The 288,358-nt window shown below is 40.1% G+C and overlaps 3 long non-coding RNA genes across 4 annotated transcripts; 1 reads left to right on the top strand and 2 right to left on the bottom strand.

The window, feature by feature from the left end:
- The first annotated feature begins 61,077 nt into the window (after nucleotides 1-61,077).
- LOC122465952 lies at nucleotides 61,078-66,200 on the top strand. Of its 2 annotated transcripts, none has more exons than XR_006291111.1 (4): nucleotides 61,078-61,259; nucleotides 61,801-61,886; nucleotides 64,266-64,351; nucleotides 65,951-66,200. It is a non-coding gene; the product is annotated as an uncharacterized LOC122465952 (long non-coding RNA). The 2 variants fall into 2 exon arrangements; XR_006291112.1 differs by lacking the exon at nucleotides 61,078-61,259 and adding an exon at nucleotides 61,403-61,598.
- A 42,254-nt stretch (nucleotides 66,201-108,454) lies between these two features.
- LOC122466006 lies at nucleotides 108,455-219,559 on the bottom strand. The gene is made up of 2 exons (XR_006291191.1): nucleotides 219,326-219,559; nucleotides 108,455-109,553 (listed from the first exon to the last, which is right to left on the bottom strand). It is a non-coding gene; the product is annotated as an uncharacterized LOC122466006 (long non-coding RNA).
- Nucleotides 219,560-249,312: 29,753 nt separating this feature from the next.
- On the bottom strand, nucleotides 249,313-284,403 carry LOC122465858. The gene is made up of 3 exons (XR_006290971.1): nucleotides 284,336-284,403; nucleotides 276,336-276,506; nucleotides 249,313-249,582 (listed from the first exon to the last, which is right to left on the bottom strand). It is a non-coding gene; the product is annotated as an uncharacterized LOC122465858 (long non-coding RNA).
- Between the last annotated feature and the right edge of the window lie 3,955 nt (nucleotides 284,404-288,358).

Here is a 288,358-nt window from a genome sequence, read left to right as displayed (position 1 = left end):
TCTGGACTGCAGCCTTTTCTGGTTAGGGGAATTACCTAGTTTTGTGTTACTCATGACTTTTGTGTTCGAGCAATAAGCTGCCCCTGGGCAAGGGCCTGGGACTGAAATGGACATGGGTAGGGCCCTGGTTCCTTCTTGGGCATAACTTTTAAGCCTGTGAGTGGTCCTTTTGAAATCAGTGTTAATACCCATTTGCTTAAAATGAAGCCCATGCCTATGTGCTTTGCTGGATCAGGGTGAACCAGACAAGGCACCAGGGGCATGGAATAGAACACAATATTTATTCTAATATTTGTTCTTGTTTCAATTTTTAACTGTATTGTCTTTGCTATTGTCTACTTTTGCCATTTACTTCTACTAGGTTGTACAGTAAAGCTGGTCTAAAAATGACAAAACAATTTTCTGTCAGAAAATACACTTTTGTTAAAACTGACATTTCTCAAGGGAAGAGAAAATTTTGACAATTTTTGAGAGAACATTTTTTGAAATGGTTCATTTCAATTTTCTCATTTTGTTTAATTTTGTTTAGGTGCATATAGTATAATAGTTTTACTATCTATATGTCAGGGGCTGAACAAACCCCTCACTGAGCAACCAGGGGTTAAAGAACTACTCTGGGCTCAGCTAGCCCTGCCCTGCCACACCTGTAGCAGATGCACCAACTGGAGGAGAAGTTAAAAGGCAGGAGAGCAGCTCATTTGGGGGTATGGCAGAGAGGAAAGCAAACCTGCTACTGGAAGTACCAGAAGAGATGAGCTGAGGGAAGGCTAAACCTTGCCCTAAATAACTGCCCAAATAACTGCCTGAGGGAAGGGAGGGCCTGCTGCATGGAGAGCCTGAGAGGGAAGCATTCCCCTCTTATTTCAACTCTGGACTTAGAATCATAGAATCATTGAATATCAGGGTTGGAAGGGACCTCAGGAGGTCAGCTAGTCCAACCCCCTGCTCAAAGCAGGACCAATCCCCAATTATATCATCCCAGCCAGGGCTTTGTCAAGCCTGACCTTAAAAACTTCTAAGGAAGGAGATTCCACCACCTCCCTAGGTAACACATTCCAGTGTTTCACCACCCTCCTAGTGAAAAAGTTTTTCCTAATATCCAACCTAAATCTTCCCACTGCAACTTGAGACCATTACTCCTTGTTCTGTCACCTGCTACCACTGAGAACAGCCTAGAGCCATCCTCTTTGGAACCCCCTTTCAGGTAGTTGAAAGCAGCTATCAAATCCCCCCTCATTCTTCTCTTCTGCAGACTAAACATTCCCAGTTCCCTCAGCCTCTCCTCATAAGTCATGTGTTCCAGTCCCCTAATCATTTTTGTTGCCCTCCACTGGACTCTTTCCAATTTTTCCACATCCTTCTTGTAGTGTGGGGCCCAAAACTGGACACAGTACTCCAGGTGAGGCCTCACCAGTGTCGAATAGAGGAGAATGATCACGTCCCTCAATCTGCTGGCAATGCCCTTACTTATACATCCCAAAATGCCATTGGCCTTCTTGGCAACAAGGGCACACTGTTGACTCATATCCAGCTTCTCGTCCACTGTAACCCCTAGGTCCTTTTCTGCAGAACTGCTGCCGAGCCATTCGGTCCCTAGTCTGTAGCGGTGCATGGGATTCTTCCGTCCTAAGTGCAGGACTCTGCACTTGTCCTGTTGAACCTCTTCAGATTTCTTTTGGCCCAATCCTCTAATTTGTCTAGGGCCCTCTGTATCCTATCCCTACCCTCCCGCATATCTACCTCTCCTTCCAGTTTAGTGTCATCTGCAAACTTGCTGAGGATGCAATCCACACCATCCTCCAGATCATTAATGAAGATATTGAACAAAACTGGCCCCAGGATCGACCCTTGGGGCACTCCACTTGATACCGGCTGCCAACTAGACATGGAGCCATTGATCACTACCCGTTGAGCCCGAAAATCTAGCCAGCTTTCTATCCACCTAATAGTCCATTCATCCAGCCCATACTTCCTTAACTTGCTGGCAAGAATACTGTGGGAAACAGTGTCAAAAGCTTTGCTAAAGTCAAGGAACAACACGTCCACTGCTTTCCCCACATCCACAGAACCAGTTATCTCGTCATAGAAGGCAATTAGATTAGGCAGGCATGACTTGCCCTTCGTGAATCCATGCTGACTGTTCCTGATCACTTTCCTCTCCTCTAAGTGCTTCGAATTGATTCCTTGAGGACCTGCTCCATGATTTTTCCAGGGACTGAGGTGAGGCTGACTGGCCTGTAGTTCCCAGGATCCTCCTTCTTCCCTTTTTTAAAGATGGGTGCTACATTAGCCTTTTTCCAGTCGTCCGGGACTTCCCCCGATCGCCATGAGTTTTCAAACATAATGGCCAGTGGCTCTTCAATCACATCCGCCAACTCCTTTAGCACTCTCGGATGCAACACATCCGGCCCCATGGACTTGTGCACATCCAGCTTTTCTAAATAGTCCCAAACCACTTCTTTCTCCACATAGGGCTGGTCACCTCCTCCCCATGCTGTGATTCCCAGTGCAGTAGTCTGGGAGCTGACCTTGTTCGTGAAGACAGAGGCAAAAAAAGCATTGAGTACATTAGCTTTTTCCACATCCTCTGTCACTAGGTTGCCTCCCTCATTCAGTAAGGGGCCCACACTTTCCTTGACCTTCTTCTTGTTGCTAACATACCTGAAGAAACCCTTCTTGTTACTCGTAACATCTCTTGCTAGCTGCAACTCCAGGTGTGATTTGGCCTTCCTGATTTCACTCCTGCATGCCCGAGCAATATTTTTATACTCATCCCTGGTTATTTGTCCAATCTTCCACTTCTTAAATATAAAAAAGAAGCTTACAAGATCAGCAAGGATTTCACTGTTAAGCCAAGCTGGTTGCCTGCCATATTTACTATTCTTTCTACACATCGGGATGGTTTGTCCCTGTAACCTCAATAAGGATTCTTTAAAATACTTGACTGATCCCCTTTATTTTTGTTTGGAGTATGTCACCAGGGGAAAGCCCTTGGACTGAGCTGGCCCAGGAAGCTGGGACAGACCACAGGAGGAGGCAATTGCCACACTGCTGCTGGGAGGTGCCTTGTGGTGAGCAGAGAACCCTCACTCTGCCTTACCCCAGATGGTGACCTTGGGAAATTGCAGTGAGGTGGTAGGAAGTGGCCCACGGAAGACTGCCTTAGGCATCCCTGGCTGGCAGATCACTCTTAGCCCTCAAAGGGCCCTGGGTCAGAGCCTGGTGGAGTGAGGGGCATGCTCCTCTACCAAAAAGCCCCCTGCATGTCACTGGCCTAAGCCTTAACCCAGGGGTGGCCAACCTGTGGCTCCGGAACCACATGTGGCTCTTCAGAAGTTAATATGTGGCTCCTTGTATAGGCACCAACTCTGGGGCTGGAGCTACAGGTTCGAAATTTCCATTGTGCTGGAGGGTGCTCTCTGTTCAACCCCTGGCTCTGCCACAGGCCCTTCCTCCACTCAACCTCTTCTGGCCCCCTCCCCTGAGCCTGCCATGTCCTCACTTCTTCCCCCAAGAGCCTCCTGCATGCCACAAACCAGCTGATATGGAGAGAGGTGCTGATTGGTGGGGCTGCTGGTGGGTGGGAGCTGCTGGGAGCGGGGGAACTGATGGGGGGCTGCTGATGTATTACTGTGGCTCTTTGATAATGTACATTGATAAATTCTGGCTCTTTCTCAGGCTCAGGTTGGCCACCTCTGCATTAACCACTAGGTGGTGTTCCCCTACCAAACAACCCCAAGTAAGAGCTGTCTAATGTAATATAATTCATTTTTTGATGTTATCAGAATGATTTGATGTTATCAACTAGAACTTTTTTTGGAATCTACATTGCACAGAAAATTTCAAAATTTTGACTTTTTGGTACCTATTCAAGACATGATGTCCCCCTGCCCAAAAGTCAGTTTCCCAAAGGATAGATATTTAATTTTCCAGCGAGCTGTAATGATATAGTCTTCTGATATGTCCATCTAATCCATGTATCATTTTAGTAGCAGATTGTGCAAATTTAAAATTGCCTTGAGTAAGAAATATATACGACTGTAATGTAAGATGTTGAATCAGCAACTTGTTTGCATTCATAATTAACCACTTAATATGTGTGCTCACAATAACAGTTTGTGCATCATTGGTGCTATTTTATATGTGCCTTACTGTGGGTGGATCTCTGCCTATCTACCTTTTTGAGAATTTGGTCCTAAAGTTCTATATACCAGAGATGCCCCCAACTTGAATATGGCATTTACTTTTTCCTCAGAAAAAATAAAAGGAGTGAACTCACTGGCTGGCCCTGAAAGAAAGATGAAGGCTGGAGGACCAAGGTGTGGAAAAATCTAGGCCTGTTGGATTAAAGAGAGCTGTGTAGGAAGAAGGGAAAGTTGCCAAGATCTTGGGGATATGGAAAAAGGATGGCTGTGAAGGAGGAATAGGTAATGAATTCAGCAGTGAGAGGTGTTTTTTAAGAAAAGCACTCAAATTCTTAGATGTTTATCTAAACTAGCCCTAGATATCTAATGAGCTCCCTAGCAATAAATCCAGTCTTTTCTAGATTAAAATTCTTATGAGACTTTCAATCTTGAAAAATAAATACTATCCTTTTGAAATAGTATATCAAATAAAGAAAAATATTAGAAAAAAAAAACAATTATTTCTAATGGAGATGGCTGTAAGAGGACAGATTTTGATATTGCACTGCTGTAAATCTAGAGCAATTCCATGGAAGTCAATGGATTTACTCTGTATTTACATTAACTAACATAAGTGAGATCAAAGTGTTATCCACCAGCTTTAAAGTTTTCACCTAGTTTTAATGATTTACAGTACTTTAGATGCTGTGGTTATCCTTTATATTACAGAGGAATCTTTCTTTCAGAACAAATTTGGCATACAATAAAACATGATGTAAAAACTCTTAGAAAGTGGGTGATGTACCAGCTTGTTTTGATGAAAGAGGCAAGCTTTCAAGCTACATAGAGCTCTTCAGGTCTGTCTCTTCTTCACCAACAAAAGTTGGTCCAATAAAAGATGTTACTTTGTCTCTCTAATACTCTGGGATTAACAGGGTTACAACACCACCACAAATAAAATCTCTTGTATGTCAAGCTGATCTAGAACAAATCTTTATCTCTATTATATACCGAAGAAATATATGTTTATAGTGAAAATACAGCTGTCAACTGCAACAATGCTAATGGACTCTGTGATAACAGCACAAAAATACATAGCATTAAATCTCCATCTATGTACAAACTACCTTCAAGGTAGATTATTCCAGGCTAACAACAAGGCCATAATAACTGCATTTTAAAATAAAAAAAATAAACATTTTAATGTATTTTTCCACTGTTCTTCAGATCCAGAGGTCTTGGATTAATCCCAAGAAACTAATTCTGAAAGCAATCTTAATTTTCTTCAGTGGTTTACACAACTCATATTGCTAATAAAACATCAACACTAATGTAGCTTTGCATTTGAATGCTGTTGAAAGCAATAAACTAAAGTCATTTTACTGGTGGAATTCTCCTGATTTCTTGAAGTCAAGTGTGCTAATATTATGTAACATGTACATTTACACATCCGTTTTAATCTATGTTAACAACCCCTTTTGTTTCCAGTACTATACATGATCACTTCCTTGTGATTGTTTCCCCCCCATCCCCATTCCTAATACGATGCTTCTGACCATGATTGTGGTAAAATAGATATAGTCTATAGGTGAGATTCACTGGCCAAACAATTGTACTTCAGCTCCTTTTATGTCATTGTTGCTTCTAATTATACAAATATGAATTAGTTTTATTTATTGCTGATCACAGAGCTGAAAATGTTTGTTTCAGTATTTCACTGTGAAGGTTTACATCTGCACTGTCCAGCTTGTTACAATTTTCCTTCCAATGATCTCAAAACATGATGTGCCCTCAGACTTTATTTTTAACTTTACTGACTGATGTTCTAATGTGTCAATGGTGTACTGAGAAATAGGATAGATTCAGTTTACATTAGTTCAAGTTCAATTTTCAATTAGGTACTTACACTAACAAAACATGTCATTTGATATATTTCTGTAGCTTGTGCGCTTTCACCTGTTACTTTTCTCTTTGTTCTTAACCTTATCTGAAGCATAGCAGAGAAATCATTGCACGTTATTTCAGACTTTTAGTTAACTTTGCTCGATTATATAATAGGATGTAAATGTACTGTAATTAATGACTCCACATTTCTAGAATGTCAAGCTGTAATTAGTCTGAAAAGATAAGAATAAATTCCAAGATCCAAAAGGAATCTGCTATCAGTTTCAAATACTATTTTATAGTTAACTAATTTCCAAACACCAGTGAATTTTCTGTATTGGATTCCTCTTTTGGGCAGCTCTGAGATTCATACACAAAGGAAATATAACATTGACCTGTATGGGGATTATTCAATGGATTTCATATAGTAGCAGTTTGAAAACTCCAAAAAATATGCCTGTGTCTGGAAGGTCTTCTAATTTTTGACTATTACATGTGGTTAAAAAAGCTGGAAAAATGCTCTATGCCTCATTCAAATAATGGACTTTATTTAATCTCTAATGTTCCAACTGTATATAGGTACACACAAAGTGCTAATCTGTCCCCATTGAGGCCAATGTCAAAGCACTCATGGAGCAGACCCACAATTTCCTGTTTGACCCACATGCCTATTACTGTGTAGATATAACTTAGGAACCTATTTTTGAACATCTTTGAATCTTTAGATTTTATTTTGCTGCAGCTAGTAAGACAAGGGTGACCAGATGTCCTGATTTTAGAGGGACCATCCTGATCATTGGGTCTTTTTCTTATATAGGCTCGTATTACCCCCTATTGCCTGTCCAGATTTTTCACACTTGCTGTCTGGTCACCCTAAGTAAGACTACATGCCATGTATTTAGCATTGATTAGTGAAACAACACAGGTACAAATAGATTACAGTATACTGTCCCACAACTATGGTAACTCAGGCCTGGTCTACACTCCAGAGGTAGGTCAATGTAAGGCAGCTTATATGGATTCACCAAGGGCAAGTCATGCCTGAGTAATCTTATTGCCTTCTAAGATGAGATAACTGGTTCTGTGGATGAGGGGAAAGCAGTGGACATGTTATTCCTTGACTTTAGCAAAGCTTTTGACACAGTCTCCCACAGTATTCTTGCCAGCAAGTTAAAGAAGTATGGGCTGGATGAATGGACTATAAGGTGGATAGAAAGCTGGCTAGATCATTGGGCTCAACAGGTAGTGATCAATGTCTCCATGTCTAGTTGGCAGCTGGTATTAAGCAGAGTGCCACAAGGGTTGGTCCTAGGGCCAGTTTTGTTCAATATCTTCATTAATGATCTGGAGGATGGCGTGGATTGCACCCTCAGCAACTTTGCAGATGACACTAAACTGGAAGGAGAGGTAGATATGCGGGAGGGTAGGGATAGGATACAGAGGGACCTAGACAAATTAGAGGATTGGGCCAAAAGAAATCTGATGAGGTTCAACAAGGACAAGTGCAGAGTCCTGCACTTAGGATGGAAGAATCCCATGCACCGCTTCAGACTAGGGACTGAGTGGCTGGCAGCAGTTCTGCAGAAAAGGACCTAGGGGTTACAGTGGACGAGAAGTCAATGGTGTGCCGTTGTTGCCAAGAAGGCCAATGACATTTTGGGCTGTGTAAGTAGGGGCATTGCCAGCAGATTGAGGGACGTGATCATTTCCCTCTATTAGACATTGGTGAGGCCTCATCTGCAGTACTGTGTCCAGTTTTCGGCCCCACACTACAAGGATGTGAAAAAATTGGAAAGAGTCCAGCGGAGGGCAACAAAAATGATTAGGGGACTGGAACACATGACTTATGAGGAGAGGCTGAGGGAACTGTGATTGTTTAGTCTGCAGAAGAGAAGAATGAGGGGGGATTTGATAGCTGCTTTCAACTACCTGAAAGGGGGTTCCAAAGAGGATGGATCTAGTCTGTTCTCAGTGGTAGCAGATGACAGAACAAGGAGTAATGGTCTCAAATTGCAGTGGGGGAGGTTTAGGTTGGATATTAGGAAAAACTTTTTCACTAGGAGGGTGTGAAGCACTGAAATGCGTTACCTAGGGAGGTGGTCATATCTCCTTCCTTTGAAGTTTTTAAGATGAGGCTTGACAAAGCCCTGACTGGGATGATTTTGTTGGGGATTGGTCCTGCTTTGAGCAGGGGGTTGGACTAGATGACCTCCTGAGGTCCCTTCCAACCCCAATATTCTATGATTCTATGATCTAATTCTGTAAGCGTTTCCACTAAAATGTCCCTCCCGCTGACATACGTTGCCCACTACACCACCTTAATAATTCTACCTCTGTGAGACATGAGAAATTAAGTTGATGTAGTTAGGTCGACGTAGTGTCTGTGTAGATACTGCATTACTTATACCACCTGTTGCTGCCTGGGGCTGACAGCTGGATCCCTGCTGCCTATGGTTGACAGTGGCCCACAATACTCCACTTCAGTTGGTGCAAGTGCTCCTGGTGAGGACATGCACTACTGACAGAAGGAGCCAATTTAATTGCTGGGTTGGCTGTAGTTCAACCTAACTTAGATCAACTTTATTTTGTAGTGTAGATATGCCCTCAGAATACCTCTTCTGAGCTCAATAGAGCTAAATTGTTTACCCCCAGTTGAAGCTGTGGCCCATTATGCTAAGTGAAAACTTATGTCTGAATTATTCCTGAAATGTAAAAGTTCATACACTTTTTGGTATTAAGAAAAGATAGTTCAAGTTGTAACTAACCGTGCAGCAACAACAGCAAAATGCTTCCGAGAAGTTTTGAAGGCTATGGACACAAATAGTCAAAATTGGGGAGAAAAGGTGTAGCAAAGCTTTTACAAACTTTCTTTTTACAACTAAAAATAAATGTGGGTTAACAATGAATGTGAAAACAAATATCTTGCAAGTCAGTGATATGTACTTTTATGGCACATGTGAGGGTGTGTGTACCCCACACAGGGCCTGAATAGAATAATGTGAGCCTCAGAGGCCAATTAGCATATCAAGCTGCACCAGGGGTGCGAGTGGGGAGGGGTGAGTAATCAGGCTTCGGAGGCTGCCCTCTGTGATACAGCGAGGAGGAACTCCACACAGCCTGGGAGTGGGGCAATATACAGAGGCAGAAGTCATTATTCTTTTGAGTTGGGATGTTATAACCTGGGAGGGCTGACTAACTTGCAAGCTGACCAGAGGACTGAATTACCGGAAGATGGTCAATCCAGAGCTGTGGTGGTCTATTGGCAGCGGGTGCTAGATGGGGAGGGAGCCATTATGCCAAGCCTGGACACAAGGAGGCACTCGTGCAGCGAGTTAACTCCTTCACACCACATCTAAAACTAAGGTGTACAGTTAACTCCTGCTCAATGATCAAAGGGATGGAATGCAAGGTATATGAGCAAAGGCTGAAGGAACTGGGTATATTTAGTTTGGAAACAGGAGATTAGGGGGGTGGGGGACATGACAGTGGTTTTCAAATACTTGAAAGCTTGCCATAAAAAAGATGGAGAAAAATTGTTTTGTCTTGCCAGAGGGCAGGGCAAAAGGCAATGGGTTCAAACTACAGCATAGCAGATTTAGATTAAATCTCAGGAAAAACTTCCTAACTGTAAGAACTGTAGGACAATGGAACAAACTGCCTATGGAAGTTGTGGAATTTCCTTCACTGGAGGTTTTCAAAAAGAGGCTGGATTGCCATCTTTCTTGGATGGTTCAGACACAATAAATCCTGCATCTTGGCAGGGGGTTAGATTAGATGACCCTTGCGGTCCCTTCTAACCCTATGGTTCCATGATTCAATAGGATTTTTTACTGAATCAGGATCTGTCCAATCAGCACATTATTTTGTGAAGTGTTTTGACATAGCTCTCAAATACCATAGCAATGGAAACACAGCTTTAGTGAATATCCAAAAATATTTGCTTACATTATCATTTAATGTATTAGTTCTCACCCAAAGAGAAAACAAATAAAAAATATGGTGAAATAGCTATAACAATAATATTCTCCAGCTTCTTACTTTTTAGCTAATCTATTGTTCAGATAAATGAGGATTTGCCAGCTTTAACTAGGCATGGTATGAGCCCGTGCTTTCGCAATGTACCACAATCCTGAATCCTATATACCAGTGCTTTTCTTCTTTGTGATCAATAAAGTCTGTCAATCATATCAAACCATGGAGTAATTCTGCAACTTGCATAAACTCATTTTCACTTGTGATCCGATGGCCTGACCATGCAAGGTACTTAGGCCCAGAACTTTAGACATTGTTCCATTCAGCATTGTAATGCCTACCCCATATACGGCCTGCTTCCTATTGACATTTTCAAACCTGAACTAGGTATCTAGGCTACCCATACAATGCATGGGAAAGCTGAGTTGGGAAATACCAAGGGAAATGCCAAGGAGGGCAGGGCTTAGATGCCTAAGCAGCGGGCCTGGTATACTTGGCTGAGAGACCAGAGATAGGCACTTCCCTCCACTCAGTATATTCAGTCACGAGCCTGCTCCCGGAGTAAGGCACCTAAACCAGGTCTACTGCTTAAGCCCATGCCATAGCAGCTGAAACCATGTCTCTTGCTCATGCTTAATACCTCTCTTATGATCACTGTACATGTTTCCCTGTGCCTCTGGCTGTATTGTGTGGATGCTCTGGTGTCCCACCAGCTATTGGTAGCCTGCCTCTGGCCTTTCTGGTATGGTTAACTACGAGCCACAGGTATTAGGTGGGCTCAAAACATGCTTCTAGGATACTTAGCTCTGGTCTACATTATGAGTGTAGGTCGAATTTAGCAGCATTAGATTGATTTAACCCTGCACCCGTTCACACAACAAAGCCATTTTTGTCTACTTAAAGGGCTCTTAAAATCAGTTTCTGTACTCCTCCCCAATGAGGGGATTAGCACTGAAATCGACTTTGCTGGGTTGAATCTGGGGTAGTGTGGATGCAATTGGACAGTATTGGCCGCAGGGGACTATCCCAGTGTGCTCCATTGTGACCGCTCTGGACAGCACTTTCAACTCAGATGCACTGGCCAGATAGACAGGAAAAGCCATGCCCGGGAACTTTTGAATTTCATTTCCTGTTTGGCCAGCATGGCAAGCTGATCAGCAGAGGTGACCATGCAGAGCTCATCAGCACAGGTGACCATGCAGTCCCAGAATCACAAAAGAGCTCCAGCATGGACAGAATAGGAGGCACTGGATCTGATCACTGTATGGGGAGACAAATCCGTGCTATCAGAACGCCGTTCCAAAAGACGAAATGTCAAAATATTTGAAAAAAATCTCCAAGGGCATGATGGATAGAGGCTACAACAGGGACCCGCAGAAGTGCAGCATGAAAATTAAGGAGCTCAGACAAGCCTACCAAAAAACCAAAGAGGCAAATGGCTGCTCCAGTTCATACCCACAGACATGCTGCTGCTATGATGAGCTGCATGCAATTCTAGGGGGTGCCCCTACCACTACCCTATCCCTGTTCGTGAACTCCTGCAAAGTCTCATGCTACAGGCATGAGGATTTGGGGGACGAGGAAGATGATGAGGAGGAGAAGGTTGAAACCATTCTCCCCGACAGCCAGGAACTGTTTATCACCTTGGAGCCAATACCCTCCCAACCCTCCCAAGGCGGGCTCCCAGACCATGAAGCCGGAGAAGGCACCTCTGGTGAGTGTACCTTTGTAAATATAATACATGGTTTAAAAGCAAGCATGTTTAATGATTAATTTGCCTGGAAGACTAGGGATGCATTCGCGGCCAGTACAACTACTGGAAAAGTCTGTTAACGTGTCTGGGGATGGAGCGGAAATCCTCCAGGGACATCTCCATGAAGCTCTCCTGGAGGTACTCCCAAAGCTTTTGCAAAAGGTTTCTGGGGAGAGCAGGCTTATTCCGTCCTCCATGGTAGGACACTTTACCACACCAGGTCACTAGCAAGTAGTCTGGAATCTTTGCATAACAAAGCATGGCAGCGTATGGTCCCGATGTTTGCTGGCATTCAAGCAACATCCGTTCTTTATCTCTCTGTGTTATCCTCAGGAGAGTGATATCATTCATGGTCACCTGGTTGAAATAGGGGAATTTTATTAAGGGGACATCAGAGGTGGCCATTCCTGCTGGGCTGTTTGTCTGTGACTGAAAAGAATTCATCCCCGCTGTTAGCCACGCAGTGGGGGAAGGGGTGAAGTGATCATCCCAGAGAATTGGGTGTGTGTGGGCGGGGGGATTAGTTGGGTTTGTGCTGCACATTAACCCGAAAACCACAGCCCCACCTTTTAAATGGCCAACCCCTTTTAAATGGCCAACCCAATGGGTGCTTGGTATGGGAAATGAGGGCACTGCTGTTTGAAACCATTCCCACATGTTATGATCTCTCACACCAAACTGGCAGGCCCTCAATATAAGAGGCAAAATGCGAACTTGCACCGAAACCAAATGCGCTATGTAATGTTAACAGCTTGGTTCACCATGAAAGAGTCTACCCATTGTTCTCTAAAAGTGTCTTTTTACATAATACTCTCCCTTTTTTTCCTCCTGCAGCTGCAAATTTTTCAACGCTCCCCCTATCATCTCCGTCGCAGAGGCTAGCGCAGATAAGAAGGCGAAAAAAATGCACTCGCAATGAAATGTTCTCTGAGCTCATGCAGTCCTCCCGCACTGAAAGAACTCAGCAAAATGCATGGAGGCAAGCAATGTCAGAGTCCAGGAAAGCACAAAATGAATGGGAGCACCGGAGATGGGAGCAAGAGGAGAGGTGGCGGCAGCGTGATGAGAGGAAGCAGGATGCAATGCTGACGCTACTGGAAGATTAAACTGATATGCTCCGGTGTATGGTTGAGCTGCAGGAAAGGCAGCAGAAGCACAGACTGCTGCTGCAGCCCCTGTGTAACCGCCCACCCTCCTCCCCAAGTTCCATAGCCTCCTCACCCAGACACCCAAGAATACGGAGGGGGGGCCCTCCGGGCACCCAACCACTCCACCCCAGAGGACCGCCCAAGCAACAGAAGGCTAACATTCAATAAGTTTTGAAGTGCAGTGTGGCCTTGTCCTCCTCTCCTTCACCATCCCACCTGGTGCTTCCCTCCTTCCGCCACCCCTCTGGGACTACCTGGTCAGTTATCCCCCTATTTGTGTGATGAATTAATAAAGAATGCATGATTTTGAAACAACAATGACTTTATTGCCTCTGCAAGCAGTGATCGAAGGGGGAAGGGTGGTTGGCTTCCAGGGAAGTAGAGTGAACCAAGGGGATGGGTTTTCATCAAGGAGAAACAAACAAATGTCACACCGTAGCCTGGCCAGTCATGAAACTGGTTTTCAAAGCTTCTCTGATGCGCAGCGTGCCCTGCTGTGCTCTTCTAACCGCCCCGGTGTCTGGCTGTGAGTAATCAGTGGCCAGACAATTTGCCTAAACCTCCCACCCCGCCATAAATGCCCCCCCTTACTCTCACAGATATTGTGGAGCACTCGGCAAGCAGCAATAACAATGGGAATATTGGTTACACTGAGGTCTAACTGAGTCTGCAAACTGTGCCAGCGTTTAAATGTCCAAATGCACATTCTGCCACCATTCTGCACTTGCTCAGCCTATAGTTGAACTGCTCCTTACTACTGTCCAAGGTGCCTGTGTATGGCTTCATGAGCCATGGCATTCAGGGGTAGGCTGGGTCCCCAAGAATAACTATAGGCATTTCAATACCCCCAACAGTTATTTTCTGGTCTGGGAAGTAAGTCCCTTCCTGCAGCTGTTCAAACAGACCAGAGTTCCTGAAGATGCGAGCGTCATGTACCTTTCCCGGACATCCCACGTTGATGTTGGTGAAACGTCCCTTGTGATCCACCAGTTCTTGCAGCACCATTGAAAAGTACCCCTTGTGGTTTACGTACTGGCTGCCAAGGTGGTCCAGTCCAAAGATAGGGATATGGGTTCCGTCTATCGCCCCACCACAGTTAGGGAATCCCATTGCAGTAAAGTCATCCACAATGACCTGCACATTTCCCAGAGTCACTACCCTTGATAGCAGCAGCTCAGTGATTGCGTTGGCTACTTGGATCTTAGCAGCCTCCACAGTTGATTTGCCCACTCCAAATTGATTCCCGACTGACCGGTAGCTGTCTGGCATTGCAAGCTTCCACAGGGCTATTGCCACTCGCTTGTGAACTGTGAGGGCTGCTCTCATCTTGGTATTCTTGTGCTTCAGGGCAGGGGAAAGCAAGTCACAAGTTCCATGGAAGTGCCCTCATGCATGCGAAAGTTTTGCAGCCACTGGGAATCATCCCAAACCTGCAACACTATGCGGTCCCACCAGTCTATGCTTATTTCCCGGGCCCAGAATCTGCATTCCGCGGCATGAGCCTGTCCCATTGCCACCAGGATGTCCAAATTGCCAGGGCCCGTACTTTGAGAGAAGTCTGTGTCCATGTCCTCATCACTCTCGTTGCCGTGCTGCTGTCGCCCCCTCGCCTGCCTTTGCAGGTTCTGCTTCTGCACATACTGCATGATAACGCATGAGGTGTTTACAATGCTCATAACTGCTGCGGTGATCTGAGCGGGCTCCATGCTTGCTGTGGTATGGCATCTGCAGGAGAGCAGAGTTGCAGCAGAAGCGGTGGTTGGATGACCAGTTTTGCAGACCTACTGCACCGTCTGCTGCCAGCAGCACCAGGACACAACAGCAGCAGTGTCGGTGAGCTGAGCGGGCTGCATGCTTGCCATGGTATGGCGTCTGCAGGAGAGCAGAGTTGCAGCGGAAGCGGTGGATGATGACGGTTAGCACCGCTCAGATTTCACGAGGAGGAACACATGGACCCGGGAGTGCATGACAGACAACATGGAGAAATTCACTATTGAGACAATAGCAGCAGAGCAGAGTTGCAGCGGAAGTGGTGGATGACGATGACGGTTAGCAGCCCTACTGCACCGTCTGCTGAAAGCAGTATGGTGCCCACACGGAAAAAAGGTGCGAAACAATCGTCTGCCATTGATTTCACAGACAGAGGGGCAACTGATGACATGTACCCAAAACCACCTGCGACAATGTTTTTGCCCCATCAGGCATTGGGAGCTTAACCGAGAATTCCAATGTATGGTGGAGACTGCGGGAACAGTGGGATAGCTACCCACAGTGCAACGCTCCGAAAGTCAACGCTAGCCACGGTACTGTGGACGCAGTCCACCGACTAACTGCACTTAGTGGGGACACACACAATCAACTGTATAAAATCGCTGCTATAAAAATCGACTTCTATAAATTCGACCTAATTTCATAGTGTAGACATACCCTTAGAAATCCATGAGATTAGGCACTAACTGAAAAGTGTCTTTGAAAAATGTCAGTGGCATCCAAATTTGTAAGCAGCCAAAGAGGCATAGAGATGTCTAAATACGTGGGGCAGGCACTTTTGAAACTTTTACCCTACTTCTAATTGCAAAGAAGAGTAAATGACGAGAAATAGTTATGTCACAGCTAAAAGACAGGAACCAACCAGTTTGATAATGCAAAGTAAGAGTGAAAGAAATAGCTCTCCCATAAGAAAGCAATGGCAATTGGAAAGTTTCAGAGATGTTATAGGGTTAATTGTGTCCGTGACTGGGATGTGGGCAGTCATGCCTAGTGTTTGGTGACAGCATCGGCACCCAGGGTCATAGTTGGGTTACTTGGCGTGAGGCACAGCTGGCAACAAGCAGGCATAGAAATCATCACAACTACAGCAAATACTTTGAGAAGGTGTTGAACTGTTGCTGGGCTTAAGAGCTGGTATGCTGACTCTTGTAACCAGTCAAGAGGTAACCAATTAGGCAGCCTATTTCAGCTGCACACTGTTACGTTGCCTGAAGATTGGCTCTGCTGAGGGCTGGCTTCCTGACAAATTGAATAAATTTTCATTTTCTTAAGCCTTAAACCAACCAAAAATGTTGTTTAAAATATAGAACTTTACAACACAATTGAAACTTTTTGATTTACAATTATTTGTAATAGGAAATTTCTTTCAAGCCCAACTTTGCATTATAAGATTGAACTTTACTGGTTTCTGTATACATTATACATTTTAAGATTGTGAGGGGAAATCACTTTCTTCCAACATCCAAGGGTAGATATATCCCAAAAGGAAATGAGGGACATAGCGGGATGCAGCCCACATGCTTGGGAAAATATGTACCCCTTGTACACCACAGAGCAGTGTTCCATGTGTCTTAAAGTCATAAGGTGCCTAATCTTAGGGGGTAAAGTTTGTGTCATGCTATGTAGCAAAGTACCACTGGATCACAAATTAACACTAATGAAAAATGGACATAGAAGATCACATGTCTGATCCTTTCCGGAGCAGATCCTACCAAACTCTGGGGGATACCTGTCTCAGTTTTACACTTAAACACTTTTATAGTTTGAAATGCTAATAAAGTGTTGCTAAACTGAACTGAAAATTGTATCTGTATATGGGTATTTTACAGAGCAATGGCAAGAGGATCTATGAATTATCTGTGAATGGAAATCCATCTACCAAACCACTATTCGATGGGGACCATTATCTATTAATGAAATCCACCTGCCAAACTTCATGAGCACAACACCCAGTGCCCAGAGGCTGAAACAATGAGCAGTATTTCTCAAGATAGTTTTGAATTTTGTAATTGTATATTTTCACTCACTAAATATTCATGTACTTAACATGGAAGGTATTATAATTAATCAATGGAGTTTCAATGCACATAAAAAATGCTTATTTTTTCTGTCCAATGCCATGAGGAAACTCACATAAGGCCGAACAAAGAGGCCAACATTTAACTTTTCTCAGACTGAACAATGCCACAAAATATGATTTTATACTCCATTTAGAAACTCAGATATAATTTGTAGTTAATTAAGCCTCATGTCAGACTAATCTTTATATAAATTACACTTTGATCATTAAGAATTGTAACTGATTTTCCCCTTTTTTTGAAACAAATATGGATCTTCATACATACAAATGCAATACATCAATTAAACATTTTTATTTCTCCCCTGCTTGCAATTCAATGTTTATTGACTTTTTCCTCAGTCTCTGTTTTTAGTCAATATTGCCTTCCAGAGTTGACTAACTGCTGAGATATATGTCCAGGGTAGCCTATAGATAGCCCCTGCTATTGTTGAGCAGATGCAGTAAACAAATGATATAAGGCTAAATGAGCAAGCACTGACAACTCTTGTGATTTACTGAGCCATTTAAAATGAGAAATGAGCCAAAGCTGGAGCCCTACAGAGAAAGAATCAATAATGAATATATTATCATAGCTATTTCCAATGACAAGAATAATAATCATGTAATATTTACTTCAGTCACTGGGTAATTTTGAGCAGCACTTCTCGTGAACAGCAATGTACCTGGTTTTGGCATATGATAGAGAGATCTCAGCTGCAGTTAACACCATAATTCCATTCAATTTAGCTGCTCAGTGCATTTTTTTCAGATTACATTGGATCATTTAAACTTTCTGGGAAGAAAGTGGTAATTGAGTGAGCAGCAATATGACCTCACAAGGTAGCAATGTGGCATTCCACCATTTCATCAACTACATTGCATTCTGGGAAACAAAGGGGTATAAAGACCCCTTGAACCTCAGACAGTTCAAACTCAGGAAAATGAGTCTGAAGATAAAGCAACTCAAAAAAGCAAGAAGGAGAGATGGAAACAAGAATAGCTCCACTATTAAATTCAGTAGCCAGTAAGCATCTCTTCTTCTTCCATCCTAGGGCAGCTATATCACACAGGGAGTGGAAATGACAAGCAGAAGAGCTAGACGTCAAGAGGTTGAGTAAGAGGCAGGCTGGAACAAATTCCAAATGAAACCCTAATAGGGAAATAAATCAGTATTTCCCTCTTCTGGTTTATCATTGTTCTTCCCACCCTAACCTTCATGCTTTGTAGCCTATTCATTCATTGAGCTCATGGTCTAACTTTAGACTGTAAAAGCCTTTGGGATGAGACCCATCTTTATTTTTGCCAGCAAAACACTATGAATACTTGTGCCATAATATAAATACAGAGGTATATTTTCATTTTGCAGATGGAGAAATTGATCCAAAGACATTAGAATTGCGCCTTGGAGGAAATGAATCAGAGCTAAAATTAGAACTTTTAGCATCTAGTTCTGAGCTAAAATTGTGCACCCATCTACTCCATTCCACCCCCTTTGGGAGCACATGCACACAGCAAGAGAGCTTTTCTATTTAAAGTTAGCACTTTACAGCTTACATTTGGAGTGAGTACTCAGCACATTTGATTTTTCAAACCCTAATGCATTTTTAAAATAAATTATTCACTAAGATTTTGAAACTAAAATGCTCTCCACAGAAGGTGACTTTGACTTGTGTTTATTGTCTAGTGTCTATTGTCACAAGAAGTTAATTTATTTTATGCTATTTTTAAGGTCTCTTGATGAAGTGCTTTGGCTTTTCTTAAATTCCCTATTATCCTCAATCTAAGTAGAAACAATATAGCTTACAGCCAGTGACTCGCTGAAAGCATTGTTACTGTATTTCTTTATTGGCTGACTTCAGGTAGTGATAGTGATTCAAGACTACGAGGCTCAGCTGAGATAAGTACAGTACCAAAAAGTTTTCAAATTCCCTTACAGTCCACTACTTCCCTTCCTCCTCTTTCACTCTCCATATAGTTATTTTGCCATCTTACATTCAGTCATCACCTCCTTCCAATACCATCTCACTTCTGAGATGCTTCCCCTCAAGTTCTCTGTGACTGTCTCTGTACAGGTGACCGTAGTTCCACAAACCTTATGCCTTTATTAATAAAGCTGCATGGCTCAGCAATTGTGATAGCCCCTCTATGGATCCCTATTTAATTTAAATTTGGAGTTGCCTGGAACTTCTCTGGTAAGAGATGTGTCAAAGCACATTGAGCAGCACAATTTGTGAAATTTCTAATTGGACACTGCTGCTTGCTGGTCCTGGCAGTTTTAATGAAAAATGTAGATGGATGGGGGAAGGACTGCATGATTTTTCCAGTGTGAGGGCTGAATCAAGGATTAGGCTGAGGCTCAAGTCAGCTCCTGCTCAGCCTAAATCAGTTTGCTCATTACTAATTTAAGTTATTTATTATGCATAGATTCTGCCAGATGGTCACAGGCTTGTATTTGGAGCAGTCCAGAACAGCACTACCCCAAGAGGGAGGATTGTGAAGCCTCAGAAGTCAAATCCCCCCTGCCCTGAACCTTTCTGGCTTACCATGTAGTGAGAAAGCAAGTGTGTATACACTACCCACCCCTTGCATGGTACAATGTGCCCTCCTGTCTGTAGCTGGGCCAATTTTTCACTCCCAAGGAGTTCTATGAGCAACAGAACTTGTTTTTAAACCTGAGTTCAGGATGGACCGAGGTATAGCCTCCTTGTGTCACTGGCACCCATCAGAACCTAAAAGTTCTGTGGTGACCTAGAATCCTATTTTCGACGTCTCCGACACAAGGAATATTTCCAACACACCTCTGAACAACGTACTAATCCCCAGAGACCTTCCTACCAACACTACAAAAAGAAGGATTCTAGGTGGACTCCTCCTGAAGGTCGAAACAGCAGACTGGACTTCTACATAGAGTGCTTCTGCACAGGCTGAAATTGTGGAAAAGCAGCATCACTTGCCACATAACCTCAGCCGTGCAGAACACAATGCCATCCACAGCCTCAGAAACAACTCTGACATCATAATCAAAAAGGCTGACAAAGGAGGTGCTGTCATCATCATGAATAGGTCGGAATATGAACAAGAGGCTGCTCGGCAGCTCTCCAACACCACTTTCTACAAGCCATTACCCTCTGATCCCACTGAGAGTTACCGAAAGAAACTACAACATTTGCTCAAGAAACTCCCTGAAAAAGCACAAGAAAAAATCCGCACAGACACACCTCTGGAACTCCGACCTGGGGTATTCTATGTGCTACCCAAGATCCATAAACCTGGAAATCCTGGGCGCCCCAGCATCTCAGGCATTGGCACCCTGACAGCAGGATTGTCTGGCTATGTAGACTCCTTCCTCAGGCCCTACATTACCAGCACTCCCAGCTCTCTTCGAGACACCACTGACTTCCTGAGGAAACTACAATCCATCGGTGATCTTCCTGAAAACACCATCCTGGCCACTATGGATGTAGAAGCCCTCTACACCAACGTTCCGCACAAAGATGGACTACAAGCCGTCAGGAACACTTTCCCCGATAATGTCACGGCAAACCTGGTGGCTGAACTTTGTGACCTTGTCCTCACCCATAACTATTTCACATTTGGGGACAATGTATACCTTCAAATCAGTGGCACTGCTATGGGTACCCGCATGGCCCCCACAGTATGCCAACATTTTTATGGCTTAGAACAACGCTTCCTCAGCTCTCGTCCCCTAATGCCCCTACTCTACTTGTGCTCTATTGATGACATCTTCATCATCTGGACCCATGGAAAAGAAACGCTTGAGGAATTCCACCATGATTTCAACAATTTCCATCCCACCATCAACCTCAGCCTGGACCAGTCCACACAAGAGATCCACTTCCTGGACACTACGGTGCTAATAAGCAATGGTCACATAAACACCACCCTATACCAGAAACCTACTGACTGCTATACTTACCTACATGCCTCCAGCTTTCACCCAGACTACACAAAACGATCCATTGTCTACAGCCAAGCTCTAAGATACAACTGGATTTGCTCCAACCCCTCAGACAGAGACAAACACCTACAAGATCTCTATCAAGCATTCTTACAACTACAATACCCACCTGCGGAAGTGAAGATTGACAGAGCCAGAAGAGTACCCAGAAGTCACCTACTATAGGACAGGCCCAACAAAGAAAATAACAGAACGCCACTAGCCGTCACCTTCAGCCTCCAACTGAAACCTCTCCAACGCATCATCAAGGATCTACAATCTATCCTGAAGGACGACCCATCGCTCTCACAAATCTTGGGAGACAGGCCAGTCCTTGCCTACAGACAGCTCCCCAACCTGAAGCAAATACTCACCAGCAACCACACACCACACAACAGAACCACTAACCCAGGAACCTATCCTTGCAACAAAGCCCGTTGCCTACTGTGTCCACATGTCTATTCAGGGGACACCATCATAGGGCCTAATCACATCAGCCACAATATCAGAGGCTTGTTCACCTGCACATCTACCAATGTGATATATGCCATCATGTGCCAGCAACGCCCCTCTGCCATGTACATTGGTCAAACTGGACAGTCTCTACGTAAAAGAATAAATGGACACAAATCAGATGTCAAGAATTATAACATTCATAAACCAGTCGGAGAACACTTCAATCTCTCTGGTCACTCGATTTCTGACCTAAAAGTGGCAATTCTTCAACAAAAAGACTTCAAAAACAGACTCCAACGAGAGACTGCTGAATTGAAATTAATTTGCAAATTGGATACACTTAACTTAGGCTTGAATAGAGACTGGGAGTGGTTGAGTCATTACACAAAGTAAAACTATTTCCGCTTGTTTATTCCCCCTCCCCCCCCACAGTTCATCGGACGTTCTTGTTAACTGCTGGAAATGGCCCACCTTGATTATCACTACAAAGGGTTTTCTTTCCACCCCCCCACTCTCCTGCTGGTAATAGCTCATCTTAGGTGATCACTCTTCTTACAGTGCGCATGATAAACACCCATTTTTTCATGTTCTGTGTGTATATAAATCTACTCACTGTATTTTCCACTGAATGCATCCGATGAAGTGAGCTGTAGCTCAGGAAAGCTTATGCTCAAATAAATTGGTTCATCTCTAAGGTGCCACAAGTACTCCTTTTCTTTTTATAAGCATGCAAGCACAGACAATTTAGCCCTATTTTAAATTGGCCCAACAATTTCCATTATCCAGTGTGTATTTCATATCCATTTGTGGAAAACAATATGCTGTATTAATCATAGAATAAAGTGCCCCATTAAAATATATGCAGTTGGGAGGAGTCCTTCTAGAGCTACAGAATGACTTTTATAACAAGTTCAATCTATGTCTATCTAGAATTATATACAGAACTCATTCCCATGGTATCTGACAAGAAAAATAAAGTCAAGTTTGTTCATAGTCAGGGAAACTATGAACCTCCACTTCCTATCTAACTGACCAAAATTTCCCCTTGTGAGTCCTATATATAGGTAAATATAAAGGGCCCATCTCTGCTAATCTGGATTGGGCAGCAGGACATTTCTCTCAGTTATAGTCAGTTATGGTCAGAGAGTCTGACCATCCTATTTTTATAGGTAATAAACATTTTTCACCATCTATAGCATTTGAGTTCCAAACTAGAGTTCAGAATGCCATGTTGTTTGGGACCAGTCTGGCCATCTAGTGTTTGCTATTCATAGTTGTGAGCATCCCTAGTCACCATTCTGGACAGCATTGTAAATTGTCCCTTTCAAAAATTGGAATGGTATGATTTTAGATTTCCTGCTGAAGTTGGTAGATTGCTAAATTGCTTCCATAAAACATGCATTTTGGTACGACAGAGATAAATACATAATACACAAGCACCATGGTACTCTTTTCTCTTTCCTCTTTGTTTTTTTTTTAGTTGCCGAGTATAGCACAGACTGTTCTTCTATGCCCTTTCAAGATATTGAACCCTTCCAGAAAGCAAACTCCTGTCAGAAGCTTTTAATACCACTGTTTTTATGAACCTACTTCACATAGACTGTCAAGTACTGAGATCTATAGAAACACACAGCAGGTCATGTAACCTTCAGATATTAATTTTTCAAAACTGGAAAGCTGTAGATGTTTGTTTAGTAGGACTACTGTATTCGGTGTTCTTCAAGAAAGAGTGACTTGCTTCCTCGTTGGGCACTTCGAGCTGCCTCAGAATCCCTGTTCTGCACTGAATAAAGCCGTGAACTTTGGAGCAAAGCAATACGCTTGTAAATGTGTTTATATAAAGCACAGAATCTATTCAGATGCTCTCTCTGATTACCACAAATTGTATCAGGCACCAATGACAGCATGTAGGTTCAGCTGCATCTATTAACAGCAACTTTACAGGCCAGAAATATTTGTCTGTATCCATTAAATATCTCTCAGAACTCTGTCAGATATCTTTTCCCTACCAAATGCAGAAAGCTTACTGGAAGCTAAATGGTATTTAAAAAATGGTGGGACTATTTAACTCTGAATGTGTTATTGACTGCACATAATCTTTCTTTCTATATTTTAGCTGTAATGTAGTCATCTTTTTCTTATAAAGGCCAATATAGAATAGCCTAATATTGTCTGGAGACTGCAGTCATCAAATTTCCATGGAAAAAATCCTTGTATTCTGAAATGGATGAAGTACACTCATTCTGGGTACAATTTACTTTTTCCTCCCTTCAAAGGAAATGGGAATGGAGGAGCCAGGTCCCATCTTCAATCTCATCACTTCCTTTCAGACACTGGCTACCCTTCAAGGGCAGCAGGTATGGAACAGTCCCATGCTGTGCAGCAGCTGCAATTCTGCCTGGTCCTTACACATTCCACTAAAAAGAGGTGGAAAGCTCCTCATACTCAAACCCCACTACTGGACACCTAGCTAAAGGCCAAGTAGAATATAGCTTTGAGGTCACAGTTCAGCAAAGCAATCAATGTGGCTTCAAGCATGTGCTTAATTCTGTCCCTATTTAACAAAGCATTAAGGCTATGCTTAATTCCCTCTACTGAATCAGGGCCCAAATGAACACCTTATACTGTACTTAACTGCAGAAATATGGGAAGCTTTAGGAATTGTCATCTGCACTGCATAAGTTAAATTGGGGAACAATATTCAAGAGGATGAGAAGACCATATCTCCTCCTGGTTGATACCTGTGTAAGAGGACAGTTGGCCACATACTAAAACTTACTGGATTTTTTGGTTGGCCCTCTCCCAGTACCAGGACAAAGGGGAGGGGCCAAAGAGGAGTTAGGATCCTGGGAATGGCAAGTTCCCAGGTCTAACAGGGAGAGGCCAGCAATCCTAGTCAGCCAGATTGACAGGGCAAGCAGGCCAATGTGGGAGTCAAGAGTCCAGGGCCTATCCTCCATGTGAGCTGGGCCTGCCACAGCAAACCCAGGGAAAGTACAGCAATCCAAAAGAGAGACAGGGACAACGCAACATCCTGAGCAACCAGAACAACAGCCCAGAGCTGGGAAGTTGAAAAAACATCAGAGCAATAGAGTTGGGGTGAATCTCCCACTCTTGCAGCAAGGTCGTGTGCTCTGGTCTAGGGAGCGAGGAAGAGATGGGCCTCTGTCCCAGAGTCTGTCCAGAGGACATTATGCGTCAAACTCAGAGGAGGATGTGGCATGACAGGAAGTCCTGTCACATAGAGTCCAAACCCATCATCAGGACATGTGACACCTACAGCATCACAGTAGCACACCCAGGTCCAGGAAGAAGACTTCACACATAAATTTATTGTAACTGTAATTTTATTGCACTATAGAGACTGCTGGATTGAACCTTACCGATGTCATTTTCCTCACCATGCTTACACTATAATGTGTTCTTTAATTGCCACAGAAATGGTGGTTGGTGTAAATAAACTATATATCTTTAAGTGAATTGCAGTGATTGAAAGGGTTAAAAGGGTAACAAGTGAGTTACGAGTGTTTTGGAGTAGAAGCACCTTCGCCCCAGCCCAGAGACTGAGTAAACATCTAGGAACCCCTGGGCTCAGTCCTCCCTGTGTGATGAGAGTCCTGTTTACATGGGGATGGTAGGGAAAGTCAAGGCGGGCAGATACTGAGGTGAAGTGAATTGGAGTGGGGACTCAAATCCTTTTGTCACTCAGTTCAGCCAGGATACTGTGTGAAATTCCTTTACTATGTACAGGGTACATAGAGAAATTCCCCTACTATGGTGGGACGTATCCCCTGTTTACATCTGCATAAAACTCTTTGCATAGTAAGGAGAGGTGGGAAATTGTGGGGTTTCTTACATCTAGTCAGATTTTAACTGGAATTGAAAAAATCTGAGAGTCTGTACCTTATTCCGATGTTTTATATTACTGTTTATATGTCAGTAGTACACTATACCATTAGTTCTCAGCTGATATTTTTATAAATGGCCAATTCAGAAGGCACTTATATTGAATGATTATTATTCTTATTGTTTCCTCCAACAGTATATATAATTAAGAGTAGAAATGAAAGAATTCAACTATACATGATTTTGATATGTTAATATAAAATGAGAATCAAACTTATATGCACTGTTACATTATTTCCAAATATAGGGCCTACATAAATAGGACTATTTACATTTACTGTGCAAGTGCTTATGAATAAGACCTTTGTGGATGATGACTATATTAAGTACAGTATAAAAAGGGCTATGGAATAAATTTAAACTCACTGCTAAACTAGAATATAAATATAAAAATGTATTACATTGAATTAGCTTAATCTCAAAGGCTTTAATTCACTGTGAGTTTTTCCTATGACTACAGACTTAACAAATATATTAATGCTCTGGGGCTTTTGTCCTAAGAGGTACTCAACACCGCACCTCACATTGAAGTTCCTGGGGGAGTTAAGGTCTCTGAGCATCCCACAGAACACAAACAGAACCTGATAAGGTTGGGTCTCATCAAATGACATAATATTAAGGTCACTTTTTTTATCCCAACCCCAGCACCTTGAAGTCTTTCTTCTTAGTTGGAAGGCAGGGGGTAGTTGTGGCCTGCCAGAAGCAACGATGTTTCATCTCTAACTCAATAATTCAGCTCCAGTGATTGAAAGCTGTTATTATCAGATGGTATTTTTTAATTTATTGGTGGACAACTGTCTACCTCACAAACAATTGCCCCCCTTGTTGGCAGGAGGCCATGGGTTGAATTGACTGAACTGTACCTTATCTCCTAATGTTGGTCCTTCCAGGCCAGGATTGATGCCCACTGAAGGGAGAATATGAAGATTGCAGTGGTGATATACTTGTTCTGTGAAATAAGAGGACTTTCTAATCTAAACACATTACAAGAGTACTTAAAAAAAAACAAAAATGAAGAAAGAAGATAAGTACACCAGATGCTGAAGTAAACCCAGCTTGAACCAAGTGTTCTACAGAAATGTTAATTCATGGGGCTGATTCAAAGCCCACTGAAGTTATTGGTAAGCTTTCCACTGATTTCACGTGATTTTGGATCAGGCTTTGCAGAAATATTGGCCCCTAATGCTTGTAATACCTCTGTTTTAGTTTCAGTTATTTACTGATCCAATATCCGAATGATTTGGGGAAAAAATAATTATGTAGCCTATTTTACCTTCATAAAAGACTAGTTTGTTCCAGCCCTTTGTGTTTGGACACATGTCAAATCACAGTAAAACACTATATGCTGCATAATCATATCCCTTTCATAGAATCATAGAATCACAGAATATCAGGGTTGGAAAGGACCTCAGGAGGTCATCTAGTCCAACCCCTGCTCAAAGCAGGACCAATCCCCAACTAAATCATCCCAGTCAGGGCTTTGTCAAGCCTGGCCTTAAAAACTTCTAAGGAAGGAGATTCCACTACCTCCCTAGGTAACACATTCCAGTGTTTCACCACCCTCGTAGTGAAAAAGTTTTTCCTAATATCCAACCTAAACCTCCCCCACTGCAACTTGAGACCATTACTCCTCGTTCTGTCATCTGCTACCACTGAGAACAGTCTAGATCCATCCTCTTTGGAACCCCCTTTCAGGTAGTTGAAAGCAGCTATCAAATCCCCCCTCATTCTTCTCTTTCGCAGACTAAACAATCCCAGTTCCCTCAGCCTCTCCTCATAAGTCATGTGTTCCAGTCCCCTAATCATTTTTTTTGCCCTCCACTGTACTCTTTCCAATTTTTCCACATCCTTCTTGTAGAGTGGGGACCAAAACTGGACACAGTACTCCAGGTGAGGCCTCACCAATGTCAAATAGAGGGAAATGATCACATCCCTCGATCTGCTGGCAATGCCCCTACTTACACATCCCAAAATGCCATTGGCCTTCTTGGCAACAAGGGCACACTGTTGACTCATATCCAGCTTCTCATCCACTGAAACCCATAGGTCCTTTTCTGCAGAACTGCTGCCGAGCCATTCGGTCCCTAGTCTGTAGTGGTGCATGGGATTCTTCCGTCCTAAGTGCAGGACTCTGCACTTGTCCTTGCTGAACCTCATCAGATTTCTTTTGAGCCAATCCTCTAATTTTTCGAGGGTCCTCTGTATCCTATCCCTAACCTCCAGCGTATCTACCTCTCCTCCCAATTTAGTGTCATCTGCAAACTTGCTGAGGGTGCAGTCCACGCCATCCTCCAGATTATTAATGAAGATATTGAACAAAACCAGCCCGAGGACCAACCCTTGGGGCACTGCACTTGATACCGGCTGCCAACTAGACATGGAGCCATTGATCACTACCCGTTGAGCCTGACAATCTAGCCAGCTTTCTATCCACCTTATAGTCCATTCATCCAGCCCATACTTCTTTAACTTGCTGGCAAGAATACTGTGGGAAACAGTGTCAAAAGCTTTGCTTAAGTCAAGTAACAACACGTCCACTGCTTTCCCCTCATCCACAGAGCCGGTTATCTCGTCATAGAAGGCAATTAGATTAGTCAGGCATGACTAGCCCTTGGTGAATCCATGCTGACTGTTCCTGATCACTTTCCTCTCCTCTAAGTGCTTCAGAATCGATTCCTTGAGGACCTGCTCCATGATTTTTCCAGAGACTAAGGTGAGGCACTGGCCTGTAGTTCCCAGGATCCTCCTTCTTCCCTTTTTCAAAGATGGGCACTACATTAGCCTTTTTCCAGTCATTCGGGACCTCCCTCGATTGCCATGAGTTTTCAAAGATAATAGCCAATGGCTTGACAGACACATCAGCCAACTCCTTTAGCACTCTCAGATGCAGCGCATCCGGCCCCATGGACTTGTGCTCGTCCAGCTTTTCTAAATAGTCCCGAACCACTTCTTTCTTCACAGAGGGCTGGTCACCTCCTCCCCATGGTGTGCTGTCCAGTGCAGCAGTCTGGGAACTGATCTTGTTCGTGAAGACAGAGGCAAAAAAAGCATTGAGTATATTAGCTTTTTCCACATCCTCTGTCACTAGGTTCAGTAAGGGGTCCACACTTTCCTTGTCTTTCTTCTTGTTGCTAACATACCTGAAGAAACCCTTCTTGTTACTCGTAACATCTCTTGCTAGCTGCAACTCCAGGTGTGATTTGGCCTTCCTGATTTCACTCCTGCATGCCCGAGCAATATTTTTATACTCTTCCCTGGTCATTTGTCCAATCTTCCAGTTCTTGTAAGCTTCTTTTTTGTGTTTAAGATCAGCAAGGATTTCACTGTTAAGCCAAGCTGGTTGCCTGCCATATTTACTATTCTTTCTACACATCGGGATGGTTTGTCCCTGTAACTTCAATAAGGATTCTTTAAAATACAGCCAGCTCTCCTGGACTCCTTTCCCCCTCATGTTATTCTCCCAGGGGATCCTGCCCATGAGTTCTCTGCCTTTCTGAAGTCCAGGATCTGTATTCTGTTGCTCTCCTTTCTTCCTCGTGTCAGGATCCTGAACTGACCATCTCATGGTTACTGCCTCCCAGGTTCCCATCCACTTTTGCTTTCCCTACTTATTCTTCCTGGTTTGTGAGTAGCAGGTCCAGAAGAGCTCTGCCCCTAGTTGGTTCCTCCAGCACTTGCACCAGGAAATTGTCCCCTACACTTTCCAAAAACTTCCTGGATTATCTGTGCACCGCTGTATTGCTCTCCCAGCAGATATCAGGGTGATTGAAGTCTCCCATAAGAACCAGAGCCTGCAATCTAGTAACTTCTGTTAGTTGCTGGAAGAAAGCCTCGTCCACCTCATCCCCCTGGTCTGGTGGTCGATAGCAGACTCCCACCACGACATCACCCTTGTTGCTCAGGCTTCTAAACTTAATCCAGAGACACTCAGGTTTTTCTGCAGTTTCATACCAGAGTTCTGAGCAGTCATACTGCTCTCTTACATACAGTGCAACTCTCCCACCTTTTCTGCCCTGCCTGTCCTTCCCGAACAGTTTATATCCATCCATGACAGTACTCCAGTCATGTGAGTTATCCCACCAAGTCTCTGTTATTCCAATCACATCATAATTCCTCGACTGTGCCAGGATTTACAGTTCTCCCTGCTTGTTTCCCAGGCTTCTTGCATTTGTGTATAGGCACTTGAGATAACTTTCTGTTTGTCCTGCTTTCTTAGCATGAGGCAGGAGCCCTCCACTTTCACGCTCTCCTGCTCGTGCTTCCTCCCGGTATCCCACGTCCCCACTTACCTCAGGGCTTTGGTCTCCTTCCCCCGGTGAACCTAGTTTAAAGACCTCCTCACTAGGTTAGCCAGCCTGCTTGTGAAGATTCATAGATTCATAGATATTTAGGTCAGAAGAGACCATTATGATCATCTAGTCTGACCTCCTGCACAATGCAGGCCACAGAATTTCACCCACCACTCCTACAAAAAAAACCTCACACCTATATCTGTGCTATTGAAGTCCTCAAATCGTAGTTTAAAGACTTCAAGGAGCAGAGAATCCTCCAGCAAGTGACCCATGCCCCATGCTACAGAGGAAGGCGAAAAACCTCCAGGGCCTTCCAATCTGCCCTGGAGGAAAATTCCTTCCCGACCCCAAATATGGCGATCAGCTAAACCCTGAGTATATGGGCAAGATTCATCAGCCAGATACTACAGAAAATTGTTTCCCGGGTAACTCGGATCTTACCCCATCTAATAACCCATCACAGGCCATTGGGCCTATTTACCATGAATATTTAATTACCAAAACCATGTTATCCCATCATACCATCTTCTCCATAAACTTATCGAGTTTAATCTTAAAGCAAGATAGATCTTTTGCCTCCACTGCTTCCCTCGGAAGGCTATTCCAAAACTTCACTCCTCTGATGGTTAGAAACCTTCGTCTAATTTCTAATCTAAATTTCCTAGTGGCCAGTTTATATCCATTTGTTCTTGTGTCCACATTGGTACTGAGTTTAAATAATTCCTCTCCCTCTCTGGTATTTATCCCTCTGATATATTTATAGAGAGCAATCATATCTCCCCTCAACCTTCTTTTAGTTAGGCTAAACAAGCCAAGCTCCCTGAGTCTCCTTTCATAAGACAAGTTTTCCATTGCTCTTCCCTCTCTTCGTTAGGTGGAGCCCGTCTCTGCCTAGCACTCCTCCTTCTTGGAACACCATCCCATGGTCAAAAAATCCAAAGCCTTCTCTCCGACACCACCTGCGTAGCCATTCGTTGACTTCCACGATTCGAAGATCTCTACCCAGGCCTTTTCCTTCCACGGGGAGGATGGACGAGAACACCGCTTGTGCCTCAAACTCCTTTATCCTTCTTCCCAGAGCCACGTAGTCTGCAGTGATCCACTCAAGGTCATTCTTGGCAGTATCATTGGTGCCCATGTGGAGAAGCAGGAAGGGGTAGCGATCCGAGGGCTTGATGAGTCTCAGCAGTCTCTCAGTCACATCGTGAATCCTAGCTCCTGGCAAGCAGCAGATTTCTCAGTTTTCCTGGTTGGGGCGGCAGATAGATGACTCAGTCCCCCTAAGGAGAGAGTCCCCAACCACCATCACCCACCTCCTCCTCTTTGGAGCGGTGGTCGTGGAACCCCCATCCTTAGGACAGTGCATCTCATGCCTTCCAATCAGCGGAGTCTCCTTCTGTTCCCTTCCCTCAGATGTATCATCTAGTCCAGTCTCCGCATTAGTACCTGTGGAGAGAACATGAAAATGGTTGCTTACCTGTACCTGCGTTGTTGGTACATAGACGCTCCCCTTTCTTCTCCTGGAGCTCACATGCTGCCAAATTTCTTCCCGGTCCTCCTGTCCCCGCTGCGCAGCCTGCTCTGAATCTTCAGAACATTGTGCCCATAGAAACATATCCTGACGTCTGTCCAGGAAATCTTCAGTTTCTCTTATGCAACGCAGAGTCGATACTTATTTCTCCAGATCTTGAACCTTCTTTTCCAGTATGGAGACCAGCTTGCACTTTGTACAGACAAAGTCACTTCTGTCCTGTGGAAGAAAGACAAACATGACACATCCAGTGCAGGTCACAACAGCTGAATGCTCCCCATCCATATTACCTTCCTTCTACAAGCTTCCTCAGGAGTTGTAGTAACTACTCAGAGAAGCCAGCAAGATGTAAGGCTCCGTAGGGTCTCCCCAGGCGAACTTCCAGGCAAACTCCCTCTGTTAGCCTCTCCTCTGTTCCCCGCTCAGCTGGTTCACAGCTGACTGGCTTTTTATAGCAGTCAGGCCCACTCAAGGCTCACCTGGAACAAAGCACTCCCAATTCACACTTTTCAAACAACCAACCAAGCACATGGTCAAACTGTCCCCACAACAGACACTCAGATACTCACCAACACAGCCTCCCTAATGCAGCCCTTAGCATACCTCCTCTCAGACAGATCCCAGGCAAACTCCCTCTGTTAGCCTCTCTGCTGTTCGCCTGTCTGTATATACGTATAGAATCCTTTAGTGTATAAAAGCTATCATATCTTAAAGAAGACCATTGTTGTCTTCCAAACAATAAATCTGATTATCTGGCTGCAGGGAGGAGAAATATCAGAGTGATTTGAACTGTCAAGAGCCTTTTTGCTGTCTTAACTTCCCTGAATTAAATTTATATTTAAAATGATTTGTGAGATTAAAACTGGAAGTTCTAATATACACCAATGGGTATATACTAATTTACACTAATCCTGAACTCCTATTGGTTCTTTTGCTAGCATCAAAGCATTTGAGGCAAATTCTCGGCTGTAGTTTACTAACACAACTTGATTGTCTGTTACTGAGCAAAAAACAAAACAAAAAGGGATCTTATTTAATTTGTTAAAAATAAATGAATTACATTTCAAATATTTACTTGACTTTCAACATATTTCCATCACCAGAAAAATCAATAATTCTGTTAGTGTTACTGTGGGGAAAAAACCCCTACCTATACTATTTAAAAATAAAATTGTCCTAAAATAGAACACAGGCTTTGAACTTAATTCCTTAGAGAGAGCTCTTAAAGATTAGACCATACCACTGAAGTAATTCAGCAAAGTGACCAAATGCTCCCATTTTTAATGGACCATATCTGCCTCCCAGGGATTTTCAATGGAACATTAACTTGTCCTTTGTATAGCCACACACTCAAATGGCACACTGTTTGCTGACTTTCTGAAAGAGAACAACATAAAGCATATTTTTCCTGACGCTCCTGCAGATTTATACAGGCAAATTATAGGGATCATTGTAGCCTCTTTTAGGAAACCAGCATCAAAACTGAATAACGTTTCCTGCACAATCACAGTTTGCATTCACCTGAAGTTGTTGAAAGTGTGTGAATAACCATTAACAGCTATTCATCAGCAGCCTAGACAACTACATTATTCAAAACAGTGTGAGCTAACTGTTCATTATCAAACATAGCAACAAATCAAGATTTAATCCTGTGAATGCTGAGTACCTTGGTGGTAAATGCTCTCAATCCTCATAAGAAGCTGATTGAAATTTTATCTGAATAAGCACTGAGTAAAACCTGTGTAATGGCATCAGAATTTAGTCCATAATACCCAATATACAGCTTGATTCTGATCCTACTTAGTATAAACTGGTACAAATCAACTGCAGTTACACCAGTGTATAATTGGTATTAGGTTAGGATCAGGTCTGTAACTAGGTCCAAAGCACAATATGAGGAATAAGTGAAAATAATAAACGTACATAAATTCTGGCCCTCCATAACCTTACAAATTGCATTCTATCACAGTAACATAAAGGGGATTATGTATAATGTTATGTTATTCAGTGACGTTAACAAAAAACAACCAAATTGATGGAGGCCTAACTAAGGGCTGGATTCTGACCCCAAGAAGTGTAATACCTTCCTTTGCAAGTAATCCCTTTGGAATTAATAGGACCATTCAGAAAGTGAACATTAAATAAGAGTAAGGAAATCAGAATCTGACCTAATATGAATTTTCAAGAGACCATAAAAAGGTAACACTGTGAGTTCCCACAAGCAGCTTTCTGAGAAGGGATTACTCCATGAAGGAAAAATATTTTTCCAGAATGTGAAGAAACAAATATTCCCTGTTGAAAATGTTTATGCCTTTATGTTTCTTAAATACTCAGTACAATAGGCAGAACTTCCCTGACACATCTAATACCATTTATGCCAGTTATTGTGCTGTTAAAGACGAACATCATGTCATTAGTTTATCCAGAAGGATTGAATGTGCAGCATAACACTTGGTTTGAGGAACAGCTCTCCTGCATGTGTGTAAAAGTGTCGCATTGAAAGAATAACTGAGTCACAGGAGACAGAAAACTTCAGAAAGAGTCAAAAGAAAATGTTGGAGACACAGAATTGCTGGAAAGAATCATTAAAAAAATCTGGCAACCATAAAATATATGCTGCATGCAATTTTAATTAAATGTATTGGGCCACATCCTCATGAGGTGTATACCAGCTGAAGATATGACCCATTATATGGAGAAATATTGTACAGAATATACAATGGTAAAGATTGAGAAGTCAGATAGGTCAATGTACCTTCTGGGCCAATGTCCCACAGTCCTACGCCTAACCCCTACCTGCCCAATTTAGTAGGGAACATTCTCCATACTATTTTATACACAGTGTAATATGGTATTGCACATTATCAAGGTAGTATCTGCAAAGAATAAATATGCAGTATTACACATGTACTTATGTTTATGAACTCTCTGGTCATTCATTCATGATGGCCTGATTGAATTGTATATACATTAAACATAGGACAACAGATGTTCTATACTTGTAATAATCTACAAGGTGTGTAGAGACTTCAAACTAAATGAGCCACATGAAATTAAAGTCAATTAGAACGTGCTAATGCAGTCATTTGGATGTTTAGGTTTTACTATCATGAAAACTAAGGACAAAGGTTACTACTACAATATGCAGACAGAAAGTGCTGCTACACCAACTCAGAACAAATTAATGAAAAGTGAAGAAATTGATTTGTAGTGAATAGAAGTGGCAAATAAGTCAGTGTCCTTGAAAAAAGGGTAAAGGAAATGAAAGCAAAAGGGGGAGGAAAAGCTCAGGAAGCACTGTAGATACAAAAAAGCCATTCTGCAGCTGAGGAAAACTATAGTTTGTTATCACAGGAAGTTAAAAGGAGTGTGTAGAAAACTAGGGATTACAAAGAATTACAAAATAGAAATAAATAATCCTAACAAGCATTCTGAAACAAAGGCTATAGGTTTTTCAAATGCCGTCTACAAGGAAGATGTTTGACATTAGAATCATAGAAGATTAGGGTTGGAAGTGGCCTCAGGAGGTCATCTAGTCCAATCCCCTGCTCAAAGCAGGACCAACCCCAACTAAATCATCCCAGCCAGGGCTTTGTCAAGCTAGGCCTTAAAAACCTCTAAGCATGGAGATTCCACCACTTCCCTAGGTAACCCATTCCAGTGCTTCACCACCCTCCATTTGAAATAGTTTTTCCTAATATCCAACCTAGACTTCCCCCACTGCAACTTGAGACCATTACTCCTTGTTCTGTCATCTGCCACCACTGAGACCAGCCTAGCTCCATCCTTTTGGAACCCCCCTTCAGGAAGTTGAAGGCTGCTATCCAATCCCCCTTCATTCCTCTCTTCTGCAGACTAAATAAACCCAATTCCCTCAGCCTCTCCCCATAAGTCATGTGCCCCAGGCCTCTAATAATTTTTGCTGCCCTCCGCTGGACTCTTTCCAATTTCCACGTCCACTGCTTTCCCCTCATCCACAGAGCCAGTTATCTCGTCATAGAAGGAAATTAGATTAGCCAGGCATGACTTGCCCTTGGTGAGACCATGCTGACTGTTCTCTCCTGCTCGTGCTTCCTCCCGGTATCCCACGTCCCCATTTACCTCAGGGCTTTGGTCTCCTTCCCCCCAGTGAACCTCGTTTAAAGCCCTCCTCACTAGGTTAGCTAGCCTGCTTGCAAAGATGCTCTTCCCTCTCTTCGTTAGGTGGAGCCCGTCTCTGCCTAGCACTCCTCCTTCTTGGAACACCATCCCGTGGTAAAAAAAATCCAAAGCCTTCTCTCCGACACCACCTGCGTAGCCATTCGTTGACTTCCACGATTCGACAGTCCCTACCTGGGACTTTTCCTTCAACAGGGAGGATGGACAAGAACGCGACTTGCACCTCAAACTCCTTTATCCTTTTTCCCAGAGCCACATAGTCTGCATTGACCCACTCAAGGTCATTCTTGGCAGTATAATGGTTGCCCATGTGGAGGAGTAGGAAGGGGTAGCAGTCCAATCAGTTTAGTCAGACACTCTGTCACATCATGAATTCTGTTCAGTGCTGATGAAGGTGCCCCTGCACACTTTCATCTTATTATCATCAGCAGCATTAATCGTTAGCTTGTTAATTGACAATCCAACACTTACTGTTACTTTTTAACAATCTGATTATTAAGTATGGTAAAAAATTGTTTTAATCAACCCTGAACTCAATGGTCTACATCAGTAATAGTATATCATGAAGAAAAACATTTTAAATGACTGCTATTAAGCTGAGCAATGTGCTAAAAAGGGGTCATCTTCTTGATACCAGTGACTAATTGCATTGCAATATGTAGTCTGTTACTCTTTTAATAATAATGAGATTTTAATATAATCCTTAATGTTCGTTCAGGTTCTTGGTTTCCTTAAAGTAGCACTAGTCATGATAACTAGGTAACAAAGTATTTAAGCCAGCCTTTCACCTTCAAACATTTAGGAGAAAAACTGTCTGAGCTGCATGTGAAATACTTTTGGTGGTCACATCCTAATCTTACTGAACATAAGATCCTAAGAATGATCATACTGGATCAGAGAAAAGGTCCATCTAGCCCAGTGTCCTGTCTTCCAACAGTGACCAATGACAGGTGCTTCAGAAGGAATGAACAGAACAGGCAATCATCAAGTGATCCATCCCCTGTCATCCATTCCTAGCTTCTGGCAAATAGAGGATAGGGACACCATCCCTGCCCATCCTGGCTAATAGCCATTCATGGATCTATCCACTATGAATTTATCTAGTTCTTTTTTTAACCCTGTTGTAGTCTTGGCCTTCACAAAATCCTCTGGCAAGGAGTTCTACAGGTTGACTGTGCATTGCATGAAGAAATACTTCCTTTTGTTTGTTTTAAACCTGTTGCCTATTAATTTAATTGGGTGACCCCTCATTCTTGTGTTATGAGAAGGAGTAAATAGCATTTCCTTATTTCCTTTCTCCACACCAGTCATGATTTTATAGACCTCTAACATATCCCCCCTTAATCATCCCTTTTGCAAGTTGAAAAGTCCCAGTCTTATTAATCTCTTCTCTTATGGAAGCTATTCCATACCCCTAATTATTTTTGTTGCCCTTTTCTGAACCTTTTTCAATTCCAATATATCTTTTTTGAGATGGCACAACCACATCTGCATGCAGTATTCAAGATGAGGGCCTACCATGGATTTATATAAAGCAATATGATATTTTTCTGTCTTATTATCAATCCCTTTCTTTATGATTCCCAACATTCTGTTAGATTTTTTGACTGCTGCCGCACATTGAGTGAATGTTTTCAGAGAACTATCCACAATGACTCCAAGATCTTTCTTGAGTGGTAACAGCTAATTTAGACCCCATCATTTCATAAGTATAGGTGGGATTATGTTTTCCAATGTGCATTACTTTGCATTTATCAACATTGAATTTCATCTTCCATTTTGTTGCCCAATCACTCCGTTTTGTGAGAACACAATGTAAATTACAATTAAATAAAAGAAAAACTCTCAGTTTGGTATAATTCTGTACTGGCTAAATTCTTAATCTTTACTCAGGAAAAATTCTCATTGACTTCAATGGGAACTGAATAAGAACTAAGGGCTAGATTGGGATCCACTCACTGACACTGAATAGTACTTTACTGCACAAGTAATCCAACTAATGTCAATGGAACTACTCTTGGTGAAAGATACTATTCCAGGGAAAGAATATCAGAATTTGGCCCTAAAGGATATAACACTGTGACTGGAAGTCTCTCCTCATGTATGGTCTAGGACTGGAAGAATATACATATATTCAATATACATAGAATATACAAGAATATACTTAGGGAAAAAAGAGCAAACCATTTTTGCGAACGTTTCATCCGAGACTGTGGTAGAGTCTAACATTCATCTCCAATTTTCAATGTTTTGAACAGATCTAATTCTCTTTCTATGTTTAGTTTGTGAGGAAAATTGCAGAGTGACAGCATACTCGACTCTAGACAGAATTTCTTATGCACTGAAGCACCTTAAATTTGATGGTTTAAAATAATTAAATACATCTTATGGAAACTAAAAAAGCTATATACTTAAAGAGTGGTTCTCCAACTTTTTCATACTGTTGTCTACTCTTTGATCTGATGGTGCTTTTATGGATCTCCTCTGCACCAGACCCCACAGTCACAATTCCACATTTTTCTTATTATATGGATAGTGCTTGCTTATGTGGAAAGTAATATAAAGAGGACAATATAAAGGAGACAAGATTAAAGATATCCTCAGGTAAATCCAACAGGTACAATTATTTCATTATATCTTTTTCCACTTTATTGTATAAATGTGCTGCTATTTCAGCTCCGATGTAGGGCTTTCCATCGATTAACCCTGAATTTTCTCTAGTTGCCTACACTCCTCACTTCCACGACGTGTCTGGACATTTTGCAGGTTGGCTGTCTCCTCCTCTATGTTTCCACCCATTCCCAATTTGGTGGTATCTTGAAACTTGAGCACAGTTGAATTTCTACTAAGAAACAGGCAACAAAGTTGTGCACAGAACAGATGTTAGGATACAATGGGGAAAATTTTATTTACCTGGTTGGGCTTTGCATTAAATTCAGTTCTTCAGTAAAAAGTAATTTATTCTGCATTTCCCCAGCAAGCAATGGGTGTATGCCTGCGGCTACCCCACCCCCCCACACCCTCAAGGGTGTAGCACACTCTTGTCATGGTCCCACTTTCTCCCTTCTCCATTTTGGTTCTCTTGCCACCCTGGGGGTGATTAAAAGAGTCATCCCTGTGCTTAGCAGAATGTAGAGACTGCATTTGTACCCAGCAGTTGCACAAGCATGAAAGGGTAGGGAGCTTTTTGTACCTTTTGGGCACAATTTAGCCACATGTGGTTTGTTTATTCTGCAGCAATGACTTGCTTTCTGAATAATTTGAAAAGAGAACAAAGCTTTAATATAAACTTTATGACTTTTTTACTTTAAATGAAGTTAGAAAATAAAAAAAAATATTATACTCACATCACAGTCAATGTTTCTAAAATATTCATGTGTTTACAAATCCATCTGTCTGAACACAGATCCATCCATCTGATAGTGACAGCAAATCTTTTATTAAGAGTCAGTATTATTTATCAAGAAGTAACCAATGGAGGGAATTAAAGTTGGTTATTCTTGCAGAAAAATAAGTGATTGGTTTCATGGGGTACTATATTGGATTCATAGCAAATATTTAAATGATGATTGCATTTTGTAGTTTTCATAAGCTTATTTTTATTACTTCTTATCAGAGAAAATGCTGTAACTGATCTTTGGCCCTACTTATACTGTTAATATTGAGATGTATGATTTCCCATTAGCAAATTTAAAGTGAGGAAAAAGACCTTTGAATATTATGTATGAATATTAATGTGGAATGGCTTGAATCATATTTTTAAGTGAATACTTGCTATGCCTATGGATTCTGCAACTTCTAATATATTCCCTGCTAAAAGCACCACAGTGCTATAACCTGGTTAAAATTACTGTTTGGGAATTTTAATTAGATCTTTATTTTGTCTAAAAAGCATAGAATGGCAAGTTTTATAAAAAATAAATATTATCACCACCCTCTTTCCCTCTCTTAATGAACCAAACTGATAAAAGTTAGTGTCATAATATAAAGGGAAGGGTAACCACCTTTTTGTATACAGTGCTATAAAATCCCTCCTGGCCAGAGGCAAAACCCTTTCACCTGTAAAGGGTTAAGAAGCTAAGGTAACCTCGCTGGCACCTGACCCAAAATGACCAATGAGGGGACAAGATACTTTCAAATCTGGAGTGGGGGGGAGTTTTTTGGTCTGTCTGTCTGATACCTTTGCTGGGAACAGATCAAGGATGTAAGCCCTTCAACTCCTGTAAAGTTAGTAAGTAATCTAGCTAGAAAATGTGTTAGGTTTTTCTTTGTTTTGGCTTGTAAATTTGCTGTGCTGGAGGAAATGTGTATTCCTCTTTTTGTATCTTTTTGTAACTTAAGGTTTTTCCTAGAAGGATTCTCTATGTTTTGAATCTGATTACCCTGTAAAGTATTTACCATCCTGATTTTACAGAGGTGATTCTTTTACTTTTTCTTTAAATACAATTCTTCTTTTAAGAACCTGATTGCTTTTTCATTGTTCTTAAGATCCAAGGGTTTGGGTCTGTGTTCACCTGTACCAATTGGTGAGGATATTATTATCAAGCCTTCCCCAGGAAAGGGGGTGTAGGGCTTGGGGGGATATTTTGTGGGAATAGGACTCCAAGTGGTCCTTTCCCTGCCGTTTGTCTAAAACACTTGGTGGTGGCAGCGTTTTACCTAATCCAAGGGAAAAGACTTTGTGCCTTGGGGAAGTTTTTAACCTAAGCTGGTAGAAATAAGCTTAGGGGGTCTTTCATGAGGGTCCCCACATCTGTACCCTAGAGTTCAGAGTGGGGAAGGAACCTTGACAGTTAGCCTTCCACTCATTTATATTTTTATGTAATAAAAATTCCCCATTACTGTTGGAAAGGTGTTAGTTGTGATTTTTTGAAGTAGTCACATACCAAGGACCAAATTCTGCTCAGATATCTGTAGCGACATATCCCAATAAGCAAAATCTGCCCCAAATTCTTTTTGTGCGTGAAGATTGAAAACCTTCCTGTAGGTTTATTGTGTCAAAAACATTTTTCCAAAACACCTGAAAATTATGTATTAACAAAATTTAAAAACAAACAACAAGCCTAATCTTGTCTGATTAATATGGGTCACCTTAGTGTCTGGAATGAGACATAACTAAAGCAGCTTTGTGCTGACACTTCACCTGTTAAATATCATAACATCTGACTATAAAAGACTCCTATTCCTTTCAATGGGAGCCCTGCACAACAAAGAAGTAGATTTTGGTCACTTGGCTTCATCATTCATGAGTATATTCACAATTTTTAGTTATGTGCCCTGACTTTGGAATGTACCATAAAGAAGGCTGATATACATTTGCATTGTATACAATTTTAGAAACCCATTGGACTCATTATTTTTTAAAGAGGCAGATACCTTGGTACAAGTTAATGGTCTACCCAGATAGTGACGCTGAGGAGCCATGCTCCCATTGAAATTCCCAACAACTTCAGTGGCATGGTATGACACTCTCCTTAAGGAGTCCAGTACCAAAAGCCACTGTGTTACCTCTCTGACTTGGCAAGAGAGAGCTTTGCTGGATCTTAAACTGTGAGACAGCTCCCTCCACACCTGCCTTTCTGCCTTTTCAGCAAACTCCATAAGACTCTGCCAGTCTAAACTTGCCTTGCAGGTAACATTCAGTAAACCTCAGTTCTGAGTTCCCCAGAGATGTCTCTCCATAGTGTCCAATCCCTCCTATGGGACACTCACAGAAATTATTAAGTTTCCTGTTTCCAAAGAGACAGTACATACACACTAGTCTGTTAGCTCAGCTGAGGACACACTTTTTACCTTAATATACAGCACTGAGAGGGATTTATAATAAAACAAGATTTTGTTTATTAATAAAGAATAGATTTAAGTAAATCTAAGCAGAGATAATAGAAACAGAAAATGGTTACAAATAAAAAATATGCATGCTTTCCAGTGTTTAAAACTCCACAATTGTAATCTATTGTTTCTGGCAATTTCTCACCTATAGTCAGTTCTCAGTGTCCTCAATGTCTGAGGGATCTAGGGATCCATCTTTTACAGATTCAAAAAGGGCTGGCCTTTTTGTCTCTTAAGTGATGGATAACTAAGGGATTTCTAACCCCTTCTTTTTTATTGTCCAGTAAACCTTTGAAATACTTCTTTGAAGTGTATATTGCAGAGAGGGTTCTTCTCCCCAACTGGTGTGCAGACACCATGCTGTCTTCCTCATCAGCTGGTCAATTTGCTTTTTTCAGTGGGCGTAATCACTTTGTTTACCTTAGATGTAAATGTACTTCCATTATCTTTTGCTTGTAATCAAGCCCGAGGGCATGTTTGTTATCAACTGCCTCCAATATATATTTTAGGAACACATTTCCAGCACCCATTAATAACTCTTTATATATAACCCATACATATATCATGCAATGATGTTTATGAGCAGCATGTCACCAGTTTTTAAATGATACCTCATAAGACACTGTTTGGCTAAATATTCCGACAGCAATGTATTGGGTGTGTCCTTTACAGCTGGTATCAGACCAATACTTCAGGTACCCAAACACAGACCTAGAAACCTAACTTTGGGTGGGCACCAAAATTGGACTTTTAAAATGCTACTTCTGAATAAATATATATGTTTGATGAATATGTCTATTTTGATGATTCATTGCTTAGAAAGGTGCTACATCAAGATTAGTTAGTACAAGCAGGCAAAATGCTTTTTGTTCAAGGAAGATACAAAAGGCTTGCTTAGCCTAGATGTCATTTGTGGAAGACACGTCTGACAGATTCTCTGCTGAAACATTTTCTAGCTTTGGAAGATGACAGTAAAGTTTTAGATGGTTTTGTGACTTTGGCTGCAAGTGATAACATTCAAGTCACAAAAGCACATATAAAATGCTCTTGAGACATTTGTATGTGAGAGTTACTCACAGATACCTGTATGCAAGGGCAGTGAAGGACCAGAGGTAGTACTCTTTCAAGCATGAGCATACAGAAGGGGAGAAACTACAAGGAAAAATCTGGTACTATATAAAGCTCAGCCATTCTGAAATGAGTACTTTATTCATGTAGTTTGAAAGTCACATCAACAAGCCCAGTCTCAGCTTCCATTTCCATTCAGAATTGCTGAGGGCATATATAGTATAACACAATAAATTACACTCATTTCTAATTTCTTTCTTTTTAAAGAACCCTATTCATTAGGAACCAGATTGATCCATGTTGTCTGTGTGCCTAATAAATATAATCCAACAATCAGATGTTTACTTTTCATTCATTTTATATTTGCGGTGGGATTAGTTTAATCTTTATCTCTTCTTTGATGGATATTGAATAACCATGTCAGAATATAATATTTCATTTTAAGACTTTTCAGAATGATTTTTATCATTATTTCAGGCAGCCTTGCAATTTTCTGTTCATCCTTCCACATGTCATCTGTCTCAGTGGAGCAACATAGATGTTTTGTAATATGGCAATTATCTCTGGCAAGAAATTCAGCAGAAACAATAAAAGCTTATCTTCAAAATAGTTTACTTTTTTTTTAAGCAATATATTTTTATTTTTGTGCCACAGTTTGTCTATATCCTGCTACTTTTGTCCGCGATGCATTTTCATTCTGTAGTCCTTTCACAAACAACTATTTTCTTTAGGTTTAAGTACTATTGTAATAACACTGAGACACAAGAGATCAGGAAAATGTATAGTGCTGAGCCATATTCTTTGCTGATGTAAAGCAGCATAGCTCCAGCTGAGGATCTGGTTCTTTATTTCCAGTTTACACCAGCTGAGGATCTGGTTCTTTATTTTTAAATCAGAAAAAAATGCTTCCTTTGATGTAAATGTAGCTGAAATACTTTGATGACTCGGTTAAATGGTGGTGGGGAGGAGTTGAGTGATTGTGCTTGAGAAAGTAAAGTATAAAAGAGAAAACAAGGTAGGGACAGGCTAATTTAAGTTGAGATATAAGCAGCACAAGGACAGAAGCAATGAAAGTTTAGCATTAGGCTCCAATTAGTCCTCTGTAGGTATACAAGGGATTGGTGAAAAGAGCCTTTCTTTTCACCCTTTTGTGTTCCTGCACAGAGGTCACAGGCAAACCTGTTTCTTGCTTTCCCAGTGCTTAAGGAGCAGGGCACCCTAACTTCAGAAGAAGTGATAGACTATCCAAAGGGGGCAAGAGGAGATACCAGCATAGCAGCATTCATTCTTACCTTTCCTCCTGCCACCAGGCAGAAAATGTTTGGGGGAACGACTGTGAATGTACAGCCCCCTCTCACACCTAACACAGTAGTGACTCCAGGCCACAGTTTTGTTCTTAATTTGTGCTAGAATGTGAAGAAGAAAATGAGGGAGGAATAAATACCAAATAATAATAGGGCACTGAGTGAAACAGACACCCAGAGTGAAATCCTAGCTCCACTGAAGTCAATGGCAAAACCCTTATTGCCTTCAATGAGGCCAGGATTTCAATCATATGCTAAAGCTTTTCTGCAACTATGCCTTTCTAGCCAATGGAGATCAAGGCACATATAGGACAGGATCTTCAGCCAAAGTAAATCAGTGGAGCTCTGTTGACTTCATGCTGTATCAGAACTACATGTCGAAGGATGTGATCGTTCCCCTCTATTCGACATTGGTGAGGCCTCATCTGGAGTACTGTGTCCAGTTTTGGTAGTCCCCACACTACAAGAAGGATGTGGAAAAATTGGAAAGAGTCCAGTGGAGGGCAACAAAAATGATTAGGGAACTGGAACACATGACTTATGAGGAAAGGCTGAGGGAACTGGGATTGTTTAGTCTGCGGAAGAGAAGAATGAGGGGGGATTTGATAGCTGCTTTCAGCTACCTGAAAGGGGGTTCCAAAGAGGATGGATCTCGACTGTTCTCAGTGGTAGCTGATGACAGAACAAAGAGTAATGGTCTCAAGTTGCAGTGGGGGAGGTTTAGGTTGGATATTAGGAAAAACTTTTTCACCAGGAGGGTGGTGAAGCACTGGAATGTGTTACCTAGGGAGGTAGTGGAATCTCCTTCCTTAGATATTTTTAAGGTCAGGCTTGACAAAGCCCTGGCTGGGATGATTTAGTTGGGGATTGTCCTGCTCTGAGCAGGGGGTTGGACTAGATGACCTCCTGAGGTCCCTTCCAACCCTGATATTCTATGATACACCAGTTTACACCAGCTGAGTATTTGGCCCATATCTCTGCCCAGCAAGTACCCTCATATTACAGCTCTTTTTTAAAATAAATACTAATTATTATTACTATTATTTTCTTTAATCCTAACAATGTTTTTGGCCCCATACAATATATCATCCAAGTTCAGTATCTGCTGCAAAGGATGTTACAACCTTATTGAAAGACACGAGAAGACGCAATGGCCTGTGATGGGATGTTAGATGGGGTGGGATCTGAGTTACTACAGAAAATTCTTTCCTGGGTATCTGGCTGGTGAATCTTGCCCATATGCTCAGGTTTAACTGATCGCCATATTTGGGGTCGGGAAGGACTTTTCCTCCAGGGCAGATTGGAAGAGGCCCTGGAGGTTTTTCACCTTCCTCTGTAGCATGGGGCATGGGTCACTTGCTGGAGGATTCTATGCTCCTTGAAGTCTTTAAACCACGATTTGAGGAGTTCAATAGCTCAGACATAGGTGAGAGGTTTTTCGCAGGAGTGGGTGGGTGAAATTCTGTGGCCTGCTTTGTGCAGGAGGTCGGACTAGATGATCATAATGGTCCCTTCTGACCTTAGTATCTATGAATCTGTGACACTGTGAAAACCAAATGGGGGGGATAACAGACACTTGCTGTTTCCTCCTCATAATTATAAAAAATGCATTCCTATTTAGTTGCTCCTATTACAGCCATTGTTAGTAAACAAATTTTAAATCAGGCTTTGACTTTCTTTTCTCTGAATAAGCAATTCCCTATTTCCAAAGGGTTTTAGAATACAACTGTTAATTATTATTTCTACTGTAATAACACCCAAAGAACCCAAACTGAAATTAGGGTTCCCATTGTTGTAGACATTGTGCAACAAACAATACAAAGACAGTTCCCAGGGCATTCACAATCTAGAACCTAAACGATACATAATAGTTGAATGAACAAATGAGAGGGAGGAGTAAGCTTCCTAGAATGGATTGTACTTGGCCCAGGAGTTTTGCCAGACTTCAGATATATTGTTACTATTTCTACTTTCTGCTCTATGTTTATGTTTATTTTCTCCCATATTTTCTTCTTCTTCCCCTGAGAAGTTTGCTCTTCTTAATGGTGTCCAGCTCACATTTTCCTTTTTCAACTCCAAAGTAGAGTTCACTATTTATCTTATCGGTCAATAAATTACTTGTGCTAGTCCTTAAAGACTCTATTATCAACTTCACTGATCTCTTTTCCACTTATGTTCTTCATACAGGTCTTCTTATTCATGATAACCTCTAGTTAAATTTGACTTAGGCACATGTCTGCTTTGCCAGTTACATTTCTCCAAATAAGCTATAAAGTTGCCTTAAATCATAAAGGTTGAAATAGGGCAACTGAGGTTTTAATTTGTTCTGTTAAAAATAATATCCATCCAGAAAGCTAAAAGTCAAGGTAGCCTTACAAAATCCTTCCTCGCAAATCATGCTCTGTGCCTGTGCAAATATACCTGTTTTTTCAAAGAGCTTAGATACCAGCACTGCTGTAAAAAGTCTGAGACAATTAAGCACATGTTGCCATGTGGGGTTGTGATTAATCCTAACTTTATTCAAAATCAGATGGGTTTCGATCTAGTCCTGCCTGCAATCAATGAGTCTAGTTCAACAGCTTTGTATTAACATGGACTGAGACTGGTCATACCATTGCATTGTATGTTTTGATTCAGTAAGAAAATCATTGGGGATACATCTAGCGCTAACTTGCAAACAAACTCAGCAGAGTTCAGTTTGTAAGACTTGTCAATCAAACAAAGTAGGGTCAATCCACCCTCTCCTACATGCATGCGACTGACTGATCCTGTCACTTTGGTCTAACCCAGTATGGCCATTCTTGTGTTCTTCTGACTATGGAGTTCCCAGGTTCAGCATTGCCACCAGAGGAAGGATTTGTTTGACGAATTTTGTAAAGCAACACAGAGAGCTGGTCAAGAAACAGAATTTCTGTCCCACATGAAATTCTATTTTTTTCAACTATATTTGGTCCCATATCAGTATAACATGTCCAAATTTCAATTTTTCGTACAATGATAAAATTCCAGTTTGGAAGAGTCAAAACAAAAAAAATCATATTTTCGATCAAATGGAAATGGATTGTCATTTCAATTTGAAATGTTGGTTCAAAATTAAAACTTGTTTTGAAATGACATTTCAATTTAAATCAACATTTTGAAACAATTATCTCATTTTGAAATGTTATTCCATAAAGCAAAACATATAATTGAAATAGACATTTTCCAGTGGGAAATGTCTATTTCAACAGAAGCACATTTTTCGATGAAAAGCTTTGATGGATTTTTTTTTAACCAGCTCTAGCAACAAATATTCATAAGGCATTTAGATAAAAAGAAATTCCAAAATTTCATGGAAAATAGACCTAAAATACATTACGGAATTTATTTATTTATTAACTAATAACTCTCAAAGGTTTTCTAGGCGCTTAAAAACAGAACTGATCAAAAAACAGGATCTAATTTTCACCAAAAATGACCACCTGTTTTCCCCCCTTAAAATTTCTATTAAAATTAAAAATTAAAAACCTGAAATTTTTCAAAATTTCTGGTTTTTAATTTTTAATCAGCTGTGTTTCAAAATTGACAATGAAAAGAATGATCTCTCTACCCAGAGTTTGCAATCTTAATATTAGGCAGTACATAATGAGTTGTGATGACAAAGTCTATGGAGGTCAAGAAGCAAAGAATCATAGAGTTATAACAATGCTATAACAGGTTTACTGAGGCATGTGCACATCAGAGTGGTTCAGATAAGGCATGTAGATATAAAGATATCATATTCTTATCCTATTGACTCAGTGTGGAGCAGAGGAATTTTCAGAAGGGATTTAAAATGAGGAGAGAAACTGGCACAGAGAAGAGAGGATTTTCCATGCATAGGTTTGGCATGAGAAAAGGCAGGGAAACACTTATAGGAGAAATGAATGAATGGGGCACAAAGCTAGTATAATTGGCAGATCAAAGGGAGAATCTGATAGCAAGGGGACCATATGTGTATGGGTGGTGTAATACCCATGTAATATAATGCACCTTTGATTGTCTCATCTGCAATCTTCCCAGCAACCTATTTACCCCAAGACTTATTCGACCATTCTGAACTTTGTGCAACTTCATAAAGCCCCATTTAAAAAATATCTGCCACAACAAGTTTTCTTTCTGTTCTGACATACTGGAATTCCTGCCTAAAACTGCACTGCCCTCAGTTTGAGGATGGGCAATATTCAGTCATGGACAATGTCAACTTTAAGGTCACATATTACATGACATAAGGACTAGAAAAGGAGAGATTCCCGTCTTTTAAACAGGTACATCTCTTGCTTCTAACCCTGGAAAGGCAGAAGATATAGGCACTTAAAGTTAGATGATCATGTATGGGAAAGTTATTTATTTAAGACAAGGATGTTTCCAAATATTCAGGAGCATGAAAAAGGAAGAAAAGGAGCCCATCCCTGTGAAACCCCAAACAAGTGCCGGGTATAATGTTGTACTTGTGCCATCCTGGGGTCCAATGTATTTATTGTGCTAGATCTCTCCACAGCATTCATCAGTGTTAGCCATGGGATGTGGCTGGCCTACCTGAAACATACTGCAGGGGTCAATGGGAGTTTAAAAATGTCCTCTGTGATGAAATCCAAATTCTTGGACCAAAGTTGATTATATTAAATAAGGAAGTGTTATATACTCCTTCTCATAACACAAGAACTAGGGGTCACCAAATGAAATTAATAGGCAGCAGGTTTAAAATAAACAAAAGGAAGTATGTTTTCACACAACACACAAAAAGAAAAGGAGTACTTATGGCACCTTAGAGACTAACCAATTTATTTGAGCATAAGCTTTCGTGAGCTACAGCTCACTTCATCGGATGCATACTGTGGAAACTGCAGAAGACATTATATACACAGAGACCATGAAACAATAGCTCCTCCCACCCCACTCTCCTGCTGGTAATAGCTTATCTAAAGTGATCACTCTCCTTACAATGTGTATGATAATCAAGTTGGGCCATTTCCAGCACAAATCCAGGTTTTCTCACACACCCCCCTTTTTTCAAAAAACCACACACACAAACTCACTCTCCTGCTGGTAATAGCTCATCCAAACTGACCACTCTCCCCACAATGTGTATGATAATCAAGGTGGGCCATTTCCAGCATAAATCCAAGTTTAACCAGAAGGTCTGAGGGGGTGGGGGTAGGAAAAAACAAAGGGAAATAGGCTACCTTGCATAATGACTTAGCCACTCCCAGTCTCTATTTAAGCCTAAATTAATAGTATCCAATTTGCAAATGAATTCCAATTCAGCAGTTTCTCGCTGAAGTCTGGATTTGAAGTTTTTTTGTTGTAAGATAGCGACCTTCATGTCTGTAATTGCGTGACCAGAGAGATTGAAGTGTTCTCCGACTGGTTTATGAATGTTAGAATTCTTGACATCTGATTTGTGTCCATTTATTCTTTTACGTAGAGACTGTCCAGTTTGACCAATGTACATGGCAGAGGGGCATTGCTGGCACATGATGGCATATATCACATTGGTGGATGTGCAGGTGAACGAGCCTCTGATAGTGTGGCTGATGTTATTAGGCCCTGTGATGGTGTCCCCTGAATAGATATGTGGGCACAGTTGGAAACGGGCTTTGTTGCAAGGATAGGTTCCTGGGTTAGTGGTTCTGTTGTGTGGTATGTGGTTGTTGGTGAGTATTTGCTTCAGATTGGGGGGCTGTCTGTAGGCAAGGACTGGCCTGTCTCCCAAGATTTGTGAGAGTGTTGGGTCATCCTTCAGGATAGGATGTAGATCCTTAATAATGCGTTGGAGGGGTTTTAGTTGGGGGATGAAGGTGACGGCTAGTGGCGTTCTGTTATTTTCTTTGTGAGGCCTGTCCTGTAGTAGGTGACTTCTGGGAACTCTTCTGGCTCTATCAATCTGTTTCTTCACTTCCGCAGGTGGGTATTGTAGTTGTAAGAATGCTTGATAGAGATCTTGTAGGTGTTTGTCTCTGTCTGAGGGGTTGGAGCAAATGCGGTTGTATCGCAGAGCTTGGCTGTAGACGATGGATTGTGTGGTGTGGTCAGGGTGAAAGCTGGAGGCATGTAGGTAGGAATAGCGGTCAGTAGGTTTCCGGTATAGGGTGGTGTTTATGTGACCATTGTTTATTAGTACTGTAGTGTCCAGGAAGTGGATCTCTTGTGTGGACTGGTCCAGGCTGAGGTTGATGGTGGGATGGAAATTGTTGAAATCATGGTGGAATTCCTCAAGGGCTTCTTTTCCATGGGTCCAGATGATGAAGATGTCATCAATACAGCACAAATAGAGTAGGGGCATTAGGGGACGAGAGCTGAGGAAGCGTTGTTCTAAATCAGCCATAAAAATGTTGGCATACTGTGGGGCCATGCGGGTACCCATAGCAGTGCCGCTGATCTGATGGTATACATTGTCCCCAAATGTAAAATAGTTATGGGTAAGGACAAAGTCACAAAGTTCAGCCACCAGGTTAGCCGTGACATTATCGGGGATAGTGTTCTTGATGGCTTGTAGTCCATCTTTGTGTGGAATGTTGGTGTAGAGGGCTTCTACATCAATAGTGGCCAGGATGGTGTTATCAGGAAGATCACCGATGGATTGTAGTTTCCTCAGGAAGTCAGTGGTGTCTCGAAGGTAGCTGAGAGTGCTGGTAGCGTAGGGCCTGAGGAGGGAGTCTACATAGCCAGACAATCCTGCTGTCAGAGTGCCAAGGCCTGAGATGCTGGGGCGCCCAGGATTTCCAGGTTTATGGATCTTGGGTAGTAGATAGAATATCCCAGGTCGGGATTCCAGGGGTGTGTCTGTGCGGATTTGATCTTGTGCTTTTTCAGGAAGTTTCCTGAGCAAATGCTGTAGTTGCTTTTGGTAACTCTCAGTGGGATCATAGGGTAATGGCTTGTAGAAAGTGGTGTTGGAGAGCTGCCGAGCAGCCTCTTGTTCATATTCCGACCTATTCATGATGACAACAGCACCTCCTTTGTCAGCCTTTTTGATTATGATGTCAGAGTTGTTTCTGAGTCTGTGGATGGCATTGTGTTCTGCACGGCTGAGGTTATGGGGCAAGTGATGCTTCTTTTCCACAATTTAAGCCCGTGCACGTCGGCGGAAGCACTCTATGTAGAAGTCCTGTCTGCTGTTTTGACCTTCAGGAGGAGTCCACCTAAAATCCTTCTTTTTGTAATGTTGGTAGGGAGGCCTCTATGGATTAGTATGTTGTTCAGAGGTATTTTGGAAATATTCCTTGAGTCGGAGACGTCGAAAATAGGATTCTAGGTCACCACAGAACTGTATCCTGTTCGTGTGGGTGGAGGGGCAGAAGGAGAGACCCCGAGATAGGACAGCTGCTTCTGCTGGGCTGAGAGTATAGTTGGATAGGTTAACAATATTGCTGGGTGGGTTGAGGGAACCATTGGTGTGGCCCCTTGTAGCATGTAGTAGTTTAGAAAGTTTAGTGTCCTTTTTCTTTTGTAGAGAAGCAAAGTGTGCGTTGTAAATGGCTTGTCTAGTTTTAGAAAATTCCAGCCACGAGGAAGTTTGTGTGGAAGGTTTGTTTTTTATGAGAGTATCCATTTTTGAGAGCTCATTCTTTCCCTGTTTACTGTAGAGGATGTTGATCAGGTGATTCCACAGTTTCTTTGAGAGCGTGTGGCTGGAAATGGCCCACCTTGATTGTCATACACATTGTAAGGAGAATGATCAGTTTGGATGAGCTATTACCAGCAGGAGAGTGAGTTTGTGTGTGTATGGGGGTGGGGGGGGTGAGAAAACCTGGATTTATGCTGGAAATGGCCCACTTTGATTATCATGCACATTGTGGTCACTTTGGATAAGCTATTACCAGCAGGAGAGTGAGTTTGTGTGTGTGTGTTTTGGGGGGGGGGGGGGGGTGAGAAAACCTGGATTTGTGCTGGAAATGGCCCACCTTGATTTTCATACACATTGTAAAGAGAGTGGTCACTTTGGATAAGCTATTACCAGCAGGAGAGTGAGTTTGTGTGTGTGGTTTTTTAAAAAAAAGGGGGGGGGTGTGAGAAAACCTGGATTTGTGCTGGAAATGGCCCAACTTGATTATCATACACATTGTAAGGAGAGTGATCACTTTAGATAAGCTATTACCAGCAGGAGAGTGGGGTGGGAGGAGCTATTGTTTCATGGTCTCTGTGTATATAATGTCTTCTGCAGTTTCCACAGTATGCATCCGATGAAGTGAGCTGTAGCTCACGAAAGCTTATGCTCAAATAAATTGGTTAGTCTCTAAGGTGCCACAAGTACTCCTTTTCTTTTTGTGAATACAGACTTACACGGCTGTTACTCTGAAACACAACACACAGTCAACCTGTGAAATTCCTTGCAAAAAGATGTTGTGAAGGCCAAGACTATAACAGGGTTCAAAAAAGAACTAGATAAGTTCCTGGAGATAGGTCCATTGATGGCTATTAGCCAGGATGGACAGGGATGATGTCCCTAGCCTCTGTTTGCCAGAAGCTGGGAATGGGCGACAGGGGATGGACCACTTGGTGATTACCTGTTCTGTTCATTCCCTCTGGGGCACCTGGCATTGGCCACTATCAGAAGAAAGGTACTGGGCTAGATGGACCTTTGGTCTGACCCAGTATGGCCGTTCTTATGTTCTTATATTCTTATTAACCATCTAATTCTACACCTACATGAAGTAAGTGGGAAGTAGAAACTGAGATGCATCATGGATGCAAATGTCAACACCCAGCTCTCTCTATTCCATTAACATCTTATGCAAAGAATGCCATCACTCAGCTGTCCTGGAGAATGTCTATGCAGCAATTAAACACCCTTGGCTGGCCCATGTCAGCTAATTCGGGCTCATGGGGCTCAAGCTATGGATCTATAAAATTGCAGTGTAGACATTCGGGCTCAGAGATTTTTGTGGGCCTGGGACAAAATCTGAAATTGAGACCCCTGTCCCTTCCAAAAATCCCAAGAGCACAAAAACACTGAGAGGAGGCCCCTGGGTGAGAGAAGGAACTGGAAAGAGCCCACCCTGCACTCATCCCACAGCAGAAGCTCCTATGCTTTGTGCCTGGGCCTGGCAACCTGGCACAAAGGGTCACAGCATCACTCTCAAATTTGGCCTACCTGCCCCTCTGTCATGACCAGTAACATAGGCACATGACAGATGGGCAGCTGAGCCAAACCTGAGTGGTGCTGTGACCCATGTACCAAGTCACAATGCCACTTGGTTTGGGGATCCTCACAGAGGGCCTGGGGAAAACTGACCTTTTGGGCCTACCCTCTGGCCAGCTCTAAAGTGCTGGATTTAGAGAAATTATCAGAACTAAAACAGAAATCATGTTGATAAGACAGAAACACTTTGAAGATTTTGCTTTCTCAGAGATCATCAAGTTGGGCTGCAGCGTTGGAGTCCTTCAGGACTCCTCATTCATTTTGGACTCTTAAATAGCAATGATCACTTGAAACCTTCTTCCACCTAGGTCTGACCAGGCCTTCAGCTGTATTCTGTCTCATTTAGACCTGCCCTTGGCCATCCAGGCATTTGTGGCATCCAGGCTTGATTACTGCAATGCTTCAGAATGAAGTAACCATTTCCAAAACAGTTTTATTGGTTCAGAACTCAGCAGTCCACCTCCTGACTCAAACAGGCTACTTAAAGCATTTGGCCCCGGAATGATTTTAACTTCATTGCAACTGCAACTTTTTAGAACGGTACTAGTAAAACTTAGGAGCCAAATGGGCTGTGCACAAAGTTTGTCAATACTGCATGGTGTATGCCCATGACGGCAGGGGAGAAAAGAAAAGGGAGATAGTTGTGCCTATTTAAAAATTTGCGTAGCATTATAACAGTGTATCTTAAAGTGTACAAGTATCTAAACCCTTAAGACAAAAAGTTGTTTCCCATAACAATTATAAGTTTTTAAGTGTAGTTGGTTTTTGCACGATTAAGGCTCCGTTGATACCTCTTAGGATATTATGTCCTTATTTAGCTTCTGTTGTAAAACTACATTTTTCTTTCTTATACATTCCTAAATTTTCATTACTTTCTGATGAACAATTAAATCACAAAGTAAGCAAAGCCAATTCAGTGGAGAATTAACAGCCACTGCTACAAAACAGTATTAAATATTGAAACTGAACACAATTTAGCTTTACCAGCTGATTTACTTAGGTATCACCCTAAGGCATTAACACCATTTATCACTACCACTGCAGCCTGGCATGTCTGTACCATCACTAGCAGCAACAGCAGTTTATATAAGACAAATTAGGAACTTTTAAAGTGCTTTTAATATGTAACGGAAATATTGAAAATTCTGCATATGCTCCAATTCTCCGCAGTCAAGCCAAGTCACCATTGAGAATGAAAATAATGCAAGTAAAAAGTTCAAGGCAAAAAGCTGTGCTTGGTAATGAAATTATTGATGACACACCAATTCTATGAATTCTTGAAGTAGATAGAGGACGGAAGGTGCAGTGGATTTTCTAAAGGGCCTTAAAAATCCATATAGATAAAATTTTCAGAGACGCTGGAATGGAGACAGGGATGGATTTAGAGGAAGGCAACCCCAGTGACTGGTTGGGGTGCTGTTTTTTGTTGTAAGCAACAAAAGGGAAAATAGAATGTTTCAAGTAAAATATGTTTTAGGTATTCCGTATGTGGATTCATTTTTCGCTAACCTCCTAGATTGTTCTGGATCTTTGTAGAATCTCGTGGAACCTTCCAGACTTTCTGAGAACTACATTTTTCTTGAACCTCCTACAATGTTGTCACCCAGGCCCTCAAGGGTATACAAGGTGCAGGATGCCACCTGTTAGTCAGTTAGATATAAGACCAAAGTGAAGTGAACAGAAAGCCCACTTTGCAGCAAGTGGAAAATCTGATGAGAAAATACCTGAAACAGAACAATATGGAGTGGGCTTTAGGCAGTAGCAATCATCTCAGTGCAGAAGAAATTGAGGAGTAAAGCATAAATGATGGAAGTCTTATTATTAATGGATTAACGGAGTTACCTGAAGATAAGAAATGGAAATGTGAGGAAAGTGATGGAGAATCATCAAGTTTTCCTGGCAGCATAAAGGAGAGTGACAATAAAGAAAAATCTGGTTTACATGAAAAGGAGAGAAACAATAAAGAAGAATCAGTCTCGCATGATGACAGAAACAGCAGTGAGAAAAATTGCACACCACATGTTGATACATCAGCTCCTGTTTTTTGGTCAGCGATCCTAAATTCTGCTGATATTGAATGTACAATTTTGACTGGGCCGGGCAAAATTGAGGATATGATGTTTCCAGTAAATGAGCAGAAGCAACACTTCTCAAAATCACATGGCAAAAGAGTGCTTGAGAATTGTGAGAAACTGAATCGGCATTGGCTATTTTACTCAAAATCAACTGACAAATTGTTCTGTTTTTGTTGCAAAATATTTGACAAGAATGCCAAATCATTCCTTGCACTTTATGGGTACAAGTACTGGCATAACTTAGCTGATGCTCTAAAGCAGCATGGCAAGTCACCCAGCTATTTTACACCCTACTCCAAATGTATTGAGTTCGAGTCCAGACTCAAGCTGAATAAATGCATAGATGAAGAAAACCAGCACATTATTAATGTAGAAACCCAGCATTGGAGGAACGTGCTCGAGCATCTGATATCTGACAACAGATTTGAAGATGCCATCACTGGTGCCAAACAAATGGCAGAAAACTTAGGAGTTGAGCCTGTCTTCAAGGAAACTTGTATTTATCTGAAGAAGAGACAGTTTGGTTAAGAGGACAGAGATGAGGAGATCAGAAGCTTGGAAGAAAAATTCAAGAGGCAGTTTTTTTGCTCATTCATTGACACTACTCGAGTGTCAAAGAAAGTTTGGACAAATGAAGCACTACAAAAAGAACTTGGGGCTTTTTTATAACCTTAGTAAGCTGCCGGCGGACAGAAAAACATCCTTGAACAATAGTACAGACCTTCACCAGACACTGACACATGGGGACTGTTCGGATTCCAATGATAAAATCCCCTATGTCAAATTGGACAACATCCATCACGCTTTGCAACACACAAAGCACTCTCCATTCTAAGTTCTCCAATTCATTCACGATGCAGATCTGAAAGAGACTTTTCTTAATGGGTGGATAACTTTGAGGATGCTGCTCACACTGCTGGTCACAGTCACAAGTGGTGAGCACAGCGTTTCGAAGCTCAGGCTCATTAAAACGGATCTTCAGTTGATGATGGCTGATGAGAGACTGACATCACTTGGTAGTTTCATCTCTTGAAAATAGCATTGGCTAGTCTTTGGATCTCTCTGATGCTGTGCTTCAGTTCTAACATTTTGAGGCTGTCACCTACTGTAACATTATTTAATACTTGTCTACCCAATGTTGGTGCACAGTTCAATTTCTTGATATCAGTATATTTCAGTTATTCTTAAAATTAAAAAAGTTTCTATAAACTTAGAGGAAACTTTTTTTTTTATTTCCTTATATATGGCATCATTTGGTCTAGGATCAGCCCTGAATGGAGTAGAGGAGGAGGATGTAGTAAGGTAGAAGAACTGCCATTTTAAACACACACATTGGACAGGTTATTTACCTTTTTATGAGAATCCATTTTAAATACTACATATAATTTCACTGATGTTAGGGAAATGTTGCAGGCTGAAGAAACAGTCCATCAGATAAAAGAAAAGGAGTATTTGTGGCACCTTAGAGACTAACAAATTTATTTGAGCATAAGCTTTCGTGAGCTACATCGGATGAAGTGAGCTGTAGCTCACGAAAGCTTATGCTCAAATAAATGTGTTCGTCTCTAAGGTGCCACAAGTCCTCCTTTTCTTTTTTGCAGATACAGACTAACACGGCTGCTACTCTGAAACCAGTCCATCAGATGTTAATGTTAGCAGACATAGGATAGAAAGCACTCAGTGTGCTGGGCAGAAGAACTAAGCAACCCAACTGCCAATAAAAAAGACTGGTTGAAAAAGATACAGTTCCTCCAGCAGTTTTTATTTATGAGTTGGAGTTTTAACAAGTGCCATAAGAAAATTACAGCATTTACATTCAGCTTCTGTGAAGCAAAATCTATACTTGACAGACCAAGTTCAGCCCTCAGATATGCACAGGTAGTTCTTGTTGAATTCAAGGGACCTGCACATGATTGTCTGTATGAAAGTCTATTGTTAGCTTTTCACTGCTCTAACATCTGGTGAAATAAGTATTATAGATTTCATATGGTCTAACTAGTCACCATGAGAAAGCATATGGATCTTGTGTTAATGACTTTGTGAAATTACTGCAGCAAGTTGTAAACAATATTTTATATGCAGCTAGAAAAGTGCACCATGAATATTTATCCCAATATTTATCTCCTATCTTCTCCAGGGAACTCTCACTAAAAGTAACTTGCATTTTTTTTAACTAAGGTTTTTGTACATTTTAGTTTTTTAAAACCTTTTCTGTTCCTTAGAAAATTCTCTTCGATCTTTGAGGAGAAAAGCAAATCACATACATATATTCTTCTCCCTTCATAATACCACAGACCTTCAAACACTTTACTAAAAGAGATACTAACAGTTTGTTATTATTATTTCTATTACAGTACTGCCTAATGGGCCAAACAAAGACAAAAGTCTATGGGTGCTGTGCATATGTATAGTAAGATAGTCACAGCCCGAAAACCTTACAATATAAATACATTGTACAGACAAAAGGTGGGACAAAATTAGTAGTAGCTCAGATGGGGCTACAGATGGGGAAGTGAGATTAAGTGACTTGTCCAAGGTTACAACGGAAGTTTGTAGCAAAACCAAATATTAAACCCAGATTTCCTGACTCCCAGTCTAGTGCCTTAGCCGCCCTTCCTCTTATTTATACAGTATAGAATGGGCTCAATTGTAAAGGTGGCCACTAGCAGTTACTGTTAAAATGGATGTTTTAAAAGGATGCCTAAATTCCACATTTGAATACTCAATTTGGCAATGAAGCACATAAAAAAAGTGTTTACGTGCCTATTAGTGATTTGAATGTCCAAACAAGGGATTTCAAAATCCTAGCAAGGTTCTCCCACTTAGAAATTGGTCTCTGTAACTGAATTGACTGCAGTAATTTTAACAGTTCTTTTGCTATTACAGTTTATTGCATATGGAGGAGCCTAAGGGACCCCATACAATCAATGTAAGGGTTTTGTTTACTTGTTTTGTTTACTTGCAATAAAGTGAAGTGATTTTAGCTGAAGGACATTTTGTATATTTGTCTTTGGCATTTTTTGTTTGTTTTTGTTTTTATATAGTGGTTGCAGTGTAAGAGAATTTAAATGCAAAAACTATGTGAAACCAATGTCAAGGGTCTTAACCCAACAAAAGCAAAATAAATTTAGTTAAACCTGCTCCCTTGTTGATTCTCAGAGTAGCAGAACTTAGGCTATGTAAATTTACTTTTTGTGCTGAGACTTCTAGAAATGCTTATTTATAACCAGATGCCAAAAGACACACGTTACCTTAAATCAATATAAATGCAGAAATTCAGAGTAAAGTATTAGTGTTACTTCAACGTGGTCCCTCCCCTGCATATCATTGTACATGATACTATCTCCTTAACCTCTAGGAGCCTAAAGGTCAATACAGAATGGCAGGTGTTGTTTTTTTTTTATTATTATTATTATTAAAGTATCTAGACAGTTGCTATAATCTGATGAGTGAAAGCATATGCCACATGTAATGGGCCAAAATAATCCCTGGTGTAATTTCATTGTTATATTGGCGTGTTATACTGAACAATTTCATTGTTCTATCATAGATGTGTGCATCCTGTGCTAAATTCAATACCAAAACCTGCCATATGACAACAGTGACCAATTTCTAATGAGAGACCTCATAATGCACGAAGATCCAGACTGTGCCTTTTAAACTATGATCTGTACTGAAATGGACATGAAGAAGCTACACAGGAAGAGGAGTCTCAGGGAGAATTTTGACTGACCACATTTACCTCTTCCCAAGGGATGCAGTTTGTGCTCCTCTCTGTGTCCTGCCAGCTGCACTGGCTAATATGTAGTGTGGAAGTGAGTATGAGCTTTCACCCTAATCCACCCTTTTCCATTCACTTACAGACGGTTGGTACATGCAGGAGTTCTAGCAAGACAAAGGCCTGAACTCTCTACAAGTATTTTGCCCAACTTCTAGGTAGGGGCAAATCTCTCTGCACCTTCTTCCCTTGTGAACCCACACAGTGCTGAGCACAAACAAGTCAAAATAAATGTGTTTGTTGAGCTCTTCAACATATTGCCCAAGATTTTCAAGAGTGAGTCCCTAAAGTTAGGCTTCAGGCTCTGTACTTAGATACATAAAGAAGAAGCTGGATTTTCTGAGAAGCTGAGCACCAAGCAGCATCAGCTGAAATCAGAGGGAACTGCTGAGCGCTCAGAACTCTTGAAAGTCAGATCAATTCTTCAGGTACCCAAACACAGACCTAGAAACCTAACTTTGGGCACCCAATTTTAAAATCACTGGCCATTATGATAACAGGGGGAAAAAAAAGTATGTATAGACTAGAAGACCTTTTAATAAAATCTCAGTATTTACTGTCACTGTATGTAATGCAACAGAATTCAGAAAGAAAATTCAATACAGTAATAAGCCTCAAATAATCATAGAATCATAGAACTGGAAGGGAGCTAGGGAGGTCATCTGTTCCAGTCCCCTGCACTCAAGTATTATCTATACAATCCCTGACAAGTGTTTGTCCAACCTGCTCTTAAAAATCCCCAGTGATGGAGATTCCACAGCCCCCCTAGGCAATTTATTTACTTGGTGTCTAATGAAAATTAACTTCTAACATTGTGTCAGTACAATAAAAAGGGGGTAAATTATATGACTGCACTCCCCCAAAATTAGAGAGACTTTATAGCCAAACTACTATGTGATGATTTCATATGTACATGATCTCTTGAACTTTTAAACTTTTAAATTGTCATTTCATCATCAAAGTATTACATATGGTTTCCCATACAGCCTTCATTCTCTTCCTACAGCTCATAAATGGATTTATCTATACTACTGGGATAAAGAATTACAGATTTCTTTTCTCCAACAGGATGTGGGATAGTGGTTGAGATGATAAATATCTTTGCTAGAAAAATAATTCTACTTTTGTTTGCAAAATATAAATTTATAGTGATTAAATAAAGCAGTTCATCCTTTACAATGATTGCTTTATATAATGGTACATCAATCAGTAGAATGTTATGCTCATAAATAAACATGAAACTAAGGTTTTCTCTTTATTTTTTGTCTTTAATCTATCTGTCAATAGTAACAGCAACTTCAGCCCTTCCAAAGTTTTTTCTTTTCTTCAAGAAACATACTTGGGTAAAACTGAATTCATTAATCTAGATCTAAGCTGTCAAAGAAATCACTGCATTTGCTCATTTGCTTTGGTAAATGGTGCTAAATACTTTAATCCCTAACCTCTTACACTTACTTCACTTTCTGTTCTTTGTAGTGATTAAATAATTTTCTTCTTCTAAGTTAAATTGTATTCCATTGTTTTTGTTTTGTTTTAGTTTTCTCATCATATTGCAACACCAAGCTTGCTTGACTCTGAGGAATATAATAGTGATTAAAGGTGGATGGTTTGTAGCTTCGGTTTGTTTATAATAAATCGTTGAAGGTTTGTCTGAACCTGAAACGAATGTCTAAATTATACAAGCCAGCCCTGTGTTCCCCAAGTGACCTGGCTAACTGGCCTCCATTCCTCAGTCATTCAGCAGCACGTATATACGCGGTTTCCTCCTTGCCTCCCAGCCTTTTATATTTGAGTATTCAAAGAAGCAGTCACGTCTAGCAGCCTCACTGCCGGTCTAAAGCCAATACCTGGATATGTCCGAGTGTGACCACAGGTTTGTTCCAGACACAGAGAGGAAAGTTGTCTGAAAATAGCTGGTAGAGGAGCAGACAGGGATCTGACAGAATGAGAAGTAGAAACTGCCCAAGAGGAGAAAAAAGAAAAATACCCACCTGAGCTTGATAATTAAAGGATAGGGGAACAAAGAGATCTCTTCTTGCCCGGTACAGAAACCTATGAAATTGGGTTTTTGTTACAGAGGACACGAAGAAGGATTGTGGCACAAAGAGAAAGACATACAGCATCAACAAAGAGGCACTCTGGGCCTACTTTTTGTGAAGGGGAACTCAAGGTGAGATTGAGGACTATTTTAAATATACAGAAGGGGCCCCATTTATTTGGAAATTTTTGCTACATTTAAATTTGCTGCTTCTGTCTTCCTCTGCTGCAAAATCTGGAGAACAAGTATATGGGAACAATCCACACAGAGGAGAGGAAGTGTGATGTTACAGGAGCTAAGAGTCAGGGACCAGCCTGTCTGGCTCCACTAAGGAAAATGAGCGAACCCAGATCCACCTGTGAGTACTTAATAGCTTAGGTGGCAGGATGGGCAGTTAATTAGTTTAGGGACACCTGGGCCTAGCAGAGTAGGTCTATACTACCAGTGGGAGTGAACCTCCCTCCACAGGTTGACAGATACATACTAACAGGGCTCAAGCTAGAGTACTAAAAATATCAGTGTGGGTGTTGTGGCTCAGGCTCTCAGGCCCACCTGACCACCTGGGTCTAAGCTGGGATGGTTAGCCTGAGTCTGTGCTGGAGCACCACATCCATACTGCTGTTTTTAGTGCTCTAACTGGAGTCTGACTAGTGTGAGCCTGGCCACCTGGCTGGGAGGCTCACTTATCGCAGAAGTGTAGAGATGCCCATGAAGGGTGATAAGGGCTCAGCCAGGAGACCCAGAACACAGTGAAGGAAGCTACTGAGGCAAGGGACTTCTCAGGGGAGCTGGTTCAAGAGCTCACTGGAAGACCTAGCAAAGGTGTCACGGAGGGAGCAGGTTCCGAAAGGGCAGTGTCCTAGGGAAGCTTGGTCCCAATGAAAGGACCATTTCAGACAGCAGCAAGAGGCCTGTATTACTGGGGGAACTACACATTGCTCCAGAGAATTGCTGCAATGGTTTGACCTCTGTAGGGACCCTCAGTACAGAGTAGGAACACCTTGCCCATGCTATGACAGGAGGTCTGACTCCAGAAGAGTTGTGGGTTGTGGTTGTGAGGAGGAGAGGAAATAGACTCAGAAGTGAAGACAGACCAATATTAACTTGCCCCACTCCACCCTCCCCCCCCACCAGCTAGCACACTGGGAGTGAAGACTTGCTTGCATGTCTGTGCAGCCTTTGACTAAATAAACAAGACCCCTGAAGGGTATCATTCACTATATGCAAGACTCATTGAACTTATTGATAGTCCACAAAGGGAAATTGACTCACTGATCTCTCTGCACAGGGCAACCAGGGAGCATGTGGGGTGATGCCAGCTGTAATGTTGTAGGTATTTGTTATGTTTATTACCATTAGTGGCCAATGGGAGAATAGCTATTTTACGTTAAACAGCTGTGCTGTTAGCACTCACTACAGTACTGAGCATGCTCCTCTGGGCTGTAGGGGTGTGTGAGGAAGCTTTTCAAGATAGAAGTTGCTTAGTTGTTTATATGAACCTTTACTAAAATAAAAATATCTCCTTTTTCAGTTCTAATCTGGTCTGAGTCTCCATATACTACACCAGCATTGACATAAGAGGCTGCCCCGGGGGAGAGCACCACCCTGTAACACTTGGTAAGTTCCAGCTCAGTTTCTGGTGTGCACTTCTGCTGGGGGGCATAGCTTACTGCTTTCCTTTCCTTGCAGAAGAATCCCAGAGGTCTAATTTCTAATCCTGTAGAAGGAGTTTAAAGGAGGCAAAAGGTATCCACATGAACTCCATGTGGTTAAGGGTCTTATACTACTTTCAAAACTTCCATTGACCTCAGTGATATAAAATCAAGCCCTATGATATGTGAAGTAGTAGCAAGACCTCTATGAAGGTTATCTAAAACTTTTCATTCTAACTCCTTCATTGGCGTGGGGTTTATGTAACTTGTCACAGCTATGAACTTCTTTGAATGCCACAAGTGTCTCCTTAAATATCAAATTTAAAATTCTAAATACTTGACTTTAAAACGCTCCAACACTGACCTTGCCTACACTACCTTGTCTCTTATCTAGTACCTTATCAGCTCCTCCTCTGCTCTATGAAGTCCTGTTTGTTTCTGTCTCTCTGCATTTTATCATGCTGTGTTTAGTGAGCAGAACACACTCCTCATCCCCGTTCTCTATGCCAAAATAGTTTCCCCATTTGGCCCCAATTCAGGAAAACAACCCCATTCAGAAAAGCATTTAAGGAGATACTTAAATTGAAGCATGTCAAAAACAACGGGATGTAAGTATCCGCTTAAGTGCTTATTTGAATCAGGGCCTTAACTTCCTCTTTAAATCCAATTTCTTCTGCAAGTCCAAGAAATGAGTTTATAACTAAAATCACCACCATCTGCACCTCTGGATTTGTTTGTGTGTCCTGCTGATGTATCTTTCAGACTTGTCATTACATTTTTTGATGTTGAGATATAGAGTGTTGATCACATTGTCAGCACTAAACAAACTATAAATAACAATTGGGAACAACATGCTTAGTTCACAGATAAAATTATTTATTTATTTTTTTTTTTTTTGCAAATTGTTATTCCCAATATGCTTGAAAGGACATGTGAAGAGTTGAAATACATTTTTTAAAAATATAATGACCACCCTTAGGTTACCTCTATAGGAAAGGTCAAATTTTGATTTTTTTTCTTGTATCTGGCAATCATCTCAGGTACTTGAATGGAAGAAATCTTGAAAATATGACTGGTGACTGACAGATCACCTTCAAAATTTGGGATTTTTCTACAATTAGCTGGCCAAAATTAACTTCTTGTAGCAAATTTCAATATTCTATTTCAATGAGAATATGGACATTTATCATGTTGGCTGGCATTTTGTTACAGATAGCAGTGGTAAGGCCCTGTCACAGGATTCAATGGTACCTTGGGAATGTTAGTGAATGCGCTTTTAAATTTAATACTTGAACTTGCAGTAGTTTGCTTCTGTATTCTCATGTTGTCACCATAGCGAAATATGAACGCAAGATAATGTGAAAATAATGGCTAAGAAGAGCTGCAGTGGATAGTTAAGGAAAGAGATACTTTAGCAAAATGTGGCCCTGATCCTGAGAGGTGCCACATATCTGCAATTAACCACATTAAGGAGATGAAGATGACCAGCAAGGGCTGCAGGCTATTAATATTTTATATGCTACAACCTCACATTGGACCCCTAAGTCCTGTGTCATAAGGTTCAGTTACATATTCTTATATATGCACATAACTGTGAAAAGGAATATGTGGGTATTCCTTATATATGTGACTAAAAGAAATGATGTTAATGCAATGCTAAGATTGCACAATATAGTGCTCAAAGTTCAGGAAATATGCAAGTAGGGGCTGGATGCACAAAGTTATCTTTGCCCATTGTGTGCATGGTATGCACTACAGCACACTTCTTAATTACATGTGGAAGGAGTCAAAAGTGTTGCTATTGTGCTGGGTGCTTTATAATCACAAAGTAAGAGAGAATCCCTGCACCCCCAAAACTTACTATATAAATAGGGAAGACAGATAGAGGCTAAGAGAAAGAACAGAGGCACAAAGAAGCAAAATTACTTTTAGTCAAATTTTATCAATTGTGCATAAAGATGCCAATTTTCAAGGGGGGGGGGGAGGCGAAAGCATTTTTTATTGTACAAATTTCTATTTCAGATAAATTGTTCATATCTGGAATCAAAAACTTAATATTTCATTTTTGGTTGAAGAAACTGAAAGCTGGATTTCTTTCACCAATGCATTTTTTTTCTGTAGGGGTCTAATTAAGTCATTACTGATAGCTCCTTTTTCCATTGCCATCTTTTCACTGCAAAATAGCCCTATCATTTTCTTCAATGGTCTTTGGATATCGTATCACTTTCACTTTGTAACCTCTTTCATCAGCAGTTCGGTGTTCTTTAGGTTTGTTCTTTTTAACATAATTTAAATATTTATTGAAGTTGTACATATTTGATTTTTGTAAATGAATTATATTCAGTGTCTGTGGAAGACGTTGGATTTACAGCAATGGACTGTGATCTATTTGTGTGGCCAAGAACGCTAGACTGGGAATCTGGAGATCAGGTACAAGCGAACATTGTTACATTTAACCATATTAAAACACATAATCTAGAAACAAAGAATGTAGGCCATACTTCCAGGGTCGGGGACTCACACCAAGGAAGCAATGACTCTGAAAAAGATCTACGGATTATAGTGGATAATCAGTTAAACATGCGCTCCCAATGCAACGCTTTGGCCAAAAGGGCTAGTGCAATCTACACATGCATACACAGGGGAATCTCAGGTAGAAGTAGAGAGGTAATTTTATGTCTGTATTGGCACTGGTGCAACCACTGCTGGAACACTGAATCCATTTCTGGTGTCCACAATTAAAGAATGATGTTAAAAAATTGGAGAAGGTTCAGAGACGGGCCACAAGAATGATTGAAGAATTAGAAAAAATAGTGATAGACTGAAGGAGCTTAATCTATTTAGCTTAACAAAGAGAAGGTGTGTGCGTGCAGGGTGTGTCTGACTTAATTACAGTCTATGAGTAACTATGTGGGGAACATATATTTAACAATGGGCTCTTCAATCCGTCAGAGAAAGGTATCTAACCAATGGCTGGATGTTGAAGTAATTCAGATGAAAATAAGGTGTAAATCTATATAAAAATCTTATTGCAGTTGGTAAGGTTACCCTTCTTTGGCAATTTTACTATAAAGCCTCTCTTTCACTGGATTGGGTTCTTGTCTTCATTCTATATTCTACCAGAAACAGAAGGAAACTTTGGAGGGCTCTTTTGTCACTTGCTTTAAGCTTCTCTCTGGTAATGTTATCCTCTCCAGCTGCTTTCCCATTTTTGAATTTACTGAAGACTTTTCTAATGTCTTCCATTGTAATATCTCCTAAATCAATATCAAACTCTAGTGGTATGTCTTCATTACATATTTCTAGAAGTTCACTTGGATTTGTTCTTTGTTCTTTAAAACAGCCTGAAAATGTTCTATCTTTTTCTTTGTTTTTCTTCTGCACTAAGAGTCTTTGCATCTTCAGTAGGGCCTTCAGTACTGCTAAAGTTTCCTGTCAGCTATTTGATTGTATTATACAAGGTTATAAGGTCACCCCTTTGGCTAGCAACTTCAGCCTCTTGACATTTCCTATCAATGTGTGTCCTACTATATATCCATAATTACACAGTTTTAAATAAAAATTAAAATCATTCAAAAATTAAAAAGGATGATCTATTTGATGATAGAACTGAAAAAAATAAGTCCAAAAGTATCAATAAATAATTAAAATCAATCAGAAGCAGGAACATTACTCAGTGAAGTGAGTGGTTAGAATAATTTTGAATTATTCACAGATAAGCTATAATAAGAGAAATATTTCATTTAACTTGAAGGTCAGTCCAATTCAAAGGGGTAAAACTGCTATGTAATCATCTTCCAAAAGTATATTTAAACTCTGGTAACTATTAGGTCCAACAAAAACAAGTTTAAGATATAGAACAATAATGTGACATAGATGCCATTGAGATAACTGGATAACTATTTACACAGAATAGATTTAGAAATAATCCTAATTTGATGATCATATATTAATGATTTTATTTCATTGAAATTAACCTTTCAGTAATGCAGCCACAGAGTTTGATGCTGCTTTCTTTTCCTCCTAAAGTCAACAGGAGCATGAGAACAGACTTCAAGGGAAAAGGAGTGGACCTAGAACTATATATACATCCTCCTAGGCATCCATTTGGCTGGCAATCTGGAAGATGTCAGCATTCAAAGGATTAGAGCATCATTTGAGACTTCTAATTTAAAATGTTACCATGAACTGCAATGGCTTCACCGGTCATGGCATGAAATAAACTAGAATGATCTCATCCCCTTTAATGACAGCTCTATGAAATTTAAGATTAAAAGTGCTATTGTGATTTTGCTTCACATACACATAAAAAAAACCTTACCTGACTTGATTTAAAGATACAAAGCTTTTGTAGTACATGTCTAGTATAGTAAAATGTTTAGTGTCACTTTATTTGGGGCAATATCTTTTAACAATATGTTTTATACCTCATTTGCCACAAACGTTCTTGAGACTTTATTCATCATTTGAAGAATAACTTCAGGTGCTTTCTGGCAAGATAACTGCATCTATTATTTTTACTAGTATGCTGACCTACAAGAGAAGATAAGTCTCATTTTGAAAACATGAATCATGCCATTTATTAGCTAGATACTACATTTTATCTCGGTGAAGGCACTTCCTATTTCAATAAGTCCTACATCACTGGGTTTGGAAGTAAGTTTAACACCCATCAACAACACTTCAGAAAAGGTACTAAGCGGTTTGGGTCAGAGTCTGATCTCAGTTGCACTTCTGAAAGGTCCTGATTTAACAATACAGTTAAACATGTGAATAACTTTAAGTATGGGATTAGTCCAATCAAAATCAATGGGATTACTCGCATGCCTAAAGTTAGATACACTGTTCAGTAATGTGCTGAATCTGGAATAACTTCAATATTGTCAAAAGAGTTACTCCATAAGAATTCTAGTTTAATTCAAAGCACAATCTGGCACTTGCCTGTGGAGGAGAAGGCCCCAGAAGACCTGGAAGAGGAGGATCAGTTTATCCTGCACATCTACCTTGAGGAGCCTGCTCCACAAGCCCCTCCTGATGAGCCAAGGAGGACCCCAAGGCTCAACAGAAACCACACGGGAGGCTGATAAATTAAGCCCCCACTCTCCTTTTCAATATACCCTCCCTCTTTCTCTGGATCTGCATGCAGGACTGGAAGGGCCCTCCTGCCCCGCAGATGGTCCCTGATCAAGACAACTGTAAATTCAATTTTTAATGATCATGAATACAAAGCTTTTGGGTAGAAACTGTAGAACAGATTATCAGAGAACTATCGTATTGCCCCTATGTGTGTGAGTTTGTCCACTAACAGGCTGATAGTCAGGGAGGGGGATGAAAAGGTCTGGTTGGCTCACACGCAATTTGTACAAATTAATGGTTCTCAGAAGTTACAGCTGTTTTCTGCTCTTTTCAAGATTACAGACTTTTACTACAGTAACTTGCCTCCCTCCCCTCCCCCCCGCCACACACACAAATGGGAGCTGCATAGGCAGGGATGGGTGTCACACTGTCTGGAGTGGCTCATCACTGTGAGTGCCTACCTCAGAGTGGGCTGTTAGAAAACAGGGCAGACACCCCAAACTATATTCCTATATATTTTATATATATTATATTTCTATAATTAGATTTCACCAATCCAGTGACAAATGTGAACTCCTGGATCTCTATACCAGTCTTACCATGGAGTCACAGACAGTCCCCTTAGACTCTCCAGTCTGTCTTGCCACCCAGACAAACTGGACTTTGTGGGGAAAAAAAGGTCACTTAAACTAAAAGTTATGCCCCATTAGGTTGCTCCCAGTCCCAAGAGACCAGTCACTTACCCCAGATCAGTTGATACTCTCAATTTTTCTACCAAAGCCAATGCTGGTAGCCAATTCCATAGTAAACTAATTCAAGGTTTATTAGCTAAGACAAGGAAGTGAGAGTTATGAGAGGTTAAAGCAGGTAAAATATGTGCACAATTTTATAATTCCAAATCTTGGCAGTGATGTAAAAACCTGCCTGTTTTCCAGTAGTCTTATACATTTAATAATTACTTTGGTCTATATTAAATACACAAGTGAATTGACCGGAGCTTCAGCATGAGCTGGCACCTTGTCAGCCAGCATCTGAGTGGGCTCAATATCAGCACCAGTTATGTATGGGAAAGAGAAGGGGAACTTTTGCTCTTCCTTAGAAAGCAGTCCACTGTCTCAATACAAATGTTTTCGAGCGTTGCTGGTTCCTGGTGTCTCCCCACTCAGAGTCATGCTGCACAGGGCAGGGGAAAAGGGAGAGGGTGGGGTATCCACTCCAGTAGCTGCACAGAGGAAGTGCTTGAGTGGCTGACAGGCTGGAATTGCATTAAAGGAAAGAGTATGGAAAAGGAGCTCACTTATCTCACTTTATTAAAAGTGGTCAAATGTAGTCATGGTACAAAACTACTCAAAGTTATATTCAACAGATTTATTATTTAGCTCAACCCCTTCAAATAAAAACAGTTGTCTATGCCATAGACATTTCCCACTTTAAGAACAAGGAACAGAGTGGTTATACTTAAGGTTGGTAATTTTCAAAAGGAGTTACAGAAATCCAACTGAACTTTAAGAGAAGCTGGGTGCCTAATTACCTTAGGCTTTTGAAGGTCCTAGTCTAAAACCTCTCCATTTTGGGAGCTATTACATCTTCCAGCCATAACTTACACTATAAGAATTGAGGATCTCACTCTAATTGACAGAATCCTTCAAAATGAAAGACATTCTATGTGAATACTATAAATTCTTGTCACAGCATGCTTTATAAAAGCATTTTACTGATAATTCCTTTTTACAACATTTTAATGAAGTTATTAAACAGTACAGCTGCATCTAAATCTTTCCACTGCTTTAACAATATCTAAATCTTATGCTTTATAATAACTTGTCATAGCATCCTGGTCATAAAGTCTTTTTACTAATTGTGCCTTTTAAAACTGACTTACTAATATTTTCTTAAACACTAGCTATTTTCACAAATGTGAATAGAAAATGTATAAATGAAGCCATAATTTAAGGAGTTACAGAAAAATCTTATGTACTGCATTTATGAAAATCCTGTTCAACTTTCCATTTCTATAAAAGTAATCAGCAAAGTCAAGGTCAATATTCTTGCACAGAATGCTCTCTGGATTTTGACTTTACTGTCTACAAATAATAGACTCTAATTGCAAAACCTGTGTTGTCCATTTCCATGGTTCACTTTGTGCAACACATTTCTAGGAAACACATAATTTGAAAGTGTTGATCTGTTAAAACCTATTCTTCTAAGCTAAAAGATTTAGGGATAAGAAAGAAGGAAGCTATACTGAGCAGTATGGCAAGGCTCTCCTTTAGAAATTCTTATCTTTCTTCCAATTATTATCCATCATAACACAATGAGTCAGTCACCCTCTGGCATGTTAATCAATAGTCAAACAATATTTCTAAAACTTATGAATACCAACAAAATAGTGAAATTCTTTTTAATGTGAGAAAAACAAATGTGTGTTTGCTAGATGCCAGCTTTGTAGAAATGAAAATGGCATGAATAATGTGATCAAAGTTTGGTTATGCTTATATAAGAACCTTATATAGCAATTTAGCTCTTTTTATACACAGACAAGCTGGTCAGCAAAATTCATAGCAAGTCTATACGTGAGTCTGTCCCTGCTTTCACTGTGTCCTTTCATAGATGTATGACAGAGGAAATCTGTTTCTTCATTACCAAGAACTGTCAGTCAATATTATTTCCAAGTCACTTATCTCTCATTTTACATTAGAGGTACATGGCAGATAGAAAGAGCTCCACTCCAGTCAGTTGTGAAATCCAAGTATTTGTGCTGACTTTGGAAGCTTTCACCAATTCCATATTGTTACCTGAATTAGACACTCAAAATTTCTTTCTATTTTCCATGCTATAGTAAGTACTCCAATCAGACTGGAAAATTTTCTTCAGCTGTCAGTACCTTGTCATCGTAAATCTGCATAAGAATCATTAAATGTCCTACACATTTTAAAGAGAACAAAGAATATTTTTTCTCCAAAATGGCAAATGTAGAAGGATTCAGGGGAAGGCACAAAACACTACATAAACCCCTCCAGGTCAACACATTTTGGAGAAATTTCTTCTTAACCCCCTTGCAGGTGATCAGTTTATGCCCTGAAGAAGGATAACTGATAACATTCCATTAATATTTAGGCTGCTGTCCAATAACCTCTGTTGCTTTTCTAAAAGAAAAGGCTATAGATTTTTGCTGCTCTTTAGAAGTAGATTGGCTCATCAAATTGTCTAGCTATGCAAGAGGTTGCCCGGTATCTTCATATTCTAGCAGTACTAATGGTTTTCAAGACTGGGAATTCATGCATCTGATAAATAATCTGGCTAGTGGATAACCAGATTATTCACCTGTTTTGCCTCTCTTCGTAGTATGGCCAGTAACAGTGGCAAAAAAAGGTAAGCTCAGAATGCTACAGTTGAGGAGGCATAATCCGGGCATGGAAGCTGCTGACAACATTCTCAGTGCCCGCTCCTCCTTTTTAATGATTTCTCTCTTTACTTTTATTCTACGGTTACTTCTTCCTCTTTTCCTTTTTTTTTTTTTTTTTTTTTTTTTTAGAACTATAGAATGCTCCAAAGCTTCTCAAAACTTTTCAGTATTTTATGTTTGTGGTCTTCATAGAAGTGAATATTCAAGGCTTTAGGATTTTCCCTTTCTTGTTACTTTAATGAGCCAGAGTCACTCCTGCATCAGAGCTCTGCAGGACTCATAAGGTGTGTTGACAGAATGGAGGCAGGAAAGGAGAGAATTATGAAACATTAAATATCTGAAATGAAACTTGTGGCACTTGCCTCCTTAGATCTCTGCCTGAAGTGATTTATTACATTTTCATTTGATGTCACTATGATGCTTTTACTGATATACCTCCATAGACATCCTAGTGAGCGTCACACTCCATAAGACTCCCATGCATTTTTTACGGAAGACTTTTGGGATATTTTAAGATTTCTTCCAAATAAGGTAGTAGTGCACTTGTTGCATAGCTGCTTTGATCCAAGGTTCCCAAAACACATCAGTCTGCAGGACTGGAAGGAACACGTCGGGTAGCTGGTTGGAGACCCTGATTCTCAGGACCAGTTTTGGCTCCTACCACTTTTGGTCTGTTGCCAGGCACTTGTCACTGGCACCACTGAAACAGGTATCCTTAATAGGCCCAACACCCTGCCTCTCCCTCCCTTCCTTTAATATATTGACTCCATAGCCCAATTTAATGTGGATCTGGCACAGTAATGCCCAACAGAGAGTTCCCCAAAACCAGGGGAATTGTCTCCTGGTCACTTGTGGCCAAATTACATACTCTTTATGCAGCCTAAGCAGTGCAAAGGGGTTGTAAAAGAGACCCAACATGACAACCATGTGAGATTTCAATAACTGTCTACCTTCCAGAATATTTGTGGAAAACCTTATTAATATTTGTGAGGTTTGCAGGCATTACTGTGATTGAGTCCATAAGGATACCTTGATTAGAACAGATAAAAGCAAGAACATAATTGATGCACTTTTCTTTTAGTCTGTTGATTGCTTGCCTCTACCTTGCCGTCTATTTAATACACATATGTTGACGTGTACAGGAGTGGGGATTCTTGGTCAGAGCAGGTCCAGAAATCAAGGTTACTGGCTATATCTTGTTGTAGAAGTATGGATAAATCCTTTGAATTTCTCTTGTCTGTAAAATATTTATGGGATAGACCTTGCCCAACATACTTGGGTTTTGAATGGGGGACCTCCAGAGCTAAACACATGAGCTGCTACAGCTTGAGCTAAAGAATGGATCTTCTTTAGCTGGGAGCTAAAATATTTCAGATCCTCTGCATATTGGCACAAAGGGGACCCTGTGACAAACATTTACTAGTTAGTTACACTTGCATAGTTCATGTGGGAGTTGAGGCTTACTAAATTAACAACACTGATGTGTTTTGGGAACTGTTGATCAAAAATGCTATGCAACAAGTGCTGTACTATCTCATATAGAATAAATATTAATATATCCTAAAAGTCATCAATAAAAAATGCATGGGGTCTTATGTTGTCAGTAGAAGAATATCAGTAAAAGCATCATAATGACATCAAATAAAAATGTAAGAAAACACTTCAAGCAGAGATCTAAGCAGCCAAGTGTCATGCACTAGGGTATTAAATCACAGGTTTTATTTCAGATATTTAACGTCACATAATTCTCTCCCTTTTGCCTCCATTCTGCCAACACCCCTTACTAGTCCCACCCCAAAATCTAATTTTAAACATATTAGAGCTCTGTCTTTTCTTGTGAAAGATAAAATCTTCCCCATACTTGTTGCATTTAATGACCATAGCCAGGTAAATGGAATAAATAATTAACAAACCCAAGTTAGAAGATCTCCTCTGAGAAGAGTAATGGGGAGTATATTATGAAGCAATATAAGAACACGACATATTAGGCTATATATCGCCTGGTAAGTCATAAATAAGAATTTATCATTATAATAAACCAGTTTCCAGTGTAAAGATTGGAGGATGAGAGAGATTTGCTCATCACAATCTCCTGGATAACAAACTTGGCAACAGTATTTTGTATGATTTAAAATTTTTAAATGGACTTTTCTGGGACATAGTAATTATAAGCCTGATCCAAAGCTCAATGAAGTCAGCAGAAAAAAACTTTCAATGATTTCAAAGGGTTTTAAATCAGACCGATTGTGAACAACAATATTGTAGCCTATAATGTGCGGGAGGAGGGAGAGGGGGAATTAAAGTCTGTGTATTTCAAAACACTCAACATATTCCTGCAGTGTTCCTAAAAAGGTAAAATGATTTCTTTGAATTAGGCTGTATCTGTTCTTACAGAAAATGGTTCAAAATTCATGAAGAAACCCAAGTTCCCAACCCAGGACTAATGCTGCAGCTGTTATTTAGCATTAACAAAGGAAGCATTAATAACTTCCTTTAAAAGGGATATTAAAATGGGGTTTGTTTTTATTTGGATTGCTTTAAAACATTCTGTGCCATCTACTGTCTTATTTCAGATTAAGTATGTATAATTTTACAATTTACTGTATCACTGAGAAGTAAATAATATTCATAAAACAATATGATCTAGTTAAAACTTTTTTTTCTTCTGTTTCATTCACACTTATTACAGTGCAAGGCTAATATCAGTAAGAGTTCCATGCACCAATGGTTTGCAGAATGAAGCCTCAAGTGATAAGCAACAGGCAAATGGTCTATAAACATAGTAACAGAACAAAGAAGAGAGAGGACAGTTTCATACCAAAGGATTCAAATGGGTTTATTCAACAACAAACTCTGGGTGAGGAGGAGTTGTGACTAAAAAAAAAAAAAAAGACCTGTTTCTAGGTTTCTATATGGTACTTAGTTTGAAAGCTCAGAACAAACAAATTGGAGCCATTAATAATGATGGGATAGAGCAGGGGTACTGGAATAATTGGTATACTGGGGGTGCTGAGACCCATTGAACTAAATTGTAAAACTCTTTATATAATGGAAAACACTTCAAGCCAGGCCGTGCTGCAGCACCCCTCAAACCCCTAGGTCCAGCACCTTTGGGATAGAGCTGAGGCAGGTATAAAAGCTTACATGACTTTAACAAATATTACATGCCATAAACAGGTTAGTTTTAAGAAAGTCCTGAGTGCAAATTCCAAGAAGAAGAAGCAGCTAAAGTAAATTATTTGCACATAAAACTATTGAGATACTTTCCGATGTAAAGTATTACATTAATTCACCAAAAAATAATTGAAGAAGAGAATTCATCCCCAGTCTAGGTTATCCCCTCTCCCCTCCTTTACTAAATATACTTTTTTCCCTTTTATGCCTCATTTTAGTGGCTATTAACTCACAATCTGGTTCCATTAGAGAGCTGTCTTTTATATGAAGGCATCATGGGAATGATATCTTTCCAAATAACAGCATTAGAGGCAGACTGAGTCTGGCCCTGACTATACAAGGTGCAAGCAGAAGAGACAAGTTTATAATGCTCTGTCCCCTGCAAACTCCTCATGTCCCACTTATCCTTTAAGGATGACACAGTTGCCACACTCTCTCAGCCCAACTTTATGCTCTGGGTCTGTGGTTTACAGCCTAAACTCAGAGTTAATTCCTGAGATTGAAGTCAATGAGCGTTTTGCCATTGACTTTCATGTGGACGATTTCAAACTCAGACTAACTGTAACAGTCCCTGATTTATCATCTAAGACCATGTCATAATTTGATGGTTAAGGTGTGTAATCTTGTGACCTACCATAACTAGAAAATAGTTGGAAGAATATGACAAATGCTTTTGAGACCTATACACTCTTCCTAGATTGTCTCATGGACCAATTAGAAAAAACGGAATAATGATGATCCGAGTTTAAAGTATACTGTGTAAAATGCATACTATGTGATGTTATCTTGTTTTATATTTCCTTTTCCTAAAGTTATTTTTAAAAGACACCCTTGAGATAAAAATCTATATTTTTAAAGAAAATTTAATGTCTGTCTGACTTGCAACTCTTATGTCATAGATCTAAGATGGAAGATATGTAGAATTTATGTATATTTAGTTCATATTTTCTTTTGTGAACTTGTCTTTTCTCTGTGGTAAAAGTATCCTTCTCACTGACGGGAGATGAGTTAACATGACATATGCACGCAGTGGTGCTATGCTTATTGGTGTGATGCTTTGTATTCCATATCGTTCATTTGCTTTTAATTCCATTACCCTTAATAGGAAGGTTTCAGGAAAATAATGCATATGAACAAGTAATAAAGGTTATGGTGCACCATGTGAGTCCCTGGCTCAGTACATCCATCTGTGTAATCATTTATGATGTAACCATCTCAGTTACAGCTAGGCACCACACATGCATGTAATTTAAAAGTCCAAAGCTCAGAATAAACTAATGCTCCACCTCTCCCTCATAGTGCTATTTATAAGTCCCTTTATAAGCTGATATATTTGTGATCCTAACAGCATCCCAATGCTAGAGGTCAAGGGGCTCCCTGGTATTTAGCAGTAAGTTTCAGTTGACCAAACCAGTTCAGTGTACCCCAACTCATTAATGTTGTAATCTATATCTAATGGGTGAGGTGTAAGTATCATTGGAAAATTAATAACATACTAAACATTAATGTTCTGTGTGGTGTATGTGCAGCAGGGGCCGGCAAACTTTTTGGCCTGAGGGCCACATCGGGTTTCCAAAATTGTATGGAGGGCCGGTTAGGGGAGGCTTTGTCTCCCCAAATAGCCAGGCCTGGCCTGGCCCCTGCCTCTTATCCAACCCTCCCCCCCCCCCCCCGGCTTCTTGCCCCCTGACAGCTCCCCCGGGACTCCTGCCCCATCCAACCCCCCCTTCTCCCTGTCCCCTGACCACCCCCAGACACTCCACCCCTGACTGCCCCCTGCAGCCCCATCCAACCTCCCCATCTCATTCCTGACTGCCCCCCGGGGACCTCTGCCCCATCTAACCCCCCTGTTGCCCACCCTCTGACTGCCCTGACCCCTATCCACACCCCGACCTCCCCTGCCCTCTATCCAACCCCTCCTCCCCCCTTACCATGCTGCCTGGAGCACTGAGTCAGGCTGCAGCTCTGCAACTGTGCTGCCCGGCCGCCCAGAGCTTTGCGCTGGAGGTGCAGCGCACTGAGGCTGCTGGGGAGGTGGGACAGCAGGGAAGGGACCAGGGGCGAGCCTCCCGGGCCAAGAGCTCAGAGGCCGGGCAGGAGGCCGGGCGGGAGGGTCCCGCGGGCCGGATGTGGTCTGCGGGCCATAGTTTGCCCACCTCTGATGTTCAGTAAACCGCAAAGGACTGTGCAGTTGTACTGAAAATATCAGATTAAAATGTGTTCAAACAGACAGCTCTGTGGAGATGGTAAACAGGTTTTCCTCACACAAAGGAAAGACTGATGCCTCCGTCTGGGTGCAATCAATCAGTGGGTTTTTCATTTGCGTATCGGAGGTTGCAAGAACAGATCAATTTTCATTGTAGTAATAACAGGCCCGCTGACACTAATTCCAGGCCCCACAGCAGAACAGTCAATGGGTCCCCATCCATGTACAAGCCACGCCAGTGTGGACAAGGTCTGCCTGACGTTTGGGTGGTGCTGAGCCTGTGCTGGCTGGTGCCCAGTGAGCTGCCAGATGCTCTTCTAGCATGGCCAGGGCTTCTACATGCCCACCTAGTAGGGCTGCCAGCTGTCTAATCGTGCAAAACCAAAGACCCTTGCCTTGTCCCCTCCACTGCCCCTTCCCTGAGACCATGCCCCCGTCCCACCGCTTCTTTGTGGCCCCGCCCCCCGCTCACTCCACCCCCCCTCCCTACATCGCTCACTCTCCCCCACCCTCACTCACTTTCATCAGGCTGGGGCAGGGTATTGGGGTGCAAGAGAGAGTGTGGGAGCAGGCTCTGGGAGGGAGTTTGTGTACAGGATGGAGTGCGAGCTCTGGGAGGAGGTGCAGGCTCTGGGAAGGAGTTGGGGTGTGGGCTGTAGGCTGGGGTAAGGGGGTCGGTGCTTACCTCGGGTGGCTCCCAAAAGCAACTGGCACACCCCTCTAGCAGTGGCTTCCAGGCAGGGGGCCCAGAGTTCCCGACCAATGGGAGCCGCAGAATCGGCACTCAGGCAGGGGCAGCACGCAGAGACTCCCCTCCACCCTCTGGAGGCCACAAGGACATGCCATCCGCTTCCGGGAGCGCAGGCCAGCAGGAAACCTGCTTTAGCCCTGCTGTGTTGCTGGCAGCAGGCTGGGGGGCCCTGGGCCCTTTAAAATAGCCCGGATCCCTGGGCAATTGCCCCCTGTCGGTGGGCATGAGTAATAACCAGCAGGGAGAGGAACCAGCATGGAGCCTTACCTTCCAGATCTCACGGCTTCTTTACTCAGGATGAACTAATGAACTTTATCTGGGGATACCCTTCAGAAAAATACATTTCAAAGGTTCACTGGACTATAAAAGAGAGGGGCAAAGAACTCCTGAGTTATCCTTCACCTTAGGAAACAAAGGAAGCAAACTGGAAAGGAGACCGTTGGTGAGAGACATCATCTTGAACAAAGCCTGTATCTGGCTAGGTTACATTTTCATCTTTTATATGTGTTTTCACTTGTATTTGCTTGTAACCATTTCTACCTTTGCCCCTTTTATTTAGTACCACTTAATCCATGCTTTTTTTTGTTAATAAACTTGTTATGCATTCATTATAAATGATCAATACTCTGTAAGTTTAATAAAGTGCATGCTTCTAGAAAGCTGACAGCCTGGAGTGATTTACTGTCGTTATCGGAGCAGCAAACTAAACACTTTCTCTGCAAAGGTCCAGTGAGAGGGACTGGTTGCTGCAGTTGGACTATTTGGGGTAAAATTCAGGGCTGGCACGGTACTAAGTCTGCAAAGAGTAACCAGGTTGGGCAAAGCCAGGGTGAGATTTGTGGGCTGCTGTCAGGCTGTTGAATAATAGAGAATGTGGGTTTAAGTTGACAGAAGTGGCAATATTTTGTTTTTAAACTCTTCTGAAAATTCATGAATATTAAGATTTTCATTCAATAAGTTTAATGAAACAAAATCTTTGCTTGTTTTGAACAATGCTTGAAAAATAAGACTAGCAGTTTTAGCTAGAGACAGAACTAGATGACACACTTGGGTTTATGTCACAGCAGGAGCCTCCCACATGGCCTATTTAAATACAATCTGTTTTGCATTCTTTAGCTGCCAGAATTTTTCATTCTAACAGTGAAAGCATGATTACTTCTTATCAAATGCTTGCCAAGCCAATTTGAGGCAGCCTCGTCAGAGAAGTGCAGACCCCCCACACCAGCGTCAGTTCTGGTCAGAGGGTGGTCATCAGGGATGTGTGACAGTGTCTGTCTTTGGCCACAGTTGCATGTAGGATTCTCTCATTGGGACCAGGTGTGAAGGCTGGCTGTACGTTGCCCCTGGCCTGTTCAAAATTGGTTCAGAAGGACCCATGAACAGCATGGCAAATCAAAGCTGGGTACATGCATGGTTGAGTGAGTTATAAGAGGCTGGTTTCTGACATAAAATAAAGACCACACTTCAAAAATCTGGGCGGGGCAAGTGGCCCACAGTGGGTGCGTGATAACTGAGTGATGTCAGTAACATTTTACTGTAATGTATGGATTAATACAGCTTGTTTTGAACATGTAAAGAGTGTTTGCTTTCCCTCTGTTTTTTTGCATTAAACGTGTATCCTTGATCTACAAACTACCTTAGAAACTCAGAGGAGAAAGCCCTCAGAGTACTGTGCAGGCAAGCTCCAGAATTTATGCCCTTAAAACAGTCATTAAAATGGTAATTATTCCATCCACTAAACTGCAGAAGAGAGAACAGGAAAAATATCTATGGAAGAGATCTAAATCAGACCAAATACACTTGCAAATTTGTGTATTAGAAAGCAGTGGCAGTAGGCTGAATTAAAAACAAGCTGTAAGTGGACTGATTTATATCTTATTTCTTCTGTGAGAATATGAATATTTCAGTATCTTGTCTCTTACTGAAGGAATCAACAAAAACATCTACAAACAAAGCTTTCTTATTGTGAAACAGATGCCAAACACACACACAAATCTGCATAAGGAGTATAGTGTTGGGTCTCTTAAGAGCGATACAGAGAATAAGTAGAAGGAGGCTTTATGACAGTGCCACCACAGGACTTCCTCTTCAAACATTAGATAAAGGTGTAGAAGTTAGGGGGAGTACTTTATAACTATGCATAAAGGTCAGTTAGTACATTGAGCGATGCTGTTTTCAAATTGTCTGTGCCACCAATACAGGCCCTTGCCCTCAAAAAATACCAAAAAAACCCAAAACAAAACAAAAACCCACACGCACAACCACCCCCTCCCCGCCCCCCCCCCCCCCCCCCCCCCCCCCCCCCCCCCCCCCCCCCAAAAACAACAAAAAGCAAAACCCAAGATGCATCTACATTGTATTTTCAAGGGACAGTGGAAAGGAAGCACAAGTGGAATAAGAGTACCAAAACATTCACTAGTAGAAGGGATGCAGCAAGCTGTGCCCAAGAAAACATAGTCAAAGAAATTTCCAAATAAGTGCCCATGGGTGCAAGGCAGAGCAAAAGGCACTCAAAATAAGATGATGCATGGAGCACCAACAGGAAATGGTACTCACTCCCATCTCGTATCTGTATAGGATTTCATAATCTAGTCTAGTTTGTATCTCCAAAGGATCTAAGGCTGATATGACACATGCCTTTGAGGTTGTTTCTGTCAAAGATACACTAGTGCAGGTTGAAATTTTTTTCTGAAACAGTTTTTGTGTGGGAAACATGCAGAATCAAGCGAAGCTAAGCATTTCATGAATTCAAGTGAAAAAAATGTTTCATTGTATCTTTTTCTAAATGTTTTGATTTTTTTTATTCAAAATGAATGATTGTTTTGAAAATGTTTTTTCAATATTATTCAATAAATTTTTAAAATGCAAAAATGAAATGAAATGTTTTGTTTCAGGACAAACAAAATGTTCCAGTCAACCCAAAAAGTTTTACTTTTTTTGGTTCACCAAAAACCCTTTGTTGTTGTTGTTGATTTTGTTTTGGGTCAACCTCAGATTTTATCTTTTGGATGGGTGGGTGAGGGGAGGTCAACCAACAAACTGAAAACAAAATCAGTTATTTGCACAGCTCTAGCCAGAATGTGTCTTTGATGTGGTAGCATTGCCATGCACAATACCCTTATAGTCCCTGGAACTCTTTGGTGACAGGCTGAGAAGGAAAGCAGAATGGGCCAGTGAAAACAAGAATTCTGATTTGGCTTAATTCTGCAGCAGAACAAAAGCAAACCACCTGAAAATTTTCCATGGAAAAATGAGAGACACACCCCAAAATAGATTCAGAGCAGGAACTTGAACCTGAGTCTCACATGTCCCAGATAAGTGCCCCAGACAGTGAGCTATTGGCTGGTCTGGCTGTCTGTCTCATCCCCCTACCCTCAAAATTCCATCCTTGACCTGAGAAACCTATCTGATGAAATAACATTTTCCAGTGAAAATGTTGAGCTGAATATTCCCAACCAGTTCTAGTCTCAACTTTTTTTGCAATCCACAAAATGGTCAAAAATATATCCCAATATACTATATACCATAACCACGTGGGAATGGGAGACTTTGGGGTATTCTAGGATGATGCACATGCATATGGCCTGATGTGATGAGGGTGGTGGAGGTATTTTCCCCCAGTACACAGTTCTGTGGCAGAGGCATTTAAGGTAATTCCACAACCTCTAGCAGTACCTCTTTTCCTGACCCAGAGTTGAGTGCTGTGTGGTGAGAAAGGGGAGAACTCCACTGTAACTGGGTTTGGGATGAGATTGGGCAGAGGAGAGGTGAGGGTGGCAGCAACGGTAACTGCAGGAAGGAGAAAGTTGTTTCTGAATTCCCCTCTTCTTGCTCCTGTGAGTTCTAGTAACAACATGATTCTACCAATTTGCTCCCACCTCCCTCAGACAGTAGTTGACGTGGGACCCAGCAAGCTGTCCCATGAGTTACCCAAGAGTCATGTCCTAAAGGTAAGAAACAGCAGTTGTGTGATCAGGGTATGGAACCAATAACAGAAATTCTTGAGATCTATTTGCTGTTATGCTCTACCAACTTTCTGCTGGGCCTTCAGAAAGTCATACTCTTCAGTTTCCCTCTCTCTTACAGGTGGACAATTAAATACTATTAAGTATTGTTACTACGTAGTAGTAGTAGTACATGGATGATAGTAGGGATGGTCGAATTTCAATGACTGGGTTTTATTTTGATAAAAATCCAAATATTTGAGAAGTTATCTAAAGCTTATGCGATTAACTAAGGCCAACAAGAATCCTAAGGATCTGACTTTCTGCAAAATATTCAGTTCTCTTTGGGAGAGATAAAAGTATCTGATCACAACAAATACTTGATTTTGCACCTGGGGCCAATCTCTATTCTTTGGATTTGACAGAACTGGAAATATCATGAGGATAATTTTGTACCTCAAAACAGGAAGTGCAATAGTGCAAGCAAATTGTTTTAAAAAGTGAAAACAAACTTTGCCATGCTTGAAAAGAAAATATTTTATTTCTGTGAGGCTGAGGTTTGGGGCAGGTTTAAACTCATTGCCCTATTACAAATTTTAAATCCTGCTTAGACCATTGGTTTTAAAAGGAATATTTGTATGCACACCCAGGGAAAGGATAAGACTGTATAAGTCCCTTTTTCTTACAAAGTGTCCAGATTTAGGATAAATGTTGTCACAATAGTATCTGTATGCAATACCAGCATATTTTCAGAAACTGAGTTTTCTAGCCAGAGGAACAATTTGCAAAACAAAAATGCTAAATTTGGTGGGGAAAGGTAAGGCACGTAAATAGAGATTTCATACCTATGTTAAGGATAAAAATTGTTTGTTGTTTTGCAAAATCCTACACTGAGGCTGAAAGAGAAGCTTTACCTTCTGTGTCTAACCCTCTTTGTACCATAAATTTACTTTACAGCCAGACAGTTTTCCCAGACCATGACACAATCATATTTAACAATTGAACTCTACCACAACTGCAAAATCTGGAAGCCAGATATTTTGTGTTGCTACTGGAACAACACTGAAGGGTCCCTGTGATATATAATTGATGCGAGTGAAGTAGATAATACACAACTTTCAGAGATTCTTAGATTCCAAAGCCAGAAAGAACCACTGTGATCACCTTGTCTGCCCTCTTGCATGATACCAGCGATAGAACTTCTCCAAAATAATTGACAGAACATATCTTTTAGAAACACTCCCAATCTTGATTTTAAAATAGTCAGTGATGGAAAACCCATAATACCTTTGATAAGTTGTTCCAATGGTTAATTACTCTCACTGTTAAAATTTTACAACTTTTTTCCTGTCTGAATATGTCCACCCATTGTATCATGTTAGAAACTTTTCTCTGATAGACTGAAGTTCCCATTTTCAAATATGTGTTCCCCACATAGATCCTTATAGTCATCTCTTAACCTTCTCTCGAAGCTAAATAGATAGACTCAGAGATCAATCATTATAAGTCATGTTTTCTAAGTCCTTTAATCATTCTTGTGGTTCTTGTCTGAACGCTCTCCAATTTTTCAACATTATTCTTAGACTGCGGACACCAGAACTGAGCAAAGTATTCCTGCAACAATCATACCAGTGCCAAATACAGAGGTAAAATAACCCCTCTACTCCCATTTGAGATTCCCCTGTTTATACATGCAAAGATTGCATTAGTTTTTTTTGGCTACAGCATCATAGTGGGAACTCATGTTTAGCTTATTATCTATCACAACCTCCAAATCTTTTTCAGAGTCACTGCCTTTGCAACTAAAACCTCTCCAAGGATCATCAAGGATTTACAACCTATCCTGAAGGACGACCCATCACTCTTACAGTTCTTGGGAGACAGGCCAGTCCTTGCTTACAGACAGCCCCCCAACCTGAAGCAAATACTCACCAGCAACTACACACCACACAACAGAACCACTAACCCAGGAACCTATCCTTGCAACAAAGCCCGTTGCCAACTGTGTCCACATATCTATTCAGGGGACACCATCATAGGGCCTAATCACATCAGCCACACTATCAGACGCTCGTTCACCTGCACATCTACCAATGTGATATATGCCATCATGTGCCAGCAATGCCCTTCTGCCATGTACATTGGCCAAGCCGGACAGTCTCTACGTAAAAGAATAAATGGACACAAATCAGACGTCAAGAATTCTAACATTCAAAAACCAGTCGGAGAACACTTCAATCTCTCTGGTCGCTCGATTACAGACCTAAAAGTGGCAATATTACAACAAAAAAACTTCAAAAACAAACTCCAATGAGAGACTGCTGAATTGGAATTAATTTGCAAACTGGACACCATTAACTTAGGCTTGAATAAAGACTGGGAGTGGATGGGGCATTACCCAAAGTAAAACTATTTCCCCATGTTTATCCCCCCCACACACACACACTGTTCCTCACACATTCTTGTCAACTGCTGGAAATGGCCCACCTTGATTATCACTACAAAAGGTCCCCCGCAGCCCCGCTCTCCTGCTGGTAATAGCTCACCTTACCTGATCACTCTCATTACAGTGTGTATGCTAACACCCATTGTTTCATGTTCTCTGTGTATATAAATCTCCCCACTGTATTTTCCACTGCGTGCATCTGATGAAGTGAGCTGTAGCTCACAAAAGATTATGCTCAAATAAATTTGTTAGTCTCTAAGGTGCCACAAGTACTCCTTTTCTTTTTGCGGATACAGACTAACACGGCTGCTACTCTGAAACCTGCCTTTGCAGGGTCCCCCTGTAATATGGCCTACATTCTTTGTTCCTAGTTATATATAATTACCTTTAGCTGTATTAAAGCACATAGGGTTTGTTTGTTCCCTATTTACTCACTCTGTATTAATGAGGTATCCTCTTCACTATTGTGTCATCTTCAAACTTTATCAGTGATTATTTTATTATTTCTTACAGGTCATTCATAAAAAAATGTTAAATAGAATAAGGCCAAGAACCAATTCCTGCAGAACCTACACACCTGTTTGATGATGATTCCCCATTTACAATTATATTGATTTGAGTTACAACCCTTAGTGCTGATCCACAACTAAAATACTAAATTTCAGATCTGAAGAGGGCTTTTCAGCATTGTACAGCTTTTTGGAGCACATAATAGTAAGTCTTTATTATGTATTATCAGAAACCACTATTATGCTGGATAACACACTGAGCAGAGTTTTTAAAAAGTCACATACCATGGCTGCTTTTGAGTGTTCTAGCAGCCACTCAAGTTAACAGATTTAAAGCAAGTTCAGCTTTGTTTGTTCTCAGAATCATTTGATTCAACAGACAATGCAAATCTGAATCAGTTTTAAATCAACTTTAATCAGACTCCACATTCCACTACAATTATTTTCTCACATAAACCTTTTTTCAAGCACTGTAGAAGCACAGTAATGACAAGTTCAGCTGTGCATTTCAGAAATTAACACAAACTCAAATGGACCGATTACACATATAGAGAAAGGCCCTGATCCAGTAACACATCTAAGCATGCACTTAACTTGGGTAATCCCATCTCAATTTGGCAAACTTCTTAATTATGTGCTTAATTTTAATGTAATTTAATTTAACTGTTTTGACTAAAATACAGGATCTTGAAAGTCTGGTGAAATATTTTAAGGGGTTTGTATTTCTATAAGATATCTATTTTACTGAATTTGTAGAACTATATAAAGTCTTACTAAAATAAAGAAGTTTCTGAAGTGCCTGACAAGCAGTCAAGACTATATACCAACCATAGAGACAAAATCCTGCTCTTTAATCCACAAGACACTTCTCTAATCCAAAGTCCAAGTCTATATTGCATATTTTGTACTCAAAGAAGTGAAGGCAGTTACTCAGGATTTACTCTAGTATTACAAAGAGCAGAATTCCAGCTCCTTTGTTGCAATCTCACCATCTTAAATGCACATCAGTTGTTAGCTAAAAAAAGCAGCCTATATCTACAAAGATGATTGACATAGCATTTTTAAGGTTAAACTCTGTCCTGATATAACTCAGGCAACACTTCAGAATTCAGTGAGGCTACCTACAGAATATAAGCCAAGGTTGAATGGCAGCAGTTAATAATTTCCCCTGAAATATAAAACTTTTTGGTTAGCCACAAAACTTTACTAGGTTACCAATTTCCCATTCAGGTAATATTCCTTGCTCCAAAAATCTGTCTCCAAAGCAGAAGTGATGGCAGCTGGCAGGAACTGTCTCTGTTTAGAGACCAGGAGTAAAATTCTGGCCCCATTGAGGTCAGTGAGAGTCTTGCCATTGTCTTCATAGGGGACAAGATTTCAAAACACAGATGCACTTTTAACGACCTCTGAAGTGCATTCACCAGTTTTGGAAGCCAGATTTCCCCAGGGTGCCCTCACATATTGAAATAATGAAAGTTCTATAAAAAATATGATTGGTTTATAGTTTGGAATAAAATGCAATTTAATGTTGTTCCTTGCCCCATTCTCACCTTTGTCATATTGCTACAACATCTTTAAATTATCTAATATACTCCAGGTATGAAAGTGTTTTGTATTATTTTGACCTTTTCAATATTCTGGACTTTAATTGGCTAACCATTCTACTGCTTCCCTACAGGGTAGTGGGGCTTTAAGCAAGGGAGAACTGCAGTAAGCACCCAATCAAATCACAGAACGCTGAAAAGGTCAAAGCCATATAGCGCACCCCTGTATAACTGACCAAATGTATAAAGCATTAGAATTCTGCCACTCTACTCTTACGACAAAAATTGTAATGGGAGCAGAAAATGTGACCACATAAATAGTTTATGACAATCATTGTTTTGGGAATGGAGAACATAAGTTCATCCTCTGCCATTACAGTTTTAAAACCAGTTGTGGTCTTCCCTGTGTGTTGCAACTTGATGGTCAGCAGAATAAAATGTTTGGCAGAAAGTGTCATCCTGAAAGATTGCCAGATTAATAATCCTAAATACCATTAGCTCAACATCTTTTAAAAGCAGGTTTGAGCACTGTAAAATTTTAACTCTGTAGAAACAGTGTATTAGTGAAATACTTGGTTAATTGTTATAGGTCAGAGTAGTAATTTTTATACGATAGAAACAATGTCATTTTTTAAAATGACAACTTCCCCTTTCCACTGAAGCAGTGTTGTGCTCCTGTCTAGACTATATTACTGATATCCAGTGGAGTTTTGGTAGAGAAGGAAGTTTTTAGCACTGTTGCATTTTCCTCTAAGTTCTGTGATTTCCAGTTTACTTTTGCAATGTTAGAGCTGTCCCATTCATCCTATATTTCAGAATGGTACTGTCCCACATAACACAATGTGATATTGTACCTGAGAGCATCATATTAGGCATTTTTTCCCAATGTCTTGGCATTGATCAAGTGCAAGTAATGAAATAGACGGATACATCAGTTCCTGAGATAGATAAATCATATAGCTAAATTAAGGTTTTGTTGGGTAGACTGTGTCTACAAAAAAAGCAGAAAATCTCATATTAGAAGCTCACATTCAGAAGTTTCTTCATTTGTAGAGATTGGGATGCAGATTATGAATTTTTTGCATGTCAAAAACTCCCCAGATTCAACAGTTTTTACTAGTATAGGAATACCGCATCAGGCCCAGTGTGTCTTAAATAGCACAGTCTTAACGGAAAAGTACCAGGCAAAAGTGGCTTGAGGAGCCAAGATTAGTTAAGAGGAAGAACAGTAAAAAAAAATGGCACTGGCTTAAAAATGTTCTTGTAGCCACTTCTGTGGTCAAGCTTCATTTTAGATGTCCTCATTCCTGTAGCCATTCATTCATATTATTCAGTGACATTTACTCTTAAAAGAGTGCATATCCTTACTGAGATAAGTAGGCAAAAAACATATTGGTAAATGAGTGAAAAGAAGCCGCCACTGAGTTTGGGATATTGGTCTTAAACCTGAAACAAACTGAATTGGCCAGAATGAGCATGATGAGCATTTCAACCATCAGAAACCCAAAAGGACTGAAGCTGGGAATGACCTTGAAATGTCAAAATTAAAAACGTTGAGATCTCACATGCTACATTTCTAATGGGGACAACCAGTAAAAAGGAATTACTGGGACAGCGTGGGAATACAGAAGAGACAAGGGCAGCTGCCATTACTATGAATTACCTGAGATCAGGTATTTTTTCCTATCCCATTTAATATGGTGACGGGCCACAAAAAACATGGAGAAATAACTTTGGAAACAGTTCTCAGAATGTTTTTAGAGTCAAAAACTTGGTATCAAGAAGGAATCAGAGCCAAGATTAAATAAATGTTCCCTGATGGACTGATTGCCTCTGGACAGAACTGAGGTATTCTAGAGCAAGAATGACAAAGATAAAAAAACAAAACCAATGGAAATAATTTTAAAAGCACTAATAATTAGGGTTGGCTGGAAGATGTGGGTTTCTTCTCTATACAAAATTTAAACTTTTTATCATAAAATTGAAACTCTGAAACCTGACCATTTTTCAGTTTTTAGCAAAAATTACAATTTCAGTTGTAAACTGAAAACATTTCAGTTTTCCAGTTTTCGTTTTCTGATGAAGAATCTAAAATTTTTGAGGACAGTACTTTCAGCAAAAGAGTTCATTTTGGCAAAGACCCATTTTTCCATCAGAAAAATTAGATGGAAAATTTCAGACTAGCACAACTCATAAGTGTTTAATCATGGGAGACCAGGTGGGGGGGTGGGTGTTGGAGGTTGAACTTGATTCACAAATCAAAATGAGTTACAATTTTATTGTTGTTCGTAGGTGACACTTGTAGCTACCTTATGTAACCTGTATATAATATAGGCCAACTTTGCAGTCCTGGCATCTCTGGTCAAGGAGACACAGGATAAAAATGCCAAGATATTGTAGTTAGGAATAATATTAATTGCTTGAGCTATTTAAGGAAACTGGTGTAACCCTGTGTACACTATTTCTAGTACTAATAGCTCCATGCATTTTAAATACAAAAAAAATCCACAAGCAAAAATTACAAATAATTGTAAAAAGGAAGGAATGCGATGGGATTAATGTGGTTGCTAATTAATATCAGGATAAAGACCACTATGCAATGATTTACTAATAGCAACATAATACATGTAACCAAACACACACTTTCACTTTATTTTTTCTGTGTTTCTTAGGTCTGGAATATCCTTCAGTTCTCATCTAAGTCAAGTCATATTTGATAAAGGGTAGAAATACTGGAAAGAGGAAAGAATATGAGAGTGTCGCTTTGTCGCTTCAAAAACAGACTGAGTTTGACTTGGTCTAACAACTCCAGTCAGGGACAACTGACATGCAAACCATCATCCAATTGCCTTCACATTTTAGACTAACATCCAAGCAGAATCAAATGAAATGCTAGGTTTTGAATGGAGAAACTGGGTAGTACCTTCAGAGTTAGAGAGAGAGATTTTTTTTTTTTTTGGTATACTAAGCAACGTATGGATAATAGAAGCTATTACACTTCTCCCCAAATGGTTCGGCTGATCAAACACTACATTATTGAAGTGCTGATTTAAGCTCGACTAGCATGCCTGATATGAAAATGAATTCAGTCACACCTTTGTATCAGAAAAGATCACAGACTATAAAGGCCTAGAATCCAAGGGAAAGGAGGAATAAGACACTTAACACCAGAGGCTGTGTCTGTGAGACACTGACTAGATAAGGGGGCCAGAGGGATGCAACTCTGACAGTATGGGAGGCCAAAAGGGTCACTGGGAGAAAAGCGGAAATGGTCTCTTAGAAATGTAAGTACCAGTTCTATTTTTACAATCATTCTAACTAAACTAGATGAGCTTAGTAGAGCTTCAGACTAGATGTGTTATACATACCATGAACCTGATTGTCCACTCACTGACACAGGCATATATCAAGAGTCACTCCACTAAAGTCAATGGAGTTCCGTTGATGTAAAAACAGTGGGAGTGGATAATCAGGTCTTTCTCTTCTGTTTCAATTTAATCTTTTCTTTCTATTCTTAATATTTTTTTTTAAATTAGTCTATTTGCATCTTAGGGAATGTTTAAATTGCAATCAGTGATGTGACTGCAGCACGTGTTCCCAAGAGCAATAGCAGTGATTTTTTTTTTTGCAGACTCTCCCAGCCCAGCCTGTAAGAAATAGTGAGGAAGGAAGAATGTCCAGCATCTACAGCACTGGAAATTCTCCGTGAAAAAGAGCATAGATTTAGATGTCTTTCCTTATAAATTGTTTCCCTTGCAAGACTATCATCTGATGGACACCCAGAATGTGTACTGACCATGTATGAGAACCATGTTTAAGAGTCAAAGTGACAAATATATTTGTCACAAACATAATAATATACATCTCTTTGTTATTAACATCAAATTAAATTAAAGAGCCAAGACTTATCTTATAGATAGTTCATGTCAAGTATTACAAGAGCAACTTTAAGGATAACACTTGTAGCTGTCCTTCAGTCTAGACTAATAAGTGGAGAATGACTCAATATTCTCTATCAATAGAATGCTAATGCACAGTCAACAGATTCTCATGCTTTTCAATAAAGATGGAGCAAACTGTGTGTTGGAGGGAGTGGAAATTTGCATTCCATTTGGTAAATTACAAAGTATTAATGACATTAACCTTATTTAGGAACACTAGTGAAAACTCTAAAATAAGGTTCCCTGTCCACAACTCCAGTACTGTTATTAATGTAAAATACCTACCCAGGATCTACTGAAATAATTTATCATGAAATTGATTACACAGCAAAGGGAAAGTCTTTCAAACACCGGTGAAGTAGCAAATTTAGTTCTCCTGCCAAATACTGCAGTAGGCATTTTAAAAACCTTTTCAAGTATCTAAATTGTTCTAATACACTACATACTTATATAATTCATATTATCGATCTTCTTATCAGAGTCTAATGCTAAGTGAAGTCAATTTTGTTCATGGAACATTTACTTTCCCTAAATTTACAGTGACCTTTCTACCAGCACCACCCATTAAAAACATCAACTCCAGACTGCAGTGTCAGCAAACCTTGTCTAAATAAACTTTCAGCAGCTCTGAGAAAACATTTAGCATGTGTTATATACAGAATCACAACAGCTAATATAAATGTAACCATCAAACATGAGGAACTATGTTTTGCAGACACAGAAGGTTGTCACCTTTCATAGGCATATGCAAATTCATCTATGTCAACTTGAAGTATAAAAGAAATGTAACTGTAGCAATTAAGCTGTACTAATCAAAATGTGATCTCTCAGTCAACAGACAGGCTGTAAGGAAAACAGCAATTGCAGATAAATCAGAGTCTTTCAATTTAGGTCAGTTCTCAAAGGAAAAACAAGTCATGCTCCTGGGACAGCAAAAGAAAAATCATAATTCACAGGATCCAGAGGCTTTATTTGTAATACTGAAAGCCATAGGCTACACTCTGAGGCAATGAAGAGCATCAGGGATCACCAGTGTGTGATAGTTCTTGACATCAAATCTGAAATTAATATGGACAGAGAAGGTTACTACATCCATGGTGAGCATTTTAATACATACAGTAACACAAGGAATAAATATAAATTCATGGTTTGTCTAAAAATATAGAGGCAAAGGGCCTGATTCTCCACTGTCTTGCACCCTGCCCACTCATTTACACAGAAAGATAGCATTTTTCATGCAGTTCCAGGGGAATAAATAATTATAGAAGGCAGAGAAGAATCAGGCCCAGAGTCAACTTTTCCTTATAGATATTGACCCAGGTCTCTCTTTGCATCTTTGGAGAGAAGGTGAATAGAAAGGTAGCTTGAATGTGGGCTGCTTGAGAGACAAGCCTATTCCCCTGAGTAATTTAGCATACATTAGCTACTCCTCATTGGTCCAGAGCGTACTCTACCTGAGTACTGTCAATAAAGCATAGTGATTTTGCTTCTCCCAAGAAGCATGTCCCTCCCACCCCCCTTTTAAAAATTAAATAAGTCCCTTTATGATGATCAGTGGATGATCTGTGCCTTGGAGCCACTATATTGACTGAGAGATCTCAGTTTCTCCTGGAGTTCCATTGCTCCTAAAGGGTTATTTAAAACTTACAGCTGCTGGCAAGAGTCCCAAGGGGCTGGCACAATATAATTAAAAAAAATACTTTAAGATGTCAGAGATCAATTCCTGGTTATGTAGATGGAGAATTATCAAATTATGGAATAAAGTCTACCCAAGACACCTGAAGGCATATGGTGTAAAGGGGTCCCCAGGGAAATACAGCAGTGAGAATTGCAAGATAGAGTTCTGGATGAGTCAGCCAGGATTCCTAAAAGGGGCTTCCAGGCTGTGCATGACAGTGCTGCTGCACCACTCTTAAGGAAATCGTAACATTCTCCCTTCCACCCAGCCAACTCTCTGGGAAGCACACCATTGCCTTAGCTATCCACCTTTTTATGACTAGTTTCAACACGTATGGCTTATTGTCAAAAAGGAAAGATTTATTTATGTTTCACAGGGCGCTCCAGAACTGTGTAAGGTTGTAGATACCAATTATGGTACAATTAGTTCATTTCAGTCTTTGGGTTGCCATAGGTTTGCTTCATATGAATGGTACACGCTGATGGAGTACATGGGACACTACTTTATGGTGTCTATCCAGATTACCTAATGTAAATGGTATGTGTGTTGGATAAATCCTGCCTAGTCTGAATCTGAAAACATATCTTGCTATGTTGGGTTTTTTTCTCTTGGGGGACCGGAGTAAGAGGTTCTTTCACTGAATAGTCTCCTTTTCCCCCTTAGACTGTAAGACAAACTCCTTACCTAAAAAACCCCAAAAGGATTTTTTTAATTTTTTTTTTTTTTGGTATGTGGGCAAGATCAAAAAGACAAAGCTGGCATACACCAGGTGGAGAAAGGAAGTGTCTCATCAGAATCTCTTTTTTTTTTTTTTCCAATCTGCAAATGATTTTCTAGTCCATGCTAGTCTGGACTAAGTCTGTTCATGTGCTCAGACACCACATGAAGTTGGGGCAGAAAAACCAGTTCCAGCCCAGCTTTAGTGGGATGTAGCTGAACTGAGCTGAAGATTATCTCAGGATTGCAGTAGACTTGCTAACAATTCCTTATAGGCATTATTTTGCCTGGCATGACTTTGCTTCTCTTCCCCAGTTAACATATTAAGTTTACTGCAAAAAAAATTGGTAACGTCTCATGGAACACAAGCAGCTTCACATCCAGATTGATTGGGGAAGGTGTTGGAAAGACATAGAGCAAAGTAATAATAATAAAAACAGTTCAAATCATATATACTTTCTCAAACCACCAGTTCAACAATCACATCTCATTGCAGTACTTCCTTCCTGTTGCTGCTGGCAATATTTCATAAAGGCAACTGGTACACTTTTTCCACAGGTCAATAGTAGACTGTAGTAGTTGTCTTTGCCTCTACCAGCTCCTGCTCCTTTAATGACTTCACCTGTCTCCTCAGACAGGTTTTTAAATAATCTCATATTATCACTGCAGTATTAAGATAAAGAGACCTGTTAAGATGTAGGATTTGACTGTCAGTTACACTAATGACAAAGTAGGTGTAAGGCTCCTTTTTCCTGCTATGTTGGTGTGAAGGAAACTTAGCATAATAATATTATTATTATACTATCTCTTATAGAGCCCCTTTCATCAGATCTCAAAGCATTTCAATCTTTAATGTATTTATCCTCCAAAACATCCCTATGAAGGAAGGCAGTACTATTATCCTCATTTTAAAGATGGGGAACTGATGCACAGAGTTTTAAGGCAAAAATACTCAAAGTACTTAGATTCCTAATTTCCACTGAAATCAAATGGCAAAGCAACAACTGAACCCAGATCTCCCATGTCCTAGATCAATGTCCTTGATACTAGACTATCCTTCCTCTCAAAACTGCAAATCAGGGCCATAATGTTCAGTGTTAAGGTAGACTCCAGTGTGAATTTTCTTTTTAAAACTCTTAAAATTCTTACTGCGCCAAAATGCTACAGGTGATGGCATTGGTGTGCATTCCTCTGTTACCCACCCCTCTACTATCTCACTCTCAATGTGGAAAACAAAGCAAATGCAGAATCTCCTGCAGTAGATAGATTGGCAGTTACAGTTATAATGGATCATACTGATACTATACAAGCTTAAATGACCACAGACAAACATAAAAGACTTAATTGTTTTCTGTACCTGCAAACCCTAATGAGTGAAATGTAAACACCACAAAAATGACCTACATAATGACTTTTTAACACAAGAATCCTCTTAGCTGCTTGTGTAAATACAGTCCAATTATTTATTCATTCACTTTGATGCTCAGGAAATATCCTCACAATGTTTCTTGATGAAGGCAGCTGCCTTGTTATGCTTTGGTCATTATCTATAGTGCAGAAAAAAGTAAAAGCAGCCCTAAATAACAGCCAGGCGTTACTTGGTAGAGAGAGGATTAAACAGTTTGGTTCAAGGGGTGGGGGGAAGAGGGGCAATTTTGATATTAATGCCTTTTTTACATACTAAGATTTTCTATGACACAATTTGTTGGGGAAGAATCAACATAGCTTTTAGAGTAGCAGCCATGTTAGTCTGTATTCACAAAAAGAAAAGGAGTACTTGTGGCACCTTAGAGACTAACCAATTTATTTGAGCATAAGATTTCGTGAGCTACAGCTCACTTCATCGGATGCATTCAATGGAAAATACAGTGGGGAAATTTATATACATAGAGAACATGAAACAATGGGTGTTACCATACACACTGTAACGAGAGTGATCACTTAAGATGAGCTAATACCAGCAGGAGAGTGGGGGGCGGGGGGAAACCTTTTGTAGTGATAATCAAGGTGGGCCATTTCCAGCAGTTGACAAGAACATCTGAGGAACAGCGGGGGTTGGAAGGGGGGAATAAACATGGGGAAATAGTTTTACTTTGTGTAATGACCCATCCACTCCCAGGTCTTTATTCAAGCCTAAGTTAATGGTGTTCAGTTTGCAAATTAATTCCAATTCAGCAGTCTCTCGTTGGAGTCTGCTTTTGACCTTTTTTTGTTGTAATATTGCCACTTTTAGGTCTGTAATCGAGTGACCAGAGAGATTGAAGTGTTCTCCGACTGGTTTTTGAATGTTATAATTCTTGACATCTGCTTTGTGTCCATTTATTCTTTTACATAGAGACTGTCCAGTTTGATCAATGTACATGGCAGAGGGGCATTGCTGGCACATGATGGCATATATCACATTGGTAGATGTGCAGGTGAATGAGCCTCTGATAGTGTGGCTGATGTGATTAGGCCCTATGATGATGTCCCCTGAAAAGATATTTGGACACAGTTGGCAACGGGCTTTGTTGCAAGGATAGGTTCCTGGGTTAGTGGTTCTGTTGTGTGGTGTGTAGTTGCTGGTGAGTATTTGCTTCAGGTTGGGGGGCTGTCTGTAAGCAAGAACTGGCCTGTCTCCCAAGATCTGTGAGAGTGATGGGTCGTCCTTCAGGATAGGTTGTAGATCCTTGATGATGCGTTGGAGAGGTTTTAGTTGGGGGCTGAAGGTGATGGCTAGTGGCGTTCTGTTATTTTCTTTGTTGGGCCTGTCCTGTAGTAGGTGACTTCTGGGTACTCTTCTGACTCTGAAGCAGAAGCGTGAGCAACTTAGTTTTGTAGGGTCCCCTGTGGCATAGGGCCCTTGGCAACTTCCCTGCTTTCAACCCCCAACGCTTCCCCTGGCTCTTATATGCAGAAAAAACGGTAGTTGTGGGCTGTGGAGTTTTATAGCATGTTGCGGGGGCCTCAGAAAGAAAAAGGTAGAGAACCCCTGCTGTAATGGATCAGGAACTGGTTAAAAGACAGGAAATAAAGGGTAGGGATGAATGATCACTTTCAAGAATGGAGAGAGGTAAAGAGTGGGGTTCTCCAGGGAAAAGTACTGAGATCAGTGTTGTTTACATATTCATAAATGATCTGGACAAGAGGGTAAACAGCAAGCTGGCAAAGTTTGCAGATGTTACAAAATTACTCAAGATAGTTAATTCCAAACCTGACTGCAAAGAGTTACAAAGGGGTCTCACAAACTAGGTGACTGGGCAAAAAAATGGCAGATGAAATTCAATGTCCTTAAAAGGAAAGTAATGCTTATTGGAAAACATAATCCCAACTATACACTCAAAATAATGGGGTCTAAATTAGCTGTTATCCCTCAAGAAAGATCTTGGAGTCACTGTAGATAGTTCTCTGAAAACACCCCCATTCCCCCCCACACAAAAAAACCTAACAATGTTAGGAAACCATTAGATAATAAGACATTAGATATTAAAATGCTACTATATAATTCCAGGGTACACCCAAACCAGGAATACAGCATGCAGTTCTGATCATCCCATCTCAAAAATATATATATTAGAAATGAAAAACATACAGGGAAGGGCAACAAAAAATTATTACGGGTATGGAACAGCTTCCAGATGAGGAGTGATTAAAAAGTCTGGGACTGTGTAGCTTAAAAAAGAGATGACTAAGGGGGGAATATGATAGAGGTCTATAAAACTATGTATGGTGTGGAGAAAGTGAATAAGGAAATGTAATTTACCCTTTCACATAACACAATAACCAGGAACCCAATGAAATTAATAGGCAACAGGTTTAAAACAAACAAAAGGAAGTACTTCTTCACACAATGCAATTAACCCGTGGAACTCATTGGCGGATGCTGGGACTGTATGACAGGCAATGGAGCGCTTCATAAATGCCCTGCTCTGTCCATCTCTTTGAAGCACCTGGCATTGGGCACTGTTGGAAGACAGGATACTGAACAAGATGGACCTTTGGTCTGACCCAATATGGCCATTCTCATGTTCTGATGTGCACTTTAAGTCCTAGATCTACATTTTCCATAGCATTCACAATTTAGCCCCACTCTATTTATCCACCCGAATATCTTATTGCAAGGTCAACCACAGCTTTTGCTCCACCAATGATGCTAGCTTCTGTAGTCGACTTCTCCAAGAAACTTTTGTGCTTTCTTCCATGCCAGACCAGATGAGTGGGGAAAGCTCCCAGCCAAAATCCATAATGTCATAAACCTTATCCTTTTTCAAAGTCCCGCCTCAAACCTCATCTTTCCATAATGCATATGTTAAAGCACAACCTGATAACAGCTGGGCCTGTAATAACAAAAATGGTGTGTTTTCGACTAAACTAATTTAGTTGAACTCATGCAAACCTCCATGTGGACACCCTTAAACTCATTTTAGATTGACTTGTAATCAATTTTGCTCAATTCAGTAAGGAATTTATTTTAGCTAATCTGATATAAACCAGGTTGAAATCAAGCTTGTAGCTGTACTCCCAGAAGACCCAGCAAGGACATGTTAAGAGCACCTACAGGCATGTGTCCAAGTATCTGTGTGGGTGCATGTTAGAGGGGTTTGGGCTTAAACACATATCAGATCCCATGTCAGATTTGCAGCATAGACATATGCTAACAGTGTCCACAAAGGAATTTTAAATGATATTATCCAAGTTAATTTACAAACTGCTTGTAGTTAAACTACAGGAGCTTTGTGTAAATACCGAGTCTGTGTGAAAGGCGTGTTAAGGGGGATGTTCCAGGAGGTGTTGTGCCTCCAGCAGGCCTAATGTGTCCTGGAGCCCTGGAGAAGCATTGCCAACACACCCACCTTTTTGAAATATGAAACCCGTGCTCCTTTCCGAGGAGAGAACAAGTCTAGTGGTCATTGCAAAGTGGGGAGGCTGGTCAGGGACCTATATTTTCCATTAGCTTTAAATTCTTAGGAGGGAACATTTAAAAAGTCGGAAAGGAAAGAGAGTAACTACCTTTGTTCTGAACAAAAACATAATAGGTATTCTGCGAATATGCACCCGCAGGCCTGTCAGACTTCCCTCAGAGGAATGTGCCCAGGGCCTGATACTCAGACTTCAGAGTAACAGCCGTGTTAGTCTGTATTCGTAAAAAGAAAAGGAGTACTTGTGGCACCTTAGAGACTAACCAGTTTATTTGAGCATGAGCTTTCGTGAGCTACAGCTCACTTCATCCGATGCAGTGAGCTGTAGCTCACGAAAGCTCATGCTCAAATAAACTGGTTAGTCTCTAAGGTGCCACAAGTACTCCTTTTCTTTATACTCAGACTTGTGTTTGCAGAGGCATATTTCAACTACAAGGTCTTCATCACTTTTAATGGTAGACTATTTCAAATGTGTTATTAATGCCATACCTCATCAAAAACTCAGCATGGGAATAAGAAAAGGATTTTGACTCACCATCCTTGCCTACTCACCTTTAATTCCCTCCTACACATTTCCCTTTTTTATGATCATTTAGATAAGGAAAATTGTAACCTGAAACATCTCAAAAACTGTCTTTAAAAAAAAAAAGAAAAAAAAAGGCAAACAGTGAATGGTTTGAACTAAGAAATAGTGAGGCTTTTTTTGCTGGTGAATATTCATTTGAATTTGAAACCAAACTTGTAGTGGACCATATTCACTTTCCACCAACATTCAGGCACTCAGAGTGGGATTTTCAAAAGCACTAAGGAATTTGGGAGCAGACAACCCATTGACTTTCCCATGGACATGTCCTCCTAAGTCATGTATGAGTTTGAAAAATCCTACACTCAAGCCTTGCGATTAGTATAAATATTTTAAAATGCTAGACGAGTGAATTTTGAATTGTTCTAACATTCAATAATTGCAGTTCATGGTGTATTTGTTACTTACATTAAATATCCCCAAACCAGAAACAATATCATATGACTTGTGCAGCCAGTCAACATCTCATGAATATTATAAGGAACTGCTTGGGGTCTAAGCATAAAAGGGAAACATTTCTGCATAGAAATTCATGACTATTTGTGAGTAACTCCTACCTTTGTGAATTTCAAATCCATTTATAAGCAGTTCACAAACAGAAGAAGCAGTAAAAGTTATTGAATATATCATATTTTTACTAGATAATTCACTCATGGCTAGTACTCACTCATCTCTGTCACACGCAGAGATTCTGCCATCTATTACATCTATGAAACCCCATTGAGTCCAGTGGGGTTGTAGCAGATGGCAGAATTTGGTTCACAATATCCTTGCTATTTGGTAATAATATTCATGTACAACTCTGGTATTGCATTCATTCTAGAGGCAGTCTGTTGACAAAACATGTACCAGGTTTCAGCTACAGCAAAGGAGTAAAACAATAAAAGTTAACAATTCGACCTTTGACCCAGCCATTGCTTTGACAGGATTATTTTCTCACAGGTCACCAAACTTTATATACAGATGGGTAGGAATCCCATAAGCCACAAGGGGATGCAGGGGGAAGATTTAAATACCTTGGGTTCTATCTATTTTTAAATTAATTGTGCAGTAGATGTTTGCTGTATGTTGTATTGCACTAAAGTCTGATTAACTTGGGTAAACAGTTTGATTCATAGATGTCTTTTTAATAGGCACAATTGCTCTCAGTAGGTTATGTGATCTGAATGATATTGGCAAACGAATGTTGTAGTATGACAAGTACCGAAAGTATCCTCATGTGGATTAGCTGATCTAATTAGATCTGAAGATTTATCGTTTTTTTTCCTCTCAATAGCACAACCTTATTAATAAAAACAGAAACCCATCACAAAAGCATATCAATAGTATCCTCCAGTCAAACAACTGAAGACAGAAATTATCCTTATTTTACAAATTTCTGCAAAATATTACACTGCCCTATTTATTTTCTCTTACTGATCATAGAAAAAGAGAACGCAAGCTTTGTCAGAGATTAGTAAAAGATATTCATGTAATTCATTCAGGACTGAGTTCTACATGAGATATGAACTTTGCACAAATGTAGCCAGTTACTTAGTTAGACCAAACTATGGACCAAAATAGGATCAGGAATGATACTGGTTGTCAAGAATGGACTGGTGGGTACTCGGGGATGGAAAAAAGTTTTAGGTCTTTTTAGTAGTCTTTCATGTGATTTATGAACCTCAAATGTTTTGCAGATTCAGATAAGCATTCAAAAATTCTGAGCAACTTTGATCTAAAAAACTGAGATAGAAACCCTGGGAGACTTTCAGTACTTTCTGCTTCTGGCTTGTGGGAAAAAACATAAGAATAACCTCTCATTATATTGTGGTGTAGCTAGCTGTGTTTCCAATGCAAACCAGATAGCAGAGGAAAGATTTTTCTTTAAAAAAAGAAGTTGTACTAAACTGTTTCAAATCGCAATGTGTGGCTGCAAATTTTGGGGCTCCTGGTTATTCATCCCCTTCTCTACTTATTTCATACAGCATACATGAAGCGAAAATAAATGCTAATACAGCTATATCTCAGAAAACAGTTGAAACTAAAGTATTTCAGTTTTCTCTCACTTGTAAATCAGGACTAATTCATTTTAAGTCAATGGAGTTACACTGGTTTAAAATGGGTGTGTTTGAGGGGATAATTGAGCCCTAAATAACCTGTTTACCAAGGCAGTTTTGGCCCTGCTTCTGCATGTCCTATGAATTAAAGAACAGAACATATACACTCATCATCTCCGCAATCACTCTAACATTCCTGCTGTATTTTGTCACAGCACAGTGCTCGCTAGATAAAGTACTAGCTTTTGGATAAAAGGGTATATTTTTCCTCAATAAGAGAATACATCTTAAAAATTGTATTTTAATTTAGGGTTTATGTTTATACTCTGACTAACAATGGAGTAGTTAGGACCAGACCTTTGCTTGTCTCTGCAATTAAACCATTTACAACATCTCGGGAATAACTGAAAAACCTTTAGACCTGCTGCCGCTTCTTACTTATGGAGGCAAGTATGCTAGGGGCAGGGCTAGAACTTTGTTCTCTTTCCTGGCAGAGGATTTACTTTAGAACTTGTCTATATTAGAACTTACTTGAGTATAATTTACAAATAATAAATAATCCACACCCTGAGTGACGTAAATTATACCATTTGTCGTCATACCATTATCCCAAAGCTCCTCATTAAAGACTGAGGCAAAGTATTTGTTTAGATATTGGGCCATCCCTAGATTTTCCTTAACCTCCACTCCATCCTCAGTGTCTATTGGTCCCACTTTTTCTTTCTTTGTTTTCTTCTTATTTATATGGCTATAGAACCTTTTACTATTGCTTTTAATTCCCTTTGCAAGGTCCAACTCTTCATGGCTTTTGGCCTTTCTCACTTTAGCCCTACATGTTCTGACCTCAATAAGGTAGCTCTCCTTGCTAATCCCTCCCATTTTCCACTCCTTGTAGGCTTTCTGCTTTTTCTTAACCACATCTCTGAGATGCTTCCTCATCCAGCTTGGTCTACAACTCCTGCCTATGAATTTTTCCCCTTTCTTGGGATGCAGGCTTCTGATAGTTTCTGCAACTTTGACGAAGTAATTCCAGGCCTCCTCCACCTTTAGATCTACATGTTTTTCAATCCAATCCACTTCCCTAACTAATTTCCTTAACTTTTTAAAGTTAGCCTTTTTAAATCAAAAACCCTAGCCACAGATCTATTTTTGTTTATCCTTCCATTTAGTTTGAACTAAATTAGCTCATGATCGCTCAAACCAAGGTTGACCCCTACAATCATTTCTTCTACGAGGTCCTCACTGCTCACCAAAACCAAATCTAAAATGGCATCCCCTCTTATTGGTTCAGCAACTACTTGGTGAAGGAATCCATCAGCTATCGCATCCAGGAAAATCTGAGCCCTATTATTATTACTAGCACTTGTCCTCCAGTCTATATCTGGGAACTTAAAGTCTCCCATGATCACACAATTCCCATTAGTATTTACTTCTTTAAAAACATTAAAGAGGTCGCTATCCATATCTACATCGGATCCCAGTGGTCTATAGCACACCCCAAGCACTATCCCAGGGCAGGCTCTAGTAGCTTTCTTCCCCAATGGGATTTTTGCCCAGACTGTCTTATCCATTCCATCACTTCTTATTTCTTTACAGTCTACCTCATCATTGATATAAAATGCTACTCCATCACCTTTGCCTTTATTTCTGTCTTTCCTAAACAGCACATATCCTTCAATACCCGTACTCCAGTCATGACTACTATTCCACCATGTTTCTGTTATGCCTGTAATATCTGATTTCACTTCCTGCACCAGTAGCTCTAGTTCCTCCATTTTATTACCTAGGCTCCTCGCATTAGTGTACTAACATCTTAATTTTTGCTGTTTGGCTTCACTCACATTCTTTACCCAATTGGGCACAGACATTCTACCACCAATATTACCTATTAGATTGGTATGTATGCTGCCCTTTCACCTTATGTCCCTTCTCTTACCCACAGCTGTATCCTTTCTTACTTCATTTTCTTACCTCTCAAAGAGAATAACTGGCATGGAGGTTACCTGGACATCTCCCAACCATCTCCCCAGAATTCCTAGTTTAAAGCTCTCTTGATCAGTTGTGCCATCCTCCATGCTAGAAGTCTATTTCCCTCCTTACTCAGGTGAAGTCCATCCCAAGAGAACAGTCCTCTGTCCCTGAATGCTTCCCAGTGGCCATACATCCCAAAGCCCTCCTTGTAGCACCACTGCCTGAGCCATCTGTTGAGCATCATAATCATGTCACACCTTTGTTGCCCTTCTCTAGGAACAGGCAGAATCCCACTGAAGATCACCTGAGCCTCAATTTCCTTTAGTTTCTTCCCCAGCCTGGCATAGTCTTCCTTGAGACGTTCCAGCGAGACTCTAGCCGTATCATTTGTTCCCACGTGAAGGATAATCAGTGGATACTTTCCCGCTCCCATTAGGATCCTCTTCAGCCTCAGGTCCACAACCCGTATCTTAGCACCCGGCAGACAGCACACCCTTCTGTTCTCTGGATCAGCTCTTGTTACAGGCTTGTCTATTCTTCTCAGTAATGAGTCCCCAATCACATAGACCTGCCTTTTCCTGGTGAGGGTGTGATTCTCCAGTCTATCCCCTGTTCCATCTGGCTGCAAGTCCTCTCGATTCCTATTGCCCCTTGCAATCCTCTGCAACCCATCCTGTATCCTCCTGGGGCTCATATTTGGTGGTATCTCCATTGACTCTTGCCCTCTTCCAGTAGGACTATTTGATCTTCTCTTTTTCCTTGCCCTCTCACCTTCAGTGACCATCTGCTGTGCCCCTTCTTCATTTTCCAACTCTGCAAACCTGTTCCTGAGCTCTATTTCTCCTTCACTGCCCTGTTTTCTCCTCTGCCTGTTTCTCCTAGTCACATGCTTCCACTGTCTACTTTCCTCACCCAGCAGTATCCTCTCAGAGTTCTTCGGTCCTGCTTCCATCTGCAAGTCAGCTTTTCCCTTCAGCCTCCTCATGTCTTTGCTCCATCATCCGCTTGAACCCCCTTCTAAACTCAACCAGAGTCTCCACCTGCATCTCCAATCCTAGGATCTTCTCTTCCATCAGCTCTATCAGGCGGCACTTCATGCAAAAGAAATTCTTTTCAGGTACCCCCTCCAGCATCATGTACATGCCACAGCTTCTACATTCAGTCATCTTCATTGAGTCTTCCACTACTTGGGTCACTCCCACTTCTGCCTCTGTGTCTCTCATAGCCTTCTCACCTAAGTCCTGTTAGTCCAGGAAACACAAACCATGAATGAGTTTTAGATTTGTTGTATGGCTACTAGGGAGACGTGATCAGGTTCAGTTGCATAAAAATAAATCCAGAACTTTTGACCATCTTTCAAACCAAACTGAACTTGAACCTTTTTAAGGCTCATAATGGATCCCTCCATTGTTCCTTCAGATCTCCTATCATTAGATTTTTGCTAAGTAATGTTATTCCAGTGCATGCATAGCAAAGTCAATCACTGAAAAGTGCACTGCTATTCTAAAAATAGTAGCTTCTTGCTTCTTAGAGGCTCCCTGTGCATTTTCAGAGGCATAACTTCTGATTTTAGTGACAAACAAATGTTTACTGCCTTCTATTCCTGGTACCACTGCAGAGCCAACACAGCTAAAATTGAGTGAACTGTAGATTTTATTGCATGTTGTACACCATCAAAAAAATTGCCTACTAAGTTTTAATCATTTATAGACTTTCATACACAGGAATCAATATAATTTGCAGAAAACTAAACTTGGGTTGCAGAGCCAGTGATGGTTTTGCATGAGTCTGACTCTAAGAGTCAGTTTGCAGGGAAAGCAGGTTTTTTTTAATCCCCCACTTTTTTTTTTTTTTTAAACAGGATATTTGATCTGCAAACCATGAGACACAAATATGGAAACCTATGATAGTATTTTTACAAAGTCACTTTTCAGAAAAAGCCTGAAAGGACATTTGTTCTGGGCAGATGAACTAAATAGCAATTTAAAAATTAATTTGAGCCAAATTCTACCATGCACTGTGCATAAGAACATGCCAGAGAGCTCAGGGCAAACACTCAGAGTGGGTCAGCTCTATTTTGATTCACCTCAAGCACTTTTGCACAAGCCCTATAAGAAATGTGCCACAGATGAGTATTTAGTGGTAGACCCTAAGAGCTAAGACATGGTCCACATGTTTATGCACATGCATCCCTGATTGAGCAATAGTTACTCTACAAAAACAATGAGGAGTCCTTGTGGCACCTTAGAGACTAACAAATTTATTTGGGCATAAGCTTTTGTGGGCTAAAACCCATTTCATCAGATGCATGGACTGAAAAATACTGTAAGCAGTATATATATATCACAGCACATGAAAAGATGGGAGTTGCCTTACCAAGTGGGGGGATGGGGTCAGTGCTAATGAGGCCAATTCAATTAAGGGGGAAGTACTGCTTAGTGTATTTTTCAATCCATGCATCTGATGAAGTGGGTTTCATGAAAGCTTATGCCCAAATAAATTTGTTAGTCTCTAAGGTGCCACAAGGACTCCTCGCTGTTTTTGCTGATACAGACTAACACGGCTACCACTCTGCAACCAGTTACTCCACAGTGTCCCAAGCTAATTTGTTTTGGTACCACCTATCAAGAACATTATGGGAAGGAAAAGTAACTTCTTATGGCTAGAATATGTATACATATAATGATGGTTGAGCTGTTTATAGCATTTCTGAACACATTTTGGTAACCAGTTCACATTTATTTCAAACTCAATCCTCAACATTTGTTTCCACAACAGATATCCCCATTATTAGCATTTGAAGCTAAGAGGCTACAAACCCATGAAAGGGTTCATCATGGAACAGTTACAGATGCCTAATGATAGAAGTGGTAAAGGGCACTGCTATAATTAGCCAAGTGAATATAGAATACAGTGCAGTGAGACTATTTTATTAGCTGAAGAAATTTCTGCAGAAATTGTAGGATGCCAAACTTAACTGCTTTTCATACTGTTACATCCTTAGAGGATAGAGCCTCTCCTACCCTGAGGTCACTGTGCTGGTCTCATTATCCTCTAATGAAAGCTCTAGTTCAGTTGTCTTTAAAACTACTTACCAGTGATCAATTGTCACTAAGAAAGTTTTATTAGGCTTAACCCTTTGGAGAATGGTGCCATGTGGATCAGTCACTGGCATTTGGTCAGCAGGTTGCTTTGATCAGATACACTAGTGATGTGTTCTTTTTTCCTGCCTCGCATGATAGGGAGTGTGCCTAAAAGCCTTGTGGCACAGAGTTCACCTCAATGCTTCTTCAATAGGTTTGTATTTCAGGGTCTTTTTGTCTTGTCACCCAACAAAAGAAACATCAAATTCACATTGATTATGGCTTGTCTACTTTGGAGGATTTTACTTTAAGCACATTAGCTTGTTCAGCTTTCAGTGGATCAATAAATAATGACTGAATTCCAACAGTTTCTGAATGCAGGACATAAAGCCATCAGTCTCTTCCTTTCTCTTTCCCCCCAGTCATGTCTTACCCCTTTCAGGAAAAATCAATACGAATTTATATCAGCATTTAGATTTTCACTAGGATGATTTTTTTTCAGCTAGGAGTTGTGTTAAGGAACAAATTGACCATTGGTGCTACAATAGTTATGTGTATATATGGCAGAACTTGCCAACAGAGTAGCATTTTAATGTGTATTTTGTAAAACACATACACCCACACACTTTCCTTTCATGTTGATTTTCAATACCTTTAAATAATAAACAGCTAAAAAGAATTTAACTACTTTATATTGGGGAATCACCATACAAATAATAGTTATATATTAAGTTGTTCTTTCACTAGGGTTCTGAAAATTGTGATTGCTTTAGGGTGGTAATTTTTTTTCAAGAAAAGTTCTTTTGAATATTCTCTTTTAGTTTGCAGTGGGCAATTTCGATGTATCTTGGCCTTTTACAATTCTGAAGTGATCAAGATTTTTTTAAATTAAAATAATAAAACAGGCTTGTTAACAGCATTTATTGTAGTCCTCTGCTTAGATATAAAACAAAAGCTATCATCTAAATCAACAACCCAATTTGGACGCAGTTTGCATTCTCTAAACAGTATTTGTTTGACTACAAAAGAGAGTAAAAGGATACTATTTAGAGAATGAAAATGGAAGTATAAAAGAAATCCAGTAATAAATAATTGATAGAAAATATTGATCTGGAAGGGGAATGTATGTATCTATGTTAATTCACTTAAAAAAAACTAGAGTGGAAGTGTGTCAGTAGTACTACTCCATAATTTCAGAGCTAGAATTTGTACTTTCCAATATAAGCAAAACAAAGGTTTCTAAATCTATCAAAAGGCTCTAACAAAGAGATGACAAAATTCATTACTGGCTCCTTTTGCATAATTAGATGACTGTGTTTCTGTGTAATAAAATTCAGATTGTTTCTAGTGTAGAAGACAATTATTTTTAGTCTAATCTGAAATAGGCACATTATTTAAAAGTAAATCCTGCTGTTTAACAGAAGGGAGGGAAGGTTAAATTAGAGTACACTGTTACTCACCTGCTGCCTTTTTCATAAAGCAAGAGTATGCTTCAACTTCTATTAAGTTCAAAGATGAGTAATTGTCAGGGCCTGTAATGGGGTGGTCTGACTTAGTAGTCAGCACCAAGAGGGAGTCATGGTTGGGAGTCACACTAAGGGTCAAGTTAAAGTCCAAAGCCACAGTAAGAGGTCAGAGCCAGATCACACCAATGACTAAGCCAGAGTCAAAGTCAGAAGTCACATCAATGGTCAACGATGGAGGGAGTAGCAGGGGCCAGGACAAGGGAGGCAGGAACAGAGAGCAGGGAATGGTAACAGGAACAAGGAGCAAGTGAGGGGGTGGGGGACAGCAGCACAGTGGATCTCAAACTTTCCAGACTACAGTACCCCTTTCAGGAATCTGATTTGTCTTGTGTACCCCAAGTTACACCTTACTTAAAATCTACTTGCTTTCAACATCAGACATAAAAATACAGAAGCATCCCAGCACACTATTACTGAAAAATTGCTTACTTTCTCATTTTTATTATATAATTATAAATTAAATCAATTGGAACATACATATTGTATTTACATTGTAGTGTAGTATATAGAGCAGTATAAACAAGTCATTACCTGTATGAAATTTTAGTTTGTACTGACTTCGCTAGTGTTTTTTTATGTAGCCTGTTGTTAAACTAGGCAAATATCTAGAGGAGTTAATGTACCACCTGGAAGATGTCTGTGTACTTCCAGGAGTACATGTTCCCCTAGTGAAGAACCACTGATCTAACCTTGCAGCGTGGTGGGGCTGCACGTAAGGCTCTTGCTTGATAACCTACAGGGCTGGATTTGAGACCCATGGCATGTGATGTAATGTACAGAATGAGGTTACAGACCTCCTGGATCTTGGCTGCCATTGTCAAGTGGTTCTAACAATTAAGCAATTTAGCTGTGAATGGCTAAAATGCCAGTCAGGGCTGCAATCAGCTCCTCAACAAGTACAGCTCCAAAATAGACTGTGGAGTTACACACATTACACAGTTTGAAAGTCTGGCACGGGGATTGTTTTGGAGATGATGAAACCAATACCTTCTCTGACAATGACTATTCTAGGTCAAGGCTGTAAATATCACATTTGTTGAGAGTCTCACATATTCATATGATTTCAGGAGCTGTGCTTTTAAGAAAAACACCTCTTATTACAAAAAGATTATAAAACTGAAAGACCTGGCTACACTGTTTTTACATATAGACCAGGGAGGTTCCCTTGCTGAGTTTCCTCTGAATTCTTCTTGAGGAGTAGTGGGAGTCTGACTCATCTGTAAAAAGCAAGAGTCTGGCCTACAAATCCTGCATATTCCCCAATATCACACATCTCAGGGATCCACTCAGGGATCCACTGCATGCACATCAGCTCTGGGGCTCTGCCCCTTCTTTTTGGAAGCAAGACTATAATGGACCCATACTACCCGAGGTCCTTGGCCAGTGCCTGCCTTGGAACTCCTCTTTAAGAAGGTCCTCAGAGAAGTAAATACAGTCTCTCACCTTTCCACTCCTCCCAGGGTGTACTTCCTTCTTGCTTCATGTGTGGCTATCTGAAAGTATTGCCAGTTTCCTGTGAGGTCTAGAGGGAGAGGGATCTTTGCCACAAAGGCATTGAGCCTCTATTACTAGTGGAGGTGGTGGGAGATCTGCACATGGGGGATGCCCCTTTACATGAGGATCCAAAGGAAATGATTGTCCCTGAGTTACTTGGAGCTTTTTACCAGAATGAGAATTACTGTTGTAACCAGTAGTAGGTACAGTTTACAAAACTCCTCTGCACTTCTCTCAGTGGAGGTTTTTTGCATATTTAAAAAATGTATTTGAGGTCACACGCAATTTCAGAAGTAGCCACCAATGCCATATCCTCCTCTTCCCCCTCCCCATACTGTTAAAAATTTTTTAACTCACGTCTATTTCTAGGGGATGATACAGAACTTGGTTTCATGAATAATTAAAGTGTGAAAGATACATATGTGATAATCCAAAAATAATCTTCATTTAAAAAGGGAATAAGGTTGGTCTGATATCCCTCTAAGACACCCCTTCGGTGCAAGGACATCCCAAGTTATGAGACACTTGTTAATCACACTTTACTGACCACACAGCACGTTTCGGTTGACAGTGGCAGACTGCACCTTCTCAATCTTCCCTTCTGCCTCCAACGTAAGGACATACGCTCACATTAATCTGCCTCCCAATATAATGCAAAACCCTAATTACCACCTCAGCATCCTCAGCAAATAGTCAGCTCTGACATATGTGCACAGATTAAACATATGTTATGCAATCTGCTTGTGGGGGATGTATGAAGTTATAATGAAAGTTTTGTGTTGTATGGTGAGGAGACAAAAAGGAATTTCCTTGAGTTGATGCTCAGTCTGCATTATGGCCCGTAACCATGAAGCTGACAGCTTCCTTTGAGGCACAATAATCACTCAGTTCTCAGGGAAAGGGATTGGAAAGGTCTGGGCACTGGGCTGCATCTTTTTGTCCCATTCCACTGCAATAATCCTCTGACTCTCTTCTTCCTCCTGACATGAAATCACACTGAAGTAGCAATGGCTTTCCAGAGGGGTGAAATTAATCTTAACTTTGGCTTCAGTAATTTGCCCTAGCTACTGAATAAGGTACTCCATTCATTAAACTACTCTATCAGCTTAGGTGCACAAGTATGTTGCTCTCTGTCATGCTTCCAACTTACTGATAGAGATGTTATGTAACCCAGCATTTCTTTTGGAAATGAATCTTTACATGTTAAGGAATTCTGGTGGGTCACTTGTGGAGATATTAAATGGGAAGGGGGCTAGAATTTACCATTGAAGCAATCCATTCCGTTGAGTATGCCATCAACTTTTCTGACTCTCCCCCTCAAGAAAATAAATAAACAAACTGCATATCCATTCTCAAGCAAGGAGAAGATATAATTTTGCAGGTTTCAAACTATCTTTGATGTATTGAACTAAGTTTTTAACTTGGCCATAACATGAATGTCATGGTACTCTGTCAGCTTCCCTTCCACTATTGGCGCTATTCTACCCATTATCATCCATTCATGTAGCTTGTAGGTTGAGCAGAGTAAGGATACTGGACAATAGTTCTCCAAAGAGTTAGCATCTTTATGTGGTTTGGCTAGTGCAGTCACTCTTTCCTATCTCCACAGCCTGGTTATCTGCATTGTCTTCATGCAAGAGATAAAGAAGTCAAGCAGCCACTTCTGTTCTCTTGTACCAAAGTATAATACTAGTTCATTAGATAAACAATCAACTCCAGTTGCCTTTCCACATTCCATATTCCACAATAGAGTTTTCATCGCTATTGCCAGCTCCAAAATGTTGAGCTGTTCATTGTGGATTTTGCTGCCTCTGAGGAGTGAGCAAAGTCTGTGCTATACTTGTTTCGCTCTGTGCTTTGCTTTGTGGGCTGGTTTACCATTGAGGATGAGGGTTGAGGATGAGGTTTATCACTGAGGGCTTGGTTGGGAGAGACTGTGGTTGTTGTCCATCAGTGTACAGCTTGTGAATAGTGGCCCATGCTTTTTTTGCTATTATGGCACAGGTTTGTTATTTCAATCCATTCCCTCCCGCTGTTGCACCACTTTGATCTCTCACATAAGCCAAGTCCAGTGGTTCCTTAATCATGTGGATTTAAGTCAGACAATTCTGAACATTGCTTTACATTGTTGGTGTCTGTCTTCTGAAAGCCCATTTAAACCAACATTCCCTAGTGTTGTACTTTTGGGCAGTATTCCACACCAAGGAGACAAATTCTCCATAACGGTCATGTGTCAGAGTAATATTGCAAATGGATTCATCCAATTCAGAGATAGACTTCCCATTCAACCTTTTTGAAGCTGAACCTCAGCAGATACTTTGTTTTTCGGGGTTGTAGTGTAGCCTCTATTGTCACTTGCATTGGTCTATGCTGTGATCTTGGAATCATTGACATGATCTCCCTTCTGAAGTTGTCTGCATTTTCACTGCTGACAAAAATTAGGTTAAGATTGTACTCCTTGTTCCATTGTGCACCTTGGAAGGTACATTTGTCCTCAAAGTCATAGAGCAAGATCAAGTTGTTTCTTGTCACCCATTCCAAACTTCATCATTGCTGTTGTTGGGGTATCCCCAGAAGGTATTGTGACTGCTGACGTCGCCTATGACAATGCATGGTTTCTCCGGAAGGGGAAAGTCAGTTGTTCACCTGGTGGTTAATAAACAGAAACTACATTTAATTGATAAGTTCCACCTTGGTGTTTCACAACAGTTTTTTTCACCAGTCTTTGGTGTTCAACAAGTGTCGTGCGACCATAAATGTTGCTTTCGATGTCCACACAATATGCATGCCAGGGATGTTTGGTGCTGTTTTCTCTCTTTGAGTCTATTGCAGACACATGATGTCTGCTTTCATGCCAGGAAGAACATCTTCCTGATCCCTCCACATTGAAACTGGCAATTTTGAGTGCTGGCTTTATCAACATTTATGTCTACTTCTATTGCGCATCTTGTCATATTTGGTCTCTCCCGTGTTTAATTGAAATGGGAGAGTAAAAGGGGTCACAATGTGAAGTTATCTGACTCTTCACCCTCTTACTCCCCCACCACATCATGATAATATGTTATACTATTGATGCAGGGACCATCGTTATATTATGAGTTTGTACAGAGGCTAGCACAATGGTGGTCTAATCCCAGACTGGGGTTCCTAAATGCAACTGCAGTACAAATAATAAATAAATAATAATATATTTTTATATAAAGAGAACATCTTTTTGCCTATTTAGTAGAGCCCATGCTCTGGGGACGTGAATACAGGGTTCTTCTTGGCCATTCACTTCCCCATGTGTCCAGTCCTCTTTTGCCACAGCTCCCACCATGTAGGCTTCACTGGAATATCCTCTCAATTAAATGTTATCATGGGTTCTAATTAAATTCAGGCTTGTAAGAACCAGAGCTATTTGTCCAGGCCTAGTTCAGATGATTATTTGAACACTGAGTGTTCTTTACTATTTTTTAAGTGATCAACTGTTAAGAGAAGAACTGCTGGACTAATCTGATTCCCCACCCCCGGCCCTGCCGGTCTAACCTCTGAACAGGATCCCACAACGGACAATTGGCTCAGCCTAAAGGATGCATCAGACAGCCGTAACCTCTGGGTCTAATGCAGGTCCAGGTTAGAATATTGTACTGTAGATTGATGAAATTTAGGAAAGTTAACTAGGAAGGGAAAAGCAGGTCAACAGGTATGGAATATGAGTGGGACAAAAAGAAGAGGGGTCACACCAAAGAAGAACAGGTTATTGTTGGGAAGGAATTCTTTTGTACAAGTAGCTGGACACAGTAGAACAAATTTACCATTTTAAAAGGAAGACAAACTTCTGTGTATATATTTGCAGAATAAGTTACTTTCCAAAAATACATTTAAATAAATAGATTTTTACTTTTTTAATTGTGGGGGCGGGGGGGAGGGGCGGAGATTGTGTTCCATCACCAATTTTCACCTGTAGAACTATACATTTAAACCATCAACAGTCCTGGGACAGCAGCTTTATAAGACACTCTTTGTCAAGTTCAGCTAAATGCAGCCTGGAAAAGATTGGTGTAACTTGCATGACAGTTTGTGGATCAATTTCAATGGAGGTATAGGCAGTGGTTTAAATTGCAGTCCAGTCTAAGTTCTGCTTAGTTACTCTAGTGCAACAAAGTGTAACAGAGGAGATCCATTCATTCTGCACAACTAGTGAGTGTTATATCATTATACCACAGTGTTTTGCCACTTACACTAACACTACTGTGCCTTTGACTTCAAAGGGAGTTCGGTGCTTGAGAAAACTGCAGGACTGGGCCCAAAATGTTTAGATATGTTAACTTTCCTTTCAAACTCTATATTCAGTTTCACTTTCAACAGCTACATGTATGACTGGGTCAAGTATGGTCATTTGGGGGATATGACTACTTCAGAGGGTTTGGGGGATTTTTTGCCTATGAACTCAAGCAGCAAGTAACTTATATTCTCCTGCTAATATCATGAAGAACATAACTACATGTTCACAGAGTTTTATGGTTGTGTGAATTAAATTTTTGTTAAAGAAACTGATCTAAATGTATATGAAAATCAGTTGCAGTTCATTGTCTCTTGGTAATTTGCCAGTGCAATCTTTACAAAGGTTGGGCACCCAAGAGTTAAAGCATAATCTTTTTATAAAACAGACCTTCATGCCCTTGGAATAGTCTATATGAATTTCAGAAATGTTTTTACTTGCCCCCCCCAAAAAAAATCCCCACCCTGCTTATACAATTAATTTAAATCTACAGATGTTAATTATTTGGAATTTAAAGCTGTTTTTGAATAATAAAATTGAGTCTAGTATTATCTCTTCTACTGTAATAGACATAATGGTCCTAATTTTCATTTACTCTGAGGTCAGTTTACATTGCTCTGGCATAAAATATATTTACCCCCACCTTGAGGCTCCTGTATACAAGTAGGGTGATGTCAAATGGCCTTTGTGTCAAGGAGAATTAGGCCCAAGATGTTCTCCTCTCACTTTTCAATTAGTTAGTTCAACAGTATTAGAAGAGTAGTAGCCACTATCTATATCAGTGTTAAAAACTGTTTCAAACCCAGTGAAGTTTTTTTTTTTCCAAATGCATACTTCAACAGACCAGATAAAGCAATGAAATTATTCATTTTCCTACTAAATATGGCTGGATTCTAAGCACAACAGCCAGAAAACATTGAAAATCTCAAGCTAAAGATGCTAATACCTTATTCAGTAAAATGGTTTAAAATTATTGACAATTCAGGCTCTTGAATATTGTAGGGAAAGACTTTCTGGTTAAGCAATTGAGAGAATATTAAATAATTTGTAACAGATTCAGTTAGTCGCTTAAAAGAGAAAAACTATTTGGTGATCTTTTGCATTATATATAACAATCATATGAGTCACTACTAAAATAAAACAGAAAGCATAGTCAAACACCTGTTTGTTTTGCCAAATTTCTCCTTGAAAAGTTGCTATTGGCAGTATAAAACTCACTGTTGTTTTTTGTTATAGTATATTGGGTAAGCAGTAGCAAAGATAGGTCTCATGACACTTGGCAATAAATAAAATCAGAAGTTCACGTCTGGAAAATCAAGTGTATAAAATCATTAAAATTGAAGCAAATATGTGATAAACCTAAACAAGGGCCATACTGAGAGTCTGTGTTGTCACGGATATATAAAACATTCAGTTACAAGCCTTTACTAAGGAATGATGGGTTTACCAGAGCAAGGTAGCACAGAGAATAATAAAGTTCCAAATGATACTGCAAGATGCAATTTATCACCTATATGTGCAGACGTGACCTTACAGTAACATTTACTTTGGATGAGTTTAGCTAATGGAAGGAAGTGAATATATATGCCTTTAAAAGGAAACTTAGTAATTCTAAAGACTACTTTTCATGTAGAAACTAAAAGGAGTGTTTCTAAGTATTCCAAAAGCATGCAAACCATGAATAGAGAACCATGAATAGACAAAGACATTAACGCTTTCAAAGAACAACTGGCTTTACTATAAAAGGGGAAAGAGAAAAATAGGTCTTCAGGTCAAATTTTCAAATATAATATAGAAATGAACCTTCAAAATTGATGATATCCTTTTTGCATGTGCTATTTAGGCACTCTCAGATTGCTACAAATTGGGGCACAAATTACTGAATTTGCATGTGTGGTATTTTGCAGGCAAACAGAATTTTCACACATGAAGAAAAGCACATTTGTGTACAGGAATAAGATAATTGCATGATAACCACTCAGTTGTTCCCTCATTCAGTTTGTTCTGATAAATATAAGATTTTGCATTGGCCAACAGATGCAACTTCAATAGCATTTTTAGAAAAGCTTCTACTTTACGTATATATTGACCTCACTGCACATTAAGCGGGTAGGCCCCTTTACAGGCTGGAAAGCCAGAGTAACTTGCTGTGGCAGCTTCAGATCAAGTCAGAGTTGGGGCTCCAGACCAGGTCAGACACTGGTCAGGTCGTCCCCCTCAAAGTGGACAGGAAGAGATGGGGAACTATTTAGGTCCATGCCAGTACAGGAAAAGCCCTATTTTATCTGGACCAGGCAGAGGCTTCCATTCGCCCACTCACGGTAGTAATTAAATTCCAGGTTTTGTCATGATCCACCGTGAGCATTATGCTAGTAGCTCCTTTCTTGGGGGCTGGGAAGAAGTTTTTCCCTCACTGCCAGATTAGCCAAGGTGGTGGAGTTTAGTTGGGGTTAACATAAAACCAGGGTTAAGCTGTTCTGTTGCAATTCATTATGTCCCGCACAGATACCCATAGGGAAGGGATAGGGTGATCACATAGAATGGATTGGTAAAGGATTTAAAGGCGGTATTCTTTAAAGAAGTGGAAATGGGGTTGGGGGTTAGGACTGCTATGACTGGTACAGCAGAGAGCCAAACACCCCTCCTTTACAGCAACCCTTAACCCTCATTCGAGGGAAGGATCCCAGCATTCCCGGGGTATAATTTGTAAATGATTATGGAATTACCTACACTGTACATTTTTATCTGCTGGGTACTCCTAGAGATTTAGAAATAAAGGTGTGGCCTAATTAAATCACATCCAGAGTCTCCTGTCCTTCCTCCTGCATAGCCGAACAATTTGTTTAAATGCATTTGTTAAATATTAGAATATAATTATTATGAATGTTTATAGTACACAAGGAACCTTGCAGCAATAAATCCATTAACTGCTAGTCTTGTTCTCTAAACACTCTCCGTTGTCTCTCATGGATTACCTGAGCCACCTTAAAAGTTTTGGAAAAACATCACCTGGCTGAGCAGAGTAAGTTCTAACCCTGACCAACATTTTGCAAAATGCCTCAAAAATGCTACAGATTTTCAAGAATTTATGAGCATTTGACCCCCTTCTCCTACAATTCCCTTGGACTCTCAGAAATCCTTCCTTCAAGGAGCTGTCCTGGCAACTGCAGAATAGAAACATAGACTATAGTGCTACTGAGTGCTAATGTAGATGCAGGGAAGACTGAGTGTGATAGCTAGCATAGATGCACTACTCCTTTGGTATTCACCATTGCAGTCCCACTAGTTCAGTCACCAGTGGTTTACTTGTCTATCACAGATGCAGACTGAGTCCAGTAATTTAGGAACAACCTTAGCAGCTTAAATTAGATGTGAGCATCTCCACCTTCAAGGCATAAACAAAGCAATTATTCAACAGTTTGTTCTAAGCTGCAGTTGGCACAGTCATTTACATTTTGGAGTTGGCATTGGCAGATCCTTACTGAATTTAAAGCTGCAATTGCATAACAATAGTGCTTCCACTTCATAAAAGCAGAGGGAACAAGCACAGGGTACAGTAGGAGAACTATAAAATAAAAAGGAAATATTCACATTATAAAAGTGAATGTTCCATCAGTAATTCTTTTTCAATACGATTACAGAAATTGTACTTTCTGAAAGACTGCTAGAGCCAGAGAAACTTGCAGTGACAGATTTTTATTTTTAATGCAAAATTTGTCAGCTGTTAGCAATCTCTCATGAACGGAATTAATTGTTATGCTGTAGTGCCATTTGTGCCAAGACAAACACCCAACCTTACAAAAGTAGGAGTTATTTTATTTATTCTGATAAATGGTTCCTCAGGAAAAAGGGCACCTTGCATCCCTACAGATCTTATTCAAGGTCTCATCATTTTTACCACACACAGAAACTGTGAACATGCAATTGGATTGAATCCATTGTTGTTTTGCTTGTTTGTTTATTTTTTCATTGAAAGCAGCAGTAGAATCCTTTAAAGCATAAAAATAACTTTCTTTGTACTGTATGAAATGACTTGTTAGATAATTAGATGGAGCTTGGAGTTCAGAGATAAATATATGCTATTTTGTGTCTGATTACATATGGCATTTCATATAAAAGCAGCTGCAGAATTCCTGAAATAACTAAGATTAAAACAAATGTGCCAATATCTTTGATAAGTGATATGGAGTAATATAGAGGTTTTCTTACACAGAACTGCTCCTGTCACTTTTCATAAACAAATGTATTAGTCTGGTGCTAAAAAGATAGAAATGTTTTTCATCTTAGCTCCTCACAGCAAATGTATGAAAGTCTGGGACTGTAATTGATTGTCATCTTTGGAATACTTATGATATGACAACCCCTGATCATGGGAAAGTAAAAACCCGAGTGGCAGTATGATGCAGGATTGGGCATTACACAGTTAACAGGAGACCAGGGTGTGTGACTTTGGGCAAGTCACTTATGCTTAGATTTTTTAGAAATGTCTCCCACTTTGGGTGGCCATCTAAGATGTCTCATGTTTGGCACACAAAAATTGAGGCTTTTGGAAAATGTTGGCTCTGGGGATTAATTTCATAGGTATTGTCCATTACATATTGAAGTCAAAGGTAGCTGTGAGGTCTCCACATTTGAAAATCAGCCTGTTGGAATAATGGAACGCAAGCTGGGCATTGTTAAGAGAAATTATGCAAAGGAAAGGCCATTCTTGCAAAATTTGTCTATAATTTACTGTGCCCCAGTTTTTCTGTGTATAACATGATGATAATGCCTACCATCTCTGTAAAGCAGTTTGAAATCTACAGGTAAAGGTAATATATTAAGTTACATTATTGCTTTTAGAGGGCTTGAAGTCACAAATACAGATCTGGTTCATGTGAAGGTTAAATCTCTTTTCATCTTCCAATAAAAAAGTCTCATTCAGTTAATTGTACACTTCACTCTACTTTCACTAGCCATTGTTTGACAGAACAATAAGGACCATTTTTCATAAAGTATTTTTCTTTTATATGCAAATTGGAAAGATGCCCCATGTAATGTAGCAGAATCTCTTTTTTTTCAGATGCAGAACAGCATTTTTCAGAATACACTGTAAACAAAACAAAACAACCCGAAAACACCATACATTTTTACCTAAAAGAGAATTCTATGAATAATAAATGTAAACCTAACTTAATCTCTGCGGAAAAAATTAACCCATATGCACTTCCATATCAGGTTAATGGAATCTTATTTTCATGGGCCGCTTTCCAAGCTTTTAAATTCCTGACTAAATGATGTTCAGAGTTTTATGATGAAGTGTGTATCTATCCACATATAAAATATCTTTACCTAAAGGATATCGGTTTGCATCTATAGTTAGAACCATTTAGCTTGAAGCCGTTGAGCTCATAAACCTGTTTTATGCAGATAAGATCACAACTTGCTTTTTTGTCATTTCTTTGTTTTAATGATTTATATATGAAGTATCAAAAATATTTTAAAATTAAAATACCCTACCTGGGACAATAGGAATGAAATTCATCATTAATGCATATTACCTTCTTCTGGGAGAAAAAATGTAGTTTAATCTGGAGGATTATATTGGCATTTCATGTATTTTAATTACTATTAAAGATGAAGAATCTATCTACTATTATCATCTTCAACACAAGAACGGATAGCTAAATAAATGCTTTTTCCTGTTCTGCTCCACATGATTGGGAGGTGCTCCCTATCAAGATCTGCAAAACTATCTCATTATCCACCTTCAAATTCATCCTCAACATTCTCTTTTACTGTAATGTCTACAAAAAACTTGACAATGGTTGAGCTGTGGGTGTGCTGAGACCACTGCCTGTCACACTGACCAATATTGTCCTATTTATACTTTCCCATTGGTCTGTCTGAATCTAGCTGTTGTATCTTGTCTGATACTTAGATTGTTAGTTCATCAGGTCAAGAACTGTCATCTATTGTTGTTCCGTGTTTGTACAGCACCTAGCACAATGGGGTCCTGATCCAGGATTAGAGCTTTTAGGTTATACAGTAATACAAATAAATAATAAAAGTTAAGCAGAAATAAGCAAATTACAAGATTTGCTTGGTCTCCAAACAGGCCCATCCATATGCAGTGAATCAGAGTGGTAGCCACAAAAATTGACTCTTCCCCTGCAAAATTAGGTTGACATGTCATTTGCAGTGGAAGGACACTAATTTTATTGACACCCGGAGGAGAAGACTGTCCCAAGGAGGGGAGAGGAAAAACCAGTGAGCCCCATTAATCAGGATACAATTCTTCAGAGCTCAGTGATTAGGGTGACCCGATGCACATTTTTAAAGGAACAATCCCATATTTAAGCCCTCCTGAAGGTGTCCCGACTTTTTCTTTAAAATGGGCATATTGTCCTATATTTTCTGTCTCCCTCCCCCCCACATCAGTACTGGTGGGTCCTGCTGCTGGCCGGATCCCCGCTTGCCAGCTGCCCGCCCACCAGCAGTGAGTGAGGGGGGGGTCCAGTGGCCGACGATGGGATGGGGGTTCAAGGCTGATGGTGGGGCAAAGATGCAGTGCGTGGGGCTGGCCACTCCCCCTGCTGATCTGACCCACGCTGTGTCCTGGCTGTCGGCCGGCAGGGCCCTGCTCCCCGTCCTGTTTTGGGCTGGCACAGGCTGCACACTGCAAGATGCGGTGGTTGGTGAATACAAGCAGGTTCCAGGCGGCGGCTGGTTACGTGTCGCCTCTGCTGCCCACCCATCAGCCCTCTATACGCTCTCCCTCTCACTGTCCTCTCCCTGCTTTGCCCCTCCCCCCTCCACTGCTCCTCCATATCCCCACCAGCAGCTTGCGTCCCACTCCCAGCGCCGTACAGAGAGTCAGTCCCTGGTCAGAGCGCTCAGTTCAACAGCAGCCTGGTCAGCAGGCTCCTTCCTTCCTCTACTGCCTCTGGCTGAGCTGGCACCTCGGGAAAGCCCAAAACCCTCCAGTCCGGGGCACTGGTCAGGAGGAGCTGAGCCCTGCATGTGCCAAAGCCCTGCACAGTGCTGGTATGGGGAAGTCTCTCCACCCCTCAGCTGAGCTTTGGAGTGGCGGGGGAAAGCAATTTCCAGTCTGTTCATGCCCTGAACATGCAAGCTCCACAACAACCCCTGGGGCAGGGGCTTAGCATCGTCTTTACCTGACCCTCCCCACACCCTGGGTCCTGCCCCCAGGGAGCAGTGCACGGGGCTGATGAGTCCCCTCGGCATCCTCCCCTGCTGAGCCACCTCTCTAGCCTGGTTTGCTGATGCCCCTGCAGTCAGGTTCCCTGTGCTTTGGTGCACAGTGCATCCTTAGGGTTTAACCCCTTCCTGCCCACACTGTAGCCAGAGGCGGCTGGGTTACGTCCATGACCAGCAGCAACCTGGATGCGTTAGCTGCCTTTCGACACTGTGCAGGTGGGAAGGGACAAGCTGCTTCCAGCCACTGGGGAACGGGGAAAAGAGATAAGCTCTTCAAAGACATGGGCCAGGTCATTCCTTCCTCCGACTCCTCCTCAATAATGATTGGAAGCAGCTCCCATCCCTTCCCTCCCACACTGTGCTAAAAGGCTGCTGCTGGCCTCATTCTGGTGTGAACCTTGTCAGAAATACGAAGTGGGGCATGTGACCTCCTCCCCCCCCCCTTCCCACACACACATTGCCTCAGGTAGATGAGGCACCAGGTACTAGGAGAGGCAGGTCCATCCCAGGGGGCCCAAGCACGGAGGGTGGAGAGCACTGGGCAGGGAGGGTTGGGTTGGGTCAGTTGGTCACCTGCTCCATGTGAGAGGTGTACAGGAGAGAGAGAGAGAGAGAGTGTGAGTGCGTGTGTGACCTCTCCTTGTGTGTGTGTGTGTGTGTGTCACCGCTCCCCGTGAACCCTAAAACCTTAAACATAAGAAGGTAAATAAAAAGAATCCAACTATGTAGCATTTCTTTTTAACAGGGGGTCAGTCAACTTAATGTTAATTTGAATGTTTGTACTGCATAGTTCTGATTGATTGCTGTTGAACTTGCTTGAATACGAGTAATTTTACAAGGTGCCCCATATTCATAATAGGGAAATATGGTCACCGAATCAGTGACACATACAAGTCCCTACTGTCAGTAATCACGCTGCGCTCGCTCCTCCGAAGCAACAGAGCCAGATCTGTTGCTGTGGCTTCCTCGCTGGCTCTAGTAGCTTCAGATCCCCTCCCTCCACTGCAATATCACTACATTGGTTATATCTGGGTCACATTTTTGAGCTTTTCTTCAGAACCATAACGCCTAAATTGCTTTTTGTTCCAGTGCCCTGGGCAAAAAAAATAAAAATAAAATAAAATAAAAAGTTAAAAAATGGAGCTAGATTCATAAGAGGACTTTGGCTTTTAACTCTTAGCCCAGTGGTGGGGACACTCACCCAGGATGTGGGATACCCGGGCTTAGTTTCTCCCTCTACCTGATGTGGAGCAGGGACTTGAAGTTGTGTCTCCCATGGGCATGCCTTAACCACCAATCTTAAGTCAGTCTCTTGTTCTCACTCTCTCTGGCTCCCTGACTATTCAAGTATTTCATACAAAGTGGAACAGCTTCAACCAGAGAGACTGAGAAAATCCCACTACAGAATATACAACAGCCTAGTGGCTAGGGCCCACTCCTGAAAAGTAGAAGACACATCTTCAAATCTCTGCTCCATGTGAGACAGAGGGAGGAATTGAGTCCAGGGAACCCCTCTTAAGCACAAGACTATGAGGGATAAGAAGGAACAGCACCTCCCCCTCCTTCGGAAATCTAGTTCTTTGAAAATATGTCCAAAAACAAAGCATTCTGAACTGAACAATCTTTTGTTTGACCCGAAACAGACTTTTTCGATTCACTGAAATTGTTCAGAATTTTTGGATTCTATTTATTTTTTCAACTTTTCAGAAATACCAATGAACTGAAAAAATCAGTTATTCACCTAATCCAAACCTCACTGAGCGAGAGCCAAACCAAGATGTTTGGCATGGAGCCCAATAGGGCACTCAGGATCGTAGTTCTAATATCTGCACAATTTACTGTAAATGAGATCTTATTCTGGGATCTTGTGTTGGCAGACACAGAGTTCTGGTGAGCGCTTGAAGTTTATTTCCTAGTCATAGTCCCCTGAAATGGGTCAGGGTTACAAAATGTTAATTCCCTCTCAATATTAAAATGGCGGAAGTACAAATTTGGCTATTGCTAGCACAATGCTGTAGTCATTGAATGGCTACCATAGTGATATTGTGGTGACTGCTGCTGTGGTGGTAATTCCTCAAGCCATCTCTCACAGGATTCTTAAAATGTACAAAATGTAATTTATATAGTCAGGTAAAAACAACAACTACTGCCACAGGTCCACAACCATGACTGGTTTATAGAATGGCTATCAACACAAGATAGATAGAGCACTTAGAAAGAACAAGGCCCTGAAGAAGAGACTATAGAAGGAAATAGAAATAAGTTTTCCTGTTGAAGCCCTGATAGCTTTTTAACAGCAATTTGTGTTCTCCTGAATACATTCTAATTGTGTGTGTGTGTGTCTCTCTCTCTTTTTTTTTTTTTTTTTACACTTGCTTGGTTAATTACATTTACTGCTTAAGCTCTTTCTCCCCTGAATTACTAGCAGTTTGGAAATCATGCTGCTCTGAATTGTTTTGACATATGTGAGTAGGAAAGAGTACTGCAAAAATCAAACAAATTACTTGGGTCTGGAACACTTCATTTTTCAACATCTGCTAATACACTTGGTATTGTAAAGCCCTGCAAACGAGAATCACATTTTGAAACCAAACAGATTTTAAAATTGGGGATTGTATAGAATGAATTTGGATCTCACTTTCTCATATTCCAGAGCTTTGCTGCAAAAGCCTTTACTGCCACTAAAAAAAAAAAAAAAAAAAAAAAATGGCAGGGGGAGAGGTCTGAGAAAAGAATAGAAGGTATGGGTGCAGAGTTAGAGAGGGGAGCACAGCAAATAATAAAGGAATGAGGAGTACACACTATAGGGACTGGAGAAGGATGACACGTAAAGACTCCAGTTCTTCTTGGCCTTTATATAGGTCTGTGCAATCTGCAGGAGGAAGACACCTTGGCACCCTTCCCACACATTGTGCACCCAAGGGCCAGGTAGAATATGACCCTATATGAACAGCAATACATAAAATAATAGTAATGTCTGAAAACAGAAGTGAGAAGAATTATTTTCTTCAGTAAAAGGCTTACAAACTTTGCCAATATTCAGAATTTGCCATAGGAGAACTTCCCAGACTTCCCCACCTATATCTGAAATTCAGTCCTTCCGTAAGTAAATTTCTTCCTTACCATCTCCTCGTCTATTTTTTTTGTTATTTTCACTCTTGGTTTAATCTGAGGCATTGTTAAGCAGACTCCAGCTCCCAGGTCCCATTTATTTAATTAGCTGGCACCTGAGTTTCCAAAGTCAAGCTATATCATGGGCCATATTTAAAGGCTTTAGAGTGCCTGCACATAGATAATTTCCCCTCCAAGCTGTTCAACTGCTTATGTTTTTCTGAGGTTTCTGCAGCTATAGGGTAGCAACAAAACCAAAGAGAATAGAGAAGTCACTCTCGAATCAACTCAGCAGCTGAGAGAAGGTCTGAAAGTGTGGATGAGTGACCTCACACCGTTGTACAGAGCCCTCAGTATCAAAGAAGAACAAAAGATCCTATGTTGAGTGAACCAACTAAATTTGAACCTACTCAACCATTAATTATCACACAAAAGCCCAGCAGATAACAGTCCTTGTTCTGTGGTAATATATTTCTTCTTATGTTGACTTCCATCATTTTCTCCACATAGAATCATAGAAATGATGGGCTGAAAGAGACTTTCAGAGATCATCTAGTCCATTCCCCCATATTAAGGCAGAACCAAGTATACCTACACCATCCTGACTGGTGTTTGTCTAACAGGTTCTTAAAAGCCTCCAATGACAGTGATTCCACAACTTCCCTCCTGTATTTAACTATCCTTAGAAAGTTTTCCCTATATCTATCCTAAATCTCCCTTCCTTCAGATTAAGAAGGTTAATTCTTCTCCTTCCCTCAGTGGACATGGAGAACAATTGATCACCTCTTCATAACAGCCCTTACTATATTTGAAGACTGTTATCAGGTCCCCCCTCCTCTCCACCCTTCTTCTTTTCTCAAGACTAAATAGTCTCCTTTTTTTTAACCCATCCTTATAGGTCAGGTTTTCTAAACCTTTTATTATTTTCATTGCTGTCATCTGGAATCTCACCAAATTGGCCACACTTTTCTCAAAGTTTGGTGTCCAAAACTAGATACAATACTATAGATGAGGCCGCTCCAGTGTTGAGTAGAGTGAAACAATTACCTCCTGTGTGTTATATACAAGAATCCTGATAATACACTCCAGAATGATATTAGCTTTTTTAGCAACTGTGTCATATTGTTGGCTCATATGCAATTTGTGATCCACTATAATCCCCTGATCCTTTTCAGCAGTACTACTGTATAGCCAGTTATTCCCCATGTTGTACATTTGATTTTTCCTTCCTAAGTGAGGTACTTTGCAATTATCTTTATTGACTTTTACTTTGTTGATTTCAGACCAATTCTCCAAATTGTCATGGTCATTTTGAATTCTAATTCTGTCTTCTTAAATGCTTGCATCTCCTGTCATCTGCTAGTTTTATAAGCATAGTCTCCACACCACCATCCAAGTCCTTAATGAAAATATTGACTAGTACTGTACCCAAGGCAGATCCCTTTGGGATCCAATTAGTTATGTCCTCCCAGTTTGACAGCAAACAACTTTTGAGTATGGTTTCACAATCAGTTTTGCTCTCACCCCATAGAATTTCATCTAGACTAAATTTCCCTTGTTTGCTTCTGAGAATGTCATGAGGGACTGTGTCAGAAGCTTTACTAAAATTATGATATAGCACATCTACTGCTTTCCCCCATTCACTAGCCCATTAAGCCTGTCAATGAAGAAAATTAGGTTGGCTTGGCATAATTTGTTCTTGACAATTCCATACTGTTACTTATTATATCTATTATCCTCAAGGTGCTTACAAATTGATTGTTTAATAATTTATTCCAGTATTTTTCCAAGTATCAAAGTAAGGTTGATGGGTAAATAAGTCCCTGGGTCCTCCTTTATTTTTTTTTCCTTTTTAAAGATAGGGACTATGTTGGACCTTCTCCAGTACTCTGGAGCCTCACCTGTGCTCTCAAAGATAATTGCTAATGGTCCTAAGATTATTTTTCATTTACCTCTTTATGAAATGTAGGATTAATTTAATCAGGCCCTGTCCACTTGAATACATGTAATTTACCAAAATATTTTTAACCTGATCTTTCTCTTTCTGGCTTGTGTTCCTTCCTCCATGTTGTTCATATAATTATGTTAAGCATCTGTTCACTATTATCCTTTATAGTAAAGACTAAGGCAAAACAGGCATTAAACACCTAAGCCTTCTTCCTTCTTTGGCTTTACATTTCAATGAAATATTCATTTCAACATTTTAAGTATTCTTTTTATTATTTCCATAGGACCTAAAATGTACTAGGTATCTCACCATACACATATGATGATAAGTTTCTTGTCCCAAATAGCTTACAATCTAATTTAGACCTAACATATTAAAGCAGTGGTTACCAAACTTTTTACTAAGTCAACCATCGCCTGCATTTTGTCTTTTTTCCTGACCCACACAGCGTCCAATGGAACACAGGCCATCTGCAGCAACACCCTCCATACCAGCACTGTGACCCTAATTCTGGCTGGGTATGGTGAGGAGGTCCAGGAAGAGAGAGTTGGAGAGCAAGCCCTCCCCACATTCATACTGTAGCTGTGGCTCCTGTCCCATGGGGCTGGCCTCCCCACCCTGGGCATTGCAACCTGACTCACAGGATTGTGGCACCGTTCACTCAAATTTGGCTTAGCTGCCCTTCTGTCATGAAGGAAGGGGGTAGAAGAGTCAAATTTGAGTGAGTGACACTGTGACCCAATGTGGCAAGTAACAACGCTTAGAGTAGGGAGCTAGGCCTAGCCCCACAGGACAGGAGCCATTGCTGCAGGGGGAGTGAGGGGTAGGCTTGGTCTCCAACCTGCCACCCCCATCCCTTGTGCCTCCCTTCTAGTAGAGCAGGGTTCTGATGGGTAAAGGGTTTTATGATTTTCGAATATAAATAAATGTTTTTTGTTTCTCTTCTTGTGGGCATCCAGGTAGAAATGGGTCTTCAGGAGGGATGTAAAATGAGGATAAGGTAGCCTTTTGGAGAGCATCAAGAAGGGATTTCCATGTACATGGGGCAGAATGAAGAAAAGGCATGAGATGATTGTGTGAGAAGTAGACAAACAGGGAATGGAGGCTTTTCTCATGGGTGTGCAGAAATGGATATGTCCATGTTATAAGAGACTGGACTCCACAAGTGGGGTGGGGTTGAGTCGTGGAGGTCCTCTACAGCAAGAGGTTTAAATCTGATCTGTTGGAGAAATGGGAAACAGTGAAGGTATTCAAGGAGAAGTTGGTATGTTCCAACTGATGGACAAGAAAGATGATTTTAGCAGCTGTGTTTTATATAAACTGGAAACGGCAATATGTGTATTGGAGACGCCATGTTATCATTATTAGTAATTCTCTGTATTTCAATAGCACCTACAGGTACCAACCAAAGTTGGGGCACTATTGTGCTAGGTGCTGTACAGTCACAGAAAGAAACAGTCCCTTCGTCAAAGAACTTATACACTTAGGCTATGTCTTCACTGAATAGTTAGCTCAAATTATCTACACTGGAGTTAACTCCTCTCAGGTTAGCCTAGGTTAAGTGAGAATGGCATACTAAGAAATAACACTCAAACCATGCAAGGTGGTGGTGTTAGCAACTGACAAGTTGTGCTAACACAAACTGTTACCTATACCTCCTAATGGGACAGCCATTTCAAGTTGCAAGCGGCACTACACTTAAGTTAAGGGTTTGTATGTGTGAATAAAACTCAAGTTAGGGGCAACACTCAAGTTATAACTTGAGTTAACTCTGTAGTGAAGAGAAGACCTAAAAGAATGTAAAAGTTTCCCCCTTCCTGACCACCCATTTCCTTTAATAGCTTCACATTGTCCCAGCTCTACCCCCGCGCCTCCCCTCACTGTTTTGGATCAGACACTGGCTATAGAATAACGCCAAGGGGAGCAAATAATGTACTGGGACCAACTGTGTCCTTATTCATCTAAGTATATCTAAGTTTTCCAGGCTATTTTTAGTGTGCCTGGCACCTTAGTATCCAGGCAGCACCACAATTCTAAGTGATACACTGATCACTCAAATGAGAATGATCGGCTGCAGGGTATAAAACTGCTGTTATATTAGTAATAAGTTTAAAACATATTGGTACATTGAGGAGTTTTTTCCTGGATGTTTTGTTCTGATAGAAAAATAGGGAGATAGGAGGCTGGCTAGCTCATCAGGTTCACCGAGGGAAAGAGAGAAGTTTAAAATTACAATTGGGAGTCAATTCATATAGAACACAGCTTTGTTTCTTTAAACATCACCTGTCTGCTTTGAGCAGGCAAGGTTCCTTTACTGGACATAAGGTCTGATATTTTTAATTTAGACATTTTATTCCTTGATTGAGTGCAACCAAGGGTTCATGCTTGAGGCTGTATGACAATGCTTGTAACATTGTGTAAAGTGCCAATTTTTCCAACAGAATTTGGTCCAATAAAAGATATAACCTCACCTACCTTGTCTCTCTGATATCCTGGGACCAACACAGCTATACGAGCACTGCATGCATTTTTGTCTTGTGGCAGTTGTCCTTGTTTGAAAGCAGGCTGAAGTTGATGAGCTGACATGGTTTTGTTTCTTCAAATTGAATGCTCTACAAATATCCAAAAGCTTTTGCCTGATCTTTTATATATTGTCCTATTACACAATCTGAAGCAGGAGCTAGATTCTGTGAGTGTAATCAGGTATCAGTAATTTTTCAGTGAAAAATGTCCCAACGCACTCAGACATGCACACACAGTTACATAACACCACATGTAATGAGATCTGGTCAAAGAAAAAGGGAGACATTCTCATTTTAAAAACAAAAACAAAAAAAACCAACCCCACATCGCAAAAAAATCTCACTTTTTTTGTCAAAACATTTTTACCAGCTCTGCTACCAAGCTATACAATTAGCTTAAATATATATATTTTAAAAAAGCTTATTTTGTTAAATTTTGAGCATTTTTTCTATTCTATCTATTGCCACAGATAAGCTCAAAAGAAGCTCTGAGAGGTCAGTGTGACATGAAGTAGGAAGTAACATGAGACATTAGAAGCCTTTTCTAGTTTTACTTAGTTGTTCTAACGCTAGTTGGGGCAGCTAACATCAACTCTGGTTGCTGAAGCACTAGTTGGGCCCTTATGAAGGTGATACAGAGCTAGGGCACAAAATTTGATTTTCAATGGCAGTTGGGGGCCTAGCTCCACTTTCTGTCTGAAAACCTCACCCTAATAAAACTTCCTCCTTTCCTACAGTTGAATAGGCACACCCCCATGCCAGGAAGTACAAGAGAATGGGTAAACTAGGATTGTGGAAATACAGTTGTGGTTTGCTTTTGCTTTTCAATTTACGGCCTATGTGGGAACTTCTGATTTTAATACCATTAAGAATTATGAAAAAAGTAAACATTTAATTGCTATGTGAAAAGAAAGGAGAAATGCTTACAAACCTCTCTCTTTCCTTTATATGGTGGTCTTATTTTGATTTTATATATACCATACTTATACATTACTCTAGTAACAATAAAACCTCCCAAACTCCACTGCCTTTGCTAGCATTTGGTTTTGCAGATCAGGCTCATTTCTAATGTAACATATCACACTACGATTCTAGCAAAGCAAAAAAAATAAGGGTACTCCAACCTCCAGATATTTTAAAAGTGGATGTCGTTAGAGCTGGGGTAAAATTGTTACAAGTGTCTAAGGCCTGAATGCACAAAAGGAGACAGGAGTTGTGATGCCTAGAAAATCTCTGATTCACAGAGCCTGAGCTAGGCACTTACGCTCCCTATACAATACATGGGGAAAGATAGCTGCCTTAACACTGGCATTCACAAAAGCCAGCAAGCTAGGCAGCCAATGGAAGATACTGGCCAAGGAGTAAGCCCCACCCCACTCTTGGAGATAGGCACCTGTCACACAGTTTTTGCTGTTTCATTATATGCCATACCTGCTCTGCACATCATGTTTTCAAAGAACAACATTTTTTATTAAAGCTAATATTAAAAAATTATATAATACACAGGTTAAGAAAAGAAAAGGAGTACTTGTGGCACCTTAGAGACTAACCAGTTTATTTGAGCATGAGCTTTCGTGAGCTACAGCTCACTTCATCGGATGCATAGCATATCGTGGAAACTGCAGAAGACATTATATACACACAGAGACCATGAAACAAAACTTTTTTTTTGTTTTTGTTTTGAGTTTTGTTTCATGGTCTCTGTGTGTATATAATGTCTTCTGCAGTTTCCACGATATGCTATGCATCCGATGAAGTGAGCTGTAGCTCACGAAAGCTCATGCTCAAATAAACTGGTTAGTCTCTAAGGTGCCACAAGTACTCCTTTTCTTTTTACGAATACAGACTAACACGGCTGTTACTCTGAAACCTGTTAAGAAAAGAGTATCTGTACATCTGGGTATAGTGCTTAGATTAGCCACAAATAAAATGTTTGTTTTTAAAGACATAAGGTACATGTAGTGCATAATCAGCAATAACCCAAACTTAGGTGAATAAATTTAAGAATGCAGTTTAGGTATTAGCATCCAAGTATTCAGGTACATCACTCATGGCAAGTTATACAGAGAGAGTTGGTTGTGGAAAGGTTCCGTAGATGGCAGAGTTCATGGCCACCTTCCCTACAGGTGGCGGGATGGCTCTGACTAGGCGATCTTGGATGATGTTATGTCGCAGCTGCCAGGCTCTGGAATGGGGCTTGCAGCTACACAGGACATGGGATAGTGTCTTGTTGGCATAGCCACACTTCCTGCATTGCTTGTCCCAATTCTCTTGGCAGACAGCTCTGTTCAGCGGAACACAGTTGAGACAGGCCCTGTGAATGAACCTCCAGTTGGCAAATAGGGTAAAGCTGCCCTCGGGGAGGAAGTGATTGCTGGTGTCCCACTTGAACGTCACCTTGAACACCTTGCCCTGGTCCGGCGGCTTCCACTTCAGATTTTCCACATACTGGCAGTCGATGGCATCCTTCAGGGTCCTCTCCAGCATGGTTCTGGCTCTTGGGGTGATGATTGTGTGGTCCGTGTCCTTCACCTGTATTACCAGGACTCTCAGCTCCTGGCGTTCCTCGCACCACATCCAGTGGCAGCTGATACGCTTCTCCAGCTGTCATGTAGCACTGCAGGCACAAGTCCAGAGTGAAGCAAAGTCTCCCGTCTCTTCCAAATTTGCCTTCTAGTGAGCCTCTCGGGTAGGTGGCGACATCTTGGTTGGAAGGGGTCCTTGTGATTCGCTTCTTGATGACATCTTGGATAGCATTTTCTGCAATGTTCCTCACCATGGCATCCAGGCATGTCAGCAGGCAGAAGGCTTGAGTGATCACTGCAACATCGCAGAGATCACCCATACGAGGGATGTTGGCACTGCCCTGCCTGTGCAAGACTTACACCAGTTCATTGCTGTTAATTGCATGTTCCACATTGGAGTTGCATGTTAATTAAAGCAGAACTCTGCCCCTTCTGAGAGTTCATCATACAATAATTAAACAGGCTTCCTTTTGGGGTTTTCAAAAATCCAAGGCCATGTGAGGGATAACTGTTTTGCCAACCTCAATTATTGAAAAACTATGATGCTGCCCCCCTAGAAAATGATGACTGGCTAAAACAAATGTGATTTTAAATATATATATATATATATATATATATATATATATATATATATATATATATATATATATTTTTTAAAATTCTTGTTACTTGTCTTCTGGTATTTGAGTCTTAAGGGTTCATCTTTCCAAGCTTTTCTCTATAACCAGAGGGCTAGAAACATACTTTTGTGATGATGGAATCTAAGATTCTCACATATTCACCTGACTCCAGAGGCCTGAGATTTAAGAAAACATACCAAAATGGTTGTGTCTGTGATAAAACTGAGAGAGTATGTAACACTGGGACAATGGCTTCGAATGACATCTAAAGCATTTAAGAGATTTCAGTGAGCCTGGGAAAGAGAGAGAACACAGTCACACACAAGTTGGCACAGCACTTGAGAGAGAAACTTCTGCTTGCCTGCTCTTTTGACACAATTGCTTTCAGGGCTTCTGTGATCTGTAAGCTTTGATGCCACATTTTCTGTTTAGTTTCTCTCCCTGCTCAAAACAGTAATAGAAGGTATGTCCATTTTGCAAACAAACAAATTCAGAAAAAATATATCCTGATTTTGTGGACACTCATTTCTCTCATCACATAAAGCTCAGTATGACAGTATATTACAAGAGAGAGACTGAATTTCACCTCAAAAGTACATGGGCATCTTTGCTTCCTGTTTTGATAACTTAATGAACATTCCCCTGATATTTGTCTTTGGAAGCAACATGACATGCTAAGGCTTCATTTAAATGTACAAATGAAGGAATATTCCTTCTGGTATCTAATTAGCATTTTCAATTTATAATAAACAAATTGACTTTTACTAAGGTCAGTATGAGGTCTGAGTGAATCAAGAGATTAATTAAGTGAACAAAAATTTAATATTTTGAAAGATAAGAACTCTTTCAACTTTTTATTTTGGCACCTGGATATTGTAGATACAAAATTGGGACATAGAGAAAATGTCCACTTAACGCTCAGAGAAATCAAATTAAAAAAAGAAAAAGTACCAGACACTGCAGGCAACCTAATCTCATTCAATTGCAAATCACCATAATGAAGATAGCCTAATACTGTATGTAATGGAAGAATTCTAGCTTCTGGGGAAAGGATTCTGTCAAATGCCTGGCAAATTAATTTTGAGACTCTTAAGACCTTCCAGATGCAAAACAACAGGCAGTGCTGGAAAGAATACCACAGTGATTAAGTCTTTAATTTATTTTACTCCTGCTCAATTATGCTTAAAAAAATAGATAGGTTTCTTTTACTGTAACAGCTATGGAGTGTCTCAGCATATTTCTACATATATCAATCCTAATTACCTTTCTGAACAATTAATAGAGAAAATCTATCACTGAACAGAGCAACATGTGTGAAGGTGTATTTTGTCAAATGAATGTTATGAATATTCATGCCATGTTCAATGTAATCAGAAGAGATAAAGATGACAAACAGGGATAATTTTTCAAAGATGTAAACCCTTATTAGTCAGAATCTGCATTTTTAAAACAATACTTGTCAGGAACATGTAGAGTGTTTTTATAGTAAAGAAACCTTCTGATTAGGTTTTGTGACAAAAATATTAAATGTGGCTCTTTTATTCAAGCAAAATATGAAGTAAAAAGTTATCACCACACACTACGATGTTGCAGATTTCAGAAAAGTGTGGGCAAGACACTGATCAATCGGAAAGTAAATCACTGGATTCTGTCTGCCATTCAAACAATTTATGACAATTTGCAATCTTTTTCAACTGTCAAAAATATGATCACAACTAATCCATGGAACCTGCAAGCAGTCAAAACTTCCTACAGCCCAATCCTGTGGTTCTAATGTATGGGGAAATTAACAAATGCAGGCAACTCTGTCTTCTCACCAGCATGCAATGTATTCATTTGATAGTGTATTAATATGTAGGATATTTGTTATTCCCTATTACTCCAAGTCAGTTTCTCTTGTACAGTGTTCACACTATGAAGGTAAAATAATCCCAGACACTATGCACACCCCTCCCAACATTCCCTTCGGTATATATGGCAGAATACACTGATGGGTATAGACCTCTGAGAGTGGCCACCTTTGAACGTGAGAAATACTAGCTAACTAGACTCTGATCTGAATGCTCCCTTTATGTGATGGATACCCCAATTTAAAACAACAACAACAAAAACCACTGCAACTGTGTACCCCTTCAGCAAGGAGAAGCTTCATATATTTGGCTATGTAAAAATACAAATCTAGCACATGCATATAAGGCCACACCCTGAAAACCTTTGCGAAAATGCAGCAAATAAAGGCTCAGGCTCCAAACAGCACCATACTTCAGATATTTCAGATACATATGTGGAAGGAATGTTCACAGCTTCTACAGGCTTGTATGATTCAGGTGACAGACCAGCAAAGTCACATAATACAAATATTTGGTTGTAGTGCCATTAGCTTGTCATCACACTTGCTCTTTTCCTTCACTCTGGAGTGGTAGAAGTATTCTGTGTATATCTGCCAGCTACCAAGCACCCACATTTGAATACATGAATATTGCCTATAGGTTCTGCTGCCATGTAAATATTCATGTCTACTGTACTACATACAAGTGGTGTTGCAAGCAGTGTGTGGGGCACCTTGTTTGACATAGAGGAAACAGCACAGTCTAGTACAGTGGTTCTCACCCAGGTGTATGTGTATCGCTGGGGGTATGCACAGGTCTTCTAGTGGGCACATTAACTCATCTAGATATTTGCCTAGTTTAACAACAGGCTACATAAAAACCACTAGTGAAGTCAATACAAACTAAAGTTTCATACAATGACTTGTTTATACTGCTCTATATACTATACATTGAAATGTAAGTACAATATTTATATTCCAATTGACTGATTTTATAATGATATGGTAAAAATAAGAAATTAAGCATTTTTTCAGTATAGTGTACTGTGACACTTTTGTATTTCTATGTCTGATTTTGTAAGCAAATCATTTTTAAATGATGTGAAACTTTGGGGTACACAAGACAAATCAGGCTCCTGAAAGGGGTACAGTAGTCTGGAAAGGTTGAGAGTCACTGGTCTAGTGATAGGGCACTGAAATGGGAATCAAAAGAAGTAGGTTCTAGTCATGGGTCTACTGCTAGTTGCTTGAGCAAGCCACTTTGCCTTTCTATGCCTCAGTTTCCTCATCAACAAAATGGGGATAATGATATTGGCCTCCCTTTGTAAAGTACTTTGAGATCTACTTATGAAAGGTGTTATATAAGAGCCAAGTATTATTATTTCTGTCAGTGAGATTAAAGGGAATGTTGTAGACTGCACCAATACATCAGGCAGTCTTGCAATTTTTTGGTACAACTGCCCTTTTGTTAGCCTGATGAGGCTTCAAACATCTATGGCAACCAAGTGACATTGACCATTCTACCCGGTGAGTAACCATCTATGATTTGTGATTCCATCTCTTCTGCCATGATCTAATTATGTTGATAACCAGAATGCTGCATCAGAATAGCCCATCCTCTCTATTCAGATATCTATACATCCTTGATACGTTTATTGGCTGGAGTTCATCTCATCCACTTTACAATGTGGCTGACAGAGGGAACCTGGGAATAGTATTCATGCTAACATTAATCTGATCCAATGCTTATTCTTTTGTGTTACTTTAGGAAGTGGTTATCCATAGAGTCTGGCACCTTTTCTGGTTTGACAAAAGAGATTGATATCTGATTGTTGTTAACTTCTCTTCCTATGGCAAGAGGTATGTGCATAGCTCGAGCATACACCTTAGTATCCGACATATATTTCTCTGGTTTAACATCACTCAGCTGGTATAGAGCAGCTTTCTGCCATAAAGTGATTCTATTCAGGTTCACATTGACTGTCTTCATATCTGATTTTTTCCAGATGATACTGCCCAGCAGACTGGGAGTGTCCCCAAGGCTTGTTTTTTGTTTGTTTGTTTTAATCCATAACATATAATATCTTGATTCTACATCATCAGTCGTAATGTAGTAATTATTTAGTGTGTGTGGTAGTTTCCAGCCTGGGCTAGGCACTTACCAATCACAGCTGAAAACCTAATCCCTGGTTTAAAGGGTGGATAGTCTAAAAATGTGCAAGTTACTCACAATGTGCTTTATAAATGTGGTTAGTTTTCCCCTTGCAACTCATGGTGGCTAGGTTGTGTTTACTCAAGTCTCATTCTCTGGTATCTAGGTGAAGAGGACATAGAGCCAGAAGAAGAGGTGAATGTGCGAGAACATTAATCACTGATGAACAGTTCACTGAATAATACAGCATTGTTATGGGATTCAGAATTAATCCCATTTGCTCATCATCATGGCTATCTGCAGATATTCCATACTAAACTTCATTGGTCAATGTCATTTATCTTAGTTTCTTGTACCCAATAAGTTTGTCTCCAACTTTATACCATTTCAGGTATCAAAGACTTTAGATGGACACTATAGCTATGCAGTAATTTGTGGAACAAGAGAGCTTTCCCTATAGGGATTTTACTTTTGCAAGATTTGTACTTAAATTTATATATAATGTGATTTGAAAGTTAGAAAGCCTTTGGGAATTGATATTAAAAATCCTGTTAATTCAACAGTTACATAAGGCAGCAAGCTTTAAAAAAAAACTATATAAAAATTACAACCTCATTTTCTGAGGTAATACACACTCACAAACCCTATGGAAGAGACTGGAGGTTTTTAATCCAAGCTATCAGGATCTATTGCATAATGTATCTATTTCCTCAAGCAGGCTGCTGTATAGTAGTTTATGAAAATCTGGCTGCTGCTTTTCAGCTGAGGTATTCTCTCTTCTCCTACCTGACCGGATGAAATAGCTCATTAAAATTTACCATTCAGATTCTTTTTAATATAAAAAATGGCCTTTTACTGAAATAAAAGTTTTCCAAGGGAAATGCAAATTCCTTGCAATATTTTCCATGTTTTCTCATGAAAACCTAATTCCCCCCCTACCCTTTTTAAAAACAACTGAAGACATTTTAGTGTTAGGTTTTTCATGAAAAAACTGGGGCATGGAGGGCAAAATCCAAAAGCACACATGTTGGAAAAAATGAATTTTCTTTGTTTTTTCTTACTTTTTCAAAAGGAAATTCTATTTCTCAATCACCTTCAGGCAAATATTAAAAACCTAGATTTAAAGTGTTTTATTAACACTTAATACATTCTGTTATCAGCCTTGGATACAAAATCTTTACTAAGTGAAAAACCTAGCACTAAATGCCAGTAAATTAATTAAGGGCATCATAAATCGTAAACTGCATGCATAATAAACACAAACATTGTTCTTATCAATCTTATCTTGTTTGTTTGTTTTTAAAAGCCTATTTCACCACAAGTATGATGCCTTAACTCTGACCCAGTGGTCTGAGCATTGGCCTGCTAAACCCAGGGTTGTGAGTTCAATCCTTGAGGGGGCCATTTGGGGCAAAAATTGGAGATTGGTCCTGCTTTGAGCAGGGGTTGGACTAGATGACCTCCTGAAGTCCCTTCCAACCCTGATATTCTATGATTCTATGAATGTGCTTGGTAACCACATTGTGATCACTTAATTTTAAATGGTTATTTAAACAAACTTTTGTTTTGTTAAAAAAAATCAGGGTGTGTTTTTTTTGTTTCATTTTTGTTTTGTTCAATAGCTATCCCTCAGTTTCTTTGTGAAGTTAAATGAAGTCATAATTTGTGTATTTTCCTTTCCCTTTTCAGGAAAGATGGCTGAAATATTCTTCTCTACTATGTTTTTTTCCCCAATCAGCATCACTGATAATTGTCCTACCTTTCTGAGAATGGCCCAACAACCTTCAGTAATGGCTTTGTCACTTTCTTTGGCTATTACTTAAAGCACTACATTATCAGAAAAATGAATTGATGGAAACTAAGAACTAGAAATTCTACATCAATAAATAATCAACTTTTGGGATTCCTTAACATTCTGAAACACTCACGAGTCCTGAACCAACCCCCACTTGAAGTCAGTGGTTGCAGTCATTAACTTCAAAGGAAATTGGATTGGGCCCCTGAGATCCCAGGCTGCAGTCCCTATTCAGACAAAACTTCCAGTGCCATCCATAGTTATATCTAGATTTAGAACAATATGTAGCTCTAAGAATGCTTAAACATTTCTTACATATTTATTCTCCAACTAATCTATTGTCATTGTTTGTATTTTACATAGTGTTATTGTAGCCATGTTGGTCCCAGCATATTAGAGACACAAGGTGGGTGGAGTAATTTTTTACTAGACCAACTTCCATTGGTGAGAGAGAGAGAACTTTTGAGCTTACACAGAGCTCCAACCTGAAGAATAATTGTGTGTAAGCTTGACTCTCTCACCAACAGAAGTTGGTCTGGTAAAAGATATTAACTCCCCCACCTTATCTTTCTAATGTTTGTGTTTGTAATTTGGAGTTAACGACAAAGAAACTAGATTCAGCTCTTGATACTTATTAACCTCATTGGAGCTTTTTCCAATAATTATTGATATTTAACAAACACAAATAATGTCTTATTAAATCAAACTTAAAAGCCTGCTTGAGATACTTGGCTTCAACCCAGTGGCAGCAATTTTCAGCTGACTGCAAGGCAGTAGACACACCATTTAGGCTAGTAATTTCTTATCCATCTTATTTTACACACACACACACACACGCACACACAGAGCGGTGAGTCATACATTGCTTTGGCATTTTTACAAGATATTAAGATGGATGATTTTATGGCAACTTAGCTTAAAGTTAACATTTTTCAGACAGTGGTTGCATCAAAAAGGATCATCTTATTCCTGGAAATTGTATATGCATATTTTTTTCAAAAACTAAGTCCCTTCCCCCTCAACCCCTTGTACCTCTTTTCTTTAAAGAAATAATTATGTTAAAAGTGTCCCCCCACACACAGAAAAATACATTTTGCCAAATCTTGTGGGCCTTACTGAGGGAAGTCAAGGACTGCAGGCACTGGCCTATTTGGAGTAAAGCTAGAAGTAGAAAGTAATTAATTTATTGAAAATTGCTTTATAAAATACTTTATCATCTTGCTAACCTTATACAATTAGGGTAGTTACTTTGAGGATAATGGGACTATTTGTCTGAATAAGGCAAGGAATATTTAGTCCAAAGTACAATTTTATCTAGTCTACAAGTAATAACAGAGAACAGTCACCAAAAGGCTTACATGAAACTTTTTTCACAGAAGAGATACTACCACCAATTTATAATATGACCGTGAATGCCTGCATCATACAGGTTTCAGAGTAGCAGGGGCATTGCAGGCACATGATGGCATATATCACATTGGTGGATGTGCAGGTGAACGAGCCTCTGATAGTATGGCTGATGTGATTAGGCTCTATGATGGTGTCCCCTGAATAGATATGTGGACACAGCTGGCAACGGGGTTTGTTGCAGGGATAGGTTCCTGGGTTAGTGTTTTTGTTGTGTGGCAGCAATGCCCCACTGCCATGTACATTGGCCAAACCAGACAGTTTCTACGTAAAAGAATAAATGGACACAAATCAGACGTCAAGAATTCTAACATTCAAAAACCAGCTGGAGAACACTTCAATCTCTCTGGTCACTCGATTACAGACCTAAAAGTGGCAATATTACAGCAAAAAAACTTCAAAAACAGACTCCAACGAGAGACTGCTGAATTGGAATTAATTTGCAAACTGGACACCATTAAATTAGGCTTGAATAAAGACTGGGAGTGGATGTGTCATTACACAAAGTAAAACTATTTCCCCATGTTTATTTCTCCCCCTAGTGTTCCTCACATGTTCTTGTCAACTGCTGGAAATGGCCCACCTTGATTATCACTACAAAAGGTTTTTTTTCTCTCCTGCTGGTAATATTTCACCTTATCTGATCACTCTCATTATAGTGTGTATGGTAACACCCATTGTTTCACGTTTTCTGTGTATATAAAATCCCCCTACTATATTTTCCACTGCATGCATCCGATGAAGTGAGCTGTAGCTCACGAAAGGTTATGCTCAAATAAATTTGTTAGTCTCTAAGGTGCCACAAGTACTCCTTTTCCTTTTGCATCATACAGGAGTAAGTTTTGCCTTTTAAGTACTTCCTGCAGCAATTAGTAGCATGGAGGCTACTGGCAAAGGAAGAGTTCCTGGCAGGGGCCGATGTAGTCACTCCATTCAATGGGTGCACTGTACTGAGTTGTCATCAAGGGGGTCACTGAGCACTCACAGCAGTACCTCAACCCTGGCACCACAACCCTAGTCCTGGCCCAGTGCAGAGGGGAGGCCCTGGGCTGGGAGGAGGAGGCACCTGGACATTGAGCCCACCCCATACTTGCCCTGCAGTAGGGGCTCCTGTATCATGGGATTGGACCCAGCTCCCCACCTCAGATGTTGACACCTTGGCAAGTGGGGTCACAGCACCACTCAAGTTTGGAACCCTTGGTTTTATGATTTCTGTGGGTCCAATTGAACCCATGCTAAGGGCATTCCTGGTTTCTGGGCCATTGTGCAGAAATAAGGCCTCCTGGATAGCAGGAGCAACATACATTTGACAAAGTACTGTGTGTGCACACTAGCTCCCCTGATGAGGGCAGAAGGGGTCGTGTTGAGCCACAGGAAAGGATGCAAGTGAAATCCTGGCCCTACTGAAGTCAATGGCAAAAATCACATGGAATTTAATGGGTCCAGGATTTCATCCTTCAAGATAAGGGTGTACACTGCCTTTGTTCCTTGCACCTGCATGGAAAGCTCTGTGTGTCCTGTCCCCTCAACTTGAATGTACAGCTGGGTATAATACAAATGGGGTGCGTGTGTGTGTGTGTGTGTGTGTGTGTGTGTGTGTACACACACACACACACACACACACAATATTTGCTTTTTTAAAAAAATTGAGTTAAAATCAGTTAGAGATGTTCTGATAGAGGAGATGGGCTAAAATATAAATATATATATATATATATTTATATAACTGATTTTAACTCAATTTTTTAAAAAAAGCAAATATTAAATGTGACTTGTGATACTGGCACACAATCTCAGTGTTACATGTATCCTGCAGGAAGATGGCTCTTTAAAAACAAGGTACATGTATTATCAGCATTAGTACTTTGCAGTTTTTAGAAATCCTCAGTTGAAATAAGTAAGAGGATTTCTGGTGTATGATGAGCAGAACTATCTTCTGTGTGAATGGAAATTTATTTTACATATCATCTCACATGCTGTTTTTGGGGTAACCAAAGAAGGACCTGTCATGCCAATTTCAATAGCTATATTGAGATACCAAGGTGTATTTTCCATGTAGAACTCTGAAAAGGAAATTAGACTTGCTGAAGGTTGTCTCTGGCAACATTCTATATTTGTCATGTTATTTTTCAAGAATGTTGACTGATAATTAGTGGTACATAGGTTGGACTATGTTGCATTTGACCTCAGAGTTCAAACTGAATAGGCATCACCAAGGCTTGATGGGCTCCAGGTACTTGTTCCAGTGGAGAAAAGAAAAGAAAAGAAAAGAAAAGAAAAGAAAAGAAAAGAAAAGAAAAGAAAAGAAAAAGAACGACTTTGAATAGAATGAGCAGAGTCTGAACCAAAGCCCTTCCTGTGGGCTCACTTAAAGGAAACAGATTACCACAATTGCTCAATACTGTACTAGCGTTCTTCAAAAAGAAACGTCTGAAGATCATGATCTCTCAAATAGCCAACTTTCAAAAATTTAAAAAAGAAAAAAAAAACCTCTTCTATATGGATTCTCAGTTAATAAGGTTTTTCATTGTACATTTTCCCTCCTGTACTGAGTGGCAAGTACAGATCAACATTTTATTTTATCTTCACTATAATTTTCATGCAATCTGGCTTTTCTTCAGAATCTTGCCTGCTAAATAGTTGATCCTGCAACGTGATCAATACAGTGAAGTACTTAAGTGTGTGAACTGAAACACAACTATGCACATGCTCAAAGTTAAGCACATATTAAAGGCTTTGATGGCTCTTGGCCATAGTGCTCAGCATCTTGCAAAATGCACTCCTAACATAGCAGCCAAATTCTTATTTGCATTTTGTACTGTTTTCCTGAGAACTACATAGGAAAATAAAACAACTCAATCTGAATAGTTGTCAGTAACTCAAAGATGGCCTTTATTTGGTTTATTATTTTTGTTTTTTTTAAATAAACATTAAATCAACCAACTGCTAGGGTGCACATAAAGCAGAAAAGAAAAGCTAGAAATGCATTTACAATAGGTGTTAAGGGAATCCTAAAGGTTTCTATTCCCCTTCCAATATATCAGTCTTAAAAAAAAATGAAGGCATTACACCTCCCCTATATTACATAATGCCAGTCAAGAAATAAAAAGTTAAAACTGAACTGAAGACGATGGAAGAAAGTTTTAACTACAAGACTCACGACCAATCTATGATCTTCCTGTAAAGGGTAATATAAAACTTTACATGCCCTACTTGTAATCAATGAGCCACAGAACTCATTGGTAACACGGCCATTAAAGAAGGATTAATTTATTTTCATGAAGTCTGAAATAATGGAAAAAAGAAAAGTAATTAACTATTATCTCATTTTTCTAATAACTATAAACTTATTAAATGGACAAATAGTCAAAGTGTGCAGATGAAGTATGCATTTTATCATCAGCTAATCCGAAACATTTACAAGCAAATACTTAAGTTAATAAAAATGCAAATTATTTACAGAACTATGATATTCCACTGATGTGTTAGTATCAGCTTATACTAGCATTCTCACTTTCATGTGGACAAAAATTCAATTTCTTTTGATTTTCACCAGAATACCGAACCATTTTTTTTTTAAAAGGAAAACCAAGGTTCTCTCTCTTACAGCTGTACATTAATGATACTACATTATAGGGAAAGTTCAAATGGGTTTTCAACACAAGCTTCTGTTTTCAATCATCTATTCTCTTCTCAGTATGAAAATAATGATTGATCTCAGAGTATTTTTACACAAATTGAATCAATATTGGTTTTGATTACATTTATATTAAAGGATAGCAAAAAGCTTTAAAGGTATTAAGGATACTTTGTATTCCAAGCAACATAAATACTTCATTTTAGAAATGAAACTTGGCATGTAACTAGTCCTTTATATGGACTAATCTCTTTTCCCATTAAAAGAAACCAGCATTTGAAATGATGATGCTTATATTTGAAAAGAAGTAACTAGCATAAACATTTCATCATAACTGTCTATAGCTGTAACAAAAAAACCTCCTCATACCATTAAAAGAGTATAGTATGGAATGTCCACCATTCACCGAAATATGCTTCCTGCTGCCATATTTAATGTAATATTCTTTGATGCAATATAATATCTGATGTAATTATACCAGTGTTACCTGCAAAGCAAGAAACATGTCTCATAGCATGTATGTTCTATACATTTAGCAGGACTGGGAAAGGAGATAAGGGTAAATAAACACTGAAACCTAAGTACTATAAAGTATATTTACACCATGTACAGAACTTGAGAATATTACGCACATTGAACGCCATTCCTCAGTACCAGTATTAGACCATTAGTGGGGTTAACAAAGATGACAATGGACTAGGAGAAAAAGCAACTTTAAGGTTATGGCTGTAAATGGCAACACGCGTATAACCGGAGCAAAAGTTTTCAAGGAGATTTAACAGTTTGGATAGTTTAAAAAGAGAGAAACAGATAAAATTTAAAATTTCACATCAGGGAATTCTTTAATAATCTATAACAGAAAAGGCTTGCCAGCTTTCATCAGACTTTTCAGAAACATTCATCCTTTGCATTCAGAGTTAATTCTGGCAATAGTCAGGCCATATCAGTTTTCTAAAGCTAAAAGTAGGGTTCCATAAGGCAAGCTAATTGCAAGTTTTATTAATTATTAAATAGTGTATTGCTTAGAACTCCTAGGGCCGCATTGTTCTAGGAATTGTATAGATGTAATAGTAGATGGTTAAAGTCACAAAGAGTTTAGGGCCAGATTTTCAAAGGTATATCAGCATCTGAAGACACAAGTAGGCATACAACTGGGTTTTTCAAAGGCACCTAACCAGAACAACTTTGGGGCTAAGTGCCAAAGCACTCTTGAAAATTCTTCTATGCCCCCATCTGCACCATTAGGTACCTTGGAGGGGGGCATGATTCAGAGTTCATGTCGCACACCCCATCAGTACCTGACTGACGTTGGGAAGCTCGTGATCCAACAAGCAACCCTAATTCAGTGATGAATCTTGGTCATGTGCCACCTGAGGCACATTGCACTAAGAAGAAGGTACCTATGAAAATCTGACTCTTACAATCTAAACTGACAAGGTATAAAAAGTTGGGGGGAAAAGGACATAACATACAAGCAGAATGGACAGAGTGATAGTTTGCCATTATTTTCTCCCGATTGATTAATTGGTTTTAATTATAATTAATTATTATTACGATTACTGTTTGGTGATTTGGTTTGTTTTTACTTAATTTTTGTTTTATTAAATGTAATATAGGGTTGAGATATATTGTGATAATTGGGCCTACAAATTTACCCTAACTGTGAGCTCAACTGTAAAAAGCATATGAAAGTTCACAAAATGTTCCAATAACTCATCGTAGCAAATATTAGCAGAAGTAAGACAAGTTGATTTAAATAATGAATGTTATAAACAGCTGCAAAAGAGCAAGACAGAGAGACTAAATTAATCCAAATGAAAGGGCCACACTGATATGATTCAAGGACTGTATTGAAATCATGCTTGGTAAAAACAGAAGATGTAGAACTGGACGTTAATGAACCAAATTTGATGTGTCAGATATTAGGCCTAATTTGAGGACAAAAGTCCACATACCATTTCCTTTGTGGGTCCTTAAAGAAAGGACAGATACAGAGGAAGACAAGACAGAAGAGAAAACAGATGGAGACTACTGAAACAAGCTCATCATCATGGTTGCCATCCCCAGGCCTTCAAATCATCCTAATCCTGAGGGATATCTTGACCAGACCAGGCCAAAGAGAGGGGTCGAGATGACATTCCAGCTCCATCTGAATCGCAACCAACAACTGAGATGAAACGGGATTGGATTTTAACAGCAGCAGCAACAAAGCAGCAGCTCCACTCATCTCAACTAACTTCTTCTCTTTTCCGCAAAAGGACAATTATTACCATCTTCGATACCATCTAAAAGACTGTCAAACAAGGTTCCTTTTAAAACTCTCTCCAGCTAAGGGGAAAGGGAACAAGGGATGTTGTTAAAATGGAAGCTGTACTGAAAGCTATATATTTCATATGCTTTAAAGGTTTTTCCTTCCTTTCTGTATCTTTAATAAAAGGTTAAAAGAATATTTAATGGTATGTTTAATGCAAGCTGAGATCTTGGTATACCAAACCCCACATTTTGTGTAACATAGTTTAATGTTGGATAGTGACTTGGTTATATTAACACCTTTGACCCACACAGTCCATCTAAATTAATACAATAGGTGGGTGTGGAGGCAAAATTGAGCGGGCCTAGACTTTGGTCAAGCTAGCCAAATTTTGATCAGTCTGACTGTATGGGCTAGGAGAAATGGACTAGGCCAAGAGACGCTATGACAGCAGGGGGGTTTCTAAAAGCCCCTGACTTTCCAGCCAGTTCCACTTAAAAACCCCTGACCGCAATATTGCAATATACAACCCATGGCCTACAGTCAACCGCACTTGGCCTATTGTTTAACCTCAAAGCTTGCTCAAACTAGAAAAGTTGCTTATTGATGCAATATGTATGATATTGTCCTTATAAGGCATAACTGGTAGGGTCTGTTGGAAAAGTACCCATGCAGAAGTGTATTGTTCGAAATGCCACTGAAAACCCTATATAAGTTTGTTGAAGTGTATGGAAAGCGGAGCAGCTTGCCACCCTGCAGGGGGCTATGCTGACTCTCCTTGCATATATGCTCACATAAAATAAAAAGCCTCAGATGCTTCTCATTCCTAAAACAACGTGTGGTTAATTTTCCACGACAGTGGGTGAGGAGAAGAAAGAATGGGAAGAGGTGGGAGGGAAGCAGAGAAGAATGAATGGCAGTTAGAGTGAGATTGAAGTGCAGAGACAATAAGGGAGAGGAGCAGAAGGAAGCTGAAGTCGGGGCCAATCAGCAGAAGGGAAAGAATGTTCAGAGCACAAAACAGTGGTGAAATTAATGCGTACTATACAGAGCACACATGGTAAATTTCATTATCACACGTTTACAATGACCTGCTTCACTACTTAGTATATATGCAGGTCATCTTTAATGACTGCAGGTAAAAAAAAATAATTACACCCCACCCCACACTTGTGGAAAGGTATCCTGCAGATGCCACATGTTACAGAACAGTGGATTTTACAAATGTTTTAGATACTTTGTTTGATTTCCGTGTGGACAATTTTTTATCCCCCTCTGCCTTTAAAGCTTTTGTTGCCATTAATCTACCTGTGCAGGGCTCACAGGAAGAAACATAACCCTTTAAAAGTGACGTTACATAGCTAAAATGTCATACATTTGTGGGTCAGAATCTCAGGAACTTCCTGGGGAAGAAACAAGTATGGAATCTCACTAGAAATCCTGGAGTCTTCTTTTTTATTAAGTATCTCTGAAACCTGGGAATCCAGGTACTATTGATCAAACATAAAGAACTCAGAACAACTGCATAGCTCAAAGGAAGCAAGAAAACTTTATCTTGTTTCAGACTGTGAACCATGATATGATTTATTTTTAAGCCTTATTCTTCCTAGAGGGGGAGAAAAGAAAGATGAAAGTTTTTCTTCATTTAGGTCAAGAAGCTCAGATGTATGCGGCCAAAGGATAGGAAATAGAATATTATTGTAGGGGTCATCAGATAATACTGTTTCACACAATATTACAAGTTCTTTTTCTGTGTGTTTTTAGTCATTAAAGAAAATGCTGCGTTGTTTCTGGTTTTCTGTTGTTTCTTTTGGGGAAGCTGTGGGAAATAGCAAAAATGTTTGCTCTCTGCCTGAATATCTCTAACTAGAGTCAATTCTTCAGGCAGAATTGCATCCAGAGAACCAAACATTGATGTTTGCAATCAGATCCCTGAAAGAGGAGATTGCCTGTATGCTCTTTGTGACTGTCTCTGTTCCAGAACTGGGAAATATAGTGCAAAATAAACTAAGATAATGCCCAGATTCTGCATTACTGATTTCTTCTCCACTTGTCTGCAACGGGTGACAAATGTATCACCATTCACCACCCTTTTCTCATTCAAATCTGCAAACTCATTATTTTCATCATTCTCAAAATAAGTGAGTGTGTTAATGGAGTGGCAATGGGGAAATGTCTAATTTAGCCCCTTCTCTAGATTACTTTTTTGGAGGTAGGACTCTTTTCAGTGCCATGCAATGCATAAAATAAACATACTGTTGAACTAACCTAACAGAGTAAATGAATGAGCATATATGACTGCTGAAATGCACATAGTCACTAGACTCCCATTATGCACTGTGGAGACTCACTGAGAGGGTGGAATGTGATTGCTTGTGGAACATGTGGTCCAGAAAGAGATTGCTTCCCATATGTGAGAAAGGGCACGTAAACTACAACTCCTAGACACAGATTAACGTTAACTTTGTTTGTCAAGCTAAATCAAATATTTTCATTTGGAAATATTTTCCAAAGAAACATTTTGACGGAAAATTCCCAGTGACGTGTATTATTCCCTCAGACAGAATCCTGTTCTTAAAATCCAAGGACATTCATTCCAGTCCAAGGCTTCCTCACAGAGGTACTGTGCAGCAGAGTTTTTTTGGCTGGTGCTGGCGCTATTGTTTGGCTGTTTCGCTGAAGATGCAGAGGTTCGTGGGCATCCTGACCTCTTCAATGAGGGAGTTACAGATTCATGGGCTTGTCTCTGAGGACACCCTGTCTCCTGGACATATAAATCTTATTTCGGGAGATGACAGTTCCATTGTTCCAGTGGATTTAACTTAAAGTCTAAAGAACAGGATCCGGGGGTGGGGGGTTGCCACAGAGCAGAATGTTTTTGTTAGCAGTGGCTCTTTGGGACCCCAGTAGCAGTGAAGAGACAGAGTCCTGAAATAATATTCTACTAAGGATAATATTAGGCATTTACTATAGTTTGGATGCATTAAAATGACAGGGCGTTTTTCTTTACTATATTTTTGCTAGATAACCTTTTAGTAAAACTTAACGTTATAGTCTTTGAGGCCTTCCACGTAAAATGATTGAGTGTTCACAGAGATTTGATATTTTCATTTTAGTACTGGATAGTATTTGTGAAGGGCTGGGGGAGAGAAAATGTGTGTCTCAGTCTAAAGTTGGAATATTATTCTAATTCCCCAGATATTCAATATAGGATTTATAGTTAGGAATTTAACCTTTGTCAGATCTGAACACAAAATATTAGCCTTCCCACTGTTGCCATTGACTGCTTTAGGAACGGGAGAAAAAGAAGCTTTGCTGGTGATGGCAGAATGGCTGGCTCAATATCCCTGTGATAGTTAGATTCTTAGTTGTAGGTCAGTAAATAAACCCCATAAATCTCCCCATCGGGGTTTGGGTGGTATATTCAGTTCAGAAGGTTAATCCATATTTATAGATTTGCAGTTATCAGCATTTTTGTCATGTGACACGAGATTTAAAGTGACAGCTGATAACCCACAAATGACCACCACACGACATCATTCTTTTAAGGTATAAATAGTATAAATTATATTGCCTAACATAGATTTTATAGCCAATTCTGATAATATACTTGATTTTTATTTATTTATTTTACAGAAATGTGCTACATCTTTTCAACAACTAAACACATTTCCTCAGGATACAGAAAAATAAAATTTGATTTAATCTTCTTAAGGCTTTTGAAAAATGTTTCAGTTCATCAGCAAGATCTCTAAAACTTATTATTTAAATTATTTCCTCTTAGCTACAGTTCAGTAACAAAATAACAAAACATTTGATGTAGAGACCTGGTTTGTGCCAATATTATATAATCATTATTTTTATGTGAAGAACAATAGTTCTCTAATCCTTTTCTCAGTTTCTTCCCTTCTGAAATGCATTTGAGCAAAATGCAGTACATTCAATGCCCCCAAAGCCAGAACAATTGTGGGAAACTGACAAAAGCCAAAAAAATCAAATTTTGAAATTCAAAGTTTATTTTTTCTAATAATTCTTTTAAAAACACTTTTTAATTTATCCAGGCCTGGACTTCTCTATTTTTTGCCAATTGAAATCACTGAAGGTATGTTAAGGTCAATCATACCAGGAAAATTCTGAAGAAAATACAAGTCCAATAAGGAAGGTTTTCAATAGCACCTTGGAGAGAGGAAGTATTTGCACACTGAAGTGAAACAAACATAATCCCAGTCTTTACAAAGGAGGAGCCAGTAATTATAGACAAGTCCGTCTGACCTAGAACTTAAGGACACAAATAATGGGTGGGAAATTATGAGACAATTAAAAAAAAAATATCACTCAGAATGTGTTCAATCATTTGAGTTGGAAGAGTTCCTTAGTGGGCCATTTACTTCCTCCTTTTCCTTTGTGGAAGAATTCATTTAATTATTCCTTAAACCATCTCTGATGGATCATATTACTTCTAGCCTTAAACATATCAAGTGATGGTTATTCCACAACCATTTGTCTAGTTGTTGTAGTAATTTTTCCTTAATATTTAATTTACATTTTCTGTGTTCCATCTTAAGCCCGTTTCCTGTTCTGACCTAGTTGTCTAAAAATAGTTATTGATCTCTTTCCTGTTTATAAAATCCATTTCCTTTTTGTAGAAAAGCTTGTAAAATGTGCTTGTAGGCTCCCCACTATGTTAAGTGGTTATAAAGGCTGCATTGTTTTGAATGGTGATGCTTGTTCCACATCGTGCTCCTGGACTGCTGCATGGACCACTGTTGATGGAGATATGGACACAGTCGAATATCCTCCCCTCCCCGTTGGGCAAAGGCTCCTGGGAAAGCATGGAAGAAGTAGCCCTGGCACTCCCCTAAATCACAAAGGTTATTATTAAGACTTCCCTATGTAACACAAGTCCAGGTCCTTTCATGAGTCCCTTCCCACGCAGTACTTGTGCAAGTAACAGTCACAATCTGGCCTGTAGGAAGCAACTTGCTTGGTATCATTGAGATCGTCAACCTATTGAATATATCACTTTAGATACTTCTTCCTTCATATAACACTGAAAACTCTTGTTTAAAGTTGTTGCCCTCTATCATTCCAGGTCTCTTTCAGCATCAATTTTGTTATGTTCACAGCATACACACAAAGAAATTAGATACAATATACAAAACTCTTGATGGAAAGATGCAACATAACACTCTCTTATTTCTTAGCATTCAAAACAATCATACACTAACCACCACAAAGCAGACACACACAGAGTTGCCTGCTGCTTAAAACAAAGTGATGCACACAGCTCACCTCACCTTCCTCTAGGTCTGGCTGGCTGCAGACTGACTGCTGATAGGTCCAAATCACACACTTTCCTACACAACCCCCCCATCACAGATTCGGTGTAACTGCAATTGTATTACTGTCTCTGTGGTCCACTCCAGGAGTTCCTAGTCAGATCTCCAGCCATCACCTGTCTGAGTAGAAACCACTGTCCTGCTCACTTCTGACCGAGGGGGTTTGAAGGCTCCACAGCTCCCTGCCTTAGTCTCTGATATGCCCAGCAAATCAGTATGCCTAAAGGCCAACATCTGTGCTTTGCTTTCTCTCTGAGGCCTACGAACAATGCATTGCCAGCAATCACAAGTTACCACATAGCTCTTTCTAAGCAAGCACCTTTATTTTTAAAGTAAAAGCCTTACCGAGAAAACACAACAAAATAAATAACAAATGGACAGATTTAAACCCATACATAAACATACCAGAAATCACCCATTCTCCATCTGAGGAGTCTGATAGGCCAACCATCAATTCCAACCCTTCAGCGAGGGTTGGGTCTCCCCTTGGACAGAGAGTCCTATGCATTTGCTGAATCAAAATGAAAGCCCTATGTCAGTTCAAGCTCATCATTTCATAGCAAAAGCCCTTTCTTCATCTGCTAGTCTTTGGAAAACCCAGTCTGAATCAATATATTCAAACCACTCCAGGGAATGGTACCTTTCTAGAGTTGTTTAGTTTCAGTGACTTGCCTTAATCACCCTGGCTCCCCACCACCAACATACACATTTTTAGTTTCTGTAAGAGCTGTGGGGACTCTTTCCTATGGAATAGAATACAATTATACATAAACTCTTCATAGATTTAATACAAGATGGTACCCAAAAAATATTGTAAGAACCCACAGGCCTAGAATCAGGGTCTGTGGGGTTCAAGGCAGTTGCCACTTCTACATTATCATGAGGGGCCCAGATAGGGCTGCCACCAAGAGGAACTGAGAGGCTATACCCTGCAGGAACTCCCAGCCTAAGGGGCATGAGCAACAGACCTCCATGATTCCCAGGTTGGCTGGCACTCTTCTTATAAACCAGGAAGCCATTTCTGGGAGTTCTCTTAGGAACTCAGATCTGCAGTGTGCTTCAGCCTTAGACCTATCTTGCCACTTCCTCACTGAAACTCACTTTAATCCCAGACTTGTGGTTCTTGACCGATGCTCAGCTTTCCAATGTGAACCTGGTTTACTGTCTCCGGCTTAAGATCATTGCTGACCCTGGTGAAAGACACTGGCCCAGCCAGACCCTAATTCTTGCCTCACATTTTCAACTTAGTGACATTTTCAACTCTGGCTCTACTGTTTTGACCTGCCCTGGCCCCTGACTGATGTCTGACCTTCAGCCCTGGTACTGAGAAGCTCGCTCCATGCCCACAGGTTGTGCATGACCCATCCCTGCAAGATAATGCCCACAACTGCAATATCTGTCACAGCCTCCTAATCTGCAAGAAAGACTGGGGAAAAACCTGAACATTTAAAGTAACAGCTTACAATTTCAATATAGTTTTCAATACACCACAGGTTTCTCCTCTCCATTTGCTATCCACTCTTTGGAATATTGTACCTCAGAATGGATTAGATAGACTTCGGGGAAAAATGCATTCATCTAAAAGATTACAGATAATCAAAAATCATAAGTATCTAAATCTTCTCTCCCCATGTTTCTAATCTCTGGTTTCCTTGGCATTATTTTACTGACTGCCTTGGTATCTGTACATTCTTCTCATTTAAATATCACCTATGTATTTCAGCAATGAGCTGTTCAGTCTTTCTCAGATCACCAGCAAAGATGTTAAATGAGACTAGCAATAACACCAGTTCAAGTTGTACCCTATTAGACACCACCACATCATATGGTCTGAAAGACTATAAATTAAGAGTAATGAAGGGTTCCAGAGTTTACATGCCAGACACTTTCAAAACTCCTGTCCAAAGTAGTAGCCTCAGCTAAGTTTATTTAAAGATTAGTCATCTCAAAAGCCAATTAAAAATTCCTTCTAATTTTTAATACATGGCAAGAGGTTCTTGTAGGAACATTCAGAATACTGCACAGAAGAAAATTGGTGCAGCAGATTTTCCTTTGTTGACCTGACCTAACTAAAGCTGTGAAATTCAATTAAAGTTAAGAACAAAGTGCCAATCTTAAGTTGCTTTTGTGTGATAAAGATGAGTTCAGGAAAGGAAGTCAACCTCCAGTTTTCAAAAGTGGTCCTCTAAACTGTATGTGCAACTCCAACATTTTGTGCTTTGATATGGAAAAAAGAAATGATTGTGCCCAGTGCCTATTTGGGCATGTTAATGGGACTTTTATGTGCACATGGTTTAGGAGACCACTTTTCTTTTATTCCAGCCACTGGTGTCTTGGATTAGGACCTTCACCATAAAGCTAACCATCAGGATTCCTCTTCCTTCTTATGGAAACTCCCTGATTCTCGGTGATTGGTGGGCCTGTCATCTCCCTGTGTTTGTAACTTTTCTCAATTTGTTTGAAAGTTTCCATGGATGATTCCCCTCTGCTCTTACTATTCTTCCTAAATACCATATGCTCTCTTTTTTGGTCTTTTCTCCTATATAAACATAGGCATGGTTTCAACCTGTAATTTCTCTGATGGTGCTTTCCTTCATGTTCTTTCTTGTGTGTCTCCTTGGGCTTTTCTCCCGATTATCTCCTATTGCTGTTTAAGCCCTCCCTTTATTCCAAAAAGAACTGTCTTATATTTTTGAAGTTGTCTTGTTTTTCATTTTAAAAAAAGAGGGAGAAACAATGTAACTCCCCTCAAAATCACTTTGAATTGCAATTGCACAACCTCTACATTAGACAGTTTTGGATTTTTAAGTGGCTATTCTGCATAGTTAATGCTTGCTTGCAAGCTCTTTCCCCTTTTTGAACTTTCTCTGGGAACTGCCTTGAAACTTCCCTTTTTTCTGCAATTTTTCACTGAAATTGCTTATTCAAAGGCCTCTCTCCCTTTATTTCTACCCACTTCTTATCAGAACAGGATCACATCTCCTCTGCCATTCACTCAGCTCCCTCAGAGACCTTTCAGAGAAACAAAATTAGAACAGATTTAATGAGCACAGGTCATCAACTAGTTCCTACCTTCAAGTCATTCACCACTCTAATTTTTCTGAAACACCACTATAATTTTCTCTTCACCTGTTTACACTTCTTCCTTCCTTTTGCAGATATAAACTTCCAGTTAGAGCTGGTCAAACATTTTTTTTTATTAAACTTGTTTCCATAAAAAAAAAATCTCATTTAATCAAAACTCATATGTTTTACAGAACTTATTGGTTTTGATGAAAATTTCATTGGGAAGGTCTAGGATATAACTTCTGATCAGAACAAGACACACACACACCCTCTCACCCCAGAATAACTAATAGAACAGCGGTGTGAGATTCAACTGGGATGTGGGAACCTGAAGGTCAAGTCCCTGCTCCAAATAAGTCAGAATTGTGACCTCATGAAATTCATTTATAGCCTCTCTGTGCGTCAGTACTTCCTTACGTCACAGGGGTGTTGGGAAAGTAAAAACATTAAGAATTTGAGGTGCTTACATACTGTGGTGACAAGGCAATGTAAGTAACTTTTAATATGGCTAAATCTAGCAATAAGGAATGTAAGCCATGCTTACACAATGGGAGACTATCTTGGGAAGGATAGTGTCTGAAGAAGATTTGGAGGACATGATCGATAATCAGCTGAACATTGCTACACCTAGCTTTATGCGTTGTTTACAGAGTTTCCAGGATGGAAACTGCGCATGTCACCACTGGATGGAACATGTTATTGGACAGTTTTTTCTACTGCACACTTCTTGATTTTTCATCTCGTCCTTTCCAGATATTTTTAAATTGAGTTATTAATAATTAATCTCAAAAGCATTGAACTAGAAATAGTCTAACTTTGCATAATTGGTTACTGGCTCATGTTTCAACATATGCATTGTACTTTAGCTACTGCTAATTTATTAAATTAAAATGCATAATCTTAAACCGTTCTGTTTTACATCTTTCTATTAAAAAATAATCAGTGATAAAATTAGGACATGCCTGATTCCATGATCTATCAGAGAGGAGTTTTAAGATACTTTCTATATTTTACAAAAGCATATGCACTTCTTTCCATTTTCTATATTTTGTGTTGTCCTTTCAACTTTATTGCATGAAGATGAAAACACAAACAGCACATACAAAACGTCTGTTCCCAGAATATTTCCAGAACATTTCCCACAATACCTGTGTCCGCAAGGGCTGGAGGGGAGATACCAGTGAACGGAGGACACTCAGGCCTAAGAATAGTAAACTATGCTTTATCGAAGGAAGGAAGGAAGAACTTATGCTCCAATCTGCGCGGGGAGCCCCCAGGATGCATGGAGGGGCTGCAGGGGACTCTGGCCGTTCGGGACAGCTGACCAGGCAGGACTCCACCGGGGAGGAGTCCTCTGCGGCGCTATATTCTCCGCGCTTATCTCAGGGTTACATGGGGTCAACAGCTGGTTACATTCTTATATGTATGATTTATGCTTAGTACATAAACTAACTTGTTTACAGGCAAAAATATGCTGAGCTATGCTATAATATCTTTTGGCAGGGTCTGTTGGACAAAGTTCATTGAAACTGCCTGCATCCTCCACTTACATCCAGTCACGTACTCAGTCCACCACTTAGCTCCTCGCCAATCTTCCATAACCTTGCCCCTACAATACCACACAGATATATTTATATCTGTACATGATAGTAAAGAACATTCATGTAAATATTTTCTTCTAAATTATGAATTGGCTTTAGAAGACTGGATACCAATTAGAACTTTCCCATTTGATGTGAGTGATGTCATGACTGTGTTCAACTCCCAGTAAAAGTTATACAGGTCTGACTATTTTCTTTGGATTTACATGTAAAATACAAAAACAATGAGGAGTCCTTATGGCACCTTAGAGACTAACAAATTTCTTTGGACATAAGCTTTCGTGGGCTAGAACCCACTTCATCAGATGCATGGAGTGGAAAATACAGGAGCAGGTATAAAGACTTGAAAAGATGTGAATTGCCTTACCAAGTGTGAGGTTAGTCTAACGAGACAATTCAATTGACAGCAGGATACCAGGGGAGGAAAAATAACTTTTGAAGTGGTAATGAAAGTGGCCCGTTTCAGACAGTTGACAAGAAGGTGTGAGTCAACAGTAGGGGGAAATTAGTATTGGGGAAATGAGGTTTAGGTTTTAAAATTGGGTTGTCTTATTGCCATTATGAACCATAAGAGTTCATTCCTTGGGAATTACTAATTTATAACAGTGCTTGAGGCATTTTAGTCACTCAGAAATGCTCTCCACATCATATCTTATGACTTTCAAGTGTTCATAGCTAACTTCTATTTTAGGAAGATATGTATGGCATCCTGAATTGTTGGGTGTTTCAGTGTTGTCTACCAGAGTTTTTTCTGCCAGCTTCTATTTTTGTATGCACAAATTAGGTATTTGCACACATAGATTCTAATTTTGTATACACACAAAAGTGTACTGATAAGTGTGCTTAATTCATTCCAACAATAATTAAATTGGCCTCATGTAACATATTGTTAGGTTTGAAAACCACAATTTGTTTCCACATCATTTGAAAGAAATACAGAACTAGAACAATGGCACAAGAGGATATAATGTTGTGAATATACCATTATTTATGTCAACTATTGTGAATATTCCAGTAGCCATTTTACAATACATGTGTATTCATAGATGCAAGTATCTGCTATGTAACCTTGAGTCACAATAAATGTGGATAGTTGGAATGATTTACACAATACCATCTACCTCAGTGACGCTCTCAAAATATAGAATATTCAGTATTGTTCAGTATAGATCATTCTAAATATTCTGTTGCTGTTACTACACTGAAATTTACAGACGTAATTGAATCTGCATTACAATTAAGCATCTTCTCATTGTGCAGCATCAACATATGTCAACAGCCTTCCCTGCACAATATGGAAAACACTCTGAAAGATTCTAGATGTTATAAGTGCTATTGGTGTATCGATGGATTGGACTAGCCAAATCTGAAGTGATTGTTAGGTACTAATTATGTGCTTGTATGTGTTTATACGAAACAGTGAAAATATAGGCTATCTTGTATAGGTAAGTCAGAAGTATTACCTGGGCTAGAGTAAGAATGAAACTGCAAAAACAAATAAATGGAAATATATAAGGAAGACAGAGATAGACTGGGTGGAACCAAAAGAGCCACTGACTAATACATCCACATAAGGTGTGGTGAATTGTCTTTGAGAACTCATGAAGGACAGGTGAGGTCCCAGAAGACCTGAGAAGGGCAAACATAGTACCTATATTTTAAAAGGAGGAAAGGAGGACCCAGTAAATTATAGACCAGTCACCCTAACTTTGATCCTGGGGAAAAGATAGTGGAACAAATTATTAAACAAGCAATTTATATGCACCTGTAGGATAATACAGTAATAAGCAATAACCAACATGAATTTTTCAAGAACAAATCAGCCCGATTATTTCCTTCTTTGACAAGGTTACACTCCTAGCGTTGGGAGGAAACAGTAACAATGATATATCTTGACTTTAGCAAGGCTTTTGATATAGTCCAATATGACATTCTCATAAGCAAACTAGTGAAATACCCTCCACATTAAATTACTATAAGCCAGGTGCAAAACTGTTTGAAAAAAACATACTCAGAGAGTAGGTATTAATGGCTCAGTGTAAAACTGGGAGGATGTATCAATTAGGGTCCCATAGCAATCTGTCATGGGCCTGGTACTATTTAATATTTCTATTAATGACTAATTATGTGGAGAGTATATTTATATAATTTGCAGGTGATACCAAGCTACGAGGGTTTGCAAGAACTTTAGAGAACTGGAGTAGAATTCAGAATGACTGGATAAATTTAAGAGTTGGTCTGAAATCAACAAGATGAAGTTCATTAGAGACAAGTGCAAAGTGTGGCTGAAACAATGCAACCTGAAGCCAGCCTTTGTGCAAAGAGACTTTGCAGAAACAGTTCTCAAGCAAAATGGAATTGCCACAATCTTAAGACAGGGAAGCTCTGTCTAGACTGAGAGAAAAAAAAAAGGATGGAAGTTCCTTCCAGGGTCCTTGATCCCTCATGAATTGGGAAGGGGGTCACTGGAGAGTGGGAACAAGTGGAAGGCATCACTTGAGTTGGTGGGATGGCTGGTGAGCCTTGGGTAAGTTATTGGCCCCTGCACAACAGGGGAAGGGTATTGTAACACTGTCCCTCCAGCTTCAGCCCCCTGTCTCATGTCTGATTAGCAACTCCCATCCTCCCCACCCCAGGATCAGAGTAAGCCCAGGTTTTTTTGTCTGCTGGGGAGATTGTGCTAGCTGCCATTTTGTGAGACTGTGAAGTAATTTTACCTCACTCCCAGTTTAGCACTGTCAGGTTGGGATTTTTTACCTTCCTCATAGCTCAGGGAACCAGGGGGTAGGTCAGGAGGTAAGGTTCAAAATGTCACAGCTTAACAGGTGGCAGGTTTCCAGTGCTGGTACTCATTCCACAGGGAATCTGATTCCCTGTTAAACTGGAAATGGAAGTAGACTTAGAACATTCCCTCAAGAAGTGGATATCCCCAAAGAAGCTATGGAAAGGTGATTGGGGATCCTAGTGTCTAGTACAGCAGGGAGAAAACCCCCATTTCCCCACCTCTTTAATTCTCATATAAGAGAAGGGTAGTGGGGTCCCAGCTGTGGCGAGATAGAGGGCTTATGGCATGCCTCCAACAGGTTGAAAAAATTAATGAAGGAATCATGATCTTCACTGTGTGAATTACTGTTGGTTAGTTCCCAGCTGAGTTAAGTAATAAAGTTGTGGCCTAATTAAACCACATCCCTTGCATCTTGTCTTACTTTCTCTGTGTACATACAATACTATAGGGAACAAGTTGGTTCCTATAGATTTGTTGCTGACACAGGGTGCATCTTTGTGGAAGAGAAAAAAGAACAAAATCCATATCGTAACTTTCACTGTGGTCTTGTTTGATTTTTTTTTTTAAGTCCTTTTGCCCGCTTTCAAAAATCAATTCTTTAATGTCAGAAACATCCTGATGAGACACCATTATAATGTGTTGCACATGTTTGGTGGTGTATGTGGGTAGGAAATATATTATTAGATTATTCCCCTGTGTTGATGAATGGAATGTTGTCAATAGTTGGACTGTGTAGAGAAGTCATATAAAAATGAACGCTGGCCCCAATATTAATGAAGTGGACCATAAATTTAGTAGTGACTACTGTAACGGAAACAGATTTGGTCTATTTCTTAATCAAAACCCTCAGAAAATAGTTTAAGAAAAATACCATGATAAAGGCTTTGCACATTAAAAACTACTGCATGAAACATTTAAATGGTCAAATATTATTATCAGTAAGTCAGTGAAATCAGTGTATGCTGTATACCTTCAAGCAGAACATTTTACATGTTCAAATGAGTGTTTTGCTTGGTTTTCTAAATTAAAAAGTGATCGAGTTATCAAAATACAATGCAAAATGTGATATTTAGGGGGAGGAAAAGATCAAATTAAAAGAGAAACCTGAAAAGGAACTCCAGAAATTTAAAATGTCAAGACTCAACAGAGACCCATTAAATAAAATGTTTCTAAAAACAGCCTGTGACTGACTGACTTTTCAAAAACCTTTTTTTACAAATTACCAATGTAACACAATATATCACATGCTGATCACATGTGGAATTCAGCAATCGGCTACTTCTGTAGACTGCACACTTTAAGACCCATGTTAGAATGATTTTTCCTAACTTTAATATTTATTTTAAGTGTCACATCCTTCCTGTTTTCCAGCATCATATATACTTGAATTCTGGAAAAAAAAACTTACAGTAATACCCTAACTATTCCAAATGTATTTTCTGCTGTAGTATATATTCTTTGCTCAAGACTCACTTCTAAAAGTTTGAAAGTTAAAATTAGTGTGGAAATAAGAAAGGCATTTTCAGGTTACTAATATTAATGAATTAATATTATGCACATCTACGGCATCTGCCAGTTAACAGTCTCAAAGTGCTTGAAAAACATGATTGACATTAGCCTCACAGCAAGTTTCCGAGTCAGATAAGTATTGCCATTCCTGCTTTACAAATCAGAAAACTGAGGCAGACAGTTTAAGTGATTTATCCAACATCACACAGGGAAACTGTGGAAGACCTAAAAATTTAACATAGGTCTCTTGACTACCAGTCGATGACAGAACCACACAACTATCTTTCCTTCTCAGGTTTTCTTTTTATTGGTTTCATTAAGTAAGTTGTCAAGTGAGTTGTCAACAACTAGTTGCTATGGATCACAATATTCAGAGGTATGAAATAAAGCAAAAAGTCAGTCAGACTTGAACACAAGCTGCAGTCACCAGCACCCCATTGGCATGTACTTGACATCAGTAAGAAGGAGATCAGTTACAGATTTATTTCCTCAGAGACGTAATCCATAGTGAGCTGTAGCTCATGAAAGCTTATGCTCAGATACATTTGTTAGTCTCTAAGGTGCCACAAGTTCTCCTTTTCTTTTTGAGGATACAGACTAACACGGCTGCTACTTTGAAATTTGTGTGCCTTAGAGTTTCTGTTGAGGGGAGATTTGGGTCAAATGGCATGGCCAGGGAATTTTCCACTGATTTAACATTATGTTTCATTGTTTATCAGTGTCAAATTTACTATGAAGGCACCAGTTAATAGCACTGCTGAAAATATGCCTTTTCTTCATTTCTTTTAACTGAAATTGCTTCTCAGCTGAACCCGGTTAAAGCTATGTCTGTCATCACACATGTCCTTAGGAGTAATCTCAAGTAATCTCAAAAGTGTACAAGGCGTAACTGAAGTGATCCCACTAGACAGCACTCAAAACCACACCATCTGGTATGTTATGGTCTCCTGCATTTTAAAATGTGGAGTTCCACCATGTGGAAACATCTTAAATCAGCTGATGTCTTAGTAAAAGCACAGCAAGAATTAACTTGACGTTAAAGAACTTTGAAGAGACACCTAAATTGATCTGTATTTTTTTTTTTAATAGCGTTGGTTATTTTATAGCTGTCTTTAAAAACTTGCACAAGCAGTTTAAAGAGAAGTTGACAAAAACAGAATACAGCAATGATATCTTTCATCTAGAGCTTTTCCTACACTAATTCAGGTGTTTAATTAATACGGTCTGAGTTGTTCTTTGCCAGATCTTTTTCTCTCTATTTTGTGTTGGGCTATTTCTAAAATGCAATTCTATTTAAAGATTAACTGCAAAGCAAAATAAAAAAAAATAAATTTGTCATACTTTATTATATCTTTTTGATGTCAAAGAATGTCCTTAAGCCCCTCCCCTCCAAAAAAAATGGCCTTTTCTGGGGATTTTGATAAGATCATTGGGCACGACAGGCAAATTTTAAAAAAATATATATTAAGATTATAAAAAGATCCTAGCTTTGGCTGCAGCGAGGGATGTTTTATTTTGTTACTCTTACAGAGAAGATGAACATAGGAAAGACAAAAAATTAAATACAGAACATAGAAGTCACCTGTAAATTTATTTAACTAAGAAACATTTAGTAATAGAAACATTAGGAAGACAGAATGTAAAAGCCTGTCGGGTTAAATGAAACAGCACTATTTTACAGTATGAACAATATACAGAAGCATTAAGGCAGGTTGCATATATTCTAATGGTTCATATCTGCTATGACTGTCTAGAGCATGCCAGGAAAAGAGAATAATTCAAACTAGGCTCTGGCTGCTAGTTTTAGATGGAACAGAGAAGGCTAGATGCAGACATAAGTGTTCTTCACTGTGGAGTTTCCAATATACAGCATCTAGATTTTTTTTTCTCTGAAAGGGGGCCCCTATTTCAACATAATTGAAGAGTTTGGGGTGGTTATTTTTTAATTAAGCAATCTAAATCACCAGCAGTATTCTTGTTGTCAATGGAGATGGCAGCATTACAAGATCATGTCTGACAGCTCGGTATTAATCACTGAAAGAGACATGACTCATTTCACATATTTCATAGACTAGAAAGCTTGAGAAAGAAGAATTGAGGAGAAGGGCTTGGTGGATCAGCATAAAGTGTTTAAATAAGAAGAGTGACTTAGGCTACATCTACACTGCTAGCTGGGGTTGTGATTCCACTGCTCGTAGACATATACTCACACAAGCTCTCTTCAGCTAGCATGATTATAGACAGCAGTGTAGCTGTGGTAGCAGGGGTCACAGCAGCGGAGGCTCAGCCATACTTAATACACACTCACTGGTTTCAGACATTTAAGTGGTTCCACTGGTTACGGGACTCCTGCCATATAACCTGTAACTCAGAGCAGGCTGGATGTGAGCTAGCACAAATATGTATACACGAGCAGGGGAATCACACCCCTGTCTTGTAGTGTAGCTGTAATGTTAGTAAGGCCTGTAAACAGAATGTATTTGTAGCAGGGTCTGCAGAAAATATAGTAATGTTATGTAATGTTGTTAACGGAATATTGTAGTAAAAGCAAATTTATTTCTTCTTTTACAGCTTGGGAGAAACACAGACTTCACAAACAAACTCACTCTTTGGCATTCTACATTTATTTGAGGACGTCTGTGCTATTGAAATCCATCATTGTTTCTTTGTTACGAGTATTGTGAGAAGACAAATTCACTCTTACTTTTCCAGTTTATCATTGCTGGATTTTTCCTCAAGCACATTCACCTGTTGGTGCTAAAAAATTACGGCAACCCAACGCATTAATTAGCTACGCAGTAAAGTGCTCTGTAACTAAGAAGCCACAACAGTATACTTTAATCCACATGTGGTTATATTAACAGTGCAGTCCTAAAAAGAGTCACAGTTCACGCATATAACAGCATCATTTTACTACAAAAATGCACAGTCACATAATTCTGTAAGAGTGAAGGCGATTGCCTTTTAATAATAGTACAACTAATGCCCCCATAATTGAAATTACTCCAGACCTTAGTGATAGATGAAGGTTCAAGATATACACAAATATATAACTGGAGCTATTCTGAAATCACCAAGCTGACAGTTCAATCTTAGCATATTTTTAGAATCCTAATTTTTCAAGTAGTTAACAGTGAGCCGGTTGCCTAACAAAGGCAGACTCCTTACTATTACATAGTCATTTTAATATATTAATTGAATTCCATTAATGCCATGCTCTGCACAGTGAAACTGCTGTCTATTCCCCATGACCCAAAATTGTCCTGTTTTAAATCCATTAAATAAAATTATGTGATACAGAGGTTAATTAATCATGCATACCCAGCAGCAGAAAATCAGGCATATAAACGGAATATTGATCTTCAAGGAGGCTGCTGCTTGAAACCATAATGGAATTAACCGCAGGTATGTTTTGTGAGCAATGGTGATATAATTAACAGTAATAAACTCAGGCCTTAGTAGTTAATTAAATCAGTTACAGAAGAGTGTTTCACAAAAATGATCCCAGTAGCTCATACGCCATTTTAAAACAGCAAGTCATAACCCCTTTTATTCATGTAGGTGAGGCAAGTTCGGATACATCATTGAAAAACTAATGAAAGCTGTAAATCATTAAGCAGCATTTGCTATTAACATTTTGTAGTAGTAAGGGTGACATCATTAAAATAGTCTACCATGATATGTTCTTCACTATCTGTGGTGCTATTCTATACTATTCTATTCTTCCCTTTGTGTAAGATTCCCTTCTTTGATACTCTGTCCTTCAGATAAACATAAGGTGTCTTTTCCACCAACTACAATACACCCCTTCTTAACAGCCCTCATTCATTATAAACACGATCTCTATATTGCTCCAAATAATTTGGCTCCTGGGAAGGCTAATAAAGATGCAATTTCACAATTTTCATTTAACTTGAAAGTTGAGAATTTTATCATGACTAAGAACTAGAAAAATGTTTGAATTATCTAATGTGTTTAATCAGTTAGTATGGTTAATGTAATGCAAATATTGTATTGTGTAGGGTTAATCTGCCTATATTATTCACACTTTAATATTTTTTTAAAAATTAAAAGTATTAAAAAAAGGCCTTTGAAATGTCTCACTTTTGAGAGCACTGTACATCTTGCCATATAAATTGGCTATTTCCTTTGAACTCTGAGTAATGATACGTCTATCTTTTGTTGATTGGGATTGGATGAAGGGAAGCACATGGATAGTTTTGATTATGGATACTACAGATGCCAACGTATTCTCTCTTGATGCCATTATTGCTACAGACAAATGTGGCAGAGAAGTAGAATGATACCTTTGCCTGACATTACCAGAGAACAAAAAGATTCAGTCATATTGTATTTCTGATTTAAAATTGGAGGCTTCTAGACCACAGTTCAGTAATGCCTTAAAGAATGCAGATAGACTGATGACAACAGGACCTTTCACTTGCTTCAAGTTAGACACATGCTTAAGTAACTTGCTGATTTGGGGGCCAATCAGGAAAAAAAATGAAGAAGCTTAGAATCAATGCTGAGGGTTTTTTTGTTTGTTTGTTTTAAGTTATTCATTGTCTGGGAGTTTGCATATTCCTTGTTTTCACTGGTGTATTTTTATCAGCTTTGAATTAATGAATTGATTACTCTCTTGCCACATATTTGAACACTCAAAGATGACAAACCTGCTTTATCATAGAATCTTCCATTTGCCTAGGACTAGGAGTGATTACTTTTTTTTTTATGACTCCATACTTTGGAAATTGGATGAGCCAGTATAAAAGTGGTATGTTATATTGCCTTTAATAGAAATGTCAAAGCAGGGCTAAAGTTCTAACATTTATACTGTTATTAACAGGTGTTCATAGGAAAATTAATGCAGGGATGTGCACAGCACATTGAGCTCAACCTGATTCAGTTCTTCTGGGTCTTTTGAATTTATCACATTTTTAATGCTGCATCTGTTTTGAAATCAGGTTTGGAAACATCTGGAAAACTATTCTGTGATTACGGAAAATAGATCTTCAATTTGAGTAGGGAGAGAAAAAGAGGCAGCTGCCATGTGATTCAGGGCACAGTGCTTGGGCCCTCAAATGCCTGGCTTAATTCTCAATAACGTCAAGGAGAGGTGAGGTTGTCTGAAGGTAGACTTGGTCTCTTTAAGCTCAACAGCTGGTTTAGCTGATCCATATAAAGTTCTGTGATTGGAGGAAAAAGTTTGAAAATGTATTTGCAAACATTTATGTCTAAGAAATATACTGTAGGAGAAGGTAAGGCTGGGCTACAAAGGAATAAAGGGAATTACTTTGAGAAATGGAAAAACAAAAAACAAAAAACAAAAAACCACCCAGACTACACAAATTACCACCAAAAAAAACAATGATCATCACTGAAGTTTACCATGCCATATTCTAGCATTGGCATTTTAAAAAAAAATCATGAACCTATGCATAGTGTGACAGGGTCAGGCCAGATGGCTATAGGAGAGTAATAGAAGGCAGATATATTACCCAGGAAAAAGGGACCTACTTAGCCTGGGGCTAAGGTAACAGGGAAGGTTCCAGAACAAACAGGAACCTTCCGGAGACAATTAAGACAGGCTGATTAGAACACCTGCAGCCAATCAAGAAGCCGCTAGAATCAATTAAGGCAGACTAATCAGGACACCTTGGTTTTTAAAAGGTTTTCACTTCAGTTTGTGGGGTGCATGTGAAGAGCTGGAAGCAAGAGGCACTAGGAGCTGAGAGTGAATGCGGACTGTTGGAGGACTGAGGTGTACAAGCATTAATCAGACACCAGGAGGAAGGTCCAATGGTGAGGATAAAGAAGGTGTTGGGAGGAGGCCATGGGGAAGTAGCCCAGGGAGTTGTCGCTGTCGCACAGCTGTTCCAGAAGGCACTCTACATACTCTACAAGCTGCATTCCACAGGGCCCTGGGCTGGAACCCGGAGTAGAGGGCGGGCCCGGGTTCCCCCCAAATCCTCCCAACTCCTGGTCAGACACAGGAGGAGTCGACTTGGACTGTGAATTCAGAAAAACGGCCAAGCTGAAGGCAGCTGTGAAGCTCCAAGGCGAGCAAATCCGCCAATAAGCACAAGAAACACCAAGGTAGAGCAGGAACTTTGTCACAAGCATTTTCAACTATTGTCTAGTCTGGCAAATGAATGCTTGATGAAAAAAAAAAAAAAGGGGGGGGGGGGGCAGAGCTCATGCACTTGGGTGTAAGATCTTCAGAATTATCACCAAAGTACTTTCTGAAGTGTGGTTCTGAGATGTCAGTTGATAAAAGAAAAAACAATGATACAAAAGTGTCCTTGCCTACTGTACCACCAGTTATGGCTATATTAAGGAATGGGACAATTGTTGGCAGACTTGTGTCTCTCTTAAATTCCTAAGAATATACCACATATTTGGGATGTTCATCTCACAACCCTCACCAATGTTCCAGTTATTATATTTTCCATGAAAAGAAGCATACAAGATCAAAGGTTACACTTAAATGTTCTCTGTTTTGAAAGATTCTAGTGGTTTGAGACATATTCCCTATACTGGAAAAAGGTGAATACTGCTGGAACAAATAGTGATTATTCTGTTCAAGAGAGTTTTCGTTCAAACACTTGTAACAAGCAAAACTGTGTGTGATACTGTAAGAACACCCCACCATCTGGCCTCATGATACAATATATTTTGTAAGGTCAGAGTTCAGTGCATGGTGGAACATGAGAACTTATTAGGAACCTTCTAGCTGCAATATCAGGGGCCTTAAACCAGGAATAACAAGATACAGTACATTTAGATTTGGGGCATTCAATACATTAAAGTTACATATAGCTAAGTTGTCAAACAAAATATTTCCATGCCACTTTCAATTGCCTGCACTAGGTATGTTGCAGTGGATTTAAACAGATAGCGTATGCATGGTAATATTTTATAAGTGCTTATGACAGTACCAGAGACTTTAGTTTTGCTATAGAATGACATGGGTAGCAGCAATGCAGGATTCTTCCAACGTGTCTCACCAGAGAGCAAGGCATCGTCTACACTGAAAAGTTATATCAGCACAGCTACTAAAAAAGAACATCCCTGACCAACGTTGCTATCTTGACAAAACCCCCAGCACAGATTGCAGCCATGTTGGTGGAAGAGGGCTTCTGTAGACAGCTAACTTCATTCAGGGCGGTGGTTTTCCTACCCCTTCTGTCAGCGATGGCTACATCTACATAATGGGGCTATGCCATCATATCTATGCCAGTATAGCCTCTTATTAAGTTTCCATGCTCATTCAAACTCTGACTTCTATCCTGTGAATAGAAGCAGTCTTTTCCACTTCAGGGATAAAACATTTCAAATTCAAGATCTGAATCACATTTTAAGTTGACTATTAAATGATCCCAGGATATTTTCAGCCAGTATCAAAAGCAGAAGTTGGTTTCTTACAAAAATTTAAATATCCTCTCACCTACTTCCAGTATCAAATGTAAATATCAAAGTGATAGTTCAAAACAAGTCAAAAAGACAAATTTCAAAGATGAGTGAAAACTGACAATACTATTCTATTACACTTTAATCTGCCATTACATTATGACCTGTTTGTTTGCTTAATAGGAATAGATTGTGAATCACATTTTTACTGAGTAATAGAATGATGGCTGTCTGAAACTAATTTGACCCCCTCTATATTTGTAGAACAGCTGCTCCTTAGTTAAGACTGAAGTACACTTTCCATTCTAGCTAATACTAATCAGTATACAACAAAATTTGTGACTCTAGACCGGATGAGATGGCACTGTGGATCTATTGTTTTTTTTAACATGACAGCTGGACTAAATTACAATGTTTTATCCACTAAGCCCGTCATCCATATAGTACTTTAATTCCCAATACTATTAGGAAAACAGACCATTTACATAACATATAAGCCAGTAACAAGTTCCATAAAATACAAAATAATAAACTAGTTTGCTAACCATCTAGGAAGAGATGTAGTGCAAAAGATTACAGAGTGTGTAATTCCTAGTCCATGTGCAATCCGTGCAGCAGGGAGAATGGAAACAGATTGAAAATAAAAGGATATCAGGTAGAAGTCATGGTGCAGGGGCTCTGTGGAACTCAGTGCCTGATATGATCCACAGAGTTCAGACAAATGGGGGCAGGGCTGGGGCTGTGCGCAAACTAGAGGCTCCAGGGAGAGCAAGTGTGTGTGTATGTCACTTGAAAGGCTGAATAATTGAATAAGCCTTCATACCTGTTTAGAAGGCTGTGCTCAGAGCAATGAAAGTGCAGCTGCCTTGTGTCTTAGATTATAGGATTTGAAACATACTTTAATTACTCTAATTGTACTTGAGTAAAGCACCTTGTCTGTTCTTATAACAAATTCTCACTTGCACTGGCTCAGGTTATTTTTAACAATGGTTTAGTAAGTCCTTTTAAAAAAAAAATGCAGCAGCAATCTAAGTAGTAAGATTCATTCCCCTTTGGAAAGGAGAAAAAAAAATCAATGTTTAAATTTTATCTCTATGTAATTCTAATGACATTTCATTAGAGAAATTACAAGTTACAGTTCGAGCAGCTTTCCTAGTCAATAGGTACCATAAACTGTGGTATGTTCTGCTCTCCCTTGTTAAACTGCCCTCAGTCATTTGAAGAAAATAGACCTAGCTTTAGTAATTTAGGTGCATGGGAGCTGATTATATTTGTTCAATGGTTGTTTAAGCATAAAAACCTAACAGCTGTATTGGGTCCACAGTGATGGAAAACCTTAAATAAACCCTGTTGGTTTGTATTTCAATAGGAATATGAATGTTTTGCACTTACATAGAATCTTTTATCAGATTATCTCAAAGCACTTTATAAACATGAGATACCATATTTAATACTAACAGTACAGCTGCAAGATAAATTATATGAATTTTATACATGAGATCAGAGAACTTAGGCACAGTGATTGAATACTTAGTGTTTCCCAAAGGAAAACAAAAAAAGACCTGATATACAATTCTCTAATTAAAAAAAAAATCCAATTTAGGGAGATAGAGAAAGATTCCATTTTTTAAAGATACAATAGCTCTTAAAAATGATGATACCTTAGAAAGTGTTCACCAGAATAGCTAATCCTTCTCTAAAGTCTCCACTAACCTTGATTGCCTAAATTAGTTGCCCAGATACAGACATCTAGAACTGGATTTTCATAGTTTCTGATCTCCCACAACTCCAACAGAAGTCAATGGAAACATGAGACTATAACTATATTCTTTATATATATATATATATATATATATATATATATATATATATATATATATATATATATATAAAACTACATGAGAATATAACTATACCCAAGTTATATTCAATTATCTGTTTTGTATCATTTTATCCCATTTGCTCAATCTTGCCTCAAATATTTCAGTGGTTAGCTAAATACAGGCAGCTGAGTCTGTCTTTCCTTGTCCTTGATTATTCTGTTCTCATGAGCCACATTTGTTTGGAATGACACAGTTAAGGCTCATTTGGCCAATTTCCTAGGATTCGTAATCTACACTTGGAACTGGGAAGGAGTGATGTGTTTACTGTGTTTTGTTTAGCAGCTGTTCTATCTGCTACCATATTCAAGCATAACAGCTTTTATAAGGCCCTATCCAATGCAGAACTGGATCCACAGCTACAGAATCGATAGAAGTTGTGGAGGCTGTATGTATTCTAAAGGATCCCTTCTCCCCTGGAAGCAGTGGCATAAAGCCTATGTCTATAAGGGCAGAGTCTGTGATTCTAGCCTTCACAAGATCAAAAAGTATTAAGCATGCTTAGTGTCTCCTCAACACTTGGGTGGACTGTGTATTGAGAGATTCTCTTCTATTTCAGTAACAGACAGCCAAGGAAGAGATCAAGAGGCAGTATGGCCTGAAGACCCATCCCCTTGTCCACATGAATCATGAAAAGTGACAGCCTAGGAGAGGAAGCCCCATTTCTCCAGAAACTTCTGTCTCATTATCCCTTTATAACAAATGGGTGGGCAGCTCCCAGTGTGGCACTCACTTCATAAAATGTAAATGGACAGAAGCCTCTGGTTGGTGCAGGAGGCCCCACCATATTAGATATGTTATAAAAAGAGCTAGCTGAAGAGCAGGTCTATCTCAGAGGAACTAACCTGCATTCCTTGTGCAATCCATGCACGAAGGAGGATGGGAAACAGATTCAAAATGAAAGACAGTCGGGGTGGAAGAAGAGCTCTGTGTGAGCTTGAAAGCTTGTGTCACTCACCAACAGACAGTCCAAAAAAAAAAAAAAAAAAAAGAAAAAAAAAAAAGATATTAGATCACTCTCTTTGTCTCTCGAAAATCCTGTGACTGACATAGCTACAGCAATACTGCATACAACAGGGGTGGAACTCATTTGCACTTGCTAAGTGTCCCTTTATCAGCTTCACTCTCCATCCTATACATAGGCCCAGTCTGTTTGCAGAATAGGATGGCCTTGAAGGCAGCCCTCATCTGCTGCCCGGTGGGGCCAAATTATCAGGATAGGGCCACATTACTAGACTGTTAAACTAGATATTTTGAAATCACATCTTTATATGCTGGAATTCTATTTCTAACTTGGTACATGACATGGGGTAGAGAAACCAGACACTGAATCTAGGTCTGCACCAAAGCCTGCATAATTGTACTTCAGTCAACTTTATCTCATAAGACCAACTGGGAACATTAAGTTTAGAGGGAGGGTCCTATGAGCTGGAAATATAGAAAGCAAATTGAGTTGCCTTGCAGCAGTTTCATAAAACCAGTAATTTTTTGGGTGGAGTCCAGTCTATGCTTTTATTTGAAGAAAAGCCCATAGGTTTGCAAACTTAATATTAAAGGCATGAAACAATAGCTCAGGGCTGTGCAGGGTCTCCATTCATCCTTAGGAATGTTGGCACTGAAACCCAATGATGGTAATTTAATGGTCAAGATTATTAATTTTCACTGATGATCAAAGTACACAAAGAAGAGTGACAAAGCATAAAAGAGCGCAAATTTCTTCCCTCACTCTTCCTGGCTGTTTGTCCAGCTTCCTTTATGAAGCTGTACACCGGGCTCCTGCCTGGCCTTTTCTAGAGGCCTCCTACTGAGCCTTCCCTACAAGCAACTCCTTCCCCCTGCAGTTCTTCCTCACAACTAAGCACAGAGCTTACCTCTTTTAGCTCTGTGAGCACATGTTCTGTCGCATGATCTGGAAAATAAATTAGGTATAGCTTAATCTGAACTCCATTAAAGGTGCCAATGCACCCGGTGACTGGCCCTATATGAAGTTTTATTTATTTATCGCTTATATAGTCTTAGTTCTAGCTTACAACATACTGCTCATCTCTCAATGGGATATTGTAGCTAAAGGTAAATCATAACATGCTATTGACAATATTAATATCTCTTGGCAATAGTTTGTCAGTCAGACCTATGAATCCCAGTGGCTCTTTTGATTTCTGAATCCATACATTTGTGATATTTCATATTTTGTTTCTATTTCTCATTGCCTTTTTTTCTGACAAAATTTTGAGGTTTTGTTCATTAAAAAAACCGCACACAAACCACCACTATGAAAATTACATTGAGCAGCAGAGCAAGCCTGTCTTTGGAATGGCAAGGAGCATCCTTCCAGTGGATATTATAACTTATAAATGGTTCCTTTCCTATTGGGGGGTACCAGACAGCAAGTGTGAAAAATCAGGTCAGTGGATGCGAGATAATAGGCATCTATAATAAAAGAAAGTCCCGAATATCAGAACTTCCTGATAAAATCAGGACATCTGGTCACCCTATTTCCTTTAAGCAGCTGTTTAAAAAGAGTGGATTTCTTAGAGGAAGACTGGGGCTGTTCCAAACTTCTAAAGGTCAATATCTGACCTTCATCACATTACTATGGCTTTATAGAATCAATATTATTCATTTTGCTATGCCTGAAAGTAAAGCTCTAGCCTTTTATCCAGAGACATGTTGTCTAGCTCTATTCTTTAGTTTGGTTTCCTGAAGGACTATTTGTTATTAATTATTAAGAACACACTCAAATATTTACAGGAATTATTCTCCTTTAAAAGAACAGAAGATAAAACTAGATCAATCTTCTTGTGTTATGATGTAGTTATTTTATATATATTTATTTACTATTTTTAAACGTAGCTTTAGGCTGTGCCTAAATGGAAAGTTAAAACTTTTAAATTACGCTTGCAGAAACTATCTTATCCAAATACAGAGCTCAGTCCTTTTTGCAATATTTATAAAGTTAGATGAATATACAGATGAAATGGCCATTGGGATGACTCCACCTAAGCCTGCTGATGGTTAATGAGATCTTTGAAAAGGCCTTCTGTTCACCAAGCTCTTTGCTGCTGAAACTTTTCTTCCCAATGTATTGTCTGAATTAGGCCCCTACATAAGGCTAAGTGAAGATAGAGTTCAGCACAGACGGAAAAAGGGGATACAGATGCTGCGATTAAGGAATCTACCATAAGGGACTCACAGACATATTGTTTGTGGTATTTTCTTCAATGTATCATGATGTGTTTTAATTTGCTCCTCAGGTAGAAAGCGTCTCATGACCAAATGACCAGAAGATCCAATTTGCAATAGTCTGGTTTATACTGCATCTAAGATACCAAAATAACTGCATAGTTAAATATATTATTTATGATCTATTGGTTTAGAAATATAGCTTCATCATAAAATATGTAGTTTATATCTGAGAAATTAATCTCCAAATGTGAGAACTTATTACATATTTTGACATCCACATAAAATGTAGAGGTCTCTTACAACTGAAAACAGTTTGGGTGAAATCCTGTCCCATTGAAGCAAATGGTAATTTTGTCATTGACTTAAATGAGGCTAGGATTTCACTCTTTGTTCCTAATTTCACAAAAAGATGTAAAGATAAAATGTGCATGAACAGAATATTTAAAGACATTGACAGAGAGAATTTTTGTATCTTGCTATTATTAAGATCTTTGCAAATTCATAATAAGAATTGAAGATAGACCTCTATTGAAAGTAAAAAGTTCGTGTAAACAATGTAAAGAATTGAAAATAATGAAATCTGGTTAAAACCCTCATTCATTATGTTGTGTACTGAGGACTGTATTGGAATTGCGAACTATCACAATAAGAGTAGGGGTGTTTTCTGGTTCTGCTTGCAAGCTAAAGGGTTCTGAAGGAAAGTCTAGTCTACAGAGGTCTTCTGGAAAGAGCCAGCATAAAGCAAACTGCGGTGAGCAGTGACTAGCTGCATTAGGGAGAAGCCCTTTCTTTCTGTTTGGGGTTTTTGTGTGTTGCCCCTCTGAACTCTAAGAAATAAATATTCCTGCTGGAAGGTTGCAACATACTATTACGTTTATGTTTTTAGGTCGTGTGTGTGTGTGTGTGTGTGTGCGCGCGCGCCTTGAACATAACACATTACATATATAGCTTTGTACTGAACTGCATTGCAATATTTATAATGTGAGGCTAGGCTGAAAAAAGGAAATGAATCAACAAGTCTCTCCAGTGGATAGGAGGATAATAAATAGCTGCCCCCGTGGAGTGAATACTAGTTAAAAATTATGACTGGATATCTTCACATGCCAGACCTACAAAACACAGTAAATGCAAAATGTACAATAAAATTCTGGAGGTAATATCATGGTGTAAGGAACGATGTAAACAAAAAACAAAACAAAAATTTACTAGAGGTATGTGGGAGACAATATATCTTAAATATAGTTAGAATGATAGGAAAAATGACCAGTTTACTGTAATTAAACAGGGATAGATATCTATTTGGAATCCTTGTGACTGAACCCAAATAAGTATTTCATCACTACAGGCCAGATTTTTAAAGATATTCAGATGCCTAAAGATGCAACTAAGATTTTTCAAAAGTGCTGAGGCACCTAAATACCTTTAAAAATCTGACCCTATGTCCTTGATCCTGCAGTGAAATCCATCTGAGCAGACCTTTTCACCCTGATGGAGCAAGAAACAGATAGCCGCTATAGAAACATGGTTAATAATTATGAAAGAATTCAAGGAACTGGAACAACTTATGGTGGTATTATATTAAAATGAACTATTTAAGAAAAAGATGGACAAAATGTTATGAACTGCTTAAATAAATTATTGACAGAACTTGTATAGTAACAGAATGTACCATTACCGTAACCAATAACTTACTGTATTACCATACCTTGTATACTGGACACCCTCTTTTACTGCTAGAAAATGTGTGCTTGTACAATTAGCAATATTATCACTATTTTAAACAAAAACAGATGATAATTTGATATCCATTCTGTCCTTGTATCAACTATGTCTGTGTACGGGAGTCACCAGTACTTCAACATTTGGTGTGAAAAAGAGTTTAAAGTCATTTTATCCAGCAAACATTGTGACAGCTGCCTACCCATGCTGAGGAGGGGGAGTGGGGTAAGGTTTAACATTTTCAGGTTACACAAGGTTTATATTGGAATTTCAGCCTCTGATGCTTACCACTGAATTCAAACCTGGACCTTTCCCCATATTTGTGTTCATTACATTCTGGGTGGTTTTAATGGACACAGCCACAATTCTTTCCTCCATGATAATTGACATAATAAATGGAGAGCAACTGACAAAATTGCCATCATGTGAATCAAAAATGTCAAAGTGTTCCTTAATAAGCTACAAAATTAACAAGATAAATACAGGAAGTGACAAATCTCTATAACTTGTGTAAATTCTCCAAGGATCAATAGAACATATATAATATTTAATCTTACAGATCTCTGTGGTAAAAAACAAAACAAAAAACTTCTGCTTCTTTAGCTTAGCATTTCTTGTTTCAGTTGAAGTTGTGCCAAATATTGGTCTCATTAACACTGCAGCATTAGAGTCTGGCAAGGCTAATTTGGAGCTGTCTCCAAAACAACAGCTTTGTTCCTAAGTATTGGGAGGATTTTTGTGAAATACTCCACAGCCCGCTAATACAAAGCTTAACATAGCAGTGAGAATTTCTCATGCCAGGAGGAGAATTACTGTATTCAGATAGATTTTTTTTTTTAGCTAAACATTGCAACTGGCTTTAAAAAAACAACAAAACGCAAAACAAAACCTCCCCAGAATCCCTGATTTCAGCTTGACCCAAATGTGTGAAAGATGGGCTCAAAACATATCAACTTCTCTGAATTTTTTTCAGATTTGTATATATAGCATTTGTGAATATATAATAAGAAGTGGTGCATTATTATAATTGACCAAGAACTGTAATTCAACTTAATAAAAAGCTTTTATTCTATTCAACGACTTGTATGACTGTTAATAACTCTTGCCTATTTGTTGTTGCACATTGGATTTATAGTGCAATAGGCATGCAATCAATCATTCTTTTACAATGATCTGGCAGACACTTACAAAATAGTCCTTTGAAAATGTCCTGATGTGAATGTCCTTATCTAATATACTAATTCAGTTTCTCTGCAGAGCTGCACTATTATCACAGCATGAGAAAAGGAAGAGGGTAGATACATCCTTGATATTCAGGAGGAACTTTCAAAAGGCTGAGTACATACCGTAAGGGGGGGGGGGGAAGTGGCGCATTATTCTATTCTTTATTGTCTCAAAAGCATTTGAAAACAGGATGAGTGCTATCTGCATATGCTTAGATACGACAGTGATGGCAGCTGGATATGTACTGACAGATAGAAATATGACTATAAGGGCATAACAAGTTGAGTACTTACAAGCAGAATCTTAAAAACATACAAGAACCTCACAATAGAATAATTGCCGGTGAAGGACTGATTCTTATTTACCAGACTGGCAGTGAAAAGGGAACTCCACATGCAATTTACATAATCTTTAATACCATTTCATGCTGCCTGTGTATAGATGAGAATCAGACCCTCCAAATAGGACTTTCCCATGAGCTTGGTGTAGGGCAGTGCATTGCTGTTCTTCCCCAAGACCAGCCCAGGAAGCAGCTTGTGACCCAGAGAGCCCCATATGTGCCATCCAGTTTCTCCCTTCATCAGCTCTCATTGCACTGATGCCACTGTGCTACCCAGTCCATTGAAGGATGCAACCAAAGCCCGAACCACTGCCCATACACCTGCATGGGAGGGTCATAGTGGCTCCACCACCACTCTCCCCCCCGCCCCCACCCGATAAAGCACAGCTATCTGAGGTAGCTTGTAGAGGGAAGGGTAGCTGATGTACAAGCTCATAGGTGGGCCAGAATATGGTCCTATATTAGCAGAAAATATTTCAGAATTACCCAATGTTTGGGCCAACTTCAGTTAATAGTAGACTTCAGGAGAAACACCACCACCATAATTTTCATAATTGGGTGCCTAAAGTTAAATAAGTGCACTTATTTTCTGAGGCTCTGATGTAGGTGCCTAAATACAAGGTTAGATGTACAGGTGCGGCTGTGGAGTTGATCAGCTGGCAAAAGAAAAATGATCCAAAGGCCACACTGAAACCCTTTTTCTAAAAGTTCTTCATTAAAAGTAGTCTGCCACTTAAAATCCTTTTTCCCCACATCTATAACAAAATAGCACATAACTATTATTCCAAGCAGTGTGCTTGGTAGGAATTTGACTAAAGCAATGGCATTCGTAATAAAATACGTCATGAAACAGAAAACAACCCAGAATAAATAATAAAGCTACAAACCTGGGAGACAGCAATAATCTGTCAAGTGATTTCAGCCATTTGAATGTTTAGGCAGAAAAAGAAGACTGTGCATAGAAGCTAACATGTAAATGAAAACTTATGAAGAATTGTTGGTACTTCATTTCTGGAGGAGATGAGCAGCAGGAGTGTTAACATCTCTGCAGGATATTCTGCTCAGTCCAATTTATCCAGTTGCTTTTAAAATGGCATTGAACATATGCAGGAAACACTGCTCGTTTACACTGGAATACCACTCTATCAATTAATTCAGCTTTTAAGTTGCAGCTGAGCTAATGCACAGCGAAACTTAAAATTATATATATATATATACACACACACACACACACACACATATATACACACACATACACACACACACATGCTTCTGTTGTTTAGTTAAACAAAAATGAGATTTCTCCTATTCACATTCTTTGTCAATTTATTTCAAATAGCTCATTTAGGATGAATTAAGTATGTTTATACTAGCAGAGAACACACAATAGAGGAAAAAGCCATTGTAAAAAATTCAAGTATCGTTATGCAGATTGCTCAACAAACCTGACTGCAATGAGAAAAATCAAAGATAATTCTTCAGTTCTAATTTTGAAGTCAAGTTTTGAAATATTGAATGCCAATTCTAATATATTTCATCATAGCTAGCTCCACCAGGGGAGTAAGGCGCCCATATCAGCTAATCATGGATTCTTTGTCTGGCAGTCTCCATTAGCCCTAAGGGACTAGGGGTTGCCATCATCATCTATAAAGGTCTTACCTTCATTGGACCCAGTTGGATTTAGGCAGCCCCCCATTTTAAGGGAAAGATTGAGGCTAGAACTCCCCATGACTTCTACTCTCCTTGCCAAACACCAGTTACCTATGTGCTCTGCAGACAACCAAGCAGGAAGGACCGGCTCAAGAGTGGCATTGTTTCCTCCACTTCCTGACACAAAGCTTTCTTCCAGGAGCATTCTACATGCCAAGGAAAGCCTTTGACTCAATTCACCAAGGTCCCTGCCCTCTTCCCCATGCAAAAGTTGTGCAATGAAGGGATAAGCTTTGGTAGGAAGTTTAAAGTTGCCATGTATACTGCAGGAGATTATGCAGTAATACGTATCCTGTTTAGTCTCACACAGACGCAGAAACCAATTGCAGACACTGAAACACTGAATACAGCTAGGCTAGGTTGCCATGATATGGTGCCATCTTGGCTGACACCAAGAACTGAAATGAGGACTCAAAGCATGAGTCTCTGTAGCGTGAACTAAAGAATACAGTATCTTGCAGAGAGCTGTAACTGATTCAAATGGGCTGTAAATCAGGCACAGATGGGGACACAACACATTGACCAGTTACATCATCAGTACTGTAGTAGTTCAGTAAATAAGCTATCATAAACCTGCCCCACACATGAGTAAATTCAGCGATAACAGAACACTAAATACCTCCAGAGAGGTCACCTCTGCAGAGGTCAATAACTTCTTGCACTGGGCACCTCAGCAACACCCTCACATGCACTGCCACATCTGCATCTGGGTGGTGATTACCATGAGTAAGTACAGGCACCCAAAAATTCCCTTCCCCACTTAAGCTACAGTAAATGAATCAAGTGAAATAACTCGTGTAATTCTTGTATAATTCTCCTAGATGGGAAATTCTCGATGCCAGGATAATGTGTATACAGAGGGACCAGCAATCCCACCAAATATCAATTCCCACACAATTTTCCTTCTGACTAACTCAGACTGTAGGTCTCCTATATTATGGTAGTTTTTACATTCCTGTATGTTCTTGCTACAGTTAATGATATTCCTTATTCCTGATTGTTTCAGGGCACCAAATTTCAGCAGCTAGCTCCATAGACTCTGAAGCTTCTCAATCATCTTAACAGTTTTAGTGGACAAGATTTGCAGAATTCATGCAATTCCAGGCATACATGGAACAATTTCTTGTTTTTTTTTTTAAATGAACAGAACCTATTCTCATACATGACTGCAGCACAACTGGTGTATAGCGACTAGAACTTTCAGGAATTTTCTGACAAAATGTTTTTTCATCAGAAAATGGCAATTAATTGAAATCTAAACTTCTTGTGGGAACATACTAGGTTCTACAAAAAAATTGATCAGTAAGTGATTCTCAGGCCCAGCATTGACTTTCTAATCAAAACCAGATAGAACATATAAGAGAGAGACCAAAGTAGCCAATAACCCAGTGGATTTGGATTTGGGAGACCCAGTTTCAAGTCCCTACACCAATACATAATTATTTATACAAAGTGAAACAGCTCCAATAGGAAAGATTAAGTGAGACTTTCACCAGTGGAACAGTTCCAACAGGAAAGAGTAACACAGACATGCCCTGGAATACCCAATAGCCTGGACGTTAGGAAACACATCTGGGATTTGGGACACGGAAAGTCAAGTGCCAGGTTTGAATCAGACAAAGCAGGGATTTGAACCTGGGTCTCACAGATCTCAATTAAGTACTATGATCACTAGGCTATTGGCTATTCATGAGGAAGCAGGAGCTGTTTTTTGTAAAATACCTCAAAAGATCTTGATTTCATCCCGATGAGGAACAAGAAAAAAAAATTGAAATCTCAAAAATGTTAATGGGATGGGAAAATCATTTTCTATCCCACTATAATGGTGACACTAAATCTAAATCCCCTGGAGACTGTCCTATGTTGATGGACTCCTCATCAGGTCAGCTGTATAGCCTCTTTATGCCACCAACATGGGGGTCAGGATCTGGCCCAAATATTTCAAAGAAAACAATGGATATGATACAAAAGATAAGTAGGAACTACAATACTTTCGTCTGATTAAGGTACTTTGTTGCTGACTATATCCCACTATACAAGCCCAAAGAAAGGGAGGCTGAGAGCAGCTAGCCAGGAATGGTTAGCAGAAATCATCCATGAATTTTGTAAAACTAATAAGGCATTTGAGAAAAGGCAGGGTATTTCTTAGGAATAACAAAAACAGCAAAAAGAAGATAGGTGAACAGTTTACAAGCAAGTGTCAACAACTAGAAAGAAGTGGGATGGAGAGGAGGGGTGGAAAAAGAGAGAGGGAGTGGCATTTTGAAAGACAGACCATATTTTTTATATGGTCAGAAAGAACCAGAAATTCTATAAAGCTTAAATCATATTGAAGATTTCTTACTACCTAATATTTTTTCCTTGCTGTAATCCAGAGGGGATACCACACGGAACATTTTCATACACATAAGCATTACATTTAAAGATAAAAATCACTTTGCTATTCTGCACACTTTTTCTGTTGAAGCTTCATAGAATCATAGAAGATTAGGGTTGGAAGAGACCTCAGGAGGTCATCTAGTTCAACCCCCTGCTCAAAGCAGGGCCAACCCCAATTAAATCATCCTAGCCAGGGCTTTGTCAAATATACTTCATTCTGTTTAATCTAGATTGCATCAGATAATTCTAGTTGGTAACATACTGACTTAAACCACTGTGGAGGAGGGTCTTTAAGATTGTTCTTCATTCCAGGAGGTAATAGAGGGGGGAAAAAAAGGAGTTAATAGTTTAGCAAGGAGGAACTATTATATTAGAAAGGACCAGCCCCAAATTAATTGTTCTGGAACATCTTAAAACTGGCAAAGACTAAGACACGAGAAATGAATCCTTTATAATAACCAATCCAAGGGGAACAGCTGAATGAAATCAAAGGTGAGAAGCAGCATGGTCTGGTGCAAGACCGTCAAACTCATTTGGCACAGAAGAACAAATCCCATGTTTAATTATGGTCCATGGTGTAATTTAGGACTCTATACTCCCCTCAATCCATAGTGATCTCCCACTGAAGTCATTCAAAGACAAAGCCACATACAAAACAAATAAAGTAAAACCAAAGGGAAATGTACCTCAGGTGTACCTGCAATATGGCTCAAAGCTAGTGAGAAAAAAAGACCCTCAAAATCAGAACATTAGTGTAACATGTGGAGCTTTTCCTCAACCTGTTAAGCACAGATAGATCCAAACCTATTTGTTATATATCCAAGACAGCAAGTCATAGGAATTAATTCTGGCATATTTGTATTCATAAGCTTTCTTTAGGCAATGCATCGGGACTGCGATTTAGCACATGCTTAAGTGCCTTGCTGAATTGGGGTCCTAATGCATTACCAGGGTCCATTGTCCATTACTTCCTTCCTTCCCCCATCCCCTTCCCAACTTCCTTCTCCTTTCCATTAAATTGTTTAAAGACCAGTTTTCAGACCTTACATCTAGGACCACCACTATGGTAGCAAAGTGTCTTCCACGTGACATAATAAATGTGCATAGGAGCATGTACATTTATTAAAAATGTACTCTGTTCACACAGTGCTCTTCCTGGGGAGACAGTGAGACAATAAACCACATTGGACCGATGCTAGTCACATCACTACTGAAAAGTACACAGAAGTTCTGGTGATGAAGGAGTATAAGAACCTATAAAGAACAGATGTTTTCAGAAACTGCAGAATATGACATCACCTATATCCATTTAGTTTCTGAATAAATGTAAATATACTAGTGGAGAAAAAAGTTAAACAGAATCAAGTAACTCCTGGGAGATTGGTTAATGGGATACAGAGCATTTTAAGTGAATATCAGAAGTTTAAGTATAGCCCAGGCAGGATCAAAATTTGTTACCATCTGATATACACTTGTTGGCTTAATTTAAATGAATTGACAGTTGCAATCCAGTTCCAACAGAGAATTATCCACATCACCAAGTCATCAGTGCATTTGACATTAATTAGATAAATCTCAGCAGAAAAGGCAAGGAGTGAATACAAATGGAAAAAGAGATTGAACTACCTTCTCATTACTAGAGGTGATTGTGACCCTAAGATCCCTCAGTGACAACCATCAAAGGGGGGTCACTATTGTGTAACGGCAAATCCTAGTAGACCTGACAAACTCACTACACATAGCACACCATTTTCATGATGTTTACCAATAACTGATGTCATGTGAGGTCTCTAATAAAAGCTTGTATCCTACATCTTGTAACAATTATGAGGATCAGTATATATAGATGATATTTAAGGAGTTTAGTATATGTACTGAAAATATGTTTTAAATATGAAGAAACAAAGAGAAAAAGAGGTTTCTTCCAGTCAGGTAAAATGTGTAAGTCTGTTGACATATAAATTAAGCCTTGTAAGCCAACACAATGGAAGCCCCATTTACATTCTGAGCCAACAGGAAACATGCACACTGGAGAGAGAACCAGATGGGTTGCCCCATCTCTGGGGGCAGACTATGAATTTTGAAGAATATAAAGGGAAGGCAAAAAAGACACTCCTTTATCCTGCACCCGAGGAAGTGACTGGGTGCTGTGATTGCATTCATGAAAACAAGTTCTCAGCCTCCTCTGGTCGGATGCATCGTGAAGGACATTTGGGTGAGATAGACTTGTTTAGACGGGTTAGCCTTTCTAGTCCCTAGAAAGTGTGACTTTTTTTTTTTTTAAGTGTAACCTCTTTGTTCCCATTACTCTCACTCACTAGCTCTTAAATCTTTAATAATAAAATTATGTGGGTTTTTTACAATAAAAATAACTCAGTGCTGTAGTGTAATATAAGAACAGCTCCCTGGGTTGAATCATTCAAGATGGGGTGTATGTTGTGCTCTTGGGGACAGCAAGCCCGGTATAACAATGGATAAGAGGCTAAACCCTAGGGGTTTGGGGACTGGAATGCACCTACCATTAACCTACAAGAAAAATGTAAGGGCTGATATTGTCCAGAGGAGATTGTTTGGGTGGCTAACAGACTGGAGGTGTCAGGGAGCTGATATCCACTCATGCACAAACAAATCTCTCACTGGAGGCAGGGGGGTAACAAAATGACTCTCAGTCCTGGGTTCTCAGGAAGTGTCACAGTGATCCCTCCAGAATATGGACGGAGGTATATTGACAGTATACCTTGCATTGATATTGTACTGATATTACATTTTTGATGTATAAAAGGAGTCCTTCATTCTCTAGGGCTTTCAATCTACACGTTTCAGAACCATGAAATTTACTGAAATTTAAAATTTTAAAAGCTAAGGTCTTCACTAATACAGACATTTTTTCGAAGATGTAAGCTGGAATAAACCAAATTGCATTCTTCCATCTCTGGTCTAATTAAATAGCAAAGTTCAAGGTAGGTGAAGTAAAGTGTTTATTCCACTGGAAAGTGTAACCTTTTCATTTTCGGGCTTGCATACCAATTGTTCACTTACTTGAATTCCATCTGAAGTTTGCAAGTCCTGCTTCATCAACCAGTTAGTAGCATTCTGCAGCACTGGGGGGAAACATGATAACTTATATAAAGTCTTGGGGAAAAAATGTAGAAGTCAATCTGTTACAGTCTGTCATGTCCTTATGAAGCTCAAAATTTATTAAATAAGACCAATAATTTTGGAATTACTCAATGTTCCCATGGAACTATTCTGCATGTTTATCGGGCTGCTTTATGCATACAGTAATTGACTCAAAAAGAAATATTTCCATATTACACATGTATACATCAGCGTTTGTTTACTTTATTTACATGATAACTAGGGGAATGCATAGGCAGTATTCATTCCATGGTCATTACAGACATTTTGTAAGTAATATAATCCCTAGAGCATTCTTTATGTAGAGGCTCTCTTCAGATTCATTAAACTTGTACAGCTATTTGAAGCGCTCTTAGAGGAATGGCTAAACTTCTAGAGTCACCTTCATTATTACCGTCTGGATTAGGCTCTGAACAGGAAATAATTGATTTGATTGACTGACTGATGTTCACCTTCTCTTCATTAAACTCATGGTTTTGTTATTATAGGTGATCATATGGTTTTGGGATCGCTTGACAATCTCATTTTGCACTGGGTTCATTTGGGTTCCGGGAATACCCACTCTTATCTCCTCAGTGCTCTAATCTGCTACTTGAATATGCTGGGTCCTCATACAACTCTAATTTTAAACACATCAGAGCAAAGCATTTCCTACTTGTAAGAGCCAGATTTAAATTGCAGGCCATATTTTTCACAATCTTGATATTACATATCGATTAGGGGTCTGATCCTGAAAAAAAAAACTAATTTGTGCAAGTAGTTCTTACTCATCATGTGAATAACGCAGGATCCCTATTACCTCACCCAATTATTCTTTCATTCTTTACTCTGACTTCATCCACCATCTTTTCAGGTACTGAGAAAGTGGATTTAAAGGCGTTTTATGAAGTTATAATAGAATAGTTGTTGGACAAAATAATGAAAAAGCTAAAAAGGAGACAATTTGCCCTACACCTGCTGTTTTCATAATGAAAGTTTAATATTATTGCTGAGAAAAATAGAAGGTTTAAATGAACTCAGTCAATTCTCTTTTATGGCTTACATTTACCTTATGTTCTTTGTACATATGTTTAGTTTGCCTATAATAATTAGGAGGAATCTATTGCAGTCTCTCTGTCTGTTTATCTCAGGCAAACTACCTTCTATCTGCCAAAGATATGGAAACACAAATGAGCAATATAAATCTTCTTGAAAGTCATACCTTTTTAAGGTAGCTTCTAAAGAGTTCGATTTATGAGACTATGAATCAAAGTGGAAGGAAGCCTAGGAGACACAAATCCAGAAGGGTCAAACAGTCTCTCAGTAATTTCACAGGAGACAAAACAACAATATGAGTAGCAGAAATCACAGATGTGTGTTCTGCACAGACAATAGTAGAAAATTCAATTTTGCGTTTGTGAAGAGTTCATAAATTTTAAAATAGGAAACCAAGATGGTCTGAGAGCTGTCTTGTTTGTTTTCCCCTACAAAACCTGAAGAGGCTAGGGAAATTATGAATGTTCTCTCTGTATCCTAACATGAACTTTTTGCCCTATGGACATGATTGAAAATTGTCTGCCAATGACATAACTGCCTTTTTCATTGTGACAGGTTCATTTTAGTTTCAGATTTAGGGGAAATAAACACACAAGAAAAGCTAGTCAGAGATGACAATACTTTTCTAACCAGTCTTACATATGGCCAATTTTTATGAAATTTAGATGATGAAGTGAAACAAAGCTCAACTGTCACCTATATTTTATTTTGGGTACATATGAGGTAACAATAGTATTTTATTTTAATGTATACACTGCATCTGTGTTTAGTAAACATAAAGAACCTAAAGAAAATCACCAACTGAAAATAGCTACAGAGCAGTGCTGGGAAACCTGTGGCCTGCATGCAGCCCATCAGGGTAATCTGATCACGGGCCACGAGACATTTTGCTGACATTGGCAGCCCACAGGCACAGCTCCCCTGCAGCTCCCAGTGGCTGCAGTTCGCTGTTTCCATCCAATGGGAACTGAGGGAAGAGGCGGTCAACACATCCTGCGGCCCGCTGCTTCCCGCAGCTCCCACTGGCTGGGAATGGTGAACCGCGGCCACGGGGAGCTGCAGGGGGCTGTGCCTGTGGACAGTCAACATCAGCAAAATGTCTCATGTCCCTCAGTCAGATTACCTTGATGGACTGCAGGTTGCCCACCACTGCTATAGAGGATCATTCATGATTGCCAATCTATATTTAAATTGAGTGGTTTGTATCCATTAAGCTCTGCACTTTCCTTCTCCTCCTTCTTTGTATCTCTTACTGTTTGTTATCCTTTGTACATCCAGTGTTAAACACAGAACATAACATGACCGGCTAATTCTGCTCCAAATATGTTTTCCTGTGTCTTAATCAGCATCAGTGGGACTTTTTTCAGTCAGGTTGTGAGAACCTGAATGAGCAAACATGACTGAAAAATGCACCTTTTTTGCTCATCAAGTCAGAGCTTTAGCAGCAACTGTTGTAGCTGATTTTCTTTGGGCCTGATTCTCATTTACATTAAACTCATCTTAAATTACATCACTCTGGCAGAATGGAAAGAGGCATGAAGTGAGCATAAATGTACATAAAGGGGCCTTAGAGTTAATGAGAATCAGACACTTTACATATGAAGCTGGAGGGATCTGTTTCTGGAGAATGTAAATTAAGTCTGGGAGATTCCATGGTCTGCACTACTGTCTCATTCAGTTTAAAAGTAATATTGTTTAACTTATTCAAGCTCAACAAAATCATTTGAGGAGCTGAAAGTCAAGCTGTGGTCTTTCTAGCTGGTGAAGGATTCTATGACTGGACGTTAGTAAATAATTCTGGGTTTTATGAAGGAGTAAGGGGAGAATTTAGCTCACTTTCCAAGAGCTGTGTTGACTGGGAGAAAAAAAAAAAGATAACGAAAACATATTTTGAACAATAAAGTAAGCAGAGGTGATGTCGGGGGGGGGGGGACAAGGTACTGAGAGCACAGGTGGCATTTTATATAGTCACATTTCTAACCACAGCACCAAAGTTAAATATGTCTAAAGTTACTATATGATATCTAAATGCAGAACTTATGTGTTTGAATTAGAGCTGGTCAGGAATTTTCTGAAGAAACATTTTTACATCAGAAAATGTCAATTTATCAAAATCAAACCGCTCCTGAAAAAGGATCAATTTAGACAAATGTTTCAATTCAACAAGTCTAAAATATCTGTTTACTCTGCTGTTACTTTGTGTGGTAGCTGTGCATATAAATAGCTACATGTAACCAGAAAATCATTACAAAACACATCTGGAATGATTTATTTTGTGATGATTCAATAATGCATTCACTCGGCACAGATGCAAGACAGTACTGGACATATTTCAAATTGCAAAGATTGAAGTGAAACAGTCAACTTCATTTTCTTTTTTTAAAGTTGACAAAGTTTTTAAAAAAATCCATATCTAATAGAGAACCTCTAAATGGTAAATATTCTTTAAAATCTCTATAATTTATTATAAAAATTTTCTATTATTTTGCTAAATCTTCAATGGTCTTTTGAGCAAGGACAAACCAACTGACTGTACAGGGAACCAGTCTAAATTGTCATATTTACAGAGCTAGCTGTACCTCTGTCCAATTTCTGGTTTCAGTGAGTACACCTCCCCCAAATATTAGGCTCATGTCTTTACCTATCCTTGTGTGGAATTCTCCCATTCTTAGACTGGGCCTTGGGCTACATCACCCTGTATATACACACACCATTCTTACCCTGCAGGTCTGAGTGAGTGCTGGCATCTGCAGTTCATAGAATATCAGGGTTGGAAGGGACCTCAGGAGGTCATCTAGTCCAACCCCCTGCTCAAAGCAGGACCGATCCCAAACTAAATCATCCCAGCCAGGGCTTTGTCAAGCCTGACCTTAAAAATATCTAAGGAAAGAGATTCCACCACTTCCCTAGGTAACGCATTCCAGTGTTTAACCACCCTCCTAGTGAAAAAGTTTTTCCTAATATCCAACCTAAACCTCCCCCACTGCAACTTGAGACCATTACTCTTTGTTCTGTCATCTGGTACCATTGAGAACAGTCTAGATCCATCCTCTTTGGAACCACCCTTCAGGTAGTTGAAAGCAGCTATCAAATCCCCCCTCACTCTTCTCTTCCGCAGACTAAACAATCCCAGTTCCCTCAGCCTCTCCTCATAAGTCATGTGTTCCAGTCCCCTAATCATTTTTGTTGCCCTCCGCTGGACTCTTTACAAGAAGGATGTGGAAAAATTGGAGTGTGGGGACTACCAAAACTGGACACAGTACTCCAGAGGAGGCCTCACCAATGTTGAATAGAGGGGAATGATCACATCCCTCGATCTGCTGGCAGTGCCCCTACGTATACATCCCAAAATGCCATTGGCCTTCTTGGCAACAAGGGCACACTGTTGACTCATATCCAGCTTCTCGTCCACTGTAACCCCTAGGTCCTTTTCTGCAGAACTGCTGCCGAGCCGTTCGGTCCCTAGTCTGTAGCGGTGCATGGGATTCTTCTGTCCTAAGTGCAGGACTCTACACTTGTCCTTGTTGAACCCCATCAGATTTCTTTTGGCCCAATCCTCTAATTTGTCTAGGGCCCTCCGTATCCTATCCCTACCCTCCAGCGTATCTACCTCTCCTCCCAGTTTAATGTCAAAGTTCTCTTAGGTTTCAGAGTAACAGCCGTGTTAGTCTGTATTCGCAAAAAGAAAAGGAGTACTTGTGGCACCTTAGAGACTAAACCAATTTATTTGAGCATAAGCTTTCGTGAGCTACAGCTCACTTCATCGGATGCATACTGTGGAAAATACAGAAGATATTCTAATACATACAAACCATGAAAAAATGGGTGTTTACCACTACAAAAGGTTTTCTCTCCCCCCACCCCACTCTCCTGCTGGTAATAGCTTATCTAAAGTGATCACTCTCCTTACAATGTGTATGATAATCAAGGTGGGCCATTTCCAGCAAATGCAGGAAATCCAGGGTTTAACCCTGAAATCCAAGGTTTAACAAGAACATCTCGGGGGGGGGGGGGGGGGGGTAGGAAAAAACAAGGGGAAATAGACTTGAATAGAGACTGGGAGTGGCTAAGTCATTATGCAAGGTAACCTAAGTTAATTGTATCCAATTTGCAAATGAATTCCAATTCAACAGTTTCTCGCTGGAGTCTGGTTTTGAAGTTTTTTTGTTGTAATATCGCAACTTTTATGTCTGTAATCGTGTGACCAGAGAGATTGAAGCGTTCTCCGACTGGTTTCAACAATTTCCATCCCACCATCAACTCAGCCTGGTCCAGTCCACACAAGAGATCCACTTTCTGGACACTACAATGCTAATAAACGATGGTCAAATAAACACCACCCTATACCGGAAACCTACTGACCGCTATTCCTACCTACATGCCTCCAGCTTTCACCCTGACCACACCACACGATCCATTGTCTACAGCCAAGCTCTGCGATACAACCGCATTTGCTCCAACCCCTCAGAAAGAGACAAACACCTACAAGATCTCTATCAAGCATTCTTACAACTACAATACCCACCTGCGGAAGTGAAGAAACAGATTGATAGAGCCAGAAGAGTTCCCAGAAGTCACCTACTACAGGACAGGCCTAACAAAGAAAATAACAGAACGCCACTAGCCGTCACCTTCAGTCCCCAACTAACCCCCCCCAATGCATTATTAAGGATCTACAACCTATCCTGAAGGATGACTCAACACTCTCACAAATCTTGGGAGACAGGCCAGTCCTTGCCTACAGACAGCCCCCCAACCTGAAGCAAATACTCACCAGCAACCACATACCACACAACAGAACCACTAACCCAGGAACCTATCCTTGCAACAAAGCCCCTTGCCAACTATGTCCACATAGCTATTCAGGGGACACCATCATAGGGCCTAATAACATCAGCCACACTATCAGAGGCTCGTTCACCTGCACATCCACCAATGTGATATATGCTATCATGTGCCAGCAATGCCCCTCTGCCATGTACATTGGTCAAACTGGACAGTCTCTACGTAAAAGAATAAATGGATACAAATCAGATGTCAAGAATTATAACATTCATAAACCAGAAGAAACCCATTTTTTCATGCTTTGTGTGTATAAAAAGATCTTCTATACTTTCCACAGTATGCATCCGATGAAGTGAGCTGTAGCTCATGAAAGCTTATGCTCAAATAAATTGGTTAGTCTCTAAGGTGCCACAAGTACTCCTTTTTTTTTTGCAAAAGTTCTCTTAGGGAGTCTGTGACAGCAATATGCCAATCAGACAGCCTTCTTAAAATACATGTTTATTTTGCAGAAGGAAGAAAGCATTAGCTAAAAAAGAGGATTTTAAAACAAACAGTCTATATGCATATCAAGACTTTTCTTAAATAAGATAGCCACCCCAATGGTAACCAATGCAGCCTAGCTTCTTCAGAAACCCCAGGCGAGGTCCTGTCTCTCAGTCTGGAACTCCTGAACAACTACCTAACTCTCGAGAGGAGAGAGAGAATCTCTCTTAAAAATCCTGCTACAGTTCTTCTGTCTTTTTGTGTTTGTGGGTCTTAACCCTTCTCGTCAAAACTAGTTCTGTAGGTTGTCTGGAGAAGTGATAATCTTCAAAGCGAACAGTTTGGGCAACCCATGAGCGTATGCAAAAAGGTGGTCACCTTGAGCCATTCTTTTCCTTCCTATCTGTTGTGACAGATATGGTAATTTCCTGCAATATCCTTGGGAAATCTTGTTGAATTAAGTTTAAGTGTCACTGGGGTCCACTGTCTTAAATGAATGGTTTATGTATTATTGTGGGCTGGGATTGTGTGTAACTTCTCAAGGTGGGAGATATAACAGATGAGAGACCTGGGGCTTCAGAGGACTATGTCGAACAACATGCCAGACAAGAACAGACTTGTGGAACAAGCGTTTGTGACACCCTGGCATCCCCGGATTCACCACTGTCATATAATTAGGATATGTTTTGTACAAAGTATGCCTGGTGAGGTATCATACTAAAAGTCTTGTTCTGCTAGACATTAATATCTCATTGGATTGTACGTGCTGTTGTCATATGTGAAGTTAGGCTATGTATGTGAGAAAGTAACAGATTTTTTAGACAAAGGAAATGCAGTGGATCTAATTTACCTAGATTTCAGTAAGGCGTTTGATACCGTGCCACATGGGGAATTATTAGTTAAATTGGATAAGATGGGGATCAATAGGAAAATTGAAAGGTGGATAAGGAATTGGTTAAAGGGCAGACTACGACAGGTCCTACTGAAAGGTGAACTGTCAGGCTGGAGGGAGGTTACCAGTGGAGTTCCTCAAGGATTGGTTTTGGGACCAATCTTTTTATTACTGACTTCTTCACAAAAAGTGGGAGTGTGTTAATAAAGTTTGCGAATGATACAAAGCTGGGAGGTATTGCCAATTTAGGGAAGGACCAGGATATCCTACAGGAAGATCTGGATGACCTTGTAACTGGAGTAATAGTAACAGTGAGAAGTGAAAGGTCATGCATTTAGGGATTAATAACAAGAATTTTATAGTTATAAGCTGGGGACGCATCAATTAGAAGTAATGGAGGAGGAGAAGGACCTTGGAATATTGGTTGATCATAGGATGACTATGAGCCGCCAATGTGATATGGCCATGAAAAAAGCTAATGCGCTCTTGGGATGCATCAGGAGAGGTATTTCCAGTAGGGATAAGGAGGTTTTAGTACCGTTATACAAGGCACCAGTGAGACCTCACCTGGAATACTGTGTGCAGTTCTGGTCTCCCATGTTTAAGAAGGATGAATTCAAACTGGAACAGGTACAGAGAAGGGCTACTAGGATGATCCGAGGAATGGAAAACTTGTCTTATGAAAGGAGACTCAAGGAGCTTGGCTTGTTTAGCCTAACTAAAAGAAGGTTGAGGGGAGATATGATTGCTCTCTATAAATGTATCAGAAGGATAAATACAGGAGAGGGAGAGGAATTATTTAAGCTCAGTACCAATGTGGACACAAGAACAAATGGATATAAACTGGCCACCCGGAAATTTAGACTAGAAATTAGACGAAGGTTTCTAACCATCAGAAGAGTGAAGTTCTGGAACAGCCTTCCAAGGGAAGCAGTGGGGGCAAAAGATCTATCTGGCTTTAAGATTAAACTCGATAAGTTTATGGAGGAGATGGTATGATGGGATAACGTGGTTTTGGTAATTAAATATTCAGGGTAAATATGCCCAATGGCCTGTGATGGGATATTAGATGGGGTGGGATCCGAGTTACCCAGGAAAGAATTTTCTGTAGTATCTGGCTGATGAATTTTGCCCATATGCTCAGGGTTTAGCTGATCGCCCTATTTGGGGTCAGGAAGGAATTTTCCTCCAGGGCAGATTGGAAGAGGCCCTGGAGGTTTTTTGCCTTCCTCTGTAGCATGGGGCATGGGTCATTTGCTGGAGGATTCTCTGCTTCTTGAAGTCTTTAAACCATAATTTGAGGACTTCAATAGCACAGACATAGGTGAGAGGTTTATTGCAGGAGTGGTGAGTGAAATTCTGTGGCCTGCATTGTGCAGGAGGTCAGACTAGATGATCATAATTGTCCCTTCTGACCTAAATATCTATGAATCTATGTGTTATTGAAACATGTTGTGAGGTTGAAAACACCCAGAAGCAGCTTTTCAGGTAGAACAGTAAAAAGGCCAAACAATGTTAATGGCTTACTGAGGAAATGCACACAAGCACAAGGATTACCTCAAGAACTGCGTACAGTAGAAAACTCTCAGAGATAGCGCTACACAATGGGAACTGTTTCACACAGGTCACAGCAAAAGAACTTTCCAGCAAGTGGAAAGATGATAAAAAAGGGGGGGAAATGACATCCATGGGGGACCTCATTCTCCCTACAACAACACATCTGGAAACACCTGAGGAATGAAGACTGAACAGGGAGGAAGTGATGGTCCCAGGCTAAAATGGATTTCTAGTCTGTGTATAAAAACCTGGGAAACTCAAGCTGCAAAGCCAAGGAAGTGTGTGCCTTAAGAGTCTGCCAGCCTGTTTATCACTCAGGGTGAGAATTTGCCAGTTCATATCCTATCTAGTAAGTTAAGTTCAATTTGCAGTTTTGTTTATTTACTAGGTAATCTGCTTAGATCTGTTTGCTATCACTTATAATTTAAAAATCTATCCTTTTGTAGTTAATAAACTTTGTTTTAATCCAAATCAGTGTGCGCTTGACTAATGTGTCTGGGGGAAAATCTCAGCTTGGTTACCACAAGTGTGCATGGTCCTCTTCATACTGAGGGAGAGGCAGACCGGGTATTAAACCTATATACTGTCTAGATTTGACCAGGACAGGACGGTACTGCTCTGGGCTCCTAGGCTGGGAGGCTGGTGGTTAGAGAGATGGCATGTAACTGCAACTATGTCCCTACCTGTGTGAATGCTGGTGAAAGTGCAAGCTTGAAGGACTTTTCAACTTGTCACAGCAGCACAGTATGAGAGGGAGGCCAGGCTGGTGGGTCAGAGGGCTCAGTGGTACCCCAGTTCCAGGTGGCACCCCGGGGGAACTCATCACAGTGTTAAGTTGATTTCCTGTGAAATATCTATGGAGAGGCAAATGCAAATTCTCCACCTCTGGTTATTCAAAAACTTAACCTTTTGTCTAACACCCTGAGGAGGTGGCCATTATCTGTTGGTCACCTGATACATGAGGCCAAGATGAAAGGCTCAAGCTATATAAAGGGAAGACTGAACTATTCATGGTTGTTCTGGTTCTAAATCGGAGACAGTTATGAACCTGTAACCATGGGATCAACCCAGTCGTGGGTTTTGAAGGATTGACACCTACCAGAGCCCAAGCTTGGGGTTGGGGTGATGGCTGCTAAGCTTTTAAGGATGTGAGTAGGTTCTTGTGTGGTTTAAATGTTTTATCTTTAAAGCTTTCACTTTGAAAATAAATGTGCTGGTTTATAAAGAGCCGGGTGGTAGCTTATACATGTGGGCCTTTATGCTGTTCATAACCTCTGGAGAGAAAGCAAAGCACAGAAGCCGTCCTGTTTAGGCAGTCTGGCTTGCTGGGAATATCGTAATGTAAGCAGTAAGCTGTCTATATTATGATAAAACCCCAGTCAAGAAGAAGAGACTTGGGTCTCTACCAAAGATAACGGACAGTTAGGAAGCTAGGAGCTTAGAGTAAGTGCCCTTAAGGGACCAGAGAGCAAATACAGTTGCCCTGAACTGTGACACTTCCTGCCCCACAAAAGCCCCCTCTTAAGCTAAATCAATATATTTGGACAGGAAACATCCGAATAATCAAGTCAACATACAGTATTCATAAATTTACAGAGCAGCTCCACATTCATCAAATTATACATGAAGTGCAGTCAGAATGTGAAAAGTAAACAAAATGGGAGCAGGTAGGGAGAGAGAGAAATATTTTCTTCCTTCCACTGAAGTGTATTCAATTTTAGTATAGGTATTAATTGTAACCATAAAAAGGTACTACCTTTTTCTATAAAAATGGGATTTTCAAGTCTCCCTTTAATATATAAAATATGACAAGTACGACAAGAAAGAATTCAGAGTTATTTAATCTGAATAATCCTAAGTGTCAAGTCTATTATCAAGATGAATGTCAGAACCTATACCCATCCTTCAATACTACCTCATGTGCACAAAGGTACATTTCTCTTTTGGATTTGAATACCATGGAACGTAGACCATGGTCATAAGAATAGTAGGAATACACTGCTTATATTTAAAGTCCAGGGTCAGGCAAACCTTGTACAGTTACAGCAGCGTATTTGCATATGTTAGGTCTTCTTTTCTCTGACTCTTGTGCAATGGAACATCTGTTTCATTTTCTAAAGCTGTAAAAAGTCTTGAACTCATAATAGAATCCACACCAAGTTTTATGGATCCTATTAGTTCAGTAGTTCTCTTCTCTATATTTTTTACTTGAGGAATGTCTTTTATAGCCATCAGTATTTAATTAGGCAGGTTGACAAAATTCTTATTCATAGTTACTTCAGGAACTGATTTTTGTCACTCTCTCTCTCTCTCAGTAGTTTTTCCCCCCCTGAAAACTATTATTTTTACTATGTAATAGCTCCTTTCTTGATTCTCAGGTCTCTCTCCAGTATAAAGTAGCAACATAATACTTTAGTTTTAACCAATCTTCATAGGCTTCCTCCATCAAAAAGACCAGGCATGTTAAAGATTTTTATTTTAACTTTTAAGTTTCAGCTTGGTTACACTCCCACTCATCTCTCTAAGCTCCTGGTGGACCTCTTCACTGACTGCTTTCTACCAATAAGCACCTCTTGAGTCTGACTCCCTTTTAAACTATAGGCATGCTAGCCTAGCTGAAGAGCTTTCTACAATTATACAACTGTTCTCTACAAATGTCCTATCATACTGTAATTTTGGAATGTGTGTAGGTGTCAAATATTAGAAATAGTGATGAGAAAAAAGGGAAAAAATGTTTCTGCACAAAAGAGGGGTTTTTTTTGTTTTAGAAGAAGGTGCTTTAATATTTCAGATGGGTAACAAAGAAAAGAATAGTCTTTCTGCCTAGGTAATTCAACTACAGCATCTTATCTCTAATCTTCATTGGAAATTTATCTACCCCTACAATCCCAATAATTCACTTATCTCCATGTCCAATATGGCATCTGTGGACATTTCTACCACGACAATATGGGCCTAAATGGCAGAGGTCATCTCTTCTATGCACAAGTGATAGGATTTACATATGAAAAAGCTCTTTGGACAAATGAATTTTTCATATCAGAACTCTATCCCTTGCACATGAAAATGAGAGATTCTTTGTACACAGGTAAAATGCATGCATAAGTCAGTGTACACACAAGTAAAAGGTCATTTCTGATTTACCAGGCCCTACATTAGCATGGACCAAAACTTGAATTAGAATTGGCCAAACGTCAGCAAAATACAAATAGTCTACAAAGTACCTAATATCCAGCTGAATAGTTAGGACATGCCAGTGTCCCTTTCTGTCAGAGCTCTGCTATTGCTTCTCCTTTTTACCTTATGGCCTCTGGTGAAGATTCCATGAGTCTGTAGGTTATTATGCATTTCCAAATGTCTCTCTCTTCAGTTCACTATTTCATGTTAGGCTCTGTCACTGTGGGATACCCTTTCAACTCCTTCCCTCCATGGGACTCACTTGTCCACTAAGATGTGTGCTAAAGAACCCTGCCACACTGCAAGTATGAGATCTTTCATAGTTTCTAGGAAAGTGACTGTTCTCATTCATCACTCTTTAAAATGATTTTAAAATGATTGTTTTGCCGCTATCAACAAACTTTACTTCACAGTAGCAGCTGTGACTGCTGACTGATTACTATTGCTTTGTAGGGCTCAAGCAAGAAATCTGTTAGCAAGAGCATTTAAAATTAAGTCTAACCTTCTCAGAGTTCATTAGATCGCTTTACTTTGTGGAAACAAGAACATTGTGTTTTATTTTGGCACAGACTTAATGGCCATAAAGTCTTCATAAAAATAAGAACAATAAGCTTTAATGATGATTGATTGTTTACATTTCTGTGAACAAAACTGCCTTGCTTTTTTCAGTGTGTGAACATGGTAATAGAAAGGACTTTAAAATAATGGGGAAAGATAGCATCTAGTAGGATATGTGTAATGAAGTTGGCCAATATTTGGTATTTGTTTTATTGCTTCTATCATACCGGAATAAAAGATCAGATGTAAATTATGTGACCATCAGTGCTTTCTTCCCCCTATTCAGCTTCAGAAGGCGCTGTAGAGTGAATTCCATTTCCAGTTATTTGATATTTGGCTGACCACTAAACATTAGGTATTCAGTCCATTCCTACAATACAATCATGGACTTATTCCTTTTAACAACGTCAAAACTACATTAAAATCCATATCTTTTTACTTGTTGATACAGTAATAGCAAAACCTGCCTTGTATTATAAACCTTGGTGAGGTTTAAATAACTCGGATTATTGTAAAGCAGTCAGCGCTGCACCTAAAAGTAGTATTGTTGAGTTGAATATGAAGTCAGTTACAGATCCTCTCTGAAACCTGCATCTTCCCTTCCCCGAAACTGTGCACACACCAAGAGGAAAAGTCAGAACAGAGACTGAAGTACACCAAATGTTAGAGACTGGCACAAAACCCTGCAATTCATTTGATAAAACAATATCCCTAATCCTGCAAAAAATATGTATGCATTAAACTTTACTCACATGACTAGTGAGAGTATTATATCAGTGCAGTAAAGTAAGCAGAGACTAGGCCTACGCTGGGTTTCTGGGTGAGAGTTGCCTAGGAGAACATTTTTTTTTTCAAATGCATGACTTTCAAAATTATTTGCTAGATTTCTGTAAATCTTTATCTGTATTACATTAATAAACCATTCATTGTACTCACTGACTGTCAAAAATTCCAGCTGTTATGATTAGATATCCAGGTCAAATGGTGCATTTGTGTTCTCTGAGTGGATGACTAACTCTTAGGATCAGGTTTGTGCTTAAGTGCTTGGAGCTCTGCAAACATGATAAATAGAATCTCTTTTGGGTGTAAATAAACACTTTTAACTGCTTTTAACATTTCAGCATCTATCTTATCATAGCCTGGTGCTTTACCACTCTTCAGTCAGTTTATGACCTTAGTTACTTCCTCAGAGGTGATTACTTGTAGTGATACAAGTCCACTATTTCTTCACGTCTCTCAATGTGTTAGTGTTTCTGGTGGGTTGAGTATAGCCTACACATTCTCTCATATCTCTGCTGGGTGATCTTTTAACTTCCTTTTCTTTGTCTGCATATTCTTCTTGTGGAATAGCTCTTTTACCACTGTTTTATTCTTGAAGTCTCTTCTTTAATGGTTTCCTCTTTTCAGCAAAACTCCATATATTTGGTTGGAGCCATCAAAATAAAACTGCCATTGTTCTTCTGTGACATCCATCAGTGTTTTTAACTCTTCAGATCTATTGCTAAGTTGCAGCTTTGAAAGCGCCTTCACTGCTGGATTTATTAACTTTTAGTATCATACATATCCTCCGTCTTGCATGGGGTTATCTTATTTAGTTTTATTTTGATTGTACCAACAACAAGATGATGTCACTTCCAACATCAGCTCTTGTATGGACCCTGGCATGCAACTGTGATTTTCTCCAGCACCTACTAATGGCAACATGATCAAGGGTGAATTCATCTTTTGATCTCCTTGTCAATTTATATTTGTCCTTATGTGGAAGTAGGATAAGCCCAATGCAAAGACTGCATAAGTCACAGAGTTCAACGAAGTATTCTCCATTGCCAGTCTACCCTGGGATGTCATGTCTGTCAATAATGTGCGCCCATACACTATTATCTTCACCAATTTGTGCTTTTAGGTCTCTCATGAAGATAATGTCATATTTACAGATCTTGCCAAGAATGCTTTGTAATCTTTCATAGAAAATCATTGACCTGTTTGTTGCTATCGTTTGTTGGCACAACAATGAATCATGATATCCACATGGTTCATCAGAGTGAGCAAGTTCCCATCCCTTCAGTGTTTTTGTATCTTCCTAGCTCAATAATAAGCCAACACCATCCTGCTGTTTGTCATCCTCTCTTCCAGAGTATAAAATAATCATGCCTTCCAATGACAATTTTCCTTGTCCAGCCCACTTCATCTCACTCAGTCCAAGGCCTGGTGTACACTACGAGTTTTTCAAATTTAGCAGCGTTAAATCGAATTCGCTCTGCACCTGTCCACACAACGAAGCCATTTTTGTCTACATAACTCTAGGGGGGGCCGCCACCATTACCCCACCCCTGTCCGCGGACTCCAATGATGGGGTACTCTCCGCCATGCCTGAGGATTTTGCCGACGGGGAAGATGAGGAGGAGGACGACGACGACAAGGTTGAGGAGAGCACACAGCACACCGTTCTCCCCGACAGCCAGGATCTTTTTCTCACCCTGACTGAAATACCCTCCCAACCCAATGAAGCCAAAGAAGGGACCTCTGGTGAGTGTACCTTTTTAAATACAATACATGTTATAAAAGCAAGCATTTTTTAATGATTGAGTAGCCCTGAGGACCTGGGATGCATTCGTGGCCAGTACAGCTACTGGAAAAGTCTGTTAACGTGTCTGGGGATGGAGCAGAAATCCTCCAGGGACATCTCCATGAAGCTCTCCTGGAGGTACTCTAAAATCCTTTGCAGAAGGTTTCTGGGGAGGGCAGCCTTATTCCATCCTCCATGGTAGGACACTTTACCACGCCATGCTAGCAGCAAGTAATCTGGTATCATTGCATGACAAATGATACCGGATTGCAGCATATGGTCCCGGTGTTTGCTGGCATTCAAGCAACATCTGTTCTTTATCTCTGTGTTATCCTCAGGAGAGTGATATTGTTCATGGTAACCTGGTTGAAACAGGGGAATTTAATTAAGGGGACATTCAGAGGTGGCCATTCCTACTGGGCTGTTTGCCTGTGGCTGAAAAGAAATCCTCCCCACAGTTAGCCGAGTGGTGGAGGGGGGGGGCCATTGGCGCGGAGCTGTTCGTGTTTGGCTAGCAGGGATCTTCCCTGATACCAGCCACACGGTGGTGGGAGGGGTAAAGCGATCATCCCAGAGAATTGGATGGCAGGGGGTTAGTTTGGTTTCTGCTGCGGCACATTAACATGAAAACCACAGCACTAAATGGCCAACTCAATGGCTTTGCTTGGTATGGGAAAGGAGGGCGTTGCTGTTATGAAGCTCGTAGAAGCCGAAAGACTATGGCTTACCATGGCCGCCTGCAAGCCAAATTCTGTTGCCCGGCACTGCATGTGTGATCTCTAACTCCAAAACCGCAGGCACTCAATATAAGATGCAAAATGCGACCTTGTATCAAAATCACATGTGCTATGTGATGTGAATAGTATTGTTCACTGTGAAAGAGTATAGCCACTGTTCAGTAAAATGTATCTTTTTAAATACTTCACTCCCTTTTTTTCCCTTCCAACAGCTGCAAATGTTTCAAGCCTCCCTCCTCCGTTCCAAAGGCTCTCTCAGATAAGGCGGCGAAAAAAATGCATTCGCGAAGAAATGTTCTCTGAGCTCATGCAGTCGTCCGACACAGAGCTCAGCAGAATGTGTGGAGGGACACAGTAGCACAGTACAGGAAAGCGGCCAATGAACGTGAGTACAGGAGGGATGATTGAGATGAGAGGTGGTGGCAGGAAGATCAGAGGAGGCAGGATGCAACTCTGGGGCTACTGCGGGATCAAACAGACATGCTGTGACATCTGGTGGAGGTTCAGGAACGGCAGCAGGATCACAGACTGTGGCTGAAGCCCCTATTTAACTGCCCTGTGTCCTCCCCAACTTCCATAGCCTCCTCACCTAGACGCCCAAGAACGTGGGGAGGGGTGGGGCGGGAGGGAAGCAAGTCACAAAGTTCCATGAAAGTGCGCTTACGCATGCAAAAGTTTTGGAGCCACTGGGAATCATCCCAAATCCGCAACTCTATGCGGTGCCACAAGTCTGTGCTTGTTTCCTGGGCCCAGAATCGGCATTCCACAGCATGAGCCTGCGCCAGTAACACCATGATCTCCAAATTGCGGGGGAACACGGTTTTAAAGAAATCTGTGTTCATGTCCTCATCACCGCGCTGCCGTCGCCTCCTTGCCTGGTTTTTCAGGTGCCGGTTCTGCATAAAACTACATGATAATGCACGAGGTGTTTACAATGGTCATAACTGCTGCGGTGAGCTGAACAGGCTCCACGCTTGCCGTGCTATGGTGTCTGCTCGGGTAATCCAGGGAAAAGGGGAAGAAATTGTCTGCCGTTGCTTTAATGGAGGAGGGTTGACTGACTACGTTTACCCATAACCACCCGGGACAAATTTTTGGCACCTATCAGGCATTGGGAACTCAGCCCAGAATTCCAAGGGGACTGTGGGAACTGTGGGATAGCTACCCATAGTGCACCACTCGGAATGTCGATGCTTGCCACTGTACTGTGGACGTATACCACCGAATTAATGTGCTTTGTGTGGACGCATGCACTCGACTTTACACAATCTGTTCCCAAAAATCGACTTCTGTAAAATCAGAATAATTTCCTAGTGTAGACAAAGCCCAAGTATACTTAGGCCCATGATTTCCTTTTCTCTGATTTAGATCACAGGTAGACTGACACAAGTTAACTAAAATTCCAACACCCAATTCTTGTCTTAACTTTATCTGTGAAAATACCCCATTTCAGATGAAGAACTTTTTTGCAGCTTTCATTCTCCATCATCATAGTGCCACATGGACTTGCTAGTTGGCCAATACTAATTTGTCCTTTTGCCCTGCTGAACAAAGTTCTCCATAGTTTATGATTGTATTTGGAAATCTTTGACAGAGTTATCTCGTTTCTGGGTTGTTTCCATAACAAATATTTTTGCATGACCTGCTTGTTAGTCTGACTCACAACTCTGTACCAGGAGGCTTGGTGGACTGCCTTTAGTCGGACTCCTACCCTTCAACTTGTCTGGCTTGGGTGGCCCTTCCATGCATTCTGTTTGCTTCAGCCTAAAAGTTTGTTTGAATTAATGTTTAAATTTTGTTGCATTTGTGAAAATCTGTAGGCATGAAAATTTAACAAACATCATAGGGGAAAGTTTGGAATAACTAGCTCATTTAAAGCTATAGGACTGTTGCAGAAACTCTTTATTTACAAAGATGCAATTATAATAGGAGGAGACTGCATGAGACATCACAAACAAAGAAAAATGTTAGGCTATATTGCTATGGAGAATTTGAGAGGTGCTTAAATATTTTAGCACTTTAAAGTCTCTTGCTTCTATTCCCTGATGGAATTGAGCCCTTATTTTTGCTTTGCTATTTTTATTCTGTTAAAAGACTAAAAAATGTAAAAGTATACTTGCAAAGACATTGGCTTCAGGTTCCCTCCCCCCACCCCCCATATTTTGTGGCCCTAGAAAGCATGCAAATAATATACAATTTTTCACTAGCATGTTTAACCCCTGATCTTGCCAATGCACATATATATTGAGTCATGGCTGTTCCATTTGAGTCATGGTTGTCCATGTGAACTAGGGAGTGTTCTCACTGAAATGCAGTTGAAAGATACCTTACCCATGATTTGAGAAGTGGGCTGTATTGTTCCCTTCCAGCAAATGACAAAAGTGTTACTGTTATACACTGCAAGGAGAGCAGCAATAAAGTAGTTAGGCCTTGTATGTCTAAGATACATAGTTAATAAATATATTTGGAGAACTGTGCAGAAAAATGTTTTTCCATGCTGCAAACCTTTTTGCCATTTCAAAAGTGTTACCTTTCTGCATCAGGGTGAAACCAAGACCTTGCAAAGTATTTCACAAAAGATAACTCTACCACAGAATAGCCAATGGCCTGTTGGTTAGTGCATTCCCTTGGCATGTGGGAAACCCAATTTTGAGGCTGTTCTGCTATTTTCCCACCTCCCAAGTGAATGGCCTAGCCACCAGACTATTAGGTATTCAGGTATGCAGTTCCCTCAAGTTCTCCTCTTGGAGTTGTTCCACTTTTATAAACAAACATTCATTGGAGGAGAGACTTCCTCTCTCAGAGGAGATCCTAGGCGAGTTCCTTAAACAGCAGGCTATAGAGTCAGTCTCTCTCTCTGGTCCAATATAAAATTATACAGAGTAGAACAGCTCCAACAGAAAAGATTTGGAAAGACCCACCCCATGAGAGCCAACGGTCTGGTGGTTAGGGTACTCACCTGGGATAGAGGAGACCAAGGTTCAAGTCTGTGCTCTGAATAAAGCAGAACAGGGACTTGAACATGGGTCTCCCACATCCTAGATGTGTGCTTTGAGCACCAGTGTATTGACTATAGAACCGGGGGTGGGGCTGTCTGACCAGAAATTCTGTCCTGAACTGAAAAAAAATATTCTCAAGGAAAGTTATCAGAACGGGAACATTTCTGTTAAAAGTTTCAGTTCTGTGGAATCAACATTTTCCAACACAACATTTAATCCAGAAATTCTGACCCAGCTCTATTGTAATTTGGAACCCAATTGTGTCACTGAAGTTCTCCCTTTCTCTTTATGCTATGTGGAGAACAAAGACAACACCACCAGCCATAGGGTTCAAGTGCCACATAGGGTGAAATTCACTTCTGTACAGGAGCCTGTGCGCTGCATTCCTGCATAGCTCCACTTGCACAGGCTGCAGCCTTAAAATAACTAAGAATCACAAATACTTTGCTGACAGAGTAGCTTTGCTATCCCAGGGAGCACAACTGTATCCTCTATATGTTGTGGGAACACTACACCAGGAGTATGGTTTTCATTTTTAGGCACCTGATTGGTTACCAGAAAGTTATTCCACATGAAGGGAGCTCAGGAAGAAACACTAAGAGGTACATACATATGTATATGTAACCGGGCTCATAAATGACTAAACAGAAGAGTTTCAGAGTCTACAAATATTTGAAAGTTATAGTTTGTAGAGAAGTATTGTGGGATTATCAAAAAAGTTGTACATGGAAGCAATGGGATGGCATTCAGATAAGGAATATGAAAGTGAATACAGGAAATACTTCCTCAGCTTGACAGTGTAAGATGCACTCTCATTCATCAGTTTATGAAGAAGTTGGGGAATATTTCCTAAACTAGACTTTATCTTTAAAAAAAAAGTTTCCTCTAGAGAGATCAAACTGTCTTGTTTTCAGTATCTGGAACCGATTCCTGATGGAACAAAGAGGGTTACTTGCTGCCTTTTTTATAAATAATGTCTGGCAAGGGTGGGACTGTAAAAAGAGTCATGGGAGCTGGCTAAAGAAAACTCTCTCAGCGGAAATGCTCTACTCAAAAGCTTTTAGTAGGAGTCTACAGTTATGCTGATTCCACAGTTTCATTCTTTGTGTTATATGTGACCCATTAGATGATGGTGAATATTTTTTTGAGTGTGGGAAAATGGTTAGTCAGTCAATCCTTTAAAATTTCTGTACTTTGAAATATTAGCAATTAAAGCACTTTATAGCTTATAAAAATATTGAAAACAGAATGTTTCCCTTCACCACCACCTTCCTTGCCTTCCCAAGAACTGACACCATAGTCTCTGGATAATCCCCTAAGGGAATTAATGGAAAACCTATCACTTGGTACTTTTAAAACTGAAATGGAAGATAATTAAAAGGGAATGACCTTGCAATAGCAGAGAGATGGAAAGACCTACTGCGGTCTCTCTTGATTCTAGAATGCAGAGGGAAGACAAATCTTCAAACTACTCATCCAGTCTCTGGGAGGTCAGAGAGAAAAAGCACCCAAGATCCTTCTATCAGACTTCATAGTACTGTACAACTTTTGTTACACCCTGCTCTTCAGTAGCTATGTTTTGTGGATTCAGCATTGGAACCTATGTTTAAAAATGAAGACTAATGGAAATGCTTAACTTTTTATTTCAGTTGGACTTAAAAATGTGTTTTCCTGAATAAGGATTACATGCTGAGTTGGAGTGTTACCCCTATAGTTCAATGAAAAATAATAGTGGGATGCATTCTTAGCTTTATTTTAACTCCCCTACCCTATTGGAGCTATTATATTACTACTGATTTAATTGTGATTGTAAGAGCATCAGGGAATTGTTAACTTTATTCAAATATATTTTACATGCATGAACATGCTCCAATACTGGATTTTATGCACCCTACTAATGTCATGTGAACATTGCTAGCACAATAGGAGAGCTGAATCATATTAACATCTCTCTCTCTCTTATTAGAGTCTAAACAAAATCCACAAATACAATATGAGAACAACCAATGTAGAGAAAATTGCAACAATAAGAATTTTTTGATGTATTGACAAAAACACTACACACTCATACAAATCCTACCAGCTACTGTACAATGTTGATTCTTATCATATTACTGATAACACTGAACAAATCTCATATTTCTTGCTGGAAAACAGTCACACACACTGCAAATTGCTCATGCTGTTTTTGTTTTTTAAATAGTATTACAGGTAACATTCACTAGTTACTTGCAGATATTTTCTTCCATGTATTAGGCACAAATGGTCTTTCTTTTTTTTCAGGGGAACAGATTTTTCTCCCTCTTTTTACAGGAGTATTTACTGTGTTCGGTGCAAGGAAAATCCCACTCTCCGCATATTTATTGAAGTTCCTGTATCTTTTTTATACATGTGTAAATCCAGAGCATATCCTACCTTGTTTCTTTATTCAAGGATGTGGCCAGCAGAGGAGGGGGGAAGCAGCACATTTTCAAGCATCATGTAAGTGTCAGCATCAAGATGATCAACCAGCCTGAGTAAACTGGATTGCACCAGTGGGATTTTGTTTGTTTTTAAACTCCGAATGAAACTTGCCCCTACACAGAATACAACCTCAAAACCTAGGCACAACTTAAGTCCCACTTAAGCCCTCAAATCAGGTATGAAGGGCCATATCCTAAGCTAGGGTAAACTGTCATAGCTTCATTGAAGTCAAGCTGACACACCCAATAATTCGCTGTTTTCTGAATGTTTTGTCTGTTGCGGACCCATAAGCAATGTTTGGGATAGATACTTCAAAATTTGACCCTGGGAAACTAGCTTCAACTGCATACAAGTATTTTCAAGCTTTATGGCTTGGAGACCCATGGGAATTGGTTCTCCTGAAAAGTGTTGTAAAGTCCTTTCAAATAGAACTTGGAAAGTTCTACAGAGCTCTAGACATTAGAGACGACAACTAGTATCCTAATTCAAAATTGCCAAGTCCATTTTTCTTTCATTCTGAGTTTCACTTTTTATAGAAAAAAAAGAAAGAAAGCCATTAGGAGCAAGGTATTTGAATCTGAAAACATTTTCCTCCTAAATAGTTACTATATTTCAGTAATGGCTATGTCATAACCTTTAGCTAATGTGCAGTAATTATTGAGGTTGCTGAGGCTGTACTACAATTTGAGAACTGTGCCTAGTTCCTTCATGACATAATTCATTGTTGTTTTTCATTAAATGTAAGAAAACCTGTATATTAAAGTAGTATTAAGGGTTGCTGTATGGTGTGCTGGATGGAATAGCACTCTCAGCTAAACATGACAATGCCAGAACTAACTACTGCAAGAGAGGAAAGATTAAGTTGTTTGTCAGTTACAGATGGGTGTTATGGACTTACTACTGCTACCTGAATCCAGGAGCAGTGACAGAAGCAATAGGATACCCCAGGCCAGTGTTTCCTCAAACTTTTTGGTACCAGAGACTGGCTTGCTGCTTTCCTAAACTATGTCAGGGAGATCTCAGGGACTGCTCATTGAGAAATACTGCTCTAGGCTATGAATAATCTTGGTGAAAATTGGTCAACTGTCATTGAAGCATTTAAAAGTTTTACATTTTGTTCCTCTTTCCTGTTCCTGCTCTTTAAACATGCCAATAATTCAGGAGTACAGTTGTGTGGGCCAGAACCTGGCCCACATTTCAATCCCTTTGTTATTCTCCAGAATTATCTTTGTACATGCAAAAGTAACTTCAATGGCCCAATGGAGATTCCCCCAGCCCAAGTGAATCCCCAGCAAAGCGTAGAGCCAGCTCTGTACCTTCATCTCTTAGGGGACATCTTGAGGCATTGTAGATTGGGCAGGACCATGGCTGGAATGTCTAATGGTCCAAAAATCCTCAGATCTTATAACAGCCCTAAGAAGAGGATTAGCAGGGTAAATTAGAGCAAAACCTGAGCCAAGATTGGAAACCAACTTTAGTCATATCCATCTGCCCCACATCTCACCTAGGCAGTTCTGCCAAATGGGTCTTGGCTAGACCAGAGGAATGGGCTGAGCATAATTTCAAAGCCTCAGTTTGGTGTTGTTTTCAGGTAGATTATTGTAAATATGTCCAAAGAAGGTGCAATAGTTGGTCCTGGAAAAATTATGGACTAGTTGTAGTTATAAAACAGATTATTTGTCCATGCAAACTAGTATTTGCAGGTGCAAGAGTGGGAATTGTATTTACATGCGTGATTACCACAGCTGCATGTGAAAAAAAAAAATGGTGTTTATTGGGTGCTGCCATCAAATCCTCAGGAAGTTTGAATCGGAGAGACCATTCCTATAGTGCTGCTAGGACTCAATTTTATAGGTCAATATATAGATCCAGCTTCAGGAACGTGTTGGTGGAATTTTTTATACATTATATTAAAGGTGTTTTATTGGAAAGGCTTTGGATTGTTTTGCAGGACTTCAGATTGTTGTCTGGCACTGAGGGAAAACTAAGTGGTGAAAAATAGGTCAGATATCACAAACATAAGTAGACAGGTCACTCAGCGGGGGATCAGCTCTTTCCAATTTTGAAGAGATTATGTTCAAGGGAACTATTAAGGCTGTAGTACAATAATTCTTGTTTATCTGTATAGCTGGCTGAGCTTAAGGTTAGTTTTCTGCAGACATTACAGTACATTCAGAGGTGCTGGAATTCTGCAGAACGGTCATGCCAATTTACTGTTACCAGGGTAGAGGAGGTTCCTCATCACAATCCACCACAGCTAACTAAAGAATTTCACGGAAACTTGGAACATTTATTATAGGTTATACTAAATGCAAACAGTTATGTAATTAAACAGGAGAATGTTTCCATTATAAAGGCTTATAACTGTGGTTGAAAAAAAATCCTCCCTGACTGGAATTTGAGGTACATACAGCAGCCCTTTCCATGTCTGTGCAATCCAGGCCAGGATTTTTTAGGCAAACCCTATGTAGTGAAATTAGGCACTATAGGCTCTGCTTAGTCAATCTGTGTGTTAGAGAACCAGCGAAAATCACTGGATCTTGTCTGAGTTCAGTGGCCTTCGTAAATAATGCTCTTTATATTCATTATAGCCAAGTCCCATCTCTTCTCTACCACCTACAGATAGAATTCTTAGATGGAGGCTTCTTTTTTCAAAATTGGTTGGAACAAAAAAATCAGTTCAGATTTGTTTAAATATAAATAAAAATACTTCTGACAGATTCATTTTTCTTATACCTCAAAAGAAAAAAAAAAATCTATAAAAACAAGTGACAAACTCAGAATCCTTAATGAAGATTGATTTCTATGTCATTTAAGACTGTATCTTTTCAAATAAGAAAAATCTTAATTTTACAAGTGTCAGATTGAACAGTTTAACAATTCAGAAAGGTCCTGCACAAAGCCAATGCAGCACTGAGATCCCACTTACATGAAGCCACCAAAATAGTGTATGAGTAGGAGTTTAGTGGTAAATTGGCCTCATGCAGGAATACTGCACAGGAGGAAATTGGAAACACTTGATAAAACTTAAAGTTTAATTGTAATCCATTATAAAGTTCTTAATTATCACCACCTGCACAAGGCTGAGCCCCTCTGAGCAATGGCACATGGAAACTGGTCAAAGTTGATAGCCATGGTAACAGCACCACTAACTTTGGAAGCAAGTGCTGTAGACTTTCCAACACTCAGAGCCACTAATGCATCTAACACTTTGAATTCATCAAAGAATGCGCACTGAGATCACAATAAGAAATACTGGGTCTCTCCTCATCTGGCTGAGATAACGTAACTTTACTGAAGTTGCGCTAAACCAGAATTAAATAAACAGACCTAAACACAATTAACAGATCCGGTAGTATTCAATTGCTAACAATCAGATCCAGTTGCTCTGGGATGGCGCAAATCCCTGTGTGACAGTTGCACAAATACACTCCCACTACTGCCAACCTCAAAGTCATGAGTCAGATCCTCCCAAAACCATGAGATTGGCCCAAAACCCATGTTGTTGTTTTTTTTAAGAAAAGATAAACACACTCGGTTTGCCAAAACTTTTTTTTGGCTACAGTTAAAGGCTGAAGTGTCTTTATTAAATTTTCTTTAGGATTGATCTTTTCATTTTAATAGACCTTCTAGTAAACTATGAAAACCTCAGTATGTTCTGATTTAGTGGAAGTATAAGGAAAATCTTAGTATTGTACATGTATTCCAAAACTAACTAAAAGTTTCCAAGATGCTTTCAGTGGAACAAAAGCCTTTAGCTCTCTGTTTCTCCTCTTTACACTCTTCAGTTGGTTTGCCTTGAGCAATCCAGCCTGTTACTGCAATTTTTATTTTTAATTTAAATGTAAACTTTGTCACTTAAACCTTTAAGTATTCAAAACCTGTTTGCAGTGCTGTAGCCAAGACCTGAAGAAGAGCTCTGTGTAGCTTGAAAGCTAGTCTCTCTCACCATGCAAGTAGGTCCAGAAAAAGATATTACCTCTCTCACATTGTCTATTTAAAACCTGACACTTTTAGCAGCCTCTAGACTAAAGACCAAATTTATCCCTCACATAAGTGGGCTTGTTTCCCATTGATCTAGACTCACTTCAGAAGGTCCATGACAGTCGTTTAGGCAAATTAAATGGTGACAAATTATAGTGGAAGCTACACATCAGGTACTATCTGGTCTTGAAACTGGCATAAGTTGCAGAATAGTGTAATGTGTACAAATTTGACATTAACTGTCCAAATGAGTCATTTCTAATGCTGGTACAACATTTTTCACCCCCGAACTGCAACAAAAAATGCCTACGAATTGTGCAAAAATTGTTGTACTGATAGAAGTTGTCAATTGTTTTGGCAAAAGTGTTGGGGAAAAAATTGTTTTGAATGGTTGAAAAAATTTGAATTGTTTATAAATACAAAAAAATCATTTTGATTCAAATGGAAAGGGGAAAAAAAAACAGGGGGTTGGGTTTTTGAGGCTTGGGAACTCCCTACACTTTCTTTCCCTATTTTAATTTGATATTCCTGGGAATATATGGTATGGTGTGTATATATGTTAGCAAGGATGATGTAAGAAAAAAAATCCTTCCCACAGTATACTTCCTTCCTTCCAGTTGTAAAATAGGACAACTTTCCTGCAAAAAGAGTTTAGAACAAAATGGAAATATTTGTGTGGACTTACCAGATTTTTTCCCCCACGAAATGATTTGAAATGAAAAGTGTTTACTTGGATTCAAATGGAATAGAAAGAAAAATATTGTTACAGTCGGGAAGGGGAATAAAAACAAAACAAAAATTTGAATCCATTTGATTTGAATCAAAATGAAGTTTTTCCATTTAAAGAAATAAGAAAAAAATAAATAAGATTTTTCATTTCATTCAGAAGTTTTTACAAAAAATGTTTCCCCATTTATAAAAGGGTTACCTGACTGCTGGAGCGCCCCCTCATGCCTGGGCATAGAATAGTAGTGCCTTCTCCTCTAGCGCCCTCTGCCAACGGTTGCTTCGGTCCCACATTGGTCTGCCTCTTTTTGCAACTCAGCCCTCCCAGTCTGGTGACTTTCCAGGTAGCTTTTCTTCCAAGTTGCCACTCCTCCCACCAGCTTTCCACACATCACTCCTCTACAATAGGATGTTTTCTACTGCTCCAGAGCGCCTTTTCTGTTTCACTCCTCTGAGAGTAGCAGCCCCAGGGCTTCTCCCAGGAATCCTTTAACCAAATTCAAATGTAAAAAAACACTAACTCCAAACTGCTGTCAGGGTTTTAAATAATCCGTAGCCCCATGTATCAGGGGGCTTCACACCACCTTCCTAGTGGCTGGTAGGGGAATCCAGGCTCACCCTTCACACAGAGGTCTAGTCCAGGGACCCTAGAATGAGATGCCAAGGTTTGCTCCATCAGACATCTTCCCACTGTCTCCCTGTACTCCTCCTTAATATTAGCCTTTCTTCAAGCCTTTTCTGCAGCCTCTTATAGGTTGTCTGTTACCATCAAAGCCTCCCAGGGCTGCTCCAGAGATACAGTTCCTGCCCTTGTGTCAGGATCACCAACAGAACCTTGCTCCAATCCTGGGTATTCCAGATATCTCCCGCCCACTCCCATCTCTTGGCTTCCTCTTCACTCTGCAGGAGTCATCCTGTTCTCTTTGGTCTCTCTACTACCAAGAGAGTGACCACAGAGTTCTTCCTTCTCTCCCTGCAGTCCCTACTTTGCACTTCCCTTGTTTATAGTCACCACAGCTCCCTCGCAATCTGAGCTTCATCTTTTAATTAAGACTGTCCCAGATGCAACCAGGTAGTATAACTGGCCTCTCAGACCCACAATGATCCATGTATTACCTGTATGGAATACACACCCCATCACTCCATTTTTCAACCAGTGCCATTTTAATTTACATAAAAATAATGAGGAGTTCTTGTGGCACCTTAGAGACTAACAAATTTATTTGGGCATAAGATTTCATGGGTTAGAACCCACTTCATCAAATGCATGGAGTGAAAATAAAGGAGCAGGACATACATGAAAGGATGGGGGTTGCTTTACCACTGTGAGGTCAGTCTAATGAGATAACAATTAACAGGAGGATACCAAGGGAGGAAAAATAACTTTTGAAGTTGTAAGAGAGTGGCCCATTACAGACAGTTGAAAAGAAGGTGTGAGCAACAGTAAGAAGAAATTAGTATTGGGGAAATTAAGTTTAGGTTTTGTAATGACCCAACCACTCACAGTCTCTATTCAGGCCTAATTTGATGGTATCAAGTTTGGTAATTAATTCCAGTTCTGCAGCTTCACACTGGAGTTTTTGAAGTTTTGTTGTTGAAGAATTGCCACTTTCAGGTCTGTTATTGAGTGACCAGAGAGATTGGAGTATTCTCCTACTGGTTTTGAATGTTATGATTCCTGATGTCAGATGTGTGTCCATTTATTCTTTTAGGTAGAGACTGTCCGGTTTGGCCAATGTATGTGGCAGAGGGGCATTGCTGACACATGATGGCATATATCGCATTGGTAAATGTACAGGTGAATGAGCCCTTGATGGTGTGGCTGATGTGGTTAGGTCCTATGATGGTGTCCCTTGAATAGATATGTGGACAGAGTTGGCACCGGGATTTGTAGCAGGGTTTGGTTCCTGGATTGGTGTTTTTGTTGTGTGGTGTGTAGTTGCTGGTGAGTATTTGCTTCAGGTTGGGGGGCTGTCTGTAAGTGAGGACTGGCCTGTCTCTCAAGGTCTGTGAGACTGATGGGTCATCCTTCAGGATAGGTTGTAGATCCTTGATGATGCGCTGGAGAGGTTTTAGTTGGGGGCTGTAGGTGACAGCTAGTGGCGTTCTGTTACTTTCTTTGTTGGGCCTGTCTTGTAATAGGTGACTTCTTGGTACCCTTCTGGCTCTGTCAATCTATTTCTTCACTTCACCAGGTGGGTATAGCAGTTTTAAGAAGGTTTGATAGAGATTCTGTAGGTGTTTGTCTCTGTCTGAGGGATCAGAGCAAATGCGGTTGTATCTTAGAGCTTGGCTGTAGACAATGGATCGTGTGGTGTGGTCTGGATGAAAGCTGGAGGCATGTAGGTAAGTATAGCGGTTAGTAGGTTTCCGTTATAGGGTGGTGTTTATGTGACCATCGCTTATTAGCAGTGTAGTGTCTAGGAAGTGGACCTCTTGTGTGGACTGGTCCAGGCTGAGGTTGATGGTAGGTTGAGGCACAAAAGTGTGTAGCAAGAAGAGCAACTAAGTGGATTCTGTACATCGTATCCATCCCATATACCCTTAGGGAACACCAAGTCACTGTAGGTTTTACATCCAGCCAATGGCACACCAGTCCAAGTTACACCGCTGTGCCACTTACACCCACTTTCTGATCAGCTCATTCCAAACCCATAATTTACAGCAACACTTATGTCACTAGTGAATCTGGGCCATTTCAAGTAGAGTTTTATCTGCTTATTCTAGAGCCTGATCAGTTCTAAAGCCTCTATCTACACACTAGAATGAAGATGGCTGAGGGAGAGTGAAAGACATGTTTGTTGGAGAGCTGTACACATCTCATACTATTTTATAAAATTGTGTTCAACCTATTTAAGAATACACTACCCCACAATAGCCACCTGGGGCAGAAGCCTGTGACAGTTATTTGGAGAATTCAAGTAAACAGATGATTCACTTAAAACAAAGTAATTACCCTTTTCCCATGTGTTTAGAGGAGAAAAATGGTAACACAAATGACGTGTCTACTCAATCCACCACTTAGAGAAACCTGAACATTGATGGCTACAGAACAACTATGAAAATATTGCACTCAAATATTAGATTTGATAAATAGCCAAAATTCTTCAAGGTACTCGACTACTGTACAATCTCTAACCACAAAAGTGTGTTTAAATTACTTTAGTCACACTTGAAAATTCCATCTTACAGCCAGAGTCTATCCCATAATATGTATCTTGAAATTGAGATAATCTCTCCCTCCCCCCTTTAAATAAATATATAAAATGAGAGTTCACTTCTCATTCTAAACCCACTCACTGCTGGAGTTACCCTTAAAATGTCTTCATTATTATCTTCCTAAGCCATCTGTTTACAACTGAAAATTGTAGTATTCCCCAGGAAATATTAGAAAAGTTCAAGGATGATCCAGTTTCAAAGGACAGACTTGAACCTTAAAAATAAAAGACAGGGATACACCTGAACTCCTAAGACTTCCAGTATTATCAACAGAAATATTAACCAACTTGATTACAGTGTAATGTTGCTGCAGGCAGGCAGGCAGGCAACCATGCGATTTCTTGAGCAACTCATGAGGTCATGGTCTATTTCTCTTTGTGAAAAAATAATATAAAATGATACTCACTTGCAAATGGGTCTTGATCCTTTCAGGATGTTTAAATAGCAATCAATGTTTAACTATCATATTTTTTGAGACTTGGGAAAAGAATCTTTAAATGAACTCTTAGATTTGCTTAAGTGTTCTCTTAATGCAAAGGTGGGCAAACTTTTTAGCCTACGGGCCACATTTGGGTATGGAAATTGTATGGCAGGCCATGAATGCCTGGTGGGGGAGGGAGACTCTATGGAGTGTAGCATGGGGGGGCTCTATAAGGGATTGTCATAAATATAAAGGGAAGGGTAAACACCTTTAAAATCCCTCCTGGCCAGAGGAGCACCGGAGCTGGGCAAGCCCCCGACACCGCTCCCCGGCATGAGCTCAAGGGCTGGATAAAAACATCTGACAGGCCAGAAGCAGCCCGCGGACCTTAGTTTGCCCACCCCTGTCTTAATGGAATCTTAATCAGACAGATTGTAACACAAACTATTACTCGGAATTATTTTCTTTGAGTATTGTATATGGGGTCCCCCCCCGGAGTATTGTATATGGAGTTCCCCTTTCCCATTTCAATGACCAGTGAGTGTATGTTATACTATCGTTGTGATCAGCTAGATATTTAGTATAGGACTGTTCTCCTGAAGCAGACAGCTCATTTGAATAGAACTCGTGGTATTTCGGACTCATTTGTTTAGTAAATAAAAATGCAGATCATCCCCTTCTCTTGCAATCTGATAAAAATGGTCTCATTAATATTATAAATTAAACAGCTGAAATCCATCTCTAATATGGGGAAAAGCACTAAACCGTGTATTGATTTTCTGTTTATTGGACCCAGTAGACTTTTAAAATGTCAAATGTTAGATTGCAAGAATAAGCCATGAATGAAAAAAAAAAAAAAAAATCAAGAGTCTGGTTGAAACACACTCAATATTTTAAATGAATCATACATTATATATTTCATCTTTTCAGCTGCAACCTTGACAAAATTACAAGTTTGGTCAGCCTGAAAAGCGTAAGCATTTTAGTTTTTCATTTTCCATCTTATTGGTATAAAATGATTCCTGTGACTACTGAAAAATTGAGAGACCAGGGGAGACTTCATGCAGTTGGTTATGGATTAAGGGTCCATTCTTGAAAACATAAATAGACCCTTGATTTCAAAAGTGACTACTTGCAGTAACCATTTCAGATGCCAGTACTAGTTGGTTTTTGCAGGATTAGGTCTTATGTGAATAACTATAACTATATTAAAATATTCAGAATTAATAATTCCTTCATCTGTTACCTGATAGCAAAATGAAGATCTAAGTACAATAGAACCTCAGAGTTATGGACACCTTGGGAATGGAGATAGTCCATAACTCTGAAATATTTGTAACTCTGAACAAAGCACAGTTCGGGCTCCAGATCCGGCAGCTGACACTTCAGGCCAGGCTTCTACAGCAGCTGAGCTCCCTCCTCGGCTCCAGCAGGCAGCTTCTTTCCCTGGGTCAGATTGCAAGCTTGTCCCCTTCCCAGCTGTGTGTGCGTGTGTAAACAGTGCCCCCCCCGGCACTCCCCCTCCTGGGGGGAAAAGAGGGTGAAAGCGACACAGACCCCAGCGCTGCTCCTGCTCTTCTGGCTCCTGCTGCCTTGGTCTGGTAACGCTCAGTCCTCTTATTGTAGCTGTAAGTGGGTGCCCTGCGCACGGAGGTGGGGTGAGGACAGGCAGCCCAGATGTGCCTACCTTTAGGATGCAATACAGGCACAGTACAGTATTTGCTTCCCCCTCCCCCTCCCCCCCGATGCTACCTGATGTGAAACTAGAAGTAACCAATGATGTCCGGTTGACTGGTCAGTCCATAACTCTGGTGTTCATATCTTTGAGGTTCTACTATACACACATTCTTTATCAACTGCTATATAAGGCCCCAAGAAGCCAAAGACTGCTATGAGCCCCAACCACAAAAATTCATCCCTAAGCCAAAGATCCCAGGCACTCCTTTCATCGTGTGAAGAATTGTAATTGAATGAAAGGTATTTTTATTCTGTATGTGAACTCAGACACCCTCCCACTATAATTCACTGCTTCTCACAGGCTACTCCCTCTCTTGATTCTGTGCACGAAAAGGGGTTAAACAATAGGTTGTTACCACAAAGGACTTGTGTTCAAAAACATTTACAGTAATGAAGTCCAAATAACTTAAAAAAAAAATTGTAATAGGTAACTGACTAGTCAGCCCTGGCTACAGCAAAGCCCAGCTGCCCGGAGAGAAGGGGAAGGAGGAGGAAGAGAAAGGCTAATCTTGGCTTCTTGGGAAAATTTCCTTCCTTACCCAAAATTGCAATCAGCTTCTTCTAGGAGCATGCATGGATGCATTACAGAAACCTGGACAACTGACAACTTCAGTTTAACAGAATGAGTTAAATAGGATCTATAGGGCACAGGCCATCTTTTTTGTTTGTGTACACACGTGTAATGTGCCTAGCAGAATCAGTCCTCAAACCCTAATTGGGGCTTTAAGTGTTACCATAGAATAAACAAATGTTATAAACGCAATTAAAAGTAAGGGTGAGAAAGCTCTTCAACTGTTGTAAGGAGGGGGAATGCCTTTCATGCAGGTCTGGTTGAAATGTTCCATTAAAATGTCTTTGTTTTTGACAAAAAATAGCTTTTTGAATTATATCAACATTTTCACTTTTTTTTTCTATTTTGTAATTAATGTAAAATTCAAATTGAAACAATTTTGTCCGGTTTAATTTTTTTCTTTCCTTCCCTTCCCCACTTTTCCCAGTTCGGTTTCTCTTCATTTGAGATTTTTCATTGAAAATAGTTTCAAATTTTTTTTTTAACTAGCCTTATCTCTTCTGGCAGATGACCAATTTGATACCCACATATAGGGAAAGAAGATCATTCTACTGACCCATAGGGGAATTCTCCTACCATCCCACTTCTTGCATTCCTGTGGTTACATACACTGTATTTTTGTGATTTTCATGTGCACATCACACCTATTGTCTAACATGTTCTATTATAATTCTATGTACAGTATTGTATCCAGCTCACTGGTATTGTACTTAGCACTATGTATTATCCTGAGTGAGCCAATATTTTTACCCCAACACACCATGAACAGACAGAAAGCTATACGTCCATGTTTCTGTTACTCATACATACTAATGCTGAAACATTACTAAAATGAAAAGCTAAGTAGCTGTTCACATACATTGATATGAACCAACCATTGTTCCAGTTTCATATTTGCCATTCACCTAGCAAATGTAAGCCCTGTGTTTTGGCTGAAGTACAATAACTAGGCCCCAGATCACCTATGTAGGAACAACCTGTGAGATGGCAAGAAACATCATAGGGTACCTTGTCTTTGAGTAGTGTCCACTGGATTCTTTATTCAGGGGGAGAGGTAAGAGAGGGATTTGCTGCTGCTATCATGCAATGAACTGAAGAGGTGGCAGCCCTAAAAACCATTTGTTTCCTTAATATCAGCATGTATCTTTCTGTGCTCCCCAGCTCCCTGGCATCATTTCTTCTGAAGGCAGTAGAGTTTTTTCTAACCAACAGCTCAATGAGAATTTCAAAATATGGCCCAAGCAGAATAGAATCTGCATTGTATTTGTCCTTTCGAGGGAAAAAATATTTCAGTAAGGCTAAGAATTAACAAATAATGCATGGGGAATTTGTAAATCTATTATTTCTTGCTGAACATCTGTAACTCCTGCTAATGTGAGAGAGTTATGTGTATACCAAAAAAAATCCCATACACACCTTAGCCTACCCTTTGAAAATCTTATGCCTAATCAGCCAAGAAACTACTAATTTGTAATTTCAGGGAAATAAAATTAGCATAAGATCCCCTGAAATTGGATCCACAGTTCAAAAAGCTATTGAGCATAGCAATAAAGTCACCATTTCCTTTCTTTACTTCACTTTTGAAAATCTACACTTATCTCCTAAATAATCATGAACATTTAAAAAGAATTATACACTTAAATCTAAAATGGATAAAAGGTGAACATATTTACAAATAATAAGCAATTCCAAACATTGGAGTTGATCTTAAATGAATCAGAAAATTGTCACACTGTTATAAACTGAAGGTGCTGGCAATATTTTATTAAGTCCTAAATATGACGTTCCTTGACATTGTAGTGCATAAAGAAATTTACTGTAGATATCATTTCTCTTTTCTGACTCCATTGTATCTTCCTTGAAATTTACATCTATATTTTCTTCTTTCATGGAAATAATATATCTTGCCTGCTGGACTACCCTGAAAAGATTGTATTTATCATATGACAGAGGTTCTCTTTTTTTCCCCCCCACTCTGCAGACTACTTCTTAAGAGATGGCTAGACGGGGATATGATGGAGGTTGATGAAATCATGAAAGGTGCAGAGAAAGTGTTATTTACCCCTTCAGATAACAGAAGAAACAGGGGTCACCCCATGAAATTAACAGGCAGCAGGTTTAAAATAACCCAAAGGCAGTACTACTTCACACAACTCTCAGTCAACTAAACTTTGACCAACTCAAATGTTCAGTAAGTATTGCACCTGTTTGCTTAAAAATGTACACACACACGCACCTGCATGCTGATATTCCTATCTTATACCCCTTTTACCTGGCTTTATTTGCCTGACCCTCTGTGGGCAAGTCTGTAGAGGGCAACATAACTGAAACACAAAGCCTGAATGTTGAAACAACTGAAAATCCAGAGTTTCGTTCCACACAGATCCCAGCTGGTGGCCTAGGTGAATTGGTGGGAAGATATAAAACTTCAAGCATCCACATCCCCACCCCCATCATAATATTTTATTTATGAATTCAGAATTTCCTAAAGTATTTAGTTCTCACATAGCCAGCTTTTCCCCTATTTTCATGCTCCTCTGCACTTCTCAGAAAGAGCTGGAAGTGCTTGAAGCACCATGATAAAAAATATCCTTGAAGTATTTTCAGCCAGGAACAAAAGTAGAATTGCCAGAAATCTTGTGAGAAAGCCTCTGTTATTAGATTTCCCATAAAATGTTTTGATAATTCAGAAAATCTTTGAGAAACATCTGAAACATGGATACTATTTCAGCGAATTCCAAACACTGGAACTTTTGAGGATTTTCCTTCTCTAGGGAAAACTCATAGAAATGCTAACAAGTAGTAAGTTTACATTTGAACATCCTGTGGTCTTTTCTATCTAGTTCCATTCTGGAAAATAATATCTAACCTGTTCATTACTGAGTTAGCCATGAAAATGAAGCTTGAAGCCATAATACTACTATATCATCTTCTAGGCTTTCTCCTCAACCCATTATAACTTATTATGAGTTCATATTCTGCTACAGTAATGGTGTAATATCAAGTATAGTGGTACAGCAGAGCTAGATATATGAAAAGACAGCAGGAAATTGCTATGTCAAAATGTAACATTTTAAAGTTGAACTTAAGAGTGAGTCTTTATTGGGTGGAGGGATAGTTCAGTGGTTGAGCATTAGCCTGCTAAACCAAGGGTTAGGAGTTCAATCCTTGAAGGGGCCATTTAGGGAGCTGGCGCAAAAATTGGGGATTGGTTCTGCTTTGAGCCAGGGGGTTGGACTAGATGACCTCCTGAGATCCCTTCCAACCTTGAAATTCTATGATTAAAACTATTTATGCAGAGCTGGGCTTGAATTTTAGATATTTGTAACTAGTCTTGAACTGCTGGTCCTAAATAGTTGGCTATGGATGTAACGTATTGTATGCATTTATTATATTATATCTGCTGATATACACATGCCCACAAATATATGGAAGTAATATCCATGTGATGAGTTAAAACTGTGATCAATTGTATTTATCATGCATGTTTGACCCGCCTGATGTTCATTAATCCACCTATGCTTGGACTATGATGATATTCCGAATGTCAAAACAGCTTCAAAAGACCTGACACATTTTAAAATCTTCCAGTCACAACAGTTGCTTTGCTTTATTTCCTCACCAGAGGCAGAAATCCATTTTCTCCTCCAGGAAAATTAAATTGCACTAAGGCACAGAACAGATATAATCAATCTTGGACTAGTGACATCTATAAGGTCCAATACCTTGTGAAACTACAAGGCCAGAAATGGGAGCTTTGTACTATTAGAAGAGAGAGATTCCATGATGTATCTGAGTACTCTAACCAGCAGGTTACAGGCATTGTGGTGTCTCTCAACCTCTCCTGTCATAGTTCCACTTTGTATGAAACACTAAATAAACATCAACGAGAGAGAGAGAGAGAGAGAGAGAATGAGAATGACTCTATAGTTCAGTTGTTAGTACACGCACATGGAAGACCTGGGTTCAAATCCAGCAGAACAGCAATTCAAACATAGGTCTTCCCCATCCCCGGAGAGTACTCTAACCACTGGGCTATTGTGCAAGTGCGTGTGCTCTGAGAGAGCCTACCGGATCAGGCCATGCCAGCAAGATTGGCATGAGAACACCTAGTTTGTTAACCCTGCTGGGGCTTAGGTGACAAGCAGCTTGGAGGTCTCAAGATTTAGGTGGCTTTATGTATGCCCACCCGCAGAAGCATAAACAGGTAGGAAACTATCAGTGGAAACAGAGGTGCTACAAGGTTAGACTGCAGCTGAGCAGAGGTTTTGAAGATCTCAGTGGCACCTAAATGTCAGATCCACAAAGAGAAGTAGGCATCTAAGTCTAACTCTTAAAAGCTTAAGTAATTTTTGAAAATGAGACAGGCTCCTAAGTCACTTAGGTGCTTTTACAATTTTTTTTTAATTACCCATGATAACTAAGGCATTGGGCTCTACAGGCAGAAGAATACGAAAGCACAGTACCATCAGCTTTTCAAAATGATCTTGAACATTTCTAAAATAGTTTTTATGTAACATATGTGGCATATACAAAGTACATATTATTAGGGCAGAAGTCAATATCTATGAGGGTTAGAAGAAACTTTACTTTACTTATAGGAAGGTTATAGTACCCTTCTGTAGGGTTTCTTGCACAGTCCTTTAAAATGGATGGATCATTGGTCTGATTTTGCATGCCAATTAATAACAATTAATTCCTGTGTGTAACATGGTACTGGACACTACTTTGGGATGAAAAAACAGACAGAAGTATGGCTGGCCAAATTTTGCCTGAATTCAATGGCAAAATGTGCACACATACTGCAACATAACAGTATTTGCATGAACAAATCCAGAGAGTGTGTACACTCAACAGGTAGGTGCTGATTTACCTGGACACAACATAGGTTCCTCATCTGAAAGTTATTATGATGATGCCACTTCAGGGATCCAAATGTGCATTACAGCCCTACTGTCTAAACACTATACAAAACAGAAGAAGTCATAGTAAGATATTCCCTGTGTTAGAGCCGTTAGAATCTAGGGTTTAGACAATACACCACAGGTGACTTAACAAAAAATATGTGAGAGAGGGAGTACAAGGTAACTTTAGAGAGAGATGGATATGCACAGTTACAATGCTCTCAGTCACAGGAGGTCAAAAGACTAAGCAATGTCAGACAACAGTGTCCATATACAGTACCTGCTAGTTACAAAAGTCTATGATTGTGACATAACTGACTGCCAAGGACCTTTTTATGTCATCATAAACAGGAACAGAATAACAGAAGTGGCCACGAAGGATGAGTAATATCTGCCTCTGTAGACTATATAGGAATTAGTATTGAGTAGATATTAAAAATAATAATAGAAAAATGAATGGATTTCCATTTGTGTTGTTTTTTCCATTACCTTTTTGACTGAATGGGAAAAGCATCTTTAAATCCCCATAAATATTCATGGTCCACATGCATCCTTTTACTAAGAATTTGGTCCCTGCAATAAACCTCATTTTTAATTAGAGATTCTTTTGCAATGCTTCTTCACTGCCTGAAGCTAGGTCCAAGTTTACCAAATACAATTTTGTTCTGCTTTGACAGCTCTGTATTATGATTATACAAGACTCACACTAAAATATTTGCTAATATAAATCTCCTATTTTTGAACTGTAATCTTGGATAAAAAGACTTAGTAAAATAAACACAGACGCTTATAAAAACCATACTGCAGTATTAGGCGTCTATACTTTTTCTTAGACTCTAGAGCGGAGATTTATCTCACAACTTCTGCTTTAATAAATAGAAAATGTGTGGCTAAATTCCATGCACTACTTTGAAAATCTCAACCTTTACGTCTATAAAATCTAGGACTCCATCTCCAAATGTGAGTTTACACTGACTATAGTGGTATCCCCATTATTAAATTATTCTAGGTATGAAAGTATGATTCCTCTGAAAGCCTAAAATTTCCATTACCAATTTTGTAATTTTCCTTTTCAAACTAATTGCTATACTGAAACAATGTTGAATATAACACAGAAGCATGAAAAGTGAATTGGGCAAGCAGCATTGCTGATATAACTCGACAGATTTCTGATCATTCCATTTTAGAACAGTCCCTGATAAGAAAAAAGTGACATTGAGCTAAATTCTGGTTACTGATGTTTCCTTTGAAATAAAATATACTTTTATTCTGTGTAAATAGAAGTATCCGAATCTGCCCTCTTGTGATTCCATCCTATTTTACTGTCGTCAAAGCAGAAAGACACACGTGTTAAGCCATGGTAGCACTTATTCAGTAGTTGCATGTATCAGTATGTAACATACTTTACCAGTTGAATCAAAGAGAAGACCTGTTATTGGATGCAAATAGAGCTGCTTTCTCCTTCTATTGATGGCAACGTAAATAAGTATTGAGAATAAAAGCGGAAGGAAAATCTGATAATTATATAAAACTAGCTTTGAGACTGATATAGTTATACCAGCTTATATTTTACATACATATTTGAATCAATGCAGTACAGTATAGTGAGTTTCAGTGGAAGGTTTCCTTCGTACATTCTCAATTTATATAGAGACAGACAAATGGTACAAATAAAATAAAATTGCACAACCTTTTTCACAGGTGACAGCATCACATGTTCTGACTCTGCTTTCTATTTATTTTATGACATGCTTGTAACACTATATGGAAAGTTTCTCATTACAGCCTAAGCTGAAACTGTAACCTTGCGGGAACATTTTATACTCTACCGCAGTTCTTTGTCTAGACAATGTTTTCTTTAAAGCCTTTGAAATAGAGCCAACAGTTAAATCATTTTTACAGGACATGCATGCTGTATATGTACTACAACTTTCTGGCAGACCAATAAAAAATTAAAGTCAATTAGTAACCCCAATAACTGTGCATTGACCTTTAGATGCCACAAACCTGGTGAGGGACAATACCCTATATCAGTAATGATGTAATCACTAACATGATTACTCAGCAAATCAAGATTCACTAAATGACTGATTTTTGTTATTTAACTTGTGATAAGCCATGCCTACTTAAGCACCCTAACTCAAAAGCCACAAAATAATTATTTTGCTATATTGGCTAACGGGGTGAATTAGGGGAGACAGACAAGATCTGTGTGTAGATAGTTGATTTTTTTCACTGTCAGCTTTAAGGATCAATAGAGAAAGGTATACAACATATTCCTAACACCTATTGAGCAGTATAAACAGAATAAAAATACCCTAACTTTTCTTTTTTTCAGGACTACATTTTCCCCATCATTCACTGTGCCTCCTGCAACCATGTGATTTTGAAACGTGTTGCATACCCGGGGCGGGGGGAGGGGACTAGGGGAAGAGGAGAAATAGCACTATTTGTTCTATGGTAAGGAAAATCTCTGGAATGGAATCTCTCTGTTGTATTTAATGATGGACTGAATGGCCCTCCAAGTCACAGATTTTCACTCTTGCCCCTTTTGACCAGGAGAAAGCTACAGTAGCATGGTGGCATTTAGGAAATTCATAACATTTTCTTGATATATCAATTTTTTATTCACAGCCTAAACAGGGGATTTCTTCAAACTTCACATTTTTACAGGATTTTCTTATTTATTTTTAAGTGTCAAACATGTTGTCTCTCATCTTTCCTTCAGCGCTAAGGGAAGAGGGGAACTCCAACCATGCTGCATTTTGGTGTTTCACACTCAGGCCTTGAATTCATGGCAACAATACTACTCTCCAAACTCACCTGGCTTCCCAAGCCTATTTCCTCTCCCTCTGCTTCTCTCTTTGGGACAGAGTGGTTGTAAAACCTTTAAAAAGGCCACAGACAGACACAGTCTTTAAACCCCTTTTGTAGTCAGAGCCAACCAAAAACATTTAAAAAGGCAGCAAAAATCAGTCTCAAAACACTTAGGGCCCTGAGTTTCAAAAATAATTAGTGACATTGGGAGTTTCCATTTGTAAGTACTCACTTAACATACCTTAATAGAGCTTGATTTTTTCAGAAAGAGGAAGGATGGGTATGTGTCCTAGTTGAACACTCAGAATCACAAGGCATTGCTGGAAATCTCTAGTCTAAATAACAAAGCCTTATACTGACTTCAACAGAGTTACCTTCCTGCAAAGCAAAGCTTTTCTTATCCAGTTCCCCAGCCACTCCCAACTCCATGCTCTTAGCTTCCATTTACTCTAATGTGCTCAAAGCTGCCTTCCCAGGGAGGCTAATGATCTTCAGCTGTTTTGAAGTCTTGCTGGTTAACCCTTATCTCCCCACACAGAACTGTGTCAGAAGCATCAGGGAAGAAATCCTAGCTGGCCCCCATTGAAGTCAATGGGAGTTTTGTCATTGGCTGAAATGCAGCCACAATTTCACCCCTAGTTTTTCTAGCCTAGTCCTTGTCCTGCCCCTCCTAGGACCAGCTGGCTAATACATTTCATAACACATATTGGCAGATAATACACTCTTCTAATCTCTTTATTTAAAAATCTCTAAATAACACTGACACCCTTCATATTCAAGATAATAAATGTCTATAGTTCATGTTTCAGCTAGATCTATAAAGTGAATGAAATCTGGTCTGTTTCCTAAACCGTGCATCATTACTGTGAAATGAAATTAAAAATAAAAGTGTGAGAATTTTAATACAATATTTTATAGACATATTTTTTTGTTGAAGGCTAACTGTCTAAAGCAAGTTTCAGAGTAGCAGCCATGGTAATCTGTATCTGCAAAAAAAACAGGAGCACATGTGGCACCTTAGAGACTAACAAATTTATTAGAGCTACAGCCCACTTCATCTGATGCATAGAATGGAACATATAGTAAGATATATATACACATAAAGATAAGTTGGAAGTTACCATACAAACTGTGAGAGGCTAATTAGTTAAGATGAGCTATTATCAGCAGGAGAAAAAAACTTTTGTAGTGATAATCAAGATGGCCCATTTAGACAGTTGACAAGAAGGTGTGAGGATACTTAACTTAAGGAAATAGATTCAATATGAGTAATTACCCAGCCACTCCCAGTCTCTATTCAAACCCAAGTTAATGGTATCTAGTTTGCATATTAATTCAAGCTCAGCTGTTTCTCCTTGGAGTCTGTTTTTGAAGCTTTTCTGTTGCAAAATTGCCACCCTTAAATCTTTTACTGAGTGGTCAGAGAGGTTGAAGAGTCTAAAGCAAGTATCAGGACTAGGTAGACTGAAGCTTTTTAATATCCCATAATTTGTAGACATATAAATGGAAATAAGATAAGATGAGCTGTAGTTTTGTTTCAGGTTGTAACCAAATAATTGCCTTGTAATGGCAATATTATTTCTTGTTTGGAAGAGATAGCATGGGTGATCACTGGTGACCAAGAAAGACGAGGTAAAATCCTTTGAACAGTACCGTCTATTCCTTTAATTTTCTTTTTCTTGTCATCCTGTCTTCATTTTGTCTCCTCTTCAGGGCCATGTCTATGCTACGAAAGTACTCCGATTTTACAGAAGTTGGTTTTTGGGAACAGATTGTATAAAGTCGAGTGCATGCGTCCACACGAAGCACATTAATTCGGCGGTGTGCATCCACAGTACCGTGGCAAGCATCGACATTCCAAGTGGTGTACTGTGGGTAGCTATCCCACAGTTCCCGCAGTCCCCGCTGCCCCTTGGAATTCTGGGCTGAGCTCCCAATGCCTGATAGGTGCCAAAAATTTGTCACGGGTGGTTATGGTAAATGTCATCAGTCAACCGTCCCTCCCTCCCCCACTGAAAGCAACAGCAGACAATCATTTTGCGCCCTTTTCCCTGGATTGCCTGAGCAGACGCCATAGCACAGCAAGCATGGAGCCCATTCAGCTCACCGCAGCACATATGACCATTGTAAATGCCTCGCACATTATTGTGCAGTTTATGCAGAACCAGCACCTGAAAAACCAGGTGAGGAGGCGACGGCAGCACGGTGATGAGAACATGAACACAGATTTCTTTAAAACCATGGTCCCCAGCAATTTGGAGATCATGGTGTTACTGGGGCAGCCTCATGCTGTGTAATGCCGATTCTGGGCCCAGGAAACAAGCACAGACTTGTGGGACCGCATAGTGTTGCAGGTTTGGGATGATTCCCAGTGGCTCCGAAACTTTTGTATGCGTAAGGGCACTTTCATGGAATTTGTGACTTGCTTTCCCCTGCCCTGAAGTGCAAGAATACCAAGATGAGAGCAGCCCTCACAGTTCACAAGCGAGTGGCAATAGCCCTGTGGAAGCTTGCAACGCCAGACAGCTACCGGTCAGTCAGGAGTCAATTTGGAGTGGGCAAATCTACTGAGGGGGTTGCTGTGATGCAAGTAGCCAACACAATTATTGAGCTGCTGCTATCAAAGGTAGTGACTCTGGGAAATGTAGTGACTCAGGTCATAGTAGATGGCTTTGCTGCTATGGGATTCCTAACTGTGGTGAGGGTAGAGACAGAACGCATATCCCTCTCTTGGGACCGGACCACCAGGGCAGCCAGTACATAAACCTCAAGGGGTACTTTTCAATGGTGCTGCAAGCACTGGTGGATCACAAGGGACATTTCACCCACATCAACGTGGGATGGCCGGGAAAAGTTCATGACGCTCTCGTCTTCAGGAACTCTGGTCTGTTTAAACGGCTGCAGGAAGGGATTTACGTCCCAGACCAGAAAATAACTGTTGGGGATGTTGAAATGCCTATAGTTATCCTTGGTTGGGGACCCAGCCTACCCCTTAATGCCCTGGCTCATGAAGCTGTACACAGAACCCTGGACAGTAGTAAGGAACAGTTCAACTATAGGCTGAGCAAGTGCAGAATGGTGGTGCATTTGGGCATTCAAAGGGTCGCTGGCGCAGTTTGCTGACTCACTCAGACCTCAGCGAAACCAATATTCCCATTGTTATTGCTGCTTGCTGTGTGCTCCACAATCTCTGTGAGAGTAAGGGGGAGACGTTTATGGCGAGGTGGGAGGTTGAGGCAAATTGTCTGGCCACTGAATACGTGCAGCCAGACACCAAGGCGGTTAGAAGAGCAAGCAGGAAGCGCTGAGCATCAGAGAAGCTTTGAAAACCAATTTCATGACTGGCCAAGGTACTGTGTGACATTTCTGTTTGTTTCTCCTTGATGAAAACCTGCCCCGTTGGTTCCCTCTAAATTCCCTGTAAGCCACCCACCCTCCCCTGTTCGATCACAGCTTGCTTGCAAAGGAAATAAAGTCACTATCATTTTAAAAACATGCATTCTTGACTAATTTATTATAAAAATAGGGAGATTACTCACAAGGTAGCCAGGGTGGGGTGTGGGAGGAGGGTAGGAGGGAAGGAAAAGGCCACTTTAAAACTTGTTGAATGCCAGCCTTCTGTTGCTTGGGCTGTCCAATGGGGTGCCCGGAGCCTTCCCACCCCTCTCTCCGCATTCTTGGGCATCTGGGTGAGGAGGCTATGGAACTTGGGGAGGAGGGAGGGTGGTTAAACAAGGGCTGCAACGGCAATCTGTGATCCTGCTGCCGTTCATGAACCTCCACCTGATGCCAGAGCATGTCCGTTTGATCCTGCAGTAGCCCCAGCGTTGCCTCATGCCTCCTCTGATCTTCCTGCCACCACCTCTCCTCACGTTCATTGGCCACTTTCCTGGACTCTGCTATTGTGTCCCTCCACACATTCTGCTGAGCTCTGTCAGTGTCGGACGACTGCATGAGCTCAGAGAACATTTCATCGCGCATGCGATTTTTCACTGCCTTATCTGAGATAGCCTTTGGGATGGAGAAGGGAGGCTTGAAACTTTTGCAGCTGCTGGAGGAAAAAAAGGGAGTGAAGTATTTAAAAAGATACATTTTACAGAACAATGGCTATACTCTTTCATGGTGAACAACACTATTCACATTACATAGCACATGTGATTTTGGTACAAGGTCGCATTTTGCATCTTATATTGAGTGCCTGCTGCTTTGGTGTTTGATCACACACGCAGTGCCAGGCAACAGAATTTGACTTGCAGGCGGCCATGGTAAGCCATAGTCTTTCGGCTTCTGCAACCTTCATAACAGCAGCGCCCTCCGCTCCCATACCAAGCAAAGCACGTTGAGTTGGCCATTTAGTGCTGCGGTTTTCCTGTTAACATGCAGCAGCAGAAACCAAACTAACCCCCCTGCCATCCAATTCTCTGGGATGATTGCTTTAGCCCTCCCGCCACCACGTGGGTGGTATCAGGGAAAATCCCTGCTAGCCAAACGTGAACAGCTCAGCGCCAATGCCCCCCGGCCTCCCACCATGTGGCTAAGTGTGGGGAGGATTTCTTTTCAGCCACAGGCAAACAGCCCAGTAGGAACAGCCACCTCAGAATGTCCCCTTAATTAAATTCCCCTGTTTCAACCAGGTTACCATGAACAATATCACTCTCCTGAGGATAACACAGAGAGATAAAGAACAGATGTTGCTTGAATGCCAGCAAACACCGGGACCATATGCTGCAATCCAGTATCATTTGTCATGCAATGATACCAGATTACTTGCTACTAGCATGGCGTGGTAAAGTGTCCTACCATGGAGGACGAAATAAGGCTGCTCTCCCCAGAAACCTTCTGCAAAGGCTTTTAGAATACCTCCAGGAGAGCTTCATGGAGATGTCCCTGAAGGATTTCTGCTCCATCCCCAGACACGTTAACAGACTTTTCCAGTAGCTGTACTGGCCACGAATGCATCCCAAGTCCTCAGGGCTACTCAATCATTAAAAAACGCTTGCTTTTATAATATATATTATATTTAAAAAGAGACACTCACCAGAGGTCCCTTCTCCGTCTTCGTTGGGTTGGGACAGTATTTCAGTCAGGGTGAGAAAAAGATCCTGGCTGTCGGGGAGAACGGTGTGCTGTGTGCTCTCCTCAAGCTCGTTGTCCTCCTCCTCATCTACCCCATCCACAAAATCCTCAGCCATGGCAGAGAGTACCCCATCATCGGAGTCCACGGACAGGGGTGGGGTAGTGGTGGCGGCCACCCCTAGAATTCCATGCAGCTCAGCATAGAAGTGGCATGTCTGGGGCTCTGTCCCAGAGCGTACGTTTGATTCTTTGGTTTTCTGGTATGCTTGTCTGAGCTCCTTAAGTTTCACGCGGCAATGTGTTGCGTCCCTGCTGTACCTCTGTCCCTCATGGCCTCTGAGATTTTTTGAAATGTTTTGGCATTTCATCTTTTGGAACACAGTTCTGATAGCACGGATTCATCTCCCCATACAGTGATCAGATCCAGTACCTCCTGTTCGGTCCATGCTGGAGCTCTTTTTCAATTCTGGGACTGCATGGTCACCTGTGCTGATGAGCTCTCCTGGACAAACAGGAAATGAGATTCAAAATTTCCCGGGACTTTTCCTGTACACCTGGCAGTGCATCCAAGTTCAGAGTGCTATCCAAAGCGGTCACAATGGTGCACTGTGTGATAGCTCCCGGAGGCCAATACCTTTGAATTGTTTCCACACTAACCGTAATTCGAAACGGCAATGTTGATTTCAACTCTAATCCCCTCGCCAGGAAGGAGTACAGAAATTGGTTTTAAGAGTCCTTTATGTCAAAAAAATGGCTTTGTTGTGTGGGCAGGTTCAGAGTTAATTCGATTCAACGCTGCTAAATCCAACATAAACTCGTAGTGTAGACCAGGCCCAAGTAAATAACTGTAAAAACTTCTGGTATACAGTGATTTCAGTAAAACATGGTCCTTGTAGTACGTTTGTGTTCCAAGGAGTCCACTTATAATTGAGACAGTTCAAAAACAGTACAGTTAGCATTGGAGAAAGGTAGAACTGAATTTCATCTGTGTACTACTGGCATTTGAAAACCTTGAAGAGGAATAGTAGTATGTCACAGTGAATGGTAACAAATATCATTGAGTCAGGACTGGATTTAGGGGCATGCAACCCATCCTGGGGTGCCAGAGTTGTGGGGGGGGGGGGGGGGCAAAAGGGAAAATAGAATGCTTGAAAAAAATGTTTCAGGTATTCCAAATATGGATTAATTTTTCACTAACTTCCTAGAATGCTCTGGACCCTTTTAGAATCTTGTGGAACCTTCAGGCTTCCTGAGAACTTCATTTTCCTTGAACCTTGTGTGCCCTTGTAGGTATGGCAGGGCATTGCCAGTCAGTGAAATATAACAATGATGTGATGTGAAGTGAAGTGAAGTGAGATCCCAGCTGCAATATTGTGAACCTTGTTTTATAGGGTAATTGTGAAAGTGTACTTGTGTTTTAAGACTTGAAAAGTGTAAGTAGCTACTAATAAAGGACACATTTAATGAGATGCCAGGGATATCTATCAAACCACTGTCTACGCAACAATATAAAAGAAATACTGTTACTTCTTTTGCCATGGTTGACATGTAATGCTTAATGACTTTCTAAGACTGCAGAACATAGACTTTTGCTCTCCCTGTTACTGTCTGTTTCCTCCTCCCCCCCCGCCCCATAGAAAATAAAAGATGCCCCTGAAGAAGCCTTCAGGAGCTCAATATAGGAAGTGAAAAGCTCAATTGCAATCTAGTTTGCAGCAAGGGGAAAATTTGATGGGAAAATATCAGAAACAGAACAACATAGCCTGGGCTTTAGGCAGCAGCAATTGGCCCAGTGCAGAAGAAATTGAGGAGTGAAGTATAAATGATTGAATTCTTACTACTAAGGAATTAGCAGATTTACCTGAAGATAAGAAATGGAAAAAGGAGGAAAGTGATATAGAATTATCTAGTTTTCCTGGTGGCATAAAGGAGAGTGATGATAAAGAAGAATCAGCCTCGTATGATGACAGAAACAACAATGGGAAAAATTGCACACCACAAATTAATACATCAGCTCCTGCTTTATTGTTGGTGATCCTAAACTTTTCTGATATTGATCGTACAATTTTGAACGGACTGGGCAAAACTGAGGGAGGTTTTTTTGCTTGCTTGTTGACACTGCTAAAGTTTCCATCGAAGGAAGGTTTGGACAAATGAAGCACCACAAAAAGACCTGGGAATTTTTGTATGACTTTATGCCGGCAGACAGGGAAACATTCTTGAACAATTGTATGGACCTTCACTGGACACTGGCACATGGGGAATGTTCAGACATCAATGATAAAGTCATCTATGTCAAATTGGAAAATATCTGTTAAATTTTGCAACACAGGAACCACTCTCCACTCCAAGTTTTCCAATTAATTCATGATGCAGTGCTGAAGGACACTTATCCGAATGTGTGGATAGCTTTGAGGGTTTTGCTCATGCTGCTGGTCAAAGTTGCGAGTGGTGAGCGCAGCTTTTCAAAGCTCAGGATCTTTAAAACATATCTTGGATTGATGATGGCTGATGAGAGACTGACATTGCTTGCTAGTTTATTACTTGAAAATGCCATTGGCCAGTCTTTGGATCTCTCTGACGCTGTGCTTCAGTGCTCGAGAGCAAAGGTGAGAAAAGCGACCTTTTGAACTAAAGGACTCCGGGTTAACATTCTAAAGCTGTCATCTACTGTAACCCTATTTAATATTGGTCCCCCAATGTTGGTGCACAGTTCAATTTCTTGATATTACATTTCAGTTATTCTTAAAATTAAGGTTTCAGAGTTTCTGTAAGGTTAGAGGAAATGATTTTTTTTATTTGCTTATCTATGGCATGAATAAATACAGATTTACAGATCCTAGCATGCAAATTTATCATCTTATATGACAGGGATGAATCATGAATGCAAATTGTGCACCAAATTTGTGAAATGAGCTACAAATGCAATAAAAAATAAGGTATTCAAAAGTTTAACAAATCACCTGGCATGTCATTTGATTTAGGGCCAGCCCTGTTGATGGGGAAAAGGTATGAAAGGAAGGCAGACAGAATATGTCTAAGCAAAAGGAGCTACTGATATAACTCAAGGACTGTGTTAAGACCATGTTTGGTAAACAAGAAAAGTGTGCAACCAAAAATCAGGGAACCAAAATTGGTTTGTCATTTGGTAGACAACATGATGAGGAGATGGGCTATTCCATCCGCCACTCCCTTTTGGGGTCCTTAGAGCAAGACTTTTGGGAGGAAAAACTGGCTATTGGAGCAAGCTGCACCACCAGGGCTGTCACTGCCACCATCTCCTAATTGTTCATCCTAATCCTGAGATAAGTCCTGACTGAACTGGGCCAGAGAGAGGAAGCCAGATGACACCTGATACCTCCAGCTTCACCAGTTGAATCCCATATACAACCAGGAATGTGAGACTCACTCTCTCATTCTCTCTTTCACCTTCCCTCTTTGCCCCCCATGTGTCTTTTCTTTCCCTACCTTAATTCACCTCTTTCCTATCTCTCTCCTTTTTTCCTTCTGTTCAATAAGTCTGTTTTAGCTGGCCAAAACTGCATCTTTTGCAAAACTGCTCTAAGCCTGTGACCAGAAAGAGGCAACTAAAAGCAATGCGCTAAACAGACCAATGCTGGTACAAATATGCCAGGTCTCAGAGTTTCTGATCACACTGTGTGCTGTGCCTGTGTTTCTCCAGCAGTGAGGTTGCAGTTGAGACTCAACACTAAAGACAGAAGCTGCATTTTCTGTCTTATGCTGTTCTTTTCTTTTCCGCTTTTGTGTGTGTTTGTCTTGTTTTGTCTTCTTATGAAACACGACTGGATGTTCACAACAACAGCTCCAGACCATCTTAACTAACATCTGTTTTCCTCAGAGTCAGTTATTACCATCGTTAAATCCATCTAAAAGACTGCCAGAAAAGGTTTTTTTTTCCTTCTAAAATCTCTCTTCAACTAAAAGGAAAGGGAACAAGGTTAAAATGAAAGCTTTACTTAATACCTTACATTACAAATGCTTTAATGGTTTTTCTTTTTTTTTTCTATACCTTTAATAAAAGGTTTAAAGGTTATTAATGATGTGTTTGCCATGGTATTAAGCCTGAACCTTGTCTGAAACTGTTTAATGTTAGACAATGATTGGGTTATGTTAACACCTTTGGCCCTCTTTTCCAACTAAATACAATAGAGTCTGGCGGATACTACAAGAGAGTGAGGGGTAGATCCCAGTTTGTAATCTCAGGGAAATCCAGCTGGGAAATCCAAACCAAAGAGCTTGAAAGCAGTAAAAAGCTAAGCCTCTGATGAGATGGAGGGAGAGACAGGGTCTGCAGAGTAGCAAACTAAACATATTTTTCCCTTAGGCAATAAATTTCCCCTGTCTTCCGAAAAGACAAGTGAGCCAACTTTCTATAGACTGGGAGGGTAGGCAAGTTAAAGGAAGGGGATACTTGCGGGGATAAAGAACTTGAGTAAATTAACATTCTGTTGTAGAATAAAATAATCTTTCCAAATTTTATCCAACTCCAAGAACAAAGAACAAAGTCTGATATATTCTTGGTTTCATTTTTAGAAGAAATTTGTTCCTAATTCTAAATTGGAATTTGGTTAAAATAAACAATTATAGAAATATTACAAAGGCGATTTATAACTAGAGAAATGTGTGATAAACAGCAGAACCTCAAAAAAACTAACTTGCATTTGCACATTTTTGTGGACAAGAGTGGTGTGAGAAAGGGAAAGATGGAACGAAAACAAAAGGCATTTGAAAAGTCTGAGCTGTACACTGACCATATTTCTTACTGCATACCTTAGATCATATTGTACATGTGCCAAGAGCATTTGGGTGCATGTTAATAAGTCAGAATAAATAAAATCACAGCAGCATATTATTTAAGCAGGAACTGCTTAAAGTTATAAAAACTTAAAATCTAGTTTATCACTGCAATTGTCTTCACAGGTAGATATACAGGAGGATAATATTAAAGCAGCAATTAAAACAGAAAGATAAGTCATTAACTCTCTCTAAAGAGATGCATTTTAAAAAATAAATACATTAAAAATAACTCAACTATCTAAAAAAATACAATGCAATAAAATTCAAGGGGAAAATACCTGCTGATAGAGTGCAGCTAACACAGTGTAAAAATCAAAAGAAAACATTAAACAACGGCAAAAATAAAGAAGCCAGCCTTTAATATATACACATATTTAAATGCCATTATATGAGTTTAAAATATTAGCTCTTAAAACTCAGGTATTAATTTCAAGGCTTCCACTTTATATCTGTATTGTATATCACATACGCCTACATATTTAAGAGCACATGTATTTATACACAATCACACAGAAACATAGATATACCGTTTCATATTTATTTTGCATATATGTCTATTTCTACTTCAATAGATATGCCTATATGACTCCTGGGGGAATTCTGCAGGACTGTGTGCCCACAGAAAACAGCACCCTCCCCGTAGAATTCCTGTGCTTCTGTGCAGAAAATGGCAGGGAAGCAAAAGGAAGTTGCATGGGGGAGTGAGGGGGACAACCCTGGGCATAGTTCTTGGTGGGGAGGATTGCTCTGCAAGTACAGAGCAAGTGCAGAGCTGCCCAGCTGAAGGAGGCTGTATTTGGGCTCTGCTGACTCTGCAGCTGAATGTCACCTCGTGTGTCCTAGTGCTAGGCGTTCTACCCTTCTGCTAGGCAACCTAGTGACAGAGGATGTGGAAAAAGCTAATGTACTCAATGCTTTTTTTGCCTCTGTCTTCACTAACAAGGACAGCTCCCAGACTGCTGCTCTGGGCAACACAGCATGGGGAGTAGATGGCCAGCCCTCTGTGGAGAAAGAGGTGGTTAGGGACTATTTAGAAAAGCTGGACGTGCACAAGACCATGGGGCCGGACGAGTTGCATCCAAGAGTGCTAAAGGAATTGGCGGATGTGATTGCAGAGCCATTGGCCATTATCTCTGAAAACTCGTGGCGAACGGGGGAAGTCCCAGATGACTGGAAAAATGCTAATGTAGTGCCAATCTTTAAAAAAGGGAAGAAGGAGGATCCTGGGAACTACAGGCCAGTCAGCCTCACCTCAGTCCCCGGAAAAATCATGGAGCAGGTCCTCAAGGAATCAATCCTGAAGCAGTTACACGAGAGGAAAGTGATCAGGAACAGTCAGCATGGATTCACCAAGGGTAGGTCATGCCTGACTAATCTAATAGCCTTCTATGATGAGATTACTGATTCTGTGGATGAAGGGAAAGCAGTGGATGTATTGTTTCTTGACTTTAGCAAAGCTTTTGACACGGTCTCCCACAGTATTCTTGTCAGCAAGTTAAAGAAGTATGGGCTGGATGAATGCACTATAAGGTGGGTAGAAAGTTGGCTAGATTGTCGGGCTCAATGGGTAGTGATCAATGGCTCCATGTCTAGTTGGTAGCCGGTGTCAAGTGGAGTGCCCCAGGGGTCGGTCCTGGGGCCGGTTTTGTTCAATATCTTCATAAATGATCTGGAGGATGGTGTGGATTGCACTCTCAGCAAATTTGCGGATGATACTAAACTGGGAGGAGCGGTAGATACGCTGGAGGGCAGGGATAGGATACAGAGGGACCTAGACAAATTGGAGGATTGGGCCAAAAGAAACCTGATGCGGTTCAATAAGGATAAGTGCAGGGTCCTGCACTTAGGACGGAAGAACCCAATGCACAGCTACAGACTAGGGACCGAATGGCTAGGCAGCAGTTCTGCGGAAAAGGACCTAGGGGTGACAGTGGACGAGAAGCTGGATATGAGTCAGCAGTGTGCCCTTGTTGCCAAGAAGGCCAATGGCATTTTGGGATGTATAAGTAGGGGCATAGCGCGCAGATCGAGGGACGTGATCGTTCCCCTCTATTCGACATTGGTGAGGCCTCATCTGGAGTACTGTGTCCAGTTTTGGGCCCCACACTACAAGAAGGACGTGGATAAATTGGAGAGAGTCCAGCGAAGGGCAACAAAAATGATTAGGGGTCTGGAACACATGACTTATGAGGAGAGGCTGGGGGAACTGGGATTGTTTAGTCTGCAGAAAGGAAGAATGAGGCGGGATTTGATAGCTGCTTTCAACTACCTGAGAGGTGGTTCCAGAGAGGATGGTTCTAGACTATTCTCAGTGGTAGAAGAGGACAGGACAAGGAGTAATGGTCTCAAGTTGCAGTGGGGGAGGTTTAGGTTGGATATTAGGAAAAACTTTTTCACTAGGAGGGTGGTGAAACACTGGAATGCGTTACCTAGGGAGGTGGTAGAATCTCCTTCCTTGGAAGTTTTTAAGGTCAGGCTTGAAAAAGCCTTGGCTGGGATGATTTGATTGGGGATTGGTCCTGCTTTGAGCAGGGGGTTGGACTAGATGACCTCCTGAGGTCCCTTCCAACCCTGATATTCTATGATTCTATGATTCTATGATTCTGTATGCTGGAAGTCCTGCTGTTTTCTGTGCAACGGTGAGTGCCCGTGGTGGGGCCGGGTAAGGAGGGGGTGGGGAAAATGAGGGAAGGAGGGTGAGGGTTGGGGGGAAGAGGCAGTGGGGAAGGAAGGGTGTGGATAGGGTGGGGGAGGGGAATGTGGGAGTGAAGGCAGGGAGATGAAGAAGAAAAGGGGATAGGGGAATTGGGGGGGAAGCGGGATCCCGGCATGCAGCATCCCTTCTGCAGCACCTGGGGCTCCCCCGTTAAGCAAGCCCTATGAAGCCCTACCCCCATAAACCTGGACCCCTCTGCTGAGCTCCCCACACCCAGACCCCCATCCCACTGATCCTCAACCAGCTTCACCTGGACCCCCACCTCATCAAGACCCACTCCCCCCACACCCAGACCCCACTGCCGAGCCCCATCTCTTCCCCCCCCCCCATCCGCTGAGCCCCAACCACCTTCACCTGGATCCTCTGCAGAGTCCCATTGCCCCTGCACCTGGAACCCCCAAAGAGCCTTTGTGCATCCAGATCTCCCACTGAGCCACCCACACAGAAACCTCCCAGATTGCCCCCACAGAAACCTTTCACCCCATATCTGGATCCCCCCACACTAAGCCCCTCCATGCTTGGATACTGCTGGGCTGAGCCTGCCCACCCACACCTGGTGCACCTGGCACAGAGGGGTGTTTCTGGGGCAGGCCCAGTCCTTGCACTATGTCAGGGTCAGGTGCAGCCTCACTGCCGAGTCCCTGTACCGGGAGAGATGGAGGCTTCGGGGTGATCTCCCACCTCAGTGCAGCCAGTGGCCTGTGCTCCCCACTGCCATGCTGGAGCCACGTTTATTTACTGACAAATAAAATTTGCAGAATTTTAAAATATTGTGCACATATTTTTTAATTTTTGGTGCAGAATTCCCTCAGGAGTAATACTATATATATGAATACTAATATGGAGGTAGATATAAAATATATATATAAATTTATATATGGAGGTAGATATGGAGGTAAGTATATATATAAACACACAATGTGATTGTGTAGAAACATGTGCTACCATTAAGTACATAGGCACATGTGGCATGTATATATATATAATGCCATATCGAGTATATGTATTTCTGTGTGAGTGTGTATAAACACATTCACACAGACATATAAGACAAACATTCACACCTTCTGAATAGAAAAAGAGTACTTGTGGCACTTTAGAGACTAACAAATGTATTTGAGCATAAGCTTTAGTGAGCTACAGCTCACTTCATTGGATGCATTCAGTGGAAAATACAGTGGGGAGATTTATATACACAGAGAACATGAAACAATGGGTGTATATAAATTTCCCCACTGTATTTTCCACTGAATGCATCCGATGAAGTGAGCTGTAGCTCATGAAAGCTTATGCTCAAGTACATTTGTTAGTCTCTAAGGTGCCACAAGTCCTCCTTTTCTTTTTGCAAATACAGACTAACACGGCTGCTACTCTGAAACCTTCCAAATGTTAATTTAGCTGGTAGTCTCAAAATGACAGAATATGTAGGCAGAAGAATTTATAAATGTATATAAATTCACAGGTTCAAAATACCAAAAAATATGTGAAAAAAATACTACAAAATTTAACTTGACCTATAATGGATGTTCATAAAATATGCTTGTATGAGGCCCCCTCAGATTTAAGACACCTTTCACAGCTAGGGATCTATTGAATGAAATTCCTTTTCTCTTGTAGAATAGCCTTTGTAAATTCAGCAGAGACCAGAGCAAGCTAATCTCTACTGCAGCTATTCTGTGCCAAGGCTTTCAAGTACTAGATAGGTAATCTAGAATGATTCATGCGCCAGTGTTTCTGAACATTCCTTCTGTGATAAATGTGCAGGGAAGAGGTTGATGCTCTGTTGTGATAATAAAGTTTCTGGACTGGTTTTACAAATCTGTTACTTTAACCAAGGACATGTTGTAATGCTGAATTGCCAGGTAACATTGCAATCAAATTAGACTTCCTGGCACTGAAATTCAGTGTTTTCCAGTAAGATGTGCAGTGAGGTAAGGAAAGTGAAAGACAATTAAGATATTTTTCGCTTGATATTAACTATTGTTATATGGTGCTTTCTCTATAAATCTTTTTAAATGAATTTCTTTGTATGGTTTTAGTAGAAAGCAGTGTTGCAGAGCCCAAAGCTGATGAAAGCAAAGTATTTCAGGAATAGCTGACAGTCGCGAAGAGTAACATGCTGACTGCTGACCCACTAGAACCATCGATGAAATATAAGAAACACAGAGCTATAAATATGATCAGTAGACGGTAATACATACATATTTGATAGTTGATAACCTTCGACTCTTGTGAGCAACAGGGGCATTGTAAGAAAGAGTGTCCATTCATGGAATATGAATACAAAGAGGGTTAGATGGCAGAAGAGAGGTCATGTAGGAGGATTCCCCCTACATTGATGGTCCTGCTAGGAGTTCAAGAAAAGGAGGTACTGGGGCTTGTAGATTCAGATGATGCAAGTCTCCCTAGCGGGCGAAATGATCAACCCAGAACAGACAACGTGTATACATTGCAGTGTATACATGGAGACTTAAAGCCTTACTCCAGTATACAATGTGTTCCCTGTGTAAGACATCTAGGCTGTGAGAAGATTCTGGATGGGGCATTGGCTTGCTTTTTCTGGACAGAGGTGTATCATGAAGTGTGTGAGTATTGCTCTTCCTGTCCTGAGTGTCATTATGTGGCAGCAAAGAATGTCCTGAAGGCTCCCTTGATCCAATGCCATTAGTAGAAACCCGATTTGAGAGAATAGGGATAGACAAGGTGGGGCCTTCAGAAAAAGAACTCCTGGTAAAACTGGTATATACTCATAGTGGTGGACTATGTAACTCACTACCCCGAAGCCATCCTCTTGCATTTGGCTAAGGTGACAGCGATTGCTCCCAAGCTTGTAAGACTCGGCCCAGATAGGGTTCCTGTGGGAAATACAGATTGATCAGGGCCCCAATTTCATCTTTTAGATGATGCATGCTCCCTTCTGAAAATCAAGGCCTTGAGAACATCACTGTTTCATCCACAAACAGATAGCCTTTGGAAAGATTTAACAAGATGTTGAAAGTGGGGGTTTTTTTGGACTGAGCCTAGACTCTGGAACCAACTCCTCCCACTGCTGCTGTTTGCTGTGTGACAGGTACCCCAAGCCTCCATAGGATTCTTGCCCTTCAAACTGCTCTATGGATGTCAGCCCTGGGGAATCTTGGATGTGCTGGGAGAAGGTTGGGAGGAGCAAGATGCAAACATGCTCAGTATAACCCAATTCATCATCTGCCTACTAAAGCATCTTAAGAATTTGAGCACTTTTGGAAAAAAAGAACCTCATCCAGGCTCAACAGAATTAAGAACAGGGGTATAACTGAGGGGCCCGCTTATGAACTTTGCACCCTGGAGACAGGGTTTTGTTACTATTTCCATCTTCTGAGTTGAAACTGATGGCCTTCTGGCAGGACCCATTCAAGATGCTTAGGCAAATGGGCCTGTTAGATTCTGAGATCAAGCTACCTGGAAAGAGGAAGGAGGAAAAGATTTACCATGTAAATTTGCACAAGTCCTGGAAGACTCTGGAAGTCCTCCTGATAGATCCCCAGCCAATGACCCCTGAGCTAGGATCTGAGGTTGTGGCTTGTCTGGAAATGGGGGCTGTACTGTTAAATCAGATCTTTTCATCAAATCAGAAGAGCCAGTTGGGACACTTGATCTGAGACTTCACACACTGTTCTCTGGAAGCCCTGGCTGAACACACTTGACATACAATTATCTGAAGACAGAACCAGGGCTACTAGTTAGAGTATTGGGTTGGAGGAGTCCTCATGAAACCAGTGTTAGATAAAGTCCACAGATCAAATTCCTGCCCCACACCCCAGATCAGAAGGCAGATATACCACTTCCTGGGCCTAGCATGATATTATCACTTGTTCATCCACAGCTTTACATTGATTGCAGGTCTCTGAATGATCTACTAGGAGGCAAAGACACCAAAAAAGTCTGGTGGGATGAATGGTGGGATAAATTTTTAAATATCCTGAAACCACGACTGGGCCAGGTGCTGGTCCTCGCTAGCCCAGACGTCATCTTGGAGTTCATTCTCTACATGGATGCAGGGTTGACAACTTTCTAATTGCACAAAACTGAACACCCTGCCCCACTCCTTCCTGGGGCCCCGCCCCCACTTGTTCCATCCCCCATCTCTCTGTCACTCGCTCTCCCCCACCCTCACTCATTTTCACCAGGCTGGGGCAGGGGGTTGGGGTGCGTGAAGAGGTGAGGGCTCCAGCTGAGAGTGTAGGCTATGGGGTGGGGCTGGGGATGAGAGGTGCTGACCAGAGCCACCAGGGTTCTTTTTCGACCATGCGTTCTGTTTAAAAACCGGACACCTAGCAACCCTACATGGATGCCTCTGATGTCAGATTGAGAATGGTGCTTTCCCAGGACTTTGAGGGCAGAGAGCACCCTATCCTATATTTAAGCAGAAAGTTGTTCCCCAGGGAAAGAGCATACTTATTATTGAGAAAGAAGATCTGGCTATCAGTACCTGAGGGAGTCCACAGCCTGCTGGGTAGTTCCTAGTCACAGAGAATGCATACTCTGGGTGGGTAAATTCCATGAAGAACTCAAAGCCCCAGATTGTGTGTTGGTGTATACCACTCCTGCCCTATATCTTCTGGACAAGAGCATACAAATGCAGGGAAAGAACATACAAATGCAAATATTTTTTTCCAGGAAGATTGGGACTGGGGAGACCCTCAAGCAAGAAACCTTTCTGGTCTTGGCAGGAGAGGTATGTGATGGGACATGCACCCACCCCACTGATAGGCTAATGAGCATCCCTGCACAGAGGCAGTGCCAATTAGGCTCACCTTCAGAACATGCCACCTGAAGAAGGTAAGCTTAAAAAGGTGAAACACATGACAGAAGAAGGGCACAGGTTTGCCTAGGAGGAGAGGCTGCAGGCTAGCCTCTCCCAACATTTGGGGGACAGACTGACACTACAAGCCTGATATGGTAAGGGGCCCTGGAAGGGCACTCCCAGCCACTGACCTGTGTTGGAACTGGGGAGTGTTGCCAGGGACTAGAAGCAATTGGACTCAGAAAGAAACCTGGGAATGATCTTAACTCCTGTGAGAGATTTCCCAGGGGTGGGGGCTCCAATAGGGACACAGAGGCAAGAGACGCAGAGGCCATGGCTGATCCCAGGCTGAGAGTTGGCCATTTACAATTACATGTAAGTCACTTATTGCATCAGGGTGGGGAACTAGTGTACCAGTTTTCAACCTGTTAATATTTTAAATGGTCAAATTATAATTCCTTCAAATCTGAGCTTGGTTGGGGGAATGCTTCTGGGACGTCCTCCAGTCCACCATCACAGTGGATCTTTCTTGGCAAATTTAGCAGATGGGCTAAATACTGAATGGGCCCTGGAAATGGAAATACACTTTTTTTTTAAAATCCAGTATATGGTACATTCAGGTCAGGATTGAGGTGGTTTAGTAGGACTGTGTGTGGAAGCCTACACTGCCACTATCCATAAGGAATGCTTTCAGTGGATGAATACAACTTTTTTGGTGCTGCTGTTAATTTGGTAATTTTTCATGATCACCAGATTCACTTTTAAAGCCCATGAATAAAAGACTAAATAGTTTGTGAAAATATTCCAGAATTTGATTTTTCATACCACTTCTTGTCAAAAATGTAACTGGATACTGGCCTGGTCTACACCCACATTCAGAAAAGTAAGCTCTTTTACTCTCTGCACCAGCTACCCAGCCTATGGGAAATAGCATGGTTTTGTGAAAGCAGCTTCTACAGTTCTACTGCAACATCCCCATATGTGTAAGCAGAGAGTTAGAGGGAAGGGATGGGGACAGGGTGGAGCTTTGGTTCCACCTCCCAATAAGATGGTCAATGCAGGTGCATCAGCATGCTCGGGGACTGTGATGGGGTATATAAACCGCACATTGGGCAACCAGGGGCTAGGGAGCTGCTCTGGGTTCAGTCAGTCCTGCCCTCCCAAAGCTGCAAGATATGCACAGGTTGGAGGAGGAGTTAAAAGGAAAGCAGAACAGATCACTTTTGGGCAGACAAGGGACATTGTCAGACCTTTAACTTGCAGTTCCTGGGGAAAGAGCTGATGGAAGGACGGATCTTTCCCAATAACACTGATCTGAAGGTCCCTCCCTCTCTCACGGAGTCAGTTTGTTTGTATTAATACCCCTTGTTTTTGTTTAGGGACTACCCTGGAAGGAGACTTGGAAGTGACCTGGCTGGAGGGTCAAGTCACAGGAGGAGGTGACATGCCACTACACAAGCAGAGCAGCTGGTGGCTGTTACAAGAAAACTGGACTTGACACAACCACAGTCATTTTGTGTACTTGGCCACCATAAGTTGGAAGCAAAAACACCACACAGAATTTGGCCTTGCTTAGGCAGACAAAACAGCTGCACTGTTACTAACAAGGACAAATTCATAAAAGCGGGGGAAGAATGTAAATCGCTGACCTTGGTCTAAGTCTCTGTGTTTGTAAGTTTCTTTCTAGAAGCTGCTGTGCTAATAAATAAAAATTATAAATTATTTGTAGATGCTAAAAAAAAAACCCAGCCTATTAAAAATTACTTTAAATTATGCTCTGTCTTAAGTTACCTATATATATATACACACATACATACACACACACTTTAAAAACCTTTAAATTTTCTATAAGCAAAAAAACCCCAGCAGCTAGAAGAAAGGCTAGCCACCAAAAACCTGCTGCTGCCACCATTTGAAACCACCTCAGACTTTGAGTAACTATATTTTGAGGTGCTCTAGACTATTGCTATTTTAAATGTGTGCTTTGCACTCAATAAAAACAAGGATTTTTGAGTGAAAGCACTCGTGTGTAACAATCATTTATCAGATGGAGATAGTGTGTCCCCCACTAATTTATTTCCTGACACTGCCTAAAAAACAAAAACAAAATAGTTACTAAAGCTTTGGGTTCAAGTAACCATGAGAAACAGCTGCAGCCCCCTGAGAGACAGCTGCCATACTATGCTCAACAACAAGGAGGTGCCAAGCAGTGAGCTGATCCCTTCACAGGGACATAATTTGCACCAGGGTATATGGTCAGCACAGGATACATTCCTTCTCACATCAAGCTGATATTGGGAGGCTGATGTGACTCTGATTCACAATTTGTTGCCCGTGTACAGGGACAGAAAAAGTAATTCAGCCCTTTGCATTTAGACTTTAATAAAATAATAAGGGAAAAAAAACTGATGAAATTTTGCAATATATTTTAAACTTTTTTCAACCAGCTTATTTAGATAGTCATATATTGTCATTTGAAATATATTGTTTGCTTACATTTTTAAAAATACAGTGCCACCAATCACCCACAGAGATCCAATATTTTAATTGGATATTATTTCAGAATTGGTACTTACTGTACAGTTAGTAAAAGGGTATTGAAAGACACAATGTTTTTTGTCACAGTGGTGGAACAATTACTACCATATGAGATGTAAAACCGTATAACGGATAACAGTCAGCAAAAATTATGGGCCAGATTTTTAAACCTATCATCCAATTTCATACCCACATATCTGAGACAGGCATCAACTGCAGATACAAAATTCCCATCACAATATATAAATCAGATGCTTACTTATCTTACATGTTATTATTTATAGCTACAATTTGTTGATTTCATTTTTTGTACCTGCATAAGTTTAGGTGCCAGAATCAGCCCCTTTACATATTTGGCTCTAAAAGTCTGCTTTTTCCCCCACTGTGGGAGTTGTGGTTGTGATTTCTTTAAATTTTATTTTTCATTTTTTCTGAGAGAGAAACCCAAACATTCATGGTGCTAAGTTATTATTCAGTTGCACTTCCACTTCACTGGGATGTTAAGTGATCATCCTAAATACTGGGCTAAGAAATCAGCTAAGCAACAATAGAATTTTATTCTAAGGGGAAAAAAACATAAAATGGCACTGACTTTATTGAAAAAATAAATGAAATCAACAAAGAAAGCTCCATCAAGGAGCTGTCCTTCATGACATTAAGTTTTGGTACAGTACATCTAGCTGTACTGAAAAGAGTTTTCAAAAATAATTATCCCAGGTGAAAATAGCAAGAGGTGACTACAATTGTGTATTCTTTACCTAACAATTTCCATTCAGACTAAATCTTCTTTCTAAGTATAGTATCTACTCCTCTGAACCAAACCTGTAAAGAGATTAAACCATGAAAAAGGGAGAAAATACAATAATATACCTGTATAACTCTTTATTGTACCTCAAAAAGTCATTACACTTTAATGTAATGTTCATTTGATTTAAAACTTCCAAGTAACATATTTCAAATACATTAAGAATATATACTTAAAAATTTAATTACAATGGACCCCCGTTACAGGAAAATAATTTATTTCACGAAAGAATCTCACTCTAAGCAAAGGCTTGTTATATGTGGAATTCAAATTTCCTCACTTCAGTACTTAGACAATTTGGGGCTTCTATTCTAAATCATCATAGATGAGTTTCCACTATGAGAATGTTCCACGGGATTTGAACACTAATTTATTTTTTTCTTTACAATATGTGGATGCAAGTCATATTGTAAAATTGTTTTAAGATTTCTATGTGAAACCAGTGGTAGAAAGTATCTGATATTTTTGATGATTGACCTATATTACCAGAAAATCCTAAAAAGGAAAAACAACCCCCCCTTCCAGTTCTGTGTATCTATCCAGAAAGTGGTGTATGTAGGAACAACTGTTTTAATATTGAATGAAAAAAGGCTAACGCTGGCATAGAGTATCCCCACGTGTAGAAATCTCTGTGGAAAGGAACTTGAGTGTGGTGAGTTAAGGTTGAAAACTCTCAGGATCTCCTTGCAAAAGTTTTCTCTAATCATTCTATCAATGGAGAAGGGATTCAGGGATGCAAGACTTGTACCTCTCTCTAGAATGAACAGGGGGAGAAGGACCTACATCCAAAACCACAGGTCCCCAAGATCTTAAATATGGGGTCATCACCATGGAAGACTCTATTATCTTTGAGATCTTGATCACTCTGGTTCCCATGGTCACTGCTGGCCCCAGAATCCACCTTAAAAGGGGAGTTGGGGGCCACAGATAAGGTAATGTAACTTGTACCCATATTATCATTTCTAAATAATAACCACAATTTGTATAATCACTTGCACCTCCCAGTCCTGCTATCAACTCACCTCCTCCCTTCTGACCCATCCATTTGCCATCACCTCCCTTGATTTGACTCACAGATCCACAAGGAGACAGCCATGCAGCTGAGAAAAAAATTAGAAGAATGATGCCCTGGAGGTGACTGACATCACCCCGTCTCCCATAGCTTTACAGAAGAAGTGAGGGTCTCCGTGCATTATCTGGGTTATATTTTAATCTGGATATTTAGTTAAGCTGAAAGCGGGGCAGGGGGGGCATCTTTAGCATAACTTAAATACATATAAAAATAACTCCAGGTTATTAGTACTTATGTATCTCACAAAAGCTTTTCAGAGATGAGTCTCTCAAGGCTGAGAGCGAGATGGAAAACAGCATCTGTGTTTTAGTAATAATTTTCCATGCATTGTCCTTTCAGAAATCTGTTTGGCGCCTGCGAGCAAACTCCTGTTTCTTTCCTCTCAGCTATCTTGACCCAGACAGTTTTTCAAAAGGCTGTTATGAAAATGCTTTTCTTTATATTTAACTTTGACTAAGATTCATTCCTCTTGATTACATTTACTTGGTTTAAATATACTGGATACAGAGTCCAGAGATCTTGCATGCATTCTTCAGTAACCCAAACACCACCCTTCTGAGGGGCTGTTTTATCGTAGTTCAAATATCAACTTAAATTAAATCTTCTCCCAAGTATACAGGTTGTTCAGACCCTTACTGGGCTCAACAGTATTTTCAAAATGCAACTGTTCTCAAATCTCTTTAGGCTTCTGCTCTTCCCCAGCATTGCCAGGCCTCTTCCCCTGACTCAGGGTCATCTGCAGGATCCTAACTCTTCCCTACAGGACTGTCTGTCCCTAACTGAGTGCCATGTTGATCTTTTATCCATGGATCAGGTGATATCACCTGATCCCTGCCCTTGATCAGCTCAACTGGGAGGCACTAATTAGTCATAGGTGGGGCTAAGCCAACTCACTTAAAGGGGAATCCCATAGTGTGACACTCCAATTAGTCCTGGTCTAACTTGTGTTAAGTAAAGCTATTGCTTTGTGGACTTTTTTTTGCACAACTGATACGTCAATATAGGCATATTTAGCACAGCAGTTTGTATCTGTTTGATCAATCATCCCCATTCTGAACTACACTGGAAGCTTACCGTCAGGGACAAAGCATTCTTCATTTTATGGGTTTGCCTTTGTAAGAGAATGAGGGTCTACAGTAAGACATTAGAAGGAAGAGACTTACTTATGCCAAGGTTATGACCTTAACATTACAGGGGAAGGGAGGGCTGGGAGTGAGATTTTGCTGGGGAAACAATGGAATAATAAATACCAAGAGAGAGTTTTACATACCCAATGGCCTTCTGTTGTCCATGGGGGTTCTAACTTTGCATTTTAAATCTTAATTGAAAATTTTACAGTATTACTTTTGATTTAATTTTGTAATAAAATCACAACTACTGTATTACATAATTCATCTTATTCATGGATTAGAAAGTCCTTAGTGTTTACCATTAGATGCCTGAATCATTTTTTTCATCTCATTTTCATTATTCTGCTTTCTGTAGACTGTTCAAAGTCCTTTCCTCTTTCTCAGGGGCCAAATTTCCAGCTTGCTCCAAATTACCCTCTGTGCAGACAACCAGTCAGAAGCACAAACCCCATATGTGCATGTGAGCAGATCTGGAAGTTAGGAGTGAAAATGCCCAGGGCAAGCAAATCAGTGACCACAGAATTAACAGCCACTTCTGAAAATTTGACCCTTATTGTCTTTTATTTTTAAGAAGAAAGCCCTTTTGGTAATCTAATTGCACATAACTCCCTTTTCTTGTCTCTTTCATTCTGTGGCATTCAGCCAATGCAGGGACCCATACTGAAAAGTAAAATAAAAATATCCTATTCCGAATGAGGCCAAATCCCATATTCCCATGTTAGTTTTTACAGTAGTCTCAGCGGTTATGTTTGCTCCCACCTTGGCAGGAGTATAAATTTCCCCAAAGGCTTGAAGGCACAAATTTTTAGACTCTTCGTTTCAAGAGTAAAGTCTGAATGACTTGTTTTTCTAGCTTGAAAGGTGAGCATAATGGGTAGAAGACAGCAAGCTCACCTGCTAAAGCTAATAAGCATTGAGAGGCTCATTTGTAGAGTCTGAATCTTAAGCGAACAGCTGGCTGCATCTCTGGAGAATGTTCCAATCTCCTGTTCTCATCAGTAATAAGCTGCTTATCAGGTTCAACTTCAGTTGCTCCTATAAAACTTGGAACTTACTGTTTTGAACACTCTCACTCTTTGCCTCAGGTTAAAGTTATGAATCTTGTTTAACCAATAGCTTACAGTTCTCCCAGGGGTGTCTCCATTTTAGTGCAGTGCCTACAATATTTGAAGCCCTAGTTTGAAGAGATAAAAATTTTCTTCAAAAATATAACTGAAAAAATGAACACACAAGGAAACATGTTGGTAGTGCTCATTTTAGAGACAGCTTAAAGTTATCAATCATACCAAATTAATTAGTAAATTAGTATAAATCTCATAAACTGGGTTCATGGGAATGTTTACATACCAGTTCCATGCACTGAATATCATAATTTGTCTCTACCATCCACTGCCAGGTATCCGTCTGCTGTGTTCAGATTTACCTGACTGTAATGTTTCTCAGACCGTTTACATAGTTTTCTTGGTTTTTTGTCATTATTGCTGTTTCAGTGTGAGTTTAAGTTAGTTACGATAAAGAAGTCTGATAATAGGTAGGAACACTTGTGAAGTTTTTACCAAGGCTGGGTATAGTGCCGATGCTGAAGCACAGCGTCTGAAAATAAGCATGTCGGAACACAAATTGGTTGGAAGAAAATAAAATTAGGAGCCATATAGTCTTAAAAACAAAAGCATTGATGATGGGGAGTATTTCTCTTGTGACCTATTACTTATGATTTAGATGTTACCTCCCACTTTTTAATGCTTTCTTAGATATGTTCTGACAAAAGTGAACCTCCTTAATTTGCTACTGTAAATAAGTGCTTCTTTTCTAACCATTAGTTACCTGCTTAAACAAACTAAGAACTTCATGTTAACAGAAACACCCTTCAGTTATTTCTTTGCTGCTTCTGAGAAGAAGGGGCTAACATTTGCAAATATTTTCAAATATGAAGGAAACACAAAGAGGTACCTCAGACACTTACAACAGTTCCTTTGTTAATAAGGCAATCACAAAACATGCTTGTTTGCTTTTATGTAAGTAGTTCTCATGTCAAAACATCATCATAAAATGAATATTCATTATTATATTGATGCTTCTTTCAGAATAAAAGGCATGGTTATTACAAGTGATCATTTCAAGCTGGAGAACCAAGGAGGACTTGATGAAAGCTATCTATATTATTAATGATAAATTTTGTATCCATGTTATCACTATCCAGCTGAACTCCAATTATTCCAAGTACACTTGATCTATAAATCTGTTGATCTGTTTAGGACTGGAGACTTGCAAACCTTCACATAAGTTAAACACTAGCCCAAACTTTCCTCCCTCACTATCTATTCTAATCTTTTTTTGAAATGTGGAAAGTTAAAATCAGTTTCTATATTTACTAATTTCATCTGCGATTGGAAGTGAAAATACTGAAAGGAGCTATTCTTACTTAAGACGGTTTACAGTATTGCCAACTCGCCACGTTTTTGTGACTGGCAGGATTTTATAAGGGGCTGGAGCAAGTCTCACTATGATGTGAGACACTTCAGACCTCTAGTAAAGGGAAATCCCTCTTATTGACTGCCTAACTAGCTTGACTTCTCCTGTGACTGAGCAACTAACCCAATTGATACAGGAAGAGCTCTTTCCCCACACCTCCACCCTCAGCAACCCAAACTCATTCTCACAGGAGAGGAGATGGTAGCTATAGAGCCTAGAAGCTCAGAGTAGCTTTGCCCTCTTATGCCCCCCTACCCTACGGTGAGCAACCAGGTTAGGATTGCGCCTCTGCTCCTCCCCAATTTTCACCTACAACACCTGGCCAGAGAAAGGGCAGTGGGGGGAGTGAAGATCCCCTAGGGCTCTCCCACCCGCAACCTGAAAGAGGGAGAGGGGACCTCCCCCACTAGGCCTGGGAGAGGGAAAGTGAAGAACCAGGAAAAACTGTGGTGGGGGAGGGGTGACAGGGTTGATCTAATACTGGGATTAGAGGACAAAATTGATTTTGAGGTTAAAGGCAGAATTAATTGCCAGTCAGGTGATGGGCAGTTGTTGGGGGGTTAGAGCTCCTACAGCAGGGGGCCAAAATCACCTTTCCCAATACATATGGGAAAGCAGGCAATGCTAATTGTCCCTCACACACACTGAGGATGGTGTGGGGAGTTCAAAAATCAAAAGACAGTCCAAAACCCCACAATATAATCTAATCTTTTAAAAATCTTATGATTGTTTGGGCCATTCTCCGGCTTTTGAGGTGGGTCTGTCTCATGATTTTTCAACCCCTTGAAGCTGACAATAGTGGCTTTATTTCCACCAGATCCAAATCATGAAATACTGGAATCATCAATAAAGAATATTTTTGTAAATGGATGATACAGTTCAATTCCCAGACTAAAGAAATTTCGATAAGCTCTGGATAAGCTTTGAAACTTTTTGCAAGATTTCACTCTGAAACTTGATGTTGTTTCGTCCTTAGTTCAGATTCAAATAATGAAATCTCTCTGTAAAGGTACATGAAAAATAGTTAACCTAGACTAGCGTTTTCTATTCATTTAATTGCCCCAGGGCCAGTGTTTTTGTTGCTGTTGATGGATGGATAAAATATCTTCATATGTAATGGTGACCAACAAGAGTCTGTACCTGAGGTAACATATTATTACAGCAGTTTTGCAAATCTAGTATTACAGGTCAGGAATGAGAGACAAGGAGGATATGGTACTATCTTTTATTGCACCAACTTCTGTTGGTAAGTGAAACAAGCTTGTCCAACAAAAGATTATCTCATCCAACTTGTCTCGCTAATATCCTGGGGCCAGCACAGCCACAACAACACTGCATAGGTCAGGAATGAGGCAGATCAAGAGGAACTGTTGTGAAATAGAAAAAATTGTCTTCACTGTAACGGTTAGTGTTATCACTGCCACCTGGAACTCAGATGAGAATCAAATTCAAATAAACTTTTTTTTTAAAGGGAAGAAAGACTGCATTCTGAAGTGGGGCAGGAAAAAATATCAGTGCAACATAATTTGTAGAATATTTTAATTCAAGGATTTGAACTTGTTTGGATCACCATACCTGGGAAGGTATGGTATTATCTTCATTATACAGATGGGGAAACAGACATGGGCAAGCTGTCTAAATTTTAAAAGTAAGAGCTGATTTATGGTGCTTAATCTGGGGGCCCAATCTAAGGCACATAGAATGGACCATAGAATTAGTTAATACTTAAAGATTTAGACTTAAATGACTTGCCCAAACTCATAGAGAAAGCCAGAGTTGGAAGTGGGATTAGAACCCCAGTCTCCTGACTCCAAATGAGGTCTGTTAACCTGTAGAAAATGCTACCTCATTTTTACATCATACACTATTAGCAACAAAATCAAACATTCACCCCATCTTCTTATTCTGCAGTGAACAATCAGAACATGCCTATATCTTCAGCAATACTGTGAATGCGGGGCATTTCCATTCCTCCTTGGTACCCCAGAAGAAAGGGCTTGAAAGGAGGACTCTGAGGCAGTTTATGGATTAGGGTCCCCCTTCTCAAAATGGAGTGAAGCTTGTGAAGGGGAAGGAAAGGCTGAAATCCTGGCCCCGTTGAAGTCAACTGGAGTTTTACTCTTGACTTCAGTGGAGCCAGCATCTCATGATCTGATTGTATATATATTTAACAACCCGAAACAAAATGCTTGGTATATTCAGTCTCCTCTGTAAGTGCGATCAGATGGCAACCAAGCCAGGCAAATAGTTTTTGCATGCATAGCTGGAGCAACATATTGTGGCATCTGGAAAACTGAAAGTATTCAGTTAATTTGTGTTAAGTCCTTTATTTGGTTTAAACAGCAATGATATATAGGGAAAGTCTCTTGGAAAGCTAGAATTTTGAATGGAAAGTTAATTACAGTGCCATGCTTTAATGGTATCATTTTTCCCAATCTGTACAAATGAATGCCCTGAATGTAATGACAGCGACATTCTGTTCAGTTAGGAACTGTTGGTGACATCCTTCACTAAACGAAGGTGTCTATCTCCAGCAAACGAGGGCACAGTCAAATATAAAATACTTATTTTTGCAAATGATATTCAGTCTATAAAGTGTTATTGCCTCTGCAGATGAGTGGGAAGTACTTATCAAATGCCAAGCGTCATGTAATCTGTAACATAAGGTTTCTGAAATGCCAAAAAATTAACTCCTATTGCCTCGTAGTTTGTCCACTTCATTTCAAATCCAGGTCTTGGCTTGGAGTGGTTGATGTAAGTCAATACCTTGATAGATAGATGGCATTTGTTCAATTTAAATGACACTCATCATGCTGACTTTTGTTCTAAAGCTCTACAAGGTTAATTGAGCGGATATGAAGAATAAGCTAGGCTAAAATTGCCTTTGCTCTAACTCAGAAGTGCTAATCCTCTGGACTTAATTTAAGACTCCTCCATTTTGTGCATTAGACTGAATCATGTAGGCAGTTTAAAGAAGAAAATGCTAATAAAAGACAACTTAATTTTTAAATGTACATGCAGAAGGGAATTTTAATAAAGTAAAGTTTAGTGGATTCCAATCCTAGCAACAGGAATAAAGCTAAACTATTTATGCTACCACGTGAGAGAATGTGAATGGAGAGTATTTGTGCTTTTATAATTTAAAGGTTTGCTTATAACCTACAAAACTATTTCACACAAACTATGTCAGATTTTTTGAATATATGGTGCCCTTCACTTTTGTTAGGATAGTAATATATTCCAGAAGACTGTTTTTTGATGCAAACTAATTAAGAATACATTCATTGTATGTTATATTAAGTAAGTAATTACGTGGTAGATTGGAACATTTCTGTAGAGTATTATGCTTAATTTAGTCAAGCAGCAGACTGTGTTGGAATAAATGAGCAAAGTTTAAAGCTAACTAAGAATATTTTTTCATTTTCTGTTTCCTAAAATACATTAAAAAATTACACTATGTCTTTCTCACTTGGACCTATTTAAAGGTAAAGACAGTATGTGATAGAATGCTAGAAGCTAACACCTATTGCATTCTGGGGGTGGGCGGGCACAAGCCCACCCATCTCTGAAGACCCCTCTCCCAGGCGAAGGGGAGGAGTTACTAAACCAAGGATTCAAATAAATTTGGAGGACAACAAATGATAAAATGGGAAAAAGTGTGAGGATTACAGGGTCAAAATTAGGGATCCAGAGGGGACACCAAGCAGAGAACCCTGGACAGCACCCATTGCTCCTCAAAGGTGTTTAGGGAGCTGGTGGATGCTGCCCAGAGGAACTCTGCCCAAACGTGTGATTGGAGGGAGAAATGGAAACAGGCCCCACAGTCGCAGAGTACTTCCCTGTCCAGCATCCTCCTCCTGGTTTTATAGATGGCCACTTTGGTGAATACCAGAAGAGGTTGATGAGGTCTCATGACTTCATGGGGCATGGAAAGGGTGTGCATAAATTAGGAGGTGTGGGGAAAAGTGCAGCCATAATCTTAAGAGAACGTTATGAAGGTGCTAGAAAAGGGGCTTCAACATGGCAAACTTGAGATAAATGTGTGCCAGGGTCTTTCTCATGTCACAGAAGGGGCAGGTGTCGGGGAGAGGGGTAAACTGCGCCAGGTACATGCTCGTGCTCACAGCTCCATGAAGAAGCCATCAGCTGATATCCCCGGCGGGCCGTGGAATCAAGGTGGAATACAGGCTGGCCCACTAGGTTTCCTCACGCTCCACAGGTAGTAAGAGGTACCTCTACTTGATGTTGGGGCAGGAAACAAAAGCATAAGCATGAACAGTGCTAAAAGGTAACAAGTGAGCCAGCATTCTGATCACTTGGGCACAAATCCGTTGCCTTAGAAAAGGATGAGTGGGAATATGCAGCTAATTAGCTGATCTGGCTGTGATGGTTGAGGAACCAATTAGCCATCAGCTGAGGGGTATAAAAAGACAGGAAGGAAGTGAGGGGGGAGGACTAGGCCTACCTGAATCCAGTATGTCCTGAGATCCCAAGGAAGGGAGATCTCTGTTCCTCCCAGATTCTTGGGGAAATGTCCCAAGGGCCAGCAACTATAAATACTTTGCTGTGTGAGCTTATACTGCAAACGAGTAATGTTTTTCATACTCCTATCACCAAAGTTGCCACTGACTGGAGAGGCAAAGGTTTCTGGAGTATTAGAGGATGAGGATGGAGTGCACCCAATTACACAGTATCACCAAGGTGGCATAAAGCACATTGTTGAATTCAAATAATTGTTGTGATACAAAACATGTTCAAATAAACTTGATTTTGCATGGGAATCAGGGTTATAATCTTACCACAAGGAAGCCCAGATTTACTATATGAACCTTTATTACATTTGGTAGAATACATGTGCAATCATAGTAGCATCAAACCACTCTTTTCTACTATGACAAGGAATACTCTTTTTTGTAGAAGTTATTCTAAGTCACAGAGGTGTTTGCCCTTCATAGATGGTTAGCATCATTTTCCAAATGGACTGTGTGTATACACTTTACAGGGTGAATATTTGTTGCATGACAACAGAACATAAATAATCCACTTTCTGTTCAAAGATCCTTCTTGATTTCCTTTTCACGGAACAGTCTATGTAAATAAGAACAAAACTCGATGAGTTTGGTCTGGACATGCTTTCAGTGTGAATTAAATTTGGTATTTATTGTATCAAGCCATAATGAACCCTGGTGTTTCACTGAAAATGTGATCCTGCCAGTCTCTACTGGTACAGTTCTTATCATAGTCAATACTCAATGACATCATCCACTTAGATGAGTTCAGCTGCTCTCCCTGTGTAGCTGATTTGCAGTTCTACAGTGCCACCCCTGTCCTGTCTCCATCCCCGCAAATCCGCACCTCAGCCTGTCCCTGTGATTTCTCCTTCTGAGTGACTCAAATGTTGCACAGCCAAAACAGAACTGATCTTTCCTCCAAACCTCTCTCCATTTCCCGCTTTCTCTTGGCACAGTTAACACCCCATCCTAATGGTCACTCAGGTCATAGTCCAGAGACCATATTTGATTCCTTCCTCCCTTTTCCCCCATCCCAGACAATCTAATGTCAAATCCTACTGTTTCTTTCTCCACAGCATTTCTAATATGTGATCATCTCCTTTTTGTCCACCTTGCTAAAACTCTCACTTTGCCCTCATCATCTCCTATCTTGATTAATGTGACCTCTTGCTTTCTGGTTTCTGTGACACTCACACTGGTCTTCCTTTAATCTATATGTAAAATGCAGCTAATGTTATCCTCTTTCTTAACCACATTGTGCCACTTTTAGAACCCCTGCACTGGCTCCCCCTTCTTTACCACAAGTTTAAGCTTCTTGGACTTGCTGTCAGTCCTGCCAATGGCATCAGTCTTCATGCCCCCCTTCAACTACTTCTTCCACAACCAGTTCATTTTTTTTCTGTGCCATGCTTTCTGAGATGGTTCACTGGACCACTTTCCCCTGATACCTATACAAAACGGACCAAGACACAGTCTTTTGCTTTGACACTTACAAGAAATAAGCCAAGATCAACACTTAATTCTTCTTGTTTTTTTGCTTGTTAGTAATAAACGAAACTAACAAAAACAAAAAACAACCCACCAGTCCCCACAGGGATCTAACAAGAGATGACAGTTGTCAACCTGACATATACGTATATTTTCCTTTCCCATGTTATTTGAGAGCCAGTAGTCACTCTCTCTCCAACTATATTACAGCAGAAGCCTTTTGCTACTTTGGGGCACTGAAAGATACAGGCTTGTTCCATCCTGCTCCCAGGGCCCCTGGTCAGGATCTTCATGTGCTAAGCAACTATTCAGTAATAGCACGAGAATTAAACATGGTGGTTGTGTGGTACAGTCTGGGATATTTCAGGCCTAGATACCAGTAAAGCCCAGTCCAGCAGCAGCAGCAGTTCAGTCCTGGGGTTCCTGGCAAAGAATGAAGAAAACAGGTGTGCCACTCATTTTCCTGATTATGCTGACCTTCTCCAGCTACCATCTTCAGAAGGCCAGTGAAGGTTGGCTTGCTTCCTCCAAACGTGGCAAATAAGTGAACAGGAGAGTAAAATATGTGGTGGGAAGGGAAAGTTTAAGGCCACAGTTTGCTTCCTTTCCCATAAGATGCTTCCTTCCTCATTCAGAAACCAGTTGCTGGGAAATATGAAGAGCTCACCCAGATACTGGGGATACCTATGCAAAGTCAATTGCAGGATACGTGCCTTAGATGGCTAAGATGTGTGAATGTATTAGCAAGAGTTATCACTTGTCCTTGATATATATTGTACTGAAAATTCTGAGCACCATATTTTCACAAGGACACATAGGACAACTGAACAGACTTAACATCCCTAAAAATAACTGGATAGGTAAACTTATTTTGTTTTTCCTTTAGAGGAACCTGCACTATCTGTGCTTCTGATTACTTACCTCTCAGCAAATGTCAGAGTTCTTCAGCATTTAATACCTAACCATATGTTAGCATTTCCAACTAAAATAGTTGGTTTTGATTTTATAAAGCTATTTTCCAGTTAATAAAACAAAATAACTTGACTGTAAAAAGGCTATATTGCTGTACCATGAATTATTTCATAATTTTACCATGTATAGCAACAAATGATTTTCTTCAATTCTTCAAATCTTATTTTGAAATGGTGTTGGTATAATCAGTTTTTTTTTTAATAAAAACACTGGCATCATAACTTGTTTATGTTGCACTGGCTTTCTATTCATTATTAACAATAACAATGATAAAGTTCAGAGAGATTGTAAAACCAAAATTAAAAAAGTTCTGAACCTTTTTTTCACCTACAACTTTTGGTAAATTGGTATTTTGGTGTAGGCTACTTGATCATTTATAGTTCAGAGCTGAGAAATACTAAAGATATTAGGCTAGCATTAAGAATTCTGCTTTGGAGCATATTGCATTGGAAAGTGGTAGGTTTGGGCATTGTAGGTTGGCATTTTCAAAAGCGTTCGGCCATGGACTACAATGGAAGAACAGTTAAGCAACTTTTGAGCACATTTCAAAATCCTACCCATATTTTGGTCAATGGACCCTTCCAAGGGTGCTTATGGAGACCAAATAGATTTCACTCACCAACTTAAGCTCTGTTAAATTAGTCTGGGAGCTACAAAGCCAGAGAAAACTACAGGATTTGTGTCCAATAGCCTCAGTAAAAGTTCTATTACAGGCATTACATCCAAGTCCCATGAGTTCCATGCTTCAAGGGACAATACAGGCATTATTCATTGATGAAATACTGCTGCCTCCAGCAGAGAGTACCTTCAGAAATTATATTGTAGCATAAGCCAAACAGCCCTTTTCTGAAACTAATAAAATGGTCTTACATAGAAGATCCACATATGACAAGAAACAAATTGTGTCAGTGAACAATTTGAAGGTAGGCAGGCTAGGAAAGTATCTGCGACTGAACCTACAGTATCCCTCAGAATTGTAGAATGGCAGATGCTGTTATGGAGAGGTGACATCTGTAAGGTGATAACCATTTCCTTGAAGATGCTAAGCACCCTCACCTCTCAGGATGTATTCTGTACACTGAATTTAAGATAAAAGTTCCATAGAGTTTTCAAAGATAATGGCCAATGGCTCCGCAATCACATCTGCCAACTCCTTTAGCACTCTCGGATGCAACGCATCCGGCCCCATGGACTTCTGCACTTCCAGCTTTTCTAAATAGTCCCGAACCACTTCTTTTTCCACAGAGGGCTGGTCACCTCCTCCCTATGCTGTACTGCCCAGTGCAGTAGTCTGGGAGCTGATCTTGTTCGTGAAGACAGAGGCAAAAAAAGGATTGAGTACTTTAGCTTTTTCCACATCCTCTGTCACTAGGTTGCCTCCCTCATTCAGTAAGGGGCCCACACTTTCCTTGACCTTCTTCTTGTTGCTAACATACCTGAAGAAACCCTTCTTGTTACTCTTAACATCTATTGCTAGCTGCAACTCCAGGTGTGATTTGGCCTTCCTGATTTCACTCCTGCATGCCTTAGCAATATTTTTATACTCCTCCCTGGTCATTTGTCCATTCTTTTTTGTGTTTAAGATCAGCAAGGATTTCACTGTTAAGCCAAGCTGGTAGCCTGCCATATTTACTATTCTTTCTACACATCAGGATGGTTTGTTCCTGCAACCTCAATAAGGATTCTTTAAAATACAGCCCGCTCTCCTGGACTCCTTTCTCCCTCATGTTATTCTCCCAGGGAATCCTGCCCATCAGTTCCCTGAGGGAGTCAAAGTCTGCCTTTCTGAAGTCCAGGGTCCATATTCTGCTGCTCTCCTTTCTTCCTCGTGTCAGGATCCTGAACTCGACCATCTCATGGTCACTGCCTCCCAGGTTCCCATCCACTTTTGCTTCCCCCACGAATTCTTCCCGGTTTGTGAGCAGCAGGTCAAGAAGAGTTCTGCCCCTAGTTGGTTCCTCCAGAACTTGCACCAGGAAATTGTCCCCTACACTTTCCAAAAACTTCCTGGATTGTCTGTGCACCGCTGTATTGCTCTCCCAGCAGATATCAGGATGATTGAAGTCCCCCATGATTACCAGGGCCTGTGATCTAGTAACTTCTGTTAGTTGCTGGAAGAAAGCCTCGTCCACCTCATCTCCCTAGTCCGGTGGTCTATAGCAGACTCCCACCACGACATCACCCTTTTTGCTCACACTTCTAAACTTAATCCAGAGACTCTCAGCATGGATGGAATGAAATCTCATCATTAGGAAGATCATTGGATCAGTATCTGAACTTTTAGACACTTAATCTAAACTGAACTAACTGCACTTTTTGAAGTTCACTCATTAGTATATAACATATTTGGCTAAAGGAAAAAAAATATGTTCAGTTGTAGCTGTATAGAACTAAACTAAATTACAAACAAATTATGCTTGTAAGGACCCAAGCCTTCAAACTCTGCCTCAAGTGAATAATCTTTGCTTGCTTGAGTAGCTGGAATAAAAAGTTTGCAGAATCAGACTCATCTAGTTACTTCTTAGTTAGACATATCAGTTGTTGTGTGATATTTACAAAACTGTGCCGACATTATAGAACAGAATAATTGAAGAAAAATTTGAAGAATGCTAGGATTTTATAGTTTTCCAATTAAATTCTGACACAACATTTCAGTAGGAATGTTATCTATGTCTACACAGCAAACTTTGTTACGCCTCCGATCGAAAAAATTTGCTCACTTATGCCCATGCTTAACTTTATGTATTGCAGTCAATGGTAGTTAATCACATAATTGCTTTCCTGAATTGGACTTTTGAGTACTTTGTTTTTCAACCGATAAAAATGCACTTACATACAAAAAGCTCTGAGCACATGTACAAAAATCACACCAAATAAGGCAACGGTATCAAAGTAAAGGGAAGTATGAAGTTCCAGCAAGACATATATTCCAAATATTTTTTAGGTTTGTTGCTTTTATAGGTCAAATTATCATGCTCACTTGCAATTAATTAATCAATCAAAGATTGTTAGTGAAAGATTAACATAACACAATAGAGAAAGGAAGGCTATGATTTACCAAAATGATTTGAAGACTGGAGAAGCAATTCTATTCATTTCTAACTCACTCCCAGGAACTCTGCTTCAGCATCTCTAATCAATACGCTAAAGATATCTGCAACCATATCCTTATTAGAGAAAAAGCACAATAACTAATTCCTAACGAGCTAAAACATCTCAGTGGGTTGTTATCTCGTTGACCATCAAACGCATTTGCAATAACATGTATTCATTACCAATTGCAAGTGGTCCCTTCCTGGACATCTGGACACATTCCCCAGGTGCCAACAGGGTAAAATATTATATACATTTCACAATTTGATCACATGCTAAATTTAACCAAAGTACAGAATCCCTAGAATTTTGGATAAAAACATTTTGGTTCATGCACAAAGTATCCTGTGGATTTTATGTACAGAGAATCATGGGGAGTTTAGTTCATTTGCTCACATATCCAATCTAACGTGAGACCTTTCTGCACCCTTCCTGCTTGAAGGCAGTGGAGCCTAATGGATTCTATCCCTGGGCTGACCACCAGCCTACCAGGTTATCCTGGGTAACTCACTTCCCCCTTTCTGTGGCTCAGTTTCCCTACCTGGAAAATGGCAACAATGATCCTTTAAAAAGCACTTTGAAATCTATGGATGAAAACAACTGTAGAAGAGCTAATTATTATTATCATTATGATACATGGAGCTTTGTTTCTCCATCTGTAATGATTATTGAAAACAGAATGAATTATCTGAACTCTTCTGTAAAAACTAATATTTTTTATTTTTTATAAAATGGCAATAGAAGTGATCATAAAAACAAATTATAGTAATGCCTGTGAAATACCATTATGTTTATTGCTGGTATTAATTCTTAAACCAATGAGCCCAGAGGGAACAATTGCTATGTCTAATTCCTTTACTGTACAAAATGAAAAATAAGAAACTTGACATTTTAATACAATATGATGCCCTTCATGAGTAGGTTGGGATCAGTCCTTTGAAGCCTTTTTATCAGCAGCACAGCATAGACAAATTAAGCTGTATTTCAAGGCCTAATATTCATTACATATGACTGGTGGTTATATGATGTCACTGTGGCTCTTAATGTCAGAATAATGTATTGCAGAGAACACAAGCAAGCAGAAAGGTTGAAAACATCCATTCCATTTTTAAATGGACAATAATTTATAGAGCTTGAACACAGAGATGAATGAATAGCATAGCTTTAGCTAATTAGTCTTATTATCTTTAATATACTGAACCACAGTATTGGGCATGACATTTCTACTTTTGTGTCTTAATAAAATAAACATTCCTACACAGACTACCACTGATATACAATGATAATGCTAATAATCCATCTGGGTGCTATTTGGTCCAGATCCACCAAATTCTTATACCCCCAAATCCTTTGCCACAATCTGAGCCCTCCAAAAACAATTTTTTCCTTTGTCATTCCCTATCCGAGACCCTATTTCTACCTTCTAAGATGCCAAGATAGATCCTTATCTTATTCCTTCCTTATAATGGGATGTAGCTATCTTTTACTGCCCTGTGAAGTGGGCTTGGAGCTATGGGTATCCCCCATAACTAATAACACCTAAGAAGAGGCCCTACTCAACTAAAATGTGGTGATGAGATTTTTTTGGATTAAATACCAGCTTCCTAACTGCACCTGAGGTAATCCAGGATGACTGGGCCTTGCTAAGCTCAGAGATATACAAATGGGATGAGTTTCTTGCAGGGATATGAACAAGGATTTAGTGATTGGAAGCTAGAACAATGGGCTCTGGAGACATATGAGATGTTTTCTGTTTATAGTGTTTTCATTTTGTTTTGCTTGAACTTTTAAACTGTATGAAGGGAACGTGACCAGAGTCATATCTCATTAATGTTATTTTGGTTGCACCAAATAAACTTGAAATCCTATTTAACTTGGGAATCCTGCTGAGTTTGCTTCCACCTGCATGTTCTTACTGCATTCCCACTCCTGAATCAGTGATTCTGGTACCAATAAAATATCCCAACCCATTAACTATTTATTGCACTATCACTGTTATTCTGTCTCTACTGCACAGTTCCAGCTGCGACCCATCTGACCATACGCCTATGTTTCAATGATCCAATAAACATGCTTTAATCCATCCTTCTGTATACAAATGTGAGCTGACTACATGTACCAAATTACCCAGAAAAAAGTGAGACAGTAATTAGGTTTCCCTCCCTGCCCCCCCTCTATTTTATTCAGATCTCAGAATACCTTTACTAAAATTGTTTAGGAGCTAGGCAGAAAGATCCTTTAATTAATAATATTCCTGATGTTCCTAGATGCTCCTTATTCCTTGAATTAATGTGATGGGAAAAAAGTGCTGGAGTTAGCAACGGAAGTAAATATTGTTCATCAATCAAAGAGGAAGCTGAACAAAGTTTTGGAAAAGGAAGAAATACAGGGGATAAGAATTAACTGTGTTGGGGAGGGAAGGGTTAAGATGATGGGACATACATGGATTGATGTATTTTTTCTTAGGGCCTTACTGTCCCAAGTAGACACACTGATTTTAATGAGTCTACTTACATCGAGTAATACTTTATTCTGCAAGTGTAGTTCTAAGGTTTGTTAGAAAATATGTGGCATAGAAGGCCCCTTAAAGGCTTCCATAGAGGGCCCACAAATGGCTTGACCAGTCATCCATAAACCTGGATATCCTGGACGCCCCATCATCTCAGGCATTGGCACCTTGACAGCCAGATTGTCTGGCTATGTAGACTCCCTCCTCAGGCCCTATGCTACCAGCACTCCCAGCTATCTTCGAGACACCACTGACTTCCTGAGGAAACTACAATCCATCAGTGATCTTCCTGAAAACACCATCCTAGCCACTATGGATATAGAAGCCCTCTACACCAACATTTCACACAAAGATGGACTACAAGCCGTCAGGAACACTATCCCCGATAATGTCACAGCAAACCTTGTGGCTGAACTTTGTGACTTTGTCTTCACCCATCTATTTCACATTTGGGGACAATGTATACCTTCAAATTAGTGGCACTGCTATGGGTACCCGCATGGCCCCACAGCATGCCAACATTTTTATGGCTGACTTAGAACAACGCTTCCTCAGCTCTCGTCCCCTAATGCCCCTACTCTACTTGCGCTACATTGATGACATCGTCATCATCTGGACCCATGGAAAAGAAGCCCTTGAGGAATTACACCATGATTTCAACAATTTCCATCCCACCATCAACCTCAGCCTGGACCAGTCCACACAAGAGATCCAATTCCTGGACACTACGGTGCTAATAAGCAATGGTCGTATAAACACCACCTCTACCGGAAACCTACTGACCGCTATGCCTACCTACATGCCTCCAGCTTTCATCCAGACCACACCACACGATCCATTCTCTACAGCCAAGCTCTACGATACAACCACATTTGCTCCAATCTCTCAGACAGAGACAAACACCTACAAGATCTCTATCAAGGGTTCTTACAACTATAATACCCACCTGCTGAAGTGAAGAAACAGATTGACAGAGCCAGAAGAGTACCCAGAAGTCACCTACTACAGGACAGGCCGAACAAAGAAAATAACAGAATGCCACGAGCCATCACCTTCAGCCCCCAACTAAAACCTCTCCAGCGCATCATCAAGGATCTACAACCTATCCTGAAGGACGACCCATCACTCTCACAGATCTTGGGAGACAGGCCAGTCCTTACTTACAGACAGCCCCCCAACCTGAAGCAAATACTCACCAGCAACCACACACCACACAACAGAACCATTAACCCAGGAACCTATCTTTGCAACAAAGCCCGTTGCCAACTGTGTCCACATATCTATTCAGGGGACACCATCATAGGGCCTAATCACATCAGCCACACTATCAGAGGCTCGTTCACCTGCACATCTACCAATGTGATATATGCCATCATGTGCCAGCAATGCCCTTCTGCCATGTACATTGGCCAAACTGGACAGTCTCTATGTAAAAGAATAAATGGACACAAATCAGACATCAAGAATTATAACATTCAAAAACCAGTTGGAGAACACTTCAATCTCTTTGGTCACTTGATTACAGACCTAAAAGGGGCAATTCTTCAACAAAAAAACTTCAAAAACAGACTCCAACGAGAGACTGCTGAATTGGAATTAATTTGCAAACTGGATACAATTAACTTAGACTTGAATAGAGACTGGGAGTGGATGGGTCATTACACAAAGTAAAACTATTTCCCCATGTTTATTCCCCCCCACCCCCAGCCACTATTTCTCAGACGTTCTTGTCTACTGCTGGAAATGGCCCACCTTGATGATCACTTCAAAAGGTTCCCCCCCTCCCCCCCCCCCCCGGCTCTCCTGCTGGTAATAGCTCAACTTACCTGATCACTCTCGTTACAGTATGTATGGTAACACCCATTGTTTCATGTTCTCTGTGTATATAAATCTCCCCACTGTATTTTCCACTGAACGCATCCAATGAAGTGAGCTGTAGCTCATGAAAGCTTATGCTGAAATAAATTTGTTCGTCTCTAAGGTTCCACAAGTACTCCTTTTCTTTTTGCGGACACAGACTAACACGGCTGCTACTCTGAAAATAGTCCTCTATGAGGCAGGTAGCCTCAGCAAGGTTTACCAGACAGTGTCTGCAAAGCTGGTCTCAATCAGTAGGTGGAAGAATATGTATGAACTGTTCTAGGACTATGAGTTCAGCTCCCTGGGGCTCTGTTTGAGATTCTGGTTTTAACTATCACCAGCAGCAGTCCTTCAGCCTCTGGGCAACTGCTTGAGGTTGTGCATGGCAGAAACATTGATGATAGGACTCTTCATCTAGACCTAACATGTCTAATATGGCTGCCGTGTCATCCAGTCCCCGATATGCTACACTGGCTTCTCTGATGAGGAGTGGGGTGAGACAGACTGCCCACTGGGCTGGGGACCAGTGTGAAGCCGTGGTTACCCTCTCGTTAGTCTGCCAGCTATCGAAGGAGCTGATTCACTTCCATAGTTCTCTGGTGTACATAGAAGGAAAAGAAAAGAGGAGGTTTTATTTTTCTCCTAGCTTCCCTTTTCTGCAGAGAGGGTCCAATGCACACAAGCCCAACTTCTGGTACCATGTTGTCACAGATTCTGGGTCCCATGGAGGATCATTGCTGCCCCGCTGGGACCCTCTTAGTTTGCTCCTGGTAAGGGTGGTTCTTTGATGCTGAACTTTGACGGAGTCTGGAAGTGTGCCTCAGTCGCTTAGTTGTGGTTAATGAGACAGCCTGGAACATGTCTGTTGCCCCTACACTGTCCTGGACCTTTCTGCCTCCTCCTCTGTACTCCCTTCTTGATATTAGGCCTTATTTCCTCCATTGGGTGTAACTGTGAGTGCCCGCCTCCAGGATTGGCAGTTGCATGTGGGTGTGGCTGAGCTGCTTGCCTGCAGACAGGAGAGGCTCCTCACCCCCTCCTGCCTAAGCTCAGTATGGGGTTTGTAGACCTCATTAAAGGCAGTCTGTCAGAACTACCAAATAACAGGGAGCATCTGCAACAAGGTAGCCACACTGAGCAGACTGGAGTAGCTGTTTCATTATGACCCCATATACATGCCTCAGATTGCCTAGTTAGACCCTTGCTTGCAAACTGACTAAACCCGTAGGCCTCATAGGAATTACCTCAAATGACTCATCAGGCTCAGACTATTCATAACAGTACCCCCCAGTGACAGGGCACTATTAGTAGAACCCTGGTCACTAGGGATGCTGCAGGACTGGGAACAGTGCAGGCTTCACTGAAGCCAATTAATTAGTCTCTGTTGGGAATTACTGACACTTGGGTGGCAACTGTTGGGCTAATGATGCAATTGGCTCTGTAACTGAGAGGATATCAGTGGGAGAAACAGGAACAGAGGAAGCACAGAGGGTGACCCTGGGTTGAGGAGAGAAGGTTGTATGGAAGTCTCTTCCTTCTATAAGCCTTCTATGCATTCTGTTATACCATGAACATGAAGAATACAGACATGGTGAAAGGGTAACAAGCTGGTGTGTGTATGCGGTTAAGAGTTTGAGAAACAAGACAGGGAGTGCAGTACACTGAGTAATGAGAGAGACACTCTGTGACACCCCCACCCCTGAAAAAAGATGCCTTCGACAAGTCCTCAGACCTGGTTTATCGGGATGTGACTGATGGAATACTCAAAGTAGAGCGGGTGCATCTGGCTCCACCAAGTGATCAGTTAGACCATAATCCTCCCACTTGACAAGATAAATGAGTTTTCCTTCACATACTTTGGATTCTAAGATCTGCTTCACCTGGAATGGGATGGATGGCAGTGGTGGCTAAACTCATTAATTTGCTTTTTTCCATCAAGGAAACATGGAATACTGATTGTATTTTCATTGTCCTGGGCAGTTGGAATTTCAAGGCTACAATGTTGATCTGCTGGATGACCCAAAATGGGTCCAGGTATTGCTAATCCAGCATTCGTAACGTTGGGTAGATCAAAGGTGCTGCTTGGAAAGCCATAGTTTATCTCAAATAGTGATGTGAGGACTTCCCTGCCAACAGAGATTGGAGTAGCATTTATTATCCCTGTTGGTCAATTCCAGGTGGTCTTTCAACTCCTCCTGGACAAAGTGAAGGTGTTCAACCAGGCTGGAGACTGTGGGTTCTTAGGAGACTTGTGGCATGGATAGGTGAAATCAGGAGTAGAGTCTGTAGTTATCTTAAAAAAGGACTGTTGATCTGTGGTCAGAGTTGTTGTACATGAATTTGGCAAAAGGGAGGGGGAAAACCCAGTTATTCTGCTGGTAATTGATAAAGTAACAGTGGTATTGCTCAAGAATGTGGTTCTCTCCTTCCGTCAATCTGTTAGTGTAGGGGTGATAAGCTGAGAAGACATGCAAATCCACATTCCAGAGCTTTAACAACTCTCACCAGAAATGTGAAATGAAATGCAATCCTTAAATCAGAGGTAGCATTACATGGTAGACTGTGGAGTTTGAGTACATGGTTGAAAAACAGTTGGGCTGTTACCTCCACTGGGGGAATTTGAAGACATGGCACAAATGGAACATTTTTGTAATTAGGTTGACAATGACTAGCACATTCTTGTGGCCCTTGGAATTGAGAAGGTCACTGTTAAAGACCATGGAAATTTTTTCCACTACCAATTCCATCTCAACTCTGGTCATCCAAGTGCCCAGGGGTTTCATATGGGCAGTCTTTGTTTGAGCACACGGGTCACAGGAGTTTATGTAGGACTCTATATGAACAAATTCTGTTTTGACTACTTGAAATTTTGAGACCAGCTTCAACGTTTTCCAGTGACTGAAATGGCCAGTCAGGGGTGAACTCTCACTTAGAGTATGGCTAAGTCTGGTTGACTGTCAGGGACAGAGAGTCCATCTTTAAACAGGAGGATCTCATTCTTGAGTGAGAATTTCAAGATGGGGCTAAGTCTGTACCAGCTGGCATAAGTTTTGCTGTAAATGGATCAAGGGGTAGGAGGGACTTCTTGAGAGACAGCAAGTTGTTCACCACTAGGTTAGTGAAATGACAGGGTTTCAAGACTGACAGGTCCTGGAGTCCCATCTTCTTTGTCCTGGTACTCACTCCTCTGGGACTAAGTGTGAGGCTTATCATTCCTGGTACTGGGCTATAAATCGGGGTGAAGTCAAACCTGGGTGGGGGAGGGGGAGGGAAAGAGAAGGACTCTAGATTCTTGTGATCCTTATACACTTGGACTGGGAAAAGTATGCCTTCCCATTGATGTCAACATTTCTGAAAAGTGGCCTTGATGGCTAGCAGTTCTTTGTCACCGATTTCATAGTTTTGTTGCATGGGCATCAGTTTCCGAGAATAAAATGCATTAGGATGGAACAAACCCTGGGGCCCTTGCCATGGAGACAAAACTGCTCTGATCATATAATCAGAGGCATCTGCTTTGACAAAAAAGGGTATTGCCAGCCCAGATGGGCACTGTTTAAATGCTTCCTTATATTGATCAGAAGTGGACTGGGATTCTGGTATTCTTCTGCAGAATCTGGGTAATTGGGGTCACCACTTTTGAAGAGTTTCCAATAAAAGATGACAGGTTTCAGAGTAACAGCCGTGTTAGTCTGTATTCGCAAAAAGAAAAGGAGTACTTGTGGCACCTTAGAGACTAACCAATTTATTTGAGCATAAGCTTTCGTGACCTACAGCTCACTTCATCGGATGCATACTGTGGAAAGTATAGAAGATCTTTTTATACACACAAAGCATGAAAAAATGGGTGTTTACCACTACAAAAGGTTTTCTCTCCGCCCACCCCACTCTCCTGCTGGTAATAGCTTATCTAAAGTGATCACTCTCCTTACAATGTGTATGCTAATCAGATTGGGCCATTTCCAGCACAAATCCAGGTTTTCTCCCCCCTCCCCCCCCCCACACACAGACCCACTCTCCTGTTGGTAATAGCTTATCTAAAGTGATCACTCTTCTTACAATGTGTATGATAATCAAGGTGGGCCATTTCCAGCACAAATCCAGGGTTTAACAAGAATTGGAATTCATTTGTAAATTGGATACAATTAACTTAGGCTTGAATAGAGACTGGGAGTGGCTAAGTCATTATGCAAGGTAACCTATTTCCCCTTGTTTTTTCCTACCCCCCCCCCCCAGACGTTCTTGTTAAACCCCAGATTTGTGCTGGAAATGGCCCACCTTGATCATACACATTGTAAGGAGAGTGATCACTTTAGATAAGCTATTACCAGCAGGAGAGTGGGGTGGGGGGGAGAGAAAACCTTTTGTAGTGGTAAACACCCATTTTTTCATGCTTTGTGTGTATAAAAAGATCTTCTATACTTTTCACAGTATGCATCCGATGAAGTGAGCTGTAGCTCACAAAAGGTTATGCTCAAATAAATTGGTTAGTCTCTAAGGTGCCACAAGTACTCCTTTTCTTTTTGCCAATAAAAGATGAGAAAACCCAGGTAACTTATCTATCCTGTCAGGGAAAATGACATAACTAAGAATTTGACAAAATGGTGGTCAAACTCACTCTTTTTGGGTTTTCCATACAGGACATTTGCTTGGAGGTGTTTTAATACTAGGCAGATGTGCTGGTCTTGAGGAGTTGATTTTCTGAGAAGCTGAGGATGTCAACCAGCTAGATTACCACACACTGGTCTAAAACATCCCTAAGAATATCACTGGCAACGTGCTGGGGCATGGCAGGAGCAGTGGAGAGAGACAGAAATGCACAACTGTGTACTCAAAATGGCCATAACAGGTGCAAAATATGGTTTTCCATTCGTCTCCCTCCCTATTGCAAGCAAGATTGTAAGACTGAATTGGTGAATGCCTTAGCGGAACTGACCCTGTCTAACAGCCCATTGTCAAAGGCTAGGGTTATTGTTTTCTGTAGTGATGTTGTTCCGTGCATAGTGACAGTCTACAAAAAGATACAAGGAACCACTTTTCTCTTTAATGAAAAAAATCAGGGCTCCAGCAGATATGGATGGACAAATGAAATTGTTTGCAAATTCTTGTCAAGTTATTCTCTTAAAGCCTGGAATTCTATATCTGATAAAGAATAAATCCATCTGAATTGAATTTTGGCCCCTGGCTAGAGGCCTGTGGTGTGGTCACAGGGTCTATACGGGGATAAGATGTCAGCGTTTCTTTTGTCAAATACATCACCAAAATCTTTCAGGGATTAACGAGCCATTGCCTCCCTTGAAGCTGCTGATCACCGATGGCAGTGACCTTTACCATGCCTCTTCTCATTTTCTGGGAACCTGAGTCAGCCAACCACAGTTGTCAGCAGTAGCTCAACTCAAATCATCTCCCTTGTGTCTTCCAAGAGATATTTGCACTGAGAGCCAGGGAATACTGTATGAATGAGAACCGTAGCGAGTTTATTACATTAAATGGCAGAGTTTCCTCATGGTCTTCTATTTTGACCTGGAGCAGTGTGTTTTCAAGGGAGACTAGTCCCTAGAACAGCATGCTACCATCAATCAACTCCACTAGGTCTTGAGTGAGCTTCTTCCACATTGCAATTGGTTAGCTTTGGTGACCCTACATTCATAAAATTACTAGAAGAACCAGACTCCACAAGCTGGGTGCAGCTCACCTGAGATGCAGTTGGGATGCAGAGGAGGAGCAAGACCTGAATATGGGGAGGGTGACTGTTCACGGCTGCAAAGATACACCTTGGAAGAAGTGGGGGCTTGTGTGTAGGACTCAGTTCCATGGTTGCATTGAGCCAGAATGCCTTGAAATGCCTTCCTGGATTTGCAGAGGGCCTGGATTTAAGGGGACACTCAGTAGCCAAATGGCCTTGTCTACCACAATGTAGGCAAAGGCCATTCTGCTGCAGACGATCCTTTTCTTGATTCATGATGTGCCTTCATGTTGCATCTGTCTCCATAGGATCTGGCTTTAGAACAGCCCATAGAGATGACCAAAATGGAGCAGGGTAGGCTATGGTTGCAGGTATGTCCTCCTCTTTTCTTGGTGTCTCTGAGATAGACTGTCAATCTGGATGCACAATTTGATACAAGTTCAGAATAGTGGGTGCTTCTACCCAAACCAATTCATATTTTACATAATTGTTCAGACCCTGCCAGAAATGGCAATCTGGGCTGCCTTGTTCCATGCCATATTGGCAACCAGTTGCTGAAAATGAGCAGCATATGCCAAGATGGTCTGATGGCCTTGCCTGAGGAACTGCCCAAATGGCATTAACAGTATGAATGCTGTTGGATAACTGAATATTACTGAAAAGATGTGGACTAATTTATCAATATTAGTAAGAATTGGGCTTGCTTGTTCTAAAACAGAGGCCCAGTCTGGGACTTCACTGGTCAATAAAACTGATAAGCCTCACCTTGGTCTGGTCATCAATATACATCATGAGATGCATCAAGAACAAAAGGCAGCATTGCTTAAGAAAACCACAGAACTTCTGGCAGTTCCCATCAAATCTTTCCAGCAGTGGAATCTTGAGGCCATGTTCCAGAGGGACTGTATCTGGCAGTACTAGAGGTGCTGGAGCTGCCAGGATTTGTGAGTGAAGAGAGGCATTCTCCAGATGAAGCAGGACAAGTTGACCGTGAAGGTTGTGGACCAGCTTTGTCATCTCAGTGATGAACATGCCAGGGAGGTCATCTGAAGCCCACAGGAGAAGTCTGCTCAAACTCTCAGGATAGCTGAATGGCTGACCTTGGCTTGAGCTGGAACAGGTTCAGGCATGAGCTGGAGCAGGCAAAAGCTCAGGCTGCATCTGGAGCAGGGCCAGTCTGTCAGACCTACTAGGTAACATCTCCAACAAGTTAGTGATATTGAACAGACTGAAGTGGCTGCTTTCATTAGGAGCTGATAGACCTGCTTTGAGGTCACCTGGTAGACCCTTGCTTGTAGGTTGGCTGGACCCTTAAGACTCGCAGGTAATTATTTCAAAAGACTCATCAGGCTCAGAGACTACTTATCACATGGCAATGCTGATGCCTTTGCCAAGCCTCAGAGCACATCCAGCGTGAATTAAATATTTCCAGAAGTCTTAGTGGAGTCAGACTGAGATAATACAAAGTGCTAGGCCTTCTTTCCTTTTCATGTGAGCCACGTTCTTCTTTATCATCACTCTCCTTTAGGCCGCCCGGAAAACTGGACAATTCTCCATCACTTTCCTCATATTTCCATTCTTTATATTTAGGTAAATCTGCTAATTCCTTAGTAATAGGACTTCCATCATTTACACTTCGCTCCTCAATTTTTTCTGCCCTGGGATGATTGCTACTGCTTAAAGCCCAGTCTGTGTTGTTCAGTTTCAGATACTTTGCCATCAGATTTGCCCCTTGCTTCAACTAGATTGCAACTAAGCTTTTCTCTTCCTATACTGAGCTCCTGAAGGCTGCTTCAGGGGCATCTATTATTTTCTATGGAGGAAAAGCAGATTGTCTTAGGGAGAGCAAAAGTTTATGTTCTGCAGTCTTCAAAAGTCATCAAATATTATGTGTTAAACATGGCAAACGCTGTAACAATAGTTCTTGTATACTGTTGAGTAGATAGGGCATTGATAGATATCTCTGGCATCTCATTAAATATGTCCTTTATTAGTCTCTACTTACTCTCTTCAAGTCTTAGAACACAAGTACACTCACAATTACGCAATAAAACAAGGTTCACATTATTGCAGCTGGGCTCTCACTTCACTTCACTTGGTTCTTATATTTCACTGACTGACTGCGGATGCGTCACCCCTTATATACCCGCAATGGCATGACTGACAACATTCTAAGAAGTTTAAGGAAAATGTAATTTTCAGAAAGTCTGGAAGGTTCCATGAGATTCTACAAAGGTTCAGAAAATTCTCGGAGGTTAGTGAAAAATGAATCCACACACAGAATACTGGAAACATTTTACTTCAATCATTCTATTTTCCCTTTTGTCGCTAACAACAAAAACCAGCACCCCAAGCCCGGTGCCCCCAAGCCCAGAACTCCAGTGGTCAGCTGGGTTGCTTGCCCCTAAATCTGGCCCTGCCCATCAACATTTCTTGATATATGTGATTGTAACATTTTATTAACTGTAAACGGTGAGGTCAAGTTCAACTCCCAATTGGAGTAAATTTGTAGGTCCAATCATCACAAATCCTGTCTACACAGGTGGAAGTCAACTTAAAAGCAAATAACACATACAATGTCTATTTAAGTATCAGCAATAGGGGCTGTCTAAAGCTACTGACTGTAGTTTCTATAGACCAAAGCTAAGACAGACTGATTTAACCCTCATTTATCTTGAGCCAACAACACAATAACCACCAAACAGTGTATAGACAGACATTCATAATTAATACAGCTTTTTCACACTCTTTTTCATATTCTTCAGGTATAACTCTCCTCTTTCCCTTCCCTCACCCCAATTATTTGTTTCTTCTTGTTATAGCTATTTGCAGTAGGGATCACATCTTTTATTTATGTGTTAAGCAACCTAGCACATTTATGATTCCAGATAAGTATCCTGTCTAAATTCATACTTTTTAAATGTGTGAGTGACTGACCGATTGACATAATTAATTTCTATGTCTCTGTGTGCTAATGTCTTGAAATAGGTCATATGGCTTGATTGTTGTCCACTGAGAACAAGAAAAAAATAATTTGACGTTTGACTTTACAACTAAAGGTCACCAAAAGGTCATCATTCTTTGTGATCTGATTTTAACCTCTCAAGTGTCCATTTGGCTACAGTTTTGAAGTTTGGTACACTCATTCATTATGGGTCGATAACTATAGCGGGAAAAATAAGTTTCACATTTAAGAAAGCTTTCTAACTATAAGGATAGTTAAGCACTGGAACAAGTTATTTAGGGAGACTGAAATTCCTATCATTGGAAGTTTCTGAGAACAATTTATACAAACACTTATTAGCGATGGTCTAGGTATACTTAATCCTTCTTCAGTCAGGAGTAATGGCCAAGGTTTTCAAAAATACATACATAATTAGACACCTTTCAAAAGTGCTGAGCCTGTTGGCCACGTAAATTTAGGATCCTCCACTTAAGTTTGTTTGGTTGTTTAAATCTTGGCCTCTGGTCAGGACAAAGTAAGATTATCTAAGAATCTCCTGTTCTGTGGACTGATTTTTAATCAAGAAAATTATCAACTGTAAAAAAGTGCAGCACAGTCCAGTCACTGAGACTAACAGTCCTGAGTAACAAAAGTTGTCAGTTACATCAGTTAATAATAAAATAATAAAAAATAATAAAAGAATAGCTCTGTTTGCTCTTGTTAAGACATCAGCTTGACTAGAACATGCTTATTTTATTGGGTTACTAGCTTGGCTAACAGTTCCATGGGACTATGCCAAGAACTGGGAAGTGATCTCAAATAGCTACATACATGCTTTAATATGTCTGATGCCTCTATCATTCACAAGTATTTTACCACATTCACTATTTGCAGTATGCTCAGTTCGTAACTGGGAAAGTCATTTTACTATCATTGGATTCGCATAATATTCACACTCCATGCTTTTAAGTCCAGAGAAGAGGTTTCAGCTCAGAATATTGACCAGCTATTAGCCTTATCTGTAATCACATTGAAGTGAATGTATGGCATCACTTGGCTGTTTCTTCCCTACAGGGTAAGAGTGAACTTTTAACTTCTTGGCTTAGTCACAGGGAACTTCAGCTGGGGACAAAGACTTTAAACAAAATGTATTTTGTCAAAGTAGAGCGTTTCTTAATCTCCCTACTTCAATTCTGGCGACAGTCAAATAATCATTGTGTCTTCCTTTCTTTGTTGAAGTTGTCTGGATCCTTGTGGGCTACATTATATATATAATGTAGCTTCATTATCCAGTGGGATATAGAAATAAGGCATTCTGCCTGAGACTGTCAATAGAGAATTAACTAACTTCCTGAAAAGAAAGAACATGTTAGATACAAATGGAGTTTTCTGATTTACTGCCAGAGATGTCAGATCCAAATCAATAACTCCTGCTGAATACATAGGTATGACTTTTTCTCTTTTTATTATTTCTATTTCACAATAGCATTCAGAGACTCTGAGCAATTTTTTTCCTGGGCGATTATTTCACCACTCAGATGACTGAAATCACTTGGACCTCAGCTGCCTGTCTTGTAAATATACTCAAGTGATATAAAAATGCATTCAGTGCCTGGGTCTTATTGCTCAGTTAGAAAGGCAGCAAAAAAATCTCATATATGGGTATAATAGATATAGGATTACATCATATATAATACATAGCAAAGGATAGGACTACTTGCAGCACCTTAGAGACTAACAAATTTATTTGAGCATAAGCTTTCGTGAGCTACAGCTCACTTCATCAGACGCATTCAGTGGAAAATACAGTGGGGAGATTTTCCACTGAACGCATCCGATGAAGTGAGCTGTAGCTCACAAAAGCTTATACTCAAATAAATTTGTTAGTCTCTAAGGTGCCGCAAGTACTCCTTTTCTTTTTGCGAATACAGACTAACACGGCTGCTACTCTGAAACCTGTCATAGCAAAGGATGTTTCTGCATTCCCCCATATGCTTTAACTGCAGGAGGATGCAAAGAAAAGACTGATTTTCTAGGTAATCTGCACTAAAAAGTAATTAAATTATTAAATGGATGCTACCGAGCCCTTTAGAAAATGGGGTTTCTATAAATTGTGCCTTTCACTATCTTGACTTAAGTAAGGCTTTTGATACTGTCTCACACGACCTTCTCATAAACAAACTAGGGCAATACAACCTAGATGGGTCTACTATAACATGGGTGCATAGCTGGTTGAAAAACCATTCCCAGAGAGTAGTGATCAGTGGTTCACAGTCAAGATAGAATGGCATATCAAGTGGGGTCTCACAGGGATCAGTTCTGGGTTCGGTAGTGTTCAATATCTTCATCAATTATTTAGATAATGGTATAGAGAGTACACTTAAAGTTTGCAGATTATATCAAGTTGTGAGGGGTTGCAAATGCATTGGAAGGTAGGATTAAAATTCAAAATGATCTGGACAAACTGGAGAAATAGTCCAAAGTAAATAGGATGAATTCAATAACGACAAATGCAAAGCACTGCACTTAGGAAGGAACAACCAACTGCAAACATACAAAATGAGAAATGACTGCCTAGGAAGGAGTACTTCAGAAAGAGATATGGAGGTCATAGTGTACCACAAACTAAATATGAGTCAACAGTGTAACACTGTTGCAAAAACAAACAAACAAAAAAAACCCCCATCATTCTGGTATGTATTAGCGGGAGTGTTATAAGCAAGACACTAGACGTATTCTTCCATTCTACTCTGCACTGATTAGGCCTCAGCTGGAGTATTGTGTCCAGTTCTGAGCGCCACATTTCAGGAAAGAGGATGACAAATGGGAGAAAGTCCAGAGAAAAGCAAAAAACATGATTAAAGGTCTAGAAAACATGACCTATGATGGAAGTTTGAAAAAAAATTGGGTATGATTAATCTGGAGAAGAGAAGACTGAGAGGGGATATGATAGGGTTACCAGGCAGCAAGTGTGAAAAATTGGGTTGGGGGTTATAGGCGCCTATATAAGACAAAGCCCCAAATATCAGGACTGTCCCTATAAAATCAGGACAGCTGGTCACCTTAGGATATGATAACGGTTTTGAAGTACATAAAAGGTTGTTACAATGAGGAGGGAGAAAATGTTTTCCTTAACCTCTGAGGACAGGACAAGAAGCAATGGGCTTAAATTGCAGCAACAGCAATTTAGGTTGGCCATTACAAAAAACTTCCTAAGTGTCAGGGTGATTAAGCACTGGTAATACTTAGTCCTGCTATGACCTCTCAAGGTCCCTTCCCATCCTACAATTCCATGATTCCATGATTAAAGGAGAGAGAAACATGGAATAATGTGGGAAATAGATGCATTGGAGCTGCAAGTCAATATGGAAACAAACAATTTTGACAAAGTAGTATTGAAGGGTTAAAAAGAAAAGCAATACTCAATATTACTCCATCGAAAATCCACTCCAAAATTCACTACTGCAGAGGAAAAGAGGAAACCCAGGAGCATGAGTGAAAATTCCACTCTTTGGAAATCTGGAGCAGATTTGTACTTAGACACTAACAGAAAGCTTATTGCCAAAACCCCAGACTAGTGGATCTCTTGTGTGGACTGGTCCAGGCTGAGGTTGATGGGAATGCCACTAGCCGTCACCTTTAGCCCCCAACTACAACCTCTCTAGCGCATCATCAAGGATCTACAACCTATCCTGAAGGACGACCCATCACTCTCACAGATCTTGGGAGACAGGCCAGTCCTTGCTTACAGACAGCCTCCCAGCCTGAAGCAAATACTAACCAGCAACCACACACCACACAACAAAAACACTAACCCAGGAAGCTATCCTTGCAACAAAGCCCGTTGCCAACTGTGTCCACATAGCTATTCAGGGGACACCATCATAGGGCTTAATCACATCAGCCACACTATCAGAGGCTTGTTCACCTGCACATCTACCAATGCGATATATGTCATCATGTGCCAGCAATGCCCCTCTGCCATGTACATTGGCCAAACCAGACAGTCTCTACATAAAAGAATAAATGGACACAAATCAGATGTCAAGAATTATAACATTCAAAAACCAGTCGGAGAACGCTTCAATCTCTCTGGTCACTCGATTACAGACCTAAAGTGGCAATATTACAACAAAAAAACTTCAAAAACAGACTCCAACGAGAGACTGCTGAATTGGAATTAATTTGCAAACTGGACACCATTAAATTAGGCTTGAATAAAGACTGGGAGTGGATGTGTCAGTACACAAAGTAAAACTATTTCCCCATGTTTATTTCCCCCCCTACTGTTCCTCAGACATTCTTGTCTACTGCTGGAAATGGCCCACCTTGGTTAACACTACAAAAGGTTTTTTTTCTCTCCTGCTGGTAATAGCTCACCTTACCTGATCACTCTTATTACAGTGTGTATGGTAACACTCATTGTTTCATGTTCTCTGTCTATATAAATCTCCACACTGTATTTTCCACTGCATGCAACCGATGAAGTGTGCTGTAGCTCATGAAAGCTTATGCGCAATTAAATTTGTTAGTCTCTAAGGTGCCACAAGTACTGCAAGAAATGTTACTGTCATGTTGTTAGACCTTTTGGCCTCATGGAAGTACTGAGGAAGAAATGTATTATTTGAAAGTAATTAGCGTCACCCCAATATTTGAGATGTGAACTATAATTAGTAATAGATTGCTAGACTGAGAACAGGAATTTCGGTGTGTGATTTAGAATACATCCAATATTGCTATAATGTTAATTACTCTGACTTTATATAGCAACATTTTAGTGGCAAACAGTCTGTATACCACAATACCTATATGAAACGCTGTTAGTAAAAACAAAATGGCATCTTCAACTCAGTCCTTACTTCTGTAAATTTATGTAAAATACATTTTAAGTTTACATATTGTTTTAAAATAAGGGGTTTTTGTTTGTTTGTATTATTCAGTTAAACACCCTCCCACTACTCAGGACAATTACAGAGGTGACTGAAAATTAAAAGTGGCTATTCTGAATATTAATACCTTCAAAAAATGCAGGAGGTGTACAATTATTACAAGTATGAACAATTATGAAACATGATAGCACTTGGATTATAGTCAATTCTATTAGTGTGAACCATCTGTAATTAAAAACTAATTAATTAGAACCCTGCCATGAGTCCAGTAGTGCCATTGTGGTGCAAGTCTGTTGATATTTTCACCCTTAACCCCACTTTCCAGGGGGTTAATATAATGTAATTTGAAATGACTGAATTGAAATTAAACTTTTTCACCAGGTGCCTGGATTACTAGATGTTTTCTTTAGAAGCTGTTTTGGATTTTGGTTTTTTTTTAAACAACAGTTAGGCCATACTTTATTGAGAGACACAATAGAATGTAAAATGTCAGGTGTCAGATACTCTTTAGTGCAGCTCCAGAACAAAAGCAATTGACTTGTGAAAAATAGTTCTTCAGGGAATAATAAATAAAAATAAAACCTTAGATAATACGCTTTATATGAGGCTCCCAAAGTATTTTAGAAAGATGGTTAAGTATTATCTTTGTCTTAGAAATCATAAAGTCATAGAAGATTAGCGTTGGAAGGGATCTCAGGAGGTCATCTAGTCCAACCCCCTGCTCAAAGCAGGACCAACACCAACTAAATCATCCCAGCCAGGGCTTTGTCAAGCTGGGCCTTAAAAACCTCGAAGGATGGAAATTCCACCACCTCCCTAGGTAACCCATTCCAATGCTTCACCACCCTCCTAGTAAAATAGTGTTTCCAAATATCCAACCTAGACCTCCCCTACTGCAACCTGAGACCATTGCTCCTTGTTCTTTCATCTGCCACCACTGAGAACAGCCTAGCTCCATCCTTTTGAAACCCCTCTTCGGGTAGTTGAAGTCTGCTATCAAATCTCTCCTCACTGTTCTCTTCTGCAGACTACATATGCCCATTTCCCTCAGCCTCTCCTCATAAGTTATGTGCCCCTACCCCCTAATAATTTTTGTTGCGCTCTGCTGGACTCTCTCCAATTTGTCCACATCCTTTCTGAGGTGGGGGGCCCAAAACTGGACACAATACTCCAGATGTGCCAAAGAGAAGGGAATCATCACTTCTGTCGATCTGCTGGAAATGCTCCTACTAATGCAGCCCAATATGCTGTTAGCCTTCTTGGCAACAAGAGCGCACTGTTGACTCATAACCAGCTTCTCATCCATTATAATCTCCAGGTCCTTTTCTGCAGAACTGCCGCTTAGCCAGTCGGTTCCCAGCCTGTCGCAGTGCTTGGGATTCTTCCTTCCTAAGTGCAGGACTCTGCACTTGTCTTTGTTGAACCTCATCAGATTTCTTTTCCTCCAATCCTTCAATTTGTCTAGGTCACTTTGGACCCTATCCTTACCCTCCAGCATATCTACCTCTCCCCCAAGCAGTGTCATCTGCAAACTTGCTAAGGGTGCAATCCCATCATCCAGATCATGAATGAAGATGTTGAACAAAGCCCGCCCCAGGAACAACCCGTGGTGCACTCTGCTTGATACTGGCTGCCAACTAGACATCGAGTCGTTGATCGCTACCCATTGAGCCCGATTATCTAACCAGCTTTCTATCTATCTTATAGTCCATTCATCCAATCCATACTTTAACTTGCTGGCAAGAATATTGTGGGAGACTATGTCAAAAGCTTGCTAAAGTCAAGACATATCACGTTCCCACCGCTTTCCTCATATCCACAGAGCCAGTTATCTCATCATAGAAGACAATCAGGTTGATCAGGAGTGCCTTTCCATTCGTGAATCCATGTTGACTGTTCCTGGTCACCTTCCTCTCCTCCAACTGCTTCAAAATGGATTCTTTGAGGACCTGCTCCATGATTTTTCCAGGTTGAGGTGAGGTGAGGCTGACCAGTCTGTAGTTCCCCAGATTCTCCTTTTTCCCTTTTTTAAAGATGGGCACTATCTTTGCCTTTTTTCCAATCATCTGGGACCTCCCCCGATTGCCACGAGTTTTCAAAGATAATGGCCAATGGCTCTGCAATCAGATCAGCCAACTCCCTCAGCACTCTTGGATGCATTAGATGGGCATGTCCTGCTTTTCTAAATAACCCTTAACCTGTTCTTTCACCACTGAGGCTGCTAACCTCCTCCCCATACTGCGGTGCCCAGTGTAGCAGTCTGGGAACTGATCTTGTCTGTGAAGAAATGGGGAAATATGCAGTATTCCTTAAAGGTTACTAATTTGCTATTTACAAAGAAATGGTTTACACTTGAAAAGTATTTATTGCATTTGAAGTTGTTTTGTACTTTCTATAGTGTTTTTCCCCTGTAAGAATTCTGTACATGCTATACATTGTAATATGCTTACTATGTAAGACTTTAAGTAGTAATATTGGCACTATTTCAGAAAACAGTTTAACATGTGCATAAATTGAAATGTATCTCTATTCAGTAAAGTACTTAAGAATTGGCTTTAACCCCATTTACTTCAATGGGACATAGCCTATACATAAGCATACATTTAAGTTCTTCACTAAATAGGGCTACATTAAAGTGAACTTAAGCACATGCTTAAGTACTTTGCTGAAGTCAAGTCCAAGTGAGGACTAGAGCTTTGCTGCTGATTTACATTTGATGATGCCAAAATTACCAGAGTTTGGTCAAAAATGGTAGAAACCTCATGAGTTTTACTGAGTTTGAGATTTATACAACCTGAACGGTGAAAATCATAACAAAAAATATTTTAAGAGAAGTGTCACAGAACTGGCTATCTGTAGGGTGACCAGACAGCAAGTGTGAAAAATCAGGATGGGGGTGAAAGGTAACAGGAACCTATATAAGAAAAAGCCCCAAATATCAGGACTGTCCCTATAAAATCGGGACATCTGGTCACCTTAGCTATCTGTGACACCGAAATCGAAAATAGGCTTTTTCCAGTGCCATGTCTAACTCAAAACCAAAACTGTAGCTGGAATATTGTGTAGGAAATATGTTTTAAAAATTAATTTTAAGAAGTAATTTTTCATTTTTCTTGAATTTAATGTAAACAAGAGGTCTGAATGTAAACAAGAAAATTCTACACTCAGGTTACCACTTATCTCATCCCATTTGGTTTATGTAATATGGAACAGACACTACAGGGTATGTCTACGCTAATAAAATCCCGAGGCTGGCCCACATCAGCTGACTTGAGTTTGTGGAGCTCCACCTGAGGGGCTATAAAATCGCAGTGTAGACATACGGCCTTGGACAGAAACCTGGGCTCTGGGACCCTGGGATGGGGGAGGGTCCCAGGGCCCTGGTTCTGGACCAAGCCAAAGCATCTACACTACAGTTCTATAGCCCCAATATCCATGAGCCTGAGTCACCTGCCTGTGTATGTTTTATTACAATCTGACATTCCCTGTGTTCTACAAAAGCATGAAGTCTTTGGAGGCTTCATAAACAAAAGGGGGTGAGTTAACTTCCTTTTCTTGTGGGTGAAAGTTGTTTCAAGTTTTGCCTGGATAGGGACTATAAGGTGGGGCTCACAAGGTATCTTATTTCCTCAGTTGCTACATGTATGAGGGGAGAGTTGCCGTCGCATCATTCTAACATGTAGTAGTTTAATTAACCCTTAGCACATTTTTATTTTCTTCTGGAATACAAAAAAACTCCACAGTATTTTGGAATTATATGGTCTTTGGGCATGACCCACAGCCCACTGAAGTCTATGGAAAGACTTCCATTATGTCAGTGGGCTTTGTATTAGTCAAACATTACTAGAAGTAAATTGCCTAACAACAACAAAGAGTACAAAATTTACCATACCTCAAAATAACTTTGTTGCCTTTGTCCTGTCATCTGGCCAGTGCAAGCCATTTGCAGCTGGTAGTCATAGCACATCAAGCAGTCTCCATGTCAAGCTCCCACAAGCTGTTTGTGTCTCAGGCCTCTTAGGAGGCAGACCTTTTGGGTCCTGAGGGTCTTTCTCCTCTAGAGCTTCCAAAATAATAATAGAACTACATTTTAACATTCTATTCCACTATCAAATAATAATGGAAAACATGTGTTATCCCATCCCATCACCAAATTTCTTGCTTGAATAAAATGAAATGGAATTAAAAACACAGAATTTTACTTTTCTCTATTGTTTCATTGATAGAACTAATGTCAGTGTTGCAATAGTAAAAGTGGTGTCCGTGAGAAAGAAGGACATGAATCATTCTCTCATTTTCCACATATATGTATAATGAGAAGGCTGATATTCATAGACATAAGTGGGACATCGCTTTATTGAATGGTTTTAATACGTTATTTTCTCTTATGAAATCTGTTCTTATCTCTGAGTAACTATTCAGTCCTTTGAAACAACTGGGCACAGACAGCAGCATGTGGGATAAAATAAAATGTTAGATAAAGCACTTGCTGTTAAATGCTTGGTTTGGGAACTGCTCTTACTTTGCTGTCCTGCTTGTTCAGAGCATTTTGGCAGTAACTTTTAACCAATTTAACATTAAATCTCACTTTGGTGCTCATCCTTTGGGCCAATTTCATCAGAACCTTGTTCCAAATTGAGGTACGAAACAGGTGCAACAATACAATCAATCCCAAACAGATACCAGGGAAAAATACAGGCACGAGGAAAACCAAAACAAATTATTCTACTTTTTGTTTATGCAAGACTATTGAACCCTTATTGCATGGCTGTGAAGTATTTTGATTTTGGCAGTGGTAGATGATTTCAGATTCTGATGAGATTTATGCTTCCTAATTTTATGGGGAGAGTAAATGATAGACTGGCTTTGTAAATGAAATCCCATGCTGCTACTTTCTACAGTTCAGAATCATCATGTTAGATTAAACAGCATTGTGTTGTTGCCCTTTATTAATTATGATGCCTCCTGCAGCTTCTGTGATTGTTTTGTTCCAAGGGTACTGTTATGTGGAAGAACAGCTTCTTTCAAAAAAAGCCCATCATTCTGAAAGCAGCTCATTAACTTCAGTCTTTCTCTCAGTTTGCTATGACAGACTTCCCTAACTAACTTTAGATGTGAGGTAATAAAGTTTTATCACTTTTCACAGCAATTCGAGACAGTTCATCATGCACTCTACTTGCAGACAGCATTCTGAATAGGAGTGAACATATAAGAAACTCTTTGCGTACTAGATGCCCACAAAACTCAAACCATAATGAGGAAACTAACTTCCATCAAGAGTCACAGATTCTGACATTATATGAAGATTACTTTTTTGAGTGTTCCTGGATTGGAATGTCAGAAATCCCATCTCCTAGCCTAACCATTCTTCTCTGCAAATCTCTTCTTTAGGATTGTGATTCTTCATATCTCATGGTGATGAATTCTGTGCAGGAGGTTTTATTTGAACTAGTCCAGTAGAGGTAATGATGCATTCCTGTAGCTGCAGCAATAGATAATCTTCCCAGGGATATGGAGTAGCGGAGGTTAATGTGCAATTAGCAGTGAATGTAGCAGCATTTACTGGGTGAGACCAAAACTCGGTGGGCCACATTCCGCCATTCTTATTCATTTAGAGTAGGGCCATTACTACAGAAGCCCCATGACAGAGGACCAGATTGCACTTGATGTCAATTAAGTATCCCAACATGGTTGTCTTAGGTTTCCCAAGATCCTTGGTCCAGGCATGAGGACAGCGAGCAGCGGTTGTGTTTCTGGCACTCCTCCACCCCTGAAGAAGTGGGTGAGGATGGGGCAGAGAAGGTCAAGGAGTGGACAGAACCCTGACTCCACCACAATAAGTCAGCCTGCAGAGACGGCCAGTGCAAGGTGGAGAGTACTTTACTCCTGGTAAAGGTCTGTAGCCAATCACACCCCTTATAGCAAGTAGGGGGGAAACAGGGGAAGCATTGTGGCTTTCTAATTTCTCAAGAGCATTACTTTCACAAATTTAGCTCTTGTAATTTGATTTTGCTTCAGTTATTTTCCCAAGGCTCTAAATCTGGTGCAGAAAAGAATCCAGACAGTTTGGATTATTTTTGTAAATAACACATGGAGCAAATATTCCTTTCCTACCAAATTGGCATCACCACAAAATGCTGCTAGGCTTCCAAGTTATATGACAACTTTCTGGTGATTGGAAATAGAGATCCTCAGCCTCTAGGAATATAAAATATTCAATATTATTCAGGAAAAGGGAAAGCCATTATACTGAGTTAACAATGCATAGTGTAACTTGCTCAGGGTGATAGTGTGTATGCCAGGATGACAAAATGTATGACATGGTATTTTCAAATTGTTTGTGATCCCATTTAGTCTGGAATAGATCTGCATGCCCTATGCCTGTGTGAAATGCCCTGTTATTTTCAATCTGTTCCATTTAACAAATTGTGTGCTCAGTAGGAAAGCTAGCTTGATCATTCCTCACATGATCCTAATTTGAATAGATAGGAAATGTCCCTTTGTAAGTCTTTTGAAGGGTGTTGGGTTTTTTCCCTGTTCATTAGTAGAATATTGTCAAACACTATAATTTTGTACCACATTAGCTCCCTGGCCTTTTATCCCCTCTTCTCACTGTTTAAAGATGTTTCTCCATGCTCTGAAACAGAAAATCATAAATAAATATGTATCCTTAGGAAAACATTTTCTTTTGAACAAGTATATACAGCTGTCACATAATATATGAAAACTAAAATGTCTTGCAAGCATTATGGCATAATCACCATTCTCTCAATTTCCAGGATATAGCTCGATTCTATATCTTTTGTAAATGAAGTTATTGCGTTCAGGTTCATCTGCCTGCTCTGTTGCTATGCATTGTCTAGCCCTCACTGTTGCAGGGAAAAAACAAAAACAAAAAAAAACAACCCTTGAAAATGTGAACCGTAAAAACCTTCAAAAGCCAGAAGGTAAATAAAAAGAATCTAATATTTATTTTAAAAATCTTGTGATTTTTAAGCCAATCTCGTGACTTTTGATGAACTGATTCTTGATTTCTGAACATTTGTAATTGGCAAAACTGCAATAGTTGCTGGGTAGTAACCCCTGCAATTTGGGGAAAATATTTTGTAACCATAACACTTGATATCCATTTATTTTGGGTATTTTGTAGCTCCCTTTAGCATAGTGTCTGAGTACCACAGATGACTGTCCAAGGTCACACAGATAGTCTGTGGCAAAGAAAGCCAAATTTCTCCTCAGCTATCTTCAGTCCCAACCAAGTAACTTATCCACCAGACCATCCCGTCATACCAGGGAATTAAGAGCAGCAAATAAAGACCACTCTTTTTACCCTGTTACACCACTGACAAGAGTAACACAGAAAGCAAAACAGATTAGATTGATGTACGAAGATAAATGACAGTGGCATTGAAGACTATGGAAAGTCATATGGAGATATTAAATTATTAAATCTAGACACTTGAGAGAATATTGTATTCTCAAAAGTGTAGAGGACAAGGAGAAAGAGCCAAGAGTGAAGGGTAGAGCTGACAGAAGTTTCCAATTTTCTTTGTGATTTTATTCATTAGATATCGGGGGAGGAGGAGTGTAGGAAAAATCTTTGGAAAAAATTCTCTAAACACATACAGCAAGTTGTTCCAGGGATTTTCGAGGCACTATCAAGCTGGTAGACATTTTTCGGTAGTTGCCAATGTTCATCAGATTTCAGCATTTTGAAAAAAAAAATCAAAGTATTTCCCCAAAACTTTTTACTGTTTTCTTTTTACCAGCTTCAAGTGAAAAATCTGTCTTGTCTATTTAAATTGTAAGCTCTCCATGCCAGGGATTGTCTCTTAAAATGTGTTTGTACAGTGCCTCGCACAATGAGGACATGAATTCAATTAGGTGCTAAGGTAATAACATTAATAATAGTGAATTAATATGAATTATTCATTTCAAACCCTTGAGAAAAGCTGAGTAGCACTCTCCATGTGCTTCAGATGTGTAGTGGCAACATAACAGTTCTAAAGCAATCAGCCTGTCTTAGTGCATCAGTAGCAACTCTGTTGGGAAGTTTATATTAGGAGTGCACAAAGACTGCTAACAACATTTTTGGTTAAAAAAAAAGTTTAAATTTTCAAACCTTGTTTTCCACCTCTCTATAATTTAAATTCATATTTCCTCCCATGGATAATCCTGTTTTTTATAAAACTGTGTTTTTCTTGCTAAAGAGTACTTAGTGTCTTTCAGCCCCCTTCCCACCCCCACCCTACTTTTATGTAACTGGGATAGGAAAACAAGCCCTAAAGCCAGGATGACAATTAGGTGCTTTCTATATACAGTACGTACAATATTTTACTCAGTTTCTTCCTACTCCTTTTTCTTGCTTCAGTCTTTCTAGGCCAGGTCAGTCTCCCCTAGATCCACCAGTTCAGGGGTCCTCTACACAGATGTTCCTTTCTCCACTTTGGCTCCCTGACACCTTCCCTTCCACCCCTCATCACTCACAGAGCCCTTTCAGCACAATCCAGAGTCTGCATGGGGATGGAAGGAGTTGAGCAGAGTGGAGCTGAGCTGAGACAGGGCAAAGTCAGATAAGGAAACAAACACATCATTCTCTTCCAGCCCCATTAAAGTTACTTGGAAAAGTTACTTCCAGCTCTAACCTATATTAACTGACCAATAGTCCCCTTCCAACCACATCAGGATTGCTGAGAGCTGCTGCAGTTAAGGAAGGTTCCAACAGACCCTAAATACAAAGGAGCAAGGATGGGGGCTATTGGAGGTTAGAATCAATATAGGGGTATGTGGCTTCCTTATGGATGGAGCTGGATTCCCACATGGCTCATGGATTCCACCAGGTTTGGAGGTGGCTTTTTCCCAAGTAGGTTGATGATGGGACAAAGGCTGGGGAGGTAATCTGTATAAAGGGATTCCTTGGTGAGGTTTTCATATAAAGTCATCTTCATATAAAAAGTCATCTTCCACCGCTTTTCGTTCAGGACTTGACGACCTGGTCATCTGAATGTATTCACTTTGCCCACTCTTTGCTTCATTTTGTCACTCTGCTAATTCCCTGAATTTTCTCTCTGCTCTTTTATTTGGCAGACCCTCCTCCAGTCAGACCACAAACCCAACATGAGCTTGAGTGTTCTTTTGAATCCACAATATCTGAGGGATTTCGAGATTAGGCCAAATGTGTTTGCCCATTCCTCACTCATTCTGTTTGCCCATTGCTCATCTATTCCACTTGATGCCAGCTGTAAACATCTAACAGTCTGAAAAGTTTGGAGATGTTTGGATTCAGAATTCTTTTTCTGGCCCATCCTATAACTAATAAGGATCCAATCATGTCTTCAGTTACTTGATGCAACTTTTCCTCACCTCAGCTGAAGTTGCACCTGTGTAAACATGTGCTGAACTGGACCCTTTGTGTTTCATGGATAGTGTTTATATTGGATATTTGATTTGTCTGTTATCTATCAACAGCTGAATACTTATGAGTTTCTCTCTCAGTTCTACTTTCTTGCCTTATCAATTTCTCACAGACAAAAAACAAAACAAGACAAGAATCCAGACAAACAAGTGGAATCCAGACAACAACCAAAACTGCCCTGTCTTTACAAGAAACCCAACATTAGAAATGAACCATCAATGGAGTCAACTTATTTCCCACTGCCAGAGAATCCTTCTCGTTCACTCTCAATAGATCAGACTAACATCCCCAGCCTTACTTTGCTACCAAAGATTAGCAATGTACACCCAAAGCAGAAAAAAAAAATATTGTGAGATTTTCAGAATCAGATCCCTTACATATGAAATCAGATTTTATAATCTGAGTAATTTGCAACTGTAAATTTCAGCTAATGATCACACACATCAATCCTTCACTACTTCCCTCATCAGTTGCATTGGCTATATCATATAGACATATCGGCTGACTTCCCCACTTATCCCCAACGAAGAAGTGGTACAACTTACTTGCTGCAATAATGAACAGCACTATCCTTCAAACAAACTCACTTCTTGTGGGATAAGAAGGGAAGCTCTCAGTAAGTTTCTTCAGCCCCTGCTATACACTTAGCTAACACAGAACAAAAGGAGGTTTTTAATGTCTTTGAAATTCTTAGATTTTTCATTATGAGGGTAAGTTTTGAAACTTCACATTTCTACAGAAAAGTAAAATGATATACTAGCACTTGAATATGAGTCTAGCTGGGGCAGGTATTGTGTCTTTGTGTGTTTTTGTATAGCTCCTATTGGTTCAGACCTTACTGGGGCCCAAGGGAAGTACTGATTTAATAAGAAAAGGAAATTTGCTGCAGAAGAAGTGTACATGTATGTTTTCTTGTACATAAAGATCAGACTGATAAAGGTAATTCTGATTTAAAGTATTATATGTAAAAAAACAACATAAATAAGAATGAACAAAAGTAAAGTCTCCACAAGGAAGCACACAGTGTCTCTCTCCTGTCTGATGGCCTGTGATGAACTGAATTCAGAATGGCTACTCACATTTGCAGCCTCAAATTCAAAGGTGCAGTAACTAATTCAATGGCTTAACATTTCAGCAACTAAATATGCCACATAATTCAGATTCTCGTAGCACTTAGAAAGAAGTGTCTATTTAAACTCTACCTTTGCTTTTGAACACTATGGCTATGTGTACACTACAGAGCTTACAGCAGTGCAGCTGTACCAATGCAGATGCACTGCTCTAAGGTCTCTCATAAAGCGGCTCTACGCAGACAGGAGAGAGCTCTCCTGTTGACATAATTAATCTACCCCCAATGAGCGGCAGTAGCTATGTCAGGAGGAAAAGTTATTCCACCATCATAGAGTGGTGCACACTACTGCTTATGCCAGAGTAATTTATGTTGCTCGGGAGGGGAACGGGGGGGACGGACGACAGCGTGTGTGGAATATTCACACCCCTGAGCGACTTAAGTGGTAGTGTAGACATAGCCTAAGTCTCTTAAATTGGGCAAGGTGAATATAGCAAACAGCATTTGTGAGCATTCATTCTATTAAAATCCAAGCACACACTTCAATGGGATTTGTGATTGTACATATATAACTTTTTGGTTCACAACAATGTTCTTGGACAGCATAATCCATGGCACTCTGTCAGTGTAAAACTGGCATAAATGAGATCAGATTCAGACCCTGTATATACCCAGCCATGCTCAGTCATCCATATTTAGTCCCAGTCACTGAATCATTCAGCTACTCATGCACCCTCAGCATTCTCTTGGTCTGCTGCTGCTGTTGCATCTGGGGCTGGAGGAAAGTATTGCATTGGAACGGAGAGCATACAGAGGGGTTAAGATGGGAACAGTGGAATTGTTTAAAAGCTGTTTCTATGACTTCGGTGGTGTCAGCTGCTGAGAGGAAGACTGGGCATAAGGCCTGAAGAGAAGCTGTTGAAGGCAAGCTCTGCAGGTAGCGTAGTCAGTGAGTCTGGGGGAACATTTACCATCAAAGCTATTTTTCAGTAGAAATATGGGTTTAAATTCGTTTTCTATTGAAAAAATGTCATTTCTGGCCAAAACCCAAAAGATCTTTTTCTGAAAGCCCATGGAAATTTTCAACAGAAACTAAAGGGATTTTTGTACATTTTTGACAAAAACAACATGAAAAATTTGTTTTTGAATCTGCTCTAATCATCATTCATGTTCCCCACAGCTGCCAAGAAGAAAGAGGACCAATAACTGCACGCACGCACACACACATACATACACACACCATAGAGGCTATGTGGCAGGACCTGCATGCTCCTGCCTCTGCTCAAGTCCACACACAGCTCTCAGGTCTTTTCACTAGCAAATCACCCCATGCAGTTTATTTACAACTTTAGTTTACACCACCTTTGTACATAGCCTTATACCTACCATTATATAGCCTTCTACCTACCATCCTATGGAGCCCTCAGTTCATGAGCAGGTAGGGAAGAGCAATGGCAATACTCACACTCACACCCCCACTTTCTCCCCACTTCCTTCCCATGCCTTTTGTATCATCTGCCTAATTAGCATCTTAGTTCTGCTCAGCCCATCAATTAGGCACAGCTCTTCTTAATGAGGTCTGCTGTGGAGTAATTAATTAGAACTGCAGTGACCAGAGTGCTGTCTGTTGCCCAGAACTCTATCACAGGTCACTTCTGTACAAAGGCTCAGTACAACACCATTACAGGCACAGGAAGCCAGAATGCCTGGGCTGTAATGGAGCCTTTCCCTGTGCAGCCCCCACTCTCACACACACCAAAGAATCCTGCAGTAATTGGTTAAAATGAGATTAGGATTGGAATTACAACTGTGGAAATTAGTATCTTCTTAGTCAAAGGATCTGCTCTCAGTTTCATCTATTCATATACTATATGTAATCTGTTTACTTTGGACATTCTTTTACCTTTTACTTGCATTAGCACTGCAGAACCGAGACACATTCAGCAAGAGTGTACCTTGACTTATGCATTAGCAAAATTATGTAAATGCCAGAGTTGCAACTCTTGCGGGTTTATTGTGAGTGTCACAATATTTACTGGGTTTTTTTTAAGCCCTAGCTTCTAGAATCATGTTACTACTTGAGAATCTCAGCTTTGTGTGTGTGTGTGTGTGTCTTGTGAAGGCAGAGAAGAGTTTAAAAATGTGAACTCTAAAGGCTCCAAACACCAGAAAACAAATAAATAATAAATTGGGGGGTGGGGGAGGAATCTTCTATGTCTCATAATTTTTAAGCCACTCTCATGTCTTTTTGGAGCCTGACTCATCACTTTAAAACTCTTGGCTACAGTGAAATTCCAGTTATGGAAGCTCCATTTCTGGTGAGAATGCATGAATCACAAAGCCCACAGATTGTCTTTCAGATCCCAAATGGAGTTTGGAGTGTCAGAGTTTAAAAGCAACCCACATCTTAATACTTGTAAAGTTAACAAGTTTAATCTGAAAGCCACTGAGAAACAATGGAAACCTATAACACTATATCTACAGAATCATTTTTCAGGGTATAGCTGCACACTGGAATACAATAAATAGAAGTCCATAATCCCTATTTCCATAACCCCATAAATCTCATTCTCAAAGGTTGCATTTAATAACAGATTTTGTTTGTATTATGTATGCACTGCTGAAGCTAACAAACTATGAAACTGAAGTTTTGCATGCAGAAGCCAATTTTACTTAAATCTCCTCAGATAATAAGTGATAGATGAACTCACTCCTTCCACTCAGAAATAATTATGATCCTTTTTTGTTGTTGTTGTTCCATTTTTTTCTATTTGTGCATCTGACTAGGGGGGAAAAAATCATTCTATCATTTCACCCAGGGCTTTTTTTTGTCCTTAAACATTAAGGAATAAATGTGTTTTTCTGTTTGTGCAGGGCGTATATATTGTATTATATGGTGCAACTTCATTTTCAAGCTTATGAGTGTACCTCCCACACTCAGATCAATGTCCTAGTGACTTATCACTTTTTTGTTGGGTATTGTAATGGTGTTGAATGTTCCCCTCACCAGCAAGGTACTTTGGAGGAAAGAAAACACTTATCTGGCTTGCTCTAAAGAGAGTGTAAAAGGGCATGGCTGACTGCTGTGGCTTTTTTAGGGAAAAGGTGTTTAAAGGAAATGTTTCATCTGTGAGTGAGACCTTTGGGTTCTGGGAGGAGTAAGCTTTGCCTTGGCAGAGAAGACCTCTCTGCCCACAGGGTCTAGGGGCCAAATGTATAAAGTGTTAGAGAACCTGGATCTGATGCTGATCTTTCCTTACATCAAGGTAATTCAGGAATAGCTCCACTGAAGTAACACTGCATTGGAATAAAAACTGGACCCTCTTTGTTTAATGTACTTTGAACTCAGAAGATTATTATTGCAACATCCCAAGGGGAGCAAGGAGTGTTCTTTGGAACGTAAATATAGTGCGGGTATGGAATAAGTCTGTTTATTATCAACAAATGTGTTTGTCACTGTGTGAGGCAGTCCCATTAGGGCTGCCCCAGTGTGCAATCATTGTATATTTCTTAAAATATTGTAGGACTATAAAATGCAATGCCCTAAACATTTATTTTGCATTTTGTTGCTAATTAAGGAAACACGTGACCAAGTATCTGTAAAATTTTCAGTGGTTTGACAAAGGTACCATGTAATTAGTAAAACTGCCATTTGTGGGTTGGTTATCATGGATATCTCCAATTGTTCATCCTTCAATCTAAAAGGGAAAGAAAACACTTTCTAGTGTCTCCTGCAATAGAATCACATGGAGCAAAATAAAGCCAATCAGTAGTTATTTCAACAGGATTGATTATTAAAATGCAGTTTAAAAATAATAACCAGATTTTTCAAATCCAAATGTTTAACTAAGGAAATGGTTTGACTTAGAATACAAGTTGATGAAAAGCTGGTCTCAACAACATCAAGTTTGAAAATATTTAGTCAGTTTTATTTTGGTTTTTTTGCACCCTTCCCCAAACCTTGCAATTTATGTCCTTTTCCATGGGCAAATACTGAGGTTGAGGTTGTCTGTGAGTGTAGATTGATATAGCTGCCTTTTTAAAAGAGCATCAACTTATTTAGCTTCTCTTTATGCCAAAACAGATTGACCAATGCCCCAGAATCAGGATGCCATCAGAGATCTAGGAGATATATAGAGTAACTGCTCCTATACAGCCTGCCAGTAGAACCAGCACCAATCATTGGTCTTGTAGAGTCCACAAAACTTTGGCTATTGTATTTTTCCTTTTAAATTGTACAGTAATGAAAATGTAAATTTCACAGAAAATATCCCGAGATATTTGGAATACAGAGCATTTCCTCCAGTCAGATTAAATCACTTTTAGAGCAAGGCAGACTTCTGGCCAATATCCTTGAGTGTCACCTTTAGTGTTTTCTAGTTTAGAGCCCAGGCAGGCACTGTTGGCTTTGGATAACTTCAAATACAATTAAAAAGCTAAAAGGAAGCAAACAGAACATTTAACATTTTAGCAAAGCATTTCAATCCCCCTCTGACTCAAAGAGATAAATAGTCTGCAGACTCTCATCCTGAGAAGTGCTATTGAGTATGGTCATAGAAGAATTCCACTGCCTTAAGTTTTAAAGGCAATACAGAAAAGGTTCTAATGTCAGCATGACAGAAAAGCCCTCTGTTGTGGGTTTGCTTCAGTAGCACCAAAGCTTTCATAGGCATCAAGGGGAATTAAAGATGGGATTCAGTTTGTGTAGGAACTCACCTATAGAATGCACTCTCTCCATTTTACAAAGATGGCACCATTTTAAAACAAGAACACATACTCCACCAACTGGTGCCATTAAATTTTCTCAAGATAATTTTGTAAATAATTTCCACAGAGATAGAGTCTATGTCTGCCTTTAGATTAGGAATTTTTATAATTCAGCTCTTCAAAGAATTCCCCAGGTCCTCCCCAGTCAGAAAACCAATGAGCTGGAAATTATGTGAGCAAACCTAGTTCTCAAACATTTCAACCTTGTCCTTTTTATTGCTCCTTGATAATTCCTGGAAATTTATCCTTTTTAGAAAGAGATTTTAGGGCCCTCGCCACATAATCAAATCCTTCAAACTAATCTTTAAAATTATGGCTACAAATTGATTTAATGTTGTGTTGTGTTGGGCAAATGAGTTTAACCCTTATTCCTTCAACTGAACCAAATGTAAAACTTTCGGAGGTTCAGAAGTGAAGATGTTATATTTTGGTGGCAGGATTTATCTTCAGTAGTCCTGTTGCTGTCACTCTGTGCTCTTGAAATTTAGCAACCAGAGACACCTGAGAGTATATAGTACACCTGGAAAGTACCAAATCTCTTATATTCCACATAAGACTGTGTGGGAACAGCTTTTATTATTATTATTAATAATAATAATTGTTATTATTATTTCAAGGGAAGTTTCATAATTTCAAAAGTCTTCTGTTCCAGAACAGAACCAAA

This window comes from Chelonia mydas, chromosome 5 (assembly GCF_015237465.2).
Source record: "Chelonia mydas isolate rCheMyd1 chromosome 5, rCheMyd1.pri.v2, whole genome shotgun sequence".
Taxonomy (NCBI): domain Eukaryota; kingdom Metazoa; phylum Chordata; order Testudines; family Cheloniidae; genus Chelonia; species Chelonia mydas.
Note: the sequence above shows the minus strand (reverse complement) of the source record. Positions and strands in the feature narration are given on the sequence as shown.